General features: G+C 34.5%; 1 long non-coding RNA gene and 1 pseudogene across 1 annotated transcript; both read right to left on the reverse strand.

Moving 5' to 3' along the window:
* Nucleotides 1-12,353: 12,353 nt before the first annotated feature.
* LOC130543396 (uncharacterized) lies at nt 12,354-188,095 on the reverse strand. The gene is made up of 3 exons (XR_008958709.1): nt 187,793-188,095; nt 171,768-171,873; nt 12,354-12,991 (listed from the first exon to the last, which is right to left on the reverse strand). It is a non-coding gene; the product is annotated as an uncharacterized LOC130543396 (long non-coding RNA).
* Nucleotides 188,096-270,915: 82,820 nt separating this feature from the next.
* On the reverse strand, nt 270,916-271,644 carry LOC113244960 (pre-mRNA-splicing regulator WTAP-like; annotated as a pseudogene).
* Nucleotides 271,645-288,358: the final 16,714 nt, after the last annotated feature.

The following is a 288,358-nucleotide window of genomic DNA, read 5'->3' on the forward strand; positions in this document are numbered from 1 at the left end:
CCTGGCACTTCGCTCTCGTACCTCATAGGGCTAACGTGAGAGGGAATGAATTCCATTTACGATGGTGACAGTTAGCTTTATAACACCATTAGAAGCCTCTTTTCCTACATTGCTCGTCCTTAGAAGCGTCATGTGTGGTAATTAATAAGCCTGATTTTATAGGTAAGGAAATTAAAGCACCCAAAGAACTTAGGTGTTTCCCAAGGTCACAAAGCACATAAAATGCAGAATTGAGATTCAAAGAGTCTAGTCTTGTACTTGATCATATGTTGTACTATCTTTCAATAAACCAGAAAAAATATAAATCAATATATTAATTAACTCAGTCTCCTATACATAATATAATGCTTTAATACCCAGATAAATCTAAAATTTTTCAGAAGTTTAATTAATAATGCTGTTAATTAGAACTTTTAAAACCTGGGACATAACAATAAAGAAAATTTTTTATTATATTATACCTTTGGTTTTGGGACATGCTTCTGTTGACAAATCTAAAACAGCCTCCCCAGCCAATAATTGGCTTACCCAAAACTCTGATATACTTCTTGCATGCTATAATTGACTTCTCTTTACCATTCGCATTGATTCATAACTTCCTTGGGAGCTTCCTGGAAGGAATCTGAAAGCAGCACCCATATATGCAGGGCAAGGAGAGGGTGCCCAGGTGGCTCAGCCAGTCAAGCGTCTGCCTTCAGCTCAGATCTACCTTCAGCTCAGGTCATGATCCTGGGGTCCTGGGATCAAGCCTCATCTAGGGCTTCCTGCTCAGGGGCTGCTCAGCAGGGAGTCTGCTTCTCCCTCTCCCTCTGCCCCTCCCTCCGTTCCTGCTTGTGTGTGCATGAGCTCTCTCTCTCTCTCTCCCTCTCTCTCTCTCTCATAAATAAATTATACACACACACACACATACATGGTAAGGAGAGAAGGAAAAAAGAAGCAGATTTTCCAGATTGGTAGGTGCAGTTTTAATGAACAAGGGAAACTACTTATCAGGCTTGTCTTTGGTGGCTGCAAAATGAGTAGTTTTCTGCACTAGCAGCCCACCAAATCTTAAAGGTTTGCATATAGAAGCCTAACTGGATTTAGTCACAAATGTCCAGATGTTCTCAACACCACATTGCTCTCTCAGTCCTTGAAAGTGGCGCCCTCTGTAGGAACCGTAGACAACACCAGACATTCCAAGAACAGGAGTTGGGGTAAGAAGCCTCTATTGCCCAAGCCTAACTCGAGTGTCAGCTGATGGCCCAGTCTTCTTGATGACCTCCTCCAATAACAGCAAATCCTGTCAGTCAAGTGCCATCCATTTGCAACCAGGCTGTACCACTTTACCACTGACCTGCTCATTGAAGATTCATTACCTTTGCTGGACTATTCTAAGACTGAGCTCCTTGCTTCCACACTTGTCTTCCACAGTCTCTTCACTATCCTACAACTGGAATTGAAGTGTCCTGTCACTGCTTTGCATCCCCTCCCCTGTGAAACTCCAAAGTCTTCACGATGTCCTCTAAGCACTGATCTGAACCACTTCTCAACTTCATTGTTTTCCTCTCTGTTGTTCCAGCCACAAGAATCTTTTGTTATTTAATAACCCAGACATGTCCTTACCTCACAGTCTTTGCATTTATTATTTCCTCTGCCTAAAATATTCTTATTGCAACTATCCACATGACTGTCTCCTTCATGCCACTTAGGTCGTCTAACTATACATTTACAGTTGAGGGAAACAGATCAAGTAATATACCAAATGACAGAAAGTATGTATTACATTTTGTGACACAGGCTAGAATAAAACTTAATGTTCCCAGACAAGTAAATAATCCACTATAACAACTTACATCATTATATGTTAATTGATATTTATTTCAAGTTCATTCTTAATTTGAATTTACATAGAACTTTACGTTTATTTTATAGTCTCATTTTTATGGTTGTTGTGTGTCAGCTTAATTTTGATTCTACAAATAATAATATTTAATGATTGGAAGAACTCATAGAGATTAAGCCAGTTTATTCCAAGGTTTAAAATCCACTCTAAAACAACTCCTATAAATACCATAGAGCTCATGAAAGCTGTCAGTGATAGGAAAATCACTACTTCATGAAGCAGCTTATTCCTTTTGCTGGAAGCTCTGATGCAAAATTCTTTATATTGAGCTGAAATCTAAATTCCTTCATTTTCCTCTTTGTTGTTGGTGTTGTTGAAGTGTAACTTTCTTCACTTTCAATTATAGCAATGTGTGTTTCATGCAAATTTTGTTTAAAACCTAATTTTACTAATTTTTTTGCAGGGGGAGAGAGAGTGTGTGGCAGAGATAGAGAGAGAAGCAGGCTCCCCTCTGAGCAGGGAACCCACCACAGGGCCCAATCCCAGGACGCTGGGATCATGACCTGAGCTGAAGGCAGACACTCAACCAACTGAGCCATCCAGGCACCCCAAATTTTATTAATAATTTTAACTTACCCAAAGATCAACACTGCTGTTATGGCCAATTTCTGAATGACTATAAGAACAGTTTCAGATTTATTTATTAGTTCTACCTCTCAGATATTGCTAGCACATAATATCAAATTATATTATCAATTCTCCAATCTCTAAACTTTTGCTCTTCTGCAAATCTCCTAGAAGAGGAGATGCCATATGCATCAAAGACAAGGTGTCTAAGCTCAGGACATTCAGGAGCAACGCAACCAGCCTTCAGCAGACCTCAGATGCATGAGAGAACCCATTTGAAATCAGCTGAACCCATCCCAGATCAGTCTATCCATAAATCTTTGTGATTGGGTGGTCAGTTTATTCTTCTATGCCACTGAGGTTTTGTGGTTATTTATTAAATAGCATTGTGTGGCAATATATAACAAATACAAAGAGTTAAAGAGTTTAATTGGTCAATAAATTTTCATGTGATATAGACTAAAATGTGATGTTCAAACTAGAATACATATATGTATGTGTGTGTATACATATATATGAATTTTCTACTCAAAATGATGGCTTTCTATACAAAATTTAAAAGGCAACCGGGTAGAATCCATTGGAATTTATGAATAGAACACACAGGTGACTTTCTGTGCAGGAATTATTTAAAAGCCTTTCATGCTTTAATTTATTCAATGGATATTTATTACCAGACTATAGAGATGCAAAGATGTTGCCAACATATGTGTGCCAAAGAAAGCCATGGGAAATAGATTTAATCATTTCTTCATCAAAGGAAGTTGTTATCAAATTTGTTTTGCATAAGCATCAAAATGGGTGCTTGTTAAAAGTTGGGAATGTAATAACCAATTTCAGACTCAAATTTTTGTGTGCAGTTTAGAAATTGTTATGGCAAAGTGACTCCAGATGATTCTAATATATTTGGTTTTCAGATTATACTTTGAGAAAAACAGATTATAAAATGTACAAATAAATCTAAAATTTTTAAAAAGACCATTGATGGAGCTCTGAAGAAGAAAAGTAATATTTAAAATATAGAAAAAGTAGGCAAAAACAAAATTGAAGAGGACAGTCTTAACATTGTTATTCAAATGTCAACTTTCAGTGAGGCCTTCCCTGAGCACTTTATCAAAAATTTCAACCATCAAGTCTCTCTTAAACACTTTCTAGCCCCCATTCCTGCTTTATTAAAAAAAATTTTAATTCAGTTTCATAAATTTCTGATATAATAGATATTATTTAATTCTAATAGTATATTAAAAATATATTTTTCTTGGGTTATTACTGTGTTCTATGAGAGCAGGTATTTTGTCTAATCATTGCATTATCCCTAGTACCCAGAACAGAATCTGACACAAATTAAACTCTCATTATTGTTGAATAGTTATGAGGCAGAAGGAAAAGCAGTGTTTTGTCTAGAAGATCTTTGTCTTTCCACAGCTAACAACAGTTGTCATCAAAGCAAACCTCCATATAGATGTAATGCTTCCCAAACAGAAGCTAAAGAATAAAGAAAGCAGAAATAACAAGATTAGCAGTACTTTCAGTTCTATACCTAGATGGCTTTCTGCCTATTATACTGATGTAACTGGAGAGAAAATTCATGAACATTTTAGGATATTTTAAACATAGATATTTTGGTAGGCTGAATTCCAAAATGGACCAACTTTCATGCCCTAATCTCAGGAATCTGACTATGATGAAATGTCAGATTTGTAATATTTCCAATGTAACAAAAATTACTAATCATTTGACTTTGAGTAACTAAAAAGGGAGATTATCCAGAAGAGCATAGTCTAATTACATGAGATTTTCATTAAGTCCAAGAGTTTTTCTTTTTGGTTGCAGAATAAGAAGTCAGAGAAAAATGAAGCATGGTAAAAATTTGACACAGCACTGCTATTCTGAAGATTTGGAAATCCACATGAGAAGACATGACCCTAATGGTTGATACAACAATAAGAACATGGAGGATTTTTTTTAAATCACATTTTTAAAAGGCAACAAAAACTCTTGGAAACAGTAAAGAATAAAAACTAAAAATCCATAAATCAAAGAAGTTGAGACCCTTTCCAAGGTAAGTTGACAATATTCAGCCACTTTTTACTGGAGACATTTTTAAGTTGCAGACAAACGTAGAGAATTTGGAAGGGAAATGGCAAAGAAGAAACACAACATTTTAGTAGTTCAATAAAGGTGATAACCTGGAAATTGAGGGGACACAAGAGACTGGGAAAATAGAAAACAAATCTTCTAAAAAGCAGAGTGAAATCACTGTGATACTTGTGAAACCAAGACGTGACAGTAAGGGCACTTATTTTGAAAACATCATCAGTAAGACATGTGCCCAATTATGAAGCCACAGGGGCAAGGGAAGACTGTAGAGTTAGGATAAAACCTTTACTGGACAGTATCGAATCTCTTGTAATCTTTTGAGGTAAAAGATATTGACTTGGAAAGCTCTCAATCCAAATTTTTTAGAACCATATTTAGGAAAAAAAAAACAAACCAGGTGTATACAAAGTCTGATCAAAACTGCAACAAAGGCCAACTCATCTTAATTTCCGATTCAGTTTAGATGGTTAGCTCTTCAGGTACTTGCCTTACAGAGGAAAAGTTAAACTTTATTAAGTGGAATATACTATCATCCAGAATCTCTAGAATTACGTCATGGCACACTGACTGGTATTAAAAAACTTCTAAACAGGCTATCAATAAGAGAAAACATGACCAACAATAAAGGAAAAGGGCCGAGATTCAATGCATATATTAGCATGAACACCAAACATTCATATATTAGAATTCACAAATAAATACTTAAAAATTACTATGTTTAAAGTTAAAGAACATAGTGAAAAAAAAAGATGAAAAGTTAATGAAATTCACCAAAGTGTTAGACTCTCCAAAAGAAAAAAAAGAATAAGTTGACATTACAAACAGAAAATAAAATGTGATCTCTGAAATTATGAATAGTGGATAGTTTTAAATGGACACATTAACACAAAACATTAGTTACCTAGGAGAAAGTCCATAAAAAATACACAAAATGAAGTAGTGAGAAAAAAAACATAGAATAGAACAGAGCATGAGATATTCTGGACACTCTTCAAAGGTCTATTATAATTATAATCAAAGTCTTGGAAGGGAAAGAGAGAAACAATGGGGCAAAAACAGTATTTAAAGGAATAAGGGCTAAGAAATTTTTTAAATGATAAAAGACTCATAAGTACAAGAAATCTAATTATACCTTAAGCAGTATATACAAAAAGAAGGTGTAACTAGGCACTTCACAGTAGAGCTGCTGCAAAGAAAAGAATGAAAAAGTAAATCCTAAAAGCCAGCCCGAGAAAGAAAGATGCCTTGTCTTCAAAGAACAACCAACCATAAGAATGACAGCTGTCTTCTCTCCACTAATGATGGGAGTCAGAAAGCAGTGGAATGACATCTTTGTATTTCCAGAGAAAAAGTACTGCCAACCTAGAATTCTATAACAAGTGAATATATTCTTATCCTTCAAAAATAAAAGTGAAATAAAGATGTTTGCAGACAAAGACTGAGGGAAGCTGTCAATAATAGGGACAGAGTTAAAAATAAAAGTCTAAATTAAAACCAGATCTTCCTTCAGGCAGGAAAAAATTGATCTAAAATGTGAACATAGAAATATAGAATATAATTAAAATACACCACAAAAAGATAAATAAATGAGTGAATATAAATAATTGCTTAATGTACAAAACAATTATAGAAAGTCCTGTGAAGTTTAAATTATATGTAAAACAAAACATCACAACAATAATACAAAATGGAAGTGGTTTTAAAGATTCTAAGTTACTAGCAGAATAGGGAAAGTAGAAAAATAATAACTTTATTAGACTATAATTAGGCATCCATAATTTAATATTTATAAAATCCTATATAAATATTAATGTACAAATCACAAGTTATTCAAATGAAAATAAAATAAAATAATAAAAAAATTTAAAAATCTTAAAAGAAAAAAGTTTTCTGCTCTTTAAAAAGCATCATTAAGAAAATGCAAAGGCTAAAGTCAGACTGGGAAAGAACTAGCGATCCATTTAACAGACAAATAATATAGATCCAGAATATCTAAAAAGCTCTTAAAACTTAATAACAAGAAGATGAACAATCCAAAGAAGGGGGTGAAAAATTTGAACAAAAGCAGTTCATAAAATGAAATATATACATGCCAATAAGTACATAAAAAGATATTTGATATAATTAGTTATCAGGAACATGTCAACTTAAACTGAGATTCTACTCTACTCAACTGTGGTTAAATTGAAAATAAATTTAAAAATCTAAATGTGCCAATTGTCAGTGAGGACATGAAACAACAGAATCTCTTGCAAAATGCTGGTGGGAATACAAAATTTTAACCTCTTTGGGTAAATCATTGGTAGTCATTTTTGAAGTTAAATAAAAATCATTATTCTACTCTTAGGTGTTTCTCCAAAAGAAATGCTAATGTTTTCACACACAAAGACTTGTGTGAAAAAGTTCATATTAACTCTACTTAATTAATAATCATCAAAACCTAAAGGGGAATGGATAAACAAATTGTGGTATATCCATACAATAGGATTCTACTCTGAGTTAAAAAATAATAAACTAATAATTTACATAACAATATGAATATATCTCAACAAGCATTATGCTGTGTAAAAGAAGCCAGACATAAAATAAATCAGGTTACAAGGTTCTATTTATCTGAAAATCAACAACAACAAAAAACAAATTTATTAGTAACATGAAGTAGATTATTATTTCCTGGTACCAGAAGTGTGAGAAGTTGATCACAAAAGAAGCATGATGGTATTTGGGGTGAAGAAAGTGTATCTTGATTTTGGTGATAGTCATGAGTATGTATATTTGTTAGAACTCATGAGACTTACGGAAAATGGATGCATTCTAAAATATAAATTATATCTCAATAGACTTTTTTTAAAAAAGCATGTGTCAAATAGGAAACAAGCTGTTAGCTATAATCTTTGTCATATTAATTATTTAATAAATGGAATGGATTTAATAGTATAAATAAATAGTTAAAAATTTATTTAGGTATTACTTATGATTTTTTAAAGGATTTCTTTTTTTCTTTCTTTTAAAGATTTTATTTATTCATTCATGAGAGAGAGAGAGGCTAGGGAGAAGCAGGTTCCCTGCGGAGCAGGGAGCCCAATGCGGGGCTCAATCCCAGGACCCTGGGATCATGACCTGAGCTGAAGTCAGATGCTTAATCAACTGAGCCACCCAGGTACCCTGTATATTGCTTATTAAACACAGACTTCAAATATAAGAAGACAGAATATTGACAGTAAAACGCTGAAAAACAACCTCAACAAATTTCAAATAATTTAAATCATACAGACTTAAAGACATTTTACAAAAGAGTATATACATATGGTCTGGCTGAACATGTAACTGCTCAGTCATCCACTGTATTTGTTTTTATTGCCACTATAAAATATTGCCACAAATTTAGTGGCTTTCAATAACACAAATGTATTATCTTAAAATTCTGTAGGTTAGTCCATCACGGTCTCAGTCAAGGTGCTGGCGGTACAGAGTCCCCTTCTGGAGGGTCTACAGAATCATTTCCTTACCCTTTTCAACTTCTCAAACTGTCCCCGTTTGTTGGCTCTTGGACCCCTTTATTCATCTTCAAAGCCAGCAAGTTCGCTTCCCTCTTTAAGTGTTCTTCTGTAATCACATTTCCCTTCCACTCGGAACTCAGCCAGGAAAAGCTTTTAGGGATTCTTATGATTAGGTTAAGCACACCTGAATAATCCAGGATAATCTCTCATAGTAAGATCCTTAATTTAATCATACCTGTAAAATTCATTTTGCTGTGAAGGTAACATATCCATAGGTTTCAAGGATTAGGATGAAGACATCTTTAGGGGGCATTATTCTGTCTAACACGTCCAATAAATCCAATACGAGGTCTATATCTAACAAAAAGCATACATGTGTTAACCAAAAGGTAAGTACCGGCGTCTTCAGTACTACACTATGTGTAATAACAACAACCTACCCAAATGCCTATCAGAAAATAATGGATCAAAAAATGTATTATATTCACTGGAATATAATATGGAATAGAATGCTATGCCAGAATAGAGCAATGACAAAAAACATCCATAACTATGTGTAAACAAATGGGTGAGTTAGAGAGATATAATGTGGAGCCAAAGAAGTCAGACACAAAAGAGTATCTATGCATCTTTTATTTAAAGTACAAAAACAGTTAAATCTAATTTATGCTGTGAATGGTCAGAATAGTAGTTATCTAAGAAGTGATACAGTATAAATGAGGTCTGTTAATAGTATTGTTTCTTGGTATGGATGTGTATTGAACAGGTCTGTTCAATTTGTGAAGTTTCAGAGAGTTCAATTATTTGCATTGTATGTGTTTATTATAGTTAAAGAAAATATTAATAGTTTTTTTACATATCATATATCCTTTAGATCAGTTTTCAGCATAAATAATAATGTATGCCATTTATTAAGCTGTTGCAGTGTATGAACTGCTATGGTAAATAATTCTATTTCTCAAACCCACCCTGAAATTTTGGTGTGACTGTCATTTCTCTGTGAGTTTAAGTAACATGACCAGTGTAAAACAGACAGTGGCTGAGCTCAAATAAAAACCTTACAAATTTGGTTTCCAAAGTCATGTTTGTTCTGATAGATAGATAGATAGATAGATAGATCGATCTTGAATGTATTTATTTAAATACTGGAATTAGTAGAAATCTAAAAATTCCATAGATTATGTAGATATAAGTATCTATCTGTATCTATCTATCTATCTATCTATATGCATTTTAAATGTATTTAAATATCAGATATGGTAGAAATGTAAAAGTTCTGTAAAGTCAATTACAGAATAATCACTTCCAAAGATGTCCATGTTCTACTCCCTGGAGCCTATGAATATGTTTTGTTACATGACAAAGGGGGTAAGGATTAAATTTGCAAATGGGATTAAGATTGCTAATCAATTGACCTTAAAATAAAAAGATTATCCTGGAATACTTGGGTGGGCCCATTGGAATCACAAAATGCTGTAATGTGAAAGAGGAAGGCAGAAGGGAAGGACAGAGTCAGAGCTGTGAGGATGCTCCATTGCGCTGTTAGGGGCCTCAAGATAGAAAATGAAGGTGGCTTCCAGTAGTTGGAAGAGGCAAGGAAACATTGCCCCCTAGAGCTTCCTGGAGGAACCTAGCGCTGTCTATACCTTGATTTTAGCCCAGCAAGACCCATTTCAGACTTTGGATGGCCAGAACTATAAGATAAGAAATTAATGTTTTAAGCCATGAAATGTGTGATAATTCGTTATAGTAACAATAGGAATAATGCACTAAGTTCATACTATAGAAAATTTGAAGTGAAAGCTTTACTGGCATTACCCTAGTTACCTGTATGCTTCCATCCAATATATAAGGCAGTTCTCTCTGGAGAAGAAAGTTCACAACTCAAAGAATTTTAGATAACACTTTACTTAAATATTTGAAACAATCTGAACAATAGTGGTTTTCTGTGGCATGTGACTTACTGAAGAAGGCAGTCCATTGTCTCTAATATTAGAGATAGTTCCGTTGGAGTTTGGGCTGCATGAAAAGAAGAACCCTCCTTGTGAAAAAGATTAAAAATTGTAGAAACTGGAGTTGGTAATCAATTGCCTGAAACAAGTTCCAATTAGAACACTTATAGCAATAGATAACAATTCAAATAAATATTTCTATAAATAGGGTATAATATTCTGTGAATGTTCTGTACTCTATATAGCAGAGTCCTCAAATTATTTCAAATCCAAAGTTTTCAACTTGTTAAATACAGAGTGTAGTGCAAACTTTGCACACTTTAATATAGCTAAATGATTCATAGATGAATATAGTCAAAATGTTCTGAGGTCCATTAAACATTAAAAGTTTTTTAGATTAGAGAATTGGTCAAATTGGAACAAGAAGGTGTAGACATGGGATGCCTGGGTGGCTCACTCCATTAAATGTCTGCCTTCGGCTGGGATCAAGGTCTCAGGGTCCTGGGATAGAGCCCCACATTGGCTGCTCAGCAGGGAGCCTGCTTCTACCTCTCCCTCTGCCCCTCCCCCTGCTCGTGCTGTCTTTCTCTCTCAAATAAATAAATAAAATTAAAAAAAAAAAAGAATAGACATTACTGGTAGGAAACAGTTCCACTCCAGGGGTAGCAACTCTGGGAACCATTGGCAGTATAGGATACAGGTTCACAATGCTTGAGCAGTCAACATTTAACTATCGTTATAGTCGACCTAAACAAGAAGTCAGCCACGGAAAAAGCTGAAGTTGTAGATTCTGGAAAAACCACATGAATAATATAGCTTGATCTTATGGTCTGGAAAAAAGTGAAAGGTAATGTTTCAAACTGAAATATCCTACTATAGAATGCATAATTTCATAGAGGACGAAGAATTATTAATATGTAGAGTGGTCATAAAATACATCAGGAAGAAAATGGCTTATTTAGCTCTATGCTGTGATACTATTTAGACTCCCAATGGTATGTGAAGAAGTGCAATATGTCTGAAAGTTACAATGTCCAGATGTGACCTTCACAAATTTAATTTCTTTTATTCTTCTGAGGAACTGTCTTAAATTTTTAACTGCCCTACTTGTCAGCACCACCTGCCTGTACACTGTTAGCCCCCAGAAGGATCATTTTACTATCACTTCAGAAACATAGAGTCTTTTTCATTGAAAGGGAACATACTTTTTCCCCAAAGGGAAAATGGCAGTCATATCTCATCATTTATCTGAATAGTAGGAAAAGATTAACCAATTCTAACACTGGGCTGAGGAATCATGAACATCAATTTAATATAAATAAAGATTTAAACATATACTCCACAGAAAAAAATTAAAAAGAAACATATATGAAGACTGTAGGTTGCAAAGCCTAGGATAGTCAAATTAATAGAAACACCTTATAAATGGAACAAAAATGGCAGAACTGAGGAAGGATATAATGCTCAAGTTACAATTTACGTGGAGCAGAAGCATAATCCTTGAACTGATAAGCTTAATTAGGACTTGATTATAATACATATGTGTGTGTGTGTGTGTGTATGTGTGTGTGTATATATATATAGTCTAAATGGAACTGAGTGGAATGATCATATCTAGTTATTAGAATGTCATTATTATTGAACTTGAAATAATTATTTTATTACTTCTATGTCGTTTATGAAAATGAATAAGCTCGATGTTTTTGTATGTCTTCATACAACTCATAAGGAGAACTGAGGGGAGGAATGACCACAGAAAATGAAGCTGAGAGAAATTTTTTTCCACAGAACTATTTCTTTTTAATTTGAGAAAGAAATGAGGTCAGGAAGTGTCTTCTTTTGCAGAGGTAATTTATATAAGGATTAAAAAGGGTAATCAATAAAAATGTTGTTGGATGGAGAGTGGGGGGACCTCAGGCCCTGAGGCCTCAACCCAGCCTCTCCAAAGATGTTGCCAGAGGATTTTGGTCTTGCCACAAGAAAGAATTCGAGGACAGACCAAACACAGTGGATGAACAGTACGAGCAGGAAAGTTTATTAAAATAAAAGTACACTCTCCGGGTGTGAGAGCTGGTGAGCTCCAGGAAGAGCTGCACCTGAGGGGTCTGGGCTGCTATCTTTGATTGACAGTTGTTAATAAAGGGGTGGAATATTCATTTCTTGAGGCAGGCAGGGATTCCTTGGAAGCAGGGTGGTTTCTTCCAGGAATGGGGTTATGTGCTTTTTCTTCCTTATTTGGTCAGGGGTTTCCTGTCATGGTGATGTAGTTTTGGAATATAGTTGAGGTTCAGTGGGGTGGAGTCCGGAGCCGACGACCAAGAAAGAATTCTTGAGGTGTCTTTGGTGCAAAATGGTGGTTTATTAAAGCACTGGGACAGGACCCGTGGACAGAAAGAGCTGCTGCCCCAGGTTGTGAGGGGTGGCTGATTATATACTATGGGGTTGGGGGAGGCAAGGAAAAAGGAAGGTTTTGAAAGAACTTTGATATGCTAAAGAGGACCTACAAGCTACCTGGGTCCTTGCCATTGTCGAGTTAAGGTTGTTTTGCCCTCTAGTAAGGCATTAACAGTAAGATAATTGGGAACTTCCTGGAGGAATGTTACATTCCTCCTATCACACGTCCTTATCAATGGGCTATAGGTTTAAAAGAAATTCAGTTTTTATTTACATTTCCTTCTGCCTCAGGCTCCCTCAATTTTATTGAGGGTAAGGTGAAGTTAGGGCTTCAGGAAACAATTATGGGTCTCTAGAAGTTAGGCTATTGATAAGAAAACTTCTTCCTTGTAAATCACTAGGACATTTATAAACTAAGGGAGACTCAGGTCTTGCAGGATTGTGATCTCTACAAGCTAACTATTTGTTTTTCCTTTAGGGTAGCCAGGAGTGCCTGAGGAATGTCACATATATCCCGTGGGGGGGGGGGGTGTTGCAGGGTGTCAGCTTCTGCTTTGTCCTCCACTTTCCTTCTGTTCCCTCATCAATGGCACCTGTAGGGAGGAGATTTTTAGTAAGATAATGTAGTATAATGAAGGAATAATGTGAACTTGGCCTGCCAATTTTGTCAGCCATATTGGGCCTATCTGGTTCAATCCGGTTTCTTCTGGTTTTGTTTTGGCGTGTTGCCAGGACAGGCGCCTGCCTTCCTCATAGCTGGCCATGATTTTCTGGCCTCCACACACCTTGATAAAACCTAGCTGTTACAACTCTAACAAAAATGGTTTTTTCTTACAGATATTTATATTTTTCTCTATCAGATGAAGAAGATTCACGCTTCATAGCTAAATATCTATATATAGATATATTTCTGTTAATTACCAGGGGAAGTTTAAGTGTCAATATCTCAAATGGTAAAGCAACAATTACGGTTAGACGCTATCATTATCAGCTACCTCAATGTAAATTAAAAAAGCAGATAAATCCAACACAAAACATATGGACCAGGTGCATTCATGGACCATGGAACATGGAGAATTCAAATTTTAATAAGATGCTGAACAAGTTACCTTCCCTGCAACCCAGGAGGAAATAAGAAAATTTTGAGAAATGTTCTGAATTAATATGTGAGATGAGAGTAGAGGCTTTATCCTGGGGCAGGAAACAGGCTGCAGAAGGTAAGATAAGAAAGAGAAAGAAATTTGTGGAGCTTGCTTTGCTTCTCCCCAGCCATTGCCCTGGAAGAATGACTTACATCCCATATTAGCAGTAACTCAACTCTCCAGTGCTAGTGTACTCCAGAGTAAAATCAGGGCTGTAGGAAAGCCCTGTAAAAGTGAAAAGCTGAGAAAAACAATGGGGCTAGCTAGATGAAGATATGTGATTCTCTTCCCTCTCCAAACCCTCAGAGCCTTGTGAATTACAACCTATGGAGTGTTTCAGCTTCAACTGTGTATCCTTGGAAAACAAAGATCTGATTCAAGGAGTTATTTTCCAGGATTTGAAATGATAAAATACTCTGATGCTGGGGGTGGTGGGGTTCAAGGGTTCATATTTGTTTCCTACATCTTGAGTTTATCAAGCTGAACTAGACTGCAGTCTGACCTACCCCCAATACTCAAAAATCTCATCAAGAGAATCCATGCTTTGCCTTAAACTTCTTATAAAGCTGTAACGCTGGTGAGGACAACACATTATGTTTCTTAGAAGGTCTATTGTTTAAGAGAAACGATTTGTAGGACATATCCTTAAGATCCTTAGGGGGACATTTTTCTAACAGAATAGTTCCCTCAGGAGCCATCTTATGCCTTTCTAACATTTTATATAGTCCCATTCTGCACTTCACCTTTGCTCTAAAGCCTTTTCTTAATTTGAAAACATGGGAAGGCCTGGAAATGTGAAACTTGTTTTTTTGTTTGTTTTTTTTTTTTTGAACTCAGTAAGTACCGTGCTTTTCTATTTCTTATAAATTTTACTTTAAAATGGAATAATTAATTCTTAGTTCATCTCTCTCTTCTATTTTTTAATCATAGCCAGTGAAAAATTTCATACATTTTATCATAGCCAGTGAAAAATTTCAAGTGGTGCTTTAAACATTCTACCTTGAAATCTCCTTAGCTGAATCACCCAGACCATTAGTCACATTTTCTATTTTTTCAGGTGACCATAGGTGATAGGGTTTTTTTTTTTTCTCTAATTCCTACTGACTACCTAATTAAAATCCTACCTCCTCCAGCTTCTAATAGCATGTTCTTCACATTCTTTTAAGCCTCTACCAGTCTCTTCTTTACCAACACCAGGCTTCTGCTAAATGACTTCCTGAGTCCTTTTCACTTTAACTGGCACTCTCAAAATATTGTTCCTTTCACCCAACCACCTGGTCTTTAAGACTTTCCCACGTCTTTTAAATTTTTGCTACAGAAGAACACACTTCAGATACCAAGAAAACCACTCTAACTTAGACGCATTAAAAAACATTGTTTCTCATAAATATGCAATTTTGGCAGGGCTTAGCAAAAAAATATTTCATTTCCACTCAACTCAGCACAAGATGACAAATTAAAATATATGGTTATAATTGTAGATCATTGTGCAAAATGTTCCCCTTGCATATCTATCAGTTTTGCTTCATGGATTGTAAAGCTCCTTTGTTATATGTATGACCATTTAGAATTGTTACATCTTCTAGATTCACTGATCCCCTTTATGATTAGGATATGACTTCCTTTATCTCTGATAAATGTCTCTTCTCTGAAATCTGCTTTTATATTAACATATCCACTCCAATTTTACCTTTGAACTATATATGTCTTTATATTTAAGTCTTCCTTTTTTTATTCAGTCCGATAATATGGGCTTGGACTGCTCACATTTAATGTGATTACTGACATGGATCTATCATCTGCTGTCATCTGTTCTTTGCTCCATTTTCCTTTTTTTCTGCCTTCTTTGGAATTAATTCAATATTTTTATGATTTGATTTAGTTTTTTTCTTGGCATATTAGTTATAATCCTTTGTTTTGTAATTGTAGTGGTTTCTCTAGAGATTATAGCATTCATCATTGAGCTAACAGGTCAGTTCTAAGTGATATGATACTATTTCAAGATAGTGTAAATACTGAAACTTGCAAGCGTATACTCTGATTTCTCACCTCCTGTTCTTTATGCTTTTTGGGGGAGGTTATAAACTTTACATATACATATGCTCTAAATTCCACTCTGAATATTTGTTATTTTTATGTAAATATTATTTTATTTTAAATAATATATTACCTTAAATAGATTTAAGTAATAAAAATATACCTTATTATTATTTATTTACCAAAGTAGATAGTATTTCTGATGTTCTGCTTTCTTTTATGTAAAACCATATTTGCATCTGGTGACATTTTCCTTTCATTCTGCTGGATTTCCTGTACATTTCTGTTTTTTTTTTTTTTCTGTACATTTCTTATAACATGAGTCTTCAGAGAATGAATCTTTTGCTTTTTGTATGTTATCAAACACCATCTTAAAATTATTTATTTTTGAAATATATTTTCACTGGGGATGGTTTTATGCTGGGAAATTTTTCTTTCAGATGTTCAAAGTTGTTACTCCACTGTCTTCTCATTGGCATCATTTTTGATGAGAAATCTGTTGTCATTTTTATCTTTATTCCCTTGTATGTAATGCATCTTTTGCTCTGGCTGCTTTTAATATTTTCTACTTATCACTGGATTCCAGTGATATGCTGCTGTTTTCCTCATGCTTCCTGTGTTTTGGGATTCTTGTGGTTCTTGATTTGTGGTTGTCATTTTCATGCTTTGGAAAAATTTTTTTCCTGTTATATTTGCAATTATCCCCCTCTGCAGGGAAGAGACTTCAATTACATGCGTTTTAAGCCACTTGGAGTTGTCCACCACTCGCTGATGCTCTTTAATTTTTTATTCGTTTTTAAATTTCTATTTATCATTTTGGATAAACTCTACTGGAGTTTAAATGCACTATTCTTTTATCCTGTAATGTCTAAGCTGCTATTAAGCTCATCAAGTTCGTGTTTCATGTCAGATTATGTTGTTTCATAACCAGAAATTTGATTTTAATGTTTTTTATATCTTTCTTGTCTTCACTTACCATATTCTATCTTTCCTCTAACTTTTTGAACATACAGTTAGAGTAAGTGTTTTAAAGTGGTCACTCGTTCTATTACCTGTGTTACTTCTGAGTCAGTTTCTCTTAATGACTTTTATCACCATTCTGGCTTGATTTTTAACGCTTCTTCGGACAAAAAAAAGTTTTTTATTGGATGCCAGACATTGTAGATTTTACCTTGTTGAGTGATGGATATTTTTACATTCATATAAATATTCTTGAGCAGTAATTCAATATTACTATAAATGCTATTGGATACAGTTAGTTTGATCCTTTGGGGTCCTGCTTTAAAAAATAAACCTAAGTGAAAGTAGACTAGTTATTCTCCAGTACCGATGTAAAGCCCTTATGAGTACTCTGCTCTTGACCCCATGAATTATGAAATTTTCCAACCTGCCTGATAGAAATAGGCATGATGCCCAGTCCCATGTGAGTGCTGAGCTCTGTTCCCTCTAATTCTCTCATTTGGTTCTTTCACTGGATTTGGGCAGTTTCCTTATACATATGCACAGATCAGTACTCTGATGAATGCTCAGAGGGCATTGTCCACAGATCTCTGCAGTTCTCTATGCAGGTCCCTCCTCCTTGGCACTCTGCCCTCCTCCCTGACACAGCTGCCTGCCTTTCCTCAGACTCTCCATGTCTTCAACTCTGAACGTTTGCTGGGTTTTGCCTGGGTTCCTTTTCCCTGTGCATTTTCTGGAAGTTCTCTTCAGGCAGGAACCTGAGGCAATAACAGATCTCAAATTTTTGTCTCTTGTTTCTCAGGAATTATTGTCCTTTGTTGTCTGATGTTCAGTGTTTTGCAAACCATCATTTATATATATCATCTGCTTTGCTCTTGTTGTTTCAGGTGGGAGAACAACCTGGCCCCTTTTACTCCCTTTTGGTTGATTTACCACATTTCTTCTTTTTCAGAATTAACTCAAGATAAAACGGAAAAGTAAAGAACTTTTCTCAAATCTATAAACCTTGTGTATTTAAGTAACTGCTGTATCTGTTTCCCTCAAATTCTTGGGAGCTTTAATCATATTTATTTATTTATTTATTTATTTAACAGAGAGAGAGAGAGAGAGAGAGACATCAGGGGGAGGGGCATGCTCCCTGCTGAGCAGGGAGCCCCATGTAGGGCTTGATCCCAGGACCCTGAGATCAGGACCTGAGCCAAAGGCAGATGCTTAACCAACTGAGCCACTCAGGTGCCCCTCTTTAGTCATTTTCACTTCTTCTTCACTTTCTTCACATCCATGGCCATCACCCCACTGACTTCATTATTTTCAAGGTCATCAAAGATACCCTTATTGCTAAATATAATTGACATTAATCTGCCCTTACCTTGCTTGAGCTCTTGCAATAACTGAAACAATTGACCATTCTTTAAAAGATCATTTCCCTTGATACTCTTTCTACTTCCCTGAACATTCCATTTCTTTTGTGAATCTTTATAAACTTACCTGTCTTTTCTTTAATTGTAGTCTTCAGGGTTCTTCACTAGTTTTTCATTTTCCCTCACATTTTACGGTGAACACTTGCATTTCATCCACTTACCCTAAAATGATGATTATCAAGTTTATGTTGATATGCCATCCTTGTTTCTCATTTGTTGCTTCTGATATAATGACTACAAACCTGAAAAATAGCAATTACTCTTAACTTTTTCTTCTTCTACTCATTTATAGTTTATAACCAAGTCTGAAAACCTGGCTTCTAAATTTCTGTCAAATCCACCCATATGAATTCCACATAGCTTCTAAAATCCATCATTATTTCTTGAATTGCTTAATATAAATCTTCCTAATTAATATCCTTGCCTCCAGTTTTATATTTCTTTAACTTATTCTCTACATTGTAGCCAGAGTTATCTTTCTATAACAGCTGTTTGATCATTTCACTACCCTCAAAACCATTCAGTGTGTCCCTATTGCTTTTACATAAATACCCAAATCACCATATCTGGCTTAAAAAAACTTTGCACAGTATGAACATTCCTCATGTTTTCATCATATCTCATCAGTGACCTCTCTTTTCAATCTATGTTCACCAAATTTAGTGACTTCAAAGACATGCTTTATCTTGTTTTCATTCCTATGCACTTATATTTGATATGCCTGAAGTACTTTTCACTGTCTCATCCTGTCGTCTTTTATCTTGCAAATGCCCATTCATTTCTCATGTTGCAGACTCCTCCTTGAGGCGGTCCTCACTGATGCTCAAAACCCGATTAAATGGCTATCTATGTATTCACGTAATATACTTGGCTTCACATATCGTATTATGTATCATTTGACTAATTGCTTTTTCTTCCCTGTTTTGCTTCAGTAAATGTAGACACTGTGCTTATTTTATTTGCTGTTGTAAATACAGCACATGATACAGTACCTACCACATAGACATCCCTTGATAAATATTTTTATTTATCAAAAAATATTTAACATCTGCTTATGTCAAAAATTGTTCTAAGCACTTATGTTACTTTGCTTACAAAAATCACTGCCTAAGGGGCATCTGGCTGGCTCAGTCGTTAGAACATGCCAGTGACTCTTGATCTCAGGGGTGTGAGTTCTAGCCTGACATTGGGCATGGAGCCGACTCAAAAAACAAAACAAAACACTGTCTTTATGGAATTCACATAACTGGATACACAGACAATGAAAAAGAAGCATAATAAATAGAAATTGTTATATTATGTTGTAACATTATAAACATTACATAGAAAAATCAAACAAACCAAAATTTAGAGCATGGAAAGATCAGGGAAAGAGAATGGGTGAGGGAGGGAGGAATTCCACGTAGTCCTCATTGAAAAGGTGACAATCAGCAAATATCTGAAGGAGTTGAGGCATTTATCTATGTATATATCTAGGGGAAAGGTGTGCCAGGGAGAAAATATTGGTAGAAAATAAACACTTAAAATAAGAGTGTGACTGCTGTGCTTGAAAAATAGTATTTAGAGGAGAGATAGCAAGAAAAGAAATCAGAAAGGTAACAAAGATCATATAATTTCAGGACTTTAACTTTTACTCTGAGTGAAATGGGAAACCACTGCAAAATTCTCAACTGAGAAGCTGTATAATCTTACTCATGTGTTTAAAGAACTACTCTGACATTTGTGTTGAAAATGAACTTCATAGGTATAAAAGTAAATATATGTTTCCATCTTAAAAGGTATATTAACTTTCTATTGCTCTGGTAACAAATTAATACAAGCAGTGTCTTAAAACAACACAAATGTATTCTGTTACAGTTCTAGAAGTTAAAAATTCTAAATCAGTTTTATTGGGCTAAAATCAATGCGTTACAAGGGCTGTGTTCCTTCTGGAGGCTGTAAGGGAGAATCTATTTTTTGCCTTTTCTAGCTTCTACAGGCTGCCCATATTCCTTGACCTGGGGTCCCCTTTCAAGCAATGGCATCAGTCTGACCTCTGCTTCCATTATTACATCCTCTGTGACCCTGCTCTTCCTGTTCTGTTTTATACATTGGATCCACCCATGTAATCCAGAATAATCTCTCCATCTCAAGATTCTTAATTTAATGACATATTCAAAGTCTCTTTCGCCATGCATGTAACAAAAGAACAGATTTGGGGTATTAGGAAGTTGACATCTTTTAGGAGGGGTATTATTTTGCCTACCAGAGAAGGCTAGCCTAGTAAGCTAGGAAAGAGTTTGGGGATCGGACCAGAGCTATAGAATGATGCAATAAGAGATGGATACCCAGGTGTAGAAACAGATATACTTTTTATTTAAATACGGCAAACATTTAGTAAAGTACAGGAATCTTAAGTATATATTCGATGAATTTTAATATATATATAAACATCTACTTAACACCTCTTAGATTGTGTTACAAAACATTTCCAGAATTCCCTTTCATTCCTTCCCCTCAAAACAAACAAACACACAAACACTCCACTACTTTGTCATCTATTAACATAGATTTTTCTTATTTCTTATAATCTTATTTTTCTTATTTTGAAACCATACATAGTTTCTTTTCTTGTGTCATTTTTAAGTTTAAAATTATATCTTGGAGATTCATCTATGTCATCACTCAATAGTATTACACTGCATAAATATATGACAATTTATCCCTTTATTAATGATATTCAGATTAGGGCTTTTATGACTGAGTATGGTATGAACATTCCTGCATGGGTCTTGTGGTGAATATGAACTGAAATCCCTTCCCACACCATAAAAATCAATTCCACATGGGTTATAGACGTAAAAAGAGTCAATATTCTACAAGTAAACTAGACAGAATAATTACCTCCCTACAGAAAGGTTTCTAAACAAGAAACCAAAAATAATAACCATGAACAAAAAGCTGGACAAATTGGTTATATTTCAAAATTAAAGGCAACAGGATTTCATGACAAAGAGAACATGGATGGCAAATGAGACAGAATCAGGTTTGCTTCTAGGTTCAGCCTTGGTAACTGGAAAGGTAAAAAGAATTCAAACAGACAATTTTGAGCTAAGTTTTGGAGATGGGCAGCCATTTCATTTTGGACATATTGAATTAGGTATGTCTATTAGATACTCAAGTGGAGATATCAGAAAACTTGCTATATGACTATGTGGTTTATAAGAGTTATCTCAATTAAAGATCTAACTTTGGACATGAGAATGTGTAGAATCACCAAAATGGTATGTGGAGATAGAGAAGAGAAAAAAATCAAGGAACTTAAAGATATTCCAATGTTAAGAGGCCTAAGGGGGAGGGAGGAGGAGAAATCGAAAAAGATCAGTAAAATAAAACAAACTAGTCCTCCAAGGTAAGAGAAGAAATTTAACATTATCTCTGAGGAGTGATAAAATGTTGCTTTGTGCTAATAAATAAGATAAGTCTGACAGTGTGGGGACTGTGGTTATGTTTATAAAAACAGTTCCGGGGCGCCTGGGTAGCTCAGTTGGTTGAGTGTCCAACTTGGTTTCGGCTCAGGTCATGATCTCAGGGTCGTGAGATTGAGCCCCATGTTGGGCTCTGTACTGAGCATTGAGCCTGTTTAAGATTCTCTCTCTCCCTCTCCCTCTGCCCACCCCCATGCTGGCTTTCGTTCTCCCTCGCTCTCTCACTCTCAAATAAATAAATCTTAAAAACATAAAAATAAAAACAGTTTCATTGGAGGGGTAGCAGCAAAATCCTGTTTGGGAATACTGATTGGAAAATGAGACTAAAAGAATTAAAGACAGTGAATATAATCAGTGGCAGTAAAGAAATGGAGTGTTCTTTGGTGGAAAAAGCATGCTCAGAGCTTTTTCTATAGTGAAAAGATGATAGGGCTTTGGATAACAAGTACTAGTATGGTGGGAGAAATGTTAGTAAGGTTTGTAAAGTGAGTGCATTGTAAAGATAGGAGAAGGTTATCAGAGATGAGATGTAGATTATGGAAAGATTGGAATTTTTGGTAAAGAAAAGATCTAGTTTTATGAGCATGAAGTATAAGGCTGATGTAAAGTGCTGGATCTTTGGAGGAGGGGAGTTCAAGAGACAAGAATCTAGGATATGGAAGGTTTATCTGTGATGTGTATTTGGAAAGTACCCAGAACTTCTATGAGAGTAGTATTGGAGAGAGTGACAATGAGGCAGGACCTAAAATTCACTGAATAATAAGGACAAATGATCCACGTTAGGAAGAATGGTGAGGACTGGTTACTTACATCATCTAATAATGTGAGATTCAAAATTGGATAATTTAGAAAAAAAGAACAATATTCAGAAGGCAAAAATGAGCTAACAGGACACTTACAGCACCTGAGGCTCACCGGAACAAGTGGTATCGGAGGAAACAGCCGCAACTCTGGAGGACTTCAGGGACACAATACCCTTATAGGAGATACAGATAAGGAAGGCCAGATTTTTATTAGATCAGCAAATTAAGGGAAAATTCAGAGAAGAAGTTAATAATATAGCATAGAGAGCAAGATTCAAGTTGGAGTGTGGGGTAAATAGAAGGGAAAGAACCAGGGATGTACAGGGCTTCAAAGGGATTGGATGGCAGTGTGAGAAGTAAAAGATGACCTGGGATTCGGGGGCCTGCTATATTCATGGTTAAAGGCAAGGAATAAGATCAAGATGATATTAGTCCTGATGGATTCAAGAAAAATATCAGTGAAGATACTGAGTGACGATACTTAGCTTGGGAATTGATGGCAGCAGTAGAAGACCAAGCCTCATGCGCACAGTCATCTTTACTCCGCTCTCACCTGTACTCTTCAGCCCTCTTCACGGGAGAAGATGAATGACTTAGTTGTTAAGAGAATTTATCTTTGAAAGAGGAAAACCTACACAATATTTCAAATCTGATAGAATGTAATTTCATACAGGGGAAGTTAGATATTCTAAAAGATCAGTGGCTTTTAGGCTATTGTAGCATGTGGCTATTATTACCTCCCATTTAATGTGAGAAGAGGTTTGTACCAGTGTATCCTTGGAAACCTCTGTGAATAGGCATTTCAGGGAGGGCAGTCAGCTTAACAAGCCACAGCCTTACAAAGAAAGTTCTTAGAGAAAACATTTCTAGTCGAGAGAGAGGTCAGCTCTGTTTCCTAGGTGGCACATTCTTCTTGATTCATCTTGGGGAATATAATCTCTCCTTCTCCGAATCAATAATACAACTCTCTGGGGGTGGAGAAGCAATGCTATAACATCTTAAGACCAACCAGGGAACGTACCCAATGAAGACGTGAAGGATGAACTGCAGAATTCTTTCTAAATGATGCTTTGAAGATGAGCTTCTCTGTCACCTCTTACAAAGCTATTATTTAAAAGAGTGCATGTAAATATGCGATGTTTTTTTATAGTCATATAAGGAATAAATGAGAACGTGGTGAAGGAAGAAATGTCACCATGATACCAAAGACTGTGGAAAATGACAAAACTCATCACAGATTAAATCACAAAGAAATAGAAACTAGAAGAAAGAGAACTGAGATGAAATGATTGGCCACAAGCAGTGTTAGTCAAGGATCAAAGGAAAAAGAAGGTCTATATATGAAACTGTCAGACTGAACAGAAACATTGTTATTGGTTTCTAAGTTTTGGGTGAATATGGATCAAAATGCCTGTGTCAAAGCAGCCAGCCTATTATGGGGTACTTAGAGAACTTGAAAGGGAAGCAATCTAGAGAAAGTTTGTTCTAAGGAGGATCTTGAAAAGTTACCATTTACTAGCATAAAATATCTTCAGGGCAATTATCAAAAGAGGGGTTAGATATCATTACAAAAAGGAAAAGTTTAGAGAATCGAGAAAACTTGTTATCTTTGTATTATTATTTGTTATTTGTAGGTATTTTCCATCCCTGGAGCAGAACAGACAATTTTAATAATAACAAATAGAACATTAATCAGAAAATTCTAGAAGTGGAAGAAATAAACCCAAACTAAGACACAGCAAGGACAACTGAAACCATATTACACATTAAAAACAAAAAACAAACAAGCAAACAAACCAAACCTTTCTGTTCTTTCCAGGGAAAAGAACGATACATGTTACAGTAAATATGGAAAAAATTAATTAATTATATTATATCACAATTATACTAATTTAGGAAATTAGAGAGTTTGGAATCACATGAAAATACTAATGCTTATCACATGACACCTTACACAACATTTAGAGATTATTATTATTTTCAAGCAGTAAAAAATAAGTATGAACAGCTGCTTTGTCCTTGAAACTGTTTTAGGTGCTCTAGGAATATAAATATTACCAGAAATATATTATTACTATCATAGAAGATATGTGCAGCTCCAAACTAAGCTATGTTCAAGCTTAGAAAATGAGTACAGTAGTTGAAAAATGAAATGACCAGTGATGGGTATTAAGGAGGGCACATATTGCATGGTGCGCTGGGTGTTATACCCAAATAATGAATCATGGAACACTACATCAAAAACTAAGGATATACTGTATGGTGACTAACATAACACAATAAAAAATTATTATATAAAAAATAAAATAAAAATAAATTGAAGCATTAACTAAAAAAAAAAAGAAAAATGAAATGACAATTCTGTGCATGAAATGAAAGGTAACTGGGAGATCTTCACATTGACGAGCCTGGGGCAATGGCTTACACAGCATAGGCAAAAAACATGTAGAGGCCCAGAAGAAAAACCAAAATGATATGTGAATGATTGTGTGGTTCAATACACATAGCACATAGTATATGAGAAGCAGTTTGGAATAAAGACCACTCTATTTGTACCTTAACACTATGATTATTCGTTTTTGTCGGAGCCATTATACTGCTGTATAGTCTTTAAGAAAACCACTCACAATGGGCTCCTGGGTGGCTCGGGCAGTTAAACCTCTGCCTTCCTCTCAGGTCATGATCCCAGGGTCCTGAGTTCAAGCCCCGTGTCAGGCTCCCTGCAGGGAGCCCCTTCTTTCTCTGCCTGCCACTCCCCCCCTGCTTGTGCTCTCTCTCTCTCTGTCAGAGAAACAAATAAAATCTTAATTAAAAAAGAAAAAAAGAAAACCATTCACTGCATTCTTCAAATATGTATTTACCTATTTAAAATAATCAAATATACACTGGCCTATTTAATATCTAAGAATGATATAGCAATTAATTGGTGTAAAGTTCATATATGTGATAAATTAATTATACAAAATTATACTGCAGTGAAAATATTTTATGATATCTCTATGTCTCAATATGAGTAATTGGCAGGAGTTTAATGCCATGGAAATAAATAACATGTGACAGAAGAGTTAGATTCACAACAGACCCTTAGGGCATGGAAGACACAAAATAGCAATGTATGGATTACAAAGTCTTATGTAAATAAAATTATAATAAAGAGGAAGAAAATAGAAACAAAATTCACGATAGTAGTTGTCTCCATCATAGGAGACGAAGATGATAGCATCAAGAGAGACAAAAAGTGTTAGAAATGTTATCGTAATGCTCCATTTCTTGAGCTGGATATTGAGTAAATACGTGTTAATTGCACTGCAATTATGTATGTCTTACACAAATTCCGTGAATATGCTTTTGTTTGCACTTGTATTTAATTAAAGTAATTTAAAATTAGGTGAATTACTCCATAAGTAATGACAGAATAAATAAACAGTCCACAAAATTATTGTATGAAATATCCATATAAAATATAGGGATGGGATTTTTTTTAAGGATTGAGAGGCAGATCTGGAGTGATAGGATTACTTTTAGTAGATTAAACTTTGATTTTAATAGGGTTTAATATCAATAGGAATCTACTTTCTATTAATCATGACTATTCTTCTATATACTATTTCGTAGTATTATCCCAGGCCGCTTAAAAACTTCTAGCTTTAAGGGAACTCACAGGACTTTTGTAAATAATCTGTCTAGAAATAATTAAAACTTGTCATCAGGAGTAGAAGTATCATCTAATGCTGCTGACCATAAACGTTAATACTGGCTCTAGTTCAGGCACTACAAATAGAATCTTGAGGAAGTCAGTCCCTCCTGACTTTTTAAAATGTATTCAATGAGTTTGTCACATGAGGTCTCATCAAAGGGTTTCTCCAGCTTGAAGATTCTATGTATTTCTGAACTCCTAGAGTATCATGGAGTGAAACTCTTTTGGGATGACCTTAATTTGGGGGGGGAACTGCCTTGATTTTTAATTACTGTACTGATACTACTCTGAGACAGAATGCTATAAGGTTTTTATCGTATCACTCACTGAGAAAATCCAATGTTAAATAATGATGCATGTTTTAATAACTCATTGACTAATTGGATCTAGTAACTGAGGAAGTTACATAAATGAGAGAAAACAATAACAATTCTATGTAGTACAAGGGCTAAAATGAGGTATTTTTGATAATTCATTCCCTGCTATATTCATATTCAGCTTAGAATTATGATCTCAAACCATTGAATATGCATCTATAATTTAGTATTCAGAAAACGTGCTGGGTAAGGTTAATAAATGTCCATAAGACTGTTGGAAACACCATTTAATTATCTTCATTTTGTGTATTTACTCTGTTTTGGACTTGAAATGTATTGTCTATATCTTGTGTTTACAGCTTTTTCTTGGAAAATGCAGATTAACATGTAAATGAAATTGATTATACAAAGCAAAAAAATCATAGCTTCCTTATTCCAAAAGAAAACAAAATTAAGCTACATAATTGCAGACTTTTATAACGTGCATCCGCAATTACGCAAGAGAAAACACTAAAACCTACAGGTAGTAGAGTAAATAAAAATATTACTTGGCTTATGTTTATATCTACAATTTCTTCAATTGTAGGTGAACGTTAGATAAAATACATGTTCTTTTAACATTTATTTTTGCTCTGTGAGTTTTGTTTTTTTGAGATTTTTCTGTTATTTCAAAAGAAAAATGGTTCAACATTCCAAAGTGAGCTTGTATTAGCAGAAATAAATATTTAATTTAATTTAAAAATGTTGCCATTATCTATTCTAAATACTTTGAGCTCTTTCCCTATAATAATAATTCCCCCATTCTCCCATTTTCCTAAATATTTTGAGTATTCAGTTGTTTTTTAGAAATGCCTTTCTAACATGAAATCTAGAAGATATTTATACACACATAGGTAATATACATGTATAGATGTATGTATCTCTATGTGAATAAGTGTATATATGTATATGTAAAAATGAGGATATACACAGAGACATACACATGCATGTATATACACACAAACACAGGAACACATACACACACACACCCTACTTTGTTTAACGTATTTTCAGTCCAAGAAAATAAATGTTAAAAAATCAATAAGTTTAAGTAGATATTTGGAAGAACTAGATTTTTCAGAAAATAAAGAATTTTTGTCTTATGGTTTACAATAATTTGAGTTTACAATGATAAGTTTTCATAAAGTATGGAGAAAGAAAATGTCTTTTTTGGTGAACCAGCTTCCAGTCTAATTTCTGTTTAAGATGAAAATTGCGAGCTTTTAATGTATCAGTTTAACTTTAGGCATTTATTATCAATACTTTTATATTTGGAAGTATTTATGTAGTTAATTTAATAAAATATAATTTAAAATATATTAAAAAGTATTTTTAAATGATTTGATATATAACCATAAAAACAGTCATAAGCTCTAAAAAAATACAATATATTTTTATCAACTAAAAGGTGATAACATTCAAATACACCAATAAAAGGATCTCCCAACACTTCTTCATTCCCCACACAAACACATGTATTGTGTGTTTCGAACTTAACACACTTCTGAACAATTTATAGGTTAACAGAGTAAATTGTAATAAAATAATTTGAAATAAGATGACAATAAAGCCCAAAATGTTAAAACTTGCTAGTAATATAACTAGAAAAGCATTTATTGCAAAAAAGTTAATTATAAGAAATTTGAAAAATCCAAAAGCTAGAAAAAAATTACCAAATATATATAAAAAAAGTAAATAATTGCTGAAGTAAACAAAGCAGAACATAATAAAATGAAAAACAATAACAAAAACTGATGGAGTTGCTAAAACAAATAACAACTAGAAAAACCAGGCAAATTAGCACAAAAAGACAGCACAAATATATAAGATGAAAAAACAAAATGAGCAATACTTCTGAATAACTTTATGCCACAGAGCTTTAAAATTTAGAGAGGCTCTATAGGTCTCTAGAAATAAAATATTGATTATAATTTTTCCAGTTGTAGATGACTTGAAATGTATTAAAAAGAAAAACTGTTTTCAATCATACACACATGTACACATAGCACCCACCAAAATAGGCACCAAAATGAGTTTCTCTAATGATTCTAACACCAAAGATAAGACCTATTTTATACAAAATCTTCCGCAATATTAAAGAAAGAAAAATACATATTAGGTATGGTATGTATAGTATGATTCTAGCACAGCCTAAAAACATCAGTGTCGATACTTAGTAAGGACAGCCTAATAAAGACGATTAAAGAACAATCACACTTAGAAGCACAGATGCAAACATCCTAAATAAAATAATAGCAATGGTTAGTGTACAATTTGAATTTCTGGGTGTACAGTAAGATGTATTTGTAACAAAAAATAAACTAAGAAATATGAAATATCACAACTGATAGTCTTTAGTAGGTGACTTAACCTACTGTCACTCACCATGGTTATCATAGAGTTAGAAATAATCCGTCATAAACTTTTGTAGAAAATCATATAAAATCATTCTAATGGACAGTAAAGAAACTCAAAAATTCAATATTAATTCTTAATGTGAACTCTTGGCAGACTAGTGAAAAATAGGAACTTCCTTACATGATAAATGTATCACTCAAAAAATGTACTACAAAAATCTTACTTGCGTATAATTTACCTTGAAAGTAGGAACAAGAAAGGATGTCCAAATTACTGCTGGCGTTCAATATTTTGTGGGGATTCTAAGTAATGAAGTAAGATTTAAAAATTTAAAGTATCAAGATTGGGAAAGAATTAAGAAACATAATCTTATTTACTTAATCATCATTTATATGATGCTTTCCGCAAGCCAGATTATCTTGCAACTACTTAAAATATTAACTTCATAAGAACTCTGTGAGGTACTTGCTATTAGACTCTTTAAAGATAAGGAACTTGGTATGGAGGGAGGTTAAATGACTTACCCAAGGTAACATAGCTATTAATTTTGGAGCTTGAATCCATTAGTTCTAGTGGATTTACTACGTCCAGTATACATATTCTTAACTGTAAATATGGCTGCTTCTCCATTATCTGCAAACTACATGACAATACATATAAAATCTCACAGGGTCACTGTGGACGCTCCTGGAGCTGACAAGGCAGGCTAGAAGAAAAGCCAGATTAAACGTCTAAATAGGAAAAGGTCTTAATAATAATTTAGAGATTGTAATAAAAACATTCCATTCATAAGAGATAATTATAAAAACTGTAGATTTCCAATGTAACAATTTAATAAAAAATGTGAAAAGTTATTACAGAGAATATTATCAAAAATTATTAAGCAGAATGTAAAAGAACCTGAATGGGAGATATGACATGTTTAAGGGTAATAGAGACTTTTAATATTTAAAATTGACTTCTCTTCATGAATCATTTATAAATTTTATGTAACCCTGCAGAGTCTCAAAAGAAAGTACAAATGTTCAGGAATAATTAAGACAGTTTTGAGAAAATAAGACACTCACAGCATGTTCCCTATTTGATAGCAATATGTATACATAGAGTGTTGACAGAATATATGACTAGATTAATTGAAGAGAAAAACACCAGAAACAGATTAATACTCATGCAGATATTTTGCTACACAGATAAGCAATAAACAGTGTTGATGAAATGATCTGTTATGTGGTTTTGAGACAAATGATTTTCTATGTAGAAAAATATGAAAATTCTTCATGATACCATAAACAAATATTAATTCTGGAAGAACCTGGTATCTAAAAAAAATTATGGAACTAACTTTAAAATCATTAGACAAAAAGCAGAAAATATGTTTATCTTGTTCTATCTTTAAAATAACAGATAAATACATATCCATACGTAAATACATATATCTCCTTAATAGATTCATTGAAAAGAATCATAAGATATACGTTGTATATTCACTGAATTAACCTTTACATTTCAGTCTATAATTACTTCTATCAGGCAGAAATAAACTTTTCTTCCTGAAAGCTATTACGTGCCTTGCAAAGCCAGCAGATTCATTCTATTTCAGAATATTGAACCTAGAAAACAAACTCTATTGTGAAGGACATCACGCAGACATGTTTGAATTAAATAGAACTTACATGCTCCTGAGTAGGAAAAGTTTGTTCAATGCTAATGAAGGGGTTCAGGACAGATACCCCCCACATCCGCAAAAATGCCACTTTGGCATGTGGTTTATTTTGAGCTGAAGGCATGTGGAGACCCTGCGGGCTCAAGAGAAACTTTTGCCCCTCCTTTAATCACACAGGTGTATCTAAGTTGCCAGTCTTTCTGAAAATAAGGGTTATTAGTAGAGATAAATGTTATCTGAGTGACCTGTCTGTACGGTACGGCAAACATCTAATCACAGAACATCTGCTCTTCTTCTCACCCTATGAACTGCATTCCTTTCCCCTGAAGTCCTAGCCTCCTACCACCTTCTTCTTGGTTCAGAATGACACGTATACCTCATTTTGCCTGACTGTCTTTGGAATTTCCATGTCTATGTGGATTCCCTATATGTATACCTATTAAATCTGATTTTCTCCTGTTAATTTGTCTCATGTCAATTTGATTCTTAGTTCAGCTAGAAAGACCTTTGAGGGGACAGGAATTCTGGATCCCCCACACTAACACTTTAAAAAATTGTGACTTGCTCCTTAATTGGGATCGTTGATAAAATCCCCCCAAGGTCATCTGTGTTTAAGCGCTCGCAGACGCTAACATTCCTTTTATCTGATTAGAGGCAATATGAAAAATAGAGAAGTACAAAGGAGTTCTAAGAATCAGATAGAGATTTTGCATAAATACTGTAACTTTTATTCATTATCTTTCTTTTTTTAAGCATAATTTGAAGAGCAAAGTCGTACATTTCACCACTGAAGTTTTAAACAGCACTATATAAAACAATCCCTGTTTTACTCCTCTCTACCTTCCTACAATGGCTACCATTTTCAAAATTTTAAAATTATTTTCTGGCCCACACTTGTAATTATTCTAGAATGGAGCTCAGGAGGGTCCTCTCCCAGAAAAAAAGAAATCTTAACTGGTTAAAATTATAAAAACATTCACCTAAAGTCTTGGGACATTGTCCTACAGACATGCAACAAACTGAGAAATGGGAATATGAGATGCCTCTTTCATCATTAACCACTCGTTCAATCAACCACTGAGGGGATTTTTAATCCTGTTACTACAACTTTAGGTTCTCCTTGTTCGAAAAGGGGATGGCTCCCCAAATAGACACAGAAAGACTCATAAAAATTAAATCTGTGTCTGTTAGTTGGTCATTTGGTTCCCTTATGTTCGTTAGCAGGCAATGAAAGAAAATAACACACTGGCAGGTGTAAACAACTCTGATCATATTGAGGAGGTGTGGTCGCTGTTACCTGATGGGACAAGTAGAGAGAACATTTAGAAATGCCTGGGACGTCTCTCAGTGACTCCCAAGCCTGTTCTAAACTGTGAATGGGAAATTACAGCAACCCCGGTCTGAGCAGGGTGTGTGATCCCAGGGCAGTTCCCAGGCACAGCACTTGGTACTAGAGTAAGTAGGGAGTGATGTACAAAGCAGATGTGTTAGTGAAGGCAGGAAGTGATCTAGGAAGAGCGGTAGAGCAGGGACGTACTGAGTATCAGCTTTAGCCTTGAGAACTACGACAGCAAATGGAAATACAACTTCTCTCTCCAACCTCCTTTTAACATTTTAAAAATACATTTTGAAGCACCCTCTGGAAAAATCCATGACAGGTTGGAGCAAATGGAAGGTGAGATGGGAGTGGATTATAATAAATATTAGTATTGTGCCCAAATCCTCTGTCTAAAGCTGTTCTTGTGCCACAATTCCCTCCATCCCCGCAGCCCGTCATTTCCAATCGTGAGCAACTGCAGCTCTGTGTTGGAGGATGGGCGTCAGGCTGCCGGAACCTGCTTTGCCTGCACCTAGGAAGGACACAGAAGTACCTGGCGCTTTGCAACCACCTGGGCATTCCTAGACCAATTTCTGACAGCTGGGGAGTATGAAGACTCCAGTCCCTTTGTCTCAGGTCAGGACAACTCTGAGTTCCCGTTAGGTGCTCGATGACTTAAGTTTCCATCTGTGAGATTTTGCCTAAGACAGACCCATCTTGGACTCACTGCTTTTACTGAGGTGTTTCTCTCTTCCCCTAACGGTTTCCCCCTGAGGATATTTCTATTAGAAACCATGTGCCTAGAGATCTTTTCTCGAGATTCCCTTAGATTATCCCAGTGAACCAGAAGTAAGACATTAATCTGCCAAGTCCAACTATAAATAGCTTCTTCCTCTTTCTAACCATACAATTATCTGAAGCCCTTTAAAAGTAACTGACCCTTCCAGATTAATGCCAATATTATAACATATCTACTGTGATATTTTGATTTATAATAAGAAATATATATTTGGTCTTCATCCCTTTTTCTGGCACAGAGTTCCTAAAACCCTTGTAATTTCCTAAGTGATGAGCCCAACAAAGGTGTTTTTGTTATGTTAATGAGGTGACTTTTGGACCAGCCTCGGATGGAGGGCTGGTTGCCAGAGAATCAAACATATGATTAGAAGGTGAGTACTTCCAGTCCCGCCCATCTGACCATTACAGAGGGGAGAGTTTGGAGGTTGAATCAAGCGCAAATGGCTAATGATTTAATCAGTCATGACTATGTAATGAAGCCTCCATAAAAACCTAAAAGAACAGGGTTTCAGAGAGCTTCTGGGTTGCTAAACACATGGACATGCTAGGAGAGTGGTGCTCCTGGGAGAGGGCTTGGAAGCTCTGCACCCTTTCCTCATGCCTTGCCCTAGGCACCTCTTCCATCTGGCTGCTCCTCAGTCATACCCTTCTGTAATAAGCCAGCGATCTAGCAAGTAAAACCTTTCTTTGAGTTCTGTGAGCTGCTTTGGCAAATTAATCAAACCTGAGGAGAGCTCTGGCCATGGGGACCTCTGATTCATAGCCAGCCAGTTGTTACCTGGACTTGTGACTGATTAGCTTCTGAAGTCCAAGGTGAAAGTTGGAATTTCCAATCTATAGCTGATTGGGCTTGTGACTGGTATCTGAAGTTGGTGGGGGGTGAGGGGCAATGAAGGCAGTCTTATAGGACTGAACCCTTAACCTATGGGATCTGATGCTATCTCTGGGTAGATAGTGTCAGAAATGAATTAAATTCTAGGACACCTAGCTGGTATCTAGACCCGTGTTTGTTGGTCCCTTCCACAAATTAGAATTGAGATCTGGATACTTTTATCTACAGTTAATCTTATTTTAACCTATAAATGCATTATTAATCTTGGTTTTTAGTCAATATTGTTTTTTAATTATTTATATACATCTTTACTGTTATGTGCTACCTTCTGGATAATTTATTCAAACAAAATGAATAAAAGGATGCAACTAACAACTAGGTTAAAAAACCATAACTTTGCCTAAGAAGTCCCTTTCCTCTCCCTTTCCCATATTCTTACTTTCTTCCTGCCTTTCCCATCTTACTATTTCAAAATGACTGTTTTAAAATTGTATAAAAAATTGAATCATACAAAATATTTTTACCAGATTTTTCACTTAAAATATTTATGAGATTTATCCACATTTTAGCTTGTATTTGTAGTTTATTGTTTTTACTGCTATACAGTATTTCCCATGTATGCGTACACCATCATTTTCCTGTCCTATAACAAGTTTTAATGTTGATGGGATTTATTTTCAGAATTACTGTATTATAGATAAGCATTGTACTCATCTTTTGCTGTATGTGGAAACATACCTTTTGAGCAAAGATCTGGGAGCAAAGACTTGTTGGGGCACAAAGTAGATATTGACAAATAATTTTCTGAAGTCGTTGTGTTAGGTAGAAGCTAGACGATGCGAGGAACCCTCTGAGGCAGAGTCCCAAGTCCTTGGAGGAGAATGATAGAGACATGAGCTGGAGGGAAAAACAGTGATATAAGCTACACATTGAAAGCACATGGGCATAACATCCTGACCTCATGGCTTCCAAGCACTTGGGGCAAATAGATGAAGACCTACAAGTGCAGACGGGAGGGAGGGTGGCCTGGGTGGCTCAGTCACTTAAGCATCCAATTCTTGATTTCAGCTTAGGTGTGATCTCGGGGTCGTGAGTTTAAGCCCTAAGTCAAGCTCTGAGCTCAGCATGGAGTTTGCTTGAAATTCTCTCCTTCTGCCCCTCCCCCTGCTCATGCGCGTGCTATAAATAAATAAATAAACAAACAAATAAACAAATAACAATTTTTAAAAAGGAAAGCTACAAGTGTGGAACATATGTTCTCCTCTTCCACCTCTGCCCAGGGTAGTCCCTAGCTCATTATAATGCATTTGCATTGTGGTGATAGCCTCCCCACTGTGGAGAAAGGCTCCCATGATGGTTCCAGTACAACCCTATAGGGTCAAAAACTCCCCATCCCAACCTGTGGGATGAGTTCCTCAAATAAGTGGAAGCAGCCTCCGCTGTATGACCCCGCTCCTCCCAGCTCAGAGAGACCCAATAATATCCAACCCCAAAACAACCTAGGGGCCAGTTCCACCTTGCAGAACCTGTACACTCTCCCACCTGCGGACTGTACTTTCACTTTAATAAACTGCTTTGTGCTTGCTACTTTCCTTCTGGCTGTCTTTAATGGGGCATGGATCCCCACATAAATCTTCTTGTGGGGGACCCAAGGACTGAGACCTCCAGTCACACAACACAGACTCTCCTACTGGTAATTATACCAATTTACATCCTTTCCTAGCAGTTATTGAAAATTCTTTTCTCTTTCACATACTTGAGAAAACTTGCATTGTCAGTCAGCCTTTAGAATATTTGTCATCTAGTCTCATTTGTAGTTGGTCTCATGTGGTTTTAGTTTGCATTTCCCTGATGATGACATTAAGTCACATTTTCATATGTTTATTAGTCATTTGGATATCCTCTGCAAAAGGCCCATTTAGTCTTCTTTCCATTTTTCTAATGCATTATCTGTCCTTTTGTTGTTTTGTTATGTTGAAGCCCCTTATGCTTTATACATATTACAAATATATTCTTCCATTCTTTGGCTTCCTTTTTCACACTGTTATTGATGCCCTTTGAGCAAGAATTCTTAATTTTAATTCCAGAAAGCTACTGGTTTTATCTCTAATATTTATATCTGTACTCAACCTGGAATATTAATAAGCGTAAGTATGCAATTAACCCCTCATCATGTTTTGAGGAGATCATATTTCCTCTAGTTTGCAATGATATATTTTCCTTAAATCTAGAGATTAAATATATGTGGGTCTGTTTCTGTACACTCCACTTCATTCACTGGTCTATACTTTCTACTCTCAGCCCTATAATCACAATAACTTACACACTGTGTCTCTGTATTCCTGGTAACTCGTAAAATAACTCCAACTTAGCTTACCTTTCGGGAGCATCGTGACTGTCACTGATTCTTTGTATTTCCTTATACATTTCAGGTTTAGCTTGTTAAACTACCTCTTATAATCTTTATTTTGACTTCAGTGAATCAATAAGTTAATTTGCAGAGAAATAGCACTTTAAAAATTGAGTCTTCTAATCTAGGGAAATGATATATATATACCTCCATTCATATTTCTTCTCCAGTATTATTCAATAATACTGAGTTTTCCATATAGAGGTCTTGCACATTTTTCATAAGATTTACTCCTGGATATTTAATAATTTTGATATTATTACAAATAGTATCATATATAGAGTTTCATTTTTAAAATGTATGTTGCTGATTCCATTTAGTTTTTGTTTAAAATATATATACAAATAATATATATATTATTATATATAATATAGTAGTTTTTTTTTTCAAAATTATATGGTAGTTTATTATCTCCAGTTTGTAAATTCACCTTTCTTTTTTCTTTCTTTCTTTCTTTCTTTCTTTCTTTCTTTCTTTCTTTCTTTCTTCTTTATTATTATTATTATTATATTATTTATAGAAAGAGAGAGTGTGAGGTCAGGGAGAGGGAAAGGGCAGAGGGAGAGGGAGAAAGAGAATCCCAAGCCAGCAAGCAAGCTCCACGTCCAGCATGGAGCCCGATGTGGGGCTTGATCCCATGACCCTGAGATCATGACCTGAGCTGAAGTCAAGGGTCAGATGCTCAACCGACTGAAGCACCCAGGCACCCCTTTTATTTTTTGAAACATGACCATATTATTTATATATATATATATATATATATATATATATATATATATATATATATATATAAAATTTTTTTTTTTTTTTTTTTTTTTTTTTAGAGAGATCATGCAGACAATGCAAGTTGGGGGGAGGAGCAGAGGGAGGTGAAAGAGAGAATCTCAAGCAGACTCTGCCCTGAAATCAGAGCCCAATGTGGGGCTTGAAACCATGACCCTGAGATCATGACATGAGCTGAAATCAAGAGTCAGACACTTAACCAACTGAGCTACTCAGGTGCCCCAGACATGATAAGGTATTTATTCAATATCTTGTGTCAGATTTTTCAATACCTGGTATTTTCCTGGTGTGTCCTATTGAATGTCACAGACAGTGCCTTGTTTATGTATGAGGTATATATATATTTTTTATTTAAAATTTGATCTCATTTTTTCCTGAAACTTTATTTGTGGGGACACTTTGAAGTCCAGGTTGAGCCTGGGTTCTTTCAAAAAGTATTTGCTTCTGCTTTGTGTCAAGTCCCTGCAAGTGCAACAATAAATTTAAAGCAAATTTTGCAGCTTGATGTCTTTGGAACACTCATTTGGCTATATGATAACTTCACTAATTTTCTAAGATGACTCTAACTTTTATTTTTTTCCTAGTTTTTTACTAATATACTATTTATCAAAATGTGCATTTTCTTCATGAACAGCTTTGATAATTCTTTTCCATGATTTATTTCATGAATCAGATTAACTAGATCAAAGATAGTTCATATTACCAATTCTATTACATGGGCACCAGCAGTTCATGGAAATACGATTTTTATGTTTTAGATAATGAATTGCTAATTTAATGGGTTAAACACTTTATATAGCATTATAATCTTACACTTCCTTAATTAATAAGACAATTAAAACTTTCACATATGTTCATTCACTCAATATATTTCCTCTGTGGCAGATTGTGTATTACTTTTGACATTATAATTATTGTGCCTTTTTAAATAGTTGCTTTTGTAAATTAAGATGTCAAGGCTTTTCTTACAGGTTGTTTAGCAATGAATGTCCCTACTGCACTCTGATATCATGCTTTCCCTTGAAAGCCTAAAATAACTTTTATTTAAAATTACTTTTTCATCTTTTAATATTTTATTGCACTGTGAAATCCTGAACATTAAATGTCAGCCTTAAAAACTTAGTAACTATATGTATTTCACTTTCAAAGTTGAGCCTATTTTTAAAGGATTTTTTAAGGTAAAAAGATGTTTTGTGGCTACAAACTGATCTTAAGAGTCCAAAAAATAATCTGCTTTGAATTTTAGCTCTATCACTTAGCACCTTTTTTTTTTTTCTTTTTTTAAGATTTTATGTATGGGGCGCCTGGATGGCTCAGTCAGTTAAGTGTCTGCCTTCAGCCAGGTTATGATCACAGGGTCCTGGGATCGAGCCCCCTTTTGGGCTCCCTGATCAGTGGGGAGCCTGCTTCTCCCTCTCCCTTTGCCCCTCCCCAGCTTGTGCTCTCTATTGCTCTCTCCCTCTCTCTCAAAGAAAATAAAATCTAAGGGGGAGGGGCAGAAGGAGAGGGAGAGAAGGCAGACTTAAGCAGACTGTGCTGAGTGGAGAGTCTGACATGGGGCTCAATCTCACGACCCTGAGATAATGACCTAGCCAAAACCAAGAGCTGGATTCTTAACCCACTAAGCCACCCAGGCACCCCTTAACGGCTTTTTAAATTATAAGTTGTGTGAGGGAAATAAACTATTGGGCCTACACCAAAATAAAAAGCTTTTGCACAGCAAAGGAAACCATTAGCAAACCAGAAAAGCAACCTGCTCAATGTGAGAATATATTTACAAATGATATATCTGATAATGGGTTAATATCCAAAATATATAAAGAGCTTATACAACTTAGCACTCAAAATACAAATAATCCAATCAAAAACTGGGCAGAAAACCTTAAGAGACATTTTTCCAAAGAAGACAGACAGTTAGCCAACAGACACATTTGAAAAATCACTCATCATCAGGGAAATGCATATCAAAACCACAATGAGATATTTCTTCACACCTGTCAGAATGGCTGAAAACAAGAAATAAAAAGTATTAGTGAGATGTGGAAGAAAAAAAAACACGCATACACTGTTGGTGGGAATGTTAATTGGTATAACTACTGTGGAAAACAGTATATAGATTCCTCAAAAAATTCAAAATAGAAACACCATATGATCCAGTAATTCTACTAATGGGTATTTACCCAAAGGAAGTGAAAACACTAATTTGAAATATATAATTCATCCCTATTTTTATTGTAACATTATTTACAATAGCCAAGATATGGAAGTAGCCCAAATGTCCATCGATAGATGAATGGATAAAGAAAATGTGGTATATCTATAATGGAATATTACTCAGCCTTAAAAAAGGACGAGAGCTTTCCATTTGTGATAACATGGAGGATCTAGGGAGTATTATGCTAAGTGAAATAAGTTGACAGAAAAAGACAATCCCATATGATCTACTTACATGTGCAATCTAAAAAAATAAAACAAATGAACAACAAACAGAGAAATAAGAAAGAATGACTCTTAAATACAGAGAATAAACTGATGGTTCCCCAAGGGGTGATGGGTAGGGAGATAGAAAAAATAGATTAAGAGGATTAAGAGGTATAAACTTCTACTTATAAGATAAATAAGTCATGGAGATGAAAAGTACAGCATAGGGAATATAGTCAATAATACTGTAATAAACTTGTATGGTGGCAGATGGTGGTGAGCGCTGAGTCATATATAGAATTGCCAAACCAATACGTTGTTTGCCTGAGACTAATACATTTTATGACAAATATAGTTTAATAACAAAAAAATAAAGCAGAGGGAAATAAGACTAACAGATTAAAAAATTATAGGGTTGCTCTATATCTAACCTTTAGTTTCTGATTTTTACAACGGTATGTAATAATGTGTTCAATCATTTGTTCAACAAATGTTTATTGAGTAGTGACTATGTGCCAAGCACTGCTATAAGGTCACAGAGTGAACAAAACATATACAATCCTATAGAATTTATATTTTACTAGTCCTAAAAAGAAAATTAACAGATTATGATGTAATAGGTCAAATAATAATTGTATTATGAAGAAAAATAATACAAAGAAAAGAAAAAGAAAGTTATGGAAACTACTTTTTGGTTGGACAGTCAGAGAAAGCCTCACTGAGGAGGTGATGCTTGAACCGATCTCTAGACAAAGTGGGCTGTGATTTGTCCATGCAACCATGAGAAAACTAGTTTAGTGGGGGAGAAAGGGAAACAGCAAGTGTAAATTTCCTGATCTGGAACTCTGATTCTCATGTATGAGAAAGATCAAGAAAACTAGCAGCTTGATAAGAGTGATCAAGGATGGTAAGCATGGTAAGAATTGAGAAATGGCAGACCCAGATTTGATGAGGCACAACAATGAAATAATTTGGGGCAATTCTCTTAAGAATTGTGAAAAAAAATTATAAGAGCAAATTACATAAGAAAGTGAATATTTAATTAGAATAAAAATGAAAAATGTTATATACTTTTTAAAGATTTTATTTATTTATTCGAGAGAGAGAGAGCATGAGTGGTGGGGAGGGGCAGAGGGTGAGGGAGAAGCAGGCTCCCTGCTCAGCAGGGACCCCGCTGAGATGAGGGTGGATCCTAGGACTGGGGATCATGACCTGAGCCAAAGGCAGAGGCTTAACCAACTGAGCCACCCAGAAACCCGTTATAGATTTTAAAAACATAATACCACAGATACTTTTTTCCCATAACACAAATAACATAGCTTTGTGCTCTGTGGCACCCTCAAAACATTTTATAATTTTTCATATATTTATCCAGTCTGTAAGCCCATCAAATATAAGTAATAGCTTTCTTGCTGAAAAAAAATTACCAACCAAAGAGTATATTCAAACCCTGGTTTTGGAAAAAAATGCTACTGATGATCTGATCTATTTGACTATTCTTATTAAAAATCATGTGTTTAAATATATCTGTTTGGTTTGGTTCTCTGTAGATATAAATGGGATAGTATTTTGAAAATACATGTTTTCCATGAAATCATTGCTTTTTTTAAATGGCCAAAATAAAAGAATTCTTGTTCTTCTCAAAGGATACATAGAATTAAATTGCTCCTGACCTTCACGTGTACGCTTTTGATCAGCCAATTAATTCCTGTCTCATCATTAATTTTAATCTTCATTCTGCTTATAATTTTCCAGTTTGGGTGCATCCTGACCATTTGTTTTTCTGCTTGTTAATTATTGTTTCATTATCCATGGTTTTTGGCTATCATGATGTTTTCCCTTTTATGATATTGACCGTGAGAGTTTTTGGTTCCATTGCTTTATAAAAAGAGGCTTTTGATATTTTGAAGTTTCTGATAACTTTTTTTTTTTTTTTGCCTGTTTATGCTTTTAGCTTCTACTTGGATAATTCTTCCCATTCATATTCAAAATGTGGTTTAAATGATAATTATGGAACATATAAAAATTAACATGAAGACATAATCAACAGCCTTTAAAATTTTGAGCACATTTATACTGAGCTGTGTAATCAAATTCCTCTTACACTATATACCTTGATTTATTGATAGTTATTGGAGTTTTATCACTGGTACCCTTGAAGTCACTTTCACCACATGAGCAGTGACGTAGCCTGCTGTATTATTGGAACTACCAGATTCTATCAAGAGAACTGGTGAGTCAAATATGCTAATATTCAAATCTATATTTTGGGATGTGTGAATGATGAGACTTCGCACACAGACATCTTGTTATTTGCAGTAATGTTGCTCAGCTTATGCCCTACAGCGAATATTTTATGAAAATACAACAGAAGAATCTCCACATGCCTGTGTGGCACTGATAGTTATAAATGCTGCATTATTCAGAATATTCTGAGAAAAGAGAATCTCATTTTTACTAGGCATTGATGGGATTAAATCTTCCATGAAAAATTTTGCACATATAATGATTTTTAAAAGTTCTCAGAGTAGTGCTGCTGGCCTTAAGATGCATTTAGAATTTTGTTTCTTCTCCACCCTCTGCATAACCCATATACTTTCATGTCAAGATCCTGAAGATCTATTCTTTTTGCAAAAAAATCTGATGCTACACATTTGGGTCATGGTGCTAGGTAAGTCAATTTGATATACAGCAGGACATTGTTCTCCTAGATGTTATTCCTTCTGAGGATGACCAGTAACAACTTAACTATATTTGGAGGTATTTTTGAACCCAACCAGACAAGATTTCTCAAGTCAACTTCCTAAATTCCAAAAATTCCCATAGCCACTCCAACATCACCAGCAGGAGGGAAAGTTGTTTGGAGGGAAAGTCAGAGAAGAAAAGACAGTAGTCTTAATTTTATACCCTTAAAATATCTCTCTTTTGCAAATTTTATTTTTTAAAAGACATGAAACTGTTCATATGCATTGCTGGAGACCCAAACAACACTAGAAGGAGCTTGTGCAAGTGAGGTAACCTATAGCTGAAGATCCATTAGCCTCCCAGAGAATTGGCATATGGCATGAATTGGAAGACAAACTCAGTGGTCAAATTATGTTAGAACATGTAAGCAGTGTTCAGGGTTTGGGGTTGTTTTGAGGATTAAGTTATATAACACTCAGAAAGTTTAGAGAAATTGCAAGTAAGTGCTCAGTACATGAAAACAGTCAAATAATTACCATAATCATTATTATTAGACCATAAATAAACTAATATAATTACTATTTCAGTATGCTTTCTAGAATATACCCACACACATACACACTTATGAACATCTATATAATTATATACCCAGTAATATAAATTTTAAAGTGTTTTATTTCTCTCTCTCATATATATGTGTATGTACACACACACATAATATGTAACATGCTCATCTTCTGTGTTGCATGCTGGCAACTTCGCAAATTCTCACATGGCAGAAAGAGACAAGAAGGAAGATCTCTAGTAACTTTTATAAAGTTACTAATCTCATTCACTAGGGCTCCACTCTCATTACCTCCTCGAATACTAATTAGCCCCTAAAGGTCCCACCTCTTAATATCATCATAGTGGTTGGTAGGTTTTCAACAGGAACTTTGGAAAGACACAAACATTTGTCCACAACAGATAACTTGCCCTCTTAGCATGCTTCAGCTTAACTCCAAACAATCCTTTATTTTTCCATGTATTTATATTTCTGCCTTATATCTGTATTATCTTAGAATTTAGAAAATGCTTAAAGAAGGGTCAGGGACCTGAGAAAAGCCTTCCTGTGGCACAAAGAATTCTTCAGACTGACTTACATGATGAGTTGATAATATACACATAACTTGTTTAGTGCCACAAGTGTAAATTGATATAAGTTGAGTTCTGCCCATATAATATATAATCACATTTTGTGATTTCCCACATTTGGACTTTTGGAAACAATGAAATTTTAATATTCTTAGATGAAAGATTAGACTATAAATCAAAGTCAAAGTGATTTTCTGGTTTATGTCCTGTTGTGTGGGAGGGAACTGAAAGCTATTTAGAAACTGTCTAGGTCTCTAATTACATTGTTTTTGCACAATTTTTAAATTAATCAAATTTTCCACTTGGACTGAGTTTGGATAGAATTTTCTTTATTAAAATCTAACAAAAACAGAAAAATAGGTAGCAAAAGGGAGATATACAGAATTATTACTGAAAATATAACCCATGGAAAACAAATGTTGAAAACAATTTAAGTTTAATCCTGAAATGAAGAAAACCAGTTCTTGTAAAAATGATCATTTTCTCTATATTTCTACTTTATAACCACTGTGTTATGAGAATAAATCTGTTATTTCAGAAGAAATCCAAGTCTGAAAAAATTATTTCAAGCTAAAAGTTTGGGTTTTAGTGTCCATGTAGGGAAAGATAACATATTTCAAGCTCTCATGACCTGAGACCAATAAATTCAGAATCCTTAGTGAAAGGAGGTCTGAAAAACTTGGCCTATTACCTCCAGTGGGAGATTATGTAAGTATGTCACAGCCAAGGCCTGAATAGAAAAAAATATCTCCTAAGAAATCAGGACTTCAAACTTAATCCTAATGTAAGTCTGGAATTAAAAAAAAAAATGTCATGATCTATGATGGAAGATACCCAAATTCCTCCATAATAACGTATAACAAGATGGTGATTTTTTGTGGAGCCCAGATTAGATAAAAAGCATGAACAAAAATTTCAAAAGTAAATTTTCCATAATTAAGACCCATGACAAGTCACTCTTTCATACATATAAGCATAGAAACAGAAACACAGATATAACAAAATCTGCTTAAAATCATTAATTATATGCATTTAAATTTAAAATATTTAAGTTAGATATGCAACTGAATATTTTTGAACATCCAGGAAACTACTGTGGAAGTCCAGGATGAGAAAAAAAGTGACCAACAAACTAAAAATACATTATCATCACAGAAGCACAATCGATATAGGATTTTTAAAGAATTATATTTGATATATGGCTATTATATTTGATAAATCAATAATGTCACAGATATTACAAAACAATACTACAATTTATACAAATGATCAGTCCTTCAAAATAGCTTCTATCATAAGAATATAAATGTGTTTCTATTATGGTCTTATTGATTCAAAATCATTTTGGATTTTATACTTTTGCAATAAATTTACAAACCATCTTACTTGTTATAGTTAAAGCCTTTATTGTACCACTGTCAGCTGCCTTGATTTTAAAGATTTTATTTTTTTATTTGAGAGAGAGATAAAGTATGAGCATGATCAGGAGCAGGGGCAGAGGGAGAGGGGGAGGGAGAAGCAGACTCCCCATTGAGTGGGGAGCCCAACTTGGGGCTCGATCCTGGGACCCTGAGATCATGACTTGACCTGAAGTCAGACACTTAACCAACTAAGCCACGCAGGCACCCCCATTGTCAAATACTTTTTAATGCTTATTCCTTTCTTATGTTTCTGTCTGTAAAATAAAAACATTTTGTTTGACCGCAGGTTTAATATAAATAACATTTTTATGCTTTTTCCTAGGAGCTGCTTTAGTTTTTGTATATTCCAAAGATTTCTCGAGATTAAAAATGAGTGAAATTAGTTTAGAAGAACATGCATTCCGTATAAATGAAAAACCATACATCAAAGAGTGATTCATTAACATTCTTTCTATAGCTTCAGGCATTAAATCATCATCTTCAGGTCCAGTTACTTTACATTAACTACCAAACTTGAAGGAAGAGCTGGTGCTTCCTTTGCTCAATTTTGTCATAAGATTTTCATTTGGTTATGGACATCACCTTCATGATGTGGGTGGTAAAGTCCAAAAATATGTTGAGTCAACTCTGTGTTCATCAAACCTTTTTCTTGGAACACTGTGGTAAAAGGTTTTAGTCTCCTATGTATACTTTCTCGGCAGAATGGCTCAGCCTCTATTTTGCACACATAATTCGCATACCCAACATATAGTTTCCTACTTTTCCCACTTATCATGATAACTGGCAGCTTGGTGATTTTTGTGCACATTAACAAAAAGCACAACTGGTTAGCACATCAAGTCTTAGTCAGGGGCATGAACTCAAACCATGCCTCTCAAACCATGAACTCCCACAGTGAGCTGACACAGGCACTTAGGGCCAATTATAGCTTATTAGAGCTTATTTTACTGTGTGCTTCATTGAAAAGGAGGTGTTAATTAGTTCTGAGCATCTGAAAAGTGCTCAGAAAAGAGAGATAATCATAAATTATTGTGAGTTGTCTATCATATTTAACCACATATAAAAGATCATTCTTTTCATAATGTAAATATCTCATGATAAAAGCTAACAGTATAAAAAGGAGATTTAAAAAATTCATTCCATCCAACTGTTCTTTTTCTCTAGTTTTAAGCAGTTTTATTATAGTGTGTGTCTTTGTTTAGTTGCCTTCATATTTCATGTTCTTATTCCTTGGTATTGTTTCACTTTCTTAGAGCTGTGGGTTAGTAGTTTTCATGAATTTTAGAAAAATTTTGACCTTATTTCCTCAAATATTTCCTGGTCTCCCCCTCTTTTGGGCCCACTTTATATGTAAGCTAGGATGTTTAAAGTTGTCTTACAGTTATCTGATGCTCTCTTCTTTCTCTTTTCTCCCCCTTCACGTACATTTCTCCTGTCTTCACATACATTCTATTGCTACATCTTCAGTTTCACTAATTTTCCCTCTATTTTTTAATACTTACTTGTTTCCCCATAGTGTCTTTCATCACAGACTCTTATTTTCATCTCCAGAAGTTTCATGTGACTATAAATCTTTTGTTTTTATTTAATCTGTTTAGTCTTTCCTGTACCTTGTTGAATATAAGAAATACGGTCATAATAGCTAACTGAATGCCATTTTTTTTCTACTACTATTGTATGTGTTATTTCAGAGTTACTCTCTACTGATTGATTTTTCCCCTCATAACGGATCACATTTTATGCCACTTTGCAATTCAGGTAATTATTTGATCAGTTGTCACACAATATGAGCACATTGGGTGACAGATATTTTGTATCCATATTTCCTTTATGCATATTCTGTATCTATAATTTGTCTATGCATATTCTTGAGATTTGTTCTAGGATGCAGTTAATTGATAACAGCTTAAAACTTCTGATTTTGCTTTCAAGTTTTGTCTAAAGGAACTAGAGAAGTATTTATTTTAGAGCTAACTGTGCCTCACTCTTGAGACAACATACTTCTGGGTAAACTATTCTGTGTGCCATGAATTATGTTTTCTACTATGGCTTGTGGGAACAGGAACATGAACAGATATAAACTTTGGGCATTATTCTTGTTATGCAGTTAGGTGTCCTTGAGCTTTCCCTATAGCCCTTAGTAGTTTCCTCATAGGTGTGGGTTGACCAATATTCAGTTGAAGACTGATTAGGATCCTCTGTATATCTTCAGAGCTTTCTCTTTGTGCATCTCTGTCTAGACTGGTATACTGTCCTGCAAAATTTAGCCATTTCAGACTTCCTGGACTCCCAGCTCCATACTCTCAACTCAGAAATCACCAACTTCTACCCAGTTTCTCCTTGTGTTCTCTATGGCATGAAAACTCTCTTAGGGTAATAAACTACAACAATTTTACAACTTGCCACGTTTGATTTCCATCTGTCAGGGAACACTATTCTTCCAATTCCAATGTTCAATATCTTGAAAACCATTGTTTTACATATTTAGTCTGCTTTTAAAAAATATTTCAGCCAGAAGGACAAATTCAGAGCCTCTTATTTCATCTTGGCTAGAAGTTTTCCCCATCATATTATAAGATAACTAGTCTTAAATAAAAATAAGTGATATTAAATAAAAATATAAAATCAGAAGTTCTGGTCCAAGATGGCAACATAGGAGCCTCCTAAACTCACTTACTCCCATGGGCACACTGAATCAACAGCTACATATAATCATTATTCCTTCTGAAAGAAATCCAGAAAATCAAGAAATCATTTCCAGAGAATCAAGGAAAATGAAGAAACAGCAGAATATATTATGAATGAAAGAATAAGGGGAAAAAAAAACAGAAAAAATAACAATGAATGAACAAGTTGAGAATTTAAACAAAGAGATAGAAAATATAAGAAAATTCCAAACAGAAATCACAGAGCTAAAAAAATACTAACTGAACTGAGAAGTCAATAGAGGGGTCCAATAGCAGACTAGATGAAGCAGAGAAAAGATCAACAAACTTAAAAATAGGGTAGGGGAATGCATCCAATTATAAGATCAAAAAGAAAAAAGAATGAAAAAGAGTGAAGATAGCTTGGGATGGAACAACATCAAGCAGACCAATATCTACATAATAGAGGTCTCAGAAGGAGAAGAGAGAGAGAAAAGGGTAAAAAGCTTATTTGAAGAAATAATGGCTGAAACTTTCTTAAAACATAAAATATGGCAGGGTAGAATAAAGAATGTAGTGCTTTAGACTGCATTCGGAATTAAGTTATCATCTTAAAATAAACTGTCATCACTCTAAGATGTTTCATGTAAGAATCATGGTAACCAAAAAGCAAATGCCAATAGATCAAGAAAAGAGAAAGAGAAAGGAATCTAAGCATATCACTACAGACACCCATCAAATCATAAAGGAAGAGAGCAAGAGAAGAAGAAAAGAATAAAGGAATTATAAAATAGCCAGAAAACAATTAACAAAATGGCAACAGTAAGTCTATACCTAACAATAATTACTTTAAATGTAAATGGATTAATTCTCCAATGAAAGATATAGAATGGATGAGAAAACAAGATGCAACCATAGGTAGCCTACAAGAAACTAACTTCAGCTTTAAGGAGATTGAAAGTTTAGGGTGAAAAAAAGATATTGGATGCAATCGAAGTTAAAATAAAGCTGAGATAACTCTACTTATATCAGACAAAATATACTTTAAGACGATGACAGTTATAAGAGACAAATCCTTAAATAATGATAGGGGAATCAATCCAACAAGGGTATGTAAACTTTGGAAATATTTATGCACCTAAACTAATGGCACCTAAGATATAAAGCAAATATTAAAAGACTTAAAGGGAGCAATAGACAACAATACAATAACAGAGGGCTTCAATTCCCCACTTTTTTCAATGCATGGATCATCCAGACAGAAAATCAATAAGGACACATTGGACTTAAACCACACCTTAGACCAGAAAGATTTCACAAGCATTTATAGAACATTCCATCCAAAAAAAGCAGAATACACATTCTTCTCAACTTCACACAGATCATTTTCTGGGATAGATCATATGATAGGCCACAAAACAAATCTTACTAAATTTAAAATTATTGAAATCACATCAAGTATTTTTTTCAGCCACAATGGACAAAGCTAGATATCAATTATAAGAAGAAAACTGGAAAATTTAGATATGTGGAAATTAAACAACATGTTCCTGAATAACCAATGGATTAGACAAGAAATCAAAAGAGAAATCAAAAAATATTTTGAGACAAAAGAAAATGGAAATACGTATGCCAAAAACTTATGGGATGCATTAAAAGCAGTTCTAAGAGAAAAGTTTATAGCAATAAATGCACACAACAAGAAAAAAGGATCTCATATAAACAACCTAAATTGTCACATCAAGAAACTAAAAAAAAAAAAAAAAAAAAGAACAAACAAAACGCAAAGTCAGAAATGAAAAAGAGACATTACAACTGATACCACAAAAGCACAAAGGATTATAAGTGACTACTATGAACAATTATGTGCCAACAAATTGGATAACCCAGAAGAAATGGAGAAATTCTTAGAAACATACAACCTAACAAGAATGAATCATGAAGAAAGGGAAAATCTCAACAGAACAATGAGTAGGGAGATTGAATCACTAATCAAAAACCTCTCAACAAAAAATGTTCAAGACCTTATAGCTTCACTGGTGAATTCTACCAAACATTTAAAGGAGAATTATTATCAATTCTTCTCAAACTCTTCCAAATTAAGAAGAGGAAGAAATACTTCCAAACTCATTTTATGGGGCTAGCATTACACTGATACCAAAACTAGACAAGGACCGTATAAGAAAAGAAAACTAGAGGCTGATATCCTTAATAATAAATATGATACAAAAACCCTCAGCAAAATTTCAGCAAACCAAATTCAGCAGTGCAGTAAAATGATCATACACCAAGATCAAAGGGGAATTTAATCAGGCACCTGGGTGGCTCAGTTGATTAAACATCCGCCTTCGGCTCAGGTCATGATCCCAGGGTCCTGGGATGGAGCCAGGCATCGGGCTCTCTGCTCAGCAGGGAGCCTGTGTCTCCTCTCCCTCTGTCTGCCACTCTGCCTACTTGTGCTCTCTCTCTATATATGTATTTATATATCAAAATAAATAAAATCTTTAAAACAAAAAAAAAAAAGTGGAGTTTATCCTAAGAATGCAAAGTTGGTTCAATATCCACAAATCCATCAATGTGATACACCACTTTAACAAAATGAGGAATAAAAGTCATATGATTATCTCAATAGATGCAAAAACAGCATTTAACAAAGTTAACATCCTTTCATGAAAAAAGCTCTCAGCCAGCTGGGTATAGAGAAAATGTACCTATTCATAGTAAAGGCCATATATAAAAAGCCCACAGCTAACATCAGACTCAATCATGAAAATCTGAAAGCTTTCCCTTTAAGATGAGGCATAAGACAGGATGCCTGCTCTTGCCACTTTTATTCAACATAGTATTATTGTAAGTCCTAGCAAGAGGAATTAGGCAGGGGAAAAAAAGACATCCTAACCAGAAAGGAAGAAGTAAAACTGTCTCTATTTGCAGATGACATTATATAGCAAAAGCCCTAAGAAGTTCACCAAAAATTATTAAAACTAATAAATGATTGCATTAATGTTGCAGGATACAAAATCAGTATACAGAAAATCACTTGTATTTCTGTACACCAACAATGAACTATCACAAAAGAAATTAAGAAAACAATCTCATTTATAATAGAATCAAAAACAATAAAATAGGAATGAACTTGACCAAGGATTGAAAGATCTGTACACTAAAAACTATAAGACAATAATGAAATAAATTGGACACAGAAATAAATAGAAAGATATTCCATGCTTATGGATTGGAAGAATTTGTATTATTAAATTGTCTATATTACCTAAAGTAATCTACAGATTCAATGCAACCCCTATCAAAATCCCAAGGGTATTTTTCACAGAAACAGAAAAAATAATTGTAAAATTTTTATGGAACCACAAAAGACAGTAGTCAAAACAATTCAGAGAAAGAAAAAATGAAACAAAATAGTCTCTTCAATAAATGGTGTTGGAAACCTGGACAGCTACTTGCAAAGGTTGAAACTGGACCTCTATCTTATACCATATACAAAAATCAAACTCAAAATGGATTAAAGATTTAAATGTAAGATCTGAAACTATAAAATTTCTACAAGAAAACATAGGGAATGTTGGTTTGAAAAATGATCTCTTGGCTATGACACCAAAAGCACAAGCAATAAAACCAAACTTAGACAAGTGGAAACTGTATCAAACTAAAAAGCTTTTGCACAGCAAAGGAAAAAATCAAAAGAGTAAAAAGGCAACCCGCAGAATGGGAGAAAATATTTGCAAACTATATATCTGATAAGGGATTAATATAAAAAATATATAAGGAACTCATACAACTCAATAGTAGAAAAAACAAATAACCTGATTAAAAAGCAGCAAAGGACGTATCTCCAAAGAAGACATATGAATGGCCAATAGATATATGAGTAGATGCTCATTATCACTAATTATCAGGAAAATGCAGATCAAAACCATAATGAAATACTACCTATACCTGTTAGAAAGGCTACTGTACTGGTGAGAATGTGAAGAAATTAGAATGTGATGAAATGTAAACTGGTGCAGCAGCTGTACGAAAAAATATGGTGGTTCTTCAAAAAATTAAAAATAGAACTTCTGAGTATATACCCAAAAGAACTGGGTTCTTGAAGAGTTATCTGCACCCCCATGTTCATTTTATTTTTTTGCACTACCAAGATATGGAAACAACTCACGTGTCTATTAATAAATGAAAAGATAAAGAAAATGTGGTATACACATACAATGAAATATCACTCAGCCTTAAAAAAGAACATTCTGCCATTTGTGACAATATCCTGATTTTTGTATTACTGTAGTTTGCGCCACTGTAACAGTGTCAGTAAAATCATTTTCAAACATTTTGAAATTGGAAAGTATGTCTGCAAACCCTTTAGTGTCTTCTTTTTCTGTGTCTTTCTTTTTCTTTCAAATAATCTTTATTTTTTAAAGATTTTATTTATTTATTTGACAGAGAGAGAAAGAGAGAGAGACAGGGAGAGAGGGAACACAAGCAGGGGGAGTGGGAGAGGGAGAAGCAGGCTTCCCGCTGGGCAGGGAGCCCAAAGGCAGACACTTAGTGACTGCGCCACCCAGGCGCCCCTTCAAATAATCTTTTAATGTAAATTTGAATATATTAATAAGGGTCAAATTGTCTCCATCTAGTGAATGAAATTATTCACAAATACACCTGCTAATTTAACCACATGTAGATGTGATTTTTATTAAGGTGACAATCATAATAATTATTACTTTGAAAACCAAGAAAATTCGATATCAAATCCTTGAGGGACCAAGGATAATAAGTGGAAACTCCTAAAAACCTATCTACTGATAGAATGTGCATATGTGCCAAGAGACTAAGCCATTATCAGTAAAACAACCATAACAACAAAAGATGTTATATTCCCTTGGAAGCAAAGAATATACCAGAAGGTAATACATTTAACAATTGGCTTCATTATCTTTAGGTAGATTTAGACAAGCATTTTGCTGACGAAAGAAGCCTTTTTTTTTTTTTTTTTCTAATTTGGGTCAATGGAATTTATAAAGAATTGTGACTGATCTAACCTCATATTCCTTGTTGGCCCATATCTGGTATCACACACTGACAAACAAATCCCAGACCATCTGGCTACTAACAGAACAGGTCAGAGGTCAAGGACTGTTTTAGCATAGGATAGTATGCCAGCTGTCTTGTCACAGTCTTTTATTGTATCTCTGCTATATGAAGGTGTCATTTACTATTGCCTAGAAACATTCGAGATGCAACCTGTCATTGTTTCCTAAAATTGAATCAATTGAATAAAGTTGACCTTTTCAAGTATTGCACAAGGGTAAAATAGTGCAATTAGAACACAGATATAATATATGTAAACAATGGTGATATATTAATATTCCTTAGTCAACTACAGTAATTCTCCAAATGTCACTTTTTTAAATGACACTTTTCAAAAATGCTATCAAAAAGATGATTCTTTATCCAGCAGAATATTAAAATAAAGAGTAAACAGCCTATCAAAGGACAAGTCTCTTTCAGATACATTCATGGCTATGAATGACATAAAAGAAATGTAAAGTTAGCAACTTAATGCAAGGAAAGGTGTTAAACATAAAAAAGATGAAGCTTAAATTAACTCTTTGGTCAGCAGTAGGGATTATTGTGGGTGTTTTCTTATAGATTTATTTATTTATTTGAGAAAGAGAGAGCGAGCCCAATCACGGGACAGAGTGGCAGAAGGAGACGGAGAGAAAGTCCCAAGCAAATTCCACAATGAGCATGAAGCCCCACTCTGGGGCTTGATCCCACAACCCTGAGACCATGACCCCAGCTGAAACAAACTGAGGGCTTCAGAGGGGAGGGGAGTGAGGGAATGGGATAGACTGGTGATGGGTAGTAAGGAGGGCAGGTATTGCATGGTGCACTGGGTGTTATACGCAAATAATGGATCATCGAACTTTGCATCAGAAACCAGGGATGTACTGTATGGTGACTAACATAATAAAATAAAAAAACATTAAAATAAAAAAAAAAAAAGAAACTAAGGAACTCAACCAACTGCACCACTCAGATGCTCCAAGGATTATTGGTTTTTAAAAATTACAAATTTTATGATGATTGCAGCACGAATGGAATTGTGTATTATTATAATGTAAGAATTATTTTCTACAGAACAAAATTGGATTTATTAAAATTGTTAAATTGCATTGTTGCCACATATATTAATAGGAAATCAATTCATAATCAAAGATAATCAAACACATTTTAAGGGAAGTTAACATTTCAGTTCATTTAAAAATGTTCCTTATTTCAATATCATTTCTTTTTCTTTTTTTTTTTAAGATTTTATTTATTTATTTGCCAAAGAGAGAGAGAGAGAGCACAAGCAGGGGGGAACAGCAGAGGGAGAGGGAGAAGCAGGCTCTCTGCTGAACAGGGAGCCCAATTCGGGGCTGGATCCCAGGACTGTGGGATCATGACCTGAGCTGAAGGCAGATGCTTAACTGACTGAGCCACCCAGGCACCCCATTTCAATGTAATTTCTATTGAGATTTGTTATTGAATTAAATATGTGACACCATGTATCTAGCCCCATTCTAAGGTAACATATTAATGCTAATATATATTAATATATAAATAGAATATTAATAATTAATGAGTAATTTTATAGTTACCTTACAAACTTTGCATAGAATATTACATTATAATGTAATACATGTATCTTTTGTAAAGGGGTATAAAGAATAATGGTGGGAAGGTGCCTGGGTAGCTCAGTTGGTTGAGTCTCTGACTCTTGGTTTTGGCTCAGGTCATGATCACAGGGTTGTTGAGTTCAAGTCCCACGTCACTTGAGAGCTTAAGATTCTCTCTCCCTCTGAGGCTCCACCTGCTCATGCACTCTCTCTCAAACAAATAAAAAATAAGATCTTTAAAAAAGTAACGGTGGGTTCTAAAATCACTCTGTTTTTGTCATTAATCTAATTTATTAATATAGTTAAGATGCTTCTACCACGTGTCCCATTCTGTTCTAAATTATTGGGATCCATAAGTCAATAAACACACCAAAAATTCATGGATAGTAAGATTCTTTTTGATATAATAAATTTATAATAGTCAACAGGTTGATTTCATGAGAAAGGAGTAAATGGATATAGAAAAATAACAGGAAAGGCAATTCATCATTCCATTATAAAAATAACTGAAGATTTGAACCTAAAAAGAAGTAATTTAAAAGGGTGACACTTACAAAATCACATAGCTGAAAGAAATAAAAATTATGTAAATTAGCTGATATAAAATGAAATGAATGATTTATAAATATTCTCATAATCTCTACATATCATAAATATGTATACGTACACATACAATTTTATATAATATCTGTAGTCTCAAAATGCTGCATGCAAATAATATTGTTATAAACTGAATCATATATAAAGTGTTTGACAAGAGTCATCCTTCTAAGCAGAGCTGTGGCAAATCTTTCTCCCTCTCCCTTCCTCCTTTCTTTCCTTTTAAATTTTATATTCATGTCTTGTGATACTATCTCTGTTAAACTATCCTAATTTGGGAGCACCTGGCTGGCTCAGTTGGTACAGCATATGACTCTTGATCTTGGGGTCCTGAGTTCAAACCCCACTTTGGGCATATAGATTACTTAAAAAAAAAAATCCTCATTTGTCAGAGAAGTTTTCCTCTATAACTTTAATTAATATAGGTAATATACAGAATTTCATTAAATAAATAGGGTGCATTATACTTTTCAATGTTCTTCTAGATGTGCTTTCTTCATTTCCATAACTACCGTTCAAAGAAAGATGATCTATCATGTGATCTCACTTTGACCCCAGGCAGACTTTTGGTATCTGAGTTTCACAACTATTATGTCCAGTACTACCATTATTCTACCATGCTCTGAAAGTTTATTTCATGTTTAAACTTGGCAAGACTACGGTACCCAATTTTGTCAAACACAAGTCTAGATATTGCTGTGAGGGTATTGTTTAGATGTGATTAACATTTATAATCAGTTGACTTAAAGCAAATCAGATTACTCTTCATAAAGTGATGGATCATTTCAAGAACTTAAGAGCAACACTGAGATTCTCTGAAGAGGAATTGTGTATCAGTACTACACCACAGAAATTCCTTAACTCTTTCTCTTTCTCTCTCTCTCTTTCTCCCTCCCTCCCTCCTCTATTCTATCTGTTTCTCTGGAGGACCCTGACCTAATAAAGATGCAAAGATTAGAATAAGAGTGTAAATCCTGTACCTATTTCTTAATGTATGAGTTGGCTTCCATTTAACAAATTCTTTATGTCAGTTTTTAAAATTTGTAAAAAGGATGTTTTGAACATTAAATGAGATAATCAAGTGGTGTTCTTAACATGGTGCCTACTATTTAAAAATTGTTCAATAATTTTTATCTCATTATTATCTTTAACATGATATTACTGGGTAGAAAAGCATAGAAACTGAGTAAATATTGCTAATTTATTATTTTCTAGCAATCATTTAGCTGAAACTCACGCAATGTAGACATCATCTAACATATGCATTCATAAATCCACTAATGTTAAATCACAGTTGTAATAGACAATGTACATTTTAAAAGAGTTATCAAAGCAAACTGCCTATTAATTCTCAATTTAAGAATTTAAAATTATTTTAGAAACCAGATTTTCCAGCTCATGACATTTTAACAGGTCTCAATATGTAGATAAATGGGGAAAGAGGAAGGACTGTTTCTGGCCACATATTTTCCAAACATTATGAGTTAAAAGAAAGTTCCTTAAAATTACTTGATCTACATTAATTTGACTTAGCATCTCCTCCTGTGCTTGGTGATATATTAACTTATTTTACTCTTCCCCACACTTTGGTTATGATGAGAGGCTAAGTCATCTTCAAAATATTTCTACTTACCTTGCAAAAATATATTTCCTTATTCATTCATAAGATTTTAAGTAGAAATAATGGCAAGTTGGACATAACCATCATTTATAAAATGAATCTGAACTTGATAATTTAGTCCGATGTATTTTTTTTTAAGGATGGAAAGTGGGTTGGAGGAAGCCTGGTTCTTAACTGGTTCTGTATTACTAAAGTAGATGGGCCACACTCCGGTCTATTTCAAAGTTGTAAATCTCTTTATGGCTCTTCTGCTGACGTTAAGGCAAGGCTTATTTGGCAAATGATTAAGACACTTCCAAATGATATGAATGAAATTCTTTTGCTTGCTTGAACACTGATCAGTAGAAATGAGTATAGTATGTTCCATGGTATACGTAGAACAGGTATAATTTGATAGTTTACCAAATAAAGCTGCCTATTTTAATTTTATTTTTTCAAGGCCAGATTGAGATTATTATGAGAATCTGAGCAAGCACCAGAAAGTTGTGTTACAATGTTTAAATATGTTTTCATGTTACTATAATTTTATAAAAGAAAATTAGGCTTGTGAAAGGAGAATGGGAGCTCATGAAAAATATGTCAGCAATGTATCTATATGAGGATTGTGATTAATTTTAAAGTATTAATAACATTTTGGACAATGCAGTGAGAGACATGAAATTTTAGCTCTCCTCCTTACTGTGACACCTTGGGTAGGCTACTCACCTGAGCTCCCTGTTCATCTATAAAATAAAGAGTGATTATAATCAAATCTATTCGTTATTTTTAAAGAGCTCCTCACTTATTCTAAAATTACATGAAGTTACAACAACAACAAAACCAGTAACAACAACAACAACACCTGTGTTACTGATCAGCTGCCCTTTGTCAACTACTCCACCTGGAACTACTCATATATTACATCATTGTAATCCTAACAACAACCCTAACTTGATATGATAATGCTCATTTTACAGGTCAGGAAGACCATTTATCATTCTTCAAGACACTTAACGAGTATTTCTAGTAATGAGGCTATACTGCATGTCCCACAGATATTTACTACCTAGAAGGATAAACTCTTTCAAAGTCTCTTTTTTGCCCCATACCTGAGATGACATTACATTTAGTCATCAAGTCTCCTAAGGCTCCTCTTTGCTGTAAAGTTTTCCCAAACTTTCCTTGTTTTTGACTTTTACAGTTTTAGTGGATACTGGTCAGATGTTTTGTAAAATGTTCCTCAACTGGGATTGTGTGATCTTTTTCTCATGTTACCCTGGGGATATGTGTTTTGGGGAGATGGTAAGTGCTAGATATATTTTAATTAAAAATAAAATAAATGTCATTCTTAATATATAATATTAAGGGTATATTCTATCTATCAATAGGATGTATATCATATATATATATATATATATATATATATATATATATATATATCATATACATCTCTCTCTCTATATATATAACCTGATTGTGGTAAATAAATAAAAGAAGATCAAAATATGTGGATAAATATTCTGAATTTGTTTAGTTACATGGATAGAGATTTATTAATTTTATTGATATTTATAAATAATCTGCTTTCGGTTTGTTGATTTTCTTTATTGTTTTCCTATTTTTGATTTCATTGATTATCTGTTCTAATTTTTATTATACCTTTTCTTAGGTTTACTTTAATCTTAAAATACTTGTTTTCTAATTTCTTTTTTTTCTTCTTTTTCTAATTTCTTAAGTTAGAAGCTTAGGTTGATGATTTTAGATCCTTCTTATTTTCTAATATACGCATTTGATGCTGTAAATTTTTCTCTAATGCTGTAAATTTTCTAATATATGCACTTGATGCTGTAAATATGCACATTTAATGCTATAAATACTGTTTCCAATGCATCTCATAAATTTTGATGACTTGCATTTTCATTTTTATTTAGGTGAATACATTTGTATTATTTAGAAGTGTGTTATTTTATTTCAAATATTTGGGAATATACCACCTATCTTTCAGTTACTGATTTATTTATTCCATTGTCCGGGAACATTCAATACACTTTGCATGATTTCCCTTCTTCTAAACTGTTACAGTGTATTTTAGGGTCCAGAATGTGGTATATCTTGAAGAATGTCCCATGTGAGCTTGAGAAGAGCATATATTCTGATGTTGGATGGAGTATTCTCTAATTGTCAATTAGATCACATTCCTTGGTAGTGCTAGTTAGGTCCTTGCTGATTTTTACCTGCTTGATCTATCAATGTTTACAGAAAGGTGTTGAAGTCTCCAAATAATAGTGAATTTGTCTATTTCCTTTTAGTTGTATTTTGACATTCTTTTAGGTGCATACATTGAGACTTGTCTTCTTAAAAAAAAAAAAAAAAGCTGGCCCATCTTGATAACTGATAATTTCCCTTGCTCTGAAGTTTGCTTTGATTGAAATTAATACAGTTACTTCAGTTCAGTTCAGGTTAGTGTTTTGTTCTCCTCCTCTTTTTCTGCCTTCTCTGATTTTAAATGAACATTTTATATGATTCCATTTTATCTGTTCTCTAATGTATCATACTCTTTTAAAAATTTTAGTGCTTTTTGAACAATGTGCAATATACATTTTTAACTAATCCAAGTCCATGATTGAATAACTCCATACCTCTTCATTTAGAGTGTAGGTAGGTTATCACAGAGTATTCCCAGTTAGTCCTTCCAATCCCTAATGACATTGCTATCATCTCACTTATTCATATGTTATAATCACCCAATATACTCTTGTTATTATTACTCAAATAGACACCATTTAGGTCAATTTAAAAAAAAATAAAAAAATATTTTACCATCATATATCCCTTCTCTAATTCTCTTTCTTTTTGTAAATCAACGTTTTGATCTATTTCATTTTCCTTCTTTCCTTTAGAACCACTTTTAACATTTCTTGCAGGGCCAGGTCTATTGGGATGAATTATGTGTTAAATTTCTAAGGAATTCCTTATTTTTCATTCATTTCTGAAGAATACCTTCACTGGATAAAGAATACTAAGCTGATGGACCTTTCCCTTTTAACATATTATATATTTCACTTATTTTTTTCTTGCTTTTATAATTTCTGAGAAGTATACTCTAATTCTAAAGGTAGGGTGGTTCTCCCCCCAACATCTGTTTTTAAGGCTTTTTTTTTCTTTTTCCTTGCTTTTCTGTTTGAATATGATATGCTGATTTTGTTTGTTTTGTTTGTTTTTGGTATTTATTGGTTCTGGTGTCCACTAGGCTTCTAAGATCTGTGATACGAGGTTGGTCATTAATTTGGAAATATCTTGGCCATTATTACTTCCAATATTTCTTCTGCTCCATTCTTTATTTCCTCTCCTTCTTATATTCCAATTATGCATATGCGATGACTTTTAAAATCGTCTCACCATTCTTGGATGTTTAGTTCTTTTTTTTTTTAACACTCTTTTTTATTCATTCATTGAATTTCAGTTTGGGTTGTTCCTATTGACTGATCCTTTCATTGGTTGTTGAACATACTGGTGTTTCCTTGAACGGCATTCTTCATTTCTGTTACAGTGTTTCTGAGTTCTAGCATTTCTTTTTGATTTTTTAAGAGTTTCAGACGTTCGACTTCTATTACGCATCTGTTGTTACATGGTATCTATTTTTTTCCATGAGATACTTTAATATATTAATCAGTTTTAAATTTTCCTTTAATTCCAAAATCATTGCCATATGTGAATTTGGCCTAATGCTTATTTTGTCTATTCAGACCGTATTTTATTTTATTTTATTTTATCTTATTTTATTTTATTTTTAAGATTTTATTTATTTATTTGACAGAGAGGCAGGCAGCAAGAGAGGGAACACAGCAGGGGGAGTGGGAGAGGGAGAAGCAGGCTTCCCGCTGAGCAGGGAGCCTGATGTGGGCTGATCCCAGAACGCCAGGATCACGCTCTGAGCTAAAGGCAGACGCTTAACGACTGAGCCACCCAGGCTCCCCCAGACTGTATTTTAAGTTGCCTTTAGAAAGACCTTGCTTTCTTTTATTGAAAGTCATGCATGTTGTCTTGGATAATAGACACTGAGTTAAATAGATATTTAGTGTGAGGGTATATATTAATCTTGATATGAGGTGGGCTGTGTTTAATGTTTACAGTGGCTATAGTATACAGAGGCTTCTTATCTTTGTTTTTGTCTCCCCTCTTGATTTTGTGCTTCTCAAATTACTCCTCAGAGAAATTCTGTATATTCAGGCTCTTTCAGCTATGATATTGAAATTCTGTTCTTGGAATTGTTAAGTCTGGGGCAGTGGAAGTGTTCCATAATCCTCCAGTTAAATCTCATGTTTTAGCGATCCTGTGTCTCAGGCCTGTGACCTCACCAGTTTCTTTTCTAATGTTACAGCTTCTTCTTCCCTTTGTCCCTCACTTTCCTTCAGTTACAATGTTCCTAATAGGTTTCCTCCATTCCCTGAACCTTGTTTGCATTGTGTCTTTCTGTGCTTTAATGAGTCAGGAAGTCAATTAGTCTGTGCTTTAATGAGTCAGGTTGGAGTGGGATGAATGCTCTTCCCCCATCTAGGATAAAACTAACACTTTGATAAAGTTCTTCCTCTGGAAAGTAGAACTTGTCATGGAAAATGCTCTGGGCATAAGAAAGAGGTATCAACTAAAAATAAAGGACATTCAAACAAATTAATTAGAATAAATTATTTTCTCTGTACTCCGTGATGTTTTCCTCAAGCAAGCTTATAATGGCAAGTATAATACAAGCAATGGTATTTTTTTCTTATATATGCTTTAGATTTATCTTTGATATTGCTCTTGTTCTTTCTGGAAAACTAGAAAAGGGGGCCCCTAGGTGGCACAGCGGTTAAGCGTCTGCCTTCGGCTCAGGGCGTGATCCCGGAGTTGTGGGATCGAGCTCCACATCAGGCTCCTCTGCTATGAGCCTGCTTCTTCCTCTCCCACTCCCCCTGCTTGTGTCCCTCTCTCGCTGGCTGTCTCTATCTCTGTCAAATAAATAAATAAAATGTTAAAAAAAAAAAAAAAAGAAAACTAGGAAAGTATATATACATACATGTGTGTATGTGTGTGAATATATATGCATAGAAATGTACATATATATATACACACATATACTATATATGTACACACATACACAGATTATATATATATATCTATCTTACACATCCATACACACACACACACGTGTGTGTGTATGTATATGTATGCATATATGTATGTGGGTGTGTATATATATATATGTGTGTGTGTGTATATATATGTATATATATTATATATATAATTCTTGTATATATATGTGTGTGTATATATATATATATATATATATAATTCTTCCAATTATTTTATTTTTCATTTAAGGAATAATGTTTCCATGTGAGGATAAACTTGCTTTATAAGTTTGCTTTTTTTTTTAAGGGAAATGGGAAACATTCCCTTTTAAATGTAAATCTAACACAACATTAATTATTTCCATTCCCTTGATATTTTCAAAAAGACATAAATGGATGAAAACTCTTGATTTATTGTTTTGTTTGTACAAATTTAAAAAGAAAACAATGACCAATAGACAAAACTGGATAGGTCTCTGCTATTGTGTGAACATGCTTTTTGTGTGAACACAACTGAGAGTCTTATCTATAATCTAAAACTTTACCTTAAAGGAGTATAAATATATAATGCCACTAGGTAGTTATTCTTTCATTTAAGTTTGGATATTTATCAATAACCTCATAAAAAATGAATTGGCTATAAGAAATGAAACTTTGGTCTCACATATGTAGGTAAAACTGTATTAGTTATCTATTGCTGTATAATAGTATTAATGCAAACTTAGCAACCAAAACAGCACACATTTATTATCACTATTTCTGTTGGTCAGAAATACAGCTTAGCTAAGTCCTCTAGAGTTTCTCACAAGGTTGCAAATAAAGGGATCAACCAGGGCTGGGTCTCATCTGAGTCTCATGTGGGGAGAGGATCTGCTTCTACCCTCATGAAGTTGTTGGCAGGGTTCAGTTTCTTTTTACCTGAAGACCACAGAGGGGGACAGAAGGCACTTTCACTTCCTTGCTCCTGGGACTCTGCATTTGGCAGCTTACTTCTTTAAAGCAGGAGGGTGAGACAGTCATCAGAGGGTTGGGTAGCAGGAAGTTATAATTTTATGTTATGGAATCTCAAAAGTGATATTCCATCACTTTTTTGTGTTTTCTGGAAAGAAGAAATTCACAAGCTCCACCCATATTCAAAGGGGAATGGATTATATAAAACCATGAATATCAGAATATGAGGACAATTTGAAACCATCTTAGAGTCTGCCTACCAGAGTAATTTAGTAAATTCAGTTAAATCGTTGCCAGTCCAGGGGCATCCCCATGTCTTTGTCAGTTAAGTGTTCTGCCTTCAGCTGAGATCACGCTCAGGGTCCTGGGATCAAGCCTTGCTCAGCAGGGAGCCTGCTTCTTCCTCTGCCCTGTACCCGCTTGTGCTCTCTCTCTCTAAAATAAATAAAATCTCTAAAAAAACAAAATCATTGCCAGTCTAGAAAAGTCTAAGTAAATAATTGCTTGTAAGAAATACTTCAGGAGATTAAGGAAAAAATTAGGACCTCTTTCTCCCCTACTCTTCCATTTGCATTAATAACTTTTCCTGCTAATCTCTAAAATCTTTGAGTGAGATTTTTTTATTCCAAATTAATTCCTCTAATTGAAAAAAATCATTGTATATAAGCTATTTTTTCATTAGCTAATATTATATACTAAGTGCTATTCTAATTGTTGGACATACAATGGTTAAATAACCAGACACATAAAGAACAAAAAGATAGATGTCCAAGACTTTTAGATCAAAAGGATTTAATTATTCTGCCTAAGTTCTTTTGTGTTATAAGCAACTAAGACCTACTCAAGTTGTATCAAGAAGATCTTTTGGACTGTCCCAGGTCGGAAATCTATCAGAAGTGAAAGGAATAATTTAAAATAGTTGTTCTCTCATTCTCTTTTATAGAAATTCCCTTTTTTCTTCAAACTTTTGTTTTTTTCTTCTAAGTTCTTTATTATTCATACAATTCTCCTTCCTTATGATATGACCGTATAGCTTTCTAGGCCCTGATTTTCCCCTAATATACATAAACACGTATGTTTAATTGATAAGTTAAAGTAGCAGAGATCTCTCAGAAGTACTGCAATTTAGAGAGAGGAGAATTTTGTTTTAGTTCTCCCATATTGTTTACATAAACATATCATACATAGCCTTATGGAATCATAAAATTTGTGATTTCTTATTATTTTATATTAGAAATTGACCCATCTTCTGTTTCACTGTACAATTCATTTAAGTACTAATTTATTTACTTTGCCTATTTTCACCAACCTTTTTTTATAGCCACAGTAATTATTTTTTAAATGCAAACAAATAGTTGAATTTCTAAAATTAATAGAAAGGATTCTAGTTATACATTTTCTGAAATGGTCATCAATGATAAACTCTGTCATCATTGCACCATATCAAAAGTAGAAGCATTTACAGAAACATTCACTTGCTCTAATTACTTTTATTTAATAATTTATGTTCAGCTCTTGTAGCAAAAAGATAATTCTAATTTTCTTTCTTTTTTTTTTTTTTGCTTAGAGGCCTCTAAACAACACTTCAAATTACATCCCTCTTTTTATTCAGTTCATCCATAAATAAAAACTCCAGAAATGCATTCCTAATTTGAAAGACTGAAGTAAGATTATCTCTCAAAATATTTCTGTTTTTAAGTTTATTTTATTTGACTTCATAACAGTTTTCTGAATAAATCTGTACATTTCCTGTGAGCTTTTTCATTTCTATAGAAATGTTTATAAGATTATAAGCTTTTTTCCCCTCTGCTCTTTATGTGGATCTAATAAAAGACACTGTATGTCTAATTCATTGTATTATAAACACTTACTTTAAAAATTACACAATCAACTGCTAACTTAAATATGTTAATATTTAACAGCACAAAGATCAATATAAAATACACTAATCTATTGCTAACAATATATTTCATTAACCTTTTTTTTAAAAAGGATTTATTTATTTATTTTAGAGAGAGAGAGAGAGAGAGAGAGAAAGCCCAGGTACAGGGAGGGACAGAAGGGGAGGGAGAGAGAATCCTCAAGCAGACTTAGCACGGAGCCTGAAGTGTGGCTTGATCCCTGGACCCTGAGATCGTGACCTGAGCCGAAACCAAGCATCAGAGGCTTAACCTACTGAGCCACAGTATCTTTTTAATCCAACTTTAAATTATCCCTACATTTAGACATAAAATCAGTGTATCATTACATTCCTTGTGATGTATCTAATTGCTTTAGTGAAAATATTTTTGCATTAGTAATTCTTTGTTGAAAATTTCAGAACAAAGACCTACAGTTACAAAAGAGAAATGTTACCTTGAATAAATAAATCCTGTAAAATATAATAGTTTCTGCACTGGACTTGTCATTAAGGACAGCCAGCAAAGAAACTGGGTTTGCAAATGATATTTCAATTTCTTGTTTCATTCAAAATGCCTGTATTGGTTACATATAGTCGATTTTGCACGTATGCCATTCTTTAGGTGTTGGATGTGGCATATGACTGGATAATGTGGCAGAGCAAGTAACAGTATGTAAATATGGGTAACTTTCTCAGCGTTTTAGCTGGAAGGAGCTCTCAAGGTAAACTTCTCACCGTCTCATAACAGTACAAGATAGAAGCCATTTCTTGATTTGAGCTGCAAAAGCATACATTAAAGAAGAGTGAATTTCCCAAGCTACATAAAAGGAAGATGCAACAGATGAAACCTATAGAAATAGATGATTAGGAACATCTGAACACTTCGTAAATTATCATGAAGTTCCTGAGTAAATTAGGTTGACATTTCCCAGTGGATTAGGGGTATATGCAAGCCAAAAGTAAAATAAAACAACAAAGAGTGATGTGAGAAATGGATCCTTAAGGGAGGAGAAATGAGGCCATCACAGTTGTAAATAGCATCTCCCAGAGCCCTTTCAAATTACTCCTAAATGGATTTTTAACAAAATTTAACATGTACATATATTTTTTTATCTGCAAATAGACAGTATATTCAGAAGTGGCTTTTAACTCTGTTGTTTTAGTGGTTATCCTCAAAGAAACATCAACTAGCCTAATATAAAGAACATAATTCTGACACTGGGAAAATGCATATTTTTCTAAATTTTTTTTGTAATCATATAGTTTTAAAGAGATTTTTTTATAATACGTAAATATGAGTCTATTATTTTAATAATCATGAAATGAAAAATTAATTTTATAATAAATGTAAAAATGAAAAGGCTTGGGTAATTGATAAAAAAAATATTCTGTTTTCCCAAGAATTTTCTAAAGAAACTTATATTTTAAATAACTTATGATTTTTAAATTTTCAAATGTATTATAAAGTTGAAGATCTTTGGCAATCAGGTAATGTACTTACTATCTTGGTTTGGTATGTTGGCAAGACAAATTCATGTAAGGATGTGTAGTGGTATACACACATGAATTCTAAATTATCATTTCTACAATTAATGAGAAAGAGATTTAAAACTTATATTAATATAGTAATTGTTCAAATTTGCCTACAGGGGGGCACACTACAATTTATTTCTCTTTTCTTTCTCCTTCAGATTTAGAATATGATTAAACCAGTTATTTCTTGTATCATTCTCACATACATGAATTTCCAATATATAACTCAGGTTGTATCCAGCTCTCAGATATTCCTGTTGGATATGACTTAAGTATTACTAGAACCTACAAACACATACAAAAACTAATAAAGAGCTTGTAAGTGTTCCAGCTAGTCCTTTTAGGAATTCTCTTCCTTTAGATGTACTTCTTTCTTCCTTTTTCTCTTTTTCCTCTTTTTTTTTTAATTTTGGCCTTACCAATCTATTAGATATACTTAAGGAACTTTCATTATCTTATTAAAAGATTGTGTGAAAAACAGTTGTAATACAATAGTTCCAGTTCAAGGTAAACTAGGTAAGCTGTGTGATAGCACCTTATTGTCTTGACTGTATCCTCAATATATAGAATAGTGCCTAGCACAGATCAGCCATTCAAAATTTGCTTGTCGAATTAATATAATACAACTTTTAAACATGCTCCTACTGTACAATCTTGCCACTTAAGTATTTAACTAAGAGAAATGAAAGCATATGCCCGTAAAAAGACATATACAGGAATGTTCACAGTAGCTTCATTTATAATAGCCTCCAATGGAAAATATATAAAATGTCTATCTGCAGGTGAATGAAAAAATAAATTATGCTATATCCAGACAGAAGAATACAACTCAGAAATGAAAAGGAGTGATGTATGATACGATATGGATGCATTTCAAAAATAATTATGTGGAGTGAAAGAAACCAAGCCAAAACAAATATACTTCATAATTTTTTAATATAAATTATAGAAAATGTGTTTTATTGCTAATCTATAGCAATAAAAACAATTCATTGGTTGGCTCAAGGGGTAGGTTTTAAAGAGGGTGCTAGGGACACTTTTGGGGATGATGGATATGTTCATTATCATGATTGTGGCTACAGTTTTAAACTTTGAAATTCGTCAAATGTACAGTTTAAATATGTGGTTTATTGTAAGTTATATCTCAATTAATGAAAAAGATAAAAGCAAAATTAACTGTGAAAGCGACTCAGTGTTGTTGTTGGCTAATAATGGTCAAGCACTGATTTAATAGGAAAAGTACAGATTGGGAAATCTCCAAAGAAATTGCTAAAGAGTCTTCCAACTTTAACATCTGCATGCAATTTTGTTTGTTCTGTGCATTCTGAGCTGTCTTTGATAAGAAGCCCTGTCAAGAGACTCTCTCTAAATCTGTTTCTGTTGACAGCCTGAAAGAGAAGAGTTAACAGCTGGTTGATGCTTTACTTTTGCCTGAGCAATGCCTGAGGTTTGAATCTTAATTGTAACACTAACTCAAGACATTTAGATCTAAGGGAAACAAGTATCTGGTGAGTTTAACTATGAATTAAACTAGGTTTCTATATCTTTTAGTCAAAGTTGTTTATCAATGAAAAATTAATGAGTAAACTTTGTGAACACAGTTCAATTGGAGAATAAGAGTTAGTTACATACCACTGTGAGGGCTACCTGGCTAGCAAGTAAAGCTGAAGTGACCTCAGAGATGATAACTTTCCTAGATGAACTGGTCCATGCTCTCAGTCACATCTATCATGACAATAAGTGTACCACATATGGAGCAAATGTGGGATAGTCAGGCTGTCATGAGATACCTCCTTTAAAGGTATCCTTTCTCTAAGCTAGGTAGACTTTGTCCTGCATCAAGCCTATTGCAACTCATGAATTTTAGTTTCAGTTCAAACTCCATCCCACTGTTGCTGGGTGAGTAGAGTACACATTGTATCTGACACATGCTAACATTTTTCCATCCAGTTCTTCAAGTGTATTGGATCAAGCTAATGTACTTCGGTTTACACTTAAATTTCTTTCAGCCTCTGGGAATTGGGATAATAGTAAGATCTAGCACTCTTTATAGCTATGTATGTATCCATTTATTATCCATTTGGTTTCTCTTTCATCTTCCTTTAATTCAAAAAACATTTCTTGAAATGCCTACTGTATTCCAGACACTGTTAGATATTATGAGGGAATCAATTGAAGTAACATATTTGCAATATTTCAGAGCTAGAAAGAAAACTCACTTTAAAAATTATTATCAAAGTCTTTCTTTTTTAGTCACCATGGATTTTACTTTGATTTTTATTAGGTTATAATGCACATTATTTTCAAATGCTTACGTGAAGGAATATTATAATTGAGTTATGTTAGGCAATTTCATATAAGTGATAATAAAATAAAAATGGCTTTACCATGCCATTATTTACCATTTTATGGTTTGCTGTATTTTAATAATATAGAAAACATTTTTTTTCTTTCCTTTAATGCATTTTTTCAAGCCAACTGGTACCGCAAGTGTTCAAAGATTTTAAAAATGGCTTGATATTTAACTGTTGCTCTAAGATAGACAACTTTAATACATAAAAACAATACTTTGGGCTTCAAAATGACCCATCTGCTGCATCCTGAACATGATTTCCATGTGGAAGCCTTCTGTTTGAAATCAGATTATTCTGTGTCTGTAGGAGACAGATATAAGCTCTGTAAAGTCATGAAAAATTGTTTAGACACGTAGGAAAATGTGAAAAAGCAATAAATACTGGGACATATTTTGGATTAACAACCTATTAGTAATTAAACCTTCTCACACTTGCTTCTCCCACTGGAAAAAAAATAGACTAGTTTCTTTAATGATGTTTTTAATAGAAAAAAAGTTTAAATTTGTAGACCTAAGTTTCCCAGACAAACAAAAACTAAAGGAGTTCGTAACCACTAAACCAGCCTTGCAAGAAATATTAAAGGTGACTCTTTGAGTGGGGAAGAAAGACCAAAAGCAACAAAGACTAGAAAGGAACAGAGAAAATCTGCAATGACTTTATAGATAATACAATAGCACTAAATTCATATCTATCAGTTAACACTTTGAATGTAAATGGACTAAATTCTCCAATCAAAAGACATAAGGTGTCAAATGGATAACAAAACAAAACCCATCTGTATGCTGCCTATAGTAAGAGACTCATTTTAGACCTAAAACACCTCCAGATTGGAGTGAGGGAATGGAGAACCATTTATCATGCTAATGGACATCAAAAGAAAGCTGGACTAGCAATTCTTATGTCAGACAATCTAGATTTTAAACCAAAGACTGTAACAAAAAACCAAAGACTGTAACAAAAGATGCAGAAGGGTGCTGTATCATAATAAAGGGTCTATCCAGCAAGAAAAGCTAACAATTGTAAATATTTATGCCCCCAACATGGGAGCAGCCAAATATATAAAACAATAACAAACAAAAAGGAACTTGTTGATAATAGTACAATAATAGTAGGGGACTTTAACACCCCACTTAAACCAAATGACAGATCATCTAAGCAGAAAACCAACAAGGAAACAATGGCTTTTAATGACACACTGGACCAGATGGAGTTAACAGATATATTCAGAACATTTCATCCTAAAGTAGCAGAATACACATTCCTTTCAATTGCCCACAGGGCAGTCTCCAGAATAGATCACATACTAAGTCATAAATCAGGCTTTAACAAGTATAAAGATTGAGTTCATACCATGCATATCTTTAGATCACAAAACTATGAAACTTGAATTCAAACACAAGAAAAAAATTGGAAAGACCACAAATACATAGAGTTAAAGAAGATCCTACTAAAGAATGAATGGGTCACCAGGAAAGTAAAAAAGAAATAAAAAGAATACATGGAGCATTCCCTGCCTGGCTCAGTCAGCAGAGTGTGCAACTCTTGATCTCAGGGTTGTGAGTTTGAGCCCCATGTGAGGGGTAGAGATTTCTTAAAAATAAAATCTTAAAAAAAATACATGGAAACAAATGATAGTGAAAATACAATAGTCCAAACCTTTGGGGTGCAGCAAAAGCAGTCCTAAGAGGGAAGTATATAGCAATATAGGCTTAGCCCAAGAAGCAAAACAAATCTCAAATATGCAACTTAATCTTACACCCAAAGGAGCTAGAAAAAAAAAAAAAAACAGCAAATGAATCCTAAAGCCAGCAGAAGGGAAATAATAAAGATTAGAGCAGAAATAAATGATATAGAAACAAACAGAAACAGTAGAACAGATCAACAAAACCAGGTGCTGGTCTTTGAAAGATTTAATAAATTGATAAACCCCTAGTCAGACTTATCCAAAAAAAAAAAAAAAAAAAGAGAGAGAGAGAGAGAGAGAAAGGACCAAAACAAATAAATCATGAATGAGAGAGGAGAGATCACAACCAACACCACAGAAATACAAACAATTATAAGAGAATATTATTAAACAATAATATGCCAAAAAATCGGGCAAATTGGAAGAAATGGATAAATTCCTGGAAACATATAAACCACCAAAACTGAAACAGGAAGAAATAGAAAACTTGAACAGATCAATAACCAGCAAAGAAATTGAATCAGTAATCAAAATTCTCCCCACAAACAAAAGTCTAGAGCCAGATAGCTTTCCAGAGGAATTCTGCCAAACATTTAAAGAATGGTTAATACTTATTCCTCTCAAACTGTTCCAAAAAATAGAAGTGGAAGGAGAACTTCCAAACTCATTCTACAAGTCTAGCATTACCTTGATTCCAAAACCAGAAAAAGACCCACTAAAAAGGAGAATTAAGGCCAATATTCATGGTGAACCTGGATGCAGAAATGCTCAGCAAAATACTAGCAAATTGAATCCAACAGTACATTAAAAGAATCATTCACCACCATCAAGTGGGATTTATTCCTGGGATGCAAGAGTGGTTCAACGTTCCCAAATCAATCATTGTGATACACCACATTAATGAAAGAAAGGGTAAGAGCCATATGATCCTTTCAATAGATGCATAACAAGCCTTTGACAAAGTACAGCATCTATTCTTGATAAAAACCCTCAACAAAGCTGGGTAGAGGGAACATAGCTCAAAATCAGTAAGGCCATATACAGAAGACCCACAGCTAATATCATCCTCAATGGAGAAACTGAGAGCTTTTCCCCTATGGTCAGGAACATGACAGAGATACTGAATGTCACCATTGGTATTTAACATAGGACTCAGCAAAAAGGAAAAAGAAAGAAGAAAAGAAAAAAAGGAAAAGAAAAGAGAAGAGAAGAAAGAGAAGAGAAGAAAAAGAAAAGAAAGAGAAAAGGCATCCAAATCAGCAAGGAAGAAATCAAACTTTCACTATTTGCAGATGACATGATACTCTAATACAGAAAATCTTAAAGACTCCACCAAAAACCTGCTAGAACTGATACACGAAATGAGTAAAGTTGCAGGGCACAAAATCAATGTACAGAAATATGTTGCATTTCTATACACCAATAATGAAGCAGCAAAAAGAGAAATCAAGGAATTGATCCCATTTACAATTGCATCAAAATCCATAATATACTTAGAAATCAACCTAACCAAAGAGGTAAAGGATCTGTACTCTGAAAACTATAGAACACTTATGAAAGAAATGAAGATGACCCAAAGAAATGGAAAAAATATCCCAGGCTAATGGATTGGAAGAACAAATATTGTTAAAATGTCTATATTACCTAAAGCAATCTACACATTTAATACAATCCCTATCAAAATACCACCAGCATTTTTCACAGAACTAGACCAAAACAATCCTAAAACTTATATGGAACAAGAGAAGACCCTGAATACCCAAAGCAATATTGAAAAAGAAAAGCAAAGCTGGAGACATCACAATTCCAGACCTCAAGCTATATTACAAAGCTGTAGTCATTAAGACAGTATGGTACAGCACAAAAATAGACACAGAGATCAATGGAACAGAACAGAAAACCCAGAAACGGATCTACAACTGTATGGTTAACTAATCTTCAACAAAGCACGAAAGAATATCCAATGGGAAAAAAGGCAGTCTCTTCAACAAATGCTGGTAAGAAAACTGGACAGCAACATGTGAAACAATGAAACTGGACCACTTCCTTACACCATACACAAAAGTAAATTCAAAATGGATGAAAGACCTAAATGTGCGACACGAAACCATCAAAATCCTAGAGAGGAACACAGGCAGCAACCTCTCTGACATTGGCCTTAGCAACTTCTTACTAGACGCCTCTCCAGAGGCAAGGGAAACAAAACCAAAAATGAATTATTAGGACTCATCAAGACAAAAAGTTTCTGCACAGCGAAGGAAAGAATCAACAAAACTAAAAGGCCTTCAGGTTGGGAGAAAATATTTGCAAATGACGTATCTTATAAAGGGTTAGTATCCAAATCTATAAAGAAATTCTCAAACTCAACCTCCCCAAAACAAATAATCCAGTTAAAAAATTGGCAGAAGACATGAACATTTTTCCAAAGAAGACATAGAGATGGACAACAGACACACGAAAATATGCTCAACATCACTCATCATCAGAGAAATACAGATCAAAACTACAATGAGATATCACTGTCCCCAGTCACAAGGGGTAAAATTAACAACTCAAGAAACACAGATATTGGTGAGGATGTGGAGAGAGAGGAACCTTCTTACACTGTTGGTGGGAATGCAAACTGGTGCAACCACTTTGGAAAACAGCATGGAGTTTCCTCAAAAAGTTAAATATAGAACTACCCTAGGATCCAGCAACTATACTGCCATGTATTTACACAAAGGATACCAAAGTAGTGTTTCGAAGGGGCATGTGCACCCCAATGTTTATAGCAGTGGTATCAACAATAGCCAAATTATGGGAAGAGCCCAAATGTCCACTGACTGATGAATGGATAAAGAAGTGACTTATAAATATATATATAATATTCCATTATATATAATTATATATTATATATTCCACTATATATATTATATATTCCATTATATATATACAATATTCCATTGTATATATAATATTCCATTATATATGCAATATTGCATTATATATATAGTATGGGGATATTATATATAATACATAAATTACAGGAATATTACAAATAGAAATAATATAGGAATAATATATGCAGGAATAATATAATATAGGAATATTATATATAATGGAATATTAGCCATCAAAAAGAATGAAATCTTGCCATTTGCAACATGTGGCTGGAGCTAGAGTGTATTATGCTAAGTGAAAAAGTCGGTCAAAGAAAGGCAAATACCATATGATTTCACTCATGTGGAATTTAAGAAATAGAACAGATGAATATGGGGAGGGGGGGGAAGAGAGAGGCAAACCATAAAACAAACTCTTAACAATAGAGAAAAAACTGAGGGTTGCTGAACGGAGGTCGCTGGGGGATGGGCTACATGGGTGATATGTATTAAGGAGGGTATTTGTAATGAGCACCGGGTGCTATATGTAAGTGATGAATCACTAAATTCTACTGCTGAAACTAATATTATACTACATATTAACTAACTGAAATTTAAATAAAAACTTGAGACAAAACAAAATAAACAGAAATTTGAAACAAAACAGAACAAAAATAGATCTACCCTATGATCCAGTAATTTCACTACTGGGTATTTATCACACAAAGAATATAAAAACACTAATTCAAAGGGATACATGCACCCCTATGTTTACTGTAGTATTACTTACAATAACCAAATTATGGAAACAGTCCAAGTGTCCATCAACAGATGAATGGATACCTCATCTTCTTTATCTATATATATATATTTAATTATATTATATTATATTAAATATTAATATATTTAATTTATATATATGTGTGTATATATATATATATACAAAGGAAGAGTACTCAGCCATTAAAAAAGAATAAAGTCTTGCCATCTGCAACAACATGGATGGATCTAGAGAGGACAACACTAAGTAAAGTAAGCCAGGCAGGGAAAGACAAATACCATATGATTACACTCATGTGGAATCTAAGAAACAAAACAAACAAGCAGTGGAAAAAAAAAAGAGAGAGAGAGAGAGAGATAGAGAGGCAAACCAAGAAACAGACTCTCACCTATAGAGAACAAACAGATGGTTACCAGAGGGGAGGTGGGGGGTGGAGGCTGTGTGTGTGAAATAGGTGATGGGGATTAAGGAGTACACTTATCATGTGGGCACTAGGTGATGGACAGGATTTTTCAATCACTATATTGTACACCTGAAACTAATAAAATACTTATGTTAACTATATTCAAATTAAAATAAAAACTTAATAAAAATGAAATAAGTTTTAGAAAATTTTATTCAAATTTTGGTAATTATCTCTACATAATGAGAGTAATTTATAACCCATTTTTTAAGAGGTGGCTGGGTGGCTCAGTAGGTTAAGCGTCTGCTTTCCACTGAGATGGCTCAAGTCATGATTCAGGGTCTTGGGATCCAGCTCTGCTTGTGCTCCTTGCTCAGTGGGGTGTCTGCTTCTCCCTCTCCTTCTACCCCCCACCCCGTTCATGCTGTCCCTCTCTCAAATAAATGATTAAAATATTCAAATAACCCTATTTTTAAAGAATTTAGGCCCTATATTGCATCAGAAATACATGTTTGGGGGTGCCTGGGTGGCTTAGTCTGTTAAGCATCTGCCTTCGGCTCAGGTCATGATCCCAGGGTCCTGGGATCGAGCCACCTGTCGGGCTCCTTGCTCAGCAGGGAGCCTGCTTCTCCCTCTCCCTCTGCCTGCCACTACCCATGCTTGTGCTCTCTCTCTCTCTGTCAAATAAGTAAATAAAAATCTTGAAAAAAGAAATATGTGTTTAATTTTTTATATAGCTGGAACATATGCTGAAAGAAACAAATATTTTATGTGCAATAAGGGATCCAATGAGTTTTATCATCATAAAATGTGAGACCAAGAAAATTTCAATTTGATGTTGTACTTTCCCCTTTAGGTTTTATGTCAATATCAGAAATGCATAATTTTAATAACAACATGATCAGTGCCAGACTCTCTGTGTATATGGAACCTGTCAGCTCCAACCTGACGCCAGGTTTTTCCTTCTCTATCATCAATCATTTCAAATTAATGTATCTTCTTCTTTATCTATCATCAATTATTTCATATTAAGAATGAATCATGAAGAACTTTTGGCTTACTCACTATTTTGGATTACAATCACCAAGCTGCAGACATTTGAGTTTTCTTTCTTAGCCTCCTCACTTAGGTGGCAACTACTAAACACATCATTTTCTCTGGTGCTCATGCTTCATAATGTAGGGGAGCAATAATTATCTATGTATTAGAGATTACAAATCTATATATAGAATTCCATTTTTGACTGAGCCTACCTTTAGGAGAGGTCCGTGGACTACGAAAGGTAGAAGAAGTGCTCTAGGAAACTAACCTTATTTATATAAACAGACACTGGAAATACAACAGGGGATACTATCCCTTTTGCAATCAAAGATAAAATATAAAAAGCAATATAATGAATAAATGCCAGAGTTAAAACTTTAACCTGGATTTCTACCTCTAATTTCAGATTTTATTATTTCATTAAATCTAAATATCAATGAATGGCATGTTTTTGTCAACTTCAAACAAATCTTATTTTTAAAAAATTGTCTACCAGCTAAATTTGGGCAGAAAAGGATATCTTGGGCCATAAAACATTTAGCACTGTTTGTCACAGCTTTATCTTTGTTGCTGTAACACAAATTCAAACAAGAGGTTCTTGATTTTTTTTTTTTGGAAAACGTTGAGGGAAAAACTATGTAGATTCCATTTGGATCCATTTTGGGGGTGGGATGAGATACAGCAGGAGAGTACTGTGTCCCTGCAATATTCTGAGATAGTAATACTATTGTGTTCCTGTGATATTCTGTTAACTGGTTTTATGAAACATTTTTTGGTCACATTTCACATCTGCAAGTTTCCTTTTTTGAAAATATTTTATGTGTCAGGGCAAGCAACTATTGTAAGCCATTGCTTCCCAGAGGTCAAGCTCCCTGAGTCTTAGCCATATGTAAATAAATTCTTCTGAGAGATGCAAGGCTGGAAAGACCGCAGGAGGACTTTCCATCCAGATATAGATACAAGAGGCTACACTGAAACTTTTCATGTCACATCTCTTCTCTTACAAATTTTTTGAGGGTGATTCCTATCTTTGTTAGTTCCCACGTCTATAATGGGAATGTTAAGAAGACAGCTGCCTGAAATAAAGTAGAAAATCTCTAATAAAAATCTAAAAAGAACTTCTGATAGAGTCTCAATGAATTATTTACCACTTTTATTATTGGTAATAAGACTTTGTCTACTAAGACTCCAAAGTTGCCACAGTGAAAAGGTAGCAAAGTATGGTATGTGCCCTGGGAAAGCATCTCTACTCTGCTAGCCAAATTGATTTAGCTTCTCACAGTTCTGGGCATGGCTTCTTAAAAAAAATGTGGCATTTCATAATAAGGATAAGCCTCCCAGCTACACAGCCAGAACAAATAGTGCTAGGGTTAAAGGAGAGTTATTTTCTAAGTTGTCTAGTGCTACCTTTAAAGTCATAGCATTATTTGTGATAGAAAAATGGAATCACTGAGCAACTTCTCTGAAGCTACCATTGAGATTGATATATTCTTCAGAACTCCTGGACCGATATTTGAACAAGTATTTGGCGATAACCCTAAGCCAAATGTCTCATATAATCGTAATCTGCATGGTGTCTGGATATAGTTAGTAAGTGAGAAGACAGCAATGGAGAATGTATTATTAAATTGGTTCAGCAATGCAATGCTGAAATTAAGTAAAATGACTATTTTAACTGTTGAGTAATAGATAAATATAAGTGATTCAGTCAAGTGGAAGATGAATCATTAAGCCATTTCATATATAAGTGGCAGGTTGAAGCCTTTTTAGATAACTCCTCTTTTTATAACACCTAAATTGTGGTCCTGTATGTCAAAATTTTGGACGCTAATTAATTATCACAATAAAACAAAACACAACTGCTACCCATGAGCTGCAGGCTGCTTTACCAGACAAGGTATGAGTAGATGAAATAAATAATGATATACAAAATGGGTGTGTTCTCATTTAACTGTCAACATTTTTTCACCTGGATTGGTCCAAATCTTCTAGTCACTGATTATATAATATTCATCAAGACCATGACACTTCTTTGGAGTCAAACTTAAACACCTTCCTGCCTCCTTTAATGTATTTACGACTATGCAGAAGAACCCAGCACAGTAAGATTGTAACACGCACAACAATTGTATATTCTAATATTGTCTTCTGCAAATACTCAGACAATTAAATATCTTAGACACTTTTGGTCACAAAACAAGGTCACAGCTCTCTTTCCTTACTTGGCTTGTTCCTGCTTCTTGCAAGAATCATGGAGAAAGTACATGATGGAGGCATCATGGGGCATGATGGGGGCATGCTTAGCTACTATTTCCCTATATGTCAAATTTCTTCCTCTCCCCAGTTAGTTGCCAAGGATTCCGATTTCCAGTATTAGAGTGGATTTGCTGGAGTTGGGGGGTAGGGAAGGGAAGGAACAAGAGACTCAGGGGAAAATACCACGAGGAGAGATCTTATGAAGGTCTTCCTTGTTCTAGTACTTTTGTTATCAGAGGCAAGTCAACACTCCTCTTTGAAGCTCCTTTTATTTCATTTGGGTTGAATTAGTTTCTGTCACCTTCCTAGCAAGTTCTGTTAAAGCAATCTAGTAGCAAACTTTGGAACACATAAAGACTGCCATTTTAACATCTTTTATGTGTGTCTTCCTTGCTAAACACCAAAGCTTTTTTTGTTTGTTTGTTTCAAGTTTTTATTTAAATTCTAGTTAGTTAACATATACTGTAATATTGGTTTCAGGAGTAGAATTTAGTGATTCATCACTTACATATAACACCCTTAAGCTTTCTGACCCCCATGGTCATCTAATGAATATCTATGAATATTTGTCACACTCCTGCTTTCTTTAGGTAGGTTTATGACTACTTCATATCTGTTAATGACACCAGATCAGGGGAAAATTACAAGTCATACATAAATATAAGGGGTTTTTCATATATAAGATTTATTTTGAAGAACATGAGTTGCTCTGCTAATCCAAGAAGGAACAGTATGGTGTCTCTGATAATCAATAATAATTAAATATTCAGAGAATAGGGTCAATAGAAGTAACATTAAAATACAAAAGTAATTGTAAAGTAATAAGTGAATTTTTTTTAAAAACATACTATTCATTTCAAATTAAGAAATAAGGGACTGAAGCAACAATCAATTATTAAATATACAGAATATTTTAAATTAATAAAGAATATTCACTTTTATTTTTACTGATCATGAATGGGGTATTCAGGCAAATCAAACAATCTGGATAGTGGGTAGTTGCAAAATTATCCTTTATCATTATAGAATGTCCAAAGAAATAAAATATGAAAAATCACTGTTAAAATAAATCTGTAAGTGTAATTTTTTCTCTTTTCTAATCATGAGAATCTTGCCACAGAATTGTGACTTTAAAAATAAAATGTTATTGTTTAGGAAAATACCAAATTACCACTGATAAAACTATTTGCTAAACTCCAGAATGTTGCCTTAGTTGTTATTTAAAGTTCAATGAAATACCATGTGCATTTGAGCTAAAATATGATGTCTACTTAAAGAGCATCAGTAAAAAGATTTTACCTAAAGGATGGTATGTAGACAAAGACAATTTTTAAGGGAGTAAGATTCACTTTAATGATTTTTGTTTAATCGTCTTCTCTTTGTCTTGAGAGAGTAACTTTGTGGACTTACTTTGGTTTCTTTCAAAAGTAGACAACACACACAGCAGGATAAAAGCGGGCTATATACCAGTGAAGAAGGCAATGGGGTTATAAGTGCTATTTCTCTTTAAGAAGAGTTTCTTCAGTCATTGATCACGAAAGTGACCTTGCTGCTCAAAGCTAACTGGGTCCTTAATTGCTTGATCTCACAAAGCAGATGAGTTAACCCAACCATACTATCAATGTCACATGCATTCTCATGTTCATCACAGGTTAGTAATAAGGCAGTGCCAAGCTCTGTCTTCCATTAGAAGTCTCTTTGTGTTCTTATATGGTCCTTATTGAATTTCTGTACTTTGGTAATATTTTAACTGCACTACTGCTTGATGTATATATATTTACAAAATATGAAAAGTAGAATTTTCCATTGTTTAATTTTCTTAGCCATTGAAACAGTTCATACTTTATCAAATATTTATATCTTGATCAGTTATCCATTTAAGTTTGGGAAAGTATGCCATCACAAAAATTAAAATTGTTACATTTAATGTATATTGAATGCTGGTTGTTTGGATATCAAGACATCAGCTGATAGTACTTTTTGAGAGATCAGTTTTCTTTTCTGTGTTAAATAATAAATACCAGTTCCTTAACTTTTTAAAAAAGCATAGCAACCTATTAATGGGCCTGATTTTCAAAAAGTTCAGAATTACTTTCAAAAGTATGCACACGGTTTAGTAAAAAATCTAACTATTCTGCAGTTTGTACGTGCAAATTATCTTTTTACATGGAAAGTTTGTGTATGCAATTATGCAGCCTCATCAAAATTCACCTTTAAATGTCAGAACTATTTATCTACTCTCTCGGAAAACTTTGTATTCCAATTAGGCTGAGTATTTTAATTATGGCAGATTTTTAAAATTTATCAAAACATGACAAATATATTAGAATGGTAAAATTAACAATCAACAACTAATTTTTTTCCACCACTACCACTTTATGTATGTGGAAGACTGAAGACTGCTCTGGTAGTAATCCCTTCCTCAGTAAAACAAACAAACAATCAGAATTAATAATGACAATGATATAAATAATACAATTAACTTAATAAAGAAATAACAAGAGTAAAATGGATATTCTAGTTCATTTACTCTCTCAAGTTTTATTTATTGAGCAACAACTAGGTATCAGTTATTGTGATGTAATTTGGATATATAGAGGAATAAAATTTGGTTTCGCATTCTGAGATGCATAATTTGTAAGATTGCAATCAGGTAATTAAAACAAAATGCTATAGCGATGTATGCAGGTATTAACATAATTCTTTAGAATGCTGTGAATAACAGACTAGGTTGGTAAATAAGTCTGACAATAAATGAAACTTGGGCTAGTCCTTCAAAAATGAGTTAAATTTGATAGATGATAGATAAGCAGAAAGAAAATTCTAGGTTAAAAGAAAAGTGTAAGCAAAAGTGTAGGAAAAAAGGCATGAGGAGTCTGAGGAATATGTGTATTTCAGTTTTGCTGCTGGCACGTGGAAGCAATAGGTAAGAAAAAGTGGGGAAGTCTGAAGATGAACAAATTGTATAAGGCCGTTTTTGTCAACAGAAATTTTCCAGACATCATTTAATGAGTACCTAAAGAACAAAAATCAACAGGCTCTGGTATGATCATCTGTGTATGTGTACGTGTGGTTGTCTTGAAGGGGGTCCGGGCATAGAAGTAAGAGTAGTCGTCTTAGATGCCATAGGAGTGCCGAGAAATAGATACTGGGAGGGGAAAATGCAGAAAGGGATTATTAGGGACTCTTCCTCTAATCAATTTGGCAAGGAGACCTTTTTATGATCAATATGGATGGGGCTATAAAGTGAGAAGCAGTGCCCTGTAGAGGTAAAGCGGAGAAGGTTAAGTAGCCAAGGCGCGTGCAGCTCTGAAGGAACCCTGCAGAGTTCTCTTGTTACTCAGCTCGCTCCTGGGTATCTAAGCCCTTTGATTTGGTATCTTCTTGGTTCAAATACCTTATTCTGATTTTCTTTAAATCCTGACTCCATTGGATTGCTGCACATATTCAACATTTTGTGAAAATGTGTTCACTCTTCTGACCGTTTTTCTGATACTATGTCCCAATGTTTTCTTTCCCAATCAATGGTCCCAGAATATTCTTTATCTTGCCTAGCTCCCTGATCATACTTGTTTTATATCATATGTGTGTAATTGTTTTATAGGAAGCTTAACCTGCTTTAAATTAGAAAACTAGAATCCCAAAAGATTAATAGGCACTGTCATAAAAAACAAACAAACGAACACTTCCCCAGGCATGATTCATTGCTCGCCGATTTTTTCATTCTCTTCATCTTTCCCCATCTTGACGTTGCTGTTCTGGTTCATTGCTGTCTGATAAGTGTATTTTGCCATGAATTTTGTTCAGATGTGGTACATGGTTGATATACTGCTGCTCCTTGCTATACTCTGGTATCTTCTTTCATCCTGACAGATACGGTTTCATAGTTTGCAATCTTTTCTCTCAATAGACTGTTGATATCATTCAAACTTCATGCTTACAACACTCCAGTTGAGAGGTCAGAAACCACTCTGTTTTATGTTTCCTTTGTCCATAACTTCTACTTTCTGTGCAGAAGGCTTGCAAATTTTCTATTTATCGTTAGGATACAGGAATGTTGCTTATGTTTATTTGTTTCCTCACCAATCCAGCCTGGAACACAGTGAGTCCTTTCAATCCACAGATCCTGGTTTTTCTTCAGTTTACTTAAATTTTCTGCTCGTGTATAAGTACTGCCTCTCCTGCGTTTGTTGATTTTTACTCTTCCTGGAAAAACTTTATATTCCAATGCCAGGTCTCTTGGTGCCCCCACCCAAATGTCTTTCCTTTCTCTCATCTCTTTATCTCTTTGCTGTTGCTTTATACTCCCTCCTATGCTTGATTCATTAAATATACTAAACATTTTCAAAATCATAGTAAAAGTCAAAATCTCAAAAGATACAGAGCCAAAGTCAATATCGATTTAAGAAACAAGCTTTAAACATGCAAGTATTTTATGAGAAACTATGCTTATTTAAAAAAAAAATGAACTTATAGGAAAGTTCCTTTAAGATAAATCAACTTTGGTAATTATTACAAATCATAATATTAATTTTTCACAAGAATGTAGGTTAATGGCATGCTTATAATGATGGTGGCAGTTTAAGTCTGTGTAAACTTTCAAAGGATATTAATCAGTGTATGTAGAAAGTTTTTATAGTGCATGCTTTTGACCCAGTTATTTTTTCCTCTAAAAATGTATATTTAAGGAATAAAATGAAAATGCACAAAAGTTATATAAAGATAGTGCTTATCATAGCTTTGTTCATAGTGGGAGAAATGTAATGTTTATTACATGTTTGTAGCATGTATACCATACATGTCATTTCTTCCCTCTGATGTAGTCAAAGGAATTCCCTAAATCATCGTTTCTCAGCAATTTGATTATGATGTAACTTGACACTGTCTTCTTTAGTTTTATTCTGTTTGGGGCTCACTGAACATTTTGTTTCTGTGATTTATACCTTTCATAATTTTCAGAAATTTTGCAAACATTATTTCTTCAAATATTTTTTTTCTTCCCCCTTCTCTCATTCTGCTCATTTCAGAATGCCACACACATGAATACTATACTGTCTAATATGTCAGTTAAGCCCTCTTTAGTTTTTCAGTCCTTTTTCCCCTTTGTACTTCATTTTAGATAATATCTATCACTGTACCTTCAATTTCACAGGCTTCTTTCTGTAGTTTAATCTGCCATATAGTCCATCCAGTAAATTTTTATTGTATGCATCGCATTTTCTTATTTATTAAAGCTCCATTTAAGTCTGTTTTATATCTTGATTCACTTTCCTACCTGTGTTTTCATTCCCGTTCTTGACAATATTTGTAATATTTTTGTTAATTGTTTTTATTGTTTTGTCTGCAAACAGATCATCCCTGTAATTTTTGATCTGCTTTGATTTACTGAATTTATTCTTGTATTACTGGTCATATACACCTGTTTCATTTGGTTGTTTTTCATACCTGGTAATTTCTGTTGGCTCCTGGGCCCTCTGAATTTTATTTTGTTGCTTGTAGAATTTTGTGTTTTCCTTTAAATCATGTTGGATTCTTATTCTGGCATGAAGTTAAGTTACTCCAGGTCAGTTGACCATTTATTTTAATATTTTTTAAAGATTTTATTCACTTATTTGAGAGAGAATGAATGAGAGAGCACAAGAACATGGTAAGAGGCAGAGGGAGAAGCAGACTCCCCACTGAGCAGGGAGCCTGAAGCGGGGCTAGATCCCGGGATCATGACTTGAGCTGAAGGCAGCTGATTAACCTACTGAGCCACCCAGGTATCCCTCAGCTGGCCATCTAAAGTGCAGTTGCCAGAGAGGGAGAGCGAGTGGGGGGTGGACAAAATGGGTAAGGGGGCAAGAGAGGTACAGCCTTCCAGTTATGGAATGAGTAAGTCACGAGAATAAAAAACAGACTATAAAGAATAATCAATGATGTTGGAATAGCGATGTAATGGGATAGATGGTAGCTATACTTGAAGTGAACAGAGTATAATGTATAAACTTGTCAAATCACTAAATTGCACCTTTGGAACTAATGTAACATCGTGTGTCAACTATACTCAAATAAAAATAAGTGTGTGTTTTAAGATTTTTTTTTTTTTTTTTTTTTTTTTAGGGCAGGCGCAGAGCAGCCTTTATCTAGGGCTAATTTAGCTCCATTTTAAGGCGTGTCTTTTCGGATGATTCTTCCTATTGCCCTGTGTAAAGAGGTACTTCTGCTATGGCTGATGGCCATGCAAACTCTTCCCTGACCTTTGTAGGAGCTCTTTGGGTTCCCTCTCCTTTACTGTGACAGAAAGTGCCTCTGATGATAAGCTGCAAAAATTGCATAACACCTCTTTTTTTTTTTTTCCCCCTTCTCCCAAGATCACAGTCTTTGTTACCTTTGGATACTATTATTTCATACATATCGGCTGGCTTCCCAAATGTTTATGGCAGAAAGGCAATTCTTGTAACATGCAGTTTTTCACGGGGAGAATAGAAGTCGAAGTGGGAGGCACTGGTGGATTTGCATCTAAGGCTCAGAGGCAAGTACCACCGCTACTCTAGCATTGTCCATTGTCCGCTGAGCCAGTGTCGGCCACTGTGATGCCAGCTTATCTGTGTGCACATCCAAAGTGAAAGCGTATCTTCTTCAACTTCCCATGTCAATGGAGGCATTATTTCCCTGACTTCGGGGAAGTTCTGAATAAACTACAACTTATTCAATATCTTTGGAATTAATCATGTTTTTACTCAAATTAACAGGAGTTAGTTAATTTTGCTTCCTACTAAGAATCTTAAAAGTTATAATGTCATTCATAATTTTTATTAAATTCATGCTGTAAAAAAAAATCGTATCCTCATGTCTGTAGGCTCAGGAAACATCTGTCCCCATCCCTGGCATACCATCAGCATTTACTAAAGGGCATTTTGGCCTTATTTAACTTCCTCAGGCTACTGTATAAAATTGCAATGCTAAGTTTATTCATTTATAACTAAATATATATCTGTAACAAGATGCAAACTGGCTTGTTTTGCATTATCAGTTGATTGTCCACCTTTAGAAAATCTGTAAAATGTTTCATCATATTCTGAAAAACCTGCTGTAAATGTGTGCAATTAGAACACCATAATTATTTTGTTCAATATTTAATGGCATCAGGCTAAGCCAGTCTAATATATCCATCTTTTATTAAGGATTTTAATATTCAAATTTATTGTGTTCACCACTTTTATATACATTACTGCATTGAGGAATGCCTAGCCTGCAGAACCACAATTTCCAAGTCTTTTGGTCAAAGCCCACACTATACGGGATAAAGTTTGGAGAATTTTTTTTTTAAAGATTTTTGAAGATTTTATTTATTTATTTGACAGAGAGAGACAGCGAGTGAGAGTGCACAAGCAGGGGAGCGGCAGAGGGAGAGGGAGAAGCAGACTCCCTTCTGAGCAGGGAGCCAGATGTGGTACTCGATCCAAGACCCTGGGACCACGACCTGAGCCAAAGGCAGACGCTTAAGGACTGAGCTACCCAGGCGCCCGCCCCAGATTGGAGAATTCTATTACTTGCTTTACTTACTCTCCTTGTTCTCTGATTATATGATTGACTAATTCGCATTTGTTTGGGTTACCTTTATTTTTGGTTTTGTTAACATATTCCATTTGGTTACAATCAAGCCTTTTAGAGTTGGGAGTTAGTTTCTCCCTTTATGATCACATTTGCTTTTTGTTTTGTTTATAATTTGTACTCTTAAACCTTTGGAGCCAACTTTCTAATCCGCAACCAACAATAATAGTAGCTAAGGACAGAGTCATAATTTGTTTTCGTTTTGCTTTACCTGAAAGGATATTGACAGAGACATTGATTTCTAACCTAACAAAATATAGTTTTGATTGGTAAGCAGTCAGTCATTTAAATGGTTTCATCACGGAAGAGAATCAACCAGAGGGATTTGCTATTCAAATTAATCTAAATTTTCTGTGTCTGTCGAATTGCTTGGGTGACTGGCCCGAAGATAAACAGGGAAAAGCAAAATCAGAAAAAGTAATGAAGAGAGTATGCAATATGTTAATAGATTATAACTAATAAAAGAAAATAATAGCTGCAAGAATGAAAAAGTGGGAATGGATGGAAAATATATGTCTATTTTTTGAGTAGCTAAAATACGTCAGACATTATCCTGCATGCTATATATGTCAAATCCATTTTTAAGTAGGATTTTTATTGTCTCCATTTTATATATAAGTAAAGGGGAGACTATGAAATTTGTATCAGGTTGTTTAGCTATAGGTCGTACATGTAGGACCTAAATTCAAGCAACTTTGCTCCAGGTGCCATTATGCAATATTACCTTGGAATGAAATCCAGGGTCATTAGTTACTTTTCCAATATATTACAATAAAAAAAAAATAGAGTTGGTAAGGAAAACTCATTTCTTTTCCCATTATAGAATAGTATAAAATTGGGGCACCTGGATGGCTCAGTCAGTTAAGCATCTGCCTTCGGCTCAGGTGAGGATCTCAGGGTCCTGGGATTGAGTCCCGCATCGGGCACTTTGCTCAGTGGGGAGTCTGCCTCCTTCTTCTTCTGTGTGCTGTCTCTCTCTCTCTCTCAAATAAATAAATAAATAAAATCTTAAAAGAAAAGAATAGTATAAAATTGAAGGAGTAGCAAATGACTGGGAATTTCATACTAAGGTAATATTGCATAGTGGCCCCTAAAGCAGAATTGCTTAAATTTAGACCCTGAAAGCATAAATTACAGCAGAACCGCCAAATGCAAGTTCCTTAGCCTCCTGATTACTCATATGTAAAACAGAGACAATGAGAAGTCCCATCTAAATGTGCATTTTACATGTAAAGAATGTTGGATAACGTGTGACACATTTCAGGTACTCAATAAAGGTCAGTGTTGTAATGATTATTATCTGACGCAGGGTTACCAGAAAAAAAAAAAAAATGCCAGTCTCTTGAATAAGGGCGGAACACCAGTTTTGTGCAGGAGTTGATAAATTTATCAGGGTAAATTGTGTTTGAGTTGCTTGATAAAATTCCAGGAGAATGTACAGAAAAAAATGTAGAAGTGTGAGTAAAGCACATGAAATATCAAGCTGCGATTTATTGCTTTCACATTTGTCTCTATAGAAGTGATGGATAAAGCTTAAAGAAAGTAAGAGATCAACACTGGAACAAGAATAGAGAGAAGAGGACCAGAAAGGGAGGATTTGTAGCACAAGAGTCTCATTTGAACTTAGTCACTGTATTATTATCTTGCTATTTAGTATACTTAGCATCTTTGAATAGTACAAAATATTACAAATAAAAAAGGATTGTTAGTGCATATATTTTTATATTCTTAGATAAAACAGAATTATTTAAAATGTTGTTTAAAATTTTCCACAGTCCAGGGGTGCCTGGCTGGCTCAGTCAGTAGAGCATCCAACTCTTGATCTTGGGGTCATGAGTTCAAGCCCCACATTAGGTGTGGGGCCTGTATAGAAAAAGAAAATAAAACAAAATTTTACACAGTCCTTAAAAATCATTGATGTGAACAGAGTCTTTGATATTTAATGAAAAATTATTGGTAAATAAATCAATGGATAAATTGGTAGATTGGTAAATGAAAGAACATGTTAAGTTATATATATCATGGAAATTGAGTTTGAGTCAATATAATGTTTATCTATCTATTTTGACAAAAGCAAACAGTTCTACAATATTGTATTAAGTCCTGAAAATAATCACAATTCAGTGTGATTTGAATAAAGAATGAGTCTATAGCTCATATTGGAAGTTGAAGCTAGAGTCACTAATACTTGGAATCCCATTAAAAGAATCACATTTAAAGAATAAAATCACATTTAAATAATATTTTAAAAACATGTAAAAATATTTAACATTTAAAGAAAAACACATTTAAAGAATAGAATTTTAAAAATATTGTTTTAAAGAAATCTTCTGACAGATATTTTGTCAAAACTATAGGGACTGGGGCGCCTGGCTGGCACAGCGGTTAAGCGTCTGTCTTCGGCTCAGGGTGTGATCCCGGCGTTCTGGGACCAAGCCCCACAACAGGCTCCTCCACTATGAGCCTGCTTCTTCCTCTCCCACTCCCCCTGCTTGTGTTCCCTCTCTCGCTGGCTGTCTCCATCTCTGTCGAATAAATAAATAAAATCTAAAAAAAAAAAAAAAACAAACTATAGGGACTGAAAATGATTAACTAGCAGCCCTACCTTTTTACTCACTTAATTATTCATTTATGGGGAAAAGCCTTGTGGATCAGTTGCATACCCTTTTCAGCCCCTGAAGATCTTCAATATTCCCAAGGATTGAGGTCACTTTGCCCTTTTGTATTATGTAAAAGAAAATTATAATTTATAGGGTAATTTATATATCTTATAAACTATATATAATAATACACATTGTATATATTATAACATATATTTTTACATAAGCTATAATATATAATTATATATGTCACATATATAAACTTATAGAGAAATAACCTAGAAAGAATAAAATGGTAAAGACTATAGAAGATGTGAACATCAACACTGAAAAGACTCAATACAACATTTGCATCGTACATATTCTTTTCAAGTGTATGCTGAATATTTACCAAAAAAAATTGCCTGCAGTAAGTGTGAACAAATTTCTAAAGATAATAAATCATACAGAGTGATCTCTGTCTATAGTGGGACTAAGCTACATACTAAGATAGAGAATATAATGTGTTTCAAAATTAAGCAAAAATTTCTAAATAACTGATAGATAAAAGTAATCACAATGGAATGAAAAAATGTTTAGAACTAAATAAATATCAAAATATGACACATAAACCTTATGGAATTGAGTTCAAACCATGTTTAATGGGAAATCTATAGTCTTTAAAACCTTTACTTTATTGTAAAGATAAAAAGGTAAAAACCAATCACCTAAACATTGTGTCAAGAAATTGAAAAATACATGGAAATTAAATCTACCATAACATAAAGAAAATAAAATAAATTATTTTATTAGAATATAAAAATAAAACAGAAGAGATAAAACAAAGTGGTTATTTAAAAAAATAAATGAAATGGATAAGCTTCTACCATGACAGACCAAGATAAAAAGGAAGAGAGCACAAATGAGCATATTAAAATGCAAAAGGGGATAACATTACAGATACTACCAGAATGATTCTGAAGATGACATTACAAGTAAGTTTATGCAGCTAACTTTGGTAATTTATATTAAATACATAAATTCTCAGAAAACCATAATTTATGAAAACTGGCAATATAAAAAATTATAAATCCCAAAATTCCTATAAATATTAGAAATATGGACTCTGTAATAAAAATTTTCCCACAAAACTAAACACTCATAGGTCTTCAACAGTGGATTCTACCAAATATCTAAAAAAAAAAAAAAAAAGGCCACTATTATGAAGACTTTTTCAGATAACTTGTCTTATGAGGTAAAACAATATTAAATTGACATTGTATGTTAAGACAGGAAAATCCCTGTTATTACCATAGATGACAAATTATAAACAAAATATCAGTAATCTAACTAGTAACATCTAAAATAAATTAGTTTTATTCCAAGAATGAAAGGGTAGGTTAATATTTGAGAATCAACTAGTTTGCCATGTGATCAAGCAATCCCGTTTCTGTGCATATATCCAAAAGAATTGAAATCAGGATCTCAAAGAGATATCTACACTCCCAAGTTTATTGTAACATTATTCAAAATAGCCAGGATATGGAAACAACCCAAGTGTCCATCAACAGATGAATGGATAAAATTGTGGTATATACATACAAAGGAATAATATTCTACCTTAAAAAAAATAAGGAAATCCTGCTATTTGCAATAACATGGACAAACATGGAAGACATTATGCTAAATGGAATAAGCCAACACAGAAGGACAAATACAGTATGATTTTACTTACATGAGAGTTACCTAAAATTGTCAAAAACTCAAAAAAGTGGAGAATACAATAGTGGTTGCCAGAAACTAATGGGGTGAGGAAAATGAGGAGTTGTTGTTAAATATATAAAAAATTCTAGACATAATGGATTACTAAGTTCTAGATATATGCTGTACCACACGATTCCTATAGTTAACAATACGATATTGTGTACTTCAAAGTTTGTTGAGGGTAGACAGCATGTTAAGTGTTAGTATGCACACCAAAAAGGGACACAAAGAAACTGGGTGGTGTTGGATATGTCTATTTCCTTGGTTGTGGTGATGATATCATGGATATTTGTATATGTTAAAATTCATCAAATTGTACACATTAAATATGTGCAGTTTTTTTGTATATCAATTATATATCAATAAGGGCATTAAAAAGAAGAGAATGTTTTACCAGTGTAAAGGTAGAAAACCAAAACTAACCAATCAACCAAACAAAAAAACACAGAATAGACATCCAAAACCACACACATGTATAGCTTAGCACTTCATCTAGGACAAATTTCACAATGTGAAAACAGTGTAGCAAGGATGGACTTTTCAACAGATGTTGATAGATTCATCTAGTTATCAATATGAGTAAAAATGACAACTGATCTCTGTAATTCACCATGTACAAAAAGAAATCCCTGATTATATGATGATCTAAATATAAATTTTAAAATGCTAAACTTATAAGAGATGTTAGAATAAAAAAGATTTCTATAACAAGACTTGAAAATTGTATTATCTTAAAGGAAATGTTAAAATTAAATTAGACAAAACAAACAAATAAAAAGAAATCTCTGTCATTATGACAGAAGAGTGGTAAGCAATAGGATGGGAAAATATATTTCATATATAATATAACTATAAACATTTACTCAAATCAGTCATCAGGAAAATGCCATTTCAAACATCGTCACGATTGCTGAATTTTAAACCCTAGATAATTCTAAGTTTGACATAGATATGGAGTAATGAGAGCTCCTAACTACCCCTGATTGAAGAACAGATTGATACAACCACTTTAAAATCATCTTTAAGTTTCCATCATGAATATTTTTGGCAGAATTTTCTAAGGTTGAATATGCAGATTCTTTGCGACCATGTATATACACTTAGGCATACACTCAAACTGAAATTTGCAAGTAAATACCAAAAGACCTATAAATATATTTTTAGCAATATTTTCATAATATCCAAAACAGAAAAGAACCCATATATCTTTTGACATTTTAAGGAACTGTAGCATGTTCACAGAATGCAATTGCATACCATAACATGAATGAAAAATACTAGCATAATGGTTAATAGAAAAAATTAAGAAAAAAATACAAATGTCTTGAAACAAGATAATATATAGAGTTAGACATCAAGATAATGTTATCTTTGTGGTAGACATTATGCATAGAAGTTCTTTTTGGGTGCTGGTAATTCTCTACTTTTTGACCAGCAATGGTGAGAGGAGTGTATTTATTTTGCATCGATTCATTGATTTGAACAAGTAGGATTTATATACTAGTGATTTTTGGAATTTCTATACTTATATTATACATGTATACTACATTTCATATGTGTACATTATGTATATACACATTAATAACAAATAAGGAAATGGCCAACCAGCTGTGATAAAGCAAACACGAAACACATAAAGATTTATACACCACCATGTACATCAGATACTGAAATGATTTAATACTGAGTATAAAGTGATTACACATAAAATATTTAATGGGAATCTGGGGAACTTACAGATGGCTAGAAATACTATGCAAAGTTACCCAATGGAAATTTGATGAATGAAAAGCAGAATTGTTTATAAGGAACAAATATGCTCTACACTATAGATTAGAAAAAGCTGGAGAGTAATGAACTAAAAAGTAGATATGAAATAGTGCAAAATTTTTGGCAGAGACCAGAATATGGAGAATATGAAAGAGTAATTCAGAACTATTAAGAGTAGAATGAAAAAAATCACATATACTTCATCACAATTTTGAATGTTGACACATTCTTGCAAATTTCTCTCCCTTAGTGTCACAGGCTGCATAATAACCTCCATATATGTCCACATCCTAATTCCCAGGACCTATGACTATGCTCCCTTACATGGTAAAAGGAATCTTGTAGCTTTGATTAAGTTAAGAATATGAAATGGGTGGTTACTCTACATTATGTGGGTGGATCCAATGTAATTCCAAGGGTTCTTCTAAGAGAGAAGAAAAGAATCAGACTAAGTATTAGGAGATTTAAGTACATAAGAAAGAAGTTAGAATGATGTATAGAAGGGGCCATCAGCCAAATAAAGGAGCCTGCAAAGACTAAAAAAGGCAAGGAAACAGACTCTTTGCTGGAGCCCCCCAGATGAACCTAACCCTGCAGAAAATTTAATTTGAGACTTCTGACCTCAAATACTCAAAGATAAAAAAATTACGTTTTAACCCACTGTGTTTGTGGTAATTTGTTACAGCAGCAATAGAAAACTAATATAGTAAGTTTGCTAACACATTCCCATTTAGCCAACTAATTTAAATTTCCATTTAGCTAATACATTCCCATTTTTTAGCCAGTGCAAAATCCAGATGGGTCAATATATAATCTCATCAAAATTCCAAATATTGTCCTTCTATTTTGTACACCTGAGGTTGCTAATACATCTCATTTAACTAGCTTGTTTGGCCAATGAAAAATTCATTTTTCTCTCTCTGTGTGTCTTTTTTAATAAGATAGGAAATGGACTGAAAGGGCAGTCCTCAGTCCCCTGCCCCACCATTAATCAGAGTATCTTCTATCTTTTGAACATACACTAACCCACCTCTTAACTGACCTTGATGTAAACAAGCTAATGCCTTGATGAATACTTGTCACTAGTCAGCTACTCCCTTATATGCCCACACAGTTATGGTCTTGTTCCACAAATTCTATGTTACCTTACCAAGAGTCAGTTATGTTTTTCCAAAATCTTTTTGTGTTAGTTGTACTTGTTTTTGTAAGTATAATTTTAATTAAGCTTAATTAAAATTATATGAACCAACCCAATATGAAGGCAAAAGAAAATTGTTTCTACAAAAGCTGTTATATGCACTGAAAAGATTCAATAAAGACTGGTCACTAAAAATATTGTTTAATTAGATATAAAAATTAGAGCAAAATTGAAAGCTATCGAAGGAGGATTTGCTTTGCAAATGCAAAAATTCATCTCTTAACGACAACTGCAAACCCAAATACTATATTTTGGTCCTCCAAAATTGCTGATTTTCTATCAACACAGCTCTCAAAAAGGAAAGTAAAGACCATGAACAGAATCTATGACCTGGTTTGTAGTTCCTGACTTGAAAAGGCTTCTTTTCCCCCCATTTACATCATTAAAGAAAATTAGAAGTAGATTGCTTTTGCTTGAGAGGGCAACAAAATGTTGTCAAATCTTAAAGTCTTACCTCAAGAAATATAAACTCTTTATCTGCCATAATATAATCTGGAGGAAACTTCAGAGCCTCAAAGATCATTACTATTGTCCTTTACATTGAACATGCTATGGCTAATTGGATCTGGTGAATAAAAAGTAAGAAAACTAAATTGTTTAATAAGACATATCTATGCCAAAGGTTATGGGATGAATGCTGCAAAACTGTAAGGAAACTATCAGATCAATCAAATTTTCAAGAGTTCACAGGTCTAGTGCAAGTCAGGTTGTTCCCTCTAATGTGAGAGAACCATGAACTACCATGAAAAATGACATCACATTAGGTGGGTCTTTTTAGAGTTTGGAGAAACATATATCAGATTGCACATTTTTCTATAACTCTTTTACTCAGCTTCCTTGAGGATGTCAGTTTTAACTGTGGCTCACAGCAAGAAAGGACCCTATAGCAGATTCAAGTTATGGCACAAGCTTCCCTGAACTGTGGCCTTAGAACCCAGCAAATTCAGTAATATTGGGATTACCTATGGTGGAAAGTAATTATGGTGTATTGTTTCCAAAGATGATCACTAACAATTTCGCCAAAAAATTGTGCATGCCAGTCTCCCATCAAGTGATGGAGATTAAGTTTTCCTTCTTTTGAATCTGGGTTGGACTTTTGATTGGCTTTGATCAGGAGCGTGCAGTGGAAGTACCACCGTGCCAGGCATTAGCTGACTCTTAGGAGGTCTGGCAACTTCCACGTTCATTCTGTGAAGGAAAACCACTATGTAAAAAGATTCAAGCTAGACTCTGAATGCTACCGGCTAAGTGAATTGACAAACTGGATTCCAATAGGAGCCAATGCAGTTCTAATTTGTCAGTTGGCAATTTGTATAGTAGGTAACAAATGCAAGACAAGGGGGTAAGTAGGACTATATTTGGAGCCCTAAGGTCTATTAGAGTGCCTCTTAGTAATTCCTTGTCAGATATTTCCTAGGTAAAAAAATCAAAACAGCACACACATATGCATACACACACACACACACACACACACACACACACAAACAAGACAACCAACAACTCATCACGCCATCAAGTAAAGAACCATGTACAGTTGAAACACTCATAAAAGTTAGTGGGAACCTGAAATGGGTAGTGGATGAAGATATCTATAATATCCGGTTTCGGGCTCATCACCTAGCCATAGAAGCAAGGGCAGTAGTGACTAGTATTTTAGGTTTGACATGGGAATATGAGAACATTGATATCACTCTAAATTATAAGGTAGCTAATCTGACTTGCACACCATGTATGTTGGGGACATGAACTTTTCATCTAGTTGAAAGCCAAACTGGGTATTGAGGGTTATGATGTGTGGACAATGTTGAATATCTTCTGTTTGACTGTCTATTCTACTCTTAATTATCTTTCCACCCTGCCATCTGCTCCAGGAAGCTGACCTATATAGATAATCAATAAGATCTCTTAGACTATACTCTTAAGTCCAATGTTATCAAAAACAATCTTCAGCATATTTGGAAAGAGGAGAGTAAGATCAGGGTATCAGTTTCTCTAACTCCCTCCCTGTTTGATAGATTCAGGCTGGCTCTGTCTCTTGAAAGAAAGCCACAGCCCCAAAGTAACTTTTCTACAAGACTCTCTCTTTCTTAGTTCCAGTAACTTGCACCCTTCCTTCATCTCTCATGGTCCTAGGGATGATGACCGCCACTCTAATACAAGCCATATTTGTGTTCAGTTGGTGCAAAGCTTTGTAAATAACTCCTTTTTTATACCTTCCTTACATATTCTAAGTAGTTTGTGCTTTTCTTCCCTGGTGGGATCCTAGGTGATACTGTAGTTATTTTAGAGGAGGAAAAGCAAGGCATATAGATAAAGAGAGAGCCACTAAAATTGACAAAGTAATTGGTAACATTCTAGTTTCCCACACTTCCTTAATTACCCCTAAGAATCAAGGTGTTTTATGTATCACATGGCAATAGAGTACAGGAAAATATTTTCTAGATTGTATCACAGTCTTAAAATTCTATCTATAATTTCTTCCATGAGATTTCCCCCCCCCCCACTCATCATTATGCCTCCCCTCCTACCTTTTTAAGCCTACCTTACCAATGTCCATTCAGGCTCATTTTCTTGTTCCCTCTCTTTCACCAACGCCTTCCAATCCTTATCCAGTGTAATTGATCTCTGTGCTCTTTGTATCAGTTAATGCCCGTGTAACTAGTAGACCCTGAAATGTTAAATATCATTACATGATATTGGTAAGTATAAGGAGGTAACAATGGTGTACCTCCTTATATTTCTTTCTCACACAAGATCGGATGCTGGCTGGGACACCCTCCAAAACAGCAATCCTCAATGCAGTGGTTGAAGTAGCTAGACTATTTCTATCTTATTCCACAGTCATCTCAACACATAGCATTCATGTCACTACTGAAAATAATGAGAGAGACTGCGGAGGTACACTGGCTTTAACTGCTTTTCTCAGAAGGGACCCATATCATTTCTGTCACAGTCCATGAAACAGAATAAAGCCTGGTTCCAAATTAACTCAAGAGGACCTGTGAAATGGAAGATAATGGAGTTCCTGGGTGGCTCAGTCAGTTAAGTGTCTGCCTTCAGCTCAGATCATGATCTCCAGGTCCTGGGATCGAGCCCCAAGTTGGGCCCTCTGCTCAGGGGTGAATCTGCTTCTTCCTCCCACTCTCCCTCTGTGCTCTCCCTCTCTCTATCAAATAAATAAGTAAATAAAGTCTTTAAAAAAAACAAAAACAAAATAAAAAATAAAATAAAATCAATTTAAAAAAATAGACGATAACAGGGATCTTTTTAACCTATCTTCTTTGCATCCGCTATTGCAAATAAGTTCTGGGTGTATTTTTTTTATTATTATATGTTAATAATAAAAGTCTATCTTCTCCAAGCCTTCACATATAAACAGCAGAAGGAAGGCAGAAAAATGTACAACTAAATCATTTTTTAAATATTTATATAATTAGGCATATGTCCTTTCCCTATAAATTTCTGAATATGAATTGGGTACAATTTATAAAGAAAAAGATGTTCCAGCTAAAACCATTTATCAATATATTTAGGCAACAATCTAGAATCTCCCCATCACCATTTTTCTATAAATAACCCATTTGAAGTAACTAATTCTTGTTGGATGTAGTAAGAATAAGGAAACTTTGTGTATTTCCAAAATTTCTCTAGTAAAAAGAACATTATTCAAAATATATAAATGTTGATTAAAGTGTTGATTATAATATTGTCATTAAAATACTAATATGTAATATTTCAGTATGTTCTTGCCTTTGCCTATTAGTGGATATGCTTGATTTTTAATGATAATAGTAAGCTGAAAATAAATTAAAAAAAAAAGTAAACCAACTAATCAGCAAAACAAAGCAACACACTGAAACGTGGTAATACCTCCAAATCCAGTAGCCCATCTTGTGATCTAAAGCAAGAACTGTGACTGTGGTATACTGATATTTCAGGGCTTTGTTGGATTATTCCATTCAGCTTTTGGGAAAGAGAGCAATTTATCAGACCTCTCTTTCCTCTAAACTGCATCAGCTAAAACCTGCCCTCGCCATTTCTATCACACTGTACTAATAAAACCTAGTAGCAGGGTATCAGGACCTTATATTTCAAAGCTTTTATCTATTTAATTCTGTTTCCCAAATCAGACTGTGACATGATCCAGATGACTGTTACAGAATACCAATCTCTTTAGAAAGACTTCCACTGGCATGTCTGTACAAATTCTATGATATTTTATCCTTCCTCAATGCCTTTACAGTCTGAACCCTAGAGATTTTCAGAAAAAAAAAAAAAAAAAATCCAAAAACTCAACCCTAACTTCTGTAGATTCAAGTGATTTAATTAGATTAGAGAATATGGATATCCAGGATTTTGAATAACTACAGCTTATACACCCATAATTCTCACACATACTTTATTACTTTATATCACTGCCTTATGGAATAAATTTTTAAAAATCATTCCATTTTGGAATCAATTTTAAGCACAGTTACTATTCAAAATTATGGATCTTGCAATTAGATAAAACTGAAGTGCAAACTATAATGTAAAAGTAAATGGGTTTTAAATACATTAACTGTACTTACTGATACACTAGGAATTTCTATGGCATTTCCTAGATGTCATAAATTATAGGCGGATAGTGCTTTGTATACACACATGTAAGAGAAAGATAAGGAAAGTCCAATTACATATTTGACTATTTAATAACTATATATGCTTCTAATATTTTTCAAGAAGGCACTTTTAGCAAATGTTATTACAAGCTAAATTACACGAGGGCAATATTTATTTACATATACATAAGATTTTTTTGTTTTAATCAAAGAACTTTTTATGTATGTAAAGAATTGAGATTGAAAAATAGAGCACATAGTCCCTATTAGCCTAAAAGCACTGGATTTCAAACAGAGAACATCTTTTGTAAATTATAATATTCACAGTATTCTATGGTGGGTAAAGAAACACATTATTTCCTTCCTTTTACTGCCACAAACTTCTATGCACCAAAAATTTGTAAAATAAAAAGTCTAGCTCTTTTATCTTCCAAAACCTACAAAGAGCCTGGAAATTCTCTCTAATTTCATTTAGTATGATCCTTGCCTACTTGTGCCAATTACCATGGCAGTTTCCATTGAACAGAAACAGTTTAAATTTTATTGTTTTAAATGAAGGCTTTGGAAGTGAAGAAGGCATTATATAAATGAACGGCATTTTTTAATTTTTAAGAATGGAAAATAATGACAGCAAGTTAATTTATGTCATGATGTTCCTGGTTTTCTCTCTTCTCAAACTCTCATATTCTACTTTACGTAAAACATATTGAATTGTAAAAAAAAAAAAAAAATACCAGTATGATTTGTCGTGTGTTTGTTTCTTCAATATGAATTCTCTAGAGGCCTAATATCAAGCTATTATCAAGGAAAGGGATTGCCTTCATTTCACATGCTCATACTCTCCCATTAATTCAAAAGGCCATTACAATGGTAGATTTTTGGTTTGGGTGATTTCATTGATTGCTTATTCTAAAAAGCTTTTTATATGGAAAAAATCTGTAAACTCACCTTCATAGCATTACTCATGACTCACTAGTGAGATTAGTTATAAATTAAGGTGATTTGTACATGTTTGTATGTATACATATATCCTATATGTATAAGCAAAAATAAAATACTTAATCTATCTTGAATATTTTTTCTTTTGAAGTACCTAAATCACCACTGATTCTGGCAGCATTTAATTCTATTGTTTGAAATTATGATAATATATTTTAACAATTCTCTACTATAGGATATTTAATTTTCCTTTTTTTAATCCTATTAATAAAAATGCTGCAATCAAACTCCTTTATACATTTCCAGGATACTTGTTTGAATATTTTTATGGTATTTTATGGTGTACTTTTGTGATAAAAAAAAAATATATGCAACTTTTTGCTTTAAAATATACATATTTTTTGATAAATCACTTTGGAATAAAGCTATACAAATTTGTCCTCCTCCAGCATGAGACAAAAATACCTATGTAACCACACTAGGAACATTCATCAATATTGTATATTGTCATTATTTTTAAAAATATTCTGTGATATTTAAAAAAAGATCTTGTGATAGAAAATATCTTGCAAATATCCCTTCTCATTGTGTGGTTTTCATTTTCTCATCTTTAGTGGTGCCTTTATAAGAACAAAGGTCATTTTCATTATTAAGTATTTAAGAGCTTTATAGAGGCATAATTGGCACACAATTAACTGAACATATATCTAAAGTGTGCAATTTGATAAGTTTGGATGTATGTGTGTATCTAGGGAACCATCACCAAAATAAAAATAATGAATATATTCAAAATCTTCAACAGTATCTTTATTTTAAATAAAAGTTACGTGTATATAAGTTATACAAATGATGATTCGATAAACATAGACATAGTGTAATGATCACTATAGCCCGAGATTTCTACATCAGAAACTATTAAATATTTTTGAGAGAAATACAAGTTCTCCATCAAAAGAGGGTTTTGCAATGGTTGTGGATTAAAGGCCTTAAGGTTAAAAAACAAAATTATAAAACTTTGTGAGGAAAACATAGGAGTTCTTTACGATCTTGGTAAAAGCAAAGAGCCTTCCAAAGAGTCTTTTCGAATGACTTGTATTCTATTCTTACTTTCTATGTTGTTGGCTGCTTCTCTTTCAGCTTCAGTTTAAATAATTATGACTTTTAAAGGTCTTACCCAAGTGTATTCCAATACAAATTTTCATTGAAGCCTGTTTCTTTAATTCTAATCATACTTGATAGTTATATATTTGTTGCTTTATACGTTTATCATCTGTCAACTCTCTGAAGGGAAGTTCTGTGAAGGCAAGACTAAAGTATGTCTCCTTCAGGATGGTTTCCTAAGGGCCTAGCACAATGCCTAAAAGAGAGTACAATTTCTTAAGTTTAATGAGCAACTAAATGCTCAAGACTAAGCAATCCTAAAAACAAAGAAACAAAGAAGCAAACCTCTCCAACTCCTCATTCCTTTAAGTTTTGATATATCTTGGGGCTTTAATTTGTACTGTTTTCCTTTTGTAATCTAAATCTATTTTTTTTTCTACTTTGGCTTTAATTACCATTTTAGGTTGATAACTTCCAAATCACTGCTGCCCACTTATCATTTTTTCTGAACACCAAGGAAATATATACCACTATTTTCTGGAAATTCTAGCTTGGTTATTCCACTGAAAACTTACATTCAGCATGTCTAAAATTGAGCTAATTATCTTCCCTTCCCTGACTTCAAACTCTCCCTCCTCCAATAATCTCTTGATCTCAGTGAATGAAATCAGTGGCTTCCTACTTGTCATTCAGAAATCAAGTGTTACCTTTGTCCATTGCCTACTATGTCTTTGATCACTCTATGTAATCTACACATATCGTATGATCTTTCCAAAGCACAAACATAATCATATTATATCCTTTCTCAGAACTTTTCTTACCATTTCCTATAGCTTAAAGCCCAAACTCAGTTTATAGTGCCATACCTTTCACAGTTGGGCTCCTGATGATCTATCTGGTTACTGTTTCTGCTACCCACCCCCACATGGTCTGCTCCCCAGACATAGAGAACCTTCAGTTATAGAAACTAAAAATTGATGACTTTTCTTCCAAATCATTAGCCACACTGTTTATTGTCTGTGATGTTCAAACTGTACCTCCAATGCTACTGTCCATCTTCACCCTGCTCTTTGTCTGAAGAGGCTAAACCCAGAGTCTGCTTCAGGAGATCCTTGCACATCAAATTGAATTTGGCCAGCAGAAGATACTTTAGGACAGAGAATTGGAGGAAAGAGGATTTAGGGCATTGATTTTCCTCACTCCCCCACTCCCAGGTTATATTCGGTTGTCTATCTACTTCCCACAGCTCCTGACCCTTTCCATATATACAGTTACTCTGGATTTGAGTAATTGGTCTCTCTTCTAGCCCATGAGGCCTAATGGTACCTGTAATGTGACCTCTAGAGTACCATATCCCTCTTGTCGGTTTCCTTTTGTAAACAATTCCTTTATTAAATTCTCTGAGCTTGACTGTACCATCTGTTCCCTGCCACAACTCTGAATGATATAGGTACTAACATATGTGTGAATTGGCAAATAATTTTAAGTGGAGGGTGTAAATTTTAAAAATGGTGAAAGTTCTGAATCTAAACAAGCCAGAACTTACCTTAGGTCCTGGGAACTAGGTTTGGTTGTAGAGATTTTTTAAATATTTAGTTATATAGACGTCTGTATGTTTATTACAAGAATTTTTGAGACTACTTTGTTATAGGTTTATGTATGAAGCTTGTTTTCTGTTACGAATAAGACAAATTTCTGTTTAATTTGGGACTGTATAATTCCAATGTCATTTTTATTTATGCTTTTAAGCCACTGTGCCCTGGTTCAATATACTATTAGTTAATTAACAGAATAAATTACTTGTGTAAACAGAAACAAAGTTACGGGACAGAATTGCCACAAACACATAATCAGTTTCCAAAATACAACGATTAGTAATTTCACAGTCATTACCTAGGAAAAATCTAACAGTTATATTAAAAGTATTAATTATGATACTGTATGTTAAAATAAATTTAAAAATAACACATACCTTCACTAACCATAAACACTTTAATTGAATGTAAAATGTAAGAATTCGTTTCCATTCCAGAAAATATCTATAGGCATGATTAGTACAGCTATGACCAAATTTATTACTCATAAATTTTAGTCCTAAGGATTAACTTAAAGTACAATGCATTATTATTATTATTACTGATACATCATTAATATATTGTATCTATCTATCTATCTATTTATTCAAGTTAGTCAAGCTCTCTTTTTTTTTTTAATTTTAAGTCCAGTGTAATTAATATACAGTGCTATATTAGTTTCAGGTGTATAATAAAGTTATGCAACACTTCCATATATTAATTAGTGTTCAAGGTAGGTGTACTCTTAATCCCCTAAAACAGACCAAAAAACAGTCTCTTAACTATAGAGAACAAACAGATGTCTACCAGAGGGGAGATTGGTGGGGGAATGAATGAAATAGGTGAAGGGGATTAAGAGTATATTTTATTTTATTTTATTTTATTTTATTTTATTTTATTATTTTATTTTTTAACTCACAACCCTGAGATCAAGACATGAGCTGATAGCAAGAGTCAGATGCTTAACTGACTGAGCCACCCAGGCATCCCAGGAATACACTGTATTTTAAATTAATCTTTAGGATTAAAAATTTACACAAAGAAAGTTAATAAAATGGTGGCTATCTCTAAATAATGCATAAATTTTATCAATAAATGCTAAACCAAAGTGCTCTTCAGAAAAAAACCAAATATTTTGCTTTTCTGGAGACTTGTGCAGCATAATTCTGTCTGTTCATAGTACTCTGCTTACATAATACTAATGATTTCTTCCTTTCTGGTTCAGATGTGCAATTCTTTAATCTCTCTCATATGATGTTATTATAGCTTTTATTCTTTCTCCCTTTGTATTTACACATAAAGTCAGGTCTATTTTCACAGGGCTGTAGGTATAATTTCAAGTCTTTTTTTTTCCCAAATTGATTTTTACCTAAGGTATTATTTTTATTTAATATGATTATAAAATCATATTAATAGCATATTTACCAAACTCGGACCTGTATCTCATATTAATGTTGTTTTTAACCAAGGTAGGGTAAATTGAGACCATGCAGACTTAAACATGGTTGAATAATAATTACCATATTGTATTGTGATGTATCTTCACATGATACTTGTTTCTTTACAAGTTAATAAGTGCTTCCCTACTTTTTTTTTGCTTATTTCTTTTTTTTCCCAATATTTTATTTATTTTGAGAGAGAGATAGAGAGCGAGAGAGCACGAGCAAGGGGGAGAAACAGGCAGAGGGAGAAGCAGACTCCCCGCTGAACAGGGAGCCTGATGTTGGGCTCGATCCCGGGACCCCAAGATCATGACCTCAGCAGAAGGCAGATGCTTAGTGGACTCAGCCACCCAGGCGCCCCTGCTTATTTGTCTCTTTGCAGTGATTCTTTGTTCTTAGAGTATTTAAAAATCTATCTAATCTTAGATAATTTTATAGATACATTTCTAAGATTAGATCTAATTTATCTTAGAGTATTTAGAAATTTATCTCGGTAGTTTGGAAGCCAAACCACCAAGGAGATTACATCATGACTTACTGTACCTTATTTTAAATGACAATGGTGAGACAACATCACCTTGCCTTAGCAGAGGACAGTTAATGTCCTGTGGTTTTCTATTATGATTTCCCTAATGCATCTTGATTTGTCATTCTTGTTGCATCCTCTGTATGGAAAGAACAAACTTTTTTTCTATTAACTAGCAATAGTATGGAGATATTGAGTAGACCACAAATAAAATACATGTACCATGGAAAAAAAGTGATTTTGTATATTTTTGTTACATAAAAAAATTAAAGTATGCCTGAGATATCTGAAAAGTTTATGTACTTATGAAATCAAAGTTTAAAAGAGCCTTTGAGAGTATAGCAGTCTTAAAATGTAATAATAAATGTAATAAGATATGTGAAGTCATACCAAAAGAAATAATCTACGAGGTAATGGGCTTAATAATGAAAATAGGAAGTAGAGGCAGAAGCAGGTTGTGACTCTCCGTCCCTCCAGGTATAAAACTTGGTTGAAAGCTAATGTCATTTTCTTTGGTCTCAATCTAGTCTTCACTTCTCTTATCTAAATTGTCTTGGCTCAAGTTTTAGGTGCAGAAATCTTCAAGGTAGGCATAAATATCTTTTTAGTTTTATAGTTTACTTATATTTCCTTCTTATAAGCCATATTTTTCTAATTATAAGGGTAATATGTAAGGGCATAGTTATTTTTTTTTCTTCTTTGCTATATGTTCTTCATTTAACTCTGCAAAACTGAGGGCAGGGGACATACTGTCAGGCACAGCTGGTGAAAATATTTCTGACATTATAGCACTAAAATTCATAACAAAACAAGCAAGCAAATTTTAAAAAATAGAAACAAAGATGATGGGAAAAGAGATGAGAAAGCGGATTGTAAATGTCAATAAAACTTTGGAAAGTGTAAGAAAGATAAATGAAAGACATAACCTAGCATATCAGATTTTTTAAAACATTAAATGAAAATTAACTGCCTGCACCATGGAAAGAAAAAGCAGTGTTTTAGAGAGAATCTTAGAAAGCACAGAGAATCGGAGGTTTGGGTAATTTTAAAGTCTGAATATTAAAATCCAAAAAAAGGAGGATTGATTAAATACCTGGTTGAGGAGATAGTTAATTCCCAGATCCCCGGTTCCAGTCCTATCATTAAGAGTCCAATCCCTCCCACCCCTGGCCCCGCCCAAACAGTGGCAGAAGTCAACAGTTTACTTTCTGACACTGGAACAGATAAGTGCTAGATATGAATAGTAGGCACAGGAGAGAAGGAAGGTGATGAGGCACCCTATTAAAGATAGGTGGATCAAGTGAAAATTTTCACAATGAATTTTGATGCCTCCAAGTTCTCTCTTTTGAATTCTCTCAGAATAATGAAATCCAAGTTTACGTTCTCCTGGACAACTAAACTGAAAATTCTTTTCTGGGGAATTGAATCTTGCCAAGACTGAACAAAACAAGACAACTTTATACTGATTTTTGTGGAGTCTCCAATGAAAGACCCAGTTTCCTGACCTATCTGTCTCTACGGTAAGGATCACCCATGCCTAGAGAACTTCCAAACAGCGTTTTAGTATTTCATTTATAAATACTCCAACAGAAAAAGGTTTAGGCTAAAACAGTTAGAAAGAAATAACTAAGAGAAAAAAAGACTAAAGAGAGCAGATACATAGCTGAAATATACTTTCATTACTCAAGATCTCAAAAATAACAGAAATGTACTTCCTGTGGATTTTTACTCAGATGGCCACAAAAGGATTTGTTCCACCAAAATAGGGAATTACCTAATTCGAGAAGACGTATGCAATTAAGCAAGACATGGGTTTTTGGAAAAACTGATCCAATCCAAAAAAAGGAAGAAAGACCTTTCCTAATCAAAGAAGGGTTTCCCTAGCCATTTAAAATCATATATAGCAGGCTCAGAAAACACATAGTCCAGCCTGAAAAGATGATAAAGGAATGCTGGAGGATGTTGGAAAGGGAAAAAAACAAAACAAAACAAAACAGAATTCATGGTTTTCTTGCAGAATTTTACCTATATGTAAGAATTACACTTAGAGTTTGTGGGTGAATAAGTGTTAAGTGCACAGAGAAAAAATATCAAAAAATTGAGGCTGTTATTATTTCCGGAGAAACAAAAATATTTTCTGTGAAATGAAATGCCATCCTATATGACTCAGCTGTGAAAAAAACATTTTCACAGGTATACTAATATAAAAACAGAATGTTGACTTAACAAAAGTGGTTGATATAATTAGGAGGGTGAAAGTAGAAAGTTATGTATGTTTGCATTGTGTGCTGTTGTAAGAGAGATCTGGAAGTCATTACAGATTTTACTTTCTATATCATACACCATATCTAAACCAATGGTAAGTTCTGTGAACTCTCCAAAAATTTTCCAAGTCCAATTAACTATCACGTCCTGTGATTGGGGGCAGAATAGCTGTGCTGTGTCTTTCCTGCTTCTCAAGGTGGATAGTTGAGATACATCTTAAATCAGGAGGACTTCTTACAGTTCCTCAGGGGGGTACTGACTGCCTGCCTTTTTTGTTCTAGATGCCTGAAGAAAAGGAGAACTTTTCATCCTTCAGCAATTCTCAGGAAACTGCAACAATATAATGAAATAAAATTAATTAGCAAATAAAAACAAAGGGACAATGTTCCAGAGAGATAGGAAGATAACTCATTTCCAGTTACAGATAACTAATGGGAAACAAGACATGAAAACCACATTTTAAAAATGCAAAAGAGGGGAAAATGAAGAATACTAATGAAGTTTAATAACTGAAAATTCTACATAGTAGATAAAATAAAGTAGAATATAGTTTTAGTGGATTTACTAATTACTGACCACAAAGATCAAAAGCAAGAAATGCCCTAGTTTAAAATGTAAAAATATGAATAGATTTAAAACTTGGTCTGGGTTGGGTCCCTCAGATTGAAGTCTTTTACTCTCAGTAAACTGAAGATGCCACCCCATTGTCTTGTAGCTTCAATGTAGTAAACAGATTTCACAGAAAACTTCAGAATAAAAGATAAAAGGGAAGAAAATGGTTGAGTTGGTTTTCTGTCCTTTCCAAGTCTCAGAGATGTCTGTAGATTTGATCTTTGGTCAAATATTGAATGTAAGATATTTTAGGGGTTTATCTATACAAGATGCCTGATGCATGAGCATATATGTGGGACTACGAAACTCATTATTAAGATCGAGTAAAGGATAAACTGTATTGATGAGATACAGCTGTCTCAGAGAATAAGGGGTTAGTTACATTCCTGAGGGAGCTGAGTAAATCACACACATGATAGCTAGTTACATGCACTGGATGTTACTGACTGAGCTGTACGACCGAGTAGAAATGCTTAAATAACCCTTAAGTAAAAGATTTCCCTGAGTAGAGGTAGTCACAACATTCAGATCATCCTGTGATCAAGGACGGAATAGGAGCAGAAGTTGTTTCTTGGAGTTATGACATATTGGTTATTCTCATACAATGAATGCTATGTTATTTCTTAACCTGAACCTTTTTAAAAACCTAGGTAACATTAGAGCTAAGTGAAGTTTGTAAGTTTGAATGTTAACTCAATCCCAAGGAACTCTGCTAATAGAATGACGTTTGAGAACAGAACACTAATCTTAGTAAATAAGTAGCAACCCTGACATGTAATGAGCTTAGAAATTGTCATTCCATTCTTAGAGCAAAGAAAAAGCTGAATGAACAAAAGCCAGTGACTTTTCTTGGACCCATCAGAGAACTGAGTTTGCAGGGCAAAACACCACCCCCAAAAACCGGAGAGACAGGCCAGGAAAGATAGTTAAAGCCAAGATCTCCTTACCTGGAGCAGATGCTGCTAGAGCAATAAACTGGTAGGAACACTAGTTTTTCATAAACTTTTCGTAAAGTTTTGCTGGAGGCTGAGTGTGGGATAGCTTGAGAGTGTGAGCCTCAGTCATGGCAACCTTCTTTCCAACTTTCAATCAGTATCTCTAGGAACACTGTCATATTTACCAGATACTTATCGTAAGAAGCCAAAGAAGATCCTTTGCAAGCTCTGACCCTGGGAGAGAAAGCGTGACCAGTGTGAAATATATAGACGACTCTCTAAAAGGTGCAGGGGGACAAAACCACTAGACACCAGAATAATTTGAAGCCCCTTAGGATCCACAGCTATAGCAAATATGAATAGAGCACACTCCTAGCCATATTAGAATAAAGCCTCATCGTAAAGGTCTGTTTATCTCAGTTCCAATTACCTAAAATATCATGTTTGTCTTTCAAAAAAAAGCTGTGAAAGGGAAGACAAAATACTGCCTGAAGAGACAAATCAAGAATCTGAACCAGACTCAGATATGACACAAATTTTAGAATGATCAGACGGAATACACAGTAACTATGATTCATGTGTTTAGAGCCATAGTAGAAAAAGTAGACAACATGCAAAATGAATAGCGAAGGTAAGCAGAAAGATGGAACTCGGGGGGAAAAAAAGGAAATGCTAGAAACTTGAAATACTAAGACAGAAATTAAGTATACCTTTGTTGGGCTGTGGACGGGACCTACCGAAGGAAAATATCAATGAGGATAAATATTGGTCAGTACAAATCCCCCAAGCTGAAATGCAAAGGGAAAAAAATAAATAAATAAGTAAAAAGAGGTGACTAGAACAATTACGGACTGTGGAACAATTTCAGAAGGCATAATATGCACAATTGGAATACAAAAGGCAGAATAAAGAGAGAACAGAGCAGAAACATATTTTAAAATAATAATGGCCTAAACTTTTGAAAAATCAGTGACAATTAAAAAAACCACAGCTCCATGATGCTCAGAGAATATAGTATAAGGAATTATCAAAACATCTACACCTAGGTATATCATATGTGTATTACTAGTCAGGGTTCTTCAGAGAAACAAAATATGTAAAAGGAGATTTATTATGGGAACTGGATCACGTGATTATGGGTGAAGTCCCATTATTATATTATATTATTATATTATAAATTACATCATAATTATAAATTACATCATAATTATATCAGAAGTCTCACAATATGACATTTGCAAGCAGGAGAACCTGGAAAGCCAGGAGCATAGTTCAGTTGAGTCCAAAGGTCTGAGAACCAGGGGAGCTGATGGTATAACTCCCAGTCCAAGGCCAAAGACATCAGAAAGGGAAGGGGCAGGGTAGAAGTGGCAGTGAGAGGTTCCTAGGATAAGTTCCAGAGTTCAAAGGCCTGAGAACCAAGAGCTCTAATGTCTGAGGGCAGAAGACAAATGTCCCAACTCAAGGAGAGAGAGAGAATTTTCCCTGCCTCTACCTTTTTATTCTATTGGGGCTCTCAGTGGATTGGATGATGACCACCAGATTGGTGAGGACAGATCTTTTTTTACTCAATCTGCTGATACAAACGCTAATCTCTTCCAGAAACTCCCTTACAGACACACTCAGAAATAATGTTTTACCAGCTATCTGGGCATGCTTAACCCAGTCAAGCTGACCCCTAGCATTAATCATTGAATATGCAAAGTTCAGAAAATCAAAGACAAAGAGAATTTCCAAATAAACTTGATTGGGGGGGGGCCTCTCTCACATATATAAAAAAAGGATAAAAATTACATTATACTTTTTTTCAGAAACCATACAAGCAAAAAGAGAATGTAGTGAAATATTTGATGTGAGAAAAGGGGGGGGAGCCATGAACACAGAATTCTGTATCAAGCAAAATTATCTTTTAAATTTCAAGAAAAAATAAAGACCTTTATAGACAAACTAAAACTGAGAGAATTCATCGTCAGCAGACATGCTAAGCAAGAAGTATTAAAAGAACTTTTTCAGACAGAAGCAAATGGTATCAGTCAGAAACTCAGATCTATATAAAGAAAGGAAGAGTGTTAGACAAAAAATAAAGGTTAAATAAAATATTTGGCTTTTCTTATTCTTAATTGATCTAAAAGATAACTTATTTTATTTTATTATTATTTTTTTTTAGGGGCACCTGGGTGGTGCAGTCAGTTAGGCATTTGACTCTTGGTTTCCTCTCAGGTCATGATCTCAGGGTCATGAGATTGAGCCCTGTGTCAGTTTCCACACTCAGCGGGGTGTCTGTTTGAGATTCTCTCTCTCCCTCTCTCTCTGCCCCTCCCCCTGCTCTCTCTTTCTCTAATATAGATAAATAAATCTTAAAAACAAATAAAAAATAACAATTTTTTAAAGTAAAATAGCAATAATATATTGGGTGATTATAGCATATGAATAAGTGAAATTAATGACAACAATGTCATAATGGATGGGCGAGAGCTGTGAGGTAACATCAGGATACATGAGGTGGTACAACATTATTTGAAGAGGGGATTAGATTAGATTGTTTACTGCAAACTCTAGAACAACCACCAAAAACACTGAAAAGTAATATCATTGATTAACTAAAAGGGATGAAAATAGAATTATATAAAACGTACAATTAAAACCAGAGAAAGGCAGAACACGTGAGAGAAAAGAAGAACAAGCACAAAGAATAGAAAACAATTACAAACATGGTAGACATTAATTCACATGTATCAGTAATCACTTTAAAGGTAAATAGTCTAAGCACACCAAAGGTAAATCAGTCTAAGCCAGAGACTGTCAATGAAGGGATTGTCAGAGTGGATAAAGCAACAAGAACTAACCCTATTATCTCCAAGACCAACATTAAACATAAAGTCTCAGGTAGAATAAATAGATGGAACAAGATATACCTTGCTGATATGGACTGCACCTTGGTGCCTCAGAGTCTATATGTTGAAGCCCTTCCTGACGATGGGGCTGTATTTAGAGATAGGGCCTTTACAGGTAGAGATTTAACTAAGGCTAAAGGAGGTCATAAAAATAGGATCCTAATCCAATATGCCTAGTGTCCTTGCAAGAAGAGGATGAGACCCTACAGAAGCACACATACAGAGAAAATACCATGTGGAGACACAGTGAGAAGGCAGCTGTCTCTAAGCCAAGGGGATGGGCCTTAGGGGAAATCAAACCTACTAACACTTTGATCTTGGACTTCCAGCTTCCAGAACTGTAAGAAAATAAATTTCTGGCTAAACCACCTGGTCTGTGGTGTTTTATTGACAGCCTAGCAAACTAATACACATGCTAGTACTAATCGAAAATAGCTGGAGTAGTAATATATATTCAAATAAAGCAGACTTCAAAATAAGGATAATTACCAGAGATAAAAAAGGAGCATTACATAATGACAATAGGATCAATTCTCCAAGAGGACATCCCGATCTTAAAGGCTTATGCAACTAAAATAGTGTCACAATGTGTGGTCAAAAAACTGAAAAAACTGTAAGGAGACAAAGATAAATCCACTATTTGAGTTGGATACTTTAACATCCCTCTTTAATTCCTTGGTAGGTCAGGCAGGCAGGAAAGTCAGTAAGGTTATAGTTGACTTGAACAGCAGTGTAAATCAACGTGATTATGTATGTATATATGTTTATATGCATATGTAGTTTATTATATTTATAGAATATTTCTTACAATATCAGAATACACATTCTTTTCAAGCTTTCACAGAAGATTCACCATGACAGACCACATACTGGGCTATAAAATGACTTAACAAATTAAAAAAAAAAGAAAATGTACAAATTATGCTATCTGGCCATAATGGAATTTTGCTAGAAATTGATAACAGAAATAGCTGTTAAAATTTGTAAAATATACAAATATTTGTGGATTAAACTACACAATTATAAACAGAATATGGATTTACAGAGTCTCAAGATAAACTTTTTAAAAATTATTTTAAAGTAAGTGGGAATAAAACTTGTGGGGTTCATTGAAAATAATTCTTAAAAGGAAATTTATAGCAAGAAATGTATATACTGGAAAAAAAGATGATCTAAAATTAATAAACAGCTAACTCAGTCTGTAGAGCATGTGACTCTTGATCTCAGGATCATGAGTTTGAGTCCCATGTGGGGGTAGAGTTTACATAATAATCAATCAATCAATAATATAAGCCTTTGCCTTAAAAAACTAAAAAAAGAAGTATTTAAGACTGAAGCAAACAAACAAGAAAAAATAAATCATGAAAATTAAAACAGAAATGAATGGCATTGGAAACTGAAAAAAATATAGAGAAGACCAATGAAACAAAGGGTGATTCTCTGAAAATGTTAATAAATTTGATAACTCTCTAGGTAGGCTTGTCAAGAAGAAAGATAAAAAGAAGACACAAATTACAAATACCAGAAATGAAAGACAGGTCATCAGTACTGCTCCCTTTGACATGAAAGGATAACAAAGAAATGTTATGCACAATTCTGTCCAATAATTCAATTTAGATGAAATGAACCAATTTCATGAAAGATACAAACCACTGAAACTCACATAAGGAGAAATAGATAATCTAAATAACCATATGTCTATCAAGGAAATTTAATCAATAATTAATAACCTTCCAAAAAATAAGTAATTAGGTTCAGCTGGTTTCTGTGGAGAACTCAACCAAATATTTAAGGAAGAAATGACATCAATTTTTCATAATATCTTCCAGAAACAGAAGCAGAAGGAAAACTTTCTAACTTATTTTATGAGTTAGAATTATATTAATACCCCATTAGCACTTCCTGATACCAAAATTATAGAAAGATCTTGTAAGAAAACAAAACCGTGGAACAGTATTTCTCATGGACATGCTATTCATATGGAAGAAAGTAAATATAAATATAAATCTCATACTATATATTGCAAATACTCACGAGTTGTGGACTCAAATGCAAAAAAAAAAAAAAAAAAAAAAAGAGAGAGAGAGAAAATGAACAATAAAGATGTAAAAAAGGACCTGAGGATCAGGAAAGACTACCTAAGCAAGATAGAAATTTAAAGCTTATACAAATAAGATATGGACAAGGATGCAGAGTCAATGGATCTCTCATACATTAATGGTGGGCATGTAAAATGGAACAGCCATTCTGGAAAACAATTTGACAGTTTCTTAAAAAGTTAAACATATAGTTATCATATAACACATTAATAACAACCTCAGCCATTTATACCAAAGAAATGAAAATATATTAATGAAGTGCATAATAAATATTATATATAATAGGATACTAATAGTAAATATATATAATCTTATATAATATATGTATTAATTAATGAAATACATCTCCAATAGCAAATGTTAGACTTGCCATCTTACTATTTCAGTTGGTAATTAGAAAAGTACACAGGAGTGGTATAAGAGTGAACCTTGGTCAAAGGTCCTGTTATGAGGAAAATGTCTGATGTGTACACAGAACACCAAGGAAGCTAAGGTCTTTTGATAAGAAGCAGAGCAGTAGGTGACAATTTCAAAAAGATAATGGGGGAATGGATACCTTGAAAGAACTCTTGCTTTTACTCTGAATCACATGGAAAGCCTTTAAAGAGTTTGGAACAATGGCATGACATTATCTGAATAATACTCCTACAAATTCCCCTTGGTTGCCATTGGATAGGAGAAAGTAATAAGGCAAGGCCAAAAGGTGACCAATGAAGGTATTGCAACAAATCATGAGATAAGCTATGGTGGCTTGGGCAAAAGTAGCAATAGAGATTCTGAGAACTGGTCAAATTCTGGTGTATATTTCAAGTAGAATCCACAGAATGTACTGAGAGATTGAATGTAAATTAGAGAAAATGAATGAAAGATGGCATCTGGATTCAACTTGTGCTACCAAAATAATTGAATTGACAGGTTTTAAGGGAATGTCCAGAACTCAGTGTTGCACATGTTAACTGTGAGACATGTATTACAGGCATCTAAGTGGAAATATACAGTAAACAATTGAGTACATAAGTCTGGATGTAAGAGGAGACGACTCGGGTAAGGATATACATGTAGGAGTTGTCATCATGTAGATGGTAACTGAATTTGAATGAGCTCACCAATCAATCAAATAGAGAGAAAGAAGAAAAGAGGTCCAGGTAGAGTTTAGAGAGGGATATATTTAGGCACCATAGCAAATAATAAATAATGAGGTTGATTCCATAATATCTGATTGATAATCTTCCTATTCCTCCTTCTACAACTATTAAATGATACTGGTTGGCAGGCTCTTGTGTGCAGATTTAGAATTGTTAGAAAACAGTATTCTTTGTATGAAGAACTGCAGGCTTAAAGGAACAAAAATATAACACATCTCCCTTTGGGTGTCTCAAAACACCATGCAACAGTTCTTTGCAAAAATTGCATTCATTTTCAAAGTCTCCTTTTTTCACTTGACACTGGTGAAAATTAGTCTTTATTCTTCTGTGTACATACCTGTTTAAAATAGTAAGACTTTTAGGTTATTTCCTATAAGCATAGAGTAGTCTCTATGTTATAGGGACAGATCTGATGGGGTACAGGGAAGAGAATAAACTGTGTATGTATGGACAAATGTATTGATGAAAATAACTAATGCACATTATATCTCTAATTATTTATTTTTCCCATTTTCTTTTGGATACTCCCTGGCCTTTATAGAAAAGTTTGTTGTTACTTTTCTGATGGAATTTTTCCAATATTAGATCAGATATTTAAAGAGATTTGGATTGAGGAAATGGCCTTTCCTGTATAGCACATCTAGTTTGCATTTATATGAGCAGATCTGCAACTTTCAATCTGGTTAAACATAAAGTTCCTCTTAGAAGAAATCAGGTATTAGAACTTTCAGAATGTATTATATTAGATTGGTTTCTATTCTACTCAGATCTTACAAAAAATATCAATTTTCTATGTGAATTTTATTTATAACCCCCAATTTTTTGCCATTATATCAATTCATGATTAAAGAAGTTTGCAGGATTTAAAATATAGACATACGGTTAAAATATAAATGTCCTTCAGATAACAGTAAAAAAAAAAAAATTAAGGGAAAACAACCATGTTCACTAATTTGGTACGAAATGAATTAAACATTTACGTGGCACATGTGTTTTTATTTAATTGGCTAATTGTTTCAGATCTCAGCTGCAAAGTTGAATAATGCATATTTTAGTTTCATGAGAACAATTCTAATTTTTTAAAAACCTGGGCATATTTATTCATGCATATATGCAAAAACACTACTGCACAATAAGCAGAATATATCCAAGAACCTATTTTCTAGATAATAGCCTCTTACCAACCTATGTGTTTCTCCCACTTCCCCCCATCAGATTTTTGGTTTTATTTGTTTATTATTCTCTTTCTTTAAAAATGTTTAATCATAAGCACATACACACACATACGTAGAAGTTTTATCTATTTCTATCTAAGTAGTTTTACTTGTTGAACTTTATAAAACACTGTCCTACTACATATGATATGAAGATTTATCTTTGTTGCAGCTTACAGCTGAGCTTCATTCTTTTTCCTGATATAATATTCCATTCTGTGAATATACCACAACTTATGGATCCATTCTTACATCAGTGGCTATTTTGATTATTTTCATTTTCTTTCTTCTTGTTTTCTGCTCAGTAACTATAGACATTCTGCTAGTTATTTTAGTAGTTATGTGCTGAAATTTATTTTCAATTTGTACTAACTAATGGCTTATAAAATGTGTAATGTTCAAGTTTAAATATTAATGTCAAAGGCCAAGAATTTTTTTAAAATGTTGTCATTCATTATGAAGTCATAGCAATCTAATAGTATGGTACTGGTACAAAAGTAGATAAATAAAACAGTGGAACAGAACAGATAACCTAAAGTGACACATACATATACATTTATCTGTTTTATGAAAAACAATACTGCAGTGGGGGAAGGATCATCTTTTCAATCAATGGCTCTGAGTCACTGGTTATCCATATGGAAGAATGTATTTTGAATCCTACCTGATAATACACAAAAGCAAGTTCAGATACATTTCAGTTCTAAATGCGAAAGTGAAATGATAAAGTGCTTTGAAAAAAAGAAAAAAGGTATTTCCCTGACCTTGGAAGTTAGGCAAACAGAGAATGAAAAGTAAAGTGATAAAATTAAGAACCTCTACTTATCAATAAGCATCTTTTAAGACATTGAAAAAACAAGCCAAAATGAGAGAAGTTATGTATAATACATATACCTGACAGAGGTTTCATAACCATATCATTTAAATACATATGATAAGTGAATTAAGAAAAATAACCACATATGAAATAGAAGCTTAAAAAAAAATTTAAGACAATCCAGACAGTTCGGGAGAATATATAAGAGGTCAATAATCTTATGAAAACATATTCAGATTCATTAGTTATCAGAAAATTGCTAATTAAAACCACAATAACTTATTCTTATATATTAATCAGAACTTGGCTATGTACATTTCTATCAGGATAGGCTGCTGCTTTGTTGATTTTCTAGGAACTTATCATTTTCCTGTTATCTATAATTAACAGCAGAGTTGTCATACTCCAGTTTTTCTAACAAAAAAGATATTTTAAGCTTCCACATAATAATAAGATGAGATATACTAGGCATTTTCTGAAGAATTTCTATGAAGTTTTTAATATTTATAAATACATGTTCGAAATTGTCTCCTAAACCTGAAAGATAATGCCTGCATTCCCAGAAAACAAAATGTCTTCTGATTTCCAGCTATACTCTTTATTCATTATATAATAGTAACTTCCAAAAATATTTAAGTATTTTCTATCAAGATGAAGTAACAACTACTAATCAGTTCACTCAGCCTAATATGAAAAAAAAAAAAAAGAAAAAGGGAAATGTGCAAGCCCCATGTTACTTTCTAGAGGCGAGCCAAATCTGGCAATTAAGAGGATTTCTGTTGTTTTGTTTCATTATTTTTTTTTCAATATCTATGGATGTTTTACTTGAAATACTTCTAAAACTAGCAAAAGTTTTGTCTTCGTTAGATGGTGTAAGAGTGTTATTTTTTTCTAATATTTACGTAATTATTTATATGTTTATTCGTTTAACATTCATTTAAATCAGAGATTTTAAATTTTACTCTGACAGAGGACATGTAAACCTAAATGAATATTCTAATTTATTATTACAATTTTACAGATGGATGATATACTTGTAATATAATATACTTGTAATAATGATATACTTGTAATAATGATTACCAAGATGTTGGCAATATTCCTCGTATTTCATTTACTTGAAAACTTCCTCCCTTCAGTGACATAAATGATTATACTTATTGTAGGAGCAAGCCAGATCAAAGAGTCAAATTCTTATTAGTGGCTTAGTAGTTTAACATTTCCTTTAAGATGAGTGAGCAAAGTGGCTTCTTTTTTATTAGACAACGACAATACTGTGATTGCTTTGGTGCCCTTTTCAAATATCCATGGAGGACAGTTCATACATTTCATAAAGACTACTAAGCAGATAACAGAATACTATGAAATTGCCTCTTTGTCTAAATTTCAGCAGAGTTCTAACACCTGTTATCTTTCACAAATTGTCCTCTCCCTGATATCAGTGATTAGTTGCTTGTTTCTTCTAAGAGCAAAAAGAGATATCTCAAATCATACAATGACCAGGCACACTTGTAATTTTCTAATGGAAATATATGTTTAACATTCTTTGTAGCTAAGGATTTTGTACAAACTGGTAAGTATTTTCTGGTTGATTTGAAGTCAAACATTAACTTAATAGCTATCACAGCATGGTAAATAATTAAATCAATAATTTAGAAAAGGTCTACAGTTGGCTTTTTATCAAGTGATTATACCAAAGGAAAAATATATTTAAATAGTTACTTACAAATATATCTTCCTGGAACTAGTAAGTGTTCTAGTAATGTTGCAAGATAAAAGGTTAATATACAAAAGTTAATCACTTTCTTTTATACTAGCAATTCACAGATGGAATTTGAAACAAGACTCACAATATCATTTATGTTAGCACTCCCCAAAATGAAGTATAAATCTAGCAAAATATGTATAAGGTTGGTATAAGAAAACTACAGACCGTAATAAAAGAAATTAAAGAACTAAACATATAGAGAGATACTCCAAGTTCATGAATAGACTATATGGCTAAGATGTCCGTTTTGCTAACTTTTGATCTACAGATTCAATGCAATTCCAATCAAAATTTCATATTCTGTTATCTTTAGTCAATATTTATTATATTCAAAGTTTCTAATATCCTGATTCTTTCAACTACATGTTAAAATTTATTGTGAGTTTGATTTCACAACCAGGTGAATAATAACATACCACTTACAGTTCTTCCGAAACTTTGTTCCCTTTTATACCTGTTTTTGCGTTCTCTCCAACCCTATCTAAGAAAGTCCGCTGATACTCCATGGTTTCTATAAATTCCTGCGGTGGCCCTCTTCTTTATCTAAAATTAGTATTCTTTCCAAAACTAGTATATTTTCTGATCAGCAGTAGAGGTACTACTTCTCAGTATCATGAGATTTCTGTCTGCCTGATAACTTCTACAAACTTCTTATGCCTTACTTTTATTTTTGCTCCATGCCTCCAACTTTTCATAATGTTCTGGCTTAGGAATACGCTCTAATGAATAGCTATAAATAGATATAATGTGCTTACCAGATTTTTTGAAGTTGTAAAATTTAGTCTGTTCCAAAATATTTGATACTACAAATTCAGACTATTTTAGAGTATAAAATTTCCTGAATCTCCATCTTAAAAGATCCAGAGGTTTAACATTTAAAGTGGTTAATTGAAGTCATATTGAATTTTTTATTCTTCTTATAAGTTGATAATTTGAAAAATATTCTTCTGAGCTCATGACGAATGTTTGGTTACTTATTTAACGATTACAGTGTGCCTTTCTTTTCTGCTTCCTGTTCTCAAAATTGTTTAGCAAATATAACTTTCTTGTTGAAAAATACTTATTAATTCCAAGACAAATCATTACTTATCTATTGAATAAATCATAAAATTAAGAATATTGTTTATGCAGGGTCCCTGGGTGGCGCAGTTGGTTAAGTGACTGACTCATGGTGCTTCAGGTCCTGATCTCAGGGTCATTAGATGGAGCCCTGAGCTAATCTTAAGAGGCTGCTTAAGATTCTCTGTCCCTCTTCCTTTGCCCTTCTCCTCGGGGCTCTCTTTCTTTCTCTCTTTTCCTCTAAAATAAATAAATAAACCTTTTAAAAAAAGAATATTGTTTATGCCTCTGCAAAACTTTTATTTGTATGTAAACATGTAATATATGACCTACATTAGAACTCATCCTCATAAGCTATTTGGATGAATGATCTATGGCAATAATGAAATCTTCAATTTGGTTTTGTTTTGGAATATAGAGACCTGTGTAGTGCCAATGGTGATCTCTGTCACAGCTGTTCAAATACATATTGACTTCAATAAGTTTAAACCTTAAAAATTTAAATGTGAAATTTAAACTTTGAAGGTTGCTTAATTTGGGAAAATCAATTTACTTAATATTCAAAAATATGAATGTTGCTGCTGTTCCTTGAAGTTGCATTGCATGAAATAATTTTATAACCAAAGTGTTGAAGATAAAACAAAAATTGAAATACAACCCCTGCCCCTAATTAAAACATATAAATAACCTAAGGTTGGGAGTACTGTGAAACATAGAGTTATCTTACAACCAGATTGGAACATACCTATGTCTAGCTACAAAAATGCCTAGAACTCTGGTACTGACTCCTGCCCAAGTGAAGAATGAGATGAGCTAATTAGTAAGTTTATATTGTGTAATTTAAAGTTCAAGACTCCCCTGGAGGAACTCAGGGTCAGTTCTGTTTCGTTTTGCTTTAATATTTTTAGAGATACATAGATACTACTTTACGCTTGGCTTAACTGGTTAAATAAATGGCTGGCAACATATCTAGTGTCATAAGAGGTCCTACTGGAAACTTTTGTCCAAGTTGTCCTGAAATGAAGATCCTGTGCACTTATTTTTAGTGGCTTATAATCCAAAGATGAACACATTTTGTGTGGCTAAGGAGAGTCTTGGGTGCAGCATCGGGGTGTATTCTAGGCCCCTGATGTTTGCCTCTGCTTTCTCCTGCTTTCCTGTATCCTTTACCTTGACTAAAGTACTACTAAGTGTAATACATGAAATCTTGTGAGTCCTTTCAACTATACAATCCTATGAAAGCATGGCAACTGTGAAATACAAGCTTGATAAAATAAAAACTATACAAATAATAGTGATAAGAACAGATGTTATTTCTTGTAATTAAAACAGAAAAATAATGAAATGAAATGGGAAACAAGTAGATATTTTAATGAGAAAAATTATTGGAGAACATAAAACTCAAATAATAACTAAGTCACTAAAAGTAAAACTTTTCTGAAAATAGCTTTAGTGCTATATAGGAAAGAAAAGGAGAGAACTAATTCAGCTCTAGAAATTACCAGCATCTTTAGCTATAAAGCAAAGATAATAAAATTACTGTCACAGGATTACTGTTAAAATATAATTAAATAATGATTATAAAAGAGCATAGCATAGGACTTTAAACATAACAGAAATGTAAAACATATTTCCTTATTTGTTCAGTTTATAATTTTACTTAACCTAGAGTAGAAGATATAACAAGTTAATGTACTGTGAATTTAAATATTGTCAAGAGATAAATTTTCCCAAAATTTACCTATAGGTTTAATTCAATCCTTGAAGTACTATATTTCTAATGGCATTTGACAAGTTGATTCTAGACTTTACATGGAAATTAGAAGGGCTTTGATTAGCCAAGAAAATATTGGAGAATAAAGATAAAAGTGGAAGATAATACAACTACATGTAAAAATCTAGTACAAAGCTCTTACTGTTAAGAAAACATATCATCGGTGAAAGAATGAAAGTAAAGCAACGAGAGGTGCCTGGGTGGTTGAGTCGGTTAAGTGTCCAACTGGATTTTGGTGGGGTCATGATCTTGGGGGTCATGGGATCCAGCCAGGCATCAGGCTCTTGCTCAGCAGGGAGTCTGCTGGAGATTCTCTCTTTCCTTGTGCCCCTCCCCGCCACTTGTGCACTCTCTCTCTCTAAAATACATAAATAAATCTTTTTTTTTTAAAGATTTTATTTATTTATTCGACAGAGATAGAGACAGCCAGCGAGAGAGGGAACACAAGCAGGGGGAGTGGGAGAGGAAGAAGCAGGCCCATAGCGGAGGAGCCTGATGTGGGGCTTGATCCCACAACACCGGAATCACGCCCTGAGCCGAAGGCAGACACTTAACCGCTGTGCCACCCAGGCGCCCCAATACATAAATAAATCTTAAAAAAAAAAAGAAAGTAAAACAATGAAATAACAAAGAATCCTGAAACAGACCCACATAGACCGTTTATTTATGAAAAAGCAGGCACTGCAGAGCAGAGTGAAAAAGAAAATCTTTTTAGTGACTCCTATAGGGTCTTTGGTTATCTACATTAAGTACAATTGAATTTTTTTATCATTATCCAGTATACATGTAAATTGATTTCTAGTGGAATATATATATATACATACCTCCACTAAAAAGGGAGGGGTATAAGGTTGTAATGACAATCAAACTCACAAGACATCATAGGCTTGGTCTAGCACCAAGCTTAAGAAAAGGTACAGGCCCACATCATAACAGAGTTCTCCCAACTCCCAGGCATAGCTTCCAAAACTCTCAGGCAGACAGACAGACACATACACATATGCACACTCATGTATACATAAACACAAACACTGCAGAGCCATTACAGACAAGCTTAAATGGGTGCAGACCATCTTAACCCAGGGTAACTGAGTTCTGGGTCTCTCCAGCTTTGCTATCTTGCTAGTCACAAGCTCCTGCCGGAGTTATGTGACTAGCTTGCATTCTTTGGTTCAGCTACTCCTCATTAATTACAAGTTAAATATACTAGACAATGCTGATAAAATACAAAAGTTACAGTGTTCTTACATAGAACATAAATTTCCAGCAACCAGTTATACAACCATATAGTCACTCTTGTACATGAATTCAGTACAGTTAACTCAGTAAGAGCATCATTTTCCTTAACTGAAATAGAAAGTAGTTCAAACAAGAGTCAGATCCTCATGCATCTCTGTAGCAGCGGAAAATATTATGGCCTGTCAGTTAATCATTTATTTCCAAAAAAAAAAAAAAAAAAAGCAACATGGCTTCAAAAAGATAAGTAGGAGAACAGACAATGTCCTCTTTGTAGGCAAAGATTTCTTAAATATAACACAAAAAGCACCCCCATGAAGAAAATACTGACATTTAAGCTACATTAAAATTAGAAACTTCTAATGATTAAAATACCCCATGGAAATTGATAAAAGTGTCAAAGTATATTTTCAATACATGTCTCAATCAAAGGATGTATATTTATCATATAAAAAGGCCAATCCAAATCTCTGTGAAGAAGACAAAAAAAATTTAAATGGGGAAAATTCTTAAAGATACTTCATATAAAAGATATCCAAAGGGAAAAAAAAAATCCTAAGAAAAGATGGTCAAAAAATGTGCTCCAAATTTTATAATTAGGTTAACATATACTACCCTAGTATCATAATATGACCGACCTTCTAAAATAGATATAGGAGAAAATAAAACAATACTGAGTGTTGCCAAGGGTGTACAGTAACTAAAACTTTCATACACCGCTGATGGAAGCACAAACTGGTACAAATGCTTTGAAATTGTATGGCAGCATCTACTAAAGTTGGGCATCAGAACACTTTACTACATAGCAATTCTAGTCCTGGGTATACACCCAAAGGAGAAGCATATGTAAGTATACCAAAATACCTTTATATTTGGCAGTATTATTCAAAATATCCCAAATCTAGAAATAATCCACATATCCATAAGCACCAGAACAGATACTTAAAGAATGCTGTATTCAGATAAAGGGAATATTACATGGCGATGGAATGAACAAACTACTTCCAGCAACATCAAGAAAGAACTTTTTTTAAGATTTATTTATTGATTTTAGAGAGGGAGAGAGAGAGAGCACGAGTGGGAAGGGCAGAGGGAGAAAGAGAGAGAATCTCAAGCCGACTCTCCGCTGAGCACAGAGCCTGACCGGGGGCTTGATCCCAGGACCATGAGATCCCCTGAGCCGAAATCAAGAGTCAGTCACTTAACCAACTGCACCACCCAGCCACCCCAAGAGAGATTCTTATAAACAAAATTCTAAGCAAAACAATTTTAAAAACAAATATTATATATGTATTTATAATGTTTAAAAGGAAAACAGGCAAAATTTAAGAAATATTAGAAATAAGGATAAAAGTTCCCTTTAGGAAGGAAGAAGGAGATATGTTTGGAAAAGCACAGAAGTAGGAATGAGAATTTTCTTTTTTTTTTTTTTAAAGATTTTATTTATTTGACAGGATAGAGACAGCCAGCGAGAGAGGGAACACAAGCAGGGGGAGTGGGAGAGGAAGAAGCAGGCTCATAGCGGAGAAGTCTGATGTGGGGCTCGATCCCATAACGCCGGGATCACGCCCTGAGCCCAAGGCAGACGCTTAACGACTGAGCCACCCAGGCGCCCCCAGGAATGAGAATTTTCTAAAGCTGATTACTTGTGGAGGGTATATGAGTGTGTTTACTTTGTGATAATTCATCAAGTAGTACTCTTAGGATAGTGTATTTTAACTGTGGAGTAGTTTGTTTTCTTACACATGCTTTCTTACACATGACAAGCACTCGCTTTAATAAAAGATTAACAAATTTTACCACATTTATATTAAGATCTTTTCTTCATTCAAACACTAATATGTGAAGGAAAAAGGTAGCCATAGAATAGGAAAGTTTATTCACAATCTGTATAATCGGAGTTATAAATTATATCCAGATTATAATTTAAGTTCCTAAATATAAATAATAAAAATTCAAACACCTCAGTGGAAAACTGTGTAGAAAATTGAACAGGTATCCCACAAAAGATGATCTACAAAGGCTAGTAAATATATAAGAAGGTGTTTAACCAAATGAAATGGAAATTTCAAATCAATGATGTATCAGTATATACAAACAGGTTGATTTAAAAGTTAAAAAAATGAGTAAGAAATGAACAGTTGACAGGAATATAGGATATCTGTTACTCTTACACAGAGATGGTGGGTGTGTCCATTCCTACAAATACTTTGAGAATCTCCTAAGCATTTTGTAATATATTTAACTCAGGAATTTTATCTATTGGCCTACAATCAATAGATATGCATGTATATACACACCAAAAAAGTTACGAAACAGTCTATAGCAGCATTATTTATAATAGCTCAACCTCATAAGAACCCAAGATTAAAAGAAGAGCTGATAAATACATTTTTGCATATTTAAACCATGGAATACTTTACAGCAATGGAAATTTAAAAGTACATTTTTGACTCACAACTGCATGGATTCATATTACGAATATATTGCTGAGGGATATAATAAAAACATAAAACTGAATGATTTGATTAACTAAATCTCAAAAATTTGTGAAAATCCCCTGAAATGCAGATTTAGACATCAAGATAATGGTTAAATATTGTTAAATTTAAGGATGATTGGGAGGGTTCATGAGAAAGGCATCTCAGGTGCACTGTTTATATTTTTTACATGCATGGTGGTTACAGAAGTAGAGTCACTTCATTAAAAAAATTATTAAACCATGTGGTTATGATTTTTGTGTCTTTCTGTGTTTATGTTAAATTTTAATTTAAAAAAAATCTTCTTTCTACCCCTATCTTGAACCCGGGAAAGAGCAACCCAGCTCTAGATCTCTAGTCCTGATATTCGGCTGTCCTATTTCCCTGGCGGGTTGCACCTGGTTTGTCTAGGACAGAGTTTGGAGCTGGGAGAATTTACAAAGGGAATGAAAATACACTGTCTGTTTTCTACTTCCATGAGCTGATGTATTGTTTTCAAGAATTGGCAAACGTTTAAAGCTGATTCTTCCTCTCATGGGACACTTTACTGGGTTCTTTGGAAAAGCTTCCTATTTAGGTACCTCTCACTTACAGGGTGTTTGTTTAATGTTGGCAAATGAATTTCATCTAGTTTGTAGCGTTTTGAGCCCCTAAGCATCTAGTGCTGTGTCACCACCTTTTCAAGGCTAGTGTCAACTCACTTCTCTAAGTAACTCTCTTGGACAGGATTTAAACCCCAACTGGAGATGTCTCCTGCATACGTGGTACAGCTCGTCCAGGGGAAACATAGACATCCTTTCCCCTGAAACACTGCAAGTACAAGCTATCACAATGAACAACTTCCCTGTCCTCCATAACAATTACTCGAATCGCACATTAGGTTTTGCATCCTTCCATTTCTATGTAACCGATATCAAATTTCCCAAGAGATTCTACCGAATTTCTTCTTATTTGATTGAAATGAGAAAAACATACTCTCCCAAGCCCCAGCCCACGGGGTGGTGAGACTCAAAGCCCCCCAGTTCTGTGAGAAAGATGTAATTAGTTTGTGTTAGGAACAAATAATAAGGGAAACTAACATAGACTGGAAGTGGACATCAGATTATGTCCACCATCAAATTTAATCAGTCAATTGAGACTTTTATGGTTTGAGCCATTTCACTAGGCATACTGGACTGCTGGAATCGTTTGAAATAGATCATTTTCGTAGAATATTACTTTGGTATCAGAAGAATTACATATGATTCAATTTTCTTTATAGAAGATAAAATTAATCAATTAAAAATAAAGAAAAAATCTCCATACTAACTTGAGACATTGTGCATCTTAATCTAAGGTAGTGTATTTCACCATTTTACTAACTTAATGTACAACATCGAGTTTGTCCAATCTTCCTACCCAAGTATGGATATGTGTGTGTGTGTGTGTGTGTGTGTGTGTGTGTGTGTGGTGTTGGGGTGGGGGTTCTTTTCATTCTTCTACTGCAATTTTGCACAACAACAGCCCTAACCTTCATGAAGCCAAGTGAAAGAAAAAGAAAATTTTGTCCACACAAGTTAAACCAGGTAGGGTTGGCTTTATCTAGAGGCAAACTCAGCCACTGTTATGTGTGCAATAGTGATTGGAGAAAGAACCAATTAGATAATTAGGAAGACAGCAATAAGAGTCATAACTATTTTTAACACTTTGAAGCCATTAATGTGAGCAGTCACTTGAATACCAATCAGAGGGCTGGGACTGGCTGATATCCAATGAGACACTTGGAAAACAAACACATAAACAGATAACATTTGTTTCCACATTCTCTTGATCCTGCTACCTTTATATTATATATCTAATATAATTAGATATTATATTATCTTTATCAGAATTACCTGTTAAGATATTTTGCCTTTTTTTCCCTATTGCATTGCTTTACATGTCATTATTGTTTTGTTTTTCAATATATGTATTAATATAATAGCCCTCTAATGTTTCTGGATTGCAAATACATTCTCAGTTTGTAAATTTATTACCTTTTTAAAAATATTTTAGTATCTCTTGATGTATATAGTATTTTCAAAATTTAATGTAAGGAAATACATCAATATTTTTCTTTACAGTTTTTGCTTTGCACCTTTTTGTATGCTATCTATAAAATCCTTGCTTATTTGAAGGTATTAAGAGTGCACACTGAGGGGTGCCTTGGTGGCTCAGTCAGTTGGGCGCAAGGCTCTCGGTTTTGCTTAGGTCATGATCTTGGGATCCTGGGATTAAACCCCTCATTGGGCTCTGCATTCAGTCTGCTTGAGATTCTCTCCCTCCACCTCTGCCCCTCCTTCACCCCGTTCATGCACTCTGTCTCTCTCAAATAAATAAATCTTTAAAAAAAATGCACACCGATACTTCTTAAAAGGCATATTTTTTTTTTTAAAGATTTTATTTATTTATGTGACAGAGAGACAGCCAGCGAGAGAGGGAACACAGCAGGGGGAGTGGGAGAGGAAGAAGCAGGCTCCCAGCAGAGGAGCCCGATGTGGGACTCGATCCCGGTACGCCGGGATCACGCCCTGAGCCGAAGGCAGACGCTTTAACGACTGCGCTACCCAGGCGCCCCTAAAAGGCATATTTTTAATGTTGTTTTCATACTTAGATATATTTACCTGATACAGATTTGTACATATGGGTAAAAAATAAGAATCCAACTATATGTATTCTGTAAGAAATAACCAATTTCCCTAGTACCCTTCCCAGTTCATTCTTTTCATGCCACTCTGCAATGCCACTTTCTTCAGTTAGCTGGCTGCCACAAATGTGTGTTAACAGTTGCTCTTCTCTTTATTCTATTATTTTGTTCTGTCTCAGCAAATATCACTGCCCTTTTTCAGAACTATAATTTTAAAATATAAGTTAGTATGTCTTAGGGACAATTATTTCCATATTTTTATTCTACTTCAACATTAATGAGTTATTCTTGGCCCTTTCTGTTCTCACATGGCTTTTAGATAACAGCATATCAATTTCCACCAAAAATGAGAACTTTAAATTGACATTGCTTTGAATTTATACATTACTTTGGGGAAAACCAAAATTTTTACAATATTTTATCTCTATGGCATGACCATAGACTATCATTTCTTAAAGATGTCTTTAATATCTTTCAATAAAGTTTTGTCATATTATCCATAAGATCTTTCATATTTTTAATTACATTTACTCCTACTTATCTTAATGTATCTTCAAAACTCACTTGTTAAATTTTTCCATTTATCTTGACATATGGAAATAGACTATGCCTATTTTAAACATGCACATATATTGCTCTGGTAAAATTAAAAATAATTTTAAGGGTTAAAAACAAGACATCTTAACATCATCACATTCTCAATTGTGATGGAAGTCATGGATATGCCTGTGGTCTCACAGCAAGGATGACCATAAATTTCATGAGCTTCTAATCCAGTCAGCAGTTCTTTTTTCTTTTATTGGCCTGATATCTGGTTAACTTTCAGTTTTGTTTTCTGAATTAGGATTTCTAGGCAACCTTTTCTAACAATACAATGAGCCATTTATGCATTACGTGATATATGTTTCAAGTTATATTAGATATATGGTCTTAATCTAAATTATGACACTACTTTATTATTCTTTTTTAAGGTAAGGCTCTTCCACAAATCTAGTTGATCTGTCGAGTGGCAGAAATTCAAATACTCAGGCCTCTAGACTTCTATAAATATTCTCTTTCTGGCATTGGAATCATGCTCTGCCATTCCTTCCTAGGAATTTTTTGCTGCCTCAAGGGTAGACATAGTTTTAAAATTCATAAGAAGGTGATTTTTTTAATGTAAGACACTGTCAATTTAAAAAACAATAAAGTTCACTATATATCAAAACAATGCTTTAAAATTAGAAATATGCATTTAAAACACATATGCACATATATATATATGAATTATATATTTATTCCTTTTTGTTATACACATGATGGTTAATAATGCTGATGTTGATATATAGACCACTTAAATATTCACATTCTATGGCCATATGTCTAAAATGGTCTTCTTAAAATACAAGCATTCACGATAAGGTGGCTGGTGATTTTTTAATACTGTACAATTGAATATTACTGAAAATTGCTTTTATTACTATACATTTTCAGCACCGTTTGTTTTCAGTATTTAACTCTATGGAGCATACTGAACCACAAGGGGTCACAGATGGAAATGCATCTCTCCCCATATTGATGCACACTTGGGGTGTGGGTGAAGTGGAAGGTGAAACCATGTGTTGCAGTCCAGGAGCCAGATGCCCCTTTGAGAGCCGATTTCACTGTTCTCACACATTTGGAGACATTGACTAATTTGATAATCTGACTTTAATTAGATTAAACACAAATTTGAACCAAAATAAAATATAGTACAACACTTGGCTACCATTGGTATCAAAAAGCAATCACCACTTTTATGAAGGCAATCCAGAGCCAATGCCATAAAAATGGTAGTCAAACTTTGGCTTGAATAATATTTTCTTGATAAATTCGCATCTTAAAGTCTGAGACTGCAAAACAAGGCTTAGAAACTTAATTTTGTTTAGGAGAGCAAGTGGACTCTTGTTTAATCCCAGCATAATTTCATAGAAGAGTTGGTAAGACAATTGAGTTTTAAATATAAAGATACAGAGTAGACTATAAAACATCAAGAAGTAAGAACACATTTTACTGTGTTTTGATGTGATAATACTGTGGGTTTTTTTTTTTTTCCTTTTAGCAAAATCAGTAAGAGGAGTATGAATGTTTTCTACATATGCTATCCATTTCTCATACACAAATTTTGGAGAAATAAAGCTTCCGTGGGTTTCTCAGTGTTCTTTTCTAGAGCCCTAGCCTCCTAAGATACAGAAACATATGCTATACAGTTAGAGAATGTTTACTTTCACTTCTGCTAAAAGTGTTTTCACACACCATAAGGTCAACTTTAGTCATGTGTTGAAAACTAGTTTCATCCCTCTAATAGTCTAACAGTTACGCTGTGGGAAAGGCACCTATTTTAGCTCAGAAGGTACCAGGGAGACTGGAGCATTGTTTTCCTAGCTATTTACATTTCAAGGACACATCTCTGTATTGTAAAAGCCCAAACCCCTGGAGCTATCTGGCTTCTGGAGAGATTTTATTTACATACAAAAGGACTAGACTAAGGAAGAAATCTTTCCAGTGGAGCGGGGCAATTGCCCCCTCTGTGCCTTTTATAAGCAGAAAAAAATTGTTTCTGCTTCTCTCACTGTGAAGTGTCTGGAACTAGACTAGACTAGACAACTGACCTATCTTTCATCACAAGGCCATGGTGATAAGGACTAGAGCAAAGGGGAATGGAGGTACTCATTATTTACTGTGAGGTATTTAATAAGAACTCTTGTCTCTGACGCAGGACCTGTCATGTGCCTATTTGGAATAAAAAAGAAAAACATGAAAATTTATAAAACAACATAAATGTTTACAACTAATGAAGAAAGAGTGTAAATAATTCCAAGAAGTATATTATAATTTCTTGATTGTTAGACACTGAAGAAGACCTTTCATACCCTTTACAGATATTATTATATACATATATATATATTTTGATCTCTCCCTAAAACTTGATGAGTGGAATAAATTCCTTAAATGATAAATAAGTGCATTTCAAAAAGTGGTGTAATGAGGTACTAAGAGGTTGGTGATTTTCCTTACATTTAAAATAGTCAGTTAAAACTCCAAACCCCAAGGCGGTCAGCCACATGTAGGTCAGACATGCATCCCAAGAGGTCCTTAATACATATTTTCTGGTGCAATTTTCAAATAGAACATGATAATAATAGTGATCACAAAAATAATAATATTACTATACCCCAATTTTGAGTGTTTATGTTGTACCAGAAACTATGCTAAAAATTTTTATAGAAATTTTTTTTCAATCAATGTGTACACCAAATTCTCTATTCTAGAGATATTGTAGTTTTTATTCTTCAGGTCCAACTCCCTCAAGAGGCTTTACCTGAACCTCCTTTTATATAGTTTGCAATATCGTTCTCTATGCTGGTACTCTGTATCTTCTCTTTGCAAGCTCTTACCAAAGTCTGTTGTGAATTCATTAATGATTGATTTTTAATTGGATGTGATATACCTTTCCCAATGTATGTTCCAATAACGAAAATGTGTATTTGACTTTTACAAGATTTTATTCCTAGCATTGTGTTGGTCCAGTATACACTCACTATCATATTTCAAATGCATTAATATATGAATGAGACCCAGCGGCATTAAATAACTTCTCCATGATCCCACAACTACCAAGGGACAGAGCAGGGATGCCAGTCAAGTCAGCCTCACTGCAAAAGCTGCTTTCTTCATCATTATACAAATTTGCCTGCATATTTTGTACCTGAGATTCTTGGGTTTCGAATAAATTCTTCTTGTAAGTTCTTTCATATAGGTCCTAAATGTCTGTCTCGGTTTTTCTGGCGGTTTCTATCTTACGATGCAAAACTTCACTTGCACCACCTCAGCCACTCAAGCATTAACATCTAGCAAGATTCTCTCCACCGGGGTAGTTGAGTGTAAAATGAGAGACATTTTTTGAGAACGGGAGTACAGTTGAAATTATCTACATTGGGAATGAAATAAGAATGCATACATTTATAGGTCCCCTATTTCTTTCTTTTGTATACATCCATGTTTATCACCAAGTTACTACTCTAAGAGAGGGTGGTGGCAACATATGTTTGGCCTTGGCTGCCTCTTTCCCTAGAGTTTTTTCTGTCTGATTTGAATAGTGACATGGAGGTCTGGCAATGAATGACTATGGTACTTGGAAATATGAGGAAATGATACAAATATTTTGTAACAATTAAAAATCTGTAGTGTTGACATCAGCTTAATATATGTAGTAATTCCAGAAGTTGATAACAGACCACCTCTAAGTGGCAAGGGTCTGATGAAACCTCTTTAAATAAAGTAATTATGAAGTGTAGCGGCATGGATATAAATTTGGAGATCATCCAAATAAAGTCATAAACTATGCTAATTGGTACTGAGAATTAGAACTCAGCAAAAGACATGTTTACAATACTGACCATTTTACAGTGGAAGTAACTTTTCTCTTCCAGAGACTAAAAGTGTACCTAATATTCAGGTATAAAACGTTTTATTCAGCATAAAACGTCACTGGGTACCAATTCTTCTTATAATTTTAAAGTATCATAGATTGTATTCAGAGTCAAACAGGTTACGTAAGTAGCTTTAATTTACTTAGTTAACAGATAAAAAAAGGATGTTATTTTTAGAACCAATTAACAATTTAGGAATTCTATCAAAATGTAGAATACAGACTTTATTAAAACAGAGAATTCAGGACACCTGGGTGGCTTAGTCAGTAGTGTCCAACTCTTATTTTGGCTCAGGTCATAATCTTAGGGTCATAAGATCATTTCTTGTGTGAATGTGTCACAAAGTTCATTTGGGTTAGATGTTATGTGTCTTAAAGTTATGTCACACAGATATTTTCCATGATATACTTCTTTATCTCAAAATTACCTGCATGGATATCTATGCTGACTAGAAATGATGGCTAGAAAAATACCTGAAAAAAAAAAAAAAAGCAGCGTTGTATGTTGAATACCTAATTATGACTAACATAATTATGCATTGTTTATACTGTGTCTTCTTAATCTTTTCTTTCTTTCTTTCTAAATTTCTGTGTTTCATTCATGACCAGGTTATAGCTCAGGGCAATATTAACAGATAAATGCAATTAACTGTAGGTATTAAACTGAATATATACAGTCCCCTTTGTCTTAGTAAATGTTTTGCACTAATATTATCAAACCCAATTCAATTAATTATCAAATCCAATTCAATGGAAATATATAAGAACTTCCATTGTACAAGGTACTAGCTGTAGAAAGGAGAATTGGAAGACATGGCACTTGCTCTCCTGCAGCTTAAAGTGTTTGAGTCCATTGTCTCAATTGCTTGCACATATGTCTAATTTACTAGGGGAAAAAATGGAAATCAATGGAAAATTAATATACCCTATGCCTAAGAACTATACTCTGTTAACAGGAGATTGGGAAATGCAGATTAGAAGATATTTGAGAGAACGTGCAATAGTTTCCCATTCCTACTCTATGAATATTTCTAAAATGAATGCAGAATGAAGAAGGTAGAAAATTATTAGAGAATGTGAATTATATTACTGCAATGACATTTTCAAATACATTAGTTATGGGCACATTTTAAAAAGGACATAATATTTAATATCAATTATCACTTATCAATAATAAAAATAAGAATATATTTGGAACCTAATGATGTAGATCTGTAACTCTGATTATTCATAATGCATTTTATTATTTATTTATTTGAAGTTTATTTTTTAGCTGAAAGTTTGGTATCCAGCAGTAATAGTCATTGTTGGAAGAGTAATGGCAGTAAAAGAATCACTTGAAAAATAAGGATAGTTTGGAGAGTTAAGTAAAGATAAAATGTTAGTAACTTAAAGAGAAAAGGACTTTAATATCTGCAGAGATCAAGTCGTTTAACTATATTATATGTCTCTGAATCATTTAGACTTTGGTACTAAATTCTCACAATAATAGTTTTATATAAAATATAAATGTTGGAAATCAAGTTCTGCAAAAACAAAAAATCCCTGATGTCTCCCTATATAATAGGCTTATTCCAATTTTGGGAAATACGCAATATTTTCCAATATTATTACAGACACTGGTGAGGAAATATTTGTTATTCTCTCCATAAGCAGTAATGTCATCTGAAGTTAAATTTCCTGTAGGGTTTACATGAAAGCAGATTTGTGAAAAGCATAATTAGAAAACTAATACTATTACTAGTTGAACATTTAATGAAAAAAATCATTGGTTTTTATCATTCCTTAAATAGGTTACATTGGTCTACAAATTTAAAAAGTGAATGAAATTAAGAAGCTCTTTGCATTTCTATTAGAGGAATGTAAGGTTTTCTTGAAGTATGTTATCTATATTTTATCTCATTTTCATTTACTTCAATCTACCCTAAAATTATAATTCTAAAATTACTGATGAACCCCATCATTTAATTAATTGTGGGGAACTATTTAGAATCTACTCTACATTTTAGTAGATATCTATTTTACTATCATTTCTGGAACTCCTCCATACTTCTATGCACAAAACCTTCTTTTAGGGGGATTATTTTTGTCCACCTCTAACTACAGTGCCCCAGTAGGGGCTACTAATTGGTAGCCATTGCATCTCTGGAAACTGAATAGCTATATGCTCTGATTGGGGCCTAAAAGAAAAAGAATTCATCCTCTCTGGTGGTGAAGCTGGAAAAACATAAGCATAGAAGTTAATGGTGTTCATGAGTCCAGCTTAGTTAAAAAACTAAGCATAATAGAATGAAACCAAAACACAGAACAAAATAGAAAAGAAGAACTAAAAATAAAAAGGGGTCCTATTGGAATTGTGCTGGCTAAAATAATTTACACCTCTACCCTTTCCACAGTTGATTGTGTGAGCTAATAATTGCTTATTCATTTTATTTTGCTTTTATTTGTTTGGCTTTGTGTTTACTTTTCGTATAATGGACTCCTGACCAAGGGACAGATTTACTGTGGATCTACAAGGACCCATGAATCATCTTAGCAGTCATTTTACGGCACCTAAAAGTATAATTACAATTGGCATACTTAATTTTTGGCATAACTCCCACATCAATTACTTGGTTTGTGGCGTAAGGTCTCTTATAACACAGAACGCAAAATAAAGACTGAAACTGCCACTCTGCCAAGATAGTAAATAGAAAACAACAATGTATCTTGAGCCAAAGAGTATAAATTAATAAAGATCTATAGGATACAGAGGCAATGGTCCCCATCATATCTCCATTTCATTCACCAGTCTGGCTCTTGTAGAAAACAGATGGATCCTGGAGGATGACCATAGGGTATGACCAACTCAAACAAGTAGCAGCCCCAATTGCAGTGCTAGATCTGTAGTCATTGCTAGAACAGATTATTATGGCCTTGGATGCAAGAATGCAGTATTGATTTGGTGAGCGCTTTCTTTTTTTATGTATTGTTAACAGAACAGAGGTTAGACACAGTTTCATATTTACATGGAATAGGTAACAATACACATTTAGAATTTTGTCCCAGAGCTATATCACCTTTTCTGTCCTCCATCACTTAATAGGACTAAGAGATCTGAACCATTTGGATATCCCAACACATCACATTGATCCACTACATTATATTAATTAAGATGAATAATAAAGAAGTATCTATCACCCTACAGGCCCTAGCAAGACAAATGTCCTCCAGAGAGCAGGAAATAAACCACCTGTACATACAGAGGCCTGATGTATCATATTTAGTGGAAACAGACAGCATTTCTCTTCTCAAGCTCCAAAATCACATCGATGTGATAAATATACATTCTTAAATTTGAGTGTAATAAACTCATATTTGAAAAATTAAGTTTCAAGAGGGGATGTTATAAAATAGGAGGTAAAATAAGTAATTTGCAATCATAATATTTGCATTATTTGTTGTTCTAAACAAAAACATTGTGATTTAATCTCTTTGGTTTCCAAATGAGTCTGTATTAATACACATTTTAATGATTTAGGATTCAGACTCTTTCAACACTTGGATTTGATTGCTGTGGTATTAATCAATGTACAAAATCAACTTCAAATTCCATATAATTAGAATTGCTTCAAGGAAGAATATTGTCAGAATTAAAGATTCTCCAATGTGAAAATAATTAACCTGTTAAAATTTCTGACAGAGGTAATTAGCACTGTGAATGATTCTAACTTTGCTGGTCTTATATGATTTAATGACAGCTTTTGCACTTAATAGAAATAATAAACCAATATGTGCAAAATGTATATTTTTAAAAACCTAATTATTGTCACTTTTGATTACCTAGGCTAATCACAGAAAACAGTAAGGTTAATAATTTAAACCAAAAACACTTTTCAAATAATTAATATGTTGCTTTCCAGACTACATTTTTTTCTGTAGATTTAACTTCCCAATTATGTCTTTCTACCCTTAAGGCAAAATTAAAACTAATTCACAATTTAATTCAAATGACTTCACCATTATCCCCTTTTCAACTCTTTTATTTACAAATATTTTCTTTCTTTACTGTTACCCATCTTTAAACACAAAGCACATTGTACTTTTTGTCATATTTAACACAAAAAGTATTTTTTAATCTTAATACTAAAAAATGTTCTAATAATATTCATTGTTCTTCCATTATCCTTTTGGTGGGCAAAGACCATGAAAACCTTTAAAGTTTCAAACTTAAAGTAAAAAGAAAGCAAGTAAATGATAGTATTAAAAAATTGAGACTACACTCTGATTTTTTAATTACCTGAAAATATTTAGCATTTAAGTTTTTCCTTTAAAAAGTGAATGCCGCTGGGATTCCTTATGCTTGCACTTTTTTCAGAATATACTTTTAGCAATACTGACAGAATTGGAAACATCAAAAGTTTTCAAAGAGCATGTTTACCACCTGTTACATATTATTAAAAAATAAATGTACACTCTAATTGATATATGGAGTTCTTAAAATTAATATGAATTGACTAAGTCAAAAATGTTTCCATTATTTAATTGAGCCATCTGTAATCTGTGACATTTAAACTATGAAGCATTTTGGAAAGAACAAAGAGATTTAATCACAAGAAATCATCCTGAACACATGAAATGACATCCTTAATAAAATTATAATTGCCTTAAGTAATTTCCTTTCAATAAAATATAACTTTTAGTAATAATAATGCCAATATCAGTGTTAATACTCTTTAATTTTCTTTCCTTTTCTTACTTTAGTTGAGTAAAACAAAGAATCTCATGCTTCTTTGCAGTGTTTAACTTCTGGGTACATGGAGTTTAAATTTTTTTTTTCTCCGCTTAAATTATGATATCCTTTTGCAAAAGAATTATTTCTTTGCTTCCACAAATCTTTTAGAATCTTTGTTTGGCATGATATAAATTTTGATTTTGAGTTCTATATTGATATACATGGGATACAAATAATTTGTTAACATTATTTTATTCCCATTCATAGATGACTATTTCTTAAAAGAACAGCTATATGCCTAGTTTATTTGGATTAAATTAAGGACACAGATTTTTGAAACAAATATTGCTAAAAAGAGTAGTTCAAAATAAATAATATCAGGGTTTGTAGGAAAGGAGAAAATTGTGATTAATGATCTCATAAATATCCAGCCAGTATGGAACAATTAGTAGAATTATAATACAAAATATAACGTAGGTGTTTTAGAAACTAAACAAGTAAAGGTTATTGCAATAATAAGCTAGCTGTTACTCAAATTAAATGAATGAGAAATAAGCAGTTTTCTGTTTTGTTTGGACATCTATATTTCTTCATACACAATTTGAGAGTAGCCTGAAGTCAAATAAATAGGTCAATCACTGAGTTACTTAGTTTCTGGTCCCTCAGACTGTAGGTCTTCTGACAACATCATCCTGCCAAATGTAGCCTTTTTATTGACAAATCTATTGATTTCCTGATTAATGTACAACTCTTTTATTGGCATTTACTACAGGAGACATAATTTTAATGTTTGTATGATCAATAGTTACATCAACATTAAGAATTCCTACTGTTAGTTTGAATGGCTTTAACTATAGCAAATTGTATTTTTCTTGATAAATACAGGAAAAACTTAATATTAGCAAATCAAGGAAAATGGATGTTCTATGTGGTGTTCTATTATATTTTACTCACAAAGAAAAGGAGAAAAGCAAAAACAGAACAAAAGAAAAAAAATCTCTAAAGTAATTCCTCGTAAATACCCCAGTAGATGCTAGCCGTTAGAGATATATGGAAAGCAAATACTTACGCTTTTACCACCTTCATTTTCTAGTCTTTTTAATGCCAAATCTATAAATACATGTTACAAAAAATATATATATAAGGTTCTGAATTTTCAAATGGACCTAATCAGTTGAATTGCTTTAATGGAATTCTATGATGGTAATACTACTTTAAAAAAAAATTATTTATTTATTTATTTATTTATTTATTTATTTATTTATTTATTTTAGAGAGAGAGTGAGAGCAGGGGGAGGAGCAGAGGGAGAGGGACAAGCAGACTCAGAGCCCAGCATGGAGTCTGATGCGGGTTTGATCCCACAACCCTGTGATCATGACCCTAGCCAAAATCATGACTTGGATGCTTAACTGCACCACCCAGTGCCTGGTAATAAGCTTTTAATCAATTTAATTACAGTAATGGAATTCTATGATGATAATACTATCTGACAGATTGCCTAAAATATAATAAAGTTGTACTTAAATAATTATGATAGGTTTTTTAACTACATGAATTTTGCTAAATAAGTATTTTTATTTATCATATTAAAAATGAAATCAATCAGCCAAATGGGATTTATTCCAGGTATGCAAGGTTGGTTCAACATTCAAGAATACATCAGTGTAATCCAGTATATCAGGAGGTTAAAGGATTAAAATCAAGTAATCCCATCAGTTGATGCAGAAAAAGCATTTGATAATATCCAACATCCATTTATGATAGAAACTGTCAGCAAATTAGGAATAGAGGGGAGGATTCCTCAATTTGGTAAAGAACATCAAAAAATTTTGGCTAACATTATATTTAATGATGAAAAACAAAATGCTTTTCATTTAAGATCATGAACAAAGCATGGATGTCTACCATTATTCACTACTACTTTAAAGAACAACCAAAAGCATGATCCATAAAAGGGAAAAAAAATTACTTGGTTGTTAATTAAAATGGAAAACCTTTTGTTCTGCAAAAGATACTTTTAAGAGAAGCTATATACTGAGAGAAAATATTTGCAAAACATTTATCTGATTAAGAACATATATCCAAAATGTATAAAGAACTCTCAGAACCCAATGATGAGAAAACAAAAGAATCCAACAATGTAATATGGAAAAGGCCCGATCAGATGTTTTTCCAATGAAGATATACAGATAGCAAATAGCATATGGAAAGATATTCAACATCATCTGTCATTAGGGAGATGTAAATTACAACACTGTGAGATAGCACTAAATATCTATTTAAAGGCTTCATTCCAAAAAAATGGAAAGGAACAATTGATGGTGAGAATGTTGAGCAATAGGAACTCACATTCATTGCTGGTGCAAATGCAAAATGGTATAGCCAGTTTGGAAGAGAGTTCACCATGTTACAAAACTGAACATAATCTTACTTTCTGTTCCAGAAATTGTGCTATTAGGTATTTACTACTTGATTTGAAAACACCAAAACCTGTATATAAATATTTATAGAAACTTTATTCATTATTGCCAAAATAGGAAGCAACCAAGATATCCTTCAATAGGTTGCTGGATAAATAAATTGTGGTAGGTCAATAAAAATGGAATATTATTCAGCAATAACAAAGTAATAAGCCATGCAAAAGCATGAATGAATTTTAAATGAATATTGATAGGTGAAAGAAGCCAGTGTGAAAAGACTACATACTTTTTAATTTCATTTATATAACACTCTGGAAAAGGAAAAAATACAGAAACAATAACAGATCAGTTGTTGACAAGAGTTTAAGATGGAGAGTTAATAGGTAAAGCACAAGGATTTTTTTTTTTTTAGATTTTATTTATTTATTTGACAGAGATAGAGACAGCCAGCGAGAGAGGGAACACAAGCAGGGGGAGTGGGAGAGGAAGAAGCAGGCTCATAGCAGAGGAGCCTGATGTGGGGCTCGATCCCACAATGCCGGGATCACGCCCTGAGCCGAAGGCAGACGCTTAACCGCTGTGCCACCCAGGTGCCCCAAGCACAAGGATTTTAAATTGTCTTAATTGAAATTATTCTGGGTGATACTGCAGTGGTGAACACATGACATTATCTTTTTGTCAAAACACATAGAAATTTTCAGCACTAAGTCAGCCTCAATGTGGTCAAATAAATAATCATTTAGGAGCTGAGAAATTCAAGAAGAAATCTAGAATTTGACATAATAATGTAACTTTTGCATGCGTATAAAATAATCTCACTGAAAAAAATGGAGGAAAATGTACTGGAAATGAATGGATTCTATAAGATTAAAGGCAGAAGAAACAATACATGAGCACTTTATTCTAAGTTGATAAAGTTGTTATCCATAGAGTAAGGATTGACAATTCTAAAACCACTATATATTTTATATTTGTTAATATTTATATATTATATAGTTATTTTGTTATATATATATTGTTTTTCACTTGTTTCTTTTTACTTTTTTTTTTTTTAAAGATTTTATTTATTTGACAGAGATAGAGACAGGCAGCGAGAGAGGGAACACAAGCAGGGGGAGTGGGAGAGGAAGAAGCAGGCTCATAGCAGAAGAGCCTGATGTGGGGCTCGATCCCAGAACATGGGGATCACGCCCTGAGCCGAAGGCAGACGCTTAACCGCTGTGCCACCCAGGCGCCCCTCTTTTTACTTTTTTAATGTGTCTAAAAGAAAATCTTAAATTATATATGTGGCTCACATTGTATAACTATTGAACAGTATTGTTCTAAGTTGTCATAGGTCTAAAACAAAAGTCGAATTTCTGAGGGTTCCACTGTGTCACACAGGTATAGCTTTATAAGACTTAATATGTCCAAACTTATTTCTTAAAATCCCATCTTAATAATTTCTAACTTGAACTTATTGAACTGTTTAGTAAAAGGATGTCAGATGATGGGAACCAGGTTTCTCACTGTTGGAGTGGGAGGTTACAGATAATCAAGGTGGGTAAGGCTAGAATGACCCATGTGTTAATGAGTTAGATTGGAGACATTAGTATGAACTAATGTTTACTTTAAGACAGATGGCTACATACAAAAATATTTACAGATATGTTTATAGCTACAGCTTACTATACTCATGTATATTTCCTTTCTCTATCAGCTCACAGTGCCTATGTGCAAAGATACTTCGGAAGCAATAAGCATACTTGGACCCAAATTCTGGTATCTAATGTTATTCTTCAATAAAAGGAGCCAGAGCTCTTACCTGGTTGATTCCAGAACTGAAGCCGAAAATATACACTATTAGCCTGGAGCATTTCATAATGCCAGAAAGTAAGGAAGTGCTTAAATATACACACTCACACACAGACACACACACAATGATGGGGGACACCTAGGAGCCAACTGGAAGAGTTCCCAATAGCCAAAGCCGAAGTAATTCAAACTCGAAAATATAAAGTAGTACTGGGTTATAATACAAAACCTAAAATCAATTTCCATAAGTCTATGCTGATATAAATAAATTAAATAAATACATCAATGCAGGAGAAAATATAAATCTCCTATGCAAAAGAATTCTGATAGTTTGTATAGAAACTCCACTCTCAAGGTGATAGAGTGTAACTTCCTACTTCTTAGGGCACTCCTTAGTGACTTCTTTTCAAAGAATGCATTATGGAAAGGAGGAAAAAAAACTGCAATTTTGCAGAGGAGAAAGCTGAAAAATACTGCTTCAGCCAGATGATCAAAGTTAATATGAACAGTGATAAATCATGATAAATCATGCTAGGTCACGTACCCTTAATATGAGATGATGAGATTCTCACTTTACCTCTGTGGTTTTCCAGCCCCAAAACTATAACCTCATTCTAACTATGAAGGGGAAAAAAAAGATCAGACAAATTCCAGTAGAGAGGCATCCCACAAAATAACTTGTCAGTAGTCCTCAGCTCTCAAGGTAATCCTCATAAAAGAAGAGCCTAAGGAAACAGGGCTAAATGTAATGTAGTATCCTGGATTGGATCCAAGAACCAAAAAAAGGCCATAAGCTACAGATGATAGATAGATAGATAGATAGATAGATAGATAGATAGATAGATGATAGATAGATAGATAGATAGATAGATACAGATATATAAAGGAAATCTGAATACAGTGTGACTTTAGTAATAGTAATTCTTTATTTGTGATAAATGTGTCATATTGACATAAGATGTTGGTGATAGAGGAAATATTATGGAATATATGGGAGCTCTCAAACTATATCTTTAATTTTTCTGTAAATCTAAAAGTACTCTGAAAATAAAGTTTATTAAGAAAATAAATGAATCAAGGGGTCTGGGCGGCTCAGTCAGTTAAGTGAATCCAATTCTTGATTTCACCTCAGGTCATGATCTCAAGGTCGTGAGATCGAGCCCTGTGCTGGGCTCCATGCTGCGTGTGGAGCCTGCTTAAGATTCTCTCTCTCCCTCTGCCCTTCCCCTCCCTGCCAACCCCTGCAAGCTCTCTTTCTCTCTCTAATATAAAATGAAAAGAGAAGAAATGAATCATTAAAAAAGACACACTTCTTAATTAACCATACAACATAATTTCTAAACCTTGTGAATTTTATATCAATTAATAAATAATAAATTAATAAAATCTTGTGTTTAATTAAAATTCACATGGAGAATTAGAATTAAAATGCTGAAATTTAGCTATGATCTATATTCTCAATTTATAGTGAATAAATCATTCTGATTAAAGTGTAAAATTCTAGATAACATTTGCAATAAGTAAAAATGTTTCCCCCTAATTTATCACCTCTTTGGCAATAGAGCTCATAAATCTTGTGAAACTTGGAAAATCCCCATTCAAAACTTATTTTATAAGAGAAGTATTTAGAACTAGAGAGCAAGTGTAAGATTTGTTAATGCCTCTGTGGGTGTCAGTATCATACTAAGAAACATATGTTAGGATTACTGTAGGTATAAGAATTGGACAGTAATTCTTTTCTGGTATTTCACAAACAAAATATTTAACCATAACATTTTTTTTAATAAGAACAGACTTTAAGGGCAACTGGGTGGCTCAGTTGGTTAAGCATCTGCCTTTGGCTTGGGTCATGATCCCAAGGATCCTAGGATTGAGTCCTGCATCGGGCTCCCTGCTCAGCTGGGAGTCTGCTTCTCCCTCTTCCCCTCCTCCCCGATCATGCTCCGCACCCCTCTCTCTCAATCATTCTCTCTCCAAAAATAAATAAATAAAATTAAAAAAAAAGTCCTCTAAAAAAAAAAAGTCCTCTAAAAAAAAAAAAGAATACACTGTAAAAAATATCACAAAAATGTCTTACTTAAAGCTCCTTAAAGTTTTCAAATAATGGCATTCACATAATCTGATTTTGATATGATTTTAACACATTGAAGTTCACCGAATAAGTTCTATAATGTCCATTTTGCAAATGAGGAAAAACACCTCCCAGAAATTAAGTGATTGGATTGAGATAGTGCTTTGACTTAAACCTAAGTCTTCTAATTCAAAGTCTTGTGATCTTCCCTCTGCTCTACTTTGTTTCCTTTGATCTCTTAAGACAGCTTGCGCAACCACCGTTAAGAGAACAGCAGAGATGGACTCTCGTGCCATTTGGCAATGTATGACCTTAAGGAAAACAGATGAAATAAGCTTGGTTTAACTTGGAACAGCACCCTTTTTAAAGGCATCTTGGAAAATCAGTACATTGACATTTTGATCATGTATGTACAATAATGATAATTACCTGTTTATTTTCATTCTATTTTTCTCTATTTGAACAAGACTAAATTTTAACTAGGAATTAAAATTCTGAATTCATCCTACATTATATTATAAATAAGCTTGTTATTGTATTTTCATAAGTGTAGAATTTACTGACAAAATGGTGCTAATAAATCAACCTTTAATTTCCCACTTCTCTTTCTTACAGCTTCATTGATAACATATTTTTCCAGATGTCTACTTATTTATTCCCTTATAACCAATAATCACCCAGATGTGGCAAGTTCCTATGTTTATTTGTTAATTTTGAAGTACAATCGTGGAATTCCCTTAATGGAGCTGGGAATTTGGTGGGGGTGGTGAAAGGATCTTTCTCTGCCCCTACTGAAAGGGAATGATGCCTACTACTAACCTAATTGGGGATGTGAGGATCGCATGTCCCTGTAGTCCTAAAACCATTTGACTGTGGGATGCCACTGTGTCTTCCATAAAAGAACACAGCACAGCAGCTTCTCATGTGAGGAAAAATTATTCCATTTGTTAGGGTAACTTTGATCTTTAATCTCAGCATTATTGTGTTAAGAGCTTGCAATTCTTTTCTGGGTCTGGCTTAGATCGTAAGAGAAGATTAGGAGTGGAATTTGGCTTTGAGATCGAAGTAACAGCCAGTATATTCCATCACCCAAATGCTAGTTGTTCATCAAACTTAGCCCAAATACGATCATTCATTGTTAGTTCTGTAACTTCCACAGAGTCACACCATCATAATACCTACCTGGAAACAATTTGCATCCACATAATCTGTTTTTTTCAACTATCATCAGAAAATTAAGAATATCTTTTATTTAACACAAACTGCCCTGATCTAACCAGGCACATCAACAACGATTTACTCACCACTAAATGTAATAGTGAAGAAAACTGCTAGAACTTTTGGAAAAATTAAAATAATAAAACTCTATTGAAAAATGAATTGTGGTGGAAAGATTTCTGAGATGCCTGCCAAGGTGCTTGCCCCTTGTTACATGCATCCTGGATAATTCCATCATGTAGAGTATGAGAGGTATGCTGTGAATATGGCAGGGTAATCATTTCTGTGGTTATATGAGGTTATACAAGATTCTACTGTAGTGATGGCTAAAATGAAAAATATAAGAAGTAACGAGTGTTGGTGAGGATGTGGAGAAAGAGAAACCCTAACGCACTGTTGGTGGAAAGGTAAACTGGGGCAGCCACTGTGGAAAACAGTATGGAGTTTCTTCAAAAAATTAAAAATAGAAATACCATATGATCTAGTAATTTCACTACTGGATATTTACCCCCAAAAGATGAAAACATTAATTTGAAAAGATATATGCACCCCTGTTTACTGCAGTAATATTTATAAGAGCCAAGATACGGAAGCAACCTGAGAGTCCACTGATATACAAATGGATGAGGAAGATGTGGTATACATATGTACATACTCATATATATATTAATATTACACACTCATAAAAAAGATGAGATTGTGCCATTTGCAGCAACATGGATGGACCTAGAGGGTATTATGCTAAGTGAAATAAGTCAGACTGAGAAAGACAAATACCATATGATTTCGTGCACATGTGGAATTTAAAAAAACAAAACAAAGAATAAATAAACAAAAAGCAGAATCAGACCTATAAATACTGATAGTTGAGAATTAACTGATAATTGACAGGGGCAGGAGATGGACAACAAGGGTGAAAAGGAGCAGGTAATGCAGGCTTCCATTTAGGGAATGAATACGTTATAGGAATAAAAGGCACAGCATAAGCAATATAGTTAATGGTATTATAATAGTGTTGTATGGTGACAGATGGTAGCTACACTTATGGTAAGCATATCATAATGTATAAACCTGCTGAATCAGTATGTTGTAAACCTGAAATTAATGTAACATTGTGTGTCAACTACACTCAAATAAAAATAATTATAAAAAACATGTTTCAAAAGGGATTCTATTGTAGTAGACTGGAGAGAGATTCTTTTGCTGGCTTTAACTAATTTAGCTGCCATGTTGGGAGTGGGTCACATGGCTAGGACCTGAGGGCAAATCAAGTTGCTGAAAGCGTCCCCAGTTTAGAGTCCTCAAGAAAGTAGGACCTCAGTCAGCCATGAGGAACTGAACTCTGCCCACAACCAGTGAGCTTGGAAGAGGACTCCAAGCCTCAGATGAGATAGTGGCCCATGTAAACCTTGATGTCAGCTAGTGAGATGCTGATCAGAGAACCCAATTAATCCATATCCAAACTCCTGACCTAAATCTGAGCTACCACATTTGTACTGTTTTAAGTGACTAAATTTGTGGTAATTTATAGATAGTAGAAAGCTAATGCAAATATATTATTTAGGAAATATGAGAATTCAATTAATTAAAATCCAATAATCATGTTATATAATTAACATATAGTTATAATAAATATTTATTGGTTATTTTAATATCCTCTTTCTCACAGTAGTCTCAGTTTTGACAATAACTTATATAGTTAATCTATGCATGCACCATATTCAATTTGCTAGGAAATTCTGTAAGCTCTACTTTCTCAAATTCCAATTACTTTTACCACTTCTACCGCTATTACCAGAGCTAAGCCATCATCACCATTTAATTGGAAGACTGAAAAGCCTTATAATATGTTTCTTTGTTTCTAATCTCATCCATCTCCATTTATATATACACCCATATATTGATCAACACAGATGCTAAACTTAACATAGATCATGTCACTCCTAAGCTCAAAACTCTACAGTACTTCCTCATTTCACTCAGAGTAAAAGCCAACATCTTTGCAGTAATTACCAAGACCTATATGGTCTAGCATCGTCTCTCTATCACCAGCTCCAATCTTTAAACACACGAGGTCTACTTGGACCTTAAAACCTTTCTTTGCTTTGGTTGTTCTTTCTGCCTTGAATGCTCTTTCCATAGATATCTGGATAGCTAACTGACTCTTCTTTGTAACTTGACTCAAATCTGACCTTCAGTGATGTCCACCCTGGCCCAAACTTTTTAGTGCAATAAATCACTACTCTCATCCTTACTTTACTTTATTATATTCCCTCACCTGCTTTTTAAAAATCACACTTACTGTTTTCTAGCACACTATATTATTTGCCTACTCATTGTGCTTGTTTTTCTCACTGATTAGAAGGAATGTTAATAGTTTTGTACCTGGAATTGTGTTTGGTACCCAGTAGATACTCAATAAACATGTGTTGAATAAATAAGTCCATGTAGGAAAAGTTTCCTTTCTGATCCTTGTCTATAGAAACCCTCTGATCACCTTTTGATCAGGGTTGAGGGTTGAGGGTTGCCTCAACTTGAACCAACACTTTCTTCCTTTTCTCAGTGCTTCTCTGGATTATATCACTAATTCTTTATAAATTTTAAGTTGAATTTAAACACACACATAAAAGCCATTCTTTACTACTTTTAGATTTATATTTCCTTGATCATTTATTAAGTTGGTCTATGAAAGACCTTGTCTTTCCCAACATTTGGCACATATCCTTGCATAGGTAGATGCTCAATTATTTAAACTGTAAGACTTGCATAGGTGAACCCAGCAGTCATTTCTTAGGCAATGTTTTTTAGAATTTGTTTAAAATGTTCACTTAGAAAACATTGATGAGATGTTGGAGAGAATCCACCATGATAGTATTAGACATAAATTGATTTGGATTTTTAAAAAGTTGTATTATTTTGGCAATTCATTAAATGGATAAGTCACATATATGTAATTACAAATCGATTGTACTGATATCCCTTTTAATTAGTATGAGTGAAGAATAAAATGACCTTTTAATGAGAAATGCTTTATATTTCCATATGTTTTATATTTAGAGGATATTCATTTAGAAATGTTTTATATTTAGATCAGCATATTTAAAAAGAATCCTCCAACTTTGTCTATCAAAATACAGTATGTGTTTCTTCTTTTTAGTCTATGTGGGCTGGTGGGGTCTTGAAAAAGAGTAGCTGCAAAGGTCGATGAGAAGACCTAGTATGCACGGGTTGACTATTTATTTTACCCATTTTGACATCAGCTGTTTTTTCATACAGAAAAATAAATTCAACAGGCTTCCTTGCTTGTTGGTCAGTCTCTCTGTAAATTAGAATTGTGTAATGGAAGTGACACAACATAACTCCTATACTTTCCCTAATAATACTGAGAAGGCTTTCTAGATAAATTAACACTGTCATTTTTATTATTTAAAAGTAGCGATGTAATGCTATCATTTAAAGCTAGATTTATTTTACTAAGTTATTTTAATGTAGGTAATACTTTATGAATCACCTATAAGATACTAAATTTAATAACTAAGTCAAATGACAAAAACAGCATTAAGATGTCTTATCTGTCAGGGATGTATTATTGACTTTATTTTAGTGGGACTATAATAGATTTAAAATTAAAGGTAACTGAGCTATGTGGGGCTTATGCTCCTACAGGGAATAATGGACAAACCACGTCTTAGCAATTATTAAATAATTCTTCATTAAGAGGAATAATGATGATGAAAAGGCAGAGAAGAAAAAAATCTTTGCAAATTTAAATATTAGCTTCTACATATTAAAAAGAAGAAGAAGAAGAAGAAGAAGAAGAAGAAGAAGAAGAAGAAGAAGAAAGGCAAAGGAAATAAAAATCTAAAAAAAGGAGGAATGACCTTAACCAGGAGTTTAAATTCAACCTAAAAAATCAAATACAATACAATATAATCTATGGAAGAGTGGGAGATGAAGAAAGTGCGGGGGGTTCAAGTTGGGGCAGGTGGCATGGGGTTGCTCCAGGCAAGGAATATTATTTCAGCCTCAGGCATTTTGAACTGACAGCTGGGTAAGGAGAGAAAAAAATAAGGTCATTTGGGTATATTATTAAACTTTTGAGAAGGAACTTATAAAAGTTTCTGATGACTTGGGTATCAAGAAACACTAACTGGCTAATACTTGTCAGAAAAAGGTGATCAGTATTGTAAAATGCAGGTCGTATCCCAATCTATAATCATTTGCAGAGTTTGAGTGTTGAGTAAATGGTGAATATACTGAATAAGAACTTTTTTTTTTTAAGATTTTATTTATTTATTTGACAGAGACAGCGAGAGAGGGAACACGAGCAAGGGGAGTGTGAGAGGGAGAAGCAGGCTTCTCACCAAGCAGGGAGCCGGATGCGGAGCTTGACCCCAAGACCCTGGGATGACCTGAGCCGGAGGCAGATGCTTATTGGCTGAGCCACCCAGGTGCCCTGAATAAGAACTTTTTAACTATATAAGTGAATTAAATAACTCTAGATCTAGCAAGAAAAATGTTAACATAATTATCATTATTGTACACGGTTTCAAGATTTTCTGGTAGCTCTCTTAAAGGAATTTATGGATAAACTATTATGTAGTCATTCATTTCTTCAGCATATTTATTTAAATGTGTGGCATAAATTTTCTTTAGCCCTCTCTCCCAACCTTCCTTTTTTTTTTTTTTTTTAAAGATTTTATTTATTTATTTGACAGAGAGAGATAGCCAGCGAAAGAGGGAACACAAGCAGGGGGAAAGTGCAGCAGGAAGCCTGATGTGGGGCTCGATCCCAGGACCCTGGGATCATGCCCTGGGCCGAAGGCAGATGCTTAACGACTGAGCCACCCAGGTGCTCCTCTCCCAACCTTCTGTAGAATTTTTACAATAATTTCTACATAGGCATTACTAACAAAGTAATTTAGTAACAAGTATTTAGATATTAATACATGAAAAATTTAAAGTGTAGTTTTTTGCAAGAATGGTCTTTTTTAGACACAATGTCAGTCTGTAAAATACTAAATTTTCTATTAATAACACACATATAAGAAACTGGACAAAACCCTGACATTTCCCTTACTGTATAGTAATGTCACATGTCTTATAATTTAAACAGTTCACCACATAACGTTCTAAATAGGCATTGATTCATTTGTTTATCCCTGTCCCCACCCACTAGAATATAAACTATGTTCTTCATATGAGATCCTTAGGGCTTACAGCAGTGCCATGTACATGGAAGGCACTTAAGAATAAATACAGCCAGGATATGTTGCCGTAAGACTTTCTGATTAATGTAAAAGAAACTTGAAAGGAATCATGATGTCACATTACTCTTCCTTTCTATATTTAACCATATGAACAGGAAGAGAGACCAGAAGCAGGGTCTGAATACAGTTAAATCATAAAGAAGACCTAGACTATACTTGGCTTTAGAAGACAGATCATCAAATTAGGCAAAAATCAGAATCCTAGCTAAATTGTTTTGAAAAGTTGCTACTTAAAGACTTTGATGATGGGATGCCTACAGGGTAGGTTAAAATGCATAGTCCCAAAGATCCATTGGCTTCATGTAGGAAGTAATGAGAGCAGTCATTTACAAATAAAGAATAAAAAGGTAAGGACAGGAAGGTTTTAGTCTTTGGTGTAAATCAGGATTTTAACATGTATGCAAAATTTATTGGAGTTCAGGAAAAATCTTTCTTGATATTAGTTATCATGTATTGGTAGAATGTACTTAACTCAGGTTTCCTATGTTATATATCCTTTTCCTGTATATGACTATAGCCATTGGTTGAATGATTTAAACAGCTTGGGTGTCACGGGGAAAACTTCGTACTTTATTTTATCTTTTTAAAGAGAAATATGAAAAAAATGTAACTTGTCGTAATGCTTTTCTTTAATTCAGACCAACAAAATTACTGGCTCTTGAAAAAACTCCTACCAAATACCCAAATTGTGGTTATAGTGTCCAAACCACCATAAGCTAGAACTACAAATATTAACCCTATGTTAACAAGAGCTGAAATTTACTGAACACTTACTATGTACCATGTGTCAGGAGCTCTTGCAATTGCCTTATGTATGTATAGGCTCATTAACCCTTGGAAGAACACTGTGAGAAAATATTAATATCCTTGCTTTTCAGATGAGGAATCCAGAGCAGACAAATACCAACTGAATTGCCCCAAGGCACACAGAACCAAGTGGGAATCTGAGAAGTTTTACTTAGAACTTTGGTCTTAATCATCATGTTTTATTGCCTCCCATTAAGTTACCATGAGCACAAAGCACAATATTTGTTCCAATTTTTCCACTGGATTTCAGAATACATCAAAGATGTAATGGGGAATAAAATTATCAAGACTTAAATGAAACTATTTCATGTATTCCAAATTTTTCTTGGGGAAAACATCCCCACATTATTAAAAAATATTTTTCTTTCTTTCTTTTTTTTTAAGTAATCTCCACACTGACCCTGGGGCTCAAACTCATGACCCAGGCAGCATGTGTATGTACACACACACACACACACACACACACACACACAATGATAATGTTCATAAGTAATAGGAACTGATGAAATCAATAGAGTCAGATCTTAATTAAAAAACTGTTGTATGAAGGATAATGAACCTGGGTGGTGTGTGTGTGTGTGTGTGTGTGTGTGTGTGTGTGTGTAGAGATTGAAATATATAGATATCTCTATGTATACATACATACAACATAACTATTTTTTAAAAAATATCTCTAAAACTGGGATATACTTTAAGCAAGCCACAAGCAGATAAATAAATGTATATAACAGAGTAGTTCACAGAGATAGTTTAGCTGAGAAGTTCCATCACCCATACATGGGGAACCTCGTAAGAGTGAAGAGCAGGAATTATAGGGAAGTAATACCCTGGACAATCAGAGCTGCACTTTTTTCCCAAAACTGACAAGAAACAGATGGTTTTTTCATTTATCTTCTTTAGATGGACAGCACACCAAGTACCAAGCAAGATGGACATATACATATATATATTTTTTACACAAAGTATAACATAGTATAATAACAAAGCATCAAGAATAAAGAGAAAGGGTGCCTGGTGGCTCAGTGGGTTAAGCAGCTGACCCTTATTTTGGCTCAGGTCATGATCTTGGGGTGCTAGGATCAAGCCCCACATTGGGGCTCCACATTCAGCAGGGAGTCTGCTTGAGGATTCTCTCTCTCCCTTTCCCTCTAGCTGTTCCCTCAGTTGCTCACTCTCTCTCTCTCTGTAAAATAAAAAAATAAGTCTTAAAAAAAAAAGAATAAAGAGAAAAATCCTAAAAGCTGGGAAGAAAATAGCAAACAAATTAGAGTAACAGAAGATTATTAATCAGGAAGAAATAATACTCAGCTAATAAAATGAAGCTAACTGCAGACATTTTCAAAAATTTAACACAAAGGATTTACCAGCTAACTCTATCATAGTTGGTTCTAAAGGAAGATAATTAAAATAGAGAGAGAGAAAAAAATGAAATATTTCAACTTTATCTGTAATGTTTTATATTTTTAACTGAAAATATAAAGCAAATATAACAAAATTATTAGGATTTGTTAGTTCCAAGAGATTTAAAAATTGTCATTTATGCTTTTAGTCATGTTATTGTTTTCTTTACTTTTAATTTTTTACTAAAAAAAGAGAAGAACAAATGCATTGTCTATCATTCCCTTTCACTCTTATGTTTCATTTTCCTCAAATATAAGGCATGCTAGTGAATAAGGGTACTCAACATTCTAACTGTGCTACAGACAGAAGAAGGAGAAGGAGAGGGAGAAGGAGAAGAAGGAGGAGGAGGAGGAGGAGGAGGAGGAGGAGGAGGAGGAGGAGGAGGAGGAGGGAGGCGCCTGGTTAAGCATCTGACTCTTGGTTTCGGCTTGGGTCGTGATCTCAGGGTCACGAGATTTAGCCCCTCATCAGTTTCCAAGCTCAGCGCTGAGTCTGCTTGACATTTTCTCTCCCTCTCCCTCTGCCCCTCCCAATCATGCTCTCTCTTTCTAAAATAAATAAATAAATCTTTGAAAAAGGAGGGAGGAGGAGGAGAAAGAGAAGACACAAACAATGAATGAATAGGCCTCTAACAAATAGTTTGGATTTGAAACAAAAAACATATATGAAAAAAATTATGAATCACTGCTTCATTCAATTTCAGGAAAACAAAATACAATGAAATTATGATCGTGAGCTCTTTTGTCTGTGAAAATGTTAATATACTGAAAACCTGAAAAATGTATGTTCAAGGACTGTTCAGGCAAGATAATTTTAGAGGAGTCAATTTGAGATCTTTGTACTTCCTCTAACCTTTCTCTCATGATGCAAAAGAAACATATTCTTCATTCATCCCAAATCTCATTGTGCTCTATTGCCCTGGAATATGAAAATTTCGGAGGCTCCAAAAATTCGAACATTTTCTTCAATAACTAATCAATGCATCGTAAATGCACAGAGCTACTTGTCTTTCCTGCCTTATAAACTTCTGTTAAGGGTAGATAGATGGAAATAGGATATTTTGACTTGTGATATTTTGAATTTAGACATAAGTGGTGGAGGGCTGCTGCAGGAGTAATGCTAATTTTTGCATAATGAGTTAATCTCTTCCATTCCACGATTATTGTGAAAGAATGCATCTCTCATGGGAGTCCCATGACAGAAAAGCTTCATTATCAGAAATATTTATGCTAAAAATGGCCAATATACCCCAAGTTTTTTTTTTAAGTAAGCCTTTTTTTTTTTCCAGCTAGTGTTAAAACTTATTCCTAGGCTAGCTAGGTCATTAGATGGAAAGAAAAGTACCATTCACCAGCCAAGACAGAAAAGATGAGTAAAGCTAAGTTCTTTAAAATATAACTGCATTGTTTTCTAGGACAATTAAAGGTTTCTATATATATCAGTTAAAACCCAAGGATAAAACTTTTAAGGAACTGCAGTTTGAGTATATATTATTGAATAAGATATTTAAAACCATTTTGTCAATTGTATTTTGAAATATTCTAATGAAAGGCAATCTTCATCATTTCCCTTTCTTATTAACAAAAACTAAAATTATATGCAACCTTCCGCATCTATTATTTTTTAGCATAGATATCTTTCTCTTTTATTGAATAAATAGGAATATTTTGATAATGATATCTAATGAAATTAATGAAATGTGTTCTACTTTTACACTAGATTCTTATTTATTTAAACCAAGATGTACAAACTGGAGTCCAATATATTTGCACAAACACGCACAGGCAACTTTAACCTGGTGGTGCTTAATGTCAAGAATGCATTTTTATGGATCCCTCATCACCAGTGGATGTTATCATTGCATCTCAGGGGAATGGTGGTGTGCTCCTAATAACCAAATAGCAGCCTCAGGGCAGGAATGTTGAAACAATTCTATTTTCCTTTGCTGACATCAACATTAGGTCTTCTGGGGTCTTCCGAATATCTGCTGCAGTTGCTAAGGGGTTCTTCTCACTTGCAGCAAATTTGTAATGAAGATACAACTTTTATCATCCCATCTTTTCTTTCTCTTGGATACTCACTCTATTGTTAGTAATCTCTGCCTGCTTAGATAGCAAAATTACAGATTAGCTACTTATCTAGCAGCCAATGTTAAATACATGGCCACCTCTATAGATAGGAAATGATGGACCTTCCAATTCATTCACTACTCAGGATTATAGGGCAGACCATTAATGAATACACTCTGTTCCATCTTACATAACAATATTACAACCATGGCCAGAGGGTCTGAAATGATTCCCACATTCTTGTTCTAATGCTACTGGCAACATCACTCTTTTAGCAAGACTGAACTGCGAAAAGGTTTCTGCAAAACATCTTAGAAGCTGTGACGGATTTACAGTTATCTGACATGGTCATAATTTGTCCAGACATCACCTGAGAAGCCCAACAAAGTGGATTTAGTAATGTTGAATATCAGAATGAAAAAAAAGAGTTATTTAAAACAATGATTTTGCCTATCCCTTCATTGTAGACCCATTCCTTCTCTTTATTTCCCAAAGCTACCTATAGCAAAGCTACCCCCATTTTCTCTTAATTCAAAGAAATCCTAGGTAAAAGAAATAGAAAATATACTGTAAAACACACAGCCACACTTATAAAAAGAGAGAGAGAAAGAGAGAGACAGTAAGTACCATAATGACTCTGAGAAGCAATGAACAGTCATGGACAGAAGGATAAAGGCAGTGACTTTCTCTAGAAAGTAGAGAATATGGATCAGTCTACATAGGCATATACAAGCAAAGGGATTAAAGTAAGCCCTGGGAGAGACAGGAAGCCAGAGGTGGATTTATTAAATGATGACAGAAACAGTAACCCAGGACCAATCAAGTGAACAGGGTTCTAAAACAGTTCAACTAAACAGATTACAAGTACCAAGGTACATTTTCTTTTTTCTGTAAAAGTCAAAGTGTCCAGTGAGACAGTATTATGGTTGTTATGTGTTCTTGTCATGGTATTTCAAAGCCCTAATTGTTTGCAACGATACCTGATATGTGTCGGAAGAAATTGATGATGAATACAACATACAATATAGTTGATGTCTTAAAAAAAAAGAAAGGGCCGGGGCGCCTGGGTGGCACAGTGGTTAAGCGTCTGCCTTCGGCTCAGGGTGTGATCCCGGCGTTATGGAATCGAGCCCCACATCAGGCTCCTCCGCTATGAGCCTGCTTCTTCCTCTCCCACTCCCCCTACTTGTGTTCCCTCTCTCGCTGGCTGTCTCTATCTCTGTCGAATAAATAAATAAAATCTTAAAAAAAAAAAAAAGGGCCAAGTAGAATTTAATCACCAGGTCTTATAGGCTGTGTTAGTCTGACGAAAAATTGCTGTTATCTTTTCCAAAGTTCCTTGGAAATAAACGTTTTCTGAGGGAGTAAGATGAGAGGTAATAACTTAATGATCACTGTATTAAAAAATCGATGGAAGATGTTTATTTTCATTCTTATTATTAATTTACTAGCCATTCTACATTAAAGGAGGAGAAAGAAAAAAATAAGCACGAGAGAGAAAACTTTACAGAAACTATCAAATGCAGAGCTAACTGATGAGCTCAGAATTACTTTTATTTCAAGCTCCTACACTTACCAGTGAGAGCCAGACTGGTCCGTCATAAGATTCCTAATTTCTAAACTCTTAATTATTCCTACTTGTCTTATGATGAAATATTTTATAGGGAAAAATATTTGTTAATGTGGGTGAGCACAGTAGTGTGTGTGTCTATTTCACTATATAGTTCTTTAGATTTCGATGGAAACTGTGTGATACATTTACTGAGTATGAATAATTCACACGAGGACTATATGCCTATTTTCTTTGTATTTGTACAACAATTTAGTTCCTTTTGGTGACACCAAGAAGTCAACATGGAGAGGGTCTGGATCTTAGCTGCTCCTCTGAGGAAGGAAACCCTTCTAACTTTAAAGGACAATGTATTCATCTGGAATTCTTTTCATTTATTATTTAAACGATCCCTAGAACAATCCATATATCCCTTTATTTGATAAAATATCAGGTTAAGAATAGCCCGGGAGTAATTTTTTACTTCAGCTTGAATAATTGTGGGAAGACAGTGTGACAGTAGAAGTTTAAATGATACATCTAAATTACTGTCCTTTAGAGAGCTGCAGGAGGAATTTAAATTACAAAACAGGCAACAACCTAAATATTGTCAGCTAAGCACAAGCCTCCCCCAGTTCATCTGATCTCCTACTGAGAATTCTCTTGTTATGTGTCTCATACTAGTTTTCCAATGACAGACTTCAGATTTTAAACTATTCATTTTTCTTATAATTGCATTACTCTATAGGACCATTAAGATAATTAAAAGGGCAAATGAAGAATGTTATATGAAGCAAAAAGAAGGTAATTGGTTTTTAACAGGAAAATTCATGGTAATGCAGAAATTAGGCATGCACAAAGGTAGAGAAAAACATGAAATTACCCTATGTTAAAATAGCAAATTATCAAAAATATTATTTATATATACTGCATTTACAGTAGAGTAGTGTATCAGTTAAGAGAAGAAAGTAAACCATGCAATTTCCTCTGTGTCTACTTCCTACCATTGTTATCTACCATCCTCTACTGTGGGTTTCTGGTTTTGTTTTTCCCCTCTGTTGCATACATCCAGATTTACCCACATCACTGCAGTCTAGGGTCACACTGAATATGGGCATATTTATTAACAAACTACTGAAAAACTGTAAAACATCGACAAAACAACCCAGGTATCTCCATCCTATACCTTTATTTACGTTAGGACCTTTTGTTTGTTTGGTTTGATTTTGGTTTGTTTGTATACGATTAAACAGCACACTAAAAATCATTTGAAGGGGAATACAAAGGTAAAGAGACTGCTTCAACAGGCTGATAGAAAACAGGCACCAATAAAGGTACAATCACTACTTTTCTTGGACACAGCCTATAATTTACTTATAAACAAAACTGTTACACACACACCAGCAATAGCCATTATCAGAAACACGAACTACTCTTTGTAATCTTCATGAAATTTGTAATGGGAGTATCAGAGGAAGTCTATCCCAGCGAAGGACTGTCATTTAAGTCTCAGACGTGGCTATTTATTTCAGGTTGTTCTCCTCTGATTAACTTCATGACAGTAAACACATTATCCACGTACTCATCATCTGGCTACAGAACACAGATGGGAGGCAAGGAGGCCCTAGCCAACCAGGCAAGCACTGGAATTAACAACAGTCAGTTGCAGGATCTGCTAAATGAGGGTTACTGCTCATGTGCAGATCTCCTATTATTGTGGGGACAGACAACATCTTAGGCAGCAAGCTTAGTTATCGTCAAGACCAGAGAGTATAGGACTGCCAGCAAGATCCTCGAGTTTTTCTCCTTAAAAGTTGTGATCAATGCAATACCAGAAGTCATCAGTTGGTTTACTCTCAACTTCAGTCAAACCAAACACACCTACTCAAAATTATAAACCAAACCTTACACCACCCTAGCTAATTTTTCAGATTTTCTCATTTTTCAGGTGTTTTTAAGAACATCATTTTTTCTAGATCAGTTTCAGGTACACAGTACAACTGAGATGAAGGTACGGAGACTTGAACCTACACTGACATATCATTATCACCCGAAGGCAGAGTTTACATAGTTTTTACTATTACAGAATCATACAGAGTATTTCCACAGCGCTGAAAATCCTCTGGGCTTTGCCCATTCATCCCTGGCAACCAATGATCTTTATTCCTGTCTACACAGTTTTGCCTTTTACAGAATGTTACAAAGTATGAGTCACACCATACAGATTGTTTTTATAAAAAAATACTGTCCTACACTGTGTTCATAATCCTATTCTTTTATGTATCTATCCTAAAAGCCACCACCATGAATTTGGGTTTTTTTTTGTTTTTTGTTTTTAAAGATTTTATTTATTTATTTGACAGAGAGAGAGAGACAGCCAGCAAGAGAGGGAACACAAGCAGGGGAAGTGGGAGAGGAAGAAGCAGGCTCCCAGAGGAGGAGCCTGATGTGGGGCTCGATCCCAGAACGCTTGGATCACACCCTGAGCAGAAGGCAGACGCTTATGGACTGAGCCACCCAGGCGCCCCACCATCATGAATTTGAATGTATAAGGCCATTTAACTATTTATATAGGTCTATGAAAAAACATTTTAAATTTTCAATTAAATTTTCGTAAATGGTATTTTCTCACAACTTACTTTTCATATAACACTATTCACTTTGAAAACTGTTTAGAATGAACAAATTCATTTTGAAAACTATCTAGAATAAATAAAAGAATATCCAAAATTTATTTAACCATTCTCATACTAATGGATATTTAGATTCTTTTCAAAGTTTTATGATTACAAAAAACTGAAATGAGTATCCTTATGTTTCCTTATTTAAATCCGTCAAATGTCTCTAGCATATATTTGTAATTTGAATTAGTGGATGTGGGTTTGCACAGTGGCAAAATAGCACTCTAAGATGGTAAGGTGGTTTTTCAAAAAATTTACCTTCCCACAAACAATTTTCAATAGACCCTATTTTCAAAAGGTTTTTATTCCACATATAAATTTTCTACTTTTTTCCTTTGCTCATTTTTTTTATTGAATTGTAGATTTTTCTTACAACTTTTATTAGATTTTTTTTTTATTGTGGACGTTAATCCCTAGCCTGATATGGGGGATATTACTCATAATCTTGTTTATTTTTGCTTGTCCATTTATTTTTGATCACTCTTGCTTATAGAGCTATTTGTGTTTCCTAAAATCATCTTTTGAAATTTTTGGACCCTACTTTATTCCATTGCAGTATTTTTATTACTGCTTTTTATTTACATAACTTTAATACTGATTATTTTGTTATCTAAAAACTGAGCTCATTTTAAATATTATTTTTTAATTAATGTATTAAAATATAATTATAAAATTTCTTTTAAGTTCTGTTATGTTATAATATACAAGTTTATGTATTATATAATGCCTCTCCTGGCATTCTTTGCTAAATGTTTCAATGTCCAATCTAATTTTCTATTAATCCATGAAGTATTTAGACTTTAATATTTTCTTATTATATTGCATTTTGAGTCAGAAAATATGCTTTCAAATTGTGTCTTATATTATAGTCTATTTCCTGGTTTGATTGAATCAATGTTCAATGTATACTGTTGTTTGAATAAAAGGTTCTAAAATATATTTTAGGCTAATTTTATTCATCATGTTGTTTAAATCCTCTGAATCCTTGGAAAAACTTTGACAGCTTTATCTATCAGCTTCTTATTGAGCCCTCTTAAAAACTATCACTACCTTTTTGCAGTTCTTTCAGTTTGTGGGATGTGGTTTATATATTTCACGTCTTTCTTTTAGGTGAATAGAAGTTTATAACAGCAATATCTTTTTTATTGGCTGTCTTATTTTGTGGTACTCCTCTGCATCCCTATGAATTCCTTTCCACTTAAGTGCTAAGAGTTTATGTTTATGGGATTGTTAGACCAGCTTCCATCGATCCAAGTTCATTTTTGCCACTTCAGTAACTGGTCAATTTGTACTAATTTGCTGAATGGTCCGTTAGTCAAATGACCATTTCTCTGAACTTTCTTATTTCACCATGAAAACCAGTTTTCATTTTTTTCTTCATGATGGAACGTAAAAGAGTGTTCAATTTATCTATGTTGTCTTGCAACTGCTGCTGAAGATCCAGGGGCATAGAGAGGAAGGGACTGAAAAAGCAGGCAGCAAAGTTAGGTACTACAGTGATACTAACCAAAATTACCTTTTGATGATTTCTACAGCCTTCTCTTTCAGCATATACACATTCCTATAAATAGAATATAATCATAAGATTTTTTTCATATTAATTACATTCTGGAATATATTTTTATAAATGTACTCATAAATTTATATCTTTATGAGAATAGTATAATATTGTGCTCCCCAAGTCCACACCTCTTCCCTCTAGTCTTTCCCGCGTATAGCACTAGAAGTTTTGCTATTTAGAGACCAGTATAGACAAATAATGTGTAGTTATAATGCTTTCTAGTAAAAACAAAGGGAAACTGATCAACTACACACAATAAAAGCAGAATATCCAAATCAATCATTCACTGGATTGGTTATCTAAAAATTATCTACTTGGTGATTTGTCTAATTCTACCATTCTTTGATTTTTGATTCTCCACATATATTTTTTAGTTGTTTATTTTTTAGTCTTTCTCCTTTATTGAAATTACAGAAATAATTTTATCATATATATGATATATTATATATAAATATATATGATATATTATATATAAATATATATGATATATTATATAAATTATATAAAATATATATTATATATTATAAAAATATAAATTGTATATATTATAAATTATATATATATATAAATTATATATATTATATATATATTTGGTATTTGACAATACTGGGAATAATTCAATGAGAAAATAAATTCAGTGGCAGATAAATCTGCCACATTTAGAAAAGTATAAATTTCAATAACTATGTTGCTACACTTATGTTTTCAATCCAATTAAACAAATGTTAAAAAATAATAATTTTAGAAAACTCTAAGAAATTTCACATAATTGTTTGGGAACCTTAATCAAGTTGACAACTCTAGATGTTAACATGATCTAATGCACTCTAAAAATGTTTTGCAAGACGCTGGATAGCCAAAGATAACTAAAACAATATATTATTTATTCTGAAGCACAGAAGACAGCCACTGAACTAAAACTACAACATTAGAAAGAGCTCTTAAAATTGACTAAAAAGATATAGTGGAAGCTTAAATGCCTACTGTTAACTGAAAAAAGTAAATCCAAAAAAGCTATATACTATATGATTCCAGTTATATGATATTCTGGAAAGGAAGGGCAAAACTATGGAGATTATTTATCCACTCATCTACTGAAGGACATTTTAGTTGATGCCAAGTTTTGGCAATTATAAATAAAACAGCTCCTTTGGATAAAAATATTAAGGGCAATGATTGCTGGATCATATGGTAAAAGTACGTTTCGTGTTCCAAGAAACTACTAAAATGTCTTTCAAGGTGGCTGTACCATTTTACATCCCACCAGAATTCCTGTTGCTCCACATCCTCGCCGGCATTTGGTGATGTCAGTGTTCCAGATTTTGGTCATTCTACTTAGTATGTAGTGGTATCTCTTGTTTTGATTTGCATTTCTCTAATGTCATATGATATAGAGCATCTTTTTATATGATTATCTGACACCTGTATCACTTTTTTGGTGAGGTGTCTGTTAAAGTCTTTGGCCCATATTTTATTAGGTTGTTTTTCTTCTTATTGCTGAGTTGTAAGAGACTGTTTTTCTTCTTATTGTTGAGTTGTAAGAGACTGTTGGATATTTTGGTTAATAGTCCTATATCAGATGTGTCTTTAGCAATATTTTCTCCCAGTCCATGTTTGTTTTCTCATTCTCTTAATTCTCTTCAGATAGCTCTTGCCAGCTCAATAGTTTTGGTGAAAGGACTCATTCCTGGGGCTTCCTATCTGTTGTCTTTCGTGATATTATCTCCCCATATTCTTTTTTCTTTGCTAATAAAAAACCCATTTTCTTAATGGCCTATGCCATTCTCATTGTTCTAGTGGTATTAATTATTTTTTAGTGATATAAAGTTTGAAAGGGAGAAAAGACATTTAGCTATTTGTTCAGTATCCAATTTTATTTTACAGAAGCACTTGCTATCTTACTGCAAAATACTGTCTGCAGCAACTGTTCTTTATTTTATCACTGTTTATATTGCCTTTTAAAACCTATGGAAAAAAAGTTAATTATACCTTTTCATGGCTAGGAAACAACTCTGGGTCTTAGTTAGAAGAAAAAACATTGAAGCCAGTTGAAGCCAAAAGAAAAAGAGCACTTTTTATTTTCAGAACTACTCCTGGTCACAGGTCTTAGATAGTTTACACTTCTTCAAGACCTGAACAAGCCCTCCAGCTATTCCTGGATATTTCTCTTTCTAATTTCAAAGGCTGCTTCTAACTGAAGCAAAGCGATTTAGACTTAAAAGATTCCCACTGGTAAGGACTGGCCTCTGTTTAGTTCCTTAAAACTTTTCTTCTCAATCATATGGGTTATGTGAAAAATCACAGAATGCTAATAACAGAATTTAGTTTTAGAGATTACAAGGTCAATAATTTTGAAGCAGGGGAATCACTCGTTTTCACATAGAATTGACAAGTACATGTTTATGTGTAAGTATCATAAGTCCGTGCGAGAGTATGTGTGTATGTGTAAAAGCAGGGCCCTTCAGATGACAGAAGAGCCCCATCCACTCACTCTTCTTACCCACTTGGCCCCTTCAGCCAATCCTTGAGATTCCTCTGTATAACTCTCTGACAAGTCTAAACACAATTGAAACTACTTACATAATTTGATATCTACCTGGATAGTTTAGGAAACTGACATACAAAAGGTGGTAAGTTACTTATACAAGATCCCAAATGCAATAACAAATGGATGGTTTATACATTCTAGGCATATTGACCGTTCTGATTTTGTTGCTGTTGTTGTCTTTATATAGTTCTTGGCTGGACTAACTGCAGTCTACTTTGGAATACAAATCTCAGTCATCTGAAATGATGGTAGAAATGTTGGATTTATGTGTGTGTGTGTCATAATCAAAATATCAGCTTCAGGCAAGGTTTTGTGGACCGCAAATAACAGAATTGAAGCAAGTGTAAGGAAAGGAAACATGCTGAAATATCTCTTGTAATTCAAATATAATAGAGTCTCACAAATGACAAGAACTAGAAAATCATCAGAAAGCCAAAACCTAGGATTTTTTCTCTTTAAGTATTATATTTTTGCTTCTAATTTATTATTTTTCCTAGTATGCGTGATTTAATTCTTCTCTTTGTACACGGGAAAACGTAAACAGAAGTGTCTGGTAATAGCCATACTAGTTTTTATCATCCATTTCTGTAATCTACCTCAAACCAATGCAAAATTTCTGAAAAAAAGAATCTGATTGGACTGGCTCAGATGAGATGACTTCCATGCCCAATGAATTGTAACTAGGGAGTTTGCTGTAAGGTCTAAATAAGAAAGTTCATGGAAAATCCATAGTTTGCAGTCTGGTAAAAAGTAAACATTGGACGTGGGGGTGGAAAATGAATAGGAAGAGAAAAGGATTTTTAGGGCAGTGAAAATACTCTCCATAAAGTTAAAATGGCTTTTCATTATGCATTTGTTCAATTCATAGAATATACAACACCAAGAGTGAACCCGAAGGTAAACTTTAGGCTTTGTGTGATTATGATGTATCAACGTAGGGTTTGCCTTGGGTAAAAAATGTACCATTCTGGTGAGTGATGTTGGTAATGGGGGAGGCTGTGTGTCTGTGGGGGCAGAGGTTATATAGGAAATCTCTATACCTTCCTCTTAATTTTGTTAAAAACCTAAAACTGCTGTAACAAGTGAAGTCTTTTAAAATATAACTAAAAATAAACCATACATTTCATTATCATCTTCGTTGTCACCATCATAGACACACCCATAATTAGGGGCAATCCTTCTAAGTCTTACTTATGTGTTTATCCTAAGGTATACAGGCAAACCCCATATTCAGAGTGGTTCCAGAAATAGAAAATTCCAAAAGATAATACTCCAGTACCATACTCCAAAAAGTGAACTCTGCAAAACACATTCAGAAGAATAACTCAATAATGATCAAATGTAGATAATTTCAATTTATCAAATAGATGCCAGTTACTGCTAGGATAATAATAATAATATGTAATCAATATTATACATAACCCCTGAGGATAGGAGTTCAGTCTTGACTTTATTTTTTTTCTGACTATCTGTTACTTGGATTCTGACTCATTACAGTCTTTGGAAAAGCAGAAGTGTTTGTACTTAACCCAAAATAAGAACTGCATTTCACAAGTGTCATTGGCAATGTGCTATTTAAAAGTTGAAAGATTGCTAATTATTGGGGATGCTCACATGGTTGAGCCTGAATGTGAGAGTCGGTGCTGCAGCTCAACAAAGCACTGAGACAGTTTGAACAATTTTGAAGGACAAAATTGGAGGGCATGGAGCATTTGCAGCCTAAGGCTATGGCACGAAGCAGCCACAACACTACCTTGCCTAGAAACCACCAAACAGTTTAAAGTATCGTTGTGGGAGTAAGGGGAAAAGAGTGCTTAGAAGTGTTTGATTTTTAATATTTCTGAGTATACACATGATAAAAAGTATTGAAATGCAGCATTACCATATCTGAATCAATTTAGTGTCTGTATTACAAAACCTCTTTGGGTTTTTATAAGAGAAACAGTAGTGGAAACATCAAGGGAAAAGAGTATCACTTTTTTTCACATTAGAACATCCTGAGAGTTTACAACTGAATATATTTTTTATTTTTAATTCAGAAACACGTAGATACAGGGACAAAGACTAGCTAATGCCTTGCTTTCAAATTTAATGGCACGCTTAACAAAATCACATCCGGTAAAACAGGCTATGAAGTTTTGTTCCTCTGAACTGCATGATTATATCTCATTAATCCGTGGAGCTCAGTTGTGCTTTCTTAGTATTTGTGGCTTCAGTCTTTTCAATGAGTTGCTGGCACCATAGGCTCTGTCGCCCTGGCAGCTTTCTAAAAATGATTGCAGCTTAATAGCCCTCACATCGGAGTTGTTTACTGCCAACAGTTGAAATTAACTGTAGTGCCTGTTAGCCCAAGAGAAACAAAATTTTTAAATTAGAGCCTCAGCACTTTTCATTTCTCATGGAGCCCTTACATCAAATGTATTCACAAAGAGGTGAGTAAAAGGCAGTGAGCAGTTCAAACTATAGTTAAGTTTTAATAGGATACTATTGCTGTCTCCTTTCTGTAAGCAAGGTTTCAACAGTAGCCAACAAGGACAACAGCACTAAAACTCAACCCTTCTGGTATTAATATTCCATCTGGTGTGTAATCTCCATCCTCACAGGGCAGAAGAAATTTCTTTTTTTTTTAACTGAGTAAACAATGCTGGCAACTTCTAGTGTAGACTGAGAAAAATATGTAAGATTTGACAGGGAGAGTTAGATCTAGCTCTTCATGTTTATTGCAGAAATAAAAAAATGATGTGGGTTCAAGAGGCCAGTTTTTCCTTCCCAGAGACGTGCCAAATATCTCAAGCAGATCTTACATCATTAACTGAATGCTAGAAAAGATATAACATATTTACCTACCTTATCTCCACGGGCCCTATTTCATCATTTCAGGGTAGGTACTATTACCTCCATTTTAGAGATGAGAAAACTAAGGTGCCGAGAAGTGAAATAAATCGTTGACGGTCAGATAGCCAATTGATGGTACAGCTGTGACTTGAACCCAAGTCCATCTCACTCTAAAGCCACAATGCATGTGTTTTCTTTTAATGTCAACTATTTTATATTGATTTTTTTCTATCAAAATAGCCATGATTTGACAATTCAATGAATTTGGCATATTTATAGAATTCTAAAGGCATCTCTACCTATTACTAAAATCAAATTTTAGAACATTCCCATCCTCCTAAAAAGAAATCTTGTGCCCAGTTAGTATCACTCTTCATTTCCACCCCTCATCCTAGGTAACTGTGCACTTTTTATCTGTATAGATTTGTCTTTCTTGGTCAGCTCATATACATAAAATCATGCCATATGTATTTTTTTCATGTCTGATTTCTCTCATTGAGCATAGCACCCTAAGAATTTTTGAAGGTTAACTGATTTTTATTGCCTCTGCCTAAATATCCTACAGAACAATATTCAAAAACTGAGTTCAAAAACAGAGTTACAATCCTTTGTACATGCAGTTTAATCTCTCTGGGGATTTAAAATAATGTGTGGCATTGAAATTTAAAGATAAAGTTTGTGTGTTTTTTTCTCTAATTACATTCCTATAGTCATATTTAGTTGGTAATGAACTTGACTGAAATGTACTAGAGACCAATGAACCCTAGGAAAAATGAGAATTAATAGGCTAGAATGAGCAGAAATTAGATGACATATTCCTTAGGTAGTTCTTATTACTGTAACATATGTAAAGGTTCCTTCTGATTATAAAATTCCATATTTCCTCAAAAGATTCTTCTTTGTTATCAAGCTATTAAGGTTACAAAATCTAAAAAAGTATCTTATATTAATTTATTTGAAATGTATGTGGGTGGGACTGAAAAAAATGTAGGTGTGTGGTATTGAAACTTGACATTTATATAGTTCTGTAATAAGAAAAAAGGCACAAGTACCAGAGCAATCTTGAAAAAGAAGAATAGGGGCGCCTGGGTGGCACAACGGTTAAGCGTCTGCCTTGGGCTCAGGGCATGATCCCGGCGTTATGGGATCGAGCCCCACATCAGGCTCCTCCGCTGTGAGCCTGCTTCTTCTTCTCCCACTCCCCCTGCTTGTGTTCCCTCTCTCACTGGCTGTCTCTATCTCTGTTGAATAAATAAAATCTTTAAAAAAAAAAAAAAAAGAAAAAGAAAAAGAAGAAGAAGAACAAAGTGGGAGGTATCATGCTCCCTGATTTCAAACTATACTACAAAGATATAGTAATCGAGACAGTATAGTGCTGGCACAAAACAGACACACAGATCAACGGAATAAACTACAGAGCCCAGGAATAAATCCACACAGATACACTCAATTAATCTACAACAAATGAAGCAAAAATAAAAGATGGGAAAAAGACAGTCTCTTCAATGATTAGTGTTGGGAAAACTGAACAGCTACATATAAAAAGAATGAACTGGACTGCTTTCTTCTACAACATACAAAATAAATGGGTTAAAGACTTGATAACACCAGAAAGCATTCAATTCTTAGAAGAAAACATAAGCAATGAGCTCTTTGACATTGGTCTCAGCAATAGTATTTTGGACTAGTCTCCTCAAGCAAAGGCAACAAAAGCTAAGATACACAAATGAAATTATATCAAACCGAAAAGCTTTTGCACAGTGAAGGAAACAATCAACAAAATGAAAAGGCCCCCTACTGAACAGAAGAAGATACTTGCGAATAATAAATACAAAAAGGGATAGCATCCAAAATATATAAAGAACTTACACAACTTAGTATCAAAAAACCCAAATGACCTGACTTCAAAAGAAATTTTTCCAAAAAGACATACACATGAAAAGATGCTCAATATCACTCATTATGAGGGAAGAGGAAATCAAAACCACAGTGAGATATCATCTCACACCTGTCAGAATGGCTATTACCAAAAAGATAAGAAAAAAACAAGTGTTGGCCAAGATGTGGATAAAAGGAAACCCTCATGCACTGTTGGTGAGAATGTAAATTGGTGCAGACACTATGGAAAACAATATGGAGATTCCTCAAAAAATTACAAATAGAGCTACCATTTGATCCAGCAATTCCACCTCTGGGCACTTAGCCAAAGAAAATGAAAACACCCATTTGAAGAGATATGCACCCCTATGTTCACTGCAGCATTATTTACAATAGCCAAGATATGGAAGCAAGCTCAGTGTGTACTGAAAGACGAATGGATAAAGTAAATAAACAAACAAAACAGAAATAGATTCATAGATAAAGGAAACTCTTGGTTACCACAGTGGGGAGCAGTTAGAGTGAGCAAAATAGGTGAAAGGGATTAAGAGGTACAAACTTCCAGTTATACAATAAATAAATCATGGTGTTAGCATGTACAGTATAAGGACTGTAGTCAATAATATTATAATAACTTTGCACAGTGACAGATGGTAGCTAGACTTTTATGGAGATCATTTTTAATATATAAAAATACTGAATCACTATGATGTACACCTGAAATAAATATGATATCGTACGTCAAGTATACTGTGACTTTAAAAAAAAAGGCATGATTGTTAAGGCAAAAGTATTGGTTAATTGTTCTTCATTAAGAATCATGAGTAAAATATATGGTTGCTTCTAATTCTCAATTCACCAACACTTTAATTATATGGAGGTTGCAGTTCTGATAACTACAGCCCAAAAGTCATTGTTGTTAAATACCAAAAGATAAAAACAAAAAAATTACTGACAAATAAGTATAAATATATTCCAAGGGAAAATAAACTACAAAAGACAAAATAAAAAGACATTACCATTTCCAAAATCAAGAAAAAGATCTTCACCAAAAACAAAGCAAACAAACAAAATAGGTAGAATGAAGCTTGAGGCCCCAATGCAAACACAGGTAGCTAAGAGCTAGATGCCTTCATAGTAAAAGAAATAAGAAAAGCAAACATGTGATGAATATTCACTGCAAGAAATTGGGATAGGACCACTTACCAATAATATGAGGCTGCACAAAGCTGTGCCCACTGCCTAGGATTTGGGGGTCTACACTGCTATAATTTAGGGAGACACAGACACAGTCTCAAAACCAATATTGGTCAGGTGCCCTGCATTTGGGGGTTATCCTGTGTGCTGAGTAGATATAACTGTAAAATAACATGATGGGAGGGTAAATCTTGCTTATTCTGTAGGAAGGTGTGAGTATCAAGTGAGATAAAATACTTCTTGACTTGGCACAAAGGAGGTTTTCAATTCAATTTCTGATTATTGTCAGGAGCTCAGCTGAGCTGGAAGAGCTGAGCTGCCAGGTATCAAAGTAGTCAGTTAAAGCAACAGGCCAAAAATGAGAGGTACACCTTTACTCACTTCCTGCAGTGGTATAAGCAAGAGCCGAAAACCAAAGGGAGAACATACTCACCTGAGCCATGTCCCCCCATGGAACTCTGCACTAGTCAAGGGTCAGGTGAATCAGCACAGAAGTGGAGGTGGGGGAGTTCCCATATACTGCACATCCAGTTTCCCTTATTTTTTTTTCTCACTTTTTTGAGGTGTAATTGACAAAATTGTATATATTTAATGTGTACATGTGATGATTTGACATATTGCATATTGATTGTGAAATAATCAGCACAAGTAAATGAACACATCCGTTGCCTCACATAGTTACCTTGTTGTGTTGTGAAAATGCTTAAGATCTACTCTCTTAGCAAATTTCAAGTACAAAACGGAGCATTTTTAACTATAGTCACTATGCTTTACATATTGAGGTTCTGATTAGAGTGTATCATGCCGAATTCTAGGAGCTATAATTCTGACTTCACCAGAAGTTCTGTTTTCATTATTTATTTAATCATCTCAAAAACATTTGAGGAGAAAAGTATGTGGTTTACTTATTTTTTTGCAGTTTTTTTTTTTTTGGTAGCAAAACTGAAATGGTACAGTGGAGACTCAAATCTAGATCTATCTTATTCTACATACATGTTTTTAACAAATATAAAATAGCTTCGTCCTAAGTAGAAACAGCCTCAGCTTTTTTGTATAACTGCCAACTTTTTTTTTCCTCCTTTTTACACGATATATATTTGCAACTACAACCTAGATAGAAAATGGGAGAAGAACACGCAGAATTGTGTGATAACAGCACTGGATGTCAGAGCAAAGTCGTTCCCTGGAGACATTCACGATGGGCACACAACCCAGCAAAACGAGAGAGCTCATCCATTCATGTATGCATTCTCGACTGTTTATTAGGTGCAAACTAAGCCTCGTCTGGAGTGTCAGAAAAGTGTGAAGAGTGACTAAGTCATCACTTATCCCAGATGTGCCTCAAAATATTTAAAGCAGTACATATCTGCTTAATTATTGTCTTCTAGTCTTCAGGGCTGCAGTACTATTTTTCTATATAATTAACTTGTAAAGAGAAGATATTATATTTTATTTTCAAAATTAGGGAGAAGAGATTATTAGGAGAGGTATCAAGCCTAGATAAACACTTTGCTTGTGTTTTAATATACATAAGGACCATTGAGAGAGAAAATGGCTTGCTACAGAACACTGGATGTTGCAATTCTATTAAGCAAGGTTTTCCCTGTTTCCTTAGAGCATCTTAAAAGATTCTGGGTTCTATTTATGTAAGCTGTTTCATAAAGGAGAAACATATACATTGTTTATTAGAATGATGCATGTCTTCTTCCTTGCGTATTTGTAGAGAAAATGTTCACAGTCAATGCAGTATATTATAATTTTTTCTGCCCAGAAGAAAGTTTAAAGACAAGTAAAACTCAGATTAACAAGCCCTAGAGAACAACCCCAAACAGTCCTGAAAAATGTATGCAGATTTCAATAGTTCATTTTGAGTTTAAGGTGCCCGATACCTAGTTAAAAACTCTATGTGTGATTTTTCAGGCCTGATCATAGACTAGTACAAAGGCTATACTAGCAGCCTTTATGGAGGAAAGCTGCACATCCTCACACCTGATCTCGTGCACAGCCAGCACGTTAGAGTCTCAGAGAGTCACAGTCAAGGACATAGGCCCTTCTGTAAATTTGCATATCCACATATTTGCACTCTTTGCCCATGCACTTTCGCTCCTATGTCTCATTATCTGGGACCTCGAGAGGTCTCCTTATAAGGTGGGGGGAGGAGAGGAAATATTGAAGATTCTTTTCTCCTCTCTGATTCAGGTTCAGAATCAGTACTTTCCCTCTCTAAGCCACTCCTGCTCCTTACTCCCCACCCCACCACCACCACCCCAGGGTCCATAAAACCACAGAAGTCTTTGGTTTGGAATTCCCTGGGCAGTGAGAGGACCCCCTACATCTGTGCTGACCCCCTGACCCTTACCTGTGCACCAGTTCAGGTTCACGAGGGTGGGGGAAATGGAACAGGGCACTAGGCACAATCTCTGGTTTTAGCTCTTGTTTATACAATCAGAGTAAGTTATTAAAGGTTTGATTGTTATTTTCATTTTGGGTTTGTTGCTTTGATCAGCTACTTGAACACCTGAGAATTCAGCTCTTTCCAGCTCAGCTGAGCTCCTCACAAAGTTATGTATGTGTTTTTCAGAGGTTTTAAAAGGTCCTTCTAAAAGTATCAGTCACTGATGTAAGTTTTCTGTTTCCATTGACCAGAAATTTATAGAGCACACCCTGTGGCCGGCACCCTGCTAAGTGATGGACCACAAAACAGAAGAAGCCTAAGTCCCTACTTGGGAATGGGAAAGGCCAGTTTTCCCAACTTGGGAAAGCGGAGAAAAGTGGAGAAAAGACCTCACCAGGGAGGTCTTGGAGACAACTTTTTCAAGAAAATATAACAAGGAAGTAAAGTCAGATGAACATAAAGGGAATACAGTGCTATTTCATAATTGGGGCTAGAATACTTTTACTCAGAGAATGTTCTGCACATAGATGAAACAGGTGTTGTTATACATGGGTAAAAAGTCAAATGTAGACTTCTGCCCTTCTGCTCTGATGCAGATTACACTATCTCCACAGATTGCCTGACGTCTGACTTGAAATGTTTCTATAGAGATATTCGTTCTTTCCATGAATACAGATGTTTTTCACTGTGATTATTTCAGTAAGGCTGGTCTTACCAAAATGTGTGTAATTGGCTTTCATTTTATTTAATGTGCAGACATGTTTAATCAAATTAATACTAGTTGAGTTAAGATAAAAGACTAAAACTATCTTCTGGTAAGAAGAGAATATCTGGATATGAAGCTAGGTGACTGTAGAAAGCTAGCTTGGATGGAGAGGGGCAAGGGAGCCAGCACTTTGCCACTGTCATCTGGAGAAAAGTCAGGAAGCAGCAAGAAAGGATAGGAGGCATACGTGGGAAGGAGAGAGAAACCAAAGGGAATTCATTACCCTAAAATTTTAATAGTCCCTGCACTGTTTGCAGCAAATAACGTGAATGCAAAATGCCAGTTACTATGGGGCTGAAATCTAAGAGTCACAGTATGCTCACAGGAGTTCCGTTACTCAATGTCAAGTTTGCTATAGTGGTTACTTAGATTTATATGCTACACATGAATATATGAATATTATATAGATATGTATTTATATATACGTGTGTATACACACACACGCACACATACACCCACACACACATAAATATTTAATTATGAGTAGCCACAAGGCTTACAATGAGAGCCATCCCAAAATAGAAATATCATATTGGTGCCTTGTTTTCTTTACTTATAAGGCAAACTTTCTAATTGATGAGTCATAACCTGCTAGAATTCTCAGACTAATACAATCCAAGACAGTTTCCCAGAGTTATGTGTTTGGGTGCCAACATTCACAACTCCTGTTACAGCTGGTGTATCCCAGCTCTCCCAGACACCCTGTCAAAATAATGAGGCAGTGAAAATGCAAAGTGTACATCTCTATGTTCAAGACCCATATCTGGCACTTGGGCTTTGCATGTGTCACAGAGAGGATATGTCCAAGGAATGATTTTGATTAGACAGACGTCTTCCACCTGCTTACCCATCACAACTGCAAAAATACAAGTCCACTCTAATAATATATTTAAAACTTCTAGGTCAAAGACTATAATTTGGGTTTATCTGAATGTAGACTGTAAGTAAATGACCACAATTAACCTAATGGACAATGTAATTTAAATAACAGTAAGACATAGAGGGAAATTTTCAGCCATTAAAGCACACTTTGGGAGGTATTACAAATCATAATACCAGATGCCAGATTTTTACTATCTTAGATTCTTATTCTCAAGAAATACATTTCCATATAATCCAAAAATATTTAGATTAATACAGTTATTTTTATGCTGAAGGAGTGTGCGTCACATTTCTTTTAATAAACGGCTACATTTTTCTTGTTTCTAACTTCTTTCTTAACCAACTTTAACAAAGAACTATATAGTCCACACTGCTTCCTTCTTGTAGAACGATTGAAAATGTCTCTCATTTTGTTCTAGGTGATTCCTGCACCTGTTCTGAATCCCTCGTACTTCTCTCATGATTTTCTTCCAACAAATTATTTTACTCTCTCACATCTTTACAGCATATGTAAGTACTTATATACAGACACGAGATCTTCAGTAAGTCTTTTACAATTGATTTAAGTCTTCTCAAACTTCTCGAGTTAGAAATCTGTCTATTCTTGGGGCATCTGGGTAGCTCAGTCAGTTAAACGCCCAACTCTTGATTTCAGCTGAGGTCATGATCTCAAGGTCTTGAGGTGGAGCCCCATTTAGGGCTCCACACTCAGCGGGGAGTCTGCTTCCCCTCTCCTTCTGCCCCTCCCCCCCAAAAATAAGTTTTAAAACTCTTTTAAAAAAGGAAATCTATTTGCTCTTTCTTGGTCTATATCTGCTCACTCTACTTTCAAAACTGTCACTTTAAAAAAATGAATTATATTCCTAGCACTTTGTTGCTTTCTTGATAGTTAGCTTGTCATAGCCAACATTTAAAAAAAAATTCTCACACTTTTAAGCTTTTTCTTGACATATAATGACATTGCAGATACATCTCAGTCTTTCAAAAATAATATTTGTTTTGCCCTTCGACCTCTTCACTAGATTATGTGGATTCTCCAGTCTTTTAGGTTGAGTCCCTTTATTATCAGGAAGGGATTGAGTCACTGTTACCACTCCAACTCTGACCGTTGAAATGAGCCAGTTTATCTGTGCATATTTTTAGAAAAAAAAAAATACCCAATTGTGGGCCATTTGTGCTCTTTCGAAGTCTTCCCAGATGATCTTATCATTCATTTGCTCCAAGCATTCTAACATGTTTCTGCCTCACTACCTCCTCCATGCCTGGTACTCTGGCTCACCAGCTCCATTTCAAGCCATACCAGTTGGGTTACCAACCTTGGTATTCTCATTTAACTCTTGGATTGGCTATTTCCTCAAGTTTTGGCTCACACCCAGATGCAGACAAGCCACTCTTCTTATATAGACTTGGTTTCAAAGATCAAGAAAGTGAGACATTTTTGAACATTGAATCAGGAACACTGATATTTATCCACCCTAAATGAAGACCACAAGATCTGTATGCTTACTTTACTATTTACTAATATGAAGCCTTAACGAAGTTCCACAATATTTCTGATAAATCAGCTGCTAATCTTACTGTGCTTTCCAGCACAAATTGTTTTGCTCTTATTGCTTCCAAGATTTTCTCTTTGTCTTTCAACAGTTTGTGCTGTCTAGTTGTGGATCTGTTGTTATCCTCTGTGGTGCTTGCTGATGTTCTTAGATGTGTACATTAAGGGTTTTTTTTTAAATTTAGAAAGTTTTCAGTCATTATTTCTTCAAATATTTTTCTGCACTTCTCTTTCTCTCTTCTCTTCTAGTCTAGTCCATTATGGGTGTGTTGCCATGCTTCCTGGTGTCCCACAGTTCTCTGAGAAACTATTCATCTTCATTTTTTCTCTCTTCTTCATATTGCATAACTGCTTCTGGGCTATCCTCAAGTTTATTCATTATTTCTTTTGCCAGATGAAATCTGCTGTTGAGCCCCTACAGTGAATTTTTTTACTTTAGGTATTGAACTTTTCAACTTTAGAATTTTCATTTGGTTCTTTTGAACATAATTTTTATCTCTTGCTGACTTAATTTCTCGAGTCACTGTCTTCAATCTTTCCTTTAAATCTTAAACATGGTTTTCTTTGAATATATTTACAGAACTTCGTACTACACTAGTACTCTATTACTTGTACTTTGAACATATTTATAATAGATGCTTTGATTTCCTGCTAAGTCTAACATCTAGGTTTCTTATGAATAGTTTTTCAAAAACAAACACATATTTAGCTAAAAAAGTGATTGCAGAGATGACTAAATGAGCATACAGTTATCTAAGTTAAGGACTGAGATACAGGAGTAGTGTGTTTATGGGGAAACCTTTTTTTTAAAGCACTTTAGGAAATGTTTTTTTCTCAGCACATTTTTATGTATTTGGTTTCCTTTTGTGTACCATTAAAAGAATCAGAAGAAACAGAAAATCTTTAGTCTCCTTCACAAAACTTCCTATGACTCCTTCTACTCTTTTGCCATTCTATGCTATGAATAATGCTATAATCAAACATTATATGGATTTGTATATATCCACAGTTTCTAGATACCTTAATTTGGATCAGGGAGATACAACAATTGAAAATAAGAAACAAATTGAAAAAAAATAAATCATGTAATGTATAGATATACGAAGGCTTTAAATATTACAAATAATTAAGTATAAACCATTTTTTTTTCTGGAACTTACCTTATCTGACACCTTCTCCGAACAATTCAGGAAGTCTGCTCTTCAACGGTGCTTCATTACATACTGATGACCACCAATACATTCCGTCCTCTGGTCCATTGCATACCTTCGAATACAAAAGTTACAATCTATTCTCAGAATCATGTTTCCCCAAGGCCAAAGTTTTTGTTTATGCCTCAGTTCATCTATTTTCTATGGTAGGTACTGTCCTATGAATTTCTTCATCAATTAATTTCTGACAAGTTAGTCCTATAATTTTTTTCCCAAACTCTGAATCCAATTAGTGGTTATCTCATTTTCAAATTAAAACTCCCTATCACATAGGTCTTATTATATTTTCACATTTAAGTTTCTTTAACCTCAATTTCTAGGTTAGTAGTAGAACTGAATAATACTTGAATTTAAAACAGTGAGCATTTCTAAACCATCCTTTACAAATATCTAAAGAATGTAAATTGAGCTATAGGAATAGATAGGATGAGAGAAGTTTCTAAACAATGTGGATTTATTTACTGGCTATAGTAAATACTTAATACATTTGATTGTTTTAAACTTAAAGAGCAATCTTGACTCTGCTGTTAACACTTTGCATACTTCTTTCCAAGAACTGTTTTCATTAATGCATTTGTATATATGTATATGCATGTGTGTATATGTGGGGTTATGCTTATATACACAGATTTATATTTATGTAATTGAGAATAAGATGACACATATAGCTTTATATCTTTGAATTTTCACCTGATTTGTGCCTTCAGTATTTTACTTAGCATTAAATATTAACCAAAATTTGATTTCTACTTAATACGTAACTATTCATATATGCAGCACATTAGTCAAACACTTCCACATTGTTCACTATTAGTTTTATTTTTCCTTTAGAATTTTCATTCACATAAATATCACTCTGGTGAACAGCCTTTGAAACAAACTCTAGCTTGTATGTCTGAGTATTTCTAGCACTACTTCTAGGGAAAAGTCTTGCATGGGTAGTTAAGGGCTAAATAAAGGTTTCTAACACATAATTCAAATTTGGTCAGGTAATATTTTATACTCCCAAAAAATGTTATGCAGGGACTCATCCCCTCCTACTTCTCCAAGATGTTTGGTTTTTACATAATAAAAAAATAAAAACAACAAAACAGCTCTACATATTTTACACTTGGATTAATTCTTGTTTTCTCAAATCAATTCTGCATTCTCCATGAAAAACATGAGCCCAAGAGGTGAAGAGTAAGAAATTAAAGTTCAGATTATTAGTACTGCTTTCCAAAAAGGCATTTAAAATTCTCTGCTATTTGTGTTTATATTAGGAAACATCCTTTTTAAATGTCAGTAAGCATGCTTTCCAAATGCATTTCCTTAAGCATCCTTATTAATATTTCTCGTCTTATTTTAATAAAACATATCTAATCAAGATGTTTTATATTTAATCTAAATATTGTATATCAATCAAAATATATTAATCATGTGCATGTAATCAGTACATTAGAAATTTTAGAGCTGCATAACTGTTGATTTATTGAGATATGTCAGCCACCAAAAGCAGCAAGTAATGAGAGGAGTACAAATAATTTATGCTGGGTAAATTCTAATCATATTTCTTAAAAATTATTGTGTGGGTAAATGAACATGCACAACTATGATGAACTGATCTTTTTAAGTAGAATGGTCTCAGATGTACTTAAAATATTGACATTTTATTTAAAATTATATTTATAGTCCTTCCTTAAGAAAACATATTTTAAATATTTTGGTCTCATTGCCAAAAGCAGAAAAAATGAACTCATCAAATGAGATTATTTTAATTATCATTCTATTTTGCTATTAAAATGGCGAGAGACATATTAAGTTTAACAAATACCATAAAAGAATATATCCTTTTTGACTATATAAAGATATTTTTTAGGTCTTATCTTTTTTTCTTGGGTAGTCATGCGGCATCACTTAGGGGGGAGCAATTTCTTTTTTTTTTTTTTTACTTTTTATTTTTTTTTTATTTTTTATTTTTTTTAATGATTTTTTATTATATTATGTTAGTCACCATACAGTACATCCCCGGTTTCCGATGTAAGGCTCGATGATTCATTAGTTGCGTATAACACCCAGTGCACCATGAAATATGTGCCCTCCTTACTACCCATCACCGGTCTATCCCATTCCCCCACCCCCCTCCCCTGTGAGGCCCTCAGTTTGTTTCTCATAGTCCATAGTCTCTCATGCTTCATAGGGGGGAGCAATTTCTAACTACAACTATATACATATATTTCTAACTACAGAATAATATATATTCATATATAGTCTACATTTATAGCCAGACATATACTATGTAATATATCTTTTATACATATATGTTTATGATAAATATATCTATCTCTTAATGAAACTTAAGAAAGTAGCAAAAAAAATAGGAAATGTTGATCAAAGGCAAATTATCTTGCATTTTATAATAACATCTGATTTAAAATCCCTATTTCAGGGCCTAAATCAACATTTTGAGTTTTAATTGATACTAAATAATATATTCTTCAGCATAGTAATATAAGCAGATTCAAATTTAATATATTTCCTAGGAAGCACATATGATTCACTCTTAGGAATATGTCTGTGAAAAATAAGAAAATTTGGGTGATTATTTAGAAATGAAACCAAAATGAATAGGACTCTTAACAAAGCATGCTGATCAATTTTTTACTTTTTTAAATTCGTAGTTGCCATATGAGGTGATTAAGGTAGAATTTAAAAGACATATATTCTATTTTTTAATTTGTAAAACATTATTTGATCTAGAAGATGGGTTAAAGTAATAAGAATATTTGTAAAACATTATAAAATGATATCAACTAATATTATTGTGCATATATGTGTTAAAAGAGAGTATATGGAATGAAGCTGTGACATGTATCTTTTTATATTTTTTTCTTCAAGGTGAATATAAGACAAATAGGAGAAAGACTGATGTGGTATGTGTGCATTATTTTAAGGATCATAAATTTCATTATCCTCATTCTCTGCCTCTTCTCAATCACACATATCTTCTCTGCTGTTATGATTAATTGTGCAGAAACACACAAAATTGACAGTGAATTAACCACAGTTGTAGGATTTTCAGTTACATAAAGAAGAAACCAGATAATACTTAAACACTCCAACAACACATCAGACAGAAAATAAAGCAAAAGCTTGTATTAACTACTTTGGTATCAAGTTGATGAAGTAAAATTATTAATTGGTTGAATTTTTCAATTATTTATTAATTATCTTTCCCTTTGCTTAGTTTGTAATATTTTTAAAGGAATAACTTTATGATATGTAACCAAATAGCATGAATTTTTTGAGTGTTCATAATGACAATATTAATTTAAAAGAGTAAATAAATCTAAAAGCATGTCAGGTTTTGTGCAGCAATTCCTAGTTTTAGAGACTTTTCATACATTTTATACAGGTCACAGTTCTTCAAAAGGCTTGAAATTTGGTAAAAAATTCACATGAAAGTACATGAGACACAAAGATATGTATGTAATTAAGTAGAGTGAGCCTAACAGACACAATGGAAAACTCAGGAAAATCTCTAAGACAGGACAATGGACACCGCCTTTCACAAGAAGATATTTCATCCTAAAATTGTTGTTTCCTTCCCAGGTACTGGGTTATATATTCTTTATAAGAGATAAATGGAAGGAAAGAAAGAACTATGAAATATATGTTGCTTTTTGTAAATTTATGTTAAACTGAGTAATAATCATAAATAATATTTTAGAGAAGTGAAACATTTTTATGGATTGAAATCAGTAGTGAGGTTTCCGTGGAGGAGAGAGGCACTGGATTTTGAAGAACATATGGCGATTTGCATAAGTAAAGAACAGGGAAGTACTGTACCAATAAAAGTAAAAAGCAATTAGTGAATACATGAGGAAGTCAGTGAAGGATCTAGTTTGGGATAGCTGAGCTGTGGAGTAGAGAGAAAATATAGATCAATTGGTGCATAACTGGATTAAAGATGTACTCATCATGCACTAGATCCGCAGATGAAAATACCTTTATATTATGTGTAACAGATCTGATCTCCAAGGCCAACTCAGGGGGCAGGGGGAATACTAAATTTTACTCTAGTCCATTAAACACATTTATTTTAAAGGTTGGTCTAAGCAATGTTTATTCTCTGAGTTGTATCTCTCTCTGCTCCTCTCCAGGGTGATGTGGAATATTGACTCCTATGTCATATTAGCAGCAAAAGAGAAAGAGAACCTCAAAACCTCACAGAGTCCTCATGTTGCCTGATCTCTGCTGTGGAGTCACTGGTCTGATATCTCTGTGAACTGGTAACCACTAAGACAGAAATGGTCTTGATCACAAGCCTTTTGCAGGGGTTTGCTGTTGAATCTGTGAATGGTGAAATCTGTGGCCTGTGTCTTTATGCAGGACTAATGTAGTCCATGGCTGACTTGGCCTTGCTTTAGCTGTCACATGTTCTAGGCATTAACCAGCTCTCTCTCATGTTCCAGACAGTCACTGCCTCCAGTCTTCTAACATAGGCTGTTTCATTTGATCCTTGTCTTAGTTGGCCTCATGCACTTCTGGTGGTTTTAATTTCTGTTATTTTCTGTATTATTAATTGGAAGCATTTTGGAAAATTTGGGTCTAATTCTTGCCAAAGGAGAATTTGATGGTGACTCCTAAAAATGATTTAATAGTTGCCCTCACTCTACATAATTATCCTGTACTACCAAATTAACTTTGAGGTAACTATGAAGAAGCTATGCCAGGTTACTATTAAGAATGAAATGCTATTTCTTTATAGATTCAGATTACACTATGCAAAAATCTCATGTCCTCTATATTCCCTTCATTTCACCTAAAACTTTCCTTCAACCAAAAGCAAGAGAGTGGAGAGAAGAAACACACTTATCAGTCTGTCTTTTCTAGTTCTATCTCTTTTTCCCACCATAATTCCTTGGGCCAGAAAGGGCACAATAACTCCCTCTCAATTCCTGTATTTTGAGGAACTTTCCTTATGTAAATTTCATGTTAGTTCACTAAATTTGACCCTAATATATTAATCACAATTAGTAAATTTAGTAAGTCCATTTTTCAGGTAAAAACTTTAAAGATCATGTCTTACTTCAAAGTTCTATGTATAATGTTAGTGTTGAGTCAATTAACTACTTCTTTTTATTTCATTCCTAGTTTAACAGTTCTCCTGGCTTCTCTACCTCTTTCCATTTCTCTTTCCCTGATTCCAAAGCAGGTAGACATCTTGAATTAATGGCAAAAATGTATACACAGAATGTAGAAGATAAAAACATAATGATATATTCAAAATATTATTCCAGTTGTAAGATTATTACTGTAAACTAGGTGAAAGACAAGGAGGATCTTTTATTATCCTCTACAACTGCATGTGAATCTACAGTGATCTTAAAATAAGCCACCTCAATTTGCACAGAAAAAGCATTTAACAAAATTCAACATCCATTCATAATAAAAACACTCAACAGACTAGGAATAGACGAAAACTAGATCAACATAATAAAAGCCATACATGAAAAGCCCACAATTAACATCATTTTTAATGCTGAAGAACTGAAAGGTTTTATATAAGACAAGGATACGGCAAGGATGCCCACTGTCACCACTTCTATTCAACATAATACTAGCAGTTCTGCCAGAGCAATGTGGCAAGAAAAAGATATAAAAGGCATCCAAATTGGAAAGGAAAAAACATACAATTATCTCTGCTTGCAGATGATGTGATCTTATATGTAGAAAACCTAAAGATTTCACCAAAAAAAAAAAAAAAAAGCTGTCAGAACAAATGAATCCAGCAAAGTAGCAGGATTCAAAATTGACACCCAAAAACTAGTTGCATTTCTATACACCAATAATTAACAATTTGAAAAAGTAATTAAGAAAACAGCTCAATACAGAATAGTATCGAAAAGAATAAATACCTGGGAATTTACCAAGGAAGTAAAAAACTTATACAGTGAAAACAACAAAAAACTGCTGAAAGAAAGTAAAGACACAAATAAATGGAAACATATCTCATGTTCATGGGTTGGAAGACTTAATATTGCTAAGATGTCAATACTACTTAAAGCAATCTGCAGATTCAATACAATCCCTGTCCCAATGATGATTTTGGCAGAAATAAAAAATCCCATCATAAAATTCACATAGAATCTCAAGTGACCCTTCATGGCCAAAACTATCTTGAAAAAGAACAAACCTGGAGAATCCACACTTTCTGATTTCAAAACTTACTTCAAAGCTGCAGTAAGCAAAACAGTGTGGTACTGGCATAAACAGACATAGAGACCAACAGAATAGAACAGAGAACCCAGAAATAAACTCTCACATATATAGTCAAATGACTTTTGACAAGGATACCAAGACCATTCAATGAGGAAAGGACGATCTTTTTAGAAAATGGTGCTGGAAAAACTGGATTTCCATGTACAAAAGAATGAATTTGGACTCTTCCCTAACAACATATACAAAAATAAACTCCAAGTGGATCAAAGACCTAAATGGAAGATCTAACTATAAGAACTTAGACTATATATAACTTAGAAGAAAATATAGGGCAAAATTTCATGACTGGTATTGGCAATGCTTTTTTAGATGTGACATAAAAAGCACAGGCATCAATATAAAAATAGATTGAACTTCATGAAAAAATTTTAAGAATTTGTGCATCAAAAGACACTATCTACAGAATAAAAAGGCAGACCACACAGTGGTAGAAAATATTTGCAAATCATATATTTGGTAAAGGATTAATATCCAGAATATATGGAGAACTCCCAAATCTCAACAACAGAAACAACAACAACAGTAGCAAAAAACAAACAAACAAAAACAAAAACCAAAAAACAGACCACCCTATTCAAAAATGGGCAAAGGATTTGAATAGAAATTTCTCTAAAGAAGGCATATAAAAGGCCAATAAGCACAACAATAAGATGCTCAACATCACTAAATATTAAGGAAATGCAAGTCAAAACTAGGATTGGATTATCACCTCATATCCATTAGGATGGTTCCTATCAAAAAAAAAAAAAAAAAAGAGGACAACAAACATTGGTGAGGATGTGTAGAAATTGAAACCCTTGTGCACTGTTGTTAGGATGTACAGCCACTGTGGAAAACACTATGGTAGTTCCTCAAAAATCAAAAATAGAACAATCATATGATTCAGCAATTCCACTCTTTTTTTTTAAAGATTTTATTTATTTATTCAACAGAGATAGAGACAGCCAGAGAGAGAGGGAACACAAGCAGGGGGAGTGGGAGAGGAAGAAGCAGGCTCATAGCGGAGGAGCCTGACGTGGGGCTCGATCCCGTAACACCGGGATTACGCCCTGAGCCGAAGGCAGACGCTTAACTGCTGTGCTACCCAGGCGCCCCAGCAATTCCACTTTAGGGTATATACCCAATAGAATTTAAAGCAGGGTCTCAAAGAGGTATTTGTACACTCATGTTTATAGCAGCATTATTCACAATAGCTAAAATGTGAAAGCAACCCAAGGGTCCATTGGTGGATGAATCTATAAGAAAATGCTATATATGCATACGATGGAATAATATCCAGCTTTAAAAATGAAGGAAATTCCGCAATATGTTACAACATGGATGAACCTTGAGCACATAATGCTAAGGGAAATAAGCCAGTCACAAAAAGGCAAATACTGTATGATTCCACTATATGAGGCACTTAAGAGTAGTCAAAATCATAAAAACAGAAAATATAATGGTGGTTACCAGGCGCTGGGGAGAGGAAAATAGGGAGTTATTATTTAATGGCTTAGAATTTCAGTTTTATAAGAAAAAAATATCATGGAAAAAGATGGTGGTGATGGTAACACAACATTGTGAATGCATTTACTACCATTGAACTATACACTTATAAATGGCCAAGATGGTATATTTTATGTTATGTCTGCTTTACAACCAAAAAAGCTGGACAAAAAGAAATATCTCCTACAGAAAGCAACATGAATAAATCTCACAAACTTATTGCTTAGTAAATGAAGCAAGACAACAACAACACAATTAAGGTTCTAATTACATAATGGTCAAATTAGACAATGTAAACTATTGTATTTAAAAATTATTGTGTTAGATGTAAAATAATAAGGTAATGTAATGAAACAATTATTATAAAAATTGTGATTGTGATCCCTTCTTGGGTAAAGAGAGAATAGTTTAGGAAGAAGCATGAGATGACCTTCATGGATGATGGCAGTGTTACTTTTATTTTATTTTTTTATCTGATTGGTACTTACATTGGTGATTGCTTTATAATTTATTGCTCAGCTGTATGAACATTTCAATTTTGTTCAGTTTTCTGTATGTATATTTGTCCCTGGTTGTCTCTTGGAAGTTCACCATCACTTACTCTCTTCCAAAATTTGTCAATGAGAAGTAATCTTACAAAATTTGTATACAATGAGAAAAGACGTGGCTATGGCAGTTACAGATATGAAGCTCACATTTGGCTTTCTGGATAACTGTTCACTTTTGTGGCCCAAACCACAAAATTTGTGAAGACTGCCCGAAGATCCTTATAAATTCCAGCAACTTTCTAGAGAGTTATTAAGAACCATCTGTCTTCATACTGCTGGCTGAAATTGTTGGTAGTGACTCCTCTGACCTCTGCTATTCTTGGAACAGATAAAGGCTTCTGCATTCTTGAAGAAACATTGACTGACCTGTATCTGTGTCTGTATCTGTATCATCTATATCTACATATATAAGGGGTATGTATGCTATATTTCATATTAAAGTATCGCGAAATATTTGTAGCACGTTGCCTTCTTGAAAATCTTGAAAATTACTGAGAAAGTGAAAAGGAAGAACAATTCATAGCCATATGATCTACTATATGGGCTTTCTTGTTATATTTTAATTATTTTTATGTATGTATAAATGTATATATTTTTTTACTTAACTGGAGAAACTGAATTTGAAATTCACTGATAATTATTACATTATATCTTTAAATCTTTAAAAGACAAGGACAGCAAATGTAACCGTGAACACGGGAAAATGTTAAAGCACAAATGCTCCTTCCAGGGAAGATGTTTAATAGTGTAACACAAAAGGCATCATTGAATTCATGTTTCTTGCTAGGGGAAATCCATTTTAAACCAAGGCTTAATTCAGATGTATAGGATGGAAAGTAATCACTCCACTGTTTCATTATCAGGAAAACCTTATGGAAGAACCCGAAGAAGTGGAGTCAACAGGCAGAGGCAGCTAATGAAAGCATAGTGGAGCTCAGAGACAGCGGGATTATCATGGGCATGTCACTGTCACTGAATAAGCAGAGGGGCGGACATTCTCATCATTGCATTTGAAGCAGAGGAAATCTCTAGAGAAGAGCTAAAGAAAATTATACAAATACATTAACAATGACTATATTGTCAAAGTCTGATCTTTGATTTCAGAATAGGAGAATGTGACTAAAGTGAACTAATAAAAAGGATATGGCATGCAAAAGGAAGAATTTTAATTTCAAAAATGCAGAAGAATTCTAGAAACAAGTTTAACAGACACCAGAAAATGAAAGTAGAAAAAGACAATAAACTTACTTTTGGCACCATTGTTTAAGTGTTGAATAATGTTGAGACTAAATTAGAAAATATAAGAAACCTGCTACATATGATATTAAGGTATTATATAGTATTAAGCTTAAGGTATGAGAAAAATAGTATATAATTTAATAAAATAGTATATAATATAAATCAAATATATGCAATAAATCTCAAGTCTTCTTCTACTTTCTATATGAAAGAGAACATTCACTATATTGCTACGGATCTCTGGGTCCCTAATAAATTCAGAGGAGATTCTAGTACCCAGAATATCCATCAGATATAGACCAAAGCTTTTTTTTTTTTTTTTAAAGATTTTATTTATTTATTTGACAGAGATAGAGACAGCCAGCGAGAGAGGGAACAAAAGTAGGGGGAGTGAGAGAGGAAGAAGCAGGCTCATAGCGGAGGAGCCTGATGTGGGGCTCGATCCCATTACACCGGGATCACGCCCTGAGCCGAAGGCAGACGCTTAACCGCTGTGCCACCCAGGCGCCCCTAGACCAAAGCTTTTAAATATTCTCTCAAAGTTTGGAATGTGGCTAAAAAGTCATCATGCTACATTTTTGAACACCAGAGGTGTATTTTATAGAACTTTCCAAAGTATGTGTCATCAGAGTAGGTATTAAAAGGCTCAGATTACAAAAAAAAAAAAAAAAGAAAGAAAGAAAGAAAAAAGAATCCATTTATTTAACTGTGTAAAATTTCTACTGCTATAATTATTCTTTATACTTAATGCTGCATATTCATAGAAGAACCTATTTGAAAAGCAACTGTATTATTTTGGAAGACAAACTGTAAGCCATTAATACCCATTAACACATTTTTCCAGACTATTTTTTTTAGATTAATGAACTTTACTTTAGAAACACTAATGGACCTGTGGAAATAGATGCCAAATGGGTATGTATTTATGGGGGAGATTACAAAAAAAAAAGGCAACATTATATGTCATCTACAGACAGAGCAGTGCCTGGAAAGTCTTGAATAGCTATGGAGCAAAATGGCAAAACATGTGTCAAGGAAGAGATGAATTGAAAAGAAGACAAAAGAAAAGAAGAAACAAACACTTGACTAATTTATTAATTTTTCCTAGGCCCGACTCTATCTTATTTACCAATGTTTTGGTGTACCTCATTCCTTGAGTGTTAGTTTATATGGAGTTACATAAAATCTTAAAAAAAAAAAATCACCAATAAAATCATAGAAACAGAGATCACATTTGCGGTTGCCAGAGATGGGGAGTGGGAGACCTTCAGGGAATTGGTTGAAAATGGTGAAAAGATCTAGTTATAAGATACAAACATCTAGTTATAAGATACATTAGTTCTGGGCATGTAATGTACAACACAATGACTGTAGTTAACATACTGTGTTGTATATTTGAAAGTTCCTAAGACAGTAGACTTTGAAGTTCTCATCACCAGAAAAAAGAATCGTTAACCATTTTAGGTGATGGATGTAACCAAACTTACTGTAGTAATCATATATTGTAGTACTATATATCTATATCAAATCATTATGCTGTGCACTTTGAATTTACACAATGTTATATGTCAATTATATTTCAATAAAACTGGAAAAAAGTAAGAAATGAAACACTATCATGTTTTTTTTAACACCTATCTTAATTCATTTTGATCACCTTTCTACACCTGTTATATATTGTCACTTCCAAAAATATAAAGCAATTTGAAACTTTTAAACAACAAAGGTATATAGGCTGGTCCTATGAAAAACTCATTAGAGCATGTACTGTACCTTTTAAAAAGTTATTTCTGTTGTGAGACTATGTAGCTTAAACAGATTCACTTTGGAAGTCTGTGTTACATTACTAGTGGCAAGAGCTGTTTTTGCAAAACAACTGAATTGAAACAACAGAAATCAAATCCTTTACTCAGTGTTTGCTATGCAAGTCAAGCACACAGGGCAAGGTTATATAAGTGTCCTTTCTGACTTCTGAAAACTATTTCAAAAGTTGTTTCTCTCTTTCTGGTATGTTAAGGCTCGAGAATTTGCTGTCCTAGTGCTTTTGACACCAAACTAAGCCAACATTACAAGGAAGTGAATTCATTTTTCATCATTGGTTAAGATTAGCTTAAATTGAATCTACTGGGTATTTGCTATAAATACATACTAGATTATAGTTGAAAACAGAATAACTTATTCCCTTTTATTCATTTTAGACTTCCCAACTACAATTAGCTAATAAAAACATGTCTGTAAAATTTTAAAACAATGATTAGAAAACCAAAAAAAATCTGGAAGTTAAAGCTATTTAATAAATGAAAATCCACAATGGGAGTTGAAATAAAAATTCAACTCAGAAAAGATAATATTTAATCTCAGCAGATATTTTCAATTTTATAAAATGAATTAATCAGGTTGATGTCCTTTTTAATATGCTGGGACTAAATTTTCTGTTTTATTATAATCCTGAGAACAAGAGTCTTAATGCTTTCATTAATTTCTAGAAAAAATACATCTAATCAAAAGTTCATATGCTGCTATGTGATACGTACGACAACACTTAAAAAATAAAAAAATTATCAAATAATAAAGTTGAACATGAAAAATATATATAACAAAAAAACTAAAAATATCTTATTCATTTGAGGTTAGGAAGATGGAAAGATACAAAAAAAAGTGTTTACAATTTGAATGTGAGAAACAGAAATCATTTTTTAAATTTCTATTTTAATAATACAGGCATTTGCTTGAAAGCCTTATAACTTGTACTTAGACATTCTAATCTCATTTAATTTTCATTATAAAGCCCCTTGAATTATAACACAAACTAGTGCCTCTGTTTTGTTCAGGCTCCCTTCCTAAACTTCTCACTTGAGAAAACAACAAAAATAATAACAGAACCCAGTGGTATATACTTATGGGAAAAACTTGAGTTTTTCTTTCTTTTGAAATGTATTTTTCGCAAGTTTTACAAAGCTTGTGAAGTGGCTGTCATTTGAACTGTGTTTCTTTATCCTTTGGTATTGGTGCCTGGAGAAAGAGCTTCAAAAAAATGATAAAAAATAAAAGATTCTCCCAAAGACTTGATATCTTTAAATGCTCCCAATTCTCTTAAGGCTACAAATTACAGTTCCAGTATGCAGTCACTGTCTTCTACTCTCATAAATGTCCTCAGTATTGAGATACTGAATGTAAATGCAAAGTTTCAAATTGTGTTCTTAAATTTTTTTTCATAGTTTGTATGGACTGTGCCATCTTTTTGCTGTGTTATATAGTAGCCATCAACATTTTTAGGATTTGTAATTAAATATTAAAATTATATTTTTTAATGAAAAGACACATGTTCCATCATTAATAGCGCTTACAAAGAACTTGTTATATTTAAATGAGGGAATAATGTGTTAGTACATTGAAATGTTTTGCTTCTCTTCACCCTCAAATTTATCTTAGGTAATAGATCACTTGAGAAATAAACATTTTAAACATATTACAAACATTTAAACCACGTGTGACCAACTCCAGTACCTTTAGCATATAGGTAGTAAAAACAGGGCACACAAATAATTGATAATGAAAGCAATGGTAATTAAGTGTGGCAGCAGCATTGAGAGATTAGCATTAGCAGTGAGTCTAGTGGTAAGGGGGAGTCAAAGGTCTCATGCAAGCAGTTGCAAGGACGGCATTCTTTTTTTTTTTTTTAAGATTTATTTATTTATTTGAGAGAGAGAGAGAGAGAGCAGGAGCGAATGCACAATTGGGAGGGGCAGGGAGAGGAACAGAGAATCTCAAGCAGACTCCCTGCTAAAGCATGGAGCCTGAAGTGGGGCTTGATATCATAACCTTGATACTGGGGACTGAGCTGAAACCAAGAGTCAGACGCTTAACCAACTGGGCCATCCAGGTGCCCTACAATGACAGCTTTCTGACTCTGGGTATGGATCCCTCTCTCTTTGGGGGTTGCTGTTTTTGGTGCTTGTTATTTATTTATTGACTCGGATGGACTAGTTTAGTGGTATGTACTTATGGGTGCATAAGTCTATTTTCCCCACAGTGTAAAACCTCTGATACCAATCCTCAAAAAGTTCAGTCTTGAACACACACACACTAACCACGAAGGACAGGGGTTTTAGCAAAGCTTTGTCTCTTTCCTTGATCTTCCTGCTATGTTGTCTGCTTCTGTTGGGATCACACCCAACTGTTATCCTCCACTAACTGCCAGCTGAGCCCTCAATTGTTTTTGACATAATTGTTGGACTTCAGTTACAATTAGGTCCCTTTGCATGCGTATTTTGAGGTCAATTTTTGTTCCAACCACAGGCGGCTTCTTTTTAGCTGTTTCTTTTCCTAGTTCTCTTTGGTAAAGCGGCTGGCTTGTGATTAACTGGCTGCTGTCATGGAACTACCAGCTTTATCTTAATGGCTTATCATCAAAATCTCCATTTTTTTTTCTTACTTTATAGCATCGTTAGGCTTGAACTTTCCCAAATTATGTCCCAAATAAAGACAGTTCCCTTGGGGAGAGCTTTGGTGTTCTCCATTTTTATAGCTTGCCTTTCACCCTGAGCGAAAATCTGAGTTTCTGTTCAGAAGCTGGGGGTAGGGGCCGTGCAGTTAAGCAGTTAAGCCAATGGCAGGGAAGGATGGAAAACGCTGGCAGCCTGACCCTCCCGCAGAGATATTACAGCCCCTAACTAGGAGCTGGGGGAAGACAGGGGCCCCAACTGCCACGAGGTCTACCCGAGTTTTTCAAACAGTTTCTTTATTTTCTGTATGTTCTTAGGACAATTTGCAAAAACTTCAAATGGTCACTTATTTTGTAATTTTGTCACAGTTATTCTGCTGAGATGAGGACCATCGAGCTCCTCACACAGCTGTTCTGGAGTAGAGCTCCCTCCAAAGTAATTTCTATCGCAGGACACTAAATCTTTGTAATTCTGAAAAATAGCACGAAGTGTAAAAGAAATGCTCAAAAATATAGCTCAAATTAGAGTATATCTTTTGACATGTTTAGAAGGTATGTTATAAACATATGATTGTGCTTATCAATAAAAAATAAAATAGCATCCCTCAATTCATCACTGACGCATTTGACAGGCATTTCTATTGCTTCAAATTTATTTCTGAAATGAACTACTTAGTATGGGTTCAGAAAATATTGATGTTAATATTTTTTAAAAACTCTGGCATTATGATAGTAGTCTTATATAAATGGTCTTCTGTAACACTCTGGTTATCTTCCATATGTTGATTTTTTACTTAGTTTATCAAAGGTATTTTCTCTAGAACTGTATCACCTTGAAGTAGTTTGACATGCCATCACCAAATAAGCCACTTTGATATATTGATAATTTCCAGCTGAAGGAACCTGAAAAGCAGTAAATACAGGGAGAAGCTTTCTCTGAACTCCCCTGATCTGCCTGAAAAACAGATCCTCCAAAGAGAACTCAACTGTCTTAAATCCCCTCCCCAGGAAGTTCATCTACCAGAGAAGACTGATTCTTATCTCAGAAGAAGAGACTAGAAACGCACACAGGGCCCAGACGCACTTTGTCACAAAGCATTGTACCTCCCACCTACTCTGGAAGCTCAGGGCAGTTGTTTCTGAGCAAGCTCCAGATGTGAGAGGAACAGAAAACTTTTGAGCGCGGGATTCCTCCCCACAGATGGACCTGTGCCGAGGATGTCCGCGGAAGTCAGGGTGTGAAGTTAGTTACATAAAAGTTTTGTTTCCTGTTCAAAGCCGCCTATCCCTATGGTGTTGGGGAGGGCCCACCGAGGACTAGAAAGGTAAAGGCCCCTCCCCTGTCCTCCAGCGCTGCCCCTCCCACCCTGCACAGTCCAGGGCTCAGAGGAGGCACTTACCCCCTCTATTTTGTGAATTTGCTTTTTATTTAATTCGGTGGGTGGGTGTAACAGGAGAGGTAAGTGGCTATCTGGCTTCTACCTCCTTTCCCGCTTCCCCCAAAAGTGGGCCCCAAGCTGGCCTGCCCTAGCCAGGCACACAGAGCCACATCCAAGGCTTCCTCCCCGCACCGTTACACAGAGCCACATCCAAGGCTTCCTCCCCGCACCGTTCTGGGCTCTCCAATGTCACACTACCACCTGCTTCCCACCTCGATTGTTCTGTTAAAAAAAAAGTTGCGGGGGACGGGCGGCACTCCAGTAGCCTGGGATTTGTCTCTTGCTTCGACAGTGCTCCCATGGAACAGAGCCGAGGACTCCCCTTCTTCCAGCCCCTGACCAGCCTCTGACCAGCCTCCAACCTCCTTTCCAGTCATAACCTCAGACCATCTTTGCTATCCTCTGCCTCCGGGACGGAACTAAACGATATTGTTTGTTTTTAATTCCTTGCGCCGACCAACCATGAGCTCCCGGATTTGTCAGAACTCCCCACGGCGGAGGCTGCGCTCCGCGGGCTGGCCAACCTGCAGACGTCTGCGGGCCTTCCACACTTACCTCCGTGTGGGCTTCTCTGTCTCCTGGAGGATGTGGCTCTGCAGGGCGTGGGCCCCCTCGGCGAGAGAAGCGAAGCCGCGCAGCGTCTCTCGAAGATGCAAAACCAGCATGGCGCGGTGCGCCCTCTCCGGGAAAGTAGAGAAGCCGGTCCAAGAGGAGTGGGGTAAAACCCTGCCTGCCAAGGAAGCCGCCAGGGCTCTGGCGAAGAACCTGAACCAAGCCCTTTGGGAGCTGCATGCCCTGAGTTATGCCGTGGACGCCGCCATCTCTGTGACTCCCTGGAGAGCCACTTCCCAGAGGAGCAGGCGAAACTCATCAGGAAGGTGGTGACCACCGGACCAACCCCCGCAGGCTGGCCCGCCCCCAGGCTGGGCTGGAGGAGTATCTCCTGGGAAGGTTCACCCTTAAGCATGAGTAGGAGCCAGAGCCCCATAGCCTTTGAGCCCCCGCCCCCCCCCGCCCCTGGTCAAGGCTTCTGCCTCAGCCTTGCTCAAGCCCTCAGCCAAATGGAAACAACAAAGCTTTTTGCAGAAAAGAAAAGAGAAGAAAAGAGAAGAGAAGAGAAGAGAAGAGAAGAAAAGAAAAAAGAGCCTTAGAAAAGGCCCATGTATTTTACCTAAAAATCATTTACTGTCTTCTAAGTTGCCTATATCGCCCCTTCTCTTCCCTTGTTAAGATGATGTATAAACTCTCAAGTCACCATTATTGTGGGTATTCACTATTTTTCCTTTAATAACCCCATGCATGCAATACTAAAAATTAATAAATTTGTATATATTCTCTCCTGTTAATATGGTTTTTGCTTATTTCATAGACCCAGTTATTGAACTGAAGGATAGCAGAATATGCCACCCCAAAATATGTGATTTGAGGGGGAGAGGGGCAGAGGGAAAGGAAGAGAGGACCTTTTTTTTTTTTTTTAAGATTTTATTTATTTACTAGACAGAGAGAGAAAGAGAGAGAGAGAGCACAAGTAGGGGGAGCAGGAGAGAAAAGAAACATCCTGCAGGGAGCCCGATGTGGAGCTCAATCCCAGGACCCTGTGATCATGACCTGAGCTGAAGGCAGATGCTTAACAGACTGAGCCACCCCAAAGAGACAGAGAATCTTAAGGAAACTCCGTGCAGAGTGGAGCCATTGCCCCCTTGATCTCACCCCCTGAGATCAAGATCTGAGCCAAAATCAAGAGTCGGTGGCTTAACGGACTTAGTCACCTAGGCCCCCTAAAATATGTGATTTTGAGGTAAGGATTACTTTGCACTGAAGGCAATTAGGAAGATATAAGAAAAGTTCCCTGTCCTCCCCTTTTCAAAGATGTTCCCCCTCCCATCTCTACCAGGAAGAGCAAAAGTTAATCACCCTGTAAGTTAGACACTATCAGCTTGGAGAAGGTACCAAAGGAATCTGCATAATAGACTTTACTAATTGGCCTCTATCTCATTCCTTGGAGGCATAAAATGGCTTTCCCATGTCCTGTCGTTTCTCTGAAAAGGTATTGTTCTTTGTTGAGCATGCTATATAAGCTGGAATTCTAAGCCATCTCTGAGTCATTCATTTTTCCCTGGGTATCTCCCATATATACTTGAGGTATACATGCTAATAAACTTTTGCTTGTTTTCTTCTTCTTTTTTTTTTTTAAAGATTTTATTTATTTATTTGACAGAGATAGAGACAGCCAGCGAGAGAGGGAACACAAGCAGGGGGAGTGGGAGAGGAAGAAGCAGGCTCATAGTAGAGGAGCCCGATGCGGGGCTTGATTCCATAATGCCGGGATCACGCCCTGAGTTGAAGGCAGACACTTAACAACTGCACCACCCAGGCGCCCCTGTTTTCTTCTTTTTAACTTATCTTTTATTATAGGAGTCTCAGCCAAAAACTCAGAAGGGTAAAGGGAAATTATTTTCCCTCCCCTACAGACACTAGGATGGTAAGGGATTCTCTCCTCCCTTACTCACCCTCTGAGCATGAAGATTACAGCTAAGGTTAAACCACAGTGATTCTTTTTAGATGCACCAGGGTCTAATCAAACATGTGATTTTTTTTAAACACTAACTAAAGAAAGATGTGAAGAGACCCTCTGAAGGAAACCAAAACCGAACCAAACCAAATGAAAAGATGCACTGGAAGAAGGACATCTGAAAATCTAGCCCTCGCCTCCCTCTTCAACACACACAAAAGGCCTAAACACAAACATACATGCAGGCATGTGTGTCCATACAGAGACACATAGGTATTAAAAGAAGTAAACTATTCCAGTGTGTAGCATGACATATCTCCGGAAAACTTCACTATAATAAATAATAGTCAATTCAAGAAAACACATGATTTTAGATTTTTATTTGCCTGCTTAGAAGCAGTAAATATTTCATTTCTTTTTCACATCTTTTATTTACAACTTTTGAAATACATAATCATACTGCAGGTGGAGAGTAACCGTTAATAGCAGGCAATGTGTAAAAATGCTGGTAATATTAGGGTTCTGATTAAGTTACATGCCTAACTGAAGAATAAGAAGAAACAAATTATAATTGTTTCTGTTATTCAAACAATAGCACCAAAAACATTTTGCTGAAGTGTTAGTAAATTATCCTAATGTGCTCATTTTCTGGGGCAGCCATAAGAAAGCACCACAAACTGGGTGGCTTAAACAATTTATTGTCTAAGAGTCCTGGAGGATACGTGTCTGAAGTCAAAGAGTCAGCAGTTGATTACTTCTGAATGCTGTGTGGCAGAATTTGTTCCATGCCTTTCTCTTAGTTCTGGTGGTTTGCTGGCAATCCGTGTCACTCCTTGACACCTAGATGCCTCAGTCCAATCTCTGCCTTCATCTTTACCTGGTGTTTTCCCTGTGTGCCTTTATTCTAGTGTTCAAGCTTTCCTCCTTTTACAGGACACAGAATTCAATTAGGGCCCAACCTAGTGACGTCATCTTAACTTGATCATCTGCCAAGACCTTATTTCAAGAAAAGGTCACACTCAAAAGATACTGGCGGGCTGGAACGTCCAATGTCTTTAGGGGGACACAATTCAATCCATAACATGTAGGGACTTTGGCATCATTAACAAAAGTGAATTTGTATGAGCTATGAGAAAATAAAAGGAAAAGAAACACAAATATACTAGTTAGATTATTGGGGCTTATGTGCTCAATGACTCAAATTTCTTTGTAAATATCTGTTATAAATTTATCTGTGATGTAAAAACTGTATTTTATCAATTCTAAATGCACTTTTTCCCCACATTTTAAAATGTCTTAAATCATGATGCATGTTAAAAACTTGTGAATATGGGGGCACCTGGGTGGTGCAGCCAGTTAAAGCATCCGACTCTTGGTTTGGGCTCAGGTCCTGATCTCAGGGTCCTGAGATTGAGCCCTGTGACCGGCTCTCTGCTCAGCACAGAGTCCACTTGAGATTCTCCCTCTGCCTCTCCCCCTCCCGCTCATGCTCTCTCTCTCTCTAAAATAAATACATAAATCTTTAAAATAAAACTTATGAATATGTATAATTATAATTGAAAACAGTATTCCTTTTATTAGTGATACTAAAAATGTCTTAAAATAGATAATATTGCAGATTCACGATCTATAACAATGTGTTTTCTCTTATAGCATAAGCTAAACCTTATCACCATTATGTATAACTGTACTTATCCAGGTCAGATCTGTATTCCTTCTTTGCCGAGCTTATTTTGATGATATTTAATACTCTTAGAGAAGTGACATACTCTTTCAACAAAGAATATGAAATTAGAAATCTCTATGTTGTGTGTCACATAATAATTTGATTGAAAATAACCTTCTATCAACCAGGTATGTGATCATGGATCATAACCAAAACCTCCAAATGCTTTAATTATACCTTTTCTCTTCTGGTCCCAAATCCCCAGTCACCTTTTACATTTTAATATTATTAAACTAGATTAAGCTTCACAATGTTCAATCCCTTAGTGAACTGGTAACACTAGAATTGTCACCACAAACCAACCTTATGTAAATTCTTCCTAAACAAGTTTGCGGATTGCTCACTTTGAAGAATTGTACTAATCACTTGAATTATGTGCACCATGAAAGCTATATAAAATGCAAAGATATAGCCGTTGTTTGTGGCCATTTTTATGTAATTCTGTGTATTACACATTTTTTCCAAATATTCTTTTCAATTTGACTTACAGTTTTTAAAAATATTACATTTTCCTTAGACAGATAACCTGTCTGTATCATATTAATCATAAGTTGACTATCTGCCATGTTTCAGTTTCAAATAATACTGGAATAATATTGGTGAGTGTTATTTCCACGACAATTCTTTTGAGAGAAGAGCTTACAATTTTCACTATATTCATCAGCATTAATGTTCATTTACAAATACATACATGTGTTTATTTTTTCTTGTTCTGGTAGATTAACATCCTAAAAGGATTGACTTATGAAAAGGTTGGGTCATGCTTAGTCAATACATTTCTCTCAGGAACACTTTGTTCTTAGTTAAGTGAAGAACAGTGAGGCCAGGGGCACTCTTTTTTTTTTTTTTTCCTTAATCTATGTTTATTCGTGAAGGGCCTCACTATGGTTGACTAATGTTCCACTGTAGTCTCGTCTTTATTGAGGGCTGAAATTTTAATTACTCCTTTGAGTTTAAGCCAGTTGTCTTTTGGCAACTCGATGCACTTGTCTCCAGTCACTCTCTTGGACACTAACTTATGATCTGATAGTCTCCTTTCTAATTAATGTACTTGTGTAGCTTTAAATAATTAACTTACTGCTAATGTGAGGTTCTATTTATAAAATATTTTTGAAGTATAATTTTTTATTTTATTTTATTTTATTTATTTATTTTTTAAAAGATTTTATTTATTTATTTGACAGAGAGAGACAGCCAGCGAGAGAGGGAACAGAAGCAGGGGAAGTGGAAGAGGAAGAAGCAGGCTCCCAGCGGAGGAGCCCGATGTGGGGCTCTATCCCAGAGCACCAGGATCACACCCTGAGCAGAAGGCAGATGCTTAACGACTGCGCCACCCAGGTGCCCCCTGAAGTATAATTTTTTAAAATTTGTATATAGAGGTTTTCTTTTCAGATTTATTTATTTATTTTAGAGAGAGAGAGTGAGGGTGAAGGGGCAGGAGAGAGAAGCAGACTCCCTACCGAGCGGGGAGTCAGACGTGGGGCTCAATCCCATGACCCATGAGACCATGACCTGAGCCAAAATAAAGAGTCAGCACTTAACTGGCTGAGCCACCCAGGTGCCCCTGTTTTTGGAATATCTTACAGTTTGTCATTTTATTGTTATTATGAATATTTGGTTTTAAACTTTGCTGAATACAGCTCAAATGTATCATGCTTCATCATCATTCAATTAAATATTTCATGTCGTGCTGTATTGTTATGCTTTGTTTATATACTTTCCCTTTATGATAGTTAGATTAACCCATAATGTCTCACATAAGGAAGCACTTTTAAAGCATTTTTCAAAGAATATTACTATTATTAATAGCAGTCAATTTCAGAAATATTATTATTAAAACCTTTAAGGTAAAACAACTGAGAATTATAGCTTGCATTAGAGACTTTTTGGTTTGCTAGAAGGTGCACAAGTACAAGAAGTTAAGTGTTAGCCTGTAGTCTAAAAAATTGCTTAAGATTATTGATAGCGCTCATTCTCCAAGAAAAATAGAGGCCGTTTAGTCAGTTTCAGTCTGAAATGGTACAATAACCGACATGCCGTCTTGTTGTTCACTGAGTCCTGCTCAAAAAGAAGATATGACTCTTGGGGCGCCTGGGTGGCACAGCGGTTAGGCGTCTGCCTTCGGCTCAGGGCGTGATCCCGGCGTTATGGGATCGAGCCCCATATCAGGCTCTTCTGCTATGAGCCTGCTTCTTCCTCTCCCACTCCCGCTGCTTGTGTTCCCTCTCTCACTGGCTGTCTCTATCTCTGTCCAATAAATAAATAAAATCTTTAAAAAAAAAAAAGAAGATATGACTCTTATAAAAGACATAATTAGTTGAGTTGGTCTCCAAACTGGGAGTAAATAAGTCAGTGAAAATAAGATGCATGTCTGCTATTAATAGCCTTACAGGAGATGACCAGTCAGAAACAGTGTGACTCTGATTCACAGAAGAGGAGACACACACACACACACACACACACACACACACACACACACACCGATCTAAGACCTCATCTGCAGAGGGAGAGATGCAGACAGTAGTTTGCTTATTTTTATAACTGCTTTTTCATACCAAGCTGTACTCAGAGGCTTTCCGTGAAATAACCTATAAATAAACTAAAAATGGATAAAGTCAGGCTGTAGTGGAAGACAGGGAAATGCATCCTGAGCAAGAACATCTGAAACATGATTATATCCTAATGGGGGACAGGGGTGGGAAGAAAGTGGAACTGGCAACTTATACTATGTTTCTTCTCCATTTTTGCCATAAGACCCAACTAATAAACTAATAGTCTTCTTATTCTTTTTTTTTTTCTTTTCAAGTGTGTATTAAACCTGAAGTTACAGTTCTTCAGAGGAACAGAGTAGCAGGGGGTATATATATGTGTGTGTGTATATATATATATATATATATATATATATATATGCAATATACATGTATATACATACATGCTTATGTAATTGTTGGGTTAAAAATCCAGGGTTGGCAAGTCCACAGTCTGTGGGACAAGATGGAAATTGTTGGCCAGGAGTTGATACTGCAGTCTTGAGAAAGAAGAAATTATTATCTTTTCAATTATTTTTAATGAATTTTTAAAATTCCGAGATTAATTCAAACGTATATCAATACCTACCAGGGGTGCCTGCTTGCCTCAGTCAGAGCACCGTGTGACTCTTGATCTCCGGGTCATGATTTTGAGACCCATGTGAGGTGTAGAGTTTACTTAACTAAATAGACTTAAAAAACAAAAACAAAAACAAAACAAAACTATCAAACAAAAAAACCTTCCAAAGGGATATTCAGGACCCCAAGGTTGGGAAAGATTGTTACAAGATTATGAATGTGGTACAGTAAGCTTTGTTAATGTTGCCAAAATTTCCCTCATTTGTAGTTTCCGTTCGTTTTCCTTCTTTTTCCCTTTCATACCTCTCATTTACTGTGAGCCAAAATGATCAGGAAGGGTCACAAATCTGATTAAGGCCTTGGGAATTCTTTTTTTTTTTTTTTTAAGATTTTTATTTATTTATTTATTTGACAGAGAGAGAGAGAGAGAGAGAGAGCCAGCGAGAGAGGGAACACAAACAGGGGGAGTGGGAGAGGAAGAAGTAGGCTCCCAGTGGAGCAGGGAGCCCGATGCAGGGCTTGATCCAAGAACCCTAGTATCAGGCCCTGAGCCAAAGGCAGATGCTTAACAACTGAGCCACCCAGGCATCCCAGGCCTTGGGAATTCTAATAGCTGAAGATTTTCCCATCCTAGTGACTTCTTCAATGAGGAAAATCAGTTCTACTTCTTCCCCAGGAAAACCCCTGTTTTGTTCTAAGGCCTTTCAACTGATTAGATGAGGCCCACCAGGGTTGTTGAAGATAAATCTCCTTAAAGCTAACTGATAGTAGATGTCATTCACATCCACAAAATACCTTCACAACAACTAGATTAATGTGTAATTGAATAACCTCATGCTACAGTTTAGCCAATTTGACACATGAAACTATCCACCACAGTTCGCGTCTTGTCAACATGGCACTCATACACATATCCTTAAAGCATACTTAATCTCCAAATAAAGACAGTAACAAAGTCATACTTCCACCTACCATAACATACCTACCTTGTATGATAGATAGGTAGAACTTGTTAACCTTTCCTCCAGAAAAGGACACAAAGTCATTGGATGAGAATTGCTCTTCTCTTGGATAATTCTGTAACTTAAATAATATGATTTGAAGTTAAATATTATTAATACATTTTATATTATTTTTTAAAGATTTTATTTATTTATTTGAGAGAGAGACAGAAAGAGAGAGTGTGTGCACAGCAGGGGGGAGGGGCAGAGGGACAGGAGAAGCAGACTCCCCACTGAACAGGGAGCCCAACACAGGGCTCAATCTCAGGACCCTGAGATCATGACCTGAGCCAAAGTTTGATGATTAACTGAGTGAGTCATCCAGGTGCCCCAATACATATTATTTTACATGATAACAAGAAAAGAGGGAACAAAGATATTTGATAAATAAATATTATACAAAAACATATTCATTACAGAATAAAGAAGCACTACTGATAACAATTACAGAATTATAATCCTCATTTCCTCCATTGGTCACTACATTGTAGCTGGTATTTATAACTACCTTCCACCACTACCCATTCCATATTCAGTTTGTCCTCAGTGAGTCCCTTAGCTGGTCATGGCTCTTTGTTTAATATAGGGACTTAAACCTTCATTATTGAAGGGTGTGGGCCATCAGTTGTCCCACCTGGATTGGATTGCCATAGTTTTCCACTGCCTTTCATTAGAGGACATGGTAGTAATAAAAGATGCCCTAAGTGATCTCTTATATACCAGACTTACTCTTCCTTACGTCCATTGTGTAGTGACAGCCCAATATCCTCTGGATAATAAAGGTCGATCACCCAAGACAGTACTGTAACTCCCTTCTAATCCTGATTCAGAGGCAAGAGGAATCCCAAGTGGCCAGGTGGCTGTCTTAATCACCAGTTCGGTGGAATCACTGTGCTTCTCTCTTGGGGGAAGCATTCCTCCCATTGGAACTAAGAACGCTAGACCAGCAGAATAAAAGGTTGTTAAATTTTTGCTAGTGGATCACAAGGAATAATATCAAGAAGTACTGCTCCCATTTCTACCTGTTGAGTACTGGACCACAAAATCCTGGCTATGAGAAAAAGAGTACAGTATATAGGATATGCATTTAGAGCTTATACAGATGAGGACATTGCCAAAGCCTTGCCATTACCACATAGTCGATGGGTGTACCATTTCAATTTCTTAGTTTTGACAAGTCTTCCATGCCATAAGATGTTAACAATAGGAAAAACTGGTAAGGGACATTAGCTTTCTATCTATACTATCTTTGTAACTAAATGTGGCCTAGTTGAAACATAAAACTAACCACCATGAAGTATAAGTTTTCAACTTGGCATATGAGGTAGGCGAACAAAGGGAACCTTAAGCCCTCACACCAGTCTAGAAATCACATGGAAGAAAATTTAGAACACCGCCTGAAACAAAATAAACACACAATAACCAATATTAATATTATATCATGGCATAAACACTTCAAATTTCACAAATGAAAAATTATGGAAAAACACATGATAGAGTGGAATCCATATACACTTAGGAGTGAGGCATATATTACATTTTGCGTCCTTGCAACAAAACGACTTTTATGACCTTGGACAACTACTTACCCCATTAAAAATTAGTTTCATTGTTTCTGTAAAGCAATGTTAACAATGCTGATTTTAATAGATAATTATACAAATAAAAGCAAATGTATTTACATAAAAGGACATATAAGTATTATAGAAATACACAATAGAAATAATATTACAATATATGATTATAGGACAAATTTTATTTAAGTTACTGGAAGTAAATTCTATAGCCTGTTGCATCCTTCCTTGGAAAAAATTTTATCTTAAATGTGTAGTCAAATCATTAACAATATAATTTGGTTGTTATATGTTAGTATTATTTAAAGATTTAGCTTGTTCATAAATAGAATATTTTAAGGGAAAAGTGTCTATACACATATATGAATAAATGTAGCACTGTACATTTTAGAATTGTAGTCACATTATAATCAGTTAACCTTGTTAAGGAGATCCATTTCTTCTCATACATAAGAGCTAGACATTTTTACTTAAACTCATGGGAGCATATTTAACTAGAGAAGTTACTTTGAGAATATTTTTACACAATGCATATAAAGAGCTTCTTATTGAAAAAAATTAATATGGTATAAATGGGCTTATTCCCAAGTGCATATGGTGATAAATGACAAATTTACATTAATTTTTGGAGATAGGTAAAAGACATGTATCATTTACTTTCCACATAGTTCATTATATAGAAATACAAATATTAATTTAAAACAGTAATACCTTTCTACATACTGTCTGAATATGCCCAAAAGAGAAATGAGATTTTTTGACCTCTTTTTTAAAAGTATAAGTCATATTGTTACCGGTGTGCAGCAGTGCCATCAAAGTACACACATATATTAATCTCAAACACCCAATGAATATTTAACTTTGCATCCTTTATCTTATTATTGAAAATGTGCTAAGCTAAGGCAGTTATATTTTGATCATTGGTTAGGCTTTTTCCTTTTACTTTTTTAGAATCAGTAGGTTTAGGGATCTGGAGAATAATGGGTCCCTGACCGTGTGGGAAGATGAATTCCTTTTCTTTCTTTCTTCTTCTTCTTTTTTTAATGTAGAAAAATGATAGGACCATTTGACTCTCACCATCAAAATGTTGTCAGATTCATTACTTCTTGCTTGTGTCCCCCTCCTATGACTAAAATACTTAATACCTGTTCTTTTTCTCTTTTTATTATATATATTTCATATACATATTGCCTCTGAGGCATAGCACAACTAAATCATGAAAGGTGTTACTCTGCATAGATAAATTTCAAGCAAACGTTTTCCAAACCCAAATATATGATTTTATCATCATCAAAGAGCAAAATGTCCTCCAAGAGCATAAATACAAGGAGAAAAACCTCATTAATCATATGGAATCCCCTCATTGTTTGTTCACAACCTGCTCAGGAGCTTCCCAGGTATCATCTGACACCAGCTCCTGTGCAGAGGACAGAGAGAGATGGAAGAAAGTGGTAGGGCACTTCAGATCAGTAGGTGGCAGTTATAATGAACAAAGGAATTTTACAAGGCTTGTCTTGGGGGTCTGTCCGCAAGACAAATAGATTTCCACACTCACCTCTAAATCCTAAAAGTTTATAGAGGGGCCTTAACTGGGATCAGTTATGTATACTGTCCAGAGGGTCTCAATACCACACTTCCATCTCAAGTTTGTGTCCTTGGGGCAGCCTCTGGGAGCAGAGAAGGCAAGTAGCACACATATTCCAAGGACAGGGGAGAGGGTAAGGAGCTTCCCACTTCCTGGGTCCAGCTTGCAGGTCAGCTGGCAGTCATAACCTCCCCATGACCTCTTCCAACACTCCACGCATTGTGACTGGCTCTTACAATCTCACATGCTTTCCCTGAGTGGTCAGCAAGGGGTTTCATGACATGGAGGAGGCTCCTTTGACTGCTACCTAGCTGCACTAGAGACAGATGCCACAGCAACGAACAGACGCATGCAAGAGGAAACACAAGTTAAGACAATAATTAGCCAGGGGCGCCTGGGTGGCGCAGTTGGTTAAGTGTCTGACTCTTGGTTTCAGCTCAGGTCATGATCTCAGGGTCATGAGATCGAGCCCCTGTTTAAGATTCCCTCTCTCCCTTTCTCTCTGCCCCCCACCTAAAGACAATATTAGCCAAATTAGTAACAACCTTTTCCACAAAAATGGAAAATTATCGTAACTGTTCTTTTACTACCTCCCCTAGGCAGGGAGTTGAATCACTCAGGACATTCACTTATGTCCTCATGTGATTTAATACTGACAACACATTAACAGACTCATCAAATATGAACACACACCATTCTGATTGGATAATGGCACAGGTGCCTCCTGGAGAAGCAGTAATAATGTCCAAAGCCATTCTATTTTGAGGACAGCTTTTCTTATTAGAGATGTTTCAGTGTTCCGTAAGAATAAGCTCTGTTGGCTCTCATTCAAAGCTTGAGGGGTGAATTTAGTAAGGCCCTCCAGGCCAATGGAGGGAACAGAAAGAGAAGCCAAACAATTATACCAGTGGGAAATAAAACAGCTTTAGGAACTTGATCTAGTTGTGCATACCATACATGTTGGCCGGAAAGGCAGCACTAGCAGGTGCGAGGAGATGGGGCAAGATATGTCAGACCAGAACTTTCACCTTCTCCCCTCTTTAGATGGTGTACAATCCATTGTCAGCATAGTGCATTTTAACAGGTCAAACTTGCATCAGGACAACAAAATCCCAGTGAAGATTGGGTAGTTCTCCCTCACCGATGGGTGCAAAGTAATTCACCCATCCCAGTGAAATATCCCATTGCAAATTCCGGTAGATATTGCCTTTATCAGGCATTTTGGGGCTCGGTATTCCAGCAGCATAGCATATTGATCCTTGATGAGAGTCTGAGCAATGGTAGTTTCCTGCAACTTCCATATCTTTATGGTGTTGGGTGCCTCTGCAATTTGGCCCTATCAGCTGAGCATTCAATTATATCAAAGCCTGGGACAGTACTTTAGTCCACTTGGCCAAGCTGGTTTTATCTATTAGTAACTTGATATTTTCCTTTCTACCAATCCTGGTGCTTGTGAGCTCTAGGGAAGATGGAACCTCCACTCAAATGTCACATTCTTTTGCCTAGTCTTACGTATCATGACTTTTGAAATGTGACCCTAGATCACTACCCGTTTATCAAGGGTATCCATCCATATTAAAACCCTCACTCAGAGGGAAAGGGCCAATATAATCAACTTTCCAATCATTCCCTGGCTGGGAACTCCAGTGAATGGCCCCAGACACCTTTGGCAGTTGCCTTGGGTGTTGCTTAGAACATACATGACATGTTAATACTGCATTAACCAAGTTACTATATTTCCAGGACAATCCAGCATCCTTGGCAGTGTGCCATCTCACCGTGGTATTGTGGTGGCTGCTTTTTTGTATGTATCTGCTCTATCCATTGAAGGGGCGTTTGCTAGGCCTTGTACCTGAGCTAGAATAGCAGCTTCCTGATTGTCAAGGTGTGTCAGTGCCTTATGAGGCGGGATGTGGAAGACGGTGAGGATTGCTTCAGGCTCTTGCCGGTGAACCCAAATGTCTCTTCACACATTCTGGCCCAGTCACAAATTATTTACCCCTCAGCTTCCAATTGTCCAAGCTGTAAGGTTAATCCCTTTAGAGCAACCCAACTCTCAGTGCAAAGGGTTAATGCCCAGAGCTCATAAGTGATCGCCAGCCAAACCACTCTGTGTTCATCCCATCGACTGCTCTTTCATTCCTTCCTGAGAGGGTCCACCTTAGGAAGACTGTACATTGCCAGGAACTATTGTTCAATGACAGCATATCACATTTCTTCTCCCTTCCAGAGCTGGTACCAAAATCCTAGGGTCACTCTCCCCTTCTTTTGTCTCTGCCCCAGTACCTAACCTATGCCTTTCATAGTCATAGACACAGCTCATTCAAATGGTAGCCCTGCTTGGGGGTTGTTCAGAGCTTGAATCTGTTTCACTAGTATTTTTGCCTTCTCAAAGGTGGCCTGCTGTTCTTATCCCCAGTCCCACACATGCCCCTTCTTTACCAGGTAGCATAAGGGTAGAGGTACCATGCCAGGTGGGGAATAAAAGTCTTCTAAAACCCCAGAATCTCCATAAAGATGTGTATCTCCTTTACATTTTAGAAGTTGGATAAGCTTTCATTTATCAGAGATCTTCTGGGACAACATGTGTCTCACCTGACAGAATGGCTCCCAAAACCTTATGGCAGGGTCTGGGCCTTACACTTGCTGTGGGCTCACTGCCCCTCTTTTTCCTCACAGATGGTCCAGCAAAGTCCTGCAGCTTATACAAGTCTCCAATGTGAACCTTATATCATCAATGTAATGGGTACATTTTACAGATGTGGGGAAAGAGAATAGGACAGATCTCAGGCTACCAGCCCATGACATATTGTGGGACTGTGCAGGTAGTCTTGGGGAATCACTTCATTATTGTCCCTCCCACAAGATGGCAGATTGATCTTAGTCATTAGAAACTTGTACTTGTCAAAGTCTTTTCCATGATTCTCCTTGAAGATGAACTACATTCACAGAAACACTTTTTGCCAAAGTATCAGAGTAAAGTAAAACGATAACTGTCTATAAATGAAAAAATATTAAAAAATGGCCATGGTTAAAGAGACGATGAGAGTTGATTATAATGCAATTGACAAGGGAATTTGGTTATTTCTGCAACATACATTTTAAAATTATGACTGATAACCTTATACCACAACATATCAGATTTTTAGGAATTTTACAAAAATGAAATGGAATGAGTTCAGCTCCCGGGTCAACTGGTGGTCATGTTTTCTCAATGACCTATCCCACACTGACTAAAAAACAAAAGAATTAATAACACAGCTTCTAACAATACAAATATGTTTTGGAACACATATGTGTTTGGTATTTAGTTAGACTTTGAGGTAGAGTGCTAATGATAGAGAAATAAACGATAAGAGAATAAGTAGCATTTGCTCATGGTAATGCTCTTGAAAGGACTTAACATAATATACAGGGTTAGACAGACACACACATATCCGAAAAGCCTAAAAAGTTACTGATCATATTAAACTAAAACAACAGTGTTTCTGTGTCTTAGCTCAGAGGAAACAGAGATAACCACACCTAAAGAAAGATAGGAAGCGGGAGGTTATTGCTTGCATACGTTGGGAAAGGAGAAGTTCACCTAGAAGGAAAATTTGTAGTAAACATAACTTTTTAAAGAATGGTTAGTAGAGCTGGGGCTTTCCATGCAGGCTAGTTTAACTTCTACAAACTATCATTTATGAAACCAGAGTGGGAACTCTTCAAAGATTGGTAAATCACTTACCACATTTTGTTCTTTTTAACCAAAGAATAGTGTTTAAAGTGGGAGAGAGCAATTGCCATAGGGGAATTTTACTGCATTCTTCAGCAGTAATGAAAAATACATAGAAATGTGACTGTGCCTTCAGGGAATGGAAATATTCATATAAGTTTTTCTCAAACGTATTTCACGAAACAGAAAACCAAACAAATGCTCTACAAAAAACAATTATTTTTTTATAAAATGGGAAACACCGCATAGTATATTTTTTAACTGAATCATGAGATAGATGGGTATATTAAAGACTTAAGTTCTCTTAAGTAGAGAATTCTGTTATAAATTATTTAAATAACTATTTCCCAAGCTTATTTGACAGTGGAATACGTGATCCATATCTATCTTTATAAGCAAGCAACAACAGTATTTTTTGTCAATCATTACATCTGTCTATCTAACAAAAGAACATATTTTGGAAAAAAAATACCAAAACAGTAGAGATTCATTAAATATAGTGATGGCTATTCCAGGGGCCAGGGATTAATTAACAATAGGCATACACAAAATAGATGATAGATGATAGATGATCCCTATTCACAGGCTTTGTTCTATACTTAAATTATACTCCAATTCACAGTTAAGGGAGTCGCGTGAAAGAATTTCAGCAGCACCTACAGCAGAAATTTCTTTTTTTCCCCCTCAGTTTTACTGAGGAGTAATTATCAGGTAGCTAAGGATAATTGTTACTTTATGGCATGATTATTCTATTTTTGTAAAATTTTGATTTATCAGCTTTATTGAGGCACATTTACATACAAAAATGCACTGACTAGTTTTGACAGATGTGTACATTAAGGCATCCATTTCTATAATCAAGATAATGCTCTCCATGTCCCCAAAGGTCCTTTTAGGTCCTAATGAAATAAATCCCATTTACGACCCAGTCCCAGTTAATCACTGACTAGAAAAAAACAAAACCAAACCAGTAAACACGATATTTAAGATATGAAGTTTGGCCTATAAATCATATGTATCTACAGTCTGCATCTGTTACCATCACAAAAATAAATAAAGTGATGCCAATACTGGCAAAGTGTCATGTCAATTTCTACACAGCCTTGCATAAGGTATCAGTCTCTCTCTTAGGATTTTTGAGTTTCTGAGGATGGTTTTCTTCATTTTCATAGACTGAAAATTCATCTAAAGGGGAATCTGTAACTTTGTACAATCTTCCATTTGGAGTATATTTTTCTCTTTATGTCTGGGAAGGGTGGGGTCCGGGCAGAAAGATTTTCAGGAAAAAAATGTCAATCACATGCTAAAACAACAAACACACTTGGCTAAGAAATTTAGAAATTTTACTCAGTGGGTAAGCTGGAGTACGCTAAAATGTCTTTAACGGGGAATGAGTAGACAAAGCATTTATGCATGCTAGAGTTACTTGAAGATTAACCTCTTCCTTCTCTTTTTGTTAAAATAATTTAGGCAGCTTATGCTTTTTGCTTTGTTTTGTTTCTCTTTTCCCATGTAAAGAAAGTTTAAGTACAAACTGCCTCTCTATACTTTTTAGATAATCTAAATATTACACGTGTCCCTAAATTTCATTATCCCTCATCAGTCTGGAATCAAGTGTTATTTTTTTTTTAAAGATTGTATTTATTTATTTGACAGAGATAGAGACAGCCAGTGAGAGAGGAAACACAAGCAGGGGGAGTGGGAGAGGAAGAAGCAGGCTCCCAGCAGAGGAGCCTGATGTGGGGCTCGATCCCACAACGCAGCGATCACGCCCTGAGCCGAAGGCAGACGCTTAACCGCTGTGCCACCCAGGCACCCCTGAAGTGTTATTTATATCTTTGGCTATGATCCTCTTCAGTTTCTCATGACCGTAATTTCTTTGACTTTTGATTATTTTGGTTTTCTTACCTGTTCTCACAAAAATGATTACATTTAACTGAGCAAAACAATTCACCTTGATTTTCTCTTCCGCTAATGATGGCATAATACATATTATTCAACTACCAAATATGAACTAATTTCAAATATAATGATGGCATCAACTGTTGTGGGGAGGTAGATAACCCCTCAGTTATATTAGATTTGTGCTCTCACTAATTGTATCTCAGGTAAAGAATTTACTGGTAGGCAGAGCTCTACTGTTCTTGAGCACAGAGCAGTAGTGAGGGCGTTATCTCTGTGTCGCATCTCAACGTGATGAGTACACAATTGCCAAAGAGGCAGAATGCCAATGAAAATAATGCAAAAGCAGGGTGAATTTTACAGCAAAATACTGACATTTTTGAATTTTGAATCAAAATAAAATTTTGATTGCTGGAAATGCATCCATTAAAACTCTACGCCTAAGCACATTTAAGAAAACAATAGGAGATTGCTTAGAATATGAAAACACAAACTTCACAACTGATATATTTGTAGTCACAAAAAACATTTTTTTCCTCAAAAGAATGAAGTGCTGATATTTGCTTAAATTTATACAAAATGGAAAAAATGTGTGGAAGAATATATTAAAATTTGAACATTTGCTATTAACAGGAAGTGACATTTGTGGGGTGAAAGAGAGATTAAAATTTTTAAGAATAAACTTTTGTTTTAGAAGTTTTATTTTTATGGAAATGTTGTAATAATAGTACAAATATTTCCCATAAATCCAACATCTAGTTTTCCCTATATTAACATACTACATGAGTATGGTAATTTGGCACAACTAATGAATTAATTTCGATACATTATTAGTAACTAAGCTTCATATTCTATTCAGATGCCCTTAGCTTTTACTTAAAAATTGTTTTTCTCTGCCAGGATTGCTTCCAAGGTAGAAATAAATATTTCTATATGTATCCATCTGTGTCTGCACTAAGCTAACTATGAGTTCACATTATCTTCAACTCCAATCCATTAACATATGGATCATTCTAGCTTTCTCACTTTGCCTGTCTGAAACTTCCCACTCCAACAGTGAAAAACCTGGTTCCTAACATCTGCCATCCATTTATTTCACTGTTGAATTCTACTATATGTGTATAACGGTTTTAGAACTGTTAACCCAAATCCCCATAGTAAAACAACTTTACCAAATATAATACAATGACTGTGTATAGTTTCATTTATTTTAAGTCTTACAGTCACCATTCATTTTCGGTTACTACCCCTTACGTTTGGTTATTTCATACATTTATAATACATTTAGATTCTTTCGTCACAGTCTGCATTCCATCCTGTGCCCAGACCTTCAAAATGATTTTTAAAATTTGCATACGTTAAGGTTTACTCTTTGTGATATGTAAAGTTCAATGGGTTTGCTATGCAAAGTATCATGAGTCCACTATTCTAGTGCTGTACAAAATAGTTTGTCCCCCTAAAAATCTTGTTTCATCTATTCAAACCTCACCTGCAACCCTAGGCAACTACGACCTATTTTTTTGTTATAAAATTGCTTTAATTCGGTTCTCTCTGCATCACAAGCCCTTGGGCTGGGCAGTGGAATGTGCCATGCTCCCCATCACAATACTGAGCCTGTAATTGTGGTTATCAAAAAATACATCTGTGTCATCTTTATAAAAAACCACGTTTGCTCCCCCTTCTTTTACAACAGTATAAACAAATTATAAATATTTACACCCCTGTTCCACCTCAACATGGACTCAAGAATCCACGTCCAAGGGAGGGGCTGGCCAGCATGAGGTCTGCTCTCAGGGGAGACCCATGGGCCTGTGAATACAGGACGTTGTGGGGGAGACAGTTAAGACTGGGGGTCACTGTCCCACCTTCTGGAGCCCCAGCAGTAAAGGTGGACAAAAAACAGAGCTTTGGTCCAAAATTTACAAGGGAAAGGAAACCCTGAAAGTTTATGAGCACGTATCCAGGGGGGCTCAGTCGGTTAAGAGGCCAACTCTTGGTTTGGGCTCAGGTCATGATCTCAGGGTCATGATCTCAGAGTCCTGAGATGGAGCCCCGAGTTGGGCTCCATGCTCACCGGGGAGTTTGCTTGCGAGTTCTCTCTCTCCCTCTGCCCCTCTCCTGCTCTTAGTCTCTCATAAAGAAGTAAATAAATAAATAAATAAATAAATAAATAAACAAACAAACAAATAAATAAATCTCTAAGAGTGCAAATCCCCGGGACAGAGAAGAGGCTAGGTGTGAGTAAGGCATCTGCAGGGGTCAGACAGGCCAGAGTGCATCCCTCTGAGTATGATCTATCTATTGTCCTGATCATTTTATCTTTTCTGGGTTGTCATATAAATTGAATCGCATAGTATATGCCTTTTCATACTGGCTCCTTTCACTTAGCAATATGCATTTAAAATTTATCCATGCATATTTCTTTGTGCCTTGAAAGTTCATTTCTTTTTATTGCTTGATAATATTCCATTGCATGGATGTACCACGGTTTCCAGTTTGTTTATCATTCTTTGTGAAGGACATTTTGGTAATGACAAATGATGTTGAGTATGTTTTCATATGCCTATCTTCCATCTGTATATCTTCTTTGGTAAAGATCTATTCAGACGTTTCACCTGTTATTTAATTGTTTTTTTTTCATTGTTGAGTTTTAAGCCTTCTTTATATATTTTGGATACAATCTTTTATCACTTATGTATTTTGCAGATATTTTCTCTCAGTCTGTACCTTGTCTTTTCATTTTCTTAACAGCTTTCACAGAGCAAAAATGTTTACTTTTAGATTATTAACATTTTTAAATTAAAATTCTGTATTGTTGGATTCTTATCTTCATTATGTGTGTTATCTTTGCTAATTTAAATTGAAACATAAAATAAATGTTTAGAATTGCTTTCCCAAATACTTCAGTTCTAAATTATATTTGTGTTTATCTTTGCATATGATTTTATTGTATTTTTGTAACTAATGTTTACAAAATGACTGAACAGTCACTCAGTTGATGCTTGCTTTATGAATTCTCTTATCTTTCTTGTCATGAACAGAAGCTTCATATCCAACAACATTGTCTTCAAATTTTTATATCCCCAATGTACACACTATTCAAAACTGATATTATAGTTTTTATTAAAATAACTGAATAAAATTTTATTAAATATCATTTTTCTAGTTGGTACAACAAAATTTTAGAAATACTGGTCTCAGAGTATGTCTAAATAGCACCTTGTGCATTGAAAGCTTTCACAAACTTCAATTAGTAGCACTTATAATTCTCTATTTCTAACCACTCTAAAAATAATTTTGATAGTTTCAGTTACAGAAAATATATAATATTTCAATATGGGAGATAGAAAGTTTTCATCATTCAATTGAAATATGTTGAGTAATCAGGGTTTTCAAGTAGATTTTTTTTATTATGTTTAATTAGCCAGCATATAGTACATCATTAGGTTTTGATGGAGTGTTCAGTGATTCATTAGTTACGTATAACACCCAGTGCTCATCACCACTGTGATGAGCCCTCCTTGATACGCATCACCCAGTTCAAATAGATTTTTTGAACTATCGCAGTCTGTGTAGAAAACCCCATTATTAGTTTTTCATGCTAGCTTTTTAAAGAAATGAAAACATAAAATTATCTGTTCATGGGGCTCCTGGGTGGCTCAGTCGTTAAGCGTCTGCCTTCGGCTCAGGGCGTGATCCCGGCGTTATGGGATCGAGCCCCACATCAGGCTCCTCCGCTATGAGCCTGCTTCTTCCTCTCCCACTCCCCCTGCTTGTGTTCCCTCTCTCGCTGGCTGTCTCTATCTCTGTCAAATAAATAAATAAATAAATCTTTAAAAAAAATTATCTGTTCAGATTACCCTATTTTCAAAATCTCAGATATATCTTTGTTTCCTAAAAACAGCATTTAAACACACTTCTTTTATTCTAGGCCTTTATAGATTTCCATTGCGTGTGTGATTAAGGTGTATGAGTATGAGAGGTGAGAGACTTCTAGTAAATATAATTAACTGTGCTTGACAAACCTTGAAGAGCTTGAAAGTGTCACAGTGCTGTAACCTCCGGTTGTAATTCTGACATCACAAATGTTTCCTGGGAGAGAGCAAGAGAGTGAGCAAAGTCTAATATACAGACATTACAGGAAGCAATTGAAGGCTAGACTGAACTCTTCACTGAAGTGATAAAGAGCCTTTACTGGTGAGTTTTGTTATGCTTCAATTACTTACATTTCAATTACACTTTCTCTAATACCAGATCTCCTCTCCATCCTGTTAAACACATATTCAATAGCTGTCCTTTTCTTATTAACCATGCACTGGAAAAAGCAAAATATTTTCTCAAAGGTCTGTAGAGGTAAGAGGATTGATGGTGGACATAAGTGATACTTAATTCAGGAGAGTATTGCGAATCAGTCGCAGACTCATACAAATACTGACTAGCTGGCATTGCTTATGCGAAAGTTATTTTGAAAGATTTTTCAAGTAAATACTTGTATCAGTTAAGAATAAGCAAGCTTTTTTCCAAAGCTCATTGCCCTGCAAAGCAAATTAAAATAAACCTATAAAGATCACAATGATTTTCTGAAAACATTAAGAAACCAAGCTTACTTGATTAAATTGTCATTTATTTCAAGTTTCTTAGTGCATATCTTTTAATTATTTTTATTATTTAAATTATAAGATTTTACCTAATTTGTATACCTGTGAAATGTGTCCACTCATAATATACACTTAGAAAAACATTCTCTACCTATTCTTTCTCAAGAATAGTCTTGGAACCCTCTGCATCTTTATTACCTGGGGAAGGTTTAACCTAAAGATACCTGTGCTTCATCTCCACTGAATCAGAAGCAGGGCATGAAGCTCTTGGATTCTGTATTTTTACCACTGTTTACAACTTGTTTGAATAAAATAGAATATCAGAGCCTATCTCCTGAACAACTGTGAATTGAAAGCATACTGCTTTCAAACTTTAATTAGTGAGGTCATACAAACGTTACTTGGCTTGTTAATTCATTTTATTATATCTCAGAGGTAAATGGAGTAGGTTCTAATTTAAAATGTAAAATGATTCCTTCAGTTACCTTTTCTTATTGTGGAATGAACGCCCTGGGTCTGCTGAATATGAAACTTTGATATCTAGTTTGTAATCTTCCCCACATTGTTCTTAATTCTTAGCAAAGAAAGCATCTTTCAAGCAGCTGTGTGATTTTTGAAAATGATTACGTGGTAGGTATAGCCTAAGCTCAAATTTTCTTCTGATTTTCATTTTTAAGAAATGTGTTATCTATGTCTTTGATAAAAGCCCAGGTTGCCCTAAAATGACCTCATAGATATAGACAAAATCTTTTATAAAAGATTTGATATAGACAAAATCTTTAATAAAAGATTTTATAAAAATCTTCAGGCAGTGTACCTAAATGTGTGCTATTTATGATACTTAAATTACACATAAATTAAATTAATTTAACTAAAAAAATCTCTCTAATATTTCTGTGACCCTCTACATTTGCAACTTCTGTCCTTTCACAGATTACAAGCATATTTTGCATGAATTGAACATTAATTTAAAGTTTATTTATGGTTTGATGAAATATATAAAATCTAAATATATTTGACTTTTGTTAAATATGATGCATACCGACAGAATCTGTAAGACATGAAATATCCTTTATTTAAAAAAAAAAAAGTCTGGGAAGTTTCTGTTGTTATGCTTGTATTTCAATTGTGGCTGAGATATAATTACTTAATCTTCCTATATTTTGAATATAGTAGAAAATCTTTAAACTTCCACACAGAATCCTAGCCACACAAGATAATTTAGTAACACTTCTGGAAGTATTAGCTACTAGTGAAACCTGTTGCTGATAACAGCATTTTTCTTTTGTAGTGGCCCTCTTTACACTCTTGGTTCCAAAGGAGTAACAGCCTGTCTGCAACTAGAAAAAAATATCACTTCAACTTATTCCAATTGCAATGTTTTTTTTTTTTTTTAAAGATTTTATTTATTTATGTGACAGAGACAGCCAGTGAGAGAGGGAACACAGCAAGGGAGTGGGAGAGGAAGAAGCAGGCTCCCAGCAGAGGAGCCCGATGTGGGACTCGATCCTGGAACGCCAGGATCACGCCCTGAGCCGAAGGCAGATGCTTAACGACTGCGCTACCCAGGCGCCCCTCCAATTGCAATGTTTAGGATCCAAGAGATGGCAGCAAAAAACTAACTGGAAATTTTCTCTGTATGGGGATTTGCCAGCAAAACAGGTGTATGTAGAATAGACAAGAAGCAGTACCTGGGTAGAGTTGAGCCAAGAGGACAAAATTAGATCATGGTAGGCAATTTAGAAAATATCAGTCTGGTTCTTAAATAGCTGATGATAAAGCAAGAAACCAAAATCCAAACCCTATAATAATAGTGCCCAATATTGCAGAAAGTCGGGTTTAAATAAATAAGGTACCCAGACTAATTATTAATGGCTGTTTGAGTTCTGTGACATCTTCATATGTCATCTTGAAAGATGGTTATCTTATATTGAGTGCAGAATCAATTAAAAAAACCAGTCATTTAAAGATAAACAACAGATAAGTCAAATTTTTCTTTAACAAAAATATCTCAGGTTTTTAAGATTAGCTCAGTGTTGTAATATATACTGAAGAATAAATAAAGATAAAGTTGTATTACTTTTATACTAATAACTTTAGATAAAAAGCATCATTGTAGACAGTAAAAATCTTTTGAGAAAAAGGTGAATTTGTCAAAGAGCTCTAATGACTTTAAAGTGTATATACTAAAAATATTAAAATAATTAAAATAAAGATATAGGGCATTATAGGAAAAACTAAAAAATCTAACATCATTGCATAAGACTTCAATATACTTTTTCAGCAATTGATAGGTTGAGCAGAAAATGATCAGAAAATATGTAGAAAATTGATAACTAAATCAATGAGCTTTAGCTAATGCATGCATATGGAATTCTGTATCTAACAATGGGAAAATATTCCCTTTTCTAAAGAGTACATGGAATAATATGCATAAAATTTATCTTGTGATTTGCCATAAAATAAATTTCAATAATCTTTGAGAACTGGTATCACATACAACCCATTCTTTTTTGTTACAAAAACAAATTAGAAGCTAATAACAAAAAGCTATAATAAAAATTCCATATATTTGAGCATTTTAGTGTATATTGAAAATAAGTCATGTTGAAAGAAGAATAAATGGAAATAAAGAAAAACACAATTGCATGGCAATGAGAATGCCACATATAAACTGGTAGGATATAGCGAAACAGTGCTCAATAAGTAATTTATAGCTTTCATAGCTTTTTCTCTCTACCTTAATTAACTTATTTCTTAATAAATGCTAATTTTTACAAATCAGAGTGTCATTCTGTAGAACTTTTTTTTTAATGATTATATTTATTTAATAGAGGGAGAGAGAGAGAGAATGAGCAGTGGGAAGGGGCAGAGGGAGAGAGAGAGAGAGAAGTAGACTCCCCACTGAGCAGGGAGCCCAACATGGGACTCAATCCCAGGACCCTGAGATCATGACCTGAGCCGAAGGCAGACACTTAACTTACTGCGCCCCCCAGGTGCCCCCATTCTGTAGAACTTCTGATATTCTTCTTGATGATTTATAAAATATTCGTATTTTAGATATCAATTAAGATGTTATCAGTTGTAAGACACATCATTTAAGCTACTCTAATGAAACAACACCATTTTCCCAGTTCAAATATGATACATCACTGATTAAAAACATGTCCTGATTTTTAAAATGTTAAAAATTTAAAAACAAATTGATAAATTTGATAAAATACAGCATATTTATGCACTTCTTTTAGAGGCTATCTTTTTTATTTTTAAATTGTTTTAAATTCATTGTCAGGAACCAAAATGTCTAGCCAGATATCCAAATAAACATAATGAAAAATATTAATAGAATGAGTCTGTATCAGATAAAAAAATCAACTGTCATTCACATTATTATCTTGAAAGAGATAATGATTCAACTGAAACATTTAAATGTGAAATCCATAATCAGCAGATAGAAAAAGAATCATTTATGTATTTCCAGTGTATAACTAGAAAAAAAGTGATTGCAAAAAATACTAGGAAGATCTCTAGCACTACAGGTTTATTCTACAGCTCTCTTACTTTTATACCTAGTATCTATAACTCTCTTATTTTACATTTTGTATGTGGATTTTAACCCACAGAAATGTAACATTTCACATGGCAGATTGGACATTGGTAGTTGTTTATCAACCACCACTTTTCCTTTTTTCTTTTCCAAATAGCATCCACAATTTTCTCTGGAAGCCAACAACCCTTCTGCTGTGTTGCAGTAGGATGTGGGTATGTGATTTGTCAAGAAAACCAAGACTGTCTAGCTGTTAATTGCTATCCCTGCATATAGGAATTGTTTTGGTGCAGTTCACCCTATATCTTAGAATTCAACTGTGAATTCTTAGCTACTAAGGCAATCATTTTTCTATGAGAAATTTTAAATAATTTTCTTAAAATAATTGCATTGAAACCTTGTTTCTTTGTGATTGCTATTTTAATGAGTTGATTGATTTTTTTAATCAATACCCAGGTTTTGTTTTATGTCCCTTATTGAAATTTTGTAGTTTCTGGAGCTATTTAATTAGATTTATAGTTTAAATTCCTGGTTCCTGTAGGATTTTTGGTTCTAAGTAAATTCTGAACTAAATTATAGTTTCTAAGTAAATGATACTTACACAATTCTAAATGTGGAAAAATCTTTACAATATTAGAATATAATCTCTCTGCCCATCCATATATTATCTTTTTGATACAGTGCTGAATTCAATTAGCTATTACTTTATTTAAAATTATAGCTTCTATAGTCATAAATAAAATTATCCCACAATTTGAATTTGTATTTTTTTACCATCTTGTTAAGGTTTCATTACTAAGGTTAAGTGATCTTAATAAAAATATTAGGAGAAGCTTTGCATATTGTTTTAGTCAACATTTGTTTTAAGGTCTGAGGAAATATCATTAACTTAAAGTTTAGAAACTGAATCTACTGCTTTCTACATTTTACCATCTCTTTAGACTACTTTATTATTCAGACTTAATACTTTTAACTGGGTCAATTTTGACATTTTATACTCTGCTGGAAAATTATCTAATTTGTCTAGATTTTCAAAGTTCATACTGGAATATTAATGATATGCTAAGTATCTTAAATATCTTCCATAGCTGAGATTTTCCTATTTTTATATAAAATGTCGTATTTTTGTTTTTTATATTTTCCAGGTTTTTATATGTTTTACTGTAATTAAACAATTTTTAAAAAATCTCTTTTCTGTTTTTACTCTAAGATTTTTATTGTTTTCATTCATTATTTTAAGATCGCTTATTATCAGTTCCTAAATTCTATTTTTTATTTGATATTTTTCCTACATTCAATCATGAACCCACTTATTTTCAGATTTTCCTCATTTTAAAATACTAAGTGCTTAAGGTGGAATGGTTCTTTATTAATTTAATCACATATTCACATTTTTAGCACCCATTCATAGTTCTTATTCCTGTTAAGGACCTAATCCAACTTTAGAGAAGGATATAAATCTACAAAGTGGTTTCATGAGTCAATTCTATAATAATAATAATTATTATTATAATAAACACAGAGGCAACAGAATTGTGTCTACCTGCCCAGTACCACATTTTCACTGATGAGGAATAGGATTATGCACAAAGGAAGTAGACGGAGGGAATCTGTCAGAGAATTTGGCAGAATCTATTGAATAGGACTTTAAAAAAATTGATTCTTGACATTATTGAATTACTTTCTTGGTATCTGAATCCTTGCAGAAGAATAAAAGGAGAGGTGGAGAGCAATCTGAGAATGAGCCTCTCATGCCTGCTCTCCAAAATTTGTTTGAATTACAGGGAAAAAAGTCTCTTTCATGTTAAAGATGAGAGTCAAGTGGATTCTAAATCATTTGGATACAGTGGGCTTGAGTAGAGATCGTATTTGGAAATTTAAAAATTCTCTTGTTATAATACTTTCTTTGTTAAATATCTAATTTTCTTTCAAAAATAAACAATAAAAACAACAACAATGCCAAAAACAAAGCAAACTATTTGACACGTTATTGTTATTATTTATCAAAAAAGTCTGAATAAAGCTTGGACAAATTTAACAATTACCAAACTGTAAATATTCATACATGAGCATAATTAAATTTTATATTCTTGAATAGTGTTGTATGGAAGATTAGATTAATTCATAATCTAGTAAATGGTTTTAAAATTTGAGAGGACTGAAATAAAATGCAAAGGAAGGAGTGATTTTGAATGTTTTAATTTAATAGGAAATATTTTTTACTTGAATTTATCTTTATTTCATACACATAGCTGTTAAATATATGGAAATGAGCAGAACATTTGGAGAGGGTGGTGCCCTATCACTCAAGTGAAAGAAGTGTGTCTAGAAGGAGGGTATAATCAATTCTTCTAAAAACTGCCACTCATCTTATTTGAGTAATAAGAATTCTCCATATAGGAAGTATAATTATTATTGGTAATCTTGAGAAGGGTCATTTTGTTCAAGTGGTAGTATTGTCCAAAATACATAGAGGTGAGGAAGTGAAAACTGTAAATGTAGCCAACTATTTTAAAGGTTATGATCTATAAAGAAGCTGAAGAACATTCCAATAGCTGGGGTTCGCCATATGGGAAAAGAAGGGATTTTTTTTTTTTTTAAGATTTTATTTATTTATTTGACACACAGAGAGAGACAGCCAGCGAGAGAGGGAACACAAGCAGGGGGAGTGGGAGAGGAAGAAGCAGGCTCACAGCAGAAGAGCCTGATGTGGGGCTCGATCTCATAACGCCGGGATCATGCCCTGAGCCAAAGGCAGACGCTTAACCGCTGTGCCACCCAGGCGACCCCTGAAGAAGGGATTTTTTTTTTTTAAAGAAAAAAAGATCTACATATTTGTTTGTGTGATCATGATCAAGTACAGAAAACCAACAGGAGAGAAAAATAATTGCAGAACAAAAATTCCACAAGTAAGGAGGGAGAAAATGAGAAATTTAGTGCACAATTGGAAAGCTTCTCTTCTGAAAGGAAATGGCACCTTTTGTTGTGATATGAGAGAAGACAGACTGTGAACAGAGATACAAACAGTTGTTATTACTGGTTGGTGTGAAGATGAGAATCTTTTCCGCTTAAGTTTTCAGTGAAAGAGGAAGTTAGATCATAGCTGAAAATGAAAAGGAGAGAGGGGACATTGCAGTTTGAGTAAAGATGAAAATGTGTAAAATTGTTGTCTGATAACATTTGATGGTAAATTATCTTGGGAAATGGAGTAAGGTTGGTGGAAATTTCTGAGAGCCACTGAAAGGTATATTCAAATTTTAAAATGAGATCAGCCATTGTGTTTGGGTGCTTGATTTTTTCCTAGCCTTATTGAGCTTGCTCTTTGTGTATAGGCATGAAGTTGGCACAGAGTTCAGATTCACAAGCATGAGGTATTTGCTGTGTGTGTTTAATGGAAGAATGAAGAGGCCAGAGAGATCTAAATAGGCAAGAAAGTGACAATATTCATGGAACATGAATATATGAGGGAGAACAAAGGGTGTGAAGGGATGGGCGGAAAAAAAAACCCCACATGATTAAGGTCAGCAGATCGAAGTTCTGGAAGAAGTCAAGGAATTGTTATGTAGTTACTAAAAGAAGGAAACTGAAGAAAAAAAATGTAGCTGTGTACAAACAGGAATATTAAAAATCAGCAATTTGTAAGTGGTGTTGTTACTGATAATGATAAGAATTAGGATGATACCATATCTTGAAATGGTTCATATTTCAAGGTAGGAAGACATATTTATTTTCACTTATTTATAAAATTTTAGATTTAGAATTTTGGGGATATATCAAATTACATAGGTAAAAGTAATGACTAAGCATATCTGTAACTAGCAAAAAAGTATGTTATTCCTAGCATTCCATCCAAAATGTGAAGTGAAATTTTGATGTAAAGTTATTATGTAAAGAAAATAGAACATCATATAAATTCATCATCATTTGCTTTAAGGCAGGCAATCTTTAAAAACTTGAATTACAGTGTATTTTCAAATTATGGATAGACAACGTTCTACTTTTTGAAAGTTGAAATTAATTTCTACGTCAGTGTCAATAATATATCAAATGTCAAGAATCCTACAGGGAATGATGTTTCGTTTTATTCCATTGGTTTAAGAGTCATAGCAATAAGATAACAATCTAAAAAGGCAATGTTGGAAGGAAAAGAAATTTTATATAGAACTCTACCATAAACCCTTTGAAACATTATTATGCTTCTTTTGAATTTTTACTTTAATTTATATTATATGCTTGATACACCCTGATTATTGAGAAAGTTTACAATAACCTTTTATACAGAAAAGTAGAAAGAAGAAAATTATCCCTAATATATTTTCTGATTATATAAGTTGGATAATTTAAGAGGATAACAATGGACAAACTCATACATGCAAGTAAAGTGAAGAGGCTTTCTTCACTTTAGAGGATTCCTTCTTTGATTTATTTATTTCTTAATTGTATTTTTCATAATCTTTTCCTAGAAATTCTGTTAGATGGATTTCAGAATGACGTCTTCATTTATTTTAACTTTTCTCTTATAATTTCCATGTCTCCAGCAATTTGGCATTTCCTTACAAAATTGCTGAGCCCTGAGGTAGTCACTCTAATTATTATAAACAAATGCTCCAGTTATTATGGCTACATAACAAATTATCCCACAACCCAGTGGCATAAAACAATTACTTATTGTACTCATGGATTTTGTGTGTCGGGAATTTGAACAGATCATCACAGGCATAGATTGTCTCTGCTCCATAATATGGGGGACCTCAAAGTAGAAGATTCAAAGGTTTGAGGCTACATGAAGGCTTGTTCACTCACATGTTTGGAGGATGAAGCCAGTTGGAGGCGACAGTAGTTGGAGCTGTTGAACAAAGCCCTTAAACTTGACATCTCCATATGTCTGGAGCTTCTTCATTGTAGGATGGCTGGACCACAGAGGTAAGTATCCCAAAGAGCCATGTGAAATCTTTTATTACCTATGCCTGGAGTAACATCACTTCTTACATTTTACTTATAGAGGCAGTAACAAAATACCCTGAGTTCAAGGAGAGGGGAGACAAACCCATCTCTTGATGGGACCAGTAAAATTTTAGAGTGGAACCAGAAATAGAGACATTTTTGGAATACACACTCTGCCACAACTAACCTCTTTCTATGAATTTGTCACCCAGGAGGAAAGATAATTGAGTTGGTACATGGAGAAGATAAAGGGTAGGGAAACATTTTATTAATTTTAGAGATAATAAAGATTATTTTCATGCCAGTCAGAATAATCCAGAAGAGTTAGAAAAATTGATGATAGCATAAAGAATGGATGCCGCAAGAATGAAATATTTATAAATTAAATAGGATCTGATCCAGATCAGCAGATGGATTTGACCTTTGAGAAGATCACTCTTGCATCCTCCATTGTATGCAGGAAACACAGAGAATGTTGTTTTAGTTATACACAGGCGTCATTCCCTGAACAAACACTCATACCGGTTTATTATATGTCAGAGCCTGTTTTAAGTAGTATACATATATTAATTGAATCCTCACTACAACCCTACGGAGTTCTATTATTCCTATTTTACAGACAAAAAAACTGGAAAAGAAAAACAATGTACTCAAGGTCACACAGCTGGTAACTGGGAGCTGGAATTCCAACTCCATCAGGTGGGCTCCAGAAAAGCCTTTCTTAAGCACCAGGCTAAGCTGTCTCTTTTGGCAGATTTAGTGGAGGAAAGACAAGTGTGTTTCCAAAAATTGTTTCTATTTTCTCAATAATGTCTCAGCGTCACTCAAGAGCACCATGAACACGTTGCCTTAAAGAGCAGATATAATCTAACACTTAGAGGGGGAGATCTTATAAGCAGAAACATGTTAGCGTGCACTCAACTCCCAGAAATCTCATTATTCCACAGCACAGCCTGGGCAAAGTACCCACACCCAGTGACACCAAGGTTACCGCAGGGAAGAGGCTGTGCGGGCTGCAGAGGGACATATGGCAGCGTGAGCAAGCGTGGCCCACACTGTATTACATCCTAACTGGTTGGCCTAAGCTGGACTACAGAGCCTGTATTTCCTCTAAGTAACAAGAAATATTTCAAGGAACTTGAAGAATACTGGGGAGGAGGTCCACATTTTGCATACCAGGCTATGGCAAATCCTGGCTTGCCAGGTATGCGGACATCAGCCTAGGGTCTTCTTTGCGGTTTGGCTGAGAAACTTCCCTGCGTCCTCAGAGATGATACTGTCATCAGAAAACAGAACTGATGGGGGCGCCTGGGTGGCACAGCGGTTAAGCGTCTGCCTTCGGCTCAGGGCGTGATCCCGACGTTCTGGGATGGAGCCCCACATCAGGCTCCTCCGCTATGAGCCTGCTTCTTCCTCTCCCACTCCCCCTGCTTGTGTTCCCTCTCTCGCTGGCTGTCTCTATCTCTGTCGAATAAATAAATAATTAAAAAAAAAAAAAGAAAACAGAACTGAGATTCTAATGAGAAGCGGTTGGGGGAGTGGAAAATATTAAACCAAATCTATTAAGGAAATTTGATGCTATCATTCATTAGTGTTGAACACCAACATGAGACAAATGGTCATGAGTTTAAAGAGAACTGTTAATGCTGCTTTGAGATGTTTTCAGGTAATAGATGAGTTCTCCAGAGTAGATTTCTGGGCTTAACTAAAGTTAAGGCTTTGTCAACTTGATAGGATTGATAAGCAAGTGTTGAAAGTATTGATAATGTTCGTAAGGGAGTGTTACATTATAGAATCTAATATATGGAGAGAGTGATGAGCAGTGAAAGAGAGTGTAGTCTAATGCTCGTGGTTTACTGTGAATTCATTTCAGCATTTCCCCCTTAAAACTTCACAACATTTAATTTTCAATAAGTACTCTAGATTATTTTCCACAAAAACTCTTCACAATTATATTTATAGACTTTAAAATATTTGACATTTTTGAGCACTGGATCCTAGTGAATGTGCTACGAAGTTCGTACATTATATATTGTTAATTGCTGTAAAGGTAATCATGTTCTTAAAATCTCATTCCTTGGAATTAATTTATTCCAAAACAATACATTTTAAGAAAAGATGTGCATGGCAAATACAAAGGAGAAGCATGGATGTGTCTGACTACTTACTTATAGCTCTCAGGTACCTTTTTAATTTCTAGGCATACAATTGATTCTATTTCTAGTGTTCTCTCTAACGTCAGTGGGAATGAGCATAGTACATATTGGTGACATTTATACTTTTCAATGAGTGGATAACTGGTAGAATAAAGAGATCAATAGAAGAAAAAAGGCACAGTCTCCCTTTACAATTCCTCAATGGCCTGAAGCTGGAAAAAGAAATTCATCAGAGACTGAATATTTCTGGATCCTTTTGATGTACAAATAATGGATACAATGTAATGAGTGCTTTTTTGGGTTGGTCTCAGGTCAACACATAGGGCGGCAGCAAGTGATCCCCAGTAGTCTGGGCCCAGGAGAGCTTCCTGCCCCTTCTCCAGGAGTAAAAGGTCTTTTTCTTCTATCTTTCTTTTGGATGCAATGGGTCTGCACATGTGCTGTTAGGCAAAAGCATTTGCTGCTCTTCCCTTTGCTGGTATCTTGATATTTTGTCCTTTAGTGGAGTAGATACTAGGTAGGGTAACGTCCTCCCTCCACCCATCCAGCTCTGCATCAGCAAGAAAAGCAATATCATGTATACTGCCTTGTTAGTCTCTGTGACCACCCAGTGTGTTCTATGGAAAAGAGCCTGTGAGTGAGTGCAAACTCCAATTATGTCTACAACATTTTGAGATCTTATATCCTCATAGTATTTCACACTTGGCCTTTAGTAATTCAATAAAGAATTGCTGGATTCTTCCTATCTATATGTATGGAGATCTTTGTCTTTCTCCTATTGCCACAGAGTAGTTAATCCTAAGTATCCCATATCTCCTTTGAAACTTTATTCTTACTTTCAATTCTAGTCTTGTTGGTTATTCTGTGACTCCTGCTTTCTGGATTTGTGATTAAGTGTATCATCTAACTTGTTTTTGTTGGCAGATTAGATGTGACAATTTTTCCAGCTTTTCTATCCAAGACAGAAGCCAGAAGTGTCTTGCATCATTTAATTTTAATCCTTTAGAAGATACAATTCGTTGCCAGAGATGAGTTTTAATTAACAAAAATTCCAAATCTATTAACTTGTGTTCATTGAAACAAGAATCTTTTTATCAATATTAAAAAAAAAAACGCAACACCTCAAGATATGCCCTTGGATAGCCTTTGATAAAGAGCTATTACTATTTTGTTAGATTTTTTTTTTTTTAGTAACAGTGTAAGATATACAATTTTTCCTAATTAGTGGGTGAAAGTGGTCAGGATAAATTTACATGATAGAAGCTGGAAACTACTCAAACGGTTTTTTTTGATGCTTTTAGACATTGAAGCACTACAATGACAGTAGCTAGCACTTATGCTTTGCTTACTACCATGATATTTTTTAACTCATTTAATCTTCAAGTAATTTGATGGAGTACATGCTATTAATATCCTTATTTTAAACAGACAAAATTAAGGAAGGTGGACATTAAGTAATTACTCGGGAATGTCAAACTGGTCACTGGTCATGCCAGTTTTCAAACCAGGAAGTTATGTTCTTAGTCTCTATGCCTACTGCCTCCCAAGGTAAGTTATGAGACAAAATCAATAAGGGATATTCTTAGTGATTTTTTGTTTAATCAGAACTTATAATGTAAGCTCAATACCATCTAGAGACACCAGTAGAGCTCACTTAACAGGAATACAAATAGGTAGATATTTTAAAATCGGGAGCCTAGAATTATACTCTAAGTTGACTAAAAAGAAATTTTATTTAATTAAAAACTTCATTATTGGCTATATAAAATATTTTTCTCCTCTATTGAGTAATGTATGATTTTATATTATTTAAGTAAAATACAATCTGCTTTTACATAAGCCTCTAGAGATAGAATGTTTTCTAAAATACGACAAAAGATAAAACTGAATCAATGGGTAAATTTTGATGGACATAGTCTACCAGAACTAGAAATGTCTTCCTATATACTACTAATAAAGGGAGTTGATCATAACTGCAATGATACAGAGAGAGAAAAGTAATTTCCTGAAAACACATATGTATTTGTAAAACACCTATTATTTAGCAGGCAATATAATAGTTTTTTCATACTTATCATCTCAATTAAATACTCTGATCTTCCCTAAGAGATCAGTGCCAATTTCCCCATCTTATAGATAAGGAAACTGAATTTCTTGGAGGCTAAAATAATTTCGTACAGATAACGCAGAGATGATCTCATTTGAATTGAAGTCTAGTTGGTTAATTCATTAATATACAGACTCCAGACTTACGAAAAGCTGATGTTTACATGTGTTAACAGACATTACGAATGTTAACAAGCACTGCTTAAAGGCTAAAAGAAATAATTAGTCTTAAAGGCCAGCAGGTAATGGCTCTAAAAACAAATGTGTAAGCTCATTTCTGCTTTATTAATAATGTATCCTTGTTGTTGAAGTCTGTACAGGAAATTCTGAGATTTTACGTTCTATTTTAATGACAGAGTGACTAGGAAGAATAGGATTACAGTAAATACATGGGTGTGCAAAATGCTAAATTATTTACTAAAAATGCTCATATTAATAATGCTCAGTAATAGGTGGTTTAGTGCTATGTAGTGTTTATAAAACAGATAGAAGTAAATATAAAAGAATTGTGAATGTACGCAGTGTTCTTGGGATCAAAATCCAGAGATCTCACTCAAAGATCTGAATTGACTGGATTCACCCTTTGCAGGGAAGCTTTTGGTATTACATAGTTTCCATCAGATCTCCAAATATATATATCCTCATATACCATTTAACATCTTTAAAAATATTATACATTTTTGAAAGTCAGGATTCATATTTTTATACTAAATCAGTCAAGATTTTCTTTCTTAATTACAAAATATTTGCTTGCTATTTTTAGTATACAATTATAGGGAAGAAATTAGATTTTGGCTATTTTCTGCTTTAACACATGGATTCCTATATCCTTCTAAATCACCTAGGTAATATTTTGGAAAGAATATGGAATTATTTTCCTTGTTAAATTTTCCCCTAAGCTACCACTTTCATGACCAGCCAGTTCTGTGAGCCTCACTGTAATGACTTAGGCTGAAATGTAGGTGGAGGAGTAGAATTACAGGGTAACGTTCACTGCAAAAGAAACTGGAAAAGATTCCACTTTTTGGACACTTAGGTATCTAGTATTTAATAGTTGCTTTACTGTGGGCCTGCGTATGTTCCTCACAAATCCAAACATTTTGAGTCAGAATTAAACCATAAAACTGCAAATTTACTTGTAGGCATTTAGTGTTATTGATACTGGCAGGGTTTAGGAAGATTTATTTTTCTTGATGTATTTGGTCTTAGGTCCTCAGGTCATTCACAGCCTACCTTGGGACAGTGTTCTAATCTTTCCTGTAAAACTTAGTCTCTCCTGATTAATTTTGTCTGCTATTCTTTTTCTCCCAATATGCTCATATTTCTTTTTAATTTCTTTTCACTAAGGGAATACTTCTGCTACTTAACTGAGTTAGATGATGGTTAAAAACATTATTATTAGAAAGATTTAAAAATATACCACAGGGTCACTAATCGCTCCTTTCTACTCTGAGAAGAAAAGATAAAATATGAGAGTATAATAACTACCTCTTCAGTGAAGCTTGGAAGAAAACGTTAGTTTACAACACAGGCACTAATCCTGTGTCTCTGCATAAACAGTTCGTATGCTTTTTTGTACTTACTCTGGAAAGAAAAGGATGTGACTTACTAAGGTGAGAGCATTCGACTTCCCAAATTAGTTGCCAGGTTGAAATTAGAAATCTGGCGTCTAGCTCAGTAAGGCGACCTTGGTGTATTTCCTCTAGGAAGAAGAGATTGTTTATATCTAAACTTCTCTCTTTTGTTGTTTGCAATAGTCCTAAATTCAAAATAGAACTAGGGAGATGTTTGCCTGCCAAGGAAACAAGACTGAGGATCAGATTCACCTCTGGAGGTAACCTATTGAGGATCTTACTCTGAGTTTTGAGCAGAGCTGTGTGCCGCTGCTTCTAGGAGCTCCTTGTAGAATGACCTTCACGGCAGAATTTCAGGGGTGTTGAGAGCATCAGTCTGTTACTATAATCATTAAATTCTTCCTCTGGAGTGCACTTCATATGAAGGATATTCAAGTATAGGACAGACTCTCTATTCCTAATGACTTTGAAGCTCCAGCTTTATATTTTCAGATAAGATAAAAGGGACAGGGAGAAGTAAACAACAGTTTACTATGCGGGAAGGGTCTAACTTTGTTCAAGGCTGTTTTCTTCTAAAAGGGATATATCAGAAGACCACAAATCTATAATATGTAACATGGTGATAGGACTAATTCCTTGTATTTAAAAATATGATGCCCTAAAATCATATGACCTTGATGGGGTCTAAAGAATTTCCCATTCTGTAGGAAGGGGGTTAATGAAATCTAACTGGCCACACCGTTTATTTTTCACACGGTAATATTATTCACGTCAGAAGGCACCATGAATCCCTGTTGACCAGAGGATAAAACATAACCTCCTCAATGCCCTGCATAAAGTGCAATCACACAATTTTTCAAAACTCCCCCCCTGCTTTCTTACACAGACCTTCTGCTGTAGGTTAATCGTTAGCGACATCACCCATCACACCCCACCCCACCTATCCACAACTGTCTCCTTCTGTCTTCTATTTCCCTCCCTCACTAAAGCATCTTCTTTCACTAATTCTCACCCACTACTTTTATCTCTTAAATCCTCACACATTTAAGGTTTCTCCCATATAATAATGACAATAGCCAACAATTGTGTAAAATAATTATTAGTGGCTAAGTGTTGTATTTGCATTACTTCTTTTAATATTCAAAATAACCCTAAATGTGGTATTATTATTTCCCTACGAAAACATAAACTCCGTGAAGGCACTGTGAGTGCCAATAAATATTGAAGGGATAATTTTCATTTTGTACATGATCAAACATATGATTAATGGTATCAACTGATTTTGGCCAAAGCACTCAAACAACTTGTGGCAGATCGGGTCTGTGTGACTATGGGGACCAAGTTCCTAATCATGATGCTGAGGTAATCCTTTTAGCAAGAAATACTCTTTACATGTTATTTCACTGTATCCTAAAAAAAAATCTCTAAAAATGGGGATTGCTATCTCCATTTTACAAGTGAAGACACCAAGATTCAAAAAGCTTCTGACTAGTGATAGAATCAAGATTCGTATGCAGAGCAATTTGATTTCAAAGCCCAAGTTGTATTGACTATGATAGTTTACATCTCACAATATAAAATAAATAGACAAAATAACCTGTGGTACTTAACTCATTCACTAAAAATCTACCCTCCTATCCCTGGGTGTTAATTCTACACCCTAAGAAGATGATTATACAATCAGAGCCATGTTGAAAGGACATAATACACTGGCTGCAAAAGGAAGCATCAATCTCTTGCTTTGTGTGGCTTAGTGATTGAATCAAATCAACTGCAGAGCTGATCACACTGATAATGATAAAAGGAGTTATTATGAGTGAGGAATAATATTAAATAGCAAAAAATCAATTTGGCAGCAACTCAAAGATATAATCTCGGTCCTTTCCAATAATATTTTGAGTACATTTTCCTTGCATTATGTATGTTTTATGACAATTATCTTTCTTATTGTATCATTGGAATGAAAGACTTTTCTTTCTGCTGCCATGATGCAAATTTCCTTAGTGAGGGATTAGGTTGATTTGCTGGTTATATTCTTTTTGTTAAGGGATGGCAAATGGTAAATTAGACTCAGTAAGGAAATGGCAGTAAAATACATTGTGTCTTATTCCATTGCTGACATAATCAAGAACATATTGTTGAGAAAACAAATAAATCATAATGTTTAGAGGAGAAATACCTTTCAGCAGTCTTAGCATTGATGATTTTATCAACTAGTTTTTCATTTGTGAAATTAAAGTCTCTGAGCAAGAACAGATGGTATGGGCAAAATCCGTTCTATTATCAACGATATAATTTCTGAAAACTGCCAATGTAAATGTTCACAGACCTAAATAACTCCATTTTGTAGAAACTGCTAGCCCCATATTATCAAATACATATTCAAAGAATTGTATATTGGCTGACTTTCTGTCAACCGGGAATCTCAGTTAATTGGCAAAAACGTATAGCTGTAATGTATCATTATAGTTCCAAAGGAAGGATCCAATGCACTGCAAGAAGTTGGAATGCATTCTGCTAAAATTGAAATTTTAAAAATTGAATTTGTGTTTTGTAAAGTTGAGCAGTTAAATATTTAACTTGTGCTCATATTCTTTGAAATTAGAATTTTACTTTTTTCATAATACAGTAATCTTTCCTCAAATAATATAGTCCAGCATAGAAAGTTAACACTTGCTTGAATACCTTCCCTCTTAAATATTTATGTTGTATCCATTGCAAATTCAAATATCCCTTATATATGTCCCAGTAAGTATGCATGATATATATGTTTATTATATACATATTTTTATATACATATATAAAACCTCTGTTCTTCCTAATCATGGGGCCTAAATCATAACTGTTAAGCATTCCCCTCTTCCTCTTCCTCCTCCCCCTCCTCTTCTTTTTCTTCTTCTTCTTCCTTGTCTTCTTCTTCTTTTCTGTGTACTACCTTCCACAAGCCTTTTTAAGTGCTGAAACATGAAGAGCTGAGACTTCAGTGGTAATCCCTGGGCCCTTTCCCCAAAGACTTTGAATCGCAGCATTCTGTTTATTTTAGGTTGCTTTAATTATCAGAATACTTGAGTTGTCCAGCTCAGGATTTTCTTCTTCCTGACCTAGACCTTCAAGGACACTGGTATTTTACGTCACCATTACAAATTTTCTTAGTATTGACTAATGTCTCACTTTGACATTACCCATCAACCTATTGAAACAGACCTTCCTCTTTACTTTAATTATTTTACTCTCATGCTTGAATAATTATGATTAGCTCCTCACTAATTTTATATTCTTTAGCTTGTATTCCTTCCAAAGCAATTTACATATGGATCTGATCATGTCAATTCTTTGAATTCCTCTATAGTTCTGGAGCACTTGGCACCTTCCTCTGGTTTAATCCTTATTATGTCATCTGCACCCAATAACTTGAGATTACATTTGTTATTCTATCTTTTGTCTATCTTCAGTCACAGCATGATAAATTATATCGGTCATAATCCACAATTGTTTACTGGAATTGCATATGGGACATAAAGGAAAACTAGTTACCCGTAAGACTGCTAACACTTTTACTTAAGCAATTAAATGAATCATGGTGCCATTTCCTGAGTTAGGAGAAATTAAGAAATTAATTTACTAGTTTTGAGAGAAGATAAGAATTCTTCTATTCATGCTAAGTATGCATTGCCTATTAACATACAAGGTGAAGTTCAAAGGCAAATCAGGGTTGGATTATTGTTAGGATTGATTCTTCCATTTATGCACCTATTTCTTAATTATCTGCAAAAGATATTTAAAAAATTCCTCATTCGTTCCATAAAGGATAATCTCTTCTGTGTTTACATGTACAAATGCACATTGATTAAGTCAATAGAATGTGCTTATTATTACATGTTTTGTGTTAAAATTAGCAGTGTCCTCTGATTGTTCACTCCATGATTAATTTATAGGTCTGACTGGAATTCAGATTTTTAAAGCATTGCCCTTTGATACATTTATTTATGTATTCATTCTAGTCATTCAGCAATACAAGCAAATATGAAAAAGATATGGTTCTTTGCAATCAAAGACATCATTGATTAATGCTGGAGATCAATGGCTGCCATATAAAGAAATAAGAGTTAAAAGATATTATAGAAGTGCTTTGGGAACATATAGGAAAGATACCTAATTAAACAAGTGTTAGTAGGAGGGAGAGGTAATTGAAGAGAATAAGCATTTGTTTTTCAAAGATGATATTTGAGCTGAGTCTTAAAATCTTCAAAGATGGGGAAAAATAAGCAAGGTAAAGAATATTTCATTTAAAGAAAAACGTGTACAACAGATCTAGAAGACCAAACTATTCCTAGGCACTTAAAATATTTACATGACCATAATATGGCAAAGCTGTAGCAATGAGAAAGCTTCAAAATCGTGAAAGTTCCTTTTATATTGTGCTGAGTCATTTATATTTTATCTTGGAGACAATGGAAATCATAAAAAAGTTGATCAGGGAAGATATATGCTCAGATGTAAAGTTAAGAAAGATTACTTGGGGGCACCTGGGTGATTAGGTCAGCTAAGCATCTTTAGGCTCAGGTCATGATCCCAAGGGCCTGGGTTGGAGCCCTGCGTCTGGCTCTCTGCTTGGTGGGGAGCCTGTTTCTCCATCTGCCTGCCACACCCCCTGCTTGAGCTCTCTCTCCCTCTCTCTCTTTCTCTCTGTCAAATAAATAGATAAAATCTTAAAAAAAATTACTCTGGTTGCGATGTGTAGAAAGTATAAAAGCAGAGATATTAGAGGCAAGGTAGTTAAAAGGTACTGCAATAATCTAAGCAAGTTGACTTAAAAATAGCAATCAAATAGAGATGTGAGAGATAACGGAAAAAGATGAATCAAAGATAATTATCTGGCTTAAATAAACGAGTAGATGGTGACACCATTTACAGGACAGATTACAAATGGAGGATTAGATTTGGGGACATAGTATAGATCCAGTAGAAGGAGGATAATACAAGGTGAATTCAATCAGGTATATTGAGTTTGAAACACCTGTGGGATGTAAGGAGGTAATGATGCATGCAGGTGAATATATAGGTCTAGAACTTAGAGATATAGGTAGGGGTTTGGGAATTACCAGTCTTTATTTGTGACATATAAAAACAGGATATCCACTTCCAGCATATATATGTGCTAAGGATAAATAAAAAGATATGTTCATAATTCAAGATTTAGTAATTTTTTGTTATTATATATTATTCCAAATACTTTCACATGAATTATTTAATTTAAAATTCACAGGAATTCTATGGGATGAGAGGAGAAGGGTTGCTTTACAACTGCCATTCTATAGATGAATAAACGGAGACAGAGAGGAGTTGATTTCAGTTACACCAAACTAGTACCGACAGAGCTGGAGGTGGACTCAGATTACCTAACTCCAGGTCCTGTCCTCTTTCAATGTCATTAGTTGCCTGTCATAGCCATTGTTAATACTGTGGTAATGTGATAGAAATCTAGCAGTGAATTTCATAATAATAGTACTATCGAGTTTAGAAAGAAATTATTTCTCAAATTAATTCTGAGATTAGAATCTATACATTTACTAAATTCAAGTTATGACAAAAATCAAATACCTAATTGTTTGCAATGGATTTAGCATAGGCTATTCTGTTTGGTATCTTGATAGCAAATTTATACTCACATAACTATTTTGCAAACATTACAACTTTTTTCAGTAAGTCATCTACTGTTTAACATTACTTGAAAATATTTATAATTTCAGCTAATACAACCTCTTGGAATGGTGATTACTTAACATTAACATGTCAAGGGCCTACTTGTTCTTATTTGGAAAATTAATGTGGAAAAGATATTCTAGTTTGTTTAAAGTGAGCAATTATGAACAAGGAAGAAAGCAGAAATGATTTCTATCCACACTAAATGTTCATCTTAATGGGGGCTAATTGTTAGTTATCTTTATTAACTTAAACATTTTGTTCTAATAATACAAGGCACTTTGATAGGCACTGTGGGGAAATCATGGTGAAAAAGACATCTCCTCTATTGAAAGACATTTGTAGATTAATTGCAGAGGTGGAAAAGAAAACAGTGGGATAAAATGCTGTGCATAGTTTGGAGTCCCAGTTGTAGTTTATTATCAATCTTTGGTTTCAAACAAAAAAGGATGAATGGGATAATAACGGAAACATCATGAAATCATCAGCAATAAGACTGTGAAAGACAGTCTTCAGATATGGGAGATATGGTAGGAATATTGTGATGACTGAAAAAAATCAGTTAAGCTATCAGTCAAAATAGTTTATGGATAGACATTGAAAATGTGAAATCAACCAGGATTAGAGCCACATATTTGACAATATATTCCAATTTACCTACGAATGCCTTTCAGTGTTTCCTTTTTTTGTAATGCTTTCATAGCCATGCTTTCTTAGAAAGAGTTATAGCTTGTTAAGCTTCTATCCTTCTTAACCTTGTGACAAAGACAAATGTTACCGTTAGTGGATGAATATTGCTTAATGGCAGACATGTATCAGCTCATTCCATAATACAGAATTCATACAATACTATATCCGAGCCCTAGTTTCACTTTTTCTTGGTCATACTACTTCGGTAATGACAAACACTCAAAAATATCTGCAACACATTTTTTAATATGTAGATAAGTGATATAGTTGTAAACCATTTTTCTAAGGCTCTATTCAAAAGAACTAGCATTAGCACACATGACAATTACATTTTTCACCTGTTGAGGAAATAAACCAGATTACCTTTATTTTGTTATAATATATCAAAATAAGGAAGCAATTTAGTTGTGAGATTTGAAAACTTTACTGTGTTTTACACATAATCTTCATTCTGAAATTCTAAGTTATTCAAAACTCTGTTTCTAATAATAGATTAAAACTAACAAGTCTTATACAGAAAAGTCCTCTGATTTTAGAACAACATGGTCAGTTCTTAAATTATAACTATTAAATAAGTTTATTTATTTATTTATTTATTTATTTATTTATTTTTAAAGATTTTATTTACTTATTTGACAGAGAAGCAAGAGAGCACAAACAAGGGGAGCTGTAGAGGGAGAGGAGAAGCAGATTTCCTGCTGAGCAGGGAGCCTGATGCCGGGCTCCATCCCAGGACCCTGGGATCATGACCTGAGCCGTAGGCAGATGCTTAACCATTTGATCCACCCCGGTGCTCTATTGTTTCAATCATACACGGAATTTTGTCACCTATTTATTGAGATAGTATATTTCAATAAGGTATTTTATTGAAATAATTCTTTGTATCATGATTCTGAATATTTGAGAAAATAAAAATACTGAATCTGTGATTAAATTAGATATTGGAAATTTATAACTACATTTATTTATCTAAACCTACTAAATATTTTGTTCTGGTAAAGCTTATGGACATGTTCTCAGAAAAATCACAATTGTTGCTGTTTTTCCTATAGTTCGCTTGGACTGGCAAGTGCTTACAAACCTTCACCTCCCACAAAGCAAGCATCTTGAAAATTAGCTGTAATGTGGTATGTGACTTTTAATATGGGTTTTAAATACCTCCGAGTTTTAAACATTTTTAAATTTTCCTTTCAAAATTAGCAGTTGTAGAATAAGTTTCTGTAGCATTTCCTGTAAGCAGTCTCCATGTTGAAAATGTAATAGGGAAAGCCAAACTACTGGGAGAAATGTCAGAATTTAAGATATAGATTCAGTGATGTGATCTTTGACACCAAGAGAGTTCTGAATCTTAAGCGAATCTGTTTTCCAGTAGACATCAGTTCATAAGGAAATATTTTATAAAATCCAGCACAATTGATGATTTTATCATATCAATAGCAGATTTCTACTTTGTCATTTGGAATACCATTAGCTTATTATAATATAATTTCAATGATACAAGAATTCCTTTTAAGGATTTAAAAATGCATGTTTTATTTGTTAAGTGATAAGAAGTTAAATGTTTGGCAAAAAAGAAAAAAAAAGTAAACAATCCCAACTTCACATCTAAATATTTATTCGCTTAAAATTGCATCTTTTATTTTCGGCTTGTGAGATTTATACTCTTTGAGAGCATGGAAACCATTAATGCCAAACATGATTGGTTTTCAATCCCTTTTTCCCTTCAAGCTTGATGATGTGCTCTATTTTCTTTAATTATGGTATGATGACTGGTTACTTGCACTGTTTCTGTTATGAACTGAGTTAGCCTCTTGGCCTTTTGTAACTAATAATCTGTCTTTTTGCCTCTCAAGTGTGTTTTTCCTCTGTATATAGTACTTAGGATTTATCATGGTACTTATTTATTTATGTACGTATATTTTGCAAAGTATGAAATATAGTATAGGAATGCCATCAGCTTGTATATGAAAATTTATAAAACACTTTTACCGGTACCTACTAAATACTAGCACAAGACACCACAAAGCATTATAACACAAGTGGGGTAAATAGCATATTAAATAACCCATAGTATCGGATGTAGATTTTTTTGAGACAGAGAATGTTACAAATTTATTCAAACGTGGAAGCACTTTTTCTTATTTTTCTTTCAGATTAGCCAACGTAACGTTATATGTTGAGTCAAATTTATAAGTCACTTAAAACTTCTGCATTTATTTTATGGTCTTTAAACCCCAAATAGCCTGTTATGAAACACTTTTTGTAAGGTAGCTATGCTTTTATAACACTCATGGACTTTTAGTATAAGCAGAAGGAACTCTAAATTCTTAAGAGTTTAGAAATTTCCCCTGTCAATATATTTCTACTCTTTCCCTCTGGTTTTAATGTTTCTCTAAAAAAGAACCTCATTAATGACTGAAAGAGGACACAAAGGATTTTGAACAGGTTGTACTTCCCTGTGATAGTATTTTAAATGATATGAAGCATCTTGCACTTATTACAGAGCTATCAGGCTTGCAACTCTTCTGAGGAAAAATATAAGGGTAGAGTGCCCCAGAGGCATTACTTTATGAAATACAGCATCTCCTTGAGGAACATGTATAGCTAAACAAGTTGATAGAACTGAATCTAGTATAAATATTTTTAAGTATAATATATCAATATATGTCTATGCGAGGTACACATGTATATATGTATATATGTGAGTATGTCATTGTAACATCCTAAACAAAATAATAAATTTTTTAGTAAACTATCAGGGATTACACAGATAGTATGTATATAATTTTGTCATTGATGCGAGGTTGAGGGCAAAGAATAATTGGATCGGCATGGTGTTTCCTCCTGATTCAGGATTTGTATGGTCCTTAGAGAACATTGGTAACAACCTTTCAGAAGTACTGATTACAAAGTGAGATGCGCTGCATATTAACTACAGGTTCTTACCCAAGAGGATATAGAAAAAAATCTAACACTATTAAAAAAATGGAGGGAAGCCAAGAATGCTTTAGGGGTGGAGAGTCCAGCAATTGTCTTTGAATATAATGATTAAGATGCACTTGGGCTGAAGCAAGTGAAGTTGCTGACATTACAAGGCAGAAACAATGATGAAATCAATTATATCATTCCTCCTCTAACAATTTACTAGTTCTCTAAGTGCTAATACGGATTCCGAAAGGTGAGATTTTTATCAATGCACACTATCGTCGTTGATCTACAAAGACTAAGTTTGTTTATATTAAAGACTCAGTTTTAAGAATAAAGAGTGTGTTAGAAATATTTATAATGATAAAGAGATAAGGTGAGTAAAAAGATGCTCACCAGCACTAATCATCAGGGAAATGCAAGTCAAAACCATGATGAGATATCATCTCATACCTGTTAGGGGGGCTTTTATCAGAGAACAAAAGATAGCAAGTGTTGTGAAGAATGTAGAGAAATCGGAATCTGTACACTGTTGGTAGGAATATAAAATGGTGTAGCTGCTATGGAAAACAGTGTGTGGTTCCTCAAAAAATCAAAAATAGAACTATCATATTATCAGCAATCCCATTTCTGAGTATATATCCAAAAAATTGAAATCGGAATCTTGAAGAGCTATTTGCACACCTATGTTCGCTGTGGCATTATTCACAGTAGCTGAGATATGGAAAAGCTTAAATGTCTATTGATGATGGATAAAGAAAAGGTATTCCATACAATGGAATACCATTAAGCTTTTACAAAGAAGGGAATACTGCCATATATGACAACATGGATGAAACTGGAAGACCTTATGCTAAGTGAAATAACTTAGTCATAGAAGGACAAATACTACATGCTATCATTTATCCCCCCTCCAGCATCTAGAATAGTCAAACTCAAAGAATCAGAGACTAAAATGGTGGTTACAAGAAGCTGGAGGGAGGGGAAATGGGCAGTTCCTGTTCAAAGGATAAAATGTTTCAGTTATGCAAGATGAATAAGTCTTCTTTGGAGAAATATTGCGATGATGGCCATTCCAAGGCATCTGTTATTACATGTCTCGTATCTGGACAGGAAAGACATGAGCAGCTTAAGGTCTGCAATAAATGCCACTAACTCCCTGTAGTCTCTGTATGTGATCTTTACTGCTGAGAGGCTTCAGGGTAGCTGAACTTTCTAGATGTTTGCTTAGAGTTTCCAAAGCGTGTGGTATATGCAAGAGGCTTCTCTCACCTGGCTTCAGTTGAAAGTTTTTCAGTTTTCCTTTTTTCTATTATGACATAGACTCAAAAATTAGGAAGTACTGCATCAGTTACATTGTTGTCTATCAAGAAGTCACTGAAGTTCACCCAGGCTCAAGGGGAGAAGATAAAGAACCCACATCTTGATGTGAAGGTGACAAGATTCTCAAGAAGATGCAGGACCGTAATTATTATTTGGGGGAAAATTCTGTTAAAGTTCAGTAATGGTGGTTACAATTGTGTAGTTTCAAGATGTAGGATTTTCTTGGTTCTGTGATCTTGAATCAAACAATTAATACAAAAAAATTGAACCAAGTTGGTGACACTTCTGAAGTTGTAGACTTTTGAAGGTTCTTTTTACTAAAGAGATTTTAAGGCATTGAAAAAAATAGAAACAGAAATAAGAATGAGCCCACATTAAATATTATTTACAACCAGCAGCCATCAGCAAGCAGATTATGATGAAACACATTCTATCCACAATAACAATAAAAAATCCATAAATATTTGGAAAAGATAATAATATAAAATATATGGTACTCAAATAATCAACCCACAAATGTTCCCTGGAAAATATAAAAGACTTGAGTAAGGCAATAAAGAGATTTCTAGAATGAGAAAATTGAACATTATAAAGCTATCACCTGATGCTAAGCTGTTTAGAGATAAATGTAACTTCAGTAAAACTCCATGTTGGTTATTAATTTTAACTTGAGACAACTACTATTGAATGCAAATAGAAAACAGAATAAAAGAAGATAGGAAAGAAATTTATTTAAAAAAGCATTTCTTACTATTTCTTACTAAACTATCAAAACCTGATGGGATACTGGTCATCTAGCTGTGTCTAGCAGGTATTTTCAGAGCAACCACCAGGAAGAGATGGTGTCTAGAGCTAGTAGAAATGGTAGTCTGGAAGAGTAACTGAGGGTAGTAAAAAAGGACATGGTTAATTACCAGATCTAAGAACAATTGTGAAGCTATACATTTTAAAGTGAAATTCATTAAAAATTAGGATGCTTGTAAAAATAATCTCAAAATTATTTTGCACATGAATGCACCTAGGATTTCCTATCAGAGTGTTGGCAGCATGCCTTAGAATTAGATCCTCTGGGTTAACAGTGCAATACTGAGCTGAATATAAATGTCTCAATATGAGCTTCACCTCTTTTAGGACACATCCTCTTGAGATCCATGAATTGGGTTATTTGGACTCCTTTCTATTAATTTAGCACATGAATATACACATCTATGTGTATCAAACAGTAACGTGTCTGTTCTTCCCTGTCAAAACACTCTGACATCTTGGGGAGCAGAGGCTATTTCTTTTTAAATTGCTTTCACTAATATATCCCAATGCCCAGCAGAGTATTTGAAATAAAATATGAAATAAATAAATTCGTATTGTGTTAAACAAATGCATGAATGGATAAACAGTAAGGGATTATCATTTCCTGATTCTGGTGGTAGACATAATACTAACTTCTATTTCACCTTTACAGTAAGATTTAATCAAAATTTTGTTAGCTCATTTTACAAAAAAAGAAAGCTTAGTTATGCTAATTAGCTGGTTAAAGTCATTTGAGTTTCAACTTTGAAATGATCTGGGGTTTAAGCACATGATTTAAAAAAAAATCCTTGATAACATGGACAAATAGGAATTGAACAGATAATCTCCCCCAAACAGATTTTAAGTTATAAAAAAATTTAACAAGTGAAAACGTAGAAATTCCAGATTAATGAGAGTGAAAGATATTATTTATTAAATAATATTAGAAATACTGATTAGACATTTCGGAGGATGAATTAACAAATAATTATCTTACATCATTCAACAAAAATAAATTCCAATTTGAATAAAGATTACATTTTAAAACAAACAAGTGAAGAGAATTAAAATAAATGCTATATGTCTCAGATGTTTGGATGAAGAGGTGTTGGAAACTGTAAGTGATAGAAATTATAAAGGAAAATATAAACAATTTGGACATCTGTTCTACTCTCCATGCTTTTTTAAAATAAAAAAAAACAGAGTAAAAATGTATAATTGTAAACATGTGAGCACAAAGATGTAGAAAAGAGGATTTATTCTTTTCATAAAATATATAATTTAGATCCATCAGTAAGTTCTTGGAGAGAAGCTGTACTTGAAAAGCAGGTGTAAATTTAAGCTCCTGTGAAGAAAAGTTTCAAAAAGATGTTAAGTGAGCAAAAGCACAGAACTTCAATACTGTGTAGCTGTGTGAAGTAGTCAGGAAATAGTCCAGGCCACTAAGTCTAATGCCAGGGCCCAATTTAAAAAATTCTGGTCTCTTTAAGAGGTTTGGATTTATTCCTTAGACTAGACCATTAAAAAATTATATTATTAACCTTATAATTGCAAACAACTAAGTTCATATGCAAAACAATTAACATGAAGACAAGTGAAAGTCAGAAAAATAAAAATAAGTAATCCTATAGGGGAAATGAATATAAATATGTCAGAAAAAAAAAAAGGATAAGACAGTGTCTGCACTTAAACACTAAAAATGTATCTATGACAATCTGTGTAATGTCCTATGTTATCTGTGGAATATAGATAGGATGGAGAAAACATGACCAATATTTTTACAAGTGGATTCTTGAATATTATCCAAATATTCTGTGTATTTTGATAACCAGATAAATGAAACATAAAGACATTTTCCCTGAAAATAAGAGATACTGTTGTTATCAGTTCATTTATCATCTCAAATTCTTGTAAGCGGTCAAAGCAGAAAATCTATTTCTCTCTTTGTGTGAACCATACTCTTTCTACTTCTGTCTTACTTTTGGCTGAAGTCTCTGCAAATTCATTTGAAAAATTGGGTTGTCAGTTTCACACTTCAATTCTGTGGCTGCTGCTATAAAAGGACAGGTAATTTGCTCAGGGGAACAGTGTAATCTGAAGCAGTAGTTGTCATACTAACGGCAAATTCAGAAAACTATAAATGCTTCAAAAGAGAGTATCATATATATATGTATGATATGTATAAATACATATGGATGATATGTATAAATGCACATACATATTCATTAATTTATACGTCATCATTAGGAGCAAATGAAATAGAGAACAAACACCTGAAGTTTGTAATAAATCATCCCATGGCTTTCACACGCTTCATACTTACCTTGGGTCCCCAGATGAGGGTTTATAGGTAGAAAATCTACTGGAAGTTCCCTTTGGGATCAACACATATGGAGGCACCAACGAGGGGGAATTGGGTAGATAGCGGAGCTGTGATTCATTGCAACAAAGACCTCATTGATAACATAGGCAGCTCTAGTGCTGGTATGGTTTTCATAGTTATCCATCCCTGAAGGAATCATTCTAGGCCTCCTGTGCTCATGGGCTAGGCTTTGGATGTAGCTGGCTCCTAAAGTGGGAATGTGACTTTGGGTGAACGAGCTCTCTCCTACTACAAAGAGTATCTGAACAAGTACTCAGCTAAGAGGTATTAGCAACACTCACTCCCAAGAGCTGGGGGAAAGACTATCTCAGTCCGAAAGGGAGGTTTTGGGTCCATCGACTTCAGTCCACATTTTGTGACTCATGGATTCATTTGCTTCATACAAGGAGTTCTGGAAACATCTCCTCCAGTATTCTGGTCAGTCTAATTTCTTCAAAAAACCTACAGAGGGAGGATTAGTGAGACCAACTATAACTCAGGTCTCTAAACCTGTTCTTAAGGATACAACTGATATTCGCTGTATGCCTCTTACAATATCCACTAAAATCTCTTTACCTCAGCTAGCATTTCTGTTGGTTTAGGTGACTTTCCTACTGGCATGACCTAGAACCTTACCTGAGTGGTCTGAACCTCTGATCACTAAGCCTTTCTCAGTCCAAAACCAAGGCACTTGCCAATTTACCATGAAAATAAGGCAAAGGAGTTCCAAGAGATCAATAAATACATCATCAGGGTGTCACATTTTTTTTTCCCCCTGCCCCTATTGTAGCCTGCCTGTAACGATAGCCTACCTGCCAGGACGGTGATTTTTTTCCCCCTTTGCTTGTAGTTGTCAAATGGCAGCTTAAAGTATAGGGGGACACTTGCTGTACCTCTGGTGGAGGAATTCTCTACTTGGGACTGGATCTCTAAACCTTCCAAGTTTAGTGTTGTGTTGTAACGCACGAATACCCTGAAATGAATCACTGACTATGATGATAAATGGAGACGCTCTTACTCCATCCCTTGCTTCCTGTCTCCTGGGGAAACAGCATCATATCATAATTAAGGGTGCACACTGTGTCCTGGAGGACAGGACTTCACTCCTGTTTGGCATTATCTCCAAGAGGGCAACTCAGTTGAATCTTCAAAAGATCATTTTCTCACTCTAATCAGGCTGATGTTTATGGAGAATTGTTTCCCACCAAATATAATATTGGTTTTATTGCATTATCTTGGACAAAGTTTCAGTAGCAAAAGCTTTTACTTGCCAATATCCACTGTGCCAACTCTTTCTTCCCTGGCCAAAGAACCAATGTGGGAGTTATGATAATTATCAAATTTGTCTATTCCAATTATACGTTTAGAGTTTGCGTCCCAGGTGGACTTACTGTGAGTTGTAACTGAACCAAATTTCCATTACTTATCTGGTCCCTATGCACCCCCCATCTATATTAGAGAACTTGAAAATGCTTTGAGTCTATAGGTATCAATGTAGAGTTGGATCCTGTGTCCTTGAAATATCTAGATATAATTCTTTCTCCAGTGCTTGGTTAATTAAATATAGGGTGGTAGCTATCATTGAGGAAGCGATGGGAAATACGTCGCTGTGCACACTCATAAAGTCCTTCATGTTAAATTTGGCTTTCTCAGACCACTACTAGTTTAGGTCAGATTTCCTAGGAAACTAATTTTGGGAAGGAAATTTGAATCAGGAGCATAATTTAGCCCATAAAATAGCCTTAGCCTTTAGCATCAACAACTGGAGGATTGTTTGAAGTTGCCTGTAGCAGAGGGAAAATGTACTGGTTTCCTATTGCTGCTGTAAGAAATTACCACAAACTTAGGACCTTAAAGCGACACAAGTTTATTTTTACAGTTCTCAAGATGAGAAGTCCTAAAATGGGTCAGAAGGGCTATATTTCGTCTGGAGGTTCTTGGGGAGAATGGGTTTCCTTCATTTTCTAGCTTATAAAGGACCCCTGTATTCCTTGTTTCATGGCCTTTCTCCATCTTCAAAGCTAGAAACATGGCATCTTCAAATTTGTACCCTACTTCTATCATCACAATGCCACCTGTGTCTATGACCCTCCAACTGCCCTCTTATTAGGGCTCTTGTGATCAAATTGGTCCCACCCAGATAATCAAGAACAATGCTCCCATCTCAAAATCGTTAACCTTATCATATCCACAAGGTTCTTTTTGTCATGTAATATATCATATTTGTAGGTTCTGGGGATTAGGATATGGACATCTTTGGTGGGTCATTATTCAACCTATTACAGTCTACCCTCTGTGGTATCTTCAATGTATAACACATGGAAGTGTTGATAACTAATGACATTTTCTTTGACATCCTAATATTAGAGAAGGAACAAAGCGAGTGGTCTCTGAAACACAAGCACAATTTTCTTACAGATGAAGTAATAATGAATCTCAAGATGTGGTTTAATGACACACAATTCTCTAAACTGGTGATACTTATTACTGTTTTAGCACTGTACCATTTATATTTAATCATTACAGCTTCTGCAAATGTGTCACAAAATATTTAGTCAAGATATGTTTTTCACATTGTGGTGGTTGTGAAATTGCTCTTAGATTTGAGCTTTTACAATAATATTCTTTTTTTGTTTTTACTTTTTCTATAGATAACAAGTGACTAATTGTACTTAAATTACTTTTCTTATTGCATTTGTGTCTCTTCCTGTGCACAGTTCAAAAAAGCCTTACGATTTTATTTTCTGGGTGATGGAATATATTATGAAACATTAGAGTTAAACAGAATTAGTTAAATAGAATTAATTGAAGTGTATTTTGGGGTGGGTGCTTATTTTGTAAGGTTACGCTTTTTCTATAATCAACCAATTGTTAATGCTTTTTATTTCAATCTTTAAAGTGTGATGATTGTTAATTTTTTTAAAAAGTTTAATGCCCAAAGAAGTGAGAAATTCATTTTAAGGAAGTTTCCAAACTTTAAGCACTACTTTTCATTATCATTGTCTATTTTGCACCATTAAAGAATGAGATAACAGATTCTCCACAAGAGAGACTCTTGGAAGACCACATTATCCTTGTGATATATTAAAATATAATGCCAGGTGTATTTTAGGCATGTGGGTTAATGGATGGTCTGATATATTAGTATTGGTAACACCTTCAGTCTACCTCGAAGTGAGAGACAGCTTGTAGATCCAGAAATTTGGTGAATTTCATGTTCATTGGTTTAATTTTTCACTCTTAAACTTCAATGTACACAAACTAGAAACTTTGTTTCTTTTTAGCATTTTGATTAGATCTGACATTAAAGAGGTGGCCCTGAGAACATTTAAAGTCATGTTAGGGAAAAAAACCAAAAACAAAGACCTCATTTTCTATTGTGTGGCTGAGAGAATATCTAAGCTTCTAGGCACTGGGAAAACGGTGGAAACACAGATCTAACTGAAATGAATACACATACACTTGCCATATTCATTTATGTTTTACTTTTAAAAATAATCTTTATTATAGAAATATTAAAACATGAAAACAGAACAGCATGATGAACCCTAATGTACCTGTAACCCAGTCTTAAGAATTAAGAATATGTTGCCAATTTTGTTGCATTTAATCTGCCTTTCCTTATAATTTTTACTGAAGAATTTTAAAGCAAATCCCATATTCTAACTTCCAATGAGAAACATTGTATTTTTCTTACTTTACAAATGGGATGGTTACATAAGTCACCTTTAGAATATGTAGCCTCTAAGTTTTAGGAAAGAAATATAATGAAATTCAAACCCAAAATAGTTATGAAACTCATATCTTGTAGACATAAGATTCAAGTTTTAAACCTGTCATAGGAAACTATATTATGGAGTATACATTATTTTGTATCTGTTTAGAAATTCAGCCTAGCCTTGTGTTTTAATATTTTTAGGAATTAGGTAATCAGGGCTCATAATGATTTTAAAATAATATAGTAGCTATCCTCCATATCATTTCACCTGGTCTGGCGTCTATGGCATTGCTGCAGTTTAGGGTCAGTTCTAGTCCCTACATATTTGATAGGTATTAAGGGACCAGTTCTAATGTAGGTATGTTAAGATTATGAAAGAAAGCATGTGCTAGTCTACCTCATGGAATTGAGACCAAAGTTTTGTGTAAATAATCCAACTGGAAAACAATGAAAGATAAAATTGACAATAAAATAATAACTAATATTTATGGAAATATTTATTTTGTTCACATATAAAATGCTTTCTAGAAACTATATAATATAGTATTCAAAAATTATTATGGATTTTCAGTCAATCAGTCCTCAGATTACCTCTGATGTACCACAGCCCAAACTGTATTGTCTTCAACAAGTCACTATATTCACCTATATTAAATAGGTGTAATAATAATCTTGACACTATGGGTTATTAGTGAGATTTGAATTTGGTAAAACCCATAAAACACTTAGCGCACTATATAATGCATATTAAGTGCTCAGTACATGCCAAATTATATTAGTATTAATACTATTGTCTATCGGAGGGTATTTTTGTTAGCGTTAGTATTGTATGTTAGTATTCTTTTATGGTTTCGTATGTTCATCTATTCGGGAATTCAATGACTTAAAAGAGACAATTGTGTATGAGGGCTTTTCTTGGCAATTGATTCATGTAGGTGGTTATGTGGTTCTCGTAGGACAAATAAGACTTGAAGAAGCAGATGGGAGACAAATACATTTCAGTGAATCATTTTGTGAGCACATGCTATGTACTAAGCATCATGCTAATTTCTGAGGAAATCAAAGTGCCATAATGCATTGCTATTTTGTTGTCAAGGAGTATATAACCTGGGATAAAAAAGATGTAGGTAAATTAGGGATTAAAAAGCACAGAATATATTCAGATATTATAGGAGTTAACAGGTAAGCTGGTCAGAGAAGACTTCAAGAAGGAAGAGAGATGGATGGCATTGCACTCAGGCAGAGAAAACAGGCATATGATGAGCAGATGTAGTTGATGAGTCCAAAATGACTAGAATCAAGGCAGGAGATGGTTTCACAAAGAATTTGGCTTGACAGATGTAGAATTATGCAATTGGTACATGATCAGAAATGTGGAGGAGGACAGTGTGTAGACATTGGAGTGTCACTGGGAAAATTGGACCAGGGGACCAAAACAAATGAAAATTTTGGCAAAATATCTGAGCATTACACTACAAACATCTACCATTTTTAAAATGCATATCAAATTAATTCCCCAAAAGAAAGGAAACCTTATAATTGCAGCTTTGCTATTCCCTTCCAGAGAAGACCTCCAAAGGGGCTGGACTTTTCCAGCAATACTAACCTATGTTCAAGTGCCAGTAGGCCTTTCCTTAACTCAAATGACAATCTTCTCTTGGCCATTGTTAATATCTGAATGCATTCTGAGTATATTAATCACGTAGCTAATACTAATCTCTTTGAAATGGAAAATGGAACATCCTTACAGTCAATATTTCAAAAATAAGAGTTGGTTGTTTTGCTTCATGAATATTAATACAGTTTGAATCTTTCAGTTTCCTGTCCCATGTGAGACACAGTGGCATTCTTCCTTTCCCTTTGCATCCTCATGTGTCAAAGGACTTTAAAAAATAAATCTCGCGTTGCCATCATCAAAACTCTGTGAACAGCAGCAGGCAAGAAAAGAACTATAGCGGATATTGAAAGGGCAGAATAATCTAGGGGACAAATTGTCCTAAAAAGATTTAAAACACAAATATTAGTCACCATCACCTACTTTTCAGCATCTACAAAATTATAATTGTAGCCTTAAAAATTCATAATTTATAATTGCACCATGAGGATACAATTATATGATTTGAATAAATATAATTTTGAAAGAATAGAAAAAGCTTACAATTTTTTAAAAACACATAGTACTATTTCCCACATCTCAGTAATTTGACTTGCTGAAAAATAGGCAAAGTGTGTCCTTTGGACCACATGAAGGATTCCTTCCTTTACTGACTGTAGTATGCATTTTTGTTTCCACACTGAGATACCAATCGCTTTTTATAGGATTTTTACCTCATAAAGTTATTTATGGAGCAATTGTAAGCTGCTAACAAGAGCCCCATTTTTAGTGGCTCATAGGGAAAGATGGGTTATTTTCCTGATGGGCAGGAAAAAGTCTAATGAGTCCATGACTATAAAATTAAGGAGAACGTGGCAAAAATTTTACTTGGTTAAGCAGATATATGATCTTATAAAAGTGTCAAACTAAAAACATACAAAACTACTAAGAATAAGCTATATAAAATGTTTTACTTTGTAAAATTTACTACATTCTGGAAAGTTTTTTTCTTATCATAACGTTGCATTTTGCTTAATATTCTGCAAGATACTGGCACCAAAATTATTTTATATGAACATCTGCCACCAACATATTTACTTTCTAGCATAACTATGATTAATTTCAATTATATGTTATTTTACTTTTTAGCTGTCATAAAATACTTTATTTGACTTCAAATGCAGAAATATATATTACTTCATAGAGAAATCATTCCAGTTATAAAACTACAAATGGTCACAACACATCTTGCACTAAAGAATTCTGGAAAGAAATAAATGCTTTTCATGGATATAACTGTGTTCTAAAATACATAAATGGTATAATGAATCTACAATGCAATATCCTTTCTACTTAACTTTGTGGCACTTGTGCATTATGTCTTCTAAATTTGTTTCCTGTGGGTTTTTAGAAAATATTTATATGAAATGTGAAATTACAGATTATTTCCATTGAATTGTATGTTTTTATTTTTCATAATGAGAATTTAAAGTATGAGCAAGACTGTCAGCTTACAGATCAAAGCACATTGCAAGGTAAGATAGTATTATTTCTGCTCCTATGTAGTGTCGTTAAAATACTGACATGTTAAAGCAGGCTTTCAGACACTCAGATTCTTTGGGAGATGGCAGATTCTTTGGGAGATGGCAGGTCATGGATTCAAGTTTCATAATTCACCTAGGAATTATCAAGTTGATCTGTAATTCAGAAGGGTATTTGGGTACTAAGATTAATTTTGTTAGACACATTTCTCCCCATAGATTTTACTTGGAAGACATCTGCTACCTTATTTAGTGGCTTAAGAACCCAATGAGTAATTGACTGGATTCAGAGAGCCTGAGATTAAAGCAAAGGAATGAGGCTGATCCTGTGAAATTTTCTATCTGTGCTATTATAGATCCTTAAAAAAAAAAAAAAAGGTTGATTGATTGATTGATTTAGAGAGAGCACACACAAGTGAGAAAGAGGAGGGCAGAAGGAGAGGAGAGAGAGAATCTCAAGCAAACTCCGTCCCAAGCACAAAGACTGACAGGGGTCTAATCTCAAGATCCTGAGATCACGACCTGAGCTGAAATCAACAGTCGGTGGCTTAACTGACTGAGCCACCCAGGTGCCCTTATTGTAGATCCTTTTCTATTATCCCCATTATATGAGAAAACGTGATCAGGGCACTCTTACCACAGGTAGGGAATGTTTATTTTCCTTGCCCTGTTCTGGATACCTGCTCAGAAATTATTTCAGTAAACTTTTACAATGCCCTTTATTTGTCAATAAGATAAAAATTTCCTATCATTTGACACTTCTTCTGCCCAAAATAGGAGAAGGAATAACTTATATGATTGATAATTTTGGGAAAATGGAAAACAGCTGGGTTTGCACTGTTTCCTTCTCCTTGGGATCTGTTTATTCAAAGAATAAATATATTCTAATATCCTTTTAGCGTACCACATGGGCAGAAGGAGACCAAAAAATTGCTCAACTGAAATTCCCTCACATGGAAGAGGATATCAAAATTGCAAGGTATTAAGTGTTAAGCTCACAATAGTAGATATGAGCTTGTAAGTGATAATTCAAGTCATGGAAGAGATCCACTATTGGATGAAATTCAAGTGAGAATAGAAGAAAACCTAAGCTTGAGATATATTTTAATAAAATGTGACAAACACATTAGTCTACGCTGGTGAAGTAGTGGAAAGCATGGAGTATGATAACCTCAATAAAGTATATTTCAGCTCCTTAAAGTGTTCCCAGTATATTTAAACCAGTGGACGCGAAACTCAAATGAATGTCTTATGCAATTTTATTTACCCGTTAGTTAACTATTCAATTGAACAAATATTTATTTAGTGTCTACCATATTCTAGACACAGATATCATTTATGGAAGAAATAATAAATATATCAAACATGTATTTTCTCTCACTGAGGCACATTTTAATGAGTTATTCAGAAAAAAAACAAAAATAAAAACTTGTATAGAGTGTTAAATATTGTGATGTCGGGGAGCCTGGGTAGCGCAGTCGTTAAGTGTCTGTTGTCGGCTCAGGGCATGATCGAGCCCCACATCAGGCTTCTCCGCTGGGAGGCTGCTTCCTCTCCCACTCCCCCTGCTTGTGTTCCCTCTCTCGCTGGCTGTCTCTCTCTCTGTCAAATAAATAAATAAAATCTTTAAATATTGTGATGTGGATGTATAATATATTGTGTAACCACAATGAGGAAGACCATCTAATTATAGGGAAACGGGTGTGCTTCCTAGAGAAAGTAATTCCTTTTTTTATTTTTAAAGATTTATTTCCTTTAGAGAGAGATAGAAAGAAAGAGGGAGCACAAACAGGAGGGGTAGAGAGAGAGGGAAAGAGACCCCAAGCAGACTCCGCCCTGAGCACTGAGGCTGACAGGGGCTCAATCTCACGACCCTAAATTCATGACCTGAGCTGAAACCAAGAACCAGAGGGTCAACCAACTGTGCCACCCGGGTGCCCCTAAAGAAAGTTACTTCTAAGGAGAAATCATAAATGAGTTTGGTTAGGGGAAATTATGGAAAAGGGATAGATTAAAGAAAAATGTCCTAAACAAGATGAACAAAAAATGGAAGGACCAGGCATATTCCTTTTTTGGAAAATTTAAATTAGTAATTAGTTTTTTTTGTTTAAGAATCTTTTCTGATATTCTTAAATGGTAGAAATGTTTGAGAAAAGCAGCACTATTGGTGTAGTAATCTAGGGATAGAAGCAAACAACCAACCTCTTCCCCAGGAAGAAGGGGGAAAAGTTACTGCATCCTGGAGACAGAAATTCATGGAGAAAGCAGGCAAACTGGAGCTGATATTACATAGATGGAGGATACAGCCAGTCTATGTCCATTCCTTAGGGGTTGACCTAGGACTAAGTGCTCAATCTCACACTCTCTGAATCTCCTATTTTATTATTGTTTCATTGAATAAATGAATCAGGGGGTTAATGACTGATTAACTGTATAAGGAGTACCAGCTATTTTATACAGATGCCAAATGCACAAATGAAGTAAATTCAGTGAGTTCATGGGGAAATGTGTTATTTCTACATTTAGGTGATTTAAAACTCTGTTGCTTGTTCCTTTCTTCTAATGATCTCATATGTATATCAAAGAATTTATATATGAAAGGATCTCAGTATTGAATTTTCATAAAAGTTTTATTTATGTGGTTAGCATATAATGTTTATGTAGGTTAATGTCAGATGGGACCAGGACTTTGATTATTAAATATCACATAAACTTCATGCCCCAAATCTTTGCTGAATCCCTCGCTAGGCTGACTTATTCTGTCTAATACAAGTAGTCCTTGGCTGCACTCACGACATGCTTTCAATGCCTCTTCTCCACCATTCATTCTTTAACTGGTCTTCACAACCTACCGCATGTCAAACCATGACCTAGATGCTAATGATGCAACTATTAAAAACAAACAGAACAAAAACGTATTTCCCATGCCTGTAAACTAGTAAAGGATACAATCATTTCAATGTATAATTCCAATATAAAATTTGAAATGAATGAAAATAAAAGGCACAGGGGTGCCTGGGTGGCTCAGTCAGTTGAGTGTCTGACTCTTGATTTTGGCCCAGGTCATGATCTCAGGGTTGTGAGACTGAGCTTTGCAAAGGACTCTGTGCTCAACATAGAGTCTGCTTGAGAGTCTCTCCTTCTCCCTCTGCAGCTCCCACTGCTCATATGTGCATGCATATGCTTTCTCTCTCTAAATAAAAATAAATTTAAAAAAAGAAAATCAAAGGCACAATATGTTTTGGAAGTAAGAATAAAGGGCTCTCAAAACCTTTTCTGAACAAAAGTAGCCTGCTTCAGCATTTCCCCATAATTGGCTCTTCGTATTTTTAAATGTTACATCTGACCTCCACTAGTTCAGGTCAAACACACCTCATGGCTTGGGCGTAGTCACTCTTGCATCTGCCTTGCTCAGTTTGGCTTTCCTCCATGCACTCTGAGCACTTGGACTCTCACAGATCATGCTGACTTTCTCGTCAGATTCAAATCTCTTTTTTAAAGGAAAGACAATTTAAAAGCTCTTCTCAAGTTGCTCATTAGTTCTTGCTATTGGAATGAATGGATTTAATCTGTTCATGCCTTTAGTATGATTTTTTATTTTCAATATTATGTCTTATAAAACAAATGCAGATACATTCCTAATAAATTTTGTTGACAAAAATTGATGTCTATATTCCTAGTTTCAATAATTGTGACCAGAAGGAGAATTTCCTTAATATCTGAATTGTGAGTAAAAGATCTTTTAGAAATGTGACACAAAATGGTAAATGAGTAGAGCTTAAAGATATTACCAAGATGTTGAACCAAAACATGGGATAAAAACCTGTGAAATAATTATCTTCAGAAATATATTCAGGAAAAGACATCCAGACAGGATCCAGTAAAAAAAAAAAAAAAAAAAAAAAAAAAAGGAATACATAAACCTAAAAACAGGAAAATAAATAGGATCTTACAAGTATTACAAGACAACACAGATGGACAATTACATGAAATCAGGAAAACAATGAACGTACAGAAAGAATATCATCAAAAAGATAGAAACTAGAAAAAAAGCTAGGCAGAAATTCTGAAGCTGAAGAATACAGTAACTAAATTGAAAAGTTCATTAAAACAAATCAACAGAACTGATCAAGCAGGATAATCAGCAAACTTGAAGACGAGCCAACATGCTACAACATGAATGTAACTTGAGGACATCATCCAAAGTGAAATCAGCCGGTCACAAAAAGACAAATACTGTGACTCCGCCGATATGAGCATCAAACTCTCAGAAACAGAAAGTAGAATGGCCTTTACCAAAAGCTGGGAGGAGGGGAAAAAAGGGAGCTGCTCAATAGATCCAGAGCTTCAGTTTTGCAAGATGAAAAAGTTCTAGAAATGTCGCACAACAATGTGCATATAGTTAACGCTACTGTGCTGTATACTTAAAAATGGTTAAATGGTAAATTTTATGTTATGTGCTTTGACCACAATAAAACAAAATAATAATAAAACAGACAAAAGCCCTAAAGAAAAGGAAGAAGAGCTTAAATACCATTTGATGGAATAGAAAGTGGGTTTTCTTTGTTCCCTTGAATGAACTTTTTTTTAAACTTTATTTATTTATTTGTTAGTAATCTCTACACCCAACATGGGGGTCAAACTCGCAACCCCAAGATCAAGAGTTGGCATGCTCTTCTGACAGAACCAGCCAAATGTACCCTTTTGGATGACTTTTGATGCATTTTGTTGCACACAGATACTTAGATTAACTTTGCACAAAAGAGACTACGACTGTTGAAACCATGTTCCAGAGTGGTTTGAACCTGCTAGTAAATGGGTTATATAATATTAAAGATTTAAATCACATAAAGAAAATTTGGAGACCCTTCCATATCCAAAATTTTGCTTTCAAAGTGAATATAGTTAATAACAACTGTCTTTGTTTTGGCCACCGTGTGTTGCAATGCTGTAGAAATTCAAGACAATGAGGTCTCAGTTATCTGCTCTCCATATGAAGCTGAGAAAATCTGCCTATGGTATTTCCTGCTAGGATGATATCTGAATCACATGCTTAAGAGTTGAGCTTATTATTTTAAATATAATTTGACATTTAAAATGAAGCTGACTAGAGAGAAACCTAGGATTTACATTTCATTTAAAAAAAATCCTCAGTGCAAGTATGTAGTCAAGACAACTATAAACTCATGAAACGAATATCTTGATTCCAATAATGTCTGATCCCACGAAGTCAATAATCTCCCAAAAGATAATATATAGAGTGAATACATATCTAATTTTGTCATAATGTTAAATGTAGAATGTATTACTGCATTGCTAGAAGAACGTAAAGATAACTAAGGATAAGTCTCCAAAGGCCAAAACTTCAATTTCTCCTTAATTGTGTACATATTTAAGTCTCAATTATATTTGCAGGCCCTTCCATTATATACATGTGTATGTCAAATGCAAATGCTGTATACCCATTTCTTTCATTGAATAAATTGGTAGGTCAAATATTTAACTTTAAACCTTGAGTTTTGCTCCCACTTTGAATGCTACCTAATGGTTCTGTTAGTACAGTACTCCACCCTTGTCTGCAGGGGACACATTCCAAGGCCCCCAATGGATGCCTGAAACCAAAGATAGCAAAGACCTCTCTATATACTGTATTTTCCCCTATATATACACACCTATAATAAAGATTTAATATACATATATATTATATATACACACCTATAATAAAGATCTAATTTATAAATTATATATAAATTATATGTACACACCTATAATAAAGATCTACTTTATAAATTAGATACAGTAAAAAGGCTAACAATAATAACTAATAATAAAATATAATACTTGTAACAATACATTGTAATAAAAGTTATGTGAATGTGGTCTCTCAAAATATCTTGTACTGTACTCACCCCTCTTCTTGTGATGATGTGAGATGATAAAATGCCTCCATGATGAGATGAATTGAGGTGAATAACATAAACATTGTGCCATAATGTGAGGCTCCCACTGACCTTCTGAGGATTCCTCAGAAGGAGTATCATTCGCTTCTGGACTGTAGTTGACCGTGGAAAACTGAAACCATGAAAAGCAAAACACAGATGAGAAAAACTACTGTCTATCTTTGTGGTTTTAAGGCAGAATATGCAGAGCATATCAAGAAGCACAAACAAGAGCACCTAACTTAGGGAGGGTTGGCACCTGGTCTGAAAGACAGGAGCTGGTAAGTAAACAGTATGAGAGAGCATTCTAGAGAGAAGATGTAGTCAGCACCAAGACAAGAGGTGAAAGAGAATTTGATACATTTAGGAAATTGCAATACTTGGCACATAGTAAATATTCAGTAAATATTTACCATTATTTATTTTTATTGAAATTGTTTTTATATGTGTAGTGGAAGAGGAGGATATGGGCAGCAGAGAGATGACAATTATAGCAAATAATGGACTTGAAGAATTGTGTACACTTCTGTGTGGATTTCGTGGAGCATCTAAAGACCAGTATAGGAGGGAGTGATTTGATCCGCTTTACATTGTAGAAAGCTGTGATAGAATAGATAAAAGTAGAGTAAAACTGATTATTAGGAGTTTTATTATAGCAATCTAAGGGAGAAACAATAATTCTAACAGCAATAGAGTGGATTGAGAGAAAGTATTGGCATTTCGGAAGATAAATGAAAGAGAGGGATTGACTTTTTGTGAGGGATGAAAGAGAGGTAGTGCAAAGAATCACGAATGACTTCCAATAGTCAGGCTTATGCACAGGTAAGTGATTTTTTACTAGCAGATATATATACAGCCCAAGAAATATCATAGTTAGGGATAAAGTTATATTTTAATTATGTTTGTTTTAGGTGCGCAAGTGACCTCTAAGTGAAGATATCATATATTCAGACATAAGTACAAATACGGGAAGTCTTCGACATGTAATAGCTGTTGAAACCATGGATGTGACCATAACATCTAGGTAGAAGATACAGAGGGAGAAGGACTCGTCTCTCCTAAATACACACACACACGCACACGCTCGGTGAAAAGAATTTGTAAAATAAACAAATAGGACAGAACACTTCCCTAAAGCTGATGTAGAACATTTTGGAGGAAGAAGAGAAAAGACAAGAACTGGGAAGCGTTCACTGGGCATTGCAAAGAGTGAAGATGAAAACCATGTGATAATGGTTTGAAGATGAAATGTTGCATGAAGAATGGAGAGAGAAAGTGTAAACTACTCTATGGAGATTAGCAAAAGGTCAACACCTTCTCTTCCTAGTCTACCTATTTTTACTGACTCATGCTTATCCTCCAAGTTCAATATCAATGAAGTCTTGAGAAATGAGGCTAGTAGGTTTCTAAGTTGAAATGTCACTTATGAGATAAAGTTAATAGGAAATAGTCAATGAGCGCATTCTACCTTGACAGATGGGGTATAAGGAACCATGATTAACCAGGAAAGCAAATATGGAAGAAAACACGTATTCCCTGTGAAAAATATTGAGTTTGGTTTTTGACATGTCTACCACATGTGTTGGTGGAAATATCTGGTTCGAAGATAGCAAAGAAGTCTAGTTATTGAAAGAGTGGTTAATGATAGGGAACCTGTGAATTCTGAGCATATAAGACTTGTTTTCGTGGTTTGCAACATGTGGCTTGGCTGAGGGGATAAGAAAGAGTAAAAACAGCCATTGGTTTGTCTGAGACCTTATTAACCCTAGTGGGAACTGCTATTGAAATCCATCTGCCAAGAAATGGCACGATTTTCTAATTGGCACTAAGGCTGTCTTACAGGCTTGTGTTGGTATACTGATAGTTAATTATTACCATGGGACTGCATGAAAGAATAGAAATCAAAATAAAATAGAGAATATGGAAAGTAGGAAGAAAGCAGGCCACGGCCGGGACTTTGGGAAATAAATATTTAAGGGATGCATATAGAAGAAAAGATCCAGTCCAGAAAATTGAGTAGAAATGTTCAGAGATAGGGAGAAAACCAGGGCAAAATAACATCCAGAGGTCACAGGTCATCTTGGGTCTACAACTCTGATGTGATTTGACACCCATTTGAAATTTCATTTTTCATGTAACCTAATCCACGTTGAATTAGCTTCCTCTTCTTTCTCCACTTTTCAAATTGTTAGGATTTCTTCAGCCCAGATAGCTCTTTGCTGCCCCCTTCTGATATTTGCCTGCTACAGCTCCAGCAAATTACAAGTGATTTGAATTTAGGTCAACCCTGAAAAGTCAGACCCAGAGGGCTCATAACTGATTTTTACCATTAGGGACCTGATTTCTACACTCTATCCTTCTAGGATATAGAATTCTGTTCATGAATCTCAGTCACTTATGGTTCTGCTAATTCTTTCTATTTCAAGTTCTACACATTTTTAATTACTGATGGTTATTTGAACTATTAAATGACATGAACAAAGCAATGAGGATATATTATTTTCCAGTGCAACCCCAAATTAGTCTAACTTCTATAAGCCTGGCCTCTCTGCACTTGGAGAGCCTTCCAGATATCTGAGTGTACACTGGTCTTCATCTACTCCAAAATTAACTTGTTTGCCTAATTCACAAGAATGAGAATCTACCTCGGATTTATAATCAGCAAATTAAAACCTGAATGATCTAATGTTAATGGCCCTATATGCTTCCAAATCAAAGCTGCACTCTGATTGTCTTCTTAATCAGTCTTTGAAGCCAGACTTTTAGTTATATATGATCTTAATCTTAGTCAATCTTCTTTCTTCTTGTGAAAATTATCACTTTATTTTTTCCAGCTTTATTGAGACATGAAAAATAACATTGTGTAAGTTTAGGTATACACATTGCAATTTTATATACGGTTATATTTTGAAATGGTTACCATGATAAGGTTATTTAACACAGCCATTACATCAAAGGTAACATCACATAGTTACGTGTGTGTGTGTGTGTGTGTGTGTATAGAACATCTAAGATCTACTCTCAACAAATTTCATGTATATAACACAGTATATCTATGGTCATCAGGTTGTGTTTAACTATCATTATCATGCTTTATATTAGATCTTCAGAACTTACTCATCTTATAAAGGAAAGTTTGTACCATTTAACCAACGACCATTTAACCATTTCCTCCACCTACCTCCAGTCCCTGGTAACCACTAATCTATTATTCCATGAGTTCAACTTTTTAAAAAAAATTCCATATAGAAATGAGATCATACAGTATTTGTCCTTGTCTCCTGACTCATTTCACTTAGCATAACACCCTCAAAGTTCATCCAGGTTACAAATGACAGAATTTCCTACTTTTTATGGTTGGATAATATTGCATTGGGTATATATACACATTTTCTGTAACCATTCTTTCATCAATGGGCACTTAGGTTGTTTTCATGTTTTGCTTATTGTGAATGATACTGCAATAAAACATAGGAATGCAGACATCTCTTCAAAATAGTGATTTCATTTCTTGCAGTTGTATATACAGAAGTGGGATTGCTAGATCATATGGTAGTTCATTCTTTTTTTTTTTTTTTTAAGATTTTATTTATTTATTTGAGAGAGAGCATGAGCAGAGAGAGGGGCAGAGGAAGAGAGGGAAGCAGACTCTCCACTGAGCAGGGAGCCCGACATGGGGCTCCATCCCAGGACCCTGAAGGCATGACCTGAGCTGAAGGCTGATGCTTAACTGACTGAGCCACACGGGTGCCCTGCTAGTTCTTTTTTTTTTTTTTTTTTTTTTTTTAATTTCTGAGACATCTCATACTGTTTTCCATAGTGGCTGCACCAGTTTATATCCCCACCAACATTTCATGTGGTTTCCCTTGTCTCCACATGTTTATCAACTACTTATTATCTCTTGTCCTTGTTATAATAGCTATTCTAACAGGTGTGACGGAGTAGCTCATTGTGGTTTTGATTTGCATTTCCCTGGTTTGCAATACCTCATGACGGTGAGTGAATTTTCATGCGTTGTTGGCTATTTGTATATCTTCTTTGGGAAAATGTCTATTTGTGTTCTTTGTCCTATTTTAAGTTCAGATTATTCATTTTTTACTGTTGAGTTGTATGTGTTCCTTATATTTTTTGGCTAGCACTAATGAGGTAGATGGTTTACGATTTTTTTTTTTTTTGCATCTTGTAAGTTGTCTTTTCATTTTGTTGCTGTTGTTGTTGTTGTTGTTGTTGCTGTGCAGAAGCTTTTTAGTTTAATGTAATCCCACTTGTTAATTTTTGCTTTTGTTGTTTGTGCATTTGGTGTCACAAGTAAAAAATTATTTCTAAGATCAACGTCCAAGATCTTTTCCCCTGTCTTCTTTCAGGAATTTTATGGTTTCAATCTTACATTTAAGACTAAACTCTATTTTGAGTACATTTTTGTGAGTAGTGTGAGATAAGAATCTAGTTTCATTCTTTCACATGCGCATATCCAGTTTTTTCCAGTATTATGTACTGAAGAGATCATCTCTTCTCTGTTGATTATTCTTGGCTACCATGTCAGATACTAGTTGACCATCTATGCATGGGTTTATTCTGGGCTCTCAGTTCTTTTCCACTGGTTTATGTGACTGTTTTTGTGCCAACATTATTATACTGTTTTGATTAATATAGTTTTGTAATATGATTTGAAATCAAAAAGTGTGGTGTCTCCCTTTGTTCTTTCTCAATTTTTTTTTTCACTATTTGGGGTCTTTTGTGATTCCATGTGAATTTCAGGATTTTTTTTTCTATATCTGTAAAAAATGTCATTGGAATTTTGATTGTTATTGCATTGGATATATAAATTATTTTGGGTAGTATGGACATTTTAACAATGTTAACTCTTCCAATCTATCAACGTGGTTATCTTTCCATTTATTTGTGCTTTCTTTAATATCTTTCATCCAATGTCTTATAGTTTTCAGTGTAAAGATCTCTCATTCACCTCCATGACAAATTTACCACACCAGCTGAAAATGTGACACAGGAGAATTGACATATTACATGTGGAATGGAAGATGTAGATTACTTTATTACCTGGAGGATTGTACAAAGTGCTACTCTCGGAGCTCATGGTGGTTTCTCGCTACAAAGGGAATGGGGCTTGGCACTTGCAAAGAGCTTCTATGCCATCTTTGGCAAAGTACCTGGCTGCTAACTAACCTCTAGAGTATTGGTTTGAGAAGAGTAGAAACAAGAGTACATGCTTTGGAAGGAATGTAATTGTTGAAATGTGGCCAAACTAAAAGTAAGATTTTCAAGTTGGATGTTAATGACTTATAAGAATACCCACAATAAAAGCTTATTTCATTGTAAGTAGGTCAGAAATGGCATTTTAGTCGATCTGGGTATATGTACTGAGGAAGTAAGTTTTTAAAGTTTCAAAGTTCACATTTAAAGTAATCTGAAAGAAGTGTTACAAACTAGAGAGTGGTTAATGCTAAGACATCTTTTGCAATAGCTGATGCCTTCTCACTGCTTATTATAGTTTCTCATTACTCTAAACTGTTTTGGGGAGGGGAAGGAAGTGTCTTATACTATTTTATATGTATTTGATCTCACATCATTTGCAGTTTCTTGTCTTTCTAAATTTGTATCTTCAACTTCGTGTTTAGTGCAAACAAAATGGACTACCTTATGTATCATAATGTTATCTAGCAATATGCCAATGCTTTTTTAGCAATTCACAGTGAATATGGTCATATACACGCACAGGAGAGAGAGCAATCTTTACTGACAGACTTATTCTTACCTTTAAGAATGACATTTGAAAACAGAATTTCTGGGAACATTCCACAAAGTTGGTTTAAACAAACATACAAAAAAAGTAAAAAAGAGAACCATCCAACACTTATTTTACAAAAAAGAACTTTATGTCTATTTGTACACATGCATTGAATAAAAGGCTGCAAAAATGTTGCATAATGTCAGCATTACATGGGTGACCATTACTGAGTACTTTACTTCTTATTATCTTGGTTATTAATTGAAGTGTTGTTTCAAAGAAAATAAACAGGAACTGAGTTTTCAAATACTGCTTGAACTAATAGTAACGATAAAGATGATAGCAATAACAATAATATTATCTTTTTAAAGAATATTTAATATGCAAGAGGTGTTCTACTAAGATCTTTATGTATAATACCACTTGATTATACAATTATACTCTAACCCTTTTAAAACAAAAACGAGTATTTTTTGACCTGTATGATAAAAGAAATCCATACAATAGAAACAAATAGTAGCAACTGTGTACATTTCTATTATTATACATTTGTATCCCTACAATATAGTCACCAGGTACTATTTTTCCAAGTTGCACTTTAAAAATTATTTTTTTTCTGGTGTCCTTTAACCTGAGTCACTAATAAAATAAATACTTTGATTACATCTGGAAACAAAATAGGAGATTTGCTTTTTCCCCCAGGATTTTCAGAAGTTTTCTGAGTTTCCCACAATCAGAGTAAGTTAAATTTCCTTTTTCTCAAAGGCATAGGTTTATGAGAGCAGATGTTTAGTGTGCTTTCTGAGTTTCTTTATCGATCGATCACCAGATTAATAGACTTCTCTATATTTTAATAATAATGATCACTAAATATTTGTAGTAATATTAGGATTAACTTGTACCAGTCACTCTAGTTGTTTTAGATACAATTAATGATTGCCTCCATTTTGCAGAAGGAAAGGGTAAAACTCATAAAAGTTAAATACCTTGCTTCAAGCGTCATTGCAGACCTAGTGGGTAGGTCATCTGAATACTCTGCCTCCAGAAGATGTGCACCTTATTGAAATATAGAACTGCCATAGGGGGCATGGGTTGGGAATATATTTGAATCTGAAACAATAAATAATGTTCTCATGCTCCTATGGTACCCACTGTCCGAAAACATGGAATGAGAAGTTAGGAGAATTTTCAATAATTCATTTCTATATCAGGGCATGCATGCATTCAGTCATTTTGTTTCACAAAATTCACTTAAAGAGAGCTTACAGTTTTCAACTTCCAAGGAAATCATTGGTTGTGGTGTAGTAAATAGGAATGACTTTGGGTAGTATTTAGTCAATTTAGGTCTTGTCTGAAGGTGAGCTACTCTCATTTGTTATGATTATTGATATTTTTATTAAGATTATAAGAATTATCTGGAAATAGCTGTTATTTGTAAATTTCCATGAATAGACAGCAATCATTGCCCACTTTCCCACTAACTTAAACTGGAAACAAGTGTGTTTTCCACTATAAATTAAAGTACATCTGGCTTTGTTTAAACCTTAAAAATATTTTGGCAGGCCTATTATTTCAACAGACATTCAGATAAGACATTTCCTATTTTAGTAATGAATAGTTATTTTTTTAAATACTGAAACATTATTTTTTTTTAAGTTTGTTTCACAGCAATGTGTTTCTTAAGGAAGAAAATAGATTCTTCAGCTAACTAGAAGGGCGCAGGACCAAGGCAAAGAAGTCACCAGACTGCGTGCCTTATTTTACCCTCTCTGAACTCTATACGGAAATTTTTATCCTTCTTTTACATTATCTGAACGAGCAGAAAAGATTTTTAAATAGTCTGTCTCCAGCTGTCTCCTTTTTGGGTCCCTAGATGATTTCTCTATGTGAAATGTCTTTCATCTTTATTCAGGTGAAAGGTTTACTTGCAGGTTTTCTACAAATGAAACCAACTAAATCTCCTAAGCTCCGAAATAAAGCTTAGAATCTGTTTGAAGGAGACTGGCTCATCATAGCCGCTCAGCTGCAGAGCACTCACAAAGGCTCTGCCACCCACCACTCAGACGAGGGCAGGTGCCAATTAAAAGGAAGCCAAGCAGTAGGACCCACATGGGCAATGAAGTATCTCTCTCTTTTTATTTGCCAAATAGACACAACCTGGCCAACGAAAGCATGTTAGGTTGAACTATGATGCTTCTTTACAAGCTATCGGGGATATTGGGCCAGGACTAAGCACATGTGATCAACTTTGCCTTTGGTCCCCTATATTCTTCTTACTTCATCCCTTTCTGAACTGCCATACACCTCCTTTCCAGTAAGATTTCATCCAGTTTCCCATGGCACTCATCGTTTTTCCCTTCCTTTCTCATTACAACCTGTTGTCAGTAAAAAAGGTGATATACTCATCTATTCACTTCAGGATGGAAATTATGCATAAGGCTTAATGTCCTTCATGATAAGTTGTCATTTTGCATGAGATAATATGTAAAGCCAAAGTCAGGCATATTTAATGATGGGCTATCTGACAACAGCAACAGAGTTGAGAAAAATATTTTGGAAGTGTATATTCCACAACACTTGAAAATAACTCATTTATTCTACATATAAATCATATACAAACACATACATAATGCTAAGTAGTTCTGTGCCTGGACGCAGCTATGTGGATGGTAATGATAATGGCAGTGATATGTAAGATGAGCATTTAGCCATTTATTTCAGTAAAACTACTTTAATATTCTGATGAGGAATTAATAAGTGGTGTCTCCTTTAGTTCACTTTATTTCTGTATTAATTTTCGCTGTCATCCCCAGCAGTATGCCATAGTCGACATTCTAAATGACCTTCCCACTGAAAACACCAAAAACCTCACAAAAAATATTGAGAAAATATTTTAAAAATGGAAGCTGCTCTGGCAAGAACATAGAAATTCTAAGAGGCTAAAAACAAAGAGAGCAGGAAACTTGGGACTGGAGCGAGAGGCAAGCACGTTCTGAAGGGCTTTGCCCTGAGGGTATCTGTCAAATGCTTGAAGAGCAATTACGTGGGGTCAGATAATTGAGAGGACTCACAATATTCCACAGGGCATACTCACATAAGGTAAAATATACAGTACAGAGGAGAAAGAAAAGCACAGGGAAATATCAGACAGGCCCAAGACTTACACACACAACTCCCAGAGTCCTTTCTTGGTACGCAACTCACACTTTGTCCTGAGATTGTTAATCTCACATGGGGCATGGGTTCAGGGTAGGGTGTGGGGTGGATACCTAGGTCTCAGGTGCAACTTTGCCTCATTAAAAAAGGAAGGGCTTTTATACTCCTTTGTTAACGTAGCCAAAACCAGTCTGCGTTACTATGCTCAACAACGGAAACCAAGAGAAACAAAACAGAAACCAGGAGGAAACCATTTATCTGTTCATTTTCTATAAACAGGGCTCATAAATGGCTGCCCGTTTCCTCTGGGTCTGTCTCAAATCCTTTCATAGGACTATACTAACCATTGGTTAGAACAATTTATTCAGTTTGGCCAAGGGTCATGCTAAGGTTCCAAGCACCCCTGGAAGTAAGCATGAGTTTGCAAGATTCGCTGAGATTAATCCTGCACAAATTACACAATTGACACACAGATTGCACAAATTACAATTTTTTGAGGGCTTTATGGGATTCAAGGGACAGAAAAGGTAATGTCTTAGGCTAGGCAAACTTGGTGGCGAGTCTAACGGGAAACATTCTGCATGTAGCTGGAATCCAAATGTTACTTTCTCTTTGTAAGGATGAAAAAGAAATACAGCTGACATACAGAAAGAAATAGTAAAAATGTCACTGTCTCAATCCAGGCATTTGGAAGGTGGGGGGGGAGTCTTTCCTGAGGATTCATAATTTTATGACTTTCATTTGAATTTGCACTCTAGACAAAAATTTATTTCTGACAGAACAAAAATAATTCTTTATGCAAGAACCTTTAATACAATAATCAAAATATAGATCCCGCAGTCTCTTGAGCTCTAAAATCACAAAGCACACAAGGAAACAAAGAACAGTGAATGTGAGCCACCAGAAACAATACACAGCAAATACACAAATACTTAAGATATTGAAATTTTTCAGATATACTGTATGAAATAAATATGGTTATTTTGTTTAAGGAAATGAAATATAGTTGTTAGTTTAAAGATAGAATATGAGAAGGGAACGAAATGCCACAAAAATTCTTCATGCAAATTGAAAAATTACAAAGAGTGTCTAGAGACAAAAAGAAGATAGAAAAAAGTGCAAAAGAAATTAGAGGTCTTGGCAGAGGGCAAACACTCAACACATCCACTTGGAATTTCAGAAGAAAAGAGCAAGAGAATGGGGAATCTTTGTTTATAGGGAAAATTACAGACCATTCCAGAACTGATGAGAAAATGTCTAATATTTGGACATCCCAATGGTCTAAGGTAGAATAAATAAAAGCAAGTGTCCCTTATGAAAATGTAGAGAGCCAAAATCTAGAGACTTTTGCTATTTCATCAAAACATCTTATATTAATGCATAGAATGTATAATGTACAGAATTATTGACTCATTATGTTGTATACCTGAAGCTAACATAACACTGTATGTTAATTTACATCAATTAAAAAAAACCAATAATAAACATATAGGTTATATACACATTGGGATTCTGCGGCTGATAAGAAATGTGAAATAAATTTAATATTTCCTTAGTCTAAGCTCTGACCATTTTTCCTGCTATTTGTAGAGTCTTTGCTTCTTACAGTTCTTCTTAGCAACAATCACTTATAAACAAAAACCAATATTTGGAGCTTCCTGAAGTAAAGATATTTCCGTTTCTTCCTTATCAATATTTCACTTCTCTGTAGCAGGGTCAAAGACTTTTATTCTCACAGAGCTGCAAGGAGACAATATATTTCTTTAAATTCACACAGAAGTGGAAATCACTTGTCATATATCATCATCTTAGAATAGATTTTATTTGCAGAGGAAAGCAAGAGTTCCCTAAATGCCTCCAAGGAGGTTAGATAGGTACCAAAGCCAGCTAAGAGGTGACGATGGGGATGGGCAAGAAGAGGAGGACAGGGATATAAAATGGAAACAATTTTGCCCAGGAGACAAACTCCTTTCAAATGTTGGCCTGAGGATTACTGCATCTTCAATCTTTAAAGCATGATTGCCACTGAGCCTCAAAGCTGAGCATGCTAGGTTCTTAAGAATAAAGCCTGCTATACTATCCTAATATAATCTTTGTATTGGTCAAATGATAGAGAAACCTAGCATTCATGCCTTGACTCAGAAAGAATCTTTCCCATCAGTGCTTTTTTTTTTTTTTTAAGCAGGTTGCATCACTGTATCACGTAAGTGCCAGGAATATAAATGATTAGTTTTGCATATTACAGACTGTTAACATCCTTTGCTTGTCAAATCTACAATACTGCCCAGAGTACTATCACCACTTATTAATTTACCTTTCAAAAAGACAAAGGTACCGCATATACTAAATATAGAGCTAAAGTAACAGAGTCCTTTTTGCAACCCAAATAAATATATCACTGTCATTTAGCAATCCTGTGTGTTCGGGGGAAATTTTTTTAGCAATACTAGGAAGGTAAAGGAGGGTAATAATAGAGAGACAGCTCATTGACTCCCCTTGCATACATCTATACCACTTTAATCTTGCACATAAAAGGTCAAGCATAAAATTATTTGCTTGGAGCAGCTGTCCTCAGAGATTTGAATTAACATAGATGGAGAGTACCACAAGGAAAAAAAGTTAATTTTACCTTAATTGGATTAAGCCAGGTCCCATCCATACTGAGAGGATGAGGTTACAAAGACTGGAAACTGCCAGGTTGACAGAAAGGGATTAATTCATGGGCTAGCGTCAAGTTGTTGACTAATAACATATTGATCGATCGTATCTATAAGATATGCAGAGTGTCTGTCAGGAAGAGAGACACTTGGGGATTGAAGATCGCTAGCCTATCTGACATGATCAAAGTTAGATTAATATTATTAAGGAGTCGCAAGTGAGCTGCATATTGCTTTAGCAACTACAGAAATATTCTACACGTGTCTGGAACGGGCTGACTATCATAAACAGTAGCAGAACTTGTCAGTTAGAGGGAAGTGCCTGATTTGTGTTGCGGCTCCCCCCCCCCCCCCCACCGCTCTTTCTTTTCTTTAATGTCTTCCCGCAGACATATTGAACTACCACGGTTTAATCCCAGCGGAGCCTGCAGGTGGTATTGTCCTTGCATTGAGGAGTTATTAAATTCTTAAGGTCACCATAAAAAAGGTTCCATTAAATTGAGTTAATAAAAACATTGGGCAAAGGTTTGCAAAGAGCACAGATGTCAAAGCTTTGGGAATTGGAATGTCTCTTATAATATCAGGCTAAAAGAATAATTTAGATCACACCATAGTATAAAGAAGACAAAAATTCTGCATTCTTCAATAAATGTGAAGTTGCTGCCCCTAGTACACACATGTATAAGTGAATACTTATAGAAGACACTCATTTCTTTGGACCATTTATTTATCTATCTATCTATCTATTTATTTATTTATTTATTTATTTATTTATTTATTTATTTGTTGAGACCAAATTTTAAAAACTGAGACACCTAGAAATTACCCTCTGATAGTAAAAAATCAGTAAGTTGCTAGGAATTTTTGTATGAGTGAAAAATGATTTTTTAAAGGAAAAAAAGATAAAGGAAAAAAGCATCACACTTGATTTAGGATGACTCTGACACTTGCTTGCATGGAGTTCGTGAATGTGGATTAGGAAACAGTCTTTAGCACGCTTAGTCTGAATGAATGAATGACGCAACCGCCGAGCTTCTGTGTCACACAGCCTGTACACGAAACTGCAGGAATGGCATGAAATGTCTGGAAGTCCAGTTTCTCCCCCTGCATCCCACTTGCATTTCCACTGCTATTGTAAACACAGGTTTGCAATAACCTGCTTCCTCTTTCATTTCCTATGGAAGGGGAAATGGGTTATATTAGCATAGCATCGCGATAAATGTTCTAGGAACTGAGGGGATCACTACTCAATGTCCAATTATTACATTTTAATATTCTATATTTCCAGGGAAAACTAAAAGAAGACTCTTGTGGAGAGCCTATGAGTTTTTAGGATGAAATGACCAAACTCTTTTTTAATGACTCACTCTAAAAGTGAATGCCATTTCTTAACTAAAATTTCATCTCTAGTTTTTCTCCGGCTCAAGAATACCCAAAGAGCCTACATTTCCCAGACTTCATTTCATTCTGTAATATGTGACTACACATCTGTGACTATACCTCATTTGTGGGGCCCAGCGTAAAATGAAAATATGTGGGAAAAGCAGGGGTAAAGGGCATGTTCAAAAAGAAAGAAAAATGTACTATTAAAGGTAATAATATATAAGGTAATAATATGTAAAGTGTTTCTCTTTTTTTTTCTCTCAACTTCTTGCAGTGGTTTATATTTAATAATTGATGTCTAAGTAAAGAAATAAAAATTTTAATTATTAAATAAATTTTACTGTTCACATTTATATCATTTGATACCAGTTGAAAGCATATATGAGGTTATTTAATGCACATAAGGAATAACAGAAGTTCTACAATTCATATTTCATAGTTATTACACGGATACATATTTCATTCTAACCAAATGAGTGAAAACACTTCCAAAAACTAATTCAACTGTTCTTTATTTCACTTCTTGATATGTACTCATTCTACAAATATGCACTATCCCTAGCATGTAGTAAGTAATGGACTGAATGGAGAAGAAGGTATGAGTTGCTGTATCTTTCTGTTTCCTCCTGTGTCATCATTTTGGTATTAAGGAAGACAGAGAATTAACAATTCCTTGGTTGTTTCAATATCTTAAAACATCATTGTCTTCTCTCTGCATTCAAAAGAAGTTCAGTTTCAAACAAAAAAGTTTGGCCTTTCTGGGCTGTTAGCACCACCATTTGTTCAATCCCAGAAATATATGCTCAACTTTTACTTGCCTGAGTCTTGATGAACTCCCACCCATGGAGGTTCCACCATGACACTCTTTGCATGGGATATCATGATGATCCTATGCAAATGGTACAGCAAGAAATGGCAGGCAAACTTATTGTGTGAATGTCCTGTGGTCAACTGCACACTTGATTGTCCCATGAGACTTCATTAACAAAGCAAAAGTTCAAAGAAAAAAATTATTCAGAATTTCAAAACAGTGACAGAAGATCATTAAAGCAAATATGGGGCTTGTTCTATGATTTTTTTTTTCTGCAATTCCATTTACATTTGGTTTGAATCCTGCAGTTATTTTCACAGCACAGAAAAATATTTAATTCTTCTTATTCGCTTCAGTTTTATCTTTTTGGGTAATTCCCTCTTTTGATTATCCATTTTTGTAAAATGACATGTGGGTTTATCACTAGGAAAGAGAGAAACAACACAGTTATCTGCTTTGCTGTCTGTGGGCAAACTGGGTAATAGATATGCAGTGACCAGTCGGTGACAGACTAGAAAAAAATGATGATTAATCACTAAAAGTGATAGCATCTTTTGTGTTTACATAAAGACTTATGGACCAAAAAGCTAACAGCAAAGTATATACATTCTGTATTTACTCATATTTAATGGACAATGGTAACTGTAATTTGAACAGTGTTGTTGGGGCACTGGTGTTATTTAACTAAACAAGAGTAAGTGATATTTGTGCATATCAGAACCAGGCAAAATGAGGACTACTTGTATTTATTGTGTCATACCTTTTCATGGTTTCAAGAATCTAGGAATGGTGCAGAGTTCTGGTTTGGGGTTTCTCATCAGGTTGCAATCAAGATGGAAACAAAAATTTTTATATCTTAAATATGTAAAGATAACAGTAATATAAATTAGGATATAAAATATTATTGTTGGTGGGAATGCAAGTTGGTACAGCCACTCTGAAAACAGTGTGGAGGTCCCTTAAAAAGTTAAAAATTGAGCTACCCTATGATCCAGCCATTGCACTACTGGGTGTTTACCCCAAAGATACAGACGTAGTGAAGAGAAGGGCCATATGCACCCCAATGTTCATAGCAGCATTGTCCACAATAGCTAAATCGTGGAAGGAGCCGAGATGCCCTTCAACAGATGACTGGATTAAGAAGTTGTGGTCCATATATACAATGGAATATTACTCAGCTATCAGAAAGAACGAGTTCTCAACATTTGCTGCAACATGGTCGGCACTGGAGGAGATAATGCTAAGTGAAATAAGTCAAGCAGAGAAAGGCAACTATCATATGATTTCTCTCATCTATGGAACATAAGAACTAGGAAGATCGGTAGGGGAAGAAAGGGATAAAGAAAGGGGGTGTAACCAGAAGGGGGAATGAAGCATGAGAGACTATGGACTATGAGAAACAAACTGAGGGCTTCAGAGGGGAGGGGGGTGGGGGAATGGGATAGACCGGTGATGGCTAGTAAGGAGGGCACGCACTGCATGGTGCACTGCGTGTTATATGCAACTAATGAATCATCGAACTTTACATCAGAAACCAGGGATGTACTGTATGGTGACTAACATAATATAATAAAAAACATTAAAATTAAAAAAATTATTGATTTAATATAACAATATAATGTCATTAGGTAAATTATGAAATAAGAAATATAAAAGGTCATTATTTATACTAGTAAAATACTTAAACTTTCTAATAACTAAACAATTGCAAATCAAACAAGAGTAAACAGTTTTGTTCTCTGTAGATTTTTATAATAAAAATCAATACTGATAACCAATGTTGATGAATGTGGAATGTATGTGGAAATGGACACCTTTGTATAGTGTACATAAAGCACAGGCTTTACGAAGAAAAATTTATTCATCTTCTTAAAAAATTTTTCTTACTTTTATACCTACCACTTTCCCTTGTAGGAAAAATACTAGGACAATAATAAACAAGCAAAGAACATAAAATCAATAGCGTTATCATAACAACTGGAATTTCTGAGATGTAAGTTTTACTCCCCAATTGCTGGGCTCTTTGAAAAACATCCATTTGGCATATTTTATAAACTAAGCCCTATTTTAAAATTCTGTATATACAAAGATAAGTAAGACTTGGTGCATCCTTTGAGAAGTCTTAAAATTTCCTAAAATTTCTCCACAGTTGATGAAACCCTATTACAAGAGAAGTTCTCGGTATTTCTCTTGACCATGAGAAACATCATGCAAATTTTTAATGTCTCTTTGCTTTCAAAACTATCTTGGAAGAAGAGTAATGAAATGCTTTAAATTTGTATTTCATTTTGTACTTTATGTATTTTTTACATGTAGTCTTTTCTTTGTCTTTCACTTTTCCACTATAATTCATGCTTATGATGTACATGAGAAGAAATCATCTCTGGTAATCTACTTGAACGAAAGGAGAAACAGTTTGAAACAGGTTAAATGTAATTTCCCACATCACAAACCACAGACATAAAGGCTTCTTAATATCCAGGCTCTCTGATCACTACTTCAGTACGGTTGTTTTTTTTGTTTACATTATTTCCTATACGATTTTCTTTGACTCTCTCCTTGATCTTGATTTTCCCCTAAGGGAGGAGGAGTATCTTCCAATGAAATGAAAAAGAAAAAATAGGGACATTTTCAAACATATATTAGTTACAATTGAATATATTGTGTAAGCCACTGTAACTTAATAAGTACTTACGTTGCATAGAGAAGGCAACTGTAGCAATTATTAAAGGCAACATATGGCAGGTGCCTAAGAGCTCCAGGGTGACAAAAAACATATGACTTCAGCTCATTATAAGTATTTTCTAAGATCCTCTTAATTGCTGTAGTAATTAAAATTTACTAATTTTTGTGAAAATGCCAACTGACTTATTACAATGGAGTGAGTACACGCTTTGCATTATTAAGCTTATATAAAATGCACGTTCCAAGAAAAATTAAAGGTCTTTCTTCATAGATCTATATTTGTATTTATATTATATATCCATCTATATCTATCCATATATATAGATATAAATGTTTCTCTATATCTAGATAGATAGCCAGTGCCTGACTCTCTGTGAGTGCGTGTATTATATAAAAAATCTTAGAGTTTAATTCCTTCTCTTACAAAGTTGCCATGTCTCATTTTTATTTTCTACATATTGTAACCTGTTTTTTGGTATTTTCTGATTAGTAATATATTCTGTGTGGTGTTTGCAATCTATTGGTAAAGGATAATAATTAGCATTAAGAAAATTTATTAATTCAGATCAACAAGACAGCTCAGTTTTTCAGATCACATTGTACTACTGGTGACACCACTGTGATTAAAAGAAGTGTTTGCTGGATTAAAATACAAATGAAAATATAATAATATGTATTAACATTTTAATTCTGGGATCCCACACAACATGGGGAAAAAAAAAAAAACTTCCCAAAAGAAATTGGATTTCTTTTAACTTTAAACCTCTCATATTGTTAGATATTTCAGGTTATTGGATACCCTTGAGAAAAGTTGTTTTAACAATATAATTTTAAATTCATGACAACATAACCTCTTGAAATTGGTTTTCAAGTTAGGATTTAGTTTTTATTTGTTTAATCAATCCAAGGTTTATGAAACTCTTGAAGGCCTATAAATAGCTAGAAAACTTTCTTTTAAAAAAAGAAAAGAATATTTAATATTGTAAGAAAAATGCTTTTCATAAATTTAGTAAAATGTGAACACTAGTTCTTTTATAAATTATGGTTCAAAATGGATCAGACAAAAATGTAAGATTTTTAAAATGTGATAAAAAAAATGTAATATCTTAACCTAAGCTGAATTTTGTATTTTTAAACCCTCAGGTTTTACCAGTTAGGGTTCTGTACAGGAAGATAGTCCATTTTAGGGTTTTGTTTGTTTGTTTGTTTTGTTAGCAGAAAATGGAAATGTTTATGAAATTACAGATCACCTTTGGAAATAGGGAGTTTGAGAACATATTATCTTAGCTGCACCTCTGTATCTCTGAAAATTAGAATCAAGAAGCCACTGGCAACTTTAGGCCAACATCAACAAAATGGTGACTAGATACCCAGAATGCTAAAGTCGGCTAGTTCCACAGATTCTTGATACAAATGAAGCTTTGACTAGACAGTGAACACTGAGTCTACTGTGGCAACTTCTAGTGATAATTCTATCTCTAGGACTTTGTTTGAGAGAGGAAATGTCCAGTATATTTCAGTCAGTTACTAGGATCACAAAAACCAACCTAAGAATTTAAACAGAAGGAATTTAATAAAGACGATTTGTTTTCTGAGAAGCCAGAGGTGAATAGTGATCCCTTCCCCAACTTCCAAGGGTAAAGACCAGGTAACACTCTTAGTCCTATTAATAAAAAATAAAATAAAGAGGAAATGTCACCAGAGTTTAGAGACCATAGTTATCCAGGAACCATGGTGGGCATTCTATTTTGGAGTGGGAGCCATGGAGAAATTGTATTAGCTGTTACAGGTATAGCCTAAGGCAGAGAGAGGGAGAAATGTTCCAGCTCTTCCTTCCTCGTGCCACTCAATATTCTGACTTTGGCTTCCACAAACCAGAAATATGGGGAAGCCAATTAAAATCTAGCTTCAAAATGCTGGCTGCCAATTTAATTGGCAGAGCACAATTCACATCATGAGCCCAAATGAAAAAGGGAGTTGAAAAGTAGTTTCCAACTTTCTAGTCTATTCTTTATAGCAGGTCTACTACACTACTAGAAAGATACTTACTCCCAGTTCATCATACCCAAGATATTCCATCTTAATATCTATCCTTAAATTTCAAGACAATAACATATTTTTAGCTAAGATGGGCAAATATATCTCTTAAAAATAGAAGGATCATTGTCCCTTTACAAGATGGAAAGACCTGCAAAGATATCAACTCATTATCCCATATCTGAGTGAGGTTCATTCTTCTTCCACTTAGTTACAATTCCTCTTTGATAATCAGCAACCTCAAGCCTAAATCACAAGACTACCGCCAATGTAATTCTTATATAGGGATAGCAGAAATAGAGAAGGATAAACAAAATTGGCATAAGTGTATATATATACTAGAAAAATGTGGATAGCTATCACAGAATTATGAACGATATTTATAATGTTTTCCAATATCCTTCCCATTTTCTCTTTGCCCTCAGTTAACACTTCAACTGCAAAAAGAAGTTACCTGACAGCCACATAATGGTCATCTTGTCTACTTGAATAGCAAGATCCCATGCCATGTCAGGTTTTTTGTTCATTTGGTTAGTTTTTATGCTTGCTTGCTTTTTTAGATTTAGAGCTCTTTAATTCAAGGCATTTTTTTTTTGAAAAGCTTATCCTATGAGCTGTTTGATAGATGTATTTTCACCACTCCTCCAATTTGATCATTTCTAAGTGCCTAAATATCTGGATTTGATGAAATGTGAGCATCAGTGTCCTGAGATCATCTCTTCTACCTTTCAAACTGAGTGCCTAGATGTATCACTCAAAGTTTTCTCCAATAGGAAGATTCCCTTTCTCTTGAATGAAGATGTAAAAAGGTAACAATATGTTCCTGGTAGATGCTATTGCAATCTGTGGTACTTGGTTCAAATATTTTCTTGTGTGGCCTGGTGAAGGAAAGATAACACTGTACATGGAGAAAATACACTATATAAGCAACCTATTCATACTGCCAATGCCTTCAGCACCTGCGGAGTCCTATCTAATATTTACCACTTCCACATAATGCTTTATGTTGCATACACTTACCTTGATGCCTTGGCTAGAAGTATATGAGCACCTAGTTCATTATAGGATGTTCAGAGAACATGAACATATAGTGTTTCATGCTCAGGTATTCAATCTCCAGCAAGGTCCAGTAACAACTTCCATTTTAAATTAAAATCTCCAAAATAGGGTGCCTGGGGGCTCAGTTGATCAAGCATCTGACTTCAGCTCAGGTCATAATCCCGGGGTCCTGGAATTGAGTCCCCCATTGGGCTCCCTGCTCAGTGGGGAGTCTGCTTCTCCCTCTCCCTCTGCCCCTCTCCCCCTGCTCGTGTGGTTTCTCTCTCTCTCAAATAAATAAAATCTTAAAAAAAAATAAATCTCCAAAATATACTTTTCTCTCTTCTGTTTAATTTATGGAGAATAATAAATATTGAAGGTATTACTGGTTGTCAGTGAATTGATTAAATTTGCTTCCCTTTGCTTTTAAACATTGAATGTGTTTTATCCAATCTAAGCTTTAAGTCACCAGAAGCTATATAGTTCCCCTTCCATTTAATTCAACTTTTATGGTTTTATAGACACATATTTTTGAGAAAGAGTTTTTATTACTATTACAGTATAAGATCATTTTTAACAAAGATTGCTCAATGAGTGTTTTTTGAGCCCTCGTTAATGTGACTAGTGCCCATATAAAAGAGACCCCAGAGAGCTGTCTTGTCCCTTCTGGCAATGGCGACACATTCTATTAATGAACTAGGAAGCTGACCCTCATTAGACACCAAATTGGCCATCACCTTGATTCTGGATTTAGCCTTCAGAATCGTGAGATATAAATGTCTGTTATTTAAGCCACCCAGTTTATGGTGTTTTGTTATAGCTTCCCGAACAGACTATGGAAAACAGTTTGGTGGTTCCTCAAAAAATTAAAAATGGAATTACCATATAGTACAGCAATTCCACTGATGGTTATATACTCCTCCCAAATTGAAAGCAGGATTTTTTTTTTTTTTTTTTAGATTTTATATATTTATTTGACAGAGAGAAAGAGCACAAGTAGGCAGAGCAACAGGCAGAGAGAGAGGGAGAAGCAGACTCCCCACTGAGCAGGGAACCCGATGCAGGGCTCAATCCCAGGACCCCGGGATCATGACCTGAGCTGAAAGCAGATGCTTAACCTACTGGATTTAAGGCTCAGTCAAGTAATATAAAGCCCCAAACTAAATGATTAATTATATGAACTACTTGTCCTGACATCTATTATTTGATTCATGACTATTAAATTGGTTCTTAACAAATAAACGCTTTTAAGGCAAAATTCACCTCGTTTGAGTTTTGACTGAGAAGTTCAACAACAATCACAGTCTTCTTGGCAACGCTGATTAACAGTGTCTCGAAGTCGCTACGCTCAAGGTTAAGAGTGGTGGATATCCCATTTTTACATTTTACTGGAATTTTACATGTTCAATTCATGATTTTAAATCTGTAGGTTTTCATTCCTCCAAACTGAAGACGCAGTGTGCCACAGACATGCTATTTCCATTGCTCCCTCTCTTTTCTTCAAACAGAAACATTTCTCAAGTGTCTACACATGTTAGAACTGCAATTTTTCAGAGGCAGCCCCTTTTTTGGAATAGTCCCATGCCATCAGGCCTCAGAAGCAAGGGGAGGGGGAAGAGAAAAGAGCTAAAACACAAGTTTCACTTGGTAAGTTTGACATTAACCATTCCAAGCTGGGTACTATAAAAATGTGGCGCTTTTTTTGGCTCAGAAATCTGAGTTTTGGTGTGGAAACCAGTTGGTGGCTGTCCCACCAAAGCTTTGTCCTAGTGGAACTATCAGAGTCGTCTTGACTGGGGAGTATGATTTGTTTATCGACCAGGTGTAAACCTCCAGGCACTCAGTTCATTTGGGGCTTGTTCTAGTTTGTCTTTAGTCTATTACAGTTCACCTTTGCTTTTTAGGAACTAACAAGTTGATCCCTGGGTCTACCACTGTTGATCTCAGTTGGGCAGCACTAGGCTGCTGGGCTTGTTGCAGGTACTGGATTTGAGAAGCACGCTTGCATCTCTTGCTCCTTGGTTGCTCCTCACATTGCAAGGATGTTTTCCCTGTGAGCAGACTCTTGTAACTGCTTTGGTTTTTCTTCGGACTCCCATAAGCCAGTTACATCGTTAGAAGTAAGATCTGTGTACTTGCCCTCCAAAGCTTGGATACATGCTTCACATTGTTTCCATCCTCAAATTAAATCACCAGGTGCTATACCTTTGAAGTCTCTTTTACTCAGGAGAAACTTTTTGGGAAGAGGTTTCTCCTTGGTCATCTTGAATGCTTTTCAGAGGGAGGCCTCAGCCCACTCACATAGGCCAAGCTCAGGCTGCTGGATCACCACCCAGGCCTCCAGAGCACACCAGCGCTGCCCCAAGCTCCTCCTCCCGCGACAGCCCTGCCTTCCCCTTTATTTGTGGTCTCACTGCCACAGAATGACTGTGGTTTTCTTGTAATATATTTGCCTGATTTATCATATCACAGTAATAGTGACCTGATAGAACGAGTTGAGAAGTGTAATCTAGTTTTTGGAAGAGTTTGTGAAGGATTCCTATGAAGTCTTTTAAAAAAATGTTTGGAGGAATTTATTAATGAAGTCTTTGGGCCTAGATTTCTCTTCCTCTCAAGCTCTCCTCTTTGGTTCTTTCTCTCTCTATTTTACTAATTGAAACTCCTTGCTTTTTATAGATCTATTCAGATTCTTCGGCGGGGGGGGGGAGTTGAATAGCTCCAAATTAAAGCATTATAGACTGTTGTCTTAATGAAGATTAGTAATTTCCCTTGGATAGTTGATTTTTATTTTGTTCTGTGGCTTTAACTAAATAAGGATTTCTGAAATTGTAAGTGTAGTTCTTTTACCATATTTTCTTGTTTTAGAGGGAGTTCAAACAGTTTTTCACTCTTCCATTACAGACAGTGATCTGGGTCCAAGGAAAGTTGGTTCTACCTCGTGGGTATTGTGAAGGGAGAAAAATTTGAGCCAGTATTATTTTAATGAAGAATCTTTATAAGAATATGATATTTTATGGTTAACTGAACATAATAAAAAATATGCTATTTTAAAAATATCTAATAAAAAGAGCAATCAAATAATCAATGGAAAGATAAAATACATAATACTATTGATTTTGTCACAATCTAATTCTTGTAAAGGGAGACAACAACTAGATAAACAGTTGTGGAAAAAATGCTGAAAAGCCTCTTTGTAAGATATTAAAATGGGTCACAAATATTTGGCTACCTGAATTATTCCACTAAATATCTGAAGTTACCATATGACTTACAGGTAAGCACCAACTTATCCTAAGGCTGAAGGCATCAGCTTTCTAAGGCAGGTGAATAATTAATGCAGCTTTTGATTCCAGGTTTAACAATTTATTTGCCTATCAATTCCACCATAAAATCCCTGAAGCTCTTTACAAAATTTGCAATGAGATAGAATTAGCAGGTGCTACTAAGAGAATATGTAAGTTTCCTTAACAAAATGCCAGAAGTTGATTGTCGACCAACTGGGGAAGGCCTATGAGATCCTTCCAGTGTACACAAAAGGAATGAATCCATAATTAAATTACAGTTAATCACAGATGGTTATTTTACAGCAGGTGCTCAACTTTGAAAGTGTAGTTCTGGACTATTTTTGTTCCAACATGGTGCTTAATCCCTGTTGGTTATCTGGCAATATTTTATGGTTAGAAAAATGTTTATTTATGGTGGAAATTTTGTTTTATCTATTCCATAAATATATAAAATATTATTTCATGTAATTTTTCATATAAATTTTGTGAGTGTGCACACTGTTGTTTTGATATTTTAAGAAAGCACTGAAAAATACAGTTTAAATATTTTTATCAGATTCATAAACCCCCTTGATTCAGAAATAATAGCCATTCAAAGGTATTAGTAGGATTATATGAAATAGCAAACAAATTTTTAATATTCAAAATTGCTCAAATTTGGAAAAAAATAGTAAGTCATATAATCAACAACACCTTCAGTGACAAAATATGGGCTTATTCCTGTCACATTTCCCTTTCAAACAAGTTAACAAAATAAGCAAAAGATACCAGAACATTGACTTGTTGGCACAGTAAACATCATAATGTATGAAGGGAAAGAATGGGATAATTTTTTTACATATTTAAAATTAACACTAACATTCTGTAAATAATAACTTCACTTAGCAAAACAGATCTTCTGAATATCATATATATAAAGCTGATCTGGATGCATCTGTTTCAGGGTCTTATTATTAAAGATCTATTAAATGCAAGATGCTTGGCTAAATGCAAGTTATAGTTGCATTTTCAGTTTGGGGATTTCATTATGGATCTATTAATATTCGACGTTCTTATAGGTAGTGACTAATTACCCATTTCTTTCATCTCTGTCTCTCTGTGCCTTTCCTAATCCTTGGTTTGGAAAGAGGGGCTGGATACTCCTGTTCCTAATTGTTTTGGCATTGCTTTCTGGCAATATTGTTTTCAATCTGTTATTTTCTGCAATGATCCAAATAGGTATTTCTCTCTCTCTCTCTCTCTCTCTCTCTCTCTCTCTCACACACACACACACACACACACACACACACACACACTAAAGGAAAGAAAGCCATCTATAGCATCCCACTGTAGAAGAAAAGCCCTCTTCAGATTTTTGGAAGAAAACTAGAATAACTCATGCTAGGTGAGAAAATACATGGAATGATAAAAGCGGTGTAGTGTCAGATCCGGAAACACCATCACGACCTGTGCGACTTTGGTCAGATTGAGTCAAATAAACAGAAACAAAGGAATCATGTTTGTCATCAAAACATATCTTTCAGAAACCTGTGATAAATTAAAATATTCACAGAATCAATAAAGATATTTCAAATCAAGATGCTGGCAATGGGGAAAAAAAAAGTTCAATACTTGTATCAGAGTCTGACTTCTGACTTCCTTTCCCAAAGAGAACATTCTTGTACTAGCTAAACTGAACAATGAACACTCCATTATATATGCCCCTTTTTTCTTACTTCTCTTACCATTTAGCTTCTGCATGTTATTTCTTCTTCCTGGAATGACTTCTCCCTCCTTCTCCCTGCAACTGTATGTCTCTCCCAGTTTTTCTACCCCTAATTCAAGGCAGTAATACCTTTAATAGCTAAATTATGTCGGTCACAAGTTGTATCAGGGAAGCATTCCCAGATAATATCTATTCAAGACTCAACCATATGATTTTCCTGTGTTGTTTTTATAACACTCAATATTTGTACCAAAATGACACTTTTGGTCTGTCTTGAAATTTTCTTCTTACCCATCAACTGTGTGCTCCTCATGTAGGGAGTGATTACATCATATCCTTAGTACCCCAACCTGGTGCCTGTCACATAGGTGTTGGTACTGAATAACTTTTTTTTATGAGTAAATATGTTATGCTAAATAGTAACAATTTTGTGGCTTGAAAGATTTTCTTGCTCAATTGTTTTATACCCTGAACTACAGAAGAGAAATACGATGTAAGGACACTACATTATTAGTCGTAAAATAACTGCCAATTTGAAAAGCTAGAGGCCCTTAATATATTTTTAATATGTAGTATTTACTGTGTATGTTGCCCATACAGAAGATGTGATTTTCCTTTTTTAGTCAGAGAAAACTATGGGTATTGCTGTGTCAAATCTCTGACTGTTGTATGGAGATAAAAATATAATGCACATACACATTCAAATTGGATCCAAAGGTTGAGAAAAGCATTGCTTATCTAACTCATATCTAATGGTTAGTTTATTGCCTATGTCATTTCAAAAGCTATTTAGAATGAGCATTTATCATCTTTATTATAAATTTACCTACTAGAATTCTTAGTCTGATGTGTACATTTCACAGTGTAGGATTTAACAATAAAAGGCACTTCTGGAAGCTTTAAGAGAGTCAATGCACAAAATAGTCCCCATACCCGAGTGAATTCCATACCTCCAATAAATCTTATATAAATGCAAGTAGATATAATGGGGTCTAATATCACCAATTTCACATTACCTACATTTTAAAAACACCTCAGTAAGTAGCATGCTTTGAGGACAAAGATTATATTTCCTAAAAAGCTGCCATGGCAACTGATTTCCTATTAGTCAAAATGATATTTGTATATATTTATTAAGTATGTTTTCTAAGAAATGCCAACTTTTAAAAATTATGACCCTATTAGTCATCATGATATCTGAGCTGTAAGCAGATCTACCCATATATTTGCACTGACAAAATTATTGAGGTGTAAATTAGTGAAATGTTTTGATTATATTTTGTTAGATGTTATGGAAATAGTCAAACGTATATTTTGAATGTGCTCATTAAAAGTTACATTCAATATTTTTTATAAAAAATTCTATGCTTCATACAGTAGACACACGCAGAATGTTTACATAGAACTCTTGTCCTCGGGTGTTTTCATGTGATTAAATACTCCAACATTCTGGTCTACAGAACAAGGACAGTTACTAAGTCCAAGTAATTACTTTAATGGGATTTTAAGTGCTAATGTTTTGGACACAATTGATGACATATAGGTCTTAATAAAGAAGGTAGCATAGAGACTATAGTCAATGGCATTATAATAGCATTGCATGGTGATCGATGGTAGCTACACTTGCGGTGAGCGCAGCATAACATATAGACTTGTTGAATCACTATGTTGTACACCTGAGACTAATGTAACATCATGTGTCAGCTATACTCAAATTTAAAAAAGAATTGTATGTGTGCTTAAAGTGGATGTGCTCGCTTTTTTTACATAAGAAAAATAAAGATCTTGGGGCGCCTGGGTGGCACAGCGGTTAAGCGTCTGCCTTCGGCTCAGGGCGTGGTCCCGGCGTTATGGGATCGAGCCCCACATCAGGCTCTTCCACTATGAGCCTGCTTCTTCCTCTCCCACTCCCCCTGCTTGTGGTCCTTCTCTCGCTGGCTGTCTCTATCTCTGTCGAATAAATAAATAAAATCTTTAAAACAAAAAAAAAGAAAAATAAAGATCTTGAGTTATAAAATCTCAATCCCTGAACCTCCTCTACAGAGGACTTTAATAATATGGAGACATTCTCTACCTGTGCATTAATGGAATGTTCAAAAATTGACGCCCCAATGGACAAATGTTATACTGTGATTTTTTTATTAAAGAAATTGCACCAATACTAAATAATTATAAAATTAACAGAAACATGTAAATTATGTTCCTTTCTTGAGAAGTAAGATCGGGTCTCTGTTACTGAGTATCCGTTTTCTGGTTTACATACTTATTCTCCTGGTGCTAAGAGTGATTATCATTGGTCATTTTTGACAGCTCTTTCACTGATGTGTATCTTATAAAAGACACTATATTCATGTCACTACTAAGAGCTGGAAAACAGAAGATAATCTGAGAAGTCCACAGTTTTTAAGTAATTAGTAAAAAATATTTCTTTAGGAAGAAAAATGAAAGAACTTATTATTTTGGGAAATGTTATTTTCGAAAATGGTAAGTGATTTACCTGGGTATGGGTAAGAAGGTGAAAAACGAAAAGTTCAACTCATTTCTTGCATAGGCCAGTACAAAATTAGATGGAAAACTGTTTGTCAAAGAAAAGGGTGTTGAGATACAAATGAATCATAAAAAAGTTATAATAAAATTATGTTCAACAAAAACTACAGTGAGGTCTGTCAAACATCAGACAAGGTTATAAAGTGTAATCTCAAGAAAATCTTATAATCTATAGAAAAAAATATTAGAAATAAAGACAAAGAGCTGGTATCTCCATAGCTGGGACAACGGAGATATTACAGAGATATTTCTGTATCGTAAGAGGCAAATAAAACAAACAGAACAGAAAAATTTTAAATGATGTAATGAAAAAAAATTTCTGCACAGATCTGTTTATGAAAACACAAAAAAGTAAAAGGAAAAGTTGTCATTACAAGCATATATTTATAAATATGTGTATGTGAATTAGTATTAAATTTGTTTTGATATAAAATATCTGACTTAGTTATGGGTAATGTAAAGTCATATACATATGTTAAGAACATGAAAACACATATACATTATTATCTTTAGAAATGATTATCAATAACAAACTGCTGGCCCCAATTAGAAAACTAGATATGTGAGAGGTGAAAAGTGTTAGTTGGCTGCTTTCCTCATTAACAAAGCTGACATGTAGAAAGTGATTCTGAATGGGAAGGGAAAACACCATTTTTGCAATAATTTCTGAGTATTTCAGCACTTGCCAGGAAATCAGGCATCTTCAGTTTACTTATCTAATCATTAAAAATAGGTTAAATTCCTACTGTATGCCAGGAACTACTCTAAATTCTGGGGCTATGGGGGCGCCTGGGTGTCTCTGTCAGTGAAGCATTTGCCTTCAGCTCAGGTCCTGATCCTGGGGTCCTGGGATTGAGCCCTGCATCAGTCTCCCTGATCAGTGGGGAGTCTGCTTCTCCCTCTTCCTCTGCCCTACCCCCCCCCCCAGCTCATGCTCAGTCTCTCTCATTCTCTCTCTCTATTTCAAAGAAATAAATCAAATCTAAAAATAAAAAATAAATAAATTCTGGGGGTACAATGGTGAATATCTTTCCTGGAAACTGGACAGAAAAAAATGCAGTACTTATAGAAGCCCATAGTGACAAGATGTTTTGTCTGGGAAATTTTTCAATATGAGTGATATTAAAGTATGTTGTTATGCTGATGAAAATAAGCCAGTAACCAGGGTGAAAAGGATGATGCAGAGCAGGGATTAACAGAGCAATGATATCCTTCTGTGACTTGAAGGTCATGGGTACATTGCACAAATAGAGAGCCTGGCCTAAAATACAATCAGGAGCTGTGCGTCCTAACAGAAACAAAGGCAATGCATATCTTACAGGTGGAGATTCACAGAAATTGCTTTTAGAGCCCTACCTCATATTAATGTGGCTCATCACTGCCGATATTTCAAAGTTCTGAGAGCGTCTTGGTGGCTCTGTCCTAGAGTTCCTTGAAAGGTCATATAATTCTAACTCCCCAAACTATTTTCCATACATAGTTACACCTTGATTTTTAATTAGAGTTCATGCATGTTATATAAATGCTTGAAAATAACTTCTGTTTCAACTGAAATGATGGAGGGAAACAAAAATTTCTATAGCCAACGAAAGTAGAAATAAAGAGAAGGAAAATATTAAATAAAAAAATATTAAATAAGATTATAAATGAGAGAATAAATCAGTTAAGAAATACATGTAAATGAGACAAGCATGTCTATTTAAAAATGCCATATTGAGTTAAAAATTATTCCTGAAATAAAAAATTATTATAAAAAAATTCTTGAATTTAAATATATGATAAAGTTTTCTAAAAATATAAATGTAATTTAAATAAAAGATGGTCAAATATCTGCTAAACTAATACATTAAAAAAATAGTTTGTATTAGAAATAATTTGCTTGCAAGAAGTAGAATCCACTTAGACCAGCTTTAAAAAGAGATATGGAGGAGCACCTGGGTGGCTCAGTCAGTTGAGGGATGACTCTTGATTTCAGCTCAGGTCATGATCTCAGGGTGGTGAGATTGAGCCCTGCATCTGGGCTCCCAACCCAGTGTGGAGCCTACTTAGGATTCTCTCCTTCCCTCTCCCTCTGCCCCTCCTCCCGCCTCCCCCTGCCCCAGGGTGCACACTGTACTAATTGCACTGATGTAATGTCCTGCTGTTAATTTTAAAAATATATAATGTATTTTATAAAAAAACTAATATTTTGGAAAATGAAATTACTAAAAAATAATAAAGAAAAAAGAGATCAAATTACAAATTATGCATGAAAAGTATATATCATCACAGAAAGAAAATTGAAGTAATTAAAAGATAATTAGCTTTTAAAAAATACATGGTTAACAATTTGGAAATCAGTATAAATTTATGAAGGAAAACATACATCATGAGAAGTTGTAGAAAATCTAAATAAATAAATAATCATGTGACAATATGAAGTTTGTCAAATGTTAAGCCCCTTTAAAGCACACTAGTTCTAATCATCTACGCAAAGAAGTTTGTTTCAACATTCAAAAATTAATAATATCTGTATTAGTCTAATTGTTCGAAAGCATAAGGAAGAAAAATCTCCCATTCATTTCAGAATGTTAATATAAACTTTACACCAAAACCCAACTATCAAAGCACCTAAAACACTTTGTGTTCTAATATTATTGAAGAATAAATATGCAAACATTTAAAATAAAAGTTAGTAAATTAACATCTGAAGCACATTATAAGAATGATATAATATAGCAATCCAGGGTTTATTTTACAAATTGTACATGGTTTATTTTAGAGAAAAAAAGAGCTTCAACAATAGGATCTCATAAATAAGCCTTCTTACTGAAAAGTGAAAGAGAAAACAAATGTGAATTTAAATAATGCATTTCAGAGTTTTAAAATTGCCTGGTAACATAATTTAGTGGTTTTATTAACTAAATTTAAAACAACAGTAAAATATTTACCAAGAGCCAGTATCATATTTGAGAGTAAATATTAAAAGGGATTTCTATTAAAATTGGAAGAAAAACAAGGATGCTTAAATGTCATCACTCTTGGATATTATTTGTTGCAACACTGGTTAGACAATTATCACTATGTGAGTAAATGGCATAATAATTACAAAATTTTCTGCTTACCAATTAACTGAAGAAATGCTGGTGGTATTGTTAGCCACAAACATTGTACAGTAGAATGGAAAGACCTAATTCGAAAGTATGAATTATCTAGTATTAACTTAGGAAGGGTATAGAATTTATATTATTATAATTTATTTGCACACTGAATTTTATATATGTACTAAAATACAACGAAACAGACCTAAGCAAATGAGGTGACATAGCATCTGCTATGTAATGGTACACATTTCTCTTTAATAAGTTATAATTTCAACAAAGTTCTAATAAAAATATGATGAAATTTTAATTCCAACCTACATCTTTTGGGTTGAGGCTATTGGAATCTAAATAAAAATATTCTAAGTTTCATCCAGAAAAATAAACATGTGACAATGTCCAGATAAATGTTTTGCAATTTAATATATCCTTAGTACTTTTTTTTTTTCCAAAAAAAATTTTTTTTTCTTAGAGAGAGAGTGTGCGTGTTCACACATGAATGGGGGTAGAGGGTGGGAATAGGGGGCTTAGAGGTTGGGTGTGGAGAGAGGGCAGAGGGAAAGGGAGAATCTTAAGCAGGCTCCATGCTTAGCTGGGAGCCTGACTTGGGGCTCGATCTCACAATCCCTGAGATCATGACCTGATCTGAAATCAAGAGCTGGACACTTAACCAACTGAGTCACCGAAGCACCCCTATCCTTAGCACTTTTTTTAATGAACTGGATAAACCTGAGTAGTGTAAACATACTTCCTACTCTCAAAGAGCCTGAAATCAGTTTTATAAACTAAACCCAATTTAATGATATTATATAAAATCTTTACTATGCTCAATTACTGCTTAATGTTTTGTAGAAATTAAATTCATTGGAAAAGAATAATTAATCACTTAATGATTTGTGGCAACACAGAAAAGACAAATCTAGATTTTCACACACTATGTACAAATATTTCAATGTAAAACCAGAAAATACAGACATCCTGAAAGAAAATATAGATCTATTTAATTATGATCCTGATAAAAAAAGATTCTTAAAATAGATCCAAATGAGAAAGACAATTGAAAATATCACAATAAATTGAAAAGGCAAAGGATTGAACATGTTTTGTAATGGGTTAACTTCTGTACTATTTAAATAAACTATACAAAAGAAGGAGAAAAAATCTCTACAACTTGAAAATAAATGCACACGATTAACATTTCACTAAAGATGAAATGTAAACAGCTGACAAGTAAAAGCATTGTTCAACTTCATTCTGTGTGACAGAAGTAATAATTATAAAAGATTGAAGAACATACAAACCATCCAGTCCTCGAGATTTACCATCTCTTTCCCTTTGATTATGTCACGAGATCATACAGCTGCTTACCTCGCCCTGTTGTCTTGCTCCTGCAAACCTGCTTTCCAGAGTTTTGCTTTCATATCTTTAGTTTGTTGAGGTACTCTGCAAAAGATAGCTTTATGAAATCCAATGTAGGATTCCATTAGAGTCTATGACAAAGCTTCAACAGAAGATTTTTAACAACAGATTAACACAGTAATTGATGGGAGCTAGATTGCCTATGCTCATTTCCACCCGGAGCCCTGCCATATGACCAAACTGGGCATAAAGGTCTTTGCAGATATAGTTAAGGTAAGGATCTCAAGATGAGCACATATAGTTCTAAATCCAGTGACTGGTGTTCTTAGGAGGAGAAGAGGGAGATGAGAGATAGACACAAAGGGGAAGGTCATGTGAAGATGAAGCAGATGTTGGAGGGCAACCACGAATGCCAAAGATTGCCAGCAGGCATCAGAGGCTGGGAGAGAGGCATGAAAGAGACTCTCCCTTAGAGCCTCCCGAAGGAACTCACCCTGCCCACACCTTGATTTCAGACTTCGGGCTTCCACAACTAAGAGACAATACATTCCGGTTGCTTCTTATGCACTCAGTTTGTGATAATTTGTCATGAAAGCCTTAGGAAAACAATATAGTACTTGCGACCTAATAAATTTCTTATTCTCTCTTTGATTCATTGTCATCATTTTTAAATGGAGATAATTATAATATTGTCATCACATTTTATAAGTATTAGAAAATATTCTAAGCTTTGAGAACAGGATCTAGCACAGTTTAAGCACTCAAAAAATGATGGCTATAATTTTTATTACGTGAGGTGACTTTTTGGGGAACGCTTATAGCAGAAAGATCTTGGGTTATTTTGGCAGACTGTCTCATTCATCTTAGCATCCAGATATATTGGGGAAAACAGCTTCTGGAAGGCTGGTACCTGCCATGTGTAATGTGTAGTCCTAATTTAAGAATGCCGTATGAAGAAAGCAGATCTGTGGGATTTATATACATGAATTGGAATAGCAAAAATACCACCATGCTCCACAGTCTTTGTATCTCAGGAAGTGCTCCTCAGTCTATCACTTTTCAGTGGCATTAAGGACTGCGTTTTTTTTTTTCCCCTGTGCAATTATTTTAATGAACAAAGAGGAATTGCACATGAGTCTATGGTGATATTTTGTAGTTATGCTTTTTCTCTGATGATGAATTGTTTTGCTTGGTAATTGTCTCTTCTCCTAGTCATCTAAGGTAACCACTCTCCTAGGGCTAGTGAAGAAGACTGGAATCTATTTCAGTGATCACAGCTCTGCCAGCATTACCTAAGCTGATGGCATACCAAGGGTGTGGGGCACTTGGCGCAGTCTGTTCCCAAGGCAGGCAAAAAAGGGGTGCATAGTCTCAAGAGAATTTTTTTAAATAGCAATAAAAAATACTGAAAATTGGCCAACTTTGATTACCATGATGCCCAACGATGCTACGCAAGGTTGGTGATGAAATATTCTACCTGGATAGCCCACTCCCATAACTCCCCAGTGGTATGCCATCATCAAAGCTCCAGTGATATCTGTGGGCTGACCTCTTGATGTTTTTATTAATTATTATTATTATTATTATTATTCCTGTTTTACTTAGGGAGAAAGATAAGTATTATCCTTATCACTTTTAAAGTGATAAGCACTTAAGTCAGTAACACCTTTTACTCCAAAGAGACTCCCGCTCATCCCTCTGGAAGTTTCTCCTCTGTGAATTTTGCTTTACTGGAAGTTAACCCACTTTCACCATCTGGCCATTTAGGGATCCAACTTTCCACCAATTCAAGCATCCTTCAGCTCCCCTGGAAGTTACGGGTCCTACTCACAAAGACTTAATGTCTGCTTCTTTGAGGGTTATAACACTTTTTCATTTCTGGTTTAGCACTTATTTCAGGGCTGGGTGCAATTTCAGAGATCATTACACGTTCCTCAGACAAGAAAACCTGCAGGTTTTTTAAATTCAATTCATGCTGTTTTTCTTAGATGGAATTCAGGTTTTGAAGTGATTCCAAAATTAAAAAAAAAAAGAAGGATCTATCTCTCCTTACACTCCCAGGAATATTAAAATATAAGCATATAATTATTTAAAATGAAAAAAATGTAAGACTATCTGAGATTAAGCAAGAAGCTAGAATCTGTTCTCTTATATCTCAGATGCATGTCTGTATTCATCAGTTGCAAGTGACAGAAGTCCAGCTAATGTAAGTCAAATGAAGAATCACTGAATCACATAATTGGGCAACCCAAGGAACGAAGCTGAGTTCAGAAAGCTGAGTTACATGTAGAGAAAAACAAGCTTACTACAACTATGCCATTAGAGCTCTGTCTCTTCATCTCTAACCTTTATGCTCTTGTGTGCTGGCGACTTTCATTGGAAGGTTTTCCTTTATGGTAGAAAACACGCCCACTGGTTCATCTAGGCTTAGCCATTCTTGTAGTAGTGATTTCAAAGTAAAGGTGGCACCTCTCTCCCAATAAGTAGTAAATTTTCCAGACAGAGTAGTGATTTCTCATCCTCAGGTCATGTGCCCATTGCTGGGAAAAAAATCATTGCTGTTAAAACATGGAAATTTATTTGGTGATCTAAGTCACAGGTATCCTCACGTGGTAGGTGAGATGGCTTTATAATAACGACAAACCCACCAAGTTGGAGCTGTCCACTACCGATCAAAAGTACTCCTTTCTGTTATCTTTTACAAATAGTCTCCTGCTCTTTTTCTTGATAACATTTATCAGTTTCTGGGTATATAACTATTTGCTTACTCATATTGCCTGCCTTCCCGACTATACTGCAGTCTTAAAAGTGACAGCAATTGTGTCCACCAATCTACCTGGTGCCCTGCAGTGTATCTCATGTATGAAAGGCTCTAACCAATAGCAATACAAAGTGAATTATAGCTAGAATGGTGTTTCTTAACCTGGGGATAATTATCATTATCTATGCGAATTTATTTTTTGTTTTCAACCTGTTCAGCACACATTCTGAAACTCCTTTCCACATCTACTAAATCAGAATCTCAGTCCTCTCTCTGCTTTGGAAAGAGCCCATCTTCATCCACTGAATCTGTTATATAGTTATGCCAATTTCCCTGTTTGTATTTACTGAATTATTACTCTCCATTGGGGATCTTAAAGTAATTGTGGACTAATAATATTATTCACTTTAATTTAAATATACAAATATAAATGTGTCTTGATTGTACAAAAGAAAAACTTCAAATTCTTCTCTGGCTATTTCAGGAGCCAAGTTACCAGGGTGACTCTCTAGAGTCATAAGATAATAAAGAACTATGGTTCTTTTTTGTTCATAACATCCTGGCAGTTAATATTGACTATCCGTCCTTCAGTGTGCATGGGAAATCAAAGAATGCCCCGTGGAAGCCTGACTCTAAGAGGTATATTTTGGAAGAGATCCTGTGGTGTAATATTAAATACTTTTTCCAGGTTCCTCTCAATTGCTTCCATTCCCATCCGTGTTACGTTCCACATGAATACAGTGACCATATAATTTATCTTCTGAACAGGGACACATTTAAGAATGAAAAGGAGCATTACTATACTGTTGTGGCAGACATAACCCGGGACTGTCCCAGGTCACCCTATACGTAACAAAGAAGCAGGGAGAGAGGCATCATAAGATTATATAATGTTTAGGGCTTGGTCTTATCTTCTGTTGGTCCCTGACTTCTATTATACAAAACTGACATTTCCCATCAAAAATTCAAGATGTACTTTTGATGATCCCAAATTACTTAAAAGTTATTATGTATCAGGGAAAATGTCTTCTTCTCAGAGGCATGGGGAAGGAAAGGGAAGCCATGGTATTTTAAGACACTTTATTGGAAAAACCAGAAGGAAAAAATCTAAAACGTTTTGAAATGTCTATCATTAGAATCTAGTCAATTTTATCCATAATATGAGATCCCTAGCAGAGAGGGAGTGGAAACTGGGAGGAACAGATTAAAGACTGTTGTGTGTATTTCATTTCACTCAAAATCTGTGTGAAAATCGATTTCTAAAACTGAAAATACTATCAGGCCCATGTAAATCTACTCATGAATAAACCTCCACATTTAACTGACGGTAGGTATATAAATCACCTAAATGAAATGTAATATGTTCTGATGGCTAAATCTTCCAAATTATGTATATGTTTAGGTTAAATATTGGTTTTAAAAAATTCCCTAAAATGCTATTGTGTGAATATCTATTATAATACACAATGTGCAGTAATGCAAATGACCATAGAGGAACTACCAGTCTAATAATTATAAACTGCTAGTTTCTTTTATAGCTGCTTGGTTTTTTTTCTTCCTATAACAAACTATCATTACCAAAACTTTAGTGGCATTTTTTAATATGCATTAAGATGAAATTATAGTGAGGCAGTGATTTGCAAACATAAGATCAGGAGTAAAATACTTAGTACTGTGACTAGTCCATAGAGAACACTTACTAAATGTTACGTATAATTATTTTCATTTTTATTACCCGCTACTTCCTAAATTTAAGAACAACAAAAAGAAAAACCAGGTTAACACAGAGAAAAATATATCCAAATAAAATTGCTTTTATCAAAAACTGGCAATAAAATACGAATGATAAAGCAGAACTATGAAATAAATATTATTATGTTTTTTTTTAAAGATTTTATTTATTTATTCGACAGAGATAGAGACAGCCAGCGAGAGAGGGAACACAAGCAGGGGGAGTGGGAGAGGAAGAAGCAGGCTCATAGCAGAAGAGCCTGATGTGGGGCTCGATCCCAGATCGCCAGGATCACGCCCTGAGCCGAAGGCAGACGCTTAACCGCCGTGCCACCCAGGCGCCCCTAAATATTATTATGTTTAATGCCATGTTTCTTATTGACTTTACCTGGTTTTTAATCAGACAGTCTATCTTTTCATATTAGCATCAGAATTCTTAGCGTGAAATCTGATTGCCACGATATCTACACATTTTGTTATTTTTTCCCCTACGCTTCTTTGTAGCCCAACAAAACACGTATATGCCTATCAAGTGAATAAAACATCAAGTTTTGTGATATAAAGTCAATGTTTTGGTAGTACAAACATTAATAGGAATATTTCAAAAGGCATTTTAGAAGTTTGGATATTTTTGGTCCTAATGATAACTTAGTATCTTGTTCTTGGGAATATTGATGAATTTGATATAACTTTGAGTATATATATTCCTCCAATATCTTAATTGAATTATATCATACGTAGCAGAACTACCAAAGTGAAATTATATCCAGGTACATTCTCACTGATTATATTGTCTAAGAGATTGATGAGACAATATTACTCTCATATTTATGAGAGAAGAAAAAGAATCTTTTATATTTTTTAAATATGAATGACATTCTTAACCAAAGTATGAGGTGACTTCACAATTATTTTTGGAATTTCCAGGAAGCAAATGAGCCATATATTTAAAACACATAGATTCAGACACATTTGCACACCTATAGACAATATAAATTATAATTTATGAACCCTTATATTTTTTCTGAAGGTAAAAGGATTCTTATCAAAACTAAATAGCCTGTAGACTTCAGTTTGCTTCTCACAAGCATGCCTATGCATTTTCCTAATCATTACATTGTGGATGAAAGAAGTTATATCTATGTGTGTATGATTGTCTATTCAATATATTATGGTATAATAAGACAGATACTGAACAGTGAAGTCAACAACATATGAATAGTGATGGCATAGAGACCTGAACAAGCTAAAGTCAGCTTTACACACTTGGCAATAGCAACGGACTTGCTGAATCTTCAACAGACCCAAATCGTCACTATATAAGCAAACAAGTATCTCACCAATCTGAATGGCAAAGAATTTTGAGTACAGGTTAATATTTACTGTAGAATTTAGGGTATTTGGTATATTGATGTCAACTAATCTTTCAATTCATATTAGACATATGCTTTCTTCTCTATTAAACTGCAGAAATTGGGGCGCTTGGGTGGCACAGCGGTTAAGCGTCTGCCTTCGGCTCAGGGCGTGGTCCCGGCGTTATGGAATCGAGCCCCACATCAGGCTTCTCCACTGGGAGCCTGCTTCTTCCTCTCCCACTCCCCCTGCTTGTGTTCCCTCTCTCGCTGGCTGTCTCTATCTCTGTCGAATAAATAAATGAAATCTTAAAAAAAAAAAACTGCAGAAATAAACATTTTCAAAGATTTGAAGAATTGAGGTTGATATGTAATAAAAATCACAATATGTCTAATACAAAACTGTGATTTAATCTGCTTATTTCGTCCATTAGATAATAACTGATAAGTTATTTAGGAGTTAACTATAAAATGTTTTGGAACAAATCTTGGTTGTTGATATAATGACAATCAAAATCAAATAAATATTTTTGCCATAATAGAAGTGCAGCAACATTTAAAAACTTATAAAATACAAATTTATCTTATGTCATTTTTAGGTTGAGATTTTAAATTTATATTTAAACTAAAATCAGAGTTTAGGAAGGATAATTCAGGGCCAGACATGTTTTTTCCTAGTTGGTCATATAAAGTAAGTTAAATGTTACATGCATATACTTTAATTAGTTTGTAAGTTATTACTTTTTAGTACAATGTATTTGACAATATTTTGATGCCATGTGTATGTCAGTGCAAGTCACCATAACAAAATCGCATAGACTGAGCTTACATAACAGAGACTTACTTTCTCACAGTTCTAGAGGCTGGAAGTCTGAAATCATGGTGCCAACATAGTTAGATTCTGGTGAAAGCTCTTTCTCTGCTTTCACAGCTTCTGTCTGTGTCTTCAGAGGGAAAGAGAGCAAGCTCTCTGGTATCTCTTATTACAAGGACCCCACCCTCATGACCTCGTCTAAATCTAATTACCCTCTAAACGCTCCATCTCCAAATCCTAGCACAAAGGGGGTTATGGGGGGAAAAATGAGTCAACAGCACCAGGTATATAGTTCATACGTAGGGCTGCCATAAAATTTATCCTCCAATTTGGAATGCCCTTTT

Source organism: Ursus arctos, unplaced genomic scaffold (genome assembly GCF_023065955.2).
Source record: "Ursus arctos isolate Adak ecotype North America unplaced genomic scaffold, UrsArc2.0 scaffold_12, whole genome shotgun sequence".
NCBI lineage: Eukaryota > Metazoa > Chordata > Mammalia > Carnivora > Ursidae > Ursus > Ursus arctos.